The sequence below is a fragment of the Grampus griseus genome (assembly GCF_964374135.1).
Source record: "Grampus griseus genome assembly, chromosome: 9".
Classification (NCBI taxonomy): domain Eukaryota; kingdom Metazoa; phylum Chordata; class Mammalia; order Artiodactyla; family Delphinidae; genus Grampus; species Grampus griseus.
The window spans coordinates 48,192,809-48,481,166 of NC_139003.1; the positions used below are offsets into that span (position 1 = coordinate 48,192,809).

A 288,358-nucleotide genomic window follows, 5' to 3' on the forward strand; every position below is an offset into this window, starting at 1 on the left:
TAATTTTAACTTTTGTGTCACCTTTGTATTGACATTTTCCTTTTCATTAGTTTACACAACTCCTGGTTCTTGGTATGATGAATGATTTTTTTATTTTTATTTTTTTGGCGGTACGTGGGCCTCTCATTGTTGTGACCTCTCCCGTTGCGGAGCACAGGCTCTGGACGCGCAGGCTCAGCAGCCATGGCTCACGGGCCCAGCCGCTCCGTGGCACGTGGGATCTTCCCGGACCAGGGCACGAACCCGTGTCCCCTGCATCGGCAGGCGGACTCTCAACCACTGCGCCACCAGGGAAGCCCATGATGAATGATTTTGATTGAAACCTGGATGTTTTAGATATTATGGCACTCTGGATCTTATTTTAATCCCCTCTTTCAGCTGGCTTTTTCTGACACTGCTCTGGCAAGAGCATGGAGGAGGGCATTGTCTTTATTTATTTATTTAGGCTGCACTGGGTCTTAGTTGCGGCATGTGGGATCTTTAGCTGCGGCATGCGGGCTTCTTAGTTGCTGCCTGCAAACTTCTTAGTTGTAGCCTGCGGACTCGTAGTTGAGGCATGCATGAGGCATCTAGTTCCCCAACCAGGGATCAAACCTGGGCCCCCTGCATTGGCAGAGTGGAGTCTTACCTACCAGACAACCAGGGAAGTCCCACGGCACTGTCTTTGTTAATGCCAGGTGGGGATAGAAGTCTAGGCTCCCTATTTTGCCTCTGTTGACACCTATGGGGTGGGGGTGGGCCTCCTCATTACTGGCGGGTGGGAGTGGCAGTTTCAACTCCTCACTGGGCTTCCACTGACGCATCCCTAGCTAAGAGGGGTAGGAGCATTCCCCACGTGGCCTCCACTGACACCATGGTGGGGAGGGTAGTGAAGGAAGTCCAGCCTCTCTGCTAGGCCACTCTGACTCCACCCTAGCCAGGGGAGGGAGGGGTACCTCATTGCTGTCAGTTGGGGGTGGAAGTCCAGGCTCCCCATGTGGTCTCCAGTGACACCTTGGGGACAGGGGTGTGGGGAGTATGTGTGGTTAGGTACTTGTTACCATCCAGAAATGGGAAAAGTCCTGGCTCTTTACGTGGCCTTCTCTGATACCACACCAGTGGGACTGAGGTGTAGGGGGACTGAGGCGTTAGGATGTTGAGGTGTCTCATGGCCTTTAGCGTGTGGAAGCGGGCTCCTCACTTGGCCTTTGCCGGCATGGGTGGGAGTGGGGCCATAGGTTTTTATTATGCAGTGTTTGTCTACAGTAGTGTGATTATTTTCTGAAGGTTATCTGTCTTGCTAGGCTGCCCCTTTTTGGTCCGTTGGCTAAAGAGAGTAGCCTTTTCCTGGGGCATTTTGGTTTGTGCCTCTTAGCAATTTTGGGTTTACGGTTTTTGGGTTCTCCAGTACCTAGTATGTGATCTAAAAGGCTAAATGAAAACCCAAGAACTTACCTCTGTGTTCCTCTTTGGACCCTGTGGTCTCTAGCTGATATGCCTTCTTTTCTCCACCTTTCAGAATCTTCTTATTGTTACAGAGCAAGGGCTTGTGTGCCCACAGTGCGGAAAGCCAAACTCTGACTTGGGTGGGTGTTTGCAGCAAAAGTGAGGGTTTATCTGCAGGGTGCCAAGCAAGTAGAATGGGCAGCTCATGCTCAGAAAGACTTGAGCTTCTCAATGGCTTTCAGGCAAGGGTTTTTAAAGACAGTTAGGGTAGAGGGCTGTAGAACGCATGATCAGCTTCTTCTGATCAGTTGGTGGTGAAATAACAAGATGATGTTTTGGGAATCTCAGCTTTCTGATCCCAACCAGTCTGGGGTCCACCTGCTTGCCGTCAGGGTGTAGTCACCATCCTCCACCTGGGTGAAGGTCTCAGCGTCTGTAGAGCAACTTAAAGGTATGCATCAGATTGTTATCTATATCCCTTTAGGAGGGAGTCCCGTGATTCTACGGTCCTAATCATTAACTGCTTGAGCCTGCTCTTTGGAACACAGGAAAGGCCTAGGAGACTAAAGCCTTTTTTCCTACAAACAAGAAATGGAAGACATAGAGGGGCTTTTGTACCTGGGAAGGCCCCTCAGGGTCCTGATCAGTTTCAAACCCCCCTTTTTCTTTTTATTTAAATTTATTTTTATTTATTTATTTGTATCTTTATCTTATAAATTTATTTATATTTATTTATTTCTGGCTGCTTTGCATCTTTGCTGCAGCACACGGGCTTTCTCTAGTTGTGGCGAGCAGGGGCTATGCTTCGATGTGGTGCACGGGCTTCTCATTGCGGTGGCTTCTCTTGTTGCCGAGCTCGGGCTCTAGGTGCGTGGGCTTCAGTAGTTGTGGCTCGCGGGCTCAGTAGTTGTGGCGCACGGGCTTAGTGGCTCCATGGCATGTGGGATCCTCCCACACCAGGGATCAAACCCCTGTCCCCTGCATTGGCAGGCGGATTCCTAACCACTGTGCCACCAGGGAAGTCCCCCCCCCTTTTTCTTTGATACTCCTCAATCTTGAGGGGTACAGGGGTGGGACAAGAAAGGGAATAAAGGTTTGCATAGAGAGATTAATCATAGACTTACTAAGGGAATTTGGTTTTAGAGGGACTCAGTTTCATTATGTTTATTTCAGATATAATGTCCAGAGTTTTGTTGTACTTAGTGGGAGGAACAGAGAAAAATATATCCACTACTTCTTCCCAGAAGCAGAAGTAAAGAGCCTATAATGCATTGAAACACAATTTCAAGCAAAACTACTTGGCAGTGACTTAGGGAGAAGTTACAGGGCCTTTCCAACAAAGACATCAGGAAGGCAATCAACTAAAGCCAGCCGTAAGGAGTAACTGCCTTTTCAGATCCAATAAGATCTGTAAGCATCTTCAAATAGTAACAGTTACTTAAAAAAATCATAATACTTATGAGAAAACTTTTATGAAAATCTTAGAGCCTTAATTTATGAATCAATATAGGGCTACCATGAGGAGATATTTAAAACACATGATGTAGGAATATGGAGAAATTGTATCCCCTGGTCCTAGTTGAGCCAAAATCATCAAACTTTCAATGCTGCTCACTCCCTTTTCAAAGCCAGCACATCTGTTTTGTTTTGTTTTGTTTTTTAAGAAAAGCAAATTGAAAAGGCCTCATGTGCAGCTTTATCTCTGCTTCCTCTACTTTCTGAGTTCCTTCTTCTCTCCCCTTCCAGTCCTAGGAGAATGCTGTTCATAAGAGGCAGACTTTTGTAAAGAAATACTCATTTTCGAGAATATATAAACAACCTATAAACAACCTAGAGAAACAAAAACAGTAGCTCACAATAAAAATGACAAAAACCACTTGATCGGATATAAAATCTCAAGAGGATAGGGATATAAACCTTAGGAGCTGGGAGATCAATTGATATGTCGGCCTGTGTTGTAAATAGCTCTGCTATGTAGGTTCACATAGTTGAAAGGCAGACAGCATTTCAGCAGTTAATTATAGAAACCTGTAGGGCTATATTTATTGGTTGCAGGAGGTCTATTCCAGCTAAAACTCAATAAACCAGGAAGAGAGGATCAGGTAGGAAATGCTCCAGAAAGCAATAAATAGATTTGGGCAGGGACCCAAATCTAGGAGACTGTCCCCAGTACCTGAAATACTTTTTTCTTCCTTGTCTTCCTCCTTTCCTCCGGTTTTGGTTTGTGTGGAGTAGAGGGTTAGGGTGGAGAGAAAGGCAAAGAAGGAAATTGTTTCTCTATCAGTTACAAATGCGGATCTTGCACTCTGAACCAGTTTTTGGAAACATTGCTAGCATGTCAAGAACACTGAGAGAGCCTCCTTGGAAATTGTCCAATTCCTTAAGGTACTTTCAACACCTGTGAGTGACTGGGCAGAGGTTAAAAAACGTTAAAGTCAACTCTGTTGATTCTGCTACTCAGATTAAAAGGTTAAGAACAACCTAGGCACGTGAATAAATAAAATGAATTCAGGGGAGTGGTTCCTATTGCCCTAGCCACTCCTCACTCTTTCCTCCTGTACTACCTTTCCGTAAAAACTGCAAGTCTTTCTTTGGTGTGCCTATGGCTCCCAACCCTTTCATGGGCTCAGAGAGGATGAGAACCCCACTAACTATCACCCAAAGGTTCAAAGATTCAAATATGTACACCAAGCACAGATACAAGAAATGAATGTCTCCTTCTCTCTGACACACATACATATACATTACCTTCTGCATTTTCATTTACCTTTAGTTTTTACTTATGAAATGGATGCAGGATTTTCAAACATTAGAGGAATATATACTGGAATAGAGAGTGCAAGTTTCTAGCAATTCTATCCTTCAAAGAAAACAATATTAAGTTGTTTTCCTACAATTTTTCAAGTTCATGGAGAAACTTTTGGGTAAAATAAAATCAAATAATTTTAAACACATTGCATTCATGGTAGATTTCTGTGAATGTTTCTCAACGAACAGACACTAAAAATACAAATGCTAACATCAAGAGACCCACGTTTTACTGAGGTTAAAAGTAGATCCCTGTACTTGTAAAGACTGGGAATTTCTGCCCTTGCTTAACTATTGCAGCAGCTGCCGCGAGTCAAAGTTATGCCCTTGACTGCAAGGAAGCAACACATGCAGTTACAACACTCCAAGGGGGCGGTTCTGAGGGTCAGATGCTCCAAGGAGGCGGCCGTGAGTGACAGCCGCCGCCTCCCACAAACCCTTTGCGTTTTGGTAAACAAGGAGACTCCAGCCCTCAGTCTGTAAATGAGGGAGGAACTTGGGGGCGGGGCCAGGGCTCCGGATGTGCTACTCCGAGAAGGCCTCCTATTCGTGGTTCTCAAAGGGCGGAGGATGTGGGAATTCTGATTGGTCTGATTCCCTGTCCGTAAGGGGATTGACGTCCTATGTCCCGCCGGGCCGCGCCTCTCGGGGCCGCGCTCCTCCCCTTGCGGGTAGGTGCCCGCCCCGAGCGGCAGAGCGCGTGCGCATGCGGCCCCACGCCGCAGCCGATCCCGCCCGTCGCACCACGCACCCTAGCAGTCAGTGGGTGAGCTGGGAGCCGCGGAGGTCACCGTGGGGAGGCGGGGCGGGGGCAGCATGGCAGCCTCCTTACGGCTCCGTGGAGCCGCCTCCGGCCTCCGGTACTGGAGCCGCCGGCAGCAACCGGCAGTGGCCAGCCTTGCAGCGGGTAAGGACCTCGCGCCTTCTTCCCCAGTCCCTCCTCCGGCCGCCCGCTTCGCGCTCCCTGATGGCTGAAGAGGTCTTTTCACCGGAGGCGCTGCGGTTGGATCGGGGCTTAAAACCCAACATTTTGACTGGTTCCAAGGCCTGGCCTCTTCTGCGGCCCGCGCCACTAGTGCTTCCCCCCATTCTCCCCACCCAGATCTAGATGAATGGGGTTCGGCGTCCTTTTGGGACTTAGGAAGGAATGGGAAGAGCTTGGGGTAGAGAGAGGAGTATTTGGGTCCGAGTCCTGCTTCTTTGGAGTTAGGGCTTTGAGGACAATTGGAGGGCCCAGCCCCAGGGGCTACCCCTTACCCACCCCAGCGACCCCTGGCCTTGCAGCGCTGGCTGGCCTTGCAGCGCCCCGGGTGGGCGCGCTCTTCGGCCGCAGCCCTGATTTTTGTTTTAATCACCTTAATTGTTTCTGATGTTTTTACACAAGTGAAGTCTTACGAATCAGGTGATCAGTCTTTCCAGCAAAGTTTTAAGTCACCCTTGACCGGCCAGGCGGGCTTCCACCGCTTCTCTGTAACTGAGCTACCTGAAGATGACACTTCTGTTAAATTATTAACCAGAATACTTTCAACGTTCTCAAAATTGTGGCCTGAACCTATCCTGCTTCCGTCCCCTCCCACCCCTCATATCATTATAAGTTATGGAAGCTAACCATCGATTTAGGAAGAGGCAGTTTTTAGACCCACAGAGAACTAATCTTTCATTTTTCAGATGGAAGAACCTAAAGCCCCTTGGATAAGTGAATTAGGATATTACAGCAGGATCTAGAAAGTAGTCCTTGATTCTTTATGATTCCTGCACTTTTCTTCTACAGCAGGATTCCTCTTTAATTGGAAAATAGGTTGATTTGTGGGGAAATTGCCATTGTCTTCCTGTAAAATTTTTAGTTTTGAAAATGCACTATTTAGCACGCTCATACTTGGGAGATTGAAAAAGCCTTGGTATTAATTTTTTCTGATCTTTACTTTAAAAAAAAAGGCTGGGAATTGAGTTCTTAACAGCTTCCCTTCCTCCCCCTCAGTAAAAATCTAAGCAGAAGAGTGAATTTCCTCTCTGGCTTTAAAAGGAAAAGCTCCATATGATGGGAGAGAACAGATGTCTGATACAGAATCACAGTAATGAGATACAAACTCACAGAAATTGCCAAACTTGAGTGTAACCACTGTTTGAGCTACATGTATTGAACTACAAAAAATGCCTCCTACATTGGAGATACTTAAAAAAAATCACTCTTCTGCAGTAGTAAACGTAGCACCAGTTTTCACATGAATGCACAATTCTTTCAGTTTTGATTAGTCAAGGAAGACATACGTGCTGTTTAGTGGTTTTACAAGGTGTTCTAACGGTATTTTAATGAACCCTTGAAGTACCTTTTAGAGTTACAGGAAAGTTCTTAAAATTTATGGAAGAAGAGTCTGAGGCCTGTGACTGTAATAAGTGCTTCTGTAGACTGGAAAGGCCTACCTTGAAATGCTGGTAGACTACTTTGGCATATGATCTTGTTCTTTGACCCAAATACATTGTAAGAATATAGATTTATGACAAATTAAAAAAATTTTTTTGTGTGTGTGATGATTGTTTAAAATGCTTCAGTAATTGTTTTTACTCTGTGGAATTGTTTTAAACATTTTTGTTAATTTTAATTTACTACAAAAGTGTTAACTTTTTTGATGTTGGAGTCTTAAAAGAAAAATTATGTGCCAGTTTGGAGTCTAGGGACATTAAGAGAAAGAACTGTGTTCAAATAGTAACATTATTTAGTGTTCTGAATTCTGTGGGATGTTTGTCTCCATGGTATGTTTAAGATGTTTATATCATATGGAGGGTAATATTATAAAGATCTATACAGTTATTTACAGTTTGAAAAAAATGACATCTAAAAGTTGCTGGTAATAGCATGTCTTACTTTTAAAATATTTAAAGCATTGAAAAGGAAATAGAAAAATGAGAACTATTAAACTAGACATACATTACTATTTTTTTCATACATTACTATTTCATCACCATTTAATAAAAGTAAGTTTTATGTTTTATCTTAAAAGGTAATTAAATTTAGTTTCAGACTTCTTTGTACAGACAAAAAAATGACAAATGTTGACCCTCTACAGTCATTTGATTCACTAACAAGTACAAGGAAAAATAATTTGTAACAGATCATCTTAAAGCGACCACCTGACCAAAAGTGGAGTGGGAAAATTAGCCAGCATTATAGACAGAAATGAGAATACAGTTCTTTTTCATTATTGGCTCTTTGTGTGTGTACGAACTCTGCCTTCAAAACAGCATAACTCGTTGTATAAATCAAATATATGCCATTTTTTCCCTCTTTACATTAGCTTCTAGGGTTGCACATGAAACTCTGAAAAGCTGCACATGGTTCTGGGGACCAAAAGTTGACCTTAAACTTGTGAAATTGCATAAGGAGAATACAGTTGACCTTTGAACAAAATGGGTTTGAACTGCATGGGTCAGCTTATGCATGGATTTTTTTCAATAAATTTGTACTACAGTTGGTTTAACCTGCAGATTTGGAGCAGGTTGTGCGGGGCCAACTGTAAATTATACTTGGATTTTGTGAGGAGCTTCAGTGCCCCAACCCCACTCATGGTTCAAGGGTCAACTGTATTTCTAAAATAACTTGACCCAAATAATAAAGGCCTTTATAGAGTAAGTCACTACCCTTAGTTTAGTAACTCTTAGCATTAAAGCAAAAAGAATGCTTATGACGTAATATGTGATAAAGTAGGACACAAAGGTGTGTATGCAGTATAGAGTCTCATAATGAAAAAATGCATTCAGAAGACTGGAAGGGCTATACAAAATGCTAACTGATTATTTTTGTGTAGTGAGATTAACTTTTTCCCTTATGACTTTATACTTTTTCGTATTTTTCAGTTTTCTACAATGAATTACTTTGATGAGAGAAAAAAAACTTTTAGAAGTGTAAAATAATTAACCTATTACCAATTTTTGCATTTTGAAACCTGGAGTCTCCTGGTTTTTGGTGGCACTCCATGTTACCAAGATATGGATAACTTTGTCCATGTCCCATTGGAGAAAAGGTCATAATCTGTAAATTTACATCTGTATATTTAGAAACTAACTTTGCCAAATTTTCTGGCTAGTTTCTTCTTCCTCCTGGCTGCCGCTTAAGTAGTGTTACGGAGAGTCACAAGAGTTTGCTGATTAGATACAATCTTTTCTTTAATCTCTAGTTCATTTCCTATTACATACTCTGATTTTTCACAGATTTTTCTCAAAAGATTTTTTAAAAAGATTTTTCTAAATCTTTTACTTAGGGCTGCCAATCTGTGAACAGTCATTTGCAGAGAGATGCAGGTACCATAATTGGTTTAGGTAATTTGGAACTTCACCATAGGTCTGGGAGGAAAGGATATTGGAGAGTCAACCTGCAGCGTTTGCTTAATGGTTGCTGCAATACAAATTACCTTTGATGGATCCACTTTATCACTGTCTTTACTCTTGCTTCAGCACTGACTTTTATCCTCATTTGATGAAAGCTCTCTCTAGTTAGTAATTCATTCATATAACACTATTAAACACTCACTGTGTGCCAGTTTATTTATTTCATTTATTATAAAAGTAGTCATAAAAGTTATATGCACATGGTAAAAACTCAAAAGATTATAAAATGAAAAGTAAGAGTCTTTTCTCTAACTCTGACCCATCAGTCCAACTTTCTAGCTGTAACTGCTGTTTCTTAAGCATCTTACTGAAACTTGAAAACGTTTAATGCATATGTATTCTTTTTTCTCATATACTGTATGTTATTATATATAATGCTCTGCGTCTTGCTTTTTTTCACTTAATAACATGTCCTGGAGATTTTTTTCCTTATACTTTTAGATAGATATATCACATTCTTTTGAACATTACATACTATTTCATTGTATTGATTTTCTATGAAATATCAAGTACCTTGTTAATGTATATTTAGTTATTATAAATTAAGTGCCCTGTTAATAATGTGTATTTAGTTATTTATAATGTTTCTGTTGTTACAAACATTCCTATAGTAAACTATATTTTTGTGTTGTTCAGAGTTTATATGGAGTAGAGGTCAGCAAACTGTGGCCCAATAGCTGGGTCCCTGTTTTTGTAAATAAACTTATATTGGAAAACAAGCACAGCCACTTGTTTTTATATTGTGTATGGCTGTTTTAAAACTATAGCGGATGAGTTGAATAGTTGTGACAGAGGCCTCGTGGCCCCAAACTGAAATTGTTTACCCCCTCACCCTTTAAGAAAAAGTGTGCTGACCCCTTACGTGTAGTATAAATTCCTGCAAATGGAATTACTGGGTCAAAGAGTATGTACATTTTAAATTTAAATTTTATAATAAAATTCAAATGTAGATCCTTTTTTCAAATTGCTCTCTAAAAGGATGACATAAAATACAATTCTACAGTGTATGAGAGTATATGTTTTATCAGTCCTTTCTAACCAGGTGTGAGTTTATCAAAGAAACACATTTGTCCAGCTGATAGGTGAAAATGGTATTACACTGCTTTGTTTTGCATTACTCTAGTTATGACAGAAGTTGAGCATTTTTTCAAAGTTTTTTTAAAATATTTTATGTTAACTGTCATTTTGTGATTTTGGCATACTTTAAAACAATGGATTATTTACATTTTTCTTCCAGATTTTAAAGTTATTTGCATATATAGTAAAGTAGCCCTATTTCTATCGTGTGTTGCAAGTGTTCTTCCTAGTTATTTGTGTTTTGTCATGTTTGTGATTTTTTTTTGAGATGTGCTAAGTTTTTCCCCCTTCTTTTATTATGAACAATTTCAAAGTATTGAAAGAATAATGCCATGAACATCTGTGTACTCTTTGCTCAGTGTCAACGGTTGTTAACCAGCCTTTTGCCATATTTGCTTTATTTCTTTCCAAGTATATTCATATCCCACCTGTATCATTTGAAATTAAAATGCAGACACTATGACACTTTAAACCCTAAATGATTCAGTGTGAATCTCCTAAGAAGGACTGTCTCCTACATAACCAAATTACCATTACCTAAGACAATTAGCACTTCCCTGGTATCATCCTAATATACAGCTCATATTTAAAATTTCATAATTTTCCTTAGAATGTCATAAGACTTTCACCCCCAACACCCAAATCCAGATCCATTCAAACTTCACACGTTGCATTCGGTTGATATATCACTTCAGTATCTTTAGATTGAGAAATGTCTTCTCTTGTTTGTTTTTTCTGTAAACATGTTGACTCTTTAAAAACAGCTTTATTGCAATATAGTTGACTTACAATAAACTGCACCAGTTTAACATTTACAGTTTGCACCTGTTTAACATTTACAGTTTGATGAGTTTTGACGTGTATATACCTGTGAAACCAACAAACCATCATCACAATCAAGACAGTGAATGTATGCATTCACCCCTCCCCCATCAGTTTCCTCATGCCTCTCTACATAGTCAAACATCTATAATTGTACAGTTTCACTGGCTAGATAGATTCCTATCTTGACAGTTGTTTTTTGTTTCAGTTCTTTAAAGATGATGCTCTCCTGTTTTCTCACTGGCTTTGTTTCTGACAGGAAATCTGCCTTCATTCTTATCTTTGTTCCTTTGTACATAATGTCTTTTTTCTGCCAGTTGCTTTTGAGCATTTTGATTATGATGTGTCTTGGTATAGTTTTCTTCATGTTTCTTGTGTTGGGGTTCACTGAGCTTGGATGCATGGGGTTTATGGTTTTCATCAAATTTGGAAATTTTTCCCATTAGTTCTTCACATATTATTCTTGTCCCCACTTTGCTCTCCTCTCATTTAAGGACTCCAATTTCGCTATGTGTTTGGCTGGTTGAAGCTGTCTCACTGCTCACTAATGTTCTTTTTATTTTTTAAATTCTTTTTTCTGTGTTTTGTTTTGGATAGTTTCTGTTGCTTTGTTTTTAAGGTCACTGTCCTTTTCTTCTGTAATTATATTATAATCCAACCTATTACTCTGTCCTTTTACTACTGTATTTGAAATATTTTTCATATCTGTCTTTTCTATAGCCACCAGTCTTTATTAACTCTGCCCTTACTGTGGACTGAATGTTTGTAGCCCTCCAAAATTCATGTGTTGAAATCCTAATCCCCACTGTGGTAGTATTAGGAGGTGGTGCCTTTGGGAAGTAATTGGGTTATGAGGGTGGAGCCCTCATGAATGGGATTAGTGTCCTAAAAACAGGAAGGAGAGCTTGTCTTCTCTCTCTGCTCTCCAGAGATACAAGAAAATGGTCATCTGCAAGCCAGGAAGTGAGCCCTCACCAGATACTGGATCTGTTGCCTACTTGATCTTGGTCTTCCCAGCCTCCGGAACTGTAAGAAATAAATGCTTGTTGTTTAAGTCATCATAACAACTATACTATGGTATATTTGTTACAGCAGCTGGAATGGACTAAGACAGACCTAGACAGTCACTTTTATGTTGGTCTTTTTGCCTCCAGGCTCTTCCTTTAGTTCATCCATTGTACACTGCTGCCTCATTTCTGTCCTAAAGCATGGGTTTGGTCAGGTCATTTCTCTTGCCCAAACCTTTCAGTAACTACCTGTCTTAGTCTGTTTGGGCTGCTGTAACAAAATACCATAGACTGGGTGGCTTATAAACAGCAGAGAACTATTTCTCACAGTTCTGGAGGCTGGGAATTCCAAAATAAAGGTGCTGGCATATTTAGTGTCAGGTGAGGGCCCACTTCTTGGTTCAAAGACAGCCATTTTTTCACTGTGTCCTCACATGGTGGAAGGGGATGAGGGAGCTCTCTGCGGCCTCTTTTGTAAAGGCGTTAGTCCCGTTCGTGAGGGTTCTCCCCTCATGATCTAATCACTGCCCAAAGGCCCCACCTCCAAATACCCTCACACTGGGAATTATTTTTTCAACATAGAAATTTTGGGAGGACCAAACAAACATTCAGTCTGGGGTACCACCACTTGCTTACAAAATACACTCAAATTGTTTAGAGCATACTTCCCAGCCTTCCACATTATGGTTGCATTTTTTCTTTCAATCTTAATCTTGCTGTTTTGTTTCTTTGTGCGTCCTGTAGGAAGAGTGGAGGGCACTTAAAAATGAAGAACCTAGAGTCAGATTGGCTGAATATGAATCTTGGCATTACAACCTTATAAAGTCTTGGGCATTTTATTTAAACTAACCAAGTGTCAGGGACCTGAGCTGGAAGACAGGCTTAATGATGGGATGGGATGACAGTGCTATTTATAAAGTACTGAGTATAGTGTCTGGCATGTAGTAAAATTGCCACAAATATTAACTTTTACTATTATTCATTTTTTTCTTGGCTTTCCTATTTCCTTGCATATACTCATGTGCATACTCATTCCTTTACTATGTGGAGCTCCCTTTGTTCCTACTCTGATTCCATTTGAAAGCCTATACCCATCCTAGAATACTCAGGTCAAATGCTAGCTTTTTCAAGTTCCCAAACCAGATGAGTTCTTTAGTATCAGCATTATTTTTCATACTTTATCCTTCACTTTCATGTTTTAGTGTCTGTGTACATAGTCGTTCTCTTGTGTTTTAAGCTGGTTGAAAGCAAGGACTGTATGTCATTTGTGTCTTTGATGGCATCTGCCATGGTACATATGATGGTTGCTTCATATTTGTTGAATGTGTGAATGAATTATGGTTCTACCTTGCCATAGTTAAGTGTTTGACTTAGAGTGAGTTGCCTATTAAAATGAACTGCAGTTAAATAATAATATTCCTAGTTTCTAATGTTCTTAGTTAAATTATACCTTTTCAAGCTTAACACAGTAGTCAGGCATGCTAGTTGTTAGTATTAGAGTTCTCTTACAAAGTATACTTCTCATTCTGCTTAATATCAAAATAAAAATTCAGTGAGGTGTCATTTCTCTGTCATTAAACCCCTTGTGAACCAGAAAGTTAGGCACAGGACTCCTATCATACCCAGCATGTTAAACTCAGCACTGGTAAGGTGATGATGCACAGGAATGACACCCTCTTTAACAGAAATGTTAGAGACAGTCATGGAGTTCATAGGAATGAAATGTGCTTCTGACCCAAGAAGGCCTCTATTTCTTAAGCATTAGGGCTTCAAATCACTTGCTTTTAGGAAATCTCATTACATTGAGATTAAGTTGAAGGAGGAGCAGGGATCCATTAGTTGGGAGGATCTGAAAAAGGGTGACTGTGATTAGTTGGTGCACGACACAGTTTTAAAACTGGAGTCCTTGAAAGAAAAAGGAAAAATAAAGCCGGGAAATGATACGGAAATGGGCAAGTGGAGTTATTTCTCTTTGTTCTCTCACTAGACTGTGAACTTTTGGAGGGCAAGGACCACATCTTGCTTGTGTCATAGTACTTCATGCAGTAAATACTTGAGAGGAGTTCTAAATCTAGAAATAGAGAAATCGTGTCTAATATTATTTTCATGGTGATGCGAAGCCTGTCTGCTCTCTTGCAAAAAGCATTACCTTGAATTGTATGCCCCAGTGTGATTTCAAAAAGCCTTTTGTAAAAAGGAAGAAAATCAAATCAAACAAAATCTGCATACAGCTTTTTTTGTGTGTGTGTGTGTGCATTTATTTATTTTTGGCTGTGTTGGGTCTTTGTTGCCGTGTGCGGGCTTTCTCTAGTTGCGGCAAGCAGGGGCTACTCTTCGTTGCAGTGCGCAGGCTTCTCATTGTGGTAGCTTCTCTTATTGCGGAGCACAGGCTCTAGGCATGTGGGCTTCAGTAGTTGTGGCTTGCGGGCTCTAGATCACAGGCTTAGTAGTTGTGGCTCATGGGCTTAGTTGCTCTGCGGCAGGCATGTGGGATCTTCCCGGACCGGGGCTTGAACCCATGTCCCCTGCATTGGCAGGCGGATTCTTAACCACTGTGCCACCAGGGAAGCCCTGCATATAGCATTTTAAGAACAATTTTCTTTTTCTGTAAATGGAGATGCCCCTTCTCTGAAAGTGCGCGGAGTTGTTATCTCAGGATCCCGAGACTGTTACCCTGGCCATGGAAGGCCCATGGAAGTGTCCCCCTGCTCTCTCCTAGGATCCCATTTATAAACTGGTGACTTCTGGTTGAAATACATTCTTCTGGGTTTAACATTTTTATTAAGATTGTTTTTTATACCATTGGAGGGGATGGTTTCTATAAATGTGGAAGTGGGAAGGTAAAACGTTTTCCCATTCTTGGACCTTGTCCAAGATACAGGTTTTATTGAATACTTTCAGTTTTTAATACACATTATTAGAGAAGGTAATATAGATAAGAGAATCTAGGATACTTCACTTAACAGGTAAAGTATATAATAGGTATTTAATAAATGATAACATTAAGTTTATTGTTAAAAATAGTAAGGGGATGTTATAGAGATAGAAAGCAGAGGAGAGAATGCTTAAAATTTTATGATTGCTTCCTGGAGAACTATATACTCAGAAGTTAGTCTGCCTATACATTGTTGATATCTTTAAATGATCATTAGTTTAAAACTAATCTTTAAAAAGTTTTTTTTGATAGAAAATATCAAAATCACAATGACTTCTTAATATTGAGTGAATATTTACAATAAAGCATGTTACTGCTCCTGTTAAAACTAATGTATTGAAATCAGTGTGTTCTAGGTCAATGGCTTCTAAGACTCCAGTTGGATTCATTGGAGTAGGCAACATGGGGAATCCAATGGCAAAAAATCTCATGAAACATGGCTATCCACTCATTATTTATGATGTGTTCCCTGATGCATGCAAAGAGTTTCTAGATGCAGGTGAACAGGTAAGACCTTTTCTTAAGATTTTTTTTAAAACTTTATTTATTTATTATTATTATTATTTTTTTGGCTGTGTTGGGTCTTTGTTTCTGTGCGAGGGCTTTCTCTAGTTGCGGCGAGCGGGGGCCACCCTTCATCGCGGTGCGCGGGCCTCTCACTATCGCGGCCTCTCTTGTTGCGGAGCACAGGCTCCAGACGCGCAGGCTCAGTCGTTGTGGTTCACGGGCCCAGTTGCTCCGCGGCATGTGGGATCTTCCCAGACCAGGGCTTGAACTTGTGTCCCCTGCATTGGCAGGCAGACTCTCAACCACTGCGCCACCAGGGAAGCCCCCGATTCTTTTAGATTTTGATGTTTAAAAATGTTTTCTAGATTTTGATGTTCCACATTCAAATAAGTGACATCTTCTTAGAAGTATACACAATGGATTTGTAAAGTTAACTTGTTAGTTTTATTTCTTTATATGTAATATTATATATGTGTATATTATATGATATGTAAAATATGTGTACAAACACACACACACACACACACACACACACATGAGACCGTTTACTAGTAACTGAATTTAGAGTTTTTTTTCAAGATATGAAGGAAATTCTTCTTGTACAAGTTGTAGAGTGGTAATTGAGGGCTGAATGTAATCCCAGAACTGGGTGAATACTAAAAAATTCCTGAGAAGTATAGAAAAAGGTTAGAGAACAAATAAATTGTCAACTTCTAGGTAATAGGCTTGAAATAAATACTGAGAAAATGCAATGCATACATAAAGAACAGGTTTAAGCAACTTAGAGGCTACTTGCAGATCTGGATGTCCTCCATCTCCTCCTCCATCATGGTTTGTATGCCATCTGGGGGTGGCAGCAGTGTTGTTTGAGGATGTGTGAGTATCATCTTGGAACTTTTCAGGGTAAGGTTGTGGCTGCTTATGCCCATATAATCTCTGAATATTGACACTGTACCACCAGTGCAGTAGCTTAAGTAGCTTAGGGACTTAGACTTGTTGGAGAGGTTTGATCAATTCTTTGTTCTGGGAAAGATGGCTTTACCATCTTCAAGGATGGTAAGGAGTTCCAAGCTGATACTCAGTCTGGGATGGATTGTTTTTCTGAGGAGATGGATATTACTTTTTGGGATAACACATCTATTTGATGTTGGCATTTTTCAGTGGTTTATATATTTATTTGTAAGAGTAACAACGGTACTTGGTCTCTAAACAGAGGAAATATCTTCAATTAAATACAGAATTTAATCAAAGTAATAACAGCATATTCTTCTGGCATTTTGGAGAATAATGTTCCCGAAGTTTTCATGTGTGTGTGTGTTTATGAAAGATCACATGAATTTCTCTTCCTCTTTCTACCCCTTCTAGTAATACAGAGGTGGAAATTGAATGGAAACTGATTTACCTTGGACTGGCAAAGCAGAAGCTTAGGGCCTTTCAAATTGTGACCAATGCCATTACTCTTCCCTCTATTCCTGTAGCACTTAACAACTTGCCTATGGAGAACTGAAATGGTCATCATCCCTTTGTGAATCTCTTTTCTGCTGCTTGCCAGATTTCTGGAGCTTTCTGATGCTCTGCCTGAATTGCCTCATATTCTGAAGTTATCCTTTTACCTCCATTTCCTAACAAAATTCTTATTTTTTTAGTGTTGCTAATTTTAGGTAGGTGTGAAGGAAGGCCACCTTAAGAATAAGACTTACACTTGAGTGAAGGAGACATTTACATTTTAAAAGAGAGAGAAAAGAAACTAATATTTAATGAGTACCTCCTACGTGTCAGGTCTTTTACTAAATATTTTGTACATATTATCTAATTTTATCTTTGTAACAGAAGTATTTTCAGGAAACTGATGCTTGGAGAAGTTAAATAACATCCCCAAGGTTGCACAGTGAGTGAATGGCAAGAGCCAGGATCTGAACAAAGGTCTGTCTTTGACGTTGGAGCTTTAGCTCTTTTAATTACATGATGTGTAGTCACTAATTAATGAAATTTATGTATGAGACATTTTTAAGTGTATGTGTGACATCTGATGATTCTGAAATGTAGCTACCTGTTACCTATTTATAAACTAGTCTACTAGAAAACGAAGTGCCTAGATTTCTTTTGGATCAGTTAATGTCAGGCCAGTAATGATTATATACCACACCCTTGTTTAATATGTTGTTTTGCACCAATGAAATTTGTTGGAATTAAATAATAGTTATCTATTATGATGGATTGTATAGTGAGTGGGTATACAGTGGGTTGAATAGTGGCCCCCCAAAAGATGTCCTACAAAATTCTTAGAAGAAAACATAGGGGTAAATCTTCATGACCTTGAATTTGGCAAAGGATTCTTAAATATGACACCCAAGATCATGAGCAACAAAATTAAAAATAAAACTTCATCAAAATTGAAAACTTTTGTGCTGCAAAGAACAAGGGCAAGAAAGTGAAAAGGTAACCCAAAGAATGGGATAAAATATTTGCAAATCATATATCTGATAAGGACTTGTATCTAGCATGTATAAAGAAGTCATACAATTCAAACAGAAAGACAAGTGACTCAATTAAATGGACAAAGGATCTGAATAAACACATGAAAAGATGCCAATATCATTAGTCATCAGATAAATGCAATCAAAACCACAATGAGATTTCCACACCCACTGGGTTGGCTAGAATTACAAAGGCAGATAACAAGAAGTATGGAGAAATTGAACTATCACACACTGCTGATGAGATTGTAATTCTACTCCTAGGTATATATGAAAGAGAAATGAAAACACATACCCACACAGAAACTTGTATATAAATGGCAACATTATTCATTATAGCCAAAAGATAGAAACAACCTAAATGTCCCATCAGTGGTAAGCAAAATGTGGTATATCTATACAATGATATATTACTCAGCCATAAAAACGGATGAAGCACTGACACATGAAAGTCCGGAACAGAGAAATCTGTAGAGACAGAAAGTAGATTAGTGGCTGTTTAGTGCTGGCTGGGAGAGGAGGGGAAAGAGGGAGGCAGGCATAGGGGAGAGATAGCTAATGGATATGGGATTTTTTTTCTTGAACTGATGAAAAGTTCTAAAATTGTGTTGGTTGCACATATCTGTGAATACACTAAAAACCATCAAATTATATACTTTAGGTGGGCAAATTATATGTTATGTGAATTATATCTCAATAAAGTGATTTTTAAAAAAGATAAATGTCCAAGTTCTAACCCCCAGTACTTGTGAAAGTGACCTTATTTGGAAACAGGGTCTTGGCAGATGGAATTAGGTTTAAGATCTTGAGATGAGGTCATCCTGGATTTCGGGTGGGCCCTAAAGGCAATGATGAGTGTCCTTACAGAGAGCCACAAGGGGAAGGCCGTGGGAAGTCATAGGCAGTCTTCAGAGTTATACTGTGGCAAGCCAAGGAACACCAGGGTCAGCCAGAAGCTAGTAGAGGCAAAGGAGGATCTTCCTTTGGAGGCAGCATGGTGCTGCCTACACCTTGCTTTCATACTTGTGGCCTCCAGAGCTGTGAGAATACATTTCTGTGTTTTAAGCCACCATGCTTGGGGTAACATTGCGGCAGCCACTGGAAACCAGTACAGCTAGAATCTACAAAATGGGTTTAGAACCTGCCCTTTCCACTTAGTATCTGCAATCTCAGGCAAGTTATTTAGTGTCTCTATATCTGTTTCCTCATGTGTAAAATAATAAGGATAATAATAATAACCTTTCTCAGGGAGTTGTTACGAGGATTAAATGAATTCATATATGTAAAGAGCTTAAAATGATGTTTGGCACAGTAAGGAGTGTGTGTGTTAGCTCTAAGTAAGTTCCCATAAGTCTTGGTTTCACCTCTGCTCTACAGAGCTGTTATTTCCTTTTCTAATGCTTTCTATTCACATGACAATGTCAGAGTCTCACTTCTTTGTGAAGAAAAGTTACTTTTTATTGCTTTGATCACTATGGGTTAAGGCTACCTTAGAATCTCTTAGCAAAACGGGATAGGACGTTCATTAATTTACTAATTTGACTGATGTTTCTTGAGTACTTTCTATGTGCTAGGTACTGGGAATATAGCCCAGAACAAAACAGTTACAGTCTTTGCCTTTGGGGACCAACAGGAGGTGTTAGATTATCACATCACACAAATATGTGATTCCAAATTGTGATGTGGAAAGAAGAAGAGTCTCTTCAGTTTTCAGTAAAATCTGCATTACGTTGGCTGAGAGGGCAGTCAGGGACATTCTCTGAAGACTAGACATTTAGGTAGATAGCACAAGAATAAGGATTTATCCAGGTGAAGAATGGGGACAAAGGAGCAACTTTCTTTAAAAGTGGAAGCCTCTCCAGGTTTCTAGAGATTTCTACGTTAGGTCGACCGATACAGGTTGAGTACCTTGCATGTGTCTAGCAGTCCACCTAGTGCTGTGGAGAATAAAACAGGTTGAGTTGGATGTGGCAATGTATTAGATGTGTCTCAGGTGGCAAGACTAAATAATAGAAGGGAGTTTTTATTAAAATTGTATTTTGACAGTAATAAAGTGCTGAAGCAGGTTTTGAGGGGAAAAATAATAAGTAACTCTTAAGAGTCGTTTCATTTCTGATAGAGAGCTACATAAATATTGTGCTTAGTCTTCGCTCACCTACAAACAGAAATGCTGTAGCCTGAAATGAAGGTCATGGAGACGAGATCTCTTGGATTCCTGGATAGAAATCAGAGGGTTCTAGGACACAGACTCAGTTATTAGATTTTCCTTCTTTTCTTCTTCCTTGAGATACATAAGTGGGTGTGGGGAAGGAAGGAGGATGGGTTCTGGGTGGCTGCCTGTCCCAGATTAGTGAAGCGTGAGACTCTCTTAGCTTCTGCCCACAGCTCCCAGCCCTGCCCCGCTCCCAGCACACGGTGGGAAAGTTGCGTGGGCGATTCACACTGGGGCGGCAGAGCCTGGAAGGCAGAACCCTCTTTTCCCACGTCCCATCTCCCTCACCACTCTGCTTCCTCTCAGAGTCTTGACTCTAAGAGGTCCTCTGAGTATTGATTACAACAGCAGTGGAGGGCAGGAGAACGTGAAATTGAGATAAATGACAGGAGAAGGGTAAAGGGTATAAAAAAGCTTTGGGCCTGAGGGGAAATATTCTGTCATAATAAAATGAAAACATTTGTTGATAAATGATTTTTATGCCAGCAGCTTAAAAACCGTTTTGGTCATTTGAGCAAGTGTAATTTCCTAAGACCCCTACTTTAAAAGGTAATGTTAATTTGGATGTGTGACTTCTGATGTGTTAAAATGTCAGTAGTACTAATTCATAGCTATATTTAGTTTTAAAATGTTTGATAAAGGAAAAAATGAGTTTCATTTTACTACTAAAAGACAAAGAGAAGACTTGGGATGAAATGGAAAAATATAGGTGAAAACTTTGAAACTTCTTGTCATTGTGCACAATAGTGCGGTGAATGGATTAAGAGTTCAAAAATTCAAAGTATATTTGAGTTGACTCTTACATTTTAAGGACAGGTGTCCCTTCCTTTCCCTGATGTTACTATCGCAAGTGAAGTCGATGAAATGGCAGCCAAAGAAAACAGAATTTTTTTCCCTCAAAGTCTGCAGAAAACATGGCTAGTTGATTTCAAATGTCAACTGTGCTTTCAGTGGGAAATTTGCAGGGAGAGAAAGTACCAAACTAGACATATCTGGATCAAAAAGCAATCAATAGTTCTAAAGCTCTTTGGACATCTCCTTGAAGAAGTGTTTTTTTGTTTTTTTAAAAGCAAAAACTGGGCATTTATTGTTTCATGTAACTGAAGAGTTGGGGAGTGGCCTGAACCCAGGCACAGCCGAATTTTGGGCACAGATGTAATTAGATCCGTTTCTGTCTGCTTCTTGGCTCTGCTTTCCACGGGCCTGGCTCCTCCCTCCCCTCAAGGTGCAAGGTCCACCTGCAGTTCTGGGTGAAGTGCTTTAGGGTGTTACCACCCTGGAGGTTTTCCTTCCAGCTGTACCTAGTAGTAAAAAATACTACGTGGGTTATGAAGGAAATAAAAACTTGGACATGTTAAAATGCTTCACGTGCCTGACTGTATTTAATGAACTTATTTATACCTTTACATGTTAACCAATTCTATTAGGGCATTTATAATTGGTTTAATATGTTACTTGTGGTCATTCCCATAAAAAATTTACAGTTTCCTCTCTCCGTATCCCTTTATTATATCTTTATTTCTGTTGGAAACTCGGGTTTAACATACAATGCATCATTTCAACTTCTAGCATCTATTCTAAGAATGTAACCCATGATAATTATCAGGCCTTTGGGTATTAGAAATCATGAATCAATAAATTGTGAATGTAGTGGTTTAAAAGCATAAACCCAGGAGGAACCTGGCTGCCTGAGCTCAGATCTCAGTTCCATCATGTGCTGGCCGTGTGACTTTTAGACAGATTATTTAACTTCTTTCTACTTAAATTTTCTCATCTTATAAAATGGCAGTAGTAATAGTACCTTCCTCTTAGCCCTAGAGAACCTGGCACATAGAAAGTGCTGTTACTACTACCACTACTGTTACTACTGTTATGGTTGTTGCTTTAGTATCTATACCATATTTCTCCCAAATCTGCATTCCCCAACACCACACATATAAATGCACCACTGTGTTGGCTGAGTCACTGAGTCCAGAGTTGTTTGGAATAGAATCGTAGACATATTTTTATTTATTTATTTATTTATTTGCGGTACGCGGCCCTCTCACTGCTGTGGCCTCTCCCGTCACGGAGCACAGGCTCCGGACGCGCAGGCTCAGCGGCCATAAGCTCACGGGCCCAGCCGCTCCGCGGCATGTGGGATCCTCCCGGTCCGGGGCACGAACCCACGTCCCCTGCATCGGCAGGCGGACTCTCAACCACTGCGCCACCAGGGAAGCCCTAGACATATTTTTAAATGAAAGAATGATGATAAAAATTAAAACCAAATTAGGAGATAAAGTGATTTGACTGCATCCCTGTTTAAGAACATATTCTGCAGAGTCCCTTGTGTCCTTTTATTTTACAGAAGATACCAATTTCTCTTTTTAAGCGGTAGCGTCCAGGGCATGTGACTTGTGCTTCGTTTTCATTTTCATTGTGTGGGAATTTCCTTGGAGATGCCTCTGAGTGGTGCCAAAAGTCTTGGGACTTATGCAGCATTTCTGTGTGAGTTTTCTGGTTGAACTAGGCTTAATTGGATTCTCTTGTTTTCTCTCTAAAAACTTGGGAACCACCTTGTTCCTGGGTTAGAAGGCTGAACATGTTTGGTTAAGTAATTCTATTGAGATCTAATCTGGCATCCACTCAGGTTTTGTTAGATGAGAACTTTAAAAGTCTCTTGCTGAGTGGGTTTCATCATTGTTGACCACATGTTTCAAGATGTAGGCAAAAACCGTTTTGGTCAGTTTTTTAAGGGTAGTGCAATTTTTTTTTTTTTTTTTTTTTTTTTTGCGGTACGTGGGCCTCTCACTGTTGTGGCCTCTCCCGTTGCGGAGCACAGGCTCCGGACGCGCAGTCTCAGCGGCTATGGCTCACGGGCCCAGCCGCTTCGCGGCATGTGGGATCTTCCCGGACCGGGGCATGAACCCGTGTCCCCTGCATCGGCAGGCGGACTCTCAACCACTGCGCCACCAGGGAAGCCCAAGGGTAGTGCAATTTTGAAGCAACAGTATGCATTTCTACTTGGAAAGATTAAAATACACTGAGTGGCAGGTTTAACCAAGGTCGTGTTCATCTTGTTTCTTTGCAAGTTTCTCTTACCCATTTGCTTTATGTGGAAGCAATGCTGAGCTTCACTTATGTGACTGTTTCGTCTAGCAGAGACAGCGCGATTTTTCTCTTTATGTAAAACAACTAGGTTAACTGTTGTCTCCTTCCATTGGATAAGTAAAAAGGAGGTGCAGTTACTTCAGATTGCTCTGGGCCCTGATGCCCCCATCATTCCTCCCGCCACCCACCCAGCAAAGCAGATTTTGTCTTTAATCTGTCCAGTTGTCTAATCTTTATATTGTACACCTGCCATTGGTGCTTACTAGCATACAGATGAATCTAGTTGCAGAGATTCTTAATGACTGTAGATATTGTGAAGGGAACCAATCTCCTGTAATCAAAATTAAAATAATGGAAAAGTAGGGTCACCTTAATTCACAATGGTGTAAGAATGAGGCAGTTGGAATTGTCAAGAGATTTTTCTGGGATGGCCATGACAATCAGAGCAGAGCCATGTTCCAGGGTCAGCCAGGTTAGTGACCGTCCACACATGTGGAGGTGTAGAAGAGTCCTGCTAATGCTTTACATTTGTACTGAGTCATTGCAGATGCTTCCCTGTACCATCAGCCCTTTTTCACAGAGTCTGTGCCTTCCTAGAATTTAAGGTTACTAAATGTGAAAAATTCCCTTGGCTAAGTTTCCTTTCTACTTTGGAGATAGAAACGCTTGAAGATAATCCAAGTCACTATTCTTATTTTGTAGATTCGTAAACTGAAGCCAGAGAGGTTAAGTGATTTTCACAAAAGCACAGATGATTTAGTGGCTGAGCTATAACTAAACCCAGTCTCTGGCTTCCCAAATTAGTGTTCCTTTCCCTGATCCATGCTGTCTTTGCTTATCCATTCAATTAGCAAATGTAACTGAAGGGACTCTAATTAGGTTGGCTCCTAAAGGCTTTTGTGGTGAGTGTCAGACTGGCAATAAGGTTTGTTTTTTTCCTGCCAGCTTTTGAGTCATGGCCAAATTTTGTTAGTCAGTTATTTCAGAGTCTTGAAGTCATCACATGGAAGGCAAGATGATTTGAATAACTGGACACACTTGTCTGTCTAATAAACATGCCTTCTGTAGTGCAAATTAGAGACTGTTATTATAATGTACCAAATTTATATAGTTGTTACATATGGAGCAGTTGTGGCCAGTACAGTGGTGACATTCCAGCTATCACTATCATTGTGTGTTTTTTTCCAGACCTGTGAGCTTTGACACTACTTTCCTGTATATTTGAGGGGTTAGCAGTACTCTGGCAACCCAGGCATCCCAAGAAGCAGATGCTAGGGATGCAGGGGGCTGATTGGCCACCCCATGCACTTGGCAGTTGCATGAATTGGCACAAGAAGCTTGGAGGTGTGAAGTATTCCTAGATCTGTGAGCTAATTGTTGGTACCCCTGAGGGCATGTCTCAAGGAGCTATCTAGATGGAATTGAATTTCCTTCAGTGGAAGAGACTCTGAATTCCTAAGAGAAAGTCTGAAGTTGACTCTTAGACCTCAGGGCTGGCTTACTACAGTCCCTGAAAGATCAAGAGAGATGGAGCTGAGATAGAAGGAAAGGCAGCTGAAAGGTATGCCACCATTTTGCATGCCTTTATTACTTCATTTAAATAGGATGAACAGATGGGGCTCTCTATGTAACCCATATTCTTGACACAGTCCAAGAGTAGAGAATTATGACTCCTATAGCTTTTCCTTTTCTTCTCATCTTACTGAGCTGTTTTTTTTCTTAAGGAAACTTGAATTGTTTGCCAGGAAATAGTTGCCTCTTTTCAAATCTCAGTATTTGTTTGAGTGTAAGAAAGGTTTTCACCTAACTTAAGTATTACTTTGTAATTTGATGGAAAAAAATTTTTTCCAGAATTATTTGTGGCCGATCCCCACTATATATCAAAATATACATATTGTTGAATGTGCCACTTTGTAGACTCTAAAATGCTGTATTGCCTTTAGATGAGAGAGACTGTCTTTTTTTTGTTGTTTTTGGCTTTAGAGTCTGAGGTGTTTAATATTATCACTTAGTACACAAAGTGCCAGGATACTTGATTATCCGAAATTTTAGAATACAACTTATGAAATTATGTTAAAACTGCCTTTATGTAGAATTTGATTTAGAAGCTGATAGTCTCTTACGGAAGAATGAAATGTAATTGCTTCTAGCTCATAATATTTAGAGTGCACACTGTGTTTGGTTTCTCATTCTTTCATCAGCTGTACATCAAAGACAGAAAGAAAGTGTTTCGTTTACTTCCACCACATGAAAAGCAGAGGCGTTCCCATTCCTAAGATGCTTATGTGCCAGTTCTCCTATGGAGAAAGTTTTGATTATCCTCCTGATAGTTCCTTGTCTTTTCTTTAAGGAGAGAAAAGGCTTTGGAAAGGAGCTTTCGTGATAATTGGGGTGATAGATTCTTTCTGTTAAAGGAGAGTTTCAGTCAAGAAGTGATCTCCTGGTCTCTTCTGGCCTCTTTGGTTGCTGACCAGCTGGCCAGGTGTATCATGGTGTATATATTCGAGAGAGCAGGGGGTGGGGGAAATGTGAATAAGGGTATGTACACCCATACTTGTAAACATATGTACAGAGGATGGGCAGAGCAGCTTTCTTGTACAGTATGTTCATGGTCATCATTAAAGCAGAAGTCAGGGTTCTGACTTCTGAGAGAGAGAGCGTACCTTGATGCCTGTTCGTATGTTGTTGTATATATGGTTTCCACAGGAGACCTGACAGCTCATGCTCTCAGACTTCATGGTGGTACTCACATTCAGTGCAGTGCATGCTTATGTCCTTGTCTTGACTTTTTATAAAACAGGCTTAATTTTTTTTTTTTTCTTGAAAATAGAGGCTGGAAGATAGTGGTAATGGGGGCCTGAGAATTTGCTTGTGGATTTTGCTGCCCATGAATTAATTGGTGTATCCTGTAGTTCAGCTACCAAGTCTGATATACGAGAATGTTTTTCTTAGAGCATCTACCAAAAAGTATGCTGTTTAAGAATCCAACTTAGAGGAATCCATGAGAAGTGTGTCCGTTCCCAGGCCTGTTGGGTTTTGCCCTTTTCCCCCTCAACTCACTTCACACTTTTTAAAGTAAACAGTGGATGTGATTCCATAGAAATTGCATCTGTATGTGTGAAGGAATGGACTCTATTTTAGGCAGTAACGGGGTTTTTGCTCGTTTTTTGTTTTTGTCATTTGAAAACAAGGATTAGTTTTTATTCACTGTCACTATTATGGGCATGCATAAAAAGTGGATCCTACTTGTACTGTAGGAGCTGCTTGCATTTAATTTAAATAATGTGCCGTTGCAATTTTTTTTTTTTAAAGGTAGTGTCTTCCCCAGCAGATGTAGCTGAAAAAGCTGACAGAATTATTACAATGTTGCCCACCAGCATCAATGCAATAGAAGCTTATTCTGGAGCAAATGGAATTCTAAAGTATGTATTTCTCAACTGTAGATATGTTCTTGTTATGATAGTTTATGAATTTCACATTTGTTAGAACTATTGTGAAATTACAATTATGTTTGTTAAACCTTCTTGTACTGTATTTTTCTGTCTTAAAAGTGAATGGTGTGGTTTCTCTCATTGTAAAGGGTTATTTTTTCACTGAAGTCAAGTATGTGACTTTTGGGAATACATTTTTTTTGCTTTCTGTTTCTTCCCTTTAATCTTGCGTTAAACTTACATTGGTAACCTGTTTAAGAGATTTTTAAAGCTTGCATTTTAAACTGTACAAATGTTACAAGCATAATTTTCTTACGGTTTACAGAAATTCAGGAAGAGATTTCTATGAAAAATGAAACGAAGCATTGGAAAGAACACCATTATTTAAAATTTATTATAAAATAAAAAGTTATTGTATGTCCTTTGGGTTAGTACATCTGTAGTAAGAACTTTGAGAGGGTGGAATTAAAGATTAGCAGTAGCTCTTTAAATAATATATAATTTAGGTCAGAGTTTCCTACCCAGTAACTAGCTTCCCTGGCTTTGAGAACCTTTTGGTTACTTGCTACCTATTGCCAAACCCTTGTGGTTATGTTAGGATGACAGCGGTTGAATTTAGTTTTCTGGTCTTACTGATTCCTGTTCCTAACTTGTTTTGTTGTTGAAGTTCAGCAGAGAGCTAGAGCAAACTGGTAGGCTTTGTAGACACATGAAGGGCTAAAAGAAAGGGTTTAATTTCTTGAAGCTGTAATACATGAAATTTGAGGTTTTGGGAAATTGAATTGCTTTGGAAAACTAGCAAATTTAGAAGCAACAGACACTTGAATATTAGGCAGAAAACTGATAAGATAAATGTTTAGATTTCAGGGAAAGTTGAAAGATTCTCATTTTGGATGGAGCCCTCAGGCCCACAGTGTGTATGTGGTCCTGAGGTGACCTAGCTGTCTCATGACCTAGTCTGTTCCAATTATGCCCCTGTTTAACCTCTGAAGAAAAAGTTACTAAAAACTTTGTGGAGACAAAATCCTACATTTATTAATATCCTTTACTCGGAATATGGTGGCCAACAACCAGGGCAATTTTGTCTAGGGAGTGCTTTGAAAGATTTTGGCTTTACATTGAAGTGTAATTTGCTTCTCATGGGTAGTTCTTTATTTTCTTTTGGGTCCGGATCATTTCCCCACACCCTGTGCGTGTATAATTTTTGAGACCATTTCCCGTTTGCTTAAAGCTTTAAGATCTTAAAAATATTAATATCACAGAAGACTGGTAAACTTAATTCTTATATTTTAGGGTATGTAAAGTGGAATTCCACATACTGAGGTGATCTATATAACAGAGTGTGCTATTTCTTTTCTATGGAACATACCCAGCCGTTGCATTTGGACCAGATCAATTCATATGTCTAAAATTGTTGTTCAAAGCATTTTGCGTGCTATTTTTTTCTGTAGAAAAAAATTTCTTTTTTATAGTTTTCAGCAATGATTTTCTATTTCCCCTTCAATATTTTTATTTATTCAGTTCTAACTTTCCAATCATGGTTATGATTAAATGTCCTCTGGGTTAGTTTATCTGTAGTAAGAATTTTGGGACGTTTGAATTCAAGGTTAGCCATAGCCCTTTAAATAAATTGTAATTTAGGTCGGTTTCCAAGCCAGTGAAGATAGGCATAGATTATAGACTGTAAGGTATATAGTCTGCACTTATAGTGCAAACAGAACTGTTTTACTTTAAGAATGCCACTTAACTATTGATGTAAAATATGATATATGAAAAGACTGCTTCCCCCTTTTACCAATGTTTGTATATAAATTTACTGTAAAGAACAAAAAGTCTCTGTGAGATTTATAGGTCCATTCCTGTGTTTTCCTTTCTGCCTGTTTGATGTCTTATTTTGTCTTTCCAAAGTTGCAGTTATTAAAGAATATGCCATCCTAAAGCAAATGGCTAAATTTTAACTGCTTATGTTTATTCTACCTAGTGGAAATGAAAATGGATATGTGAAATTTGCAATATGGCTTGTTAAAGACAAATAAATTACTTTTTAAAGAGACCCAGCTACTTTACAAACAAAAATTTAAATCCTACTAAATAGCCCTTTTAAAGTTAATAGGTGTTTTAAATTGCTTACATCTTAGCTTACCTATATTATTATGGTTAGTATTTCACCTGAAACCAGAATTTATACCATATAGATTATTAGCTTATTTTGGTTTCTTTGAAATAGTTCGAGTTTACTTTGAACTATAATTGATCTGAAAATGAATTTGAGATTTTGAACCAGTTCTAATAATGTTTTTAATATTAAACCAAAGACCTCCTTGATATCTGGTGAATTTTAGCAGATTCTGATATAGGTAGTTGCATGAAATGCTTATTCAGAGTTGTAAACTATATTTTTCAAATTATAAAACTATAGTTTATAAAAACTATATTTCTGTTCATTTACTTAGAAAAGTGAAGAAAGGCTCACTATTAATAGATTCCAGTACTATTGATCCTATGGTTTCAAAAGAATTGGCCAAAGAAGTTGAGAAAATGGGAGCAGTTTTCATGGATGCCCCTGTTTCTGGTGGTAAGTGGTAGCTAAAATATACGCACATCTATTTTGTTTGTCATAAGTAACAGTTATGATTTTGTGCTACCCAAGATATATCCAGTTATTTTTAGAGCTATTGCAGATTCTCAATTTCCTCATTAAAAATAAAAACAAAGCAAAACTGACTTATGTTATTTAATACTCTTAAAATACAATGCTTTTTCTAAATTCGGATAATAGGATATTACAGCTTTGAAGAGCTATGAATTTTTGGTCCAAATTACTGTGGGTAGGGATAGATCGATTCCTAGAAAATTTTAACTTTTCAGAACAGATTCAAGAAATAATTAGCCTGAATAATCTTGTAACTATTAAAGAAACTGAAGAAGTGGCAAAAAAGAAAAAATAATTTCGTAAGTGAAACATTAGGCCCAGGTGGTTTTACAGGTGAGTGTTACCAGACTTTCAAGGAGCAGATCGTCTCAATTTTTTTTTTTAATTATTTAATTTATTTATTTTTGGCTGCGTGGGGTCTTCGTTGCTGCGTGCGGGCTTTCTCTAGTTGTGGCAAGCGGGGGCTACTCTTTGTTGCAGTGTGTGGGCTTCTCATTGCAGTGGCTTTTCTTGTTACGGAGCACTGGCTCTAGGCACGCGGGCTTCAGTAGTTGTAGCATGCAGGGTCAGTAGTTGTAGCTCACGGGCTCTAGAGCACAGGCTCAGTAGATGTGGCGCATGGACTTAGTTGCTCCGTGGCATGTGGGATCTCCCCGGACCAGGGCTCGAACCCCATCTCAATTTTATACAAACTTTTCCAGGCAATACAAAAAGAGGAAATGCTTCCCCAACTCACTCTGTAAGATGTGTATAACTCTGATAATTAAACCAGACGGAAACATTATGAAAGAGAAAAACTGTAGGTCTACATCAGTCATGAATATAGAAGTAAAAACTTTATAAAGTATATTAGCAAACTAAATCCAACCGCATATGAAAGAGATCAAACACTACCACCTAGTTTGGTTTATCTCATGTATGTACAGATGGCTTAATATTAGAAGGTCTATAAATAAATAAATTTCACAACATTGACATACTTAGAAATCATCATCATCTCAATCAGAGGACAAGGAGACCCACTAATAAAATTCTAAAAGCTTAATAGTATATAAAATACTAATAGCAGGATCGAATATAATATATATGCACATACACACATATGTATTTGTATACATATACACATACATACATATGTAATTATAGCAATATAGCAGTATACAATGGAGTAGCAATTTTACTCCTATTATATTAAACTCGATTGTTGGCTTTGGGATTAAAAAATAATAAAATAGGGCTTCCCTGGTAGCTCAGTGGTTGAGAGTCTGCCTGCTGATGCAGGGGACATGGGTTCGTGCCCTGGTCTGGGAGGATCCCACGTGCCGTGGAGCGGCTGGGCCCATGAGCCATGACCGCTGAGCCTGCGCGTCCGGAGCCTGTGCTCCACAATGGGAGAGGCCACAGCAGTGAGAGGCCTGTGTAACCGCAAGAAAAAGAAAAAAAAAATATATATATATATATAATGATTTAAATCAGTTTATTTTTTTCATAAAGAACCTAATGGTCTTGTAAAGGTATCTTATATCCCAAACCACATTTGAGTATAGGTGGAGGTATAAATAATTTTTAGCCCCTATAATGGTTATATTGACTTGGTTAAGTAGGATTTGGGGTGTAAAGGTTTATAATGTGGTATGGATCTTTGATCATAAAATACTAATAAGCAGTTTTAAGCTTGGTGTTGGTATTTTTTTTGTAGAATGGTTTTAATAAAGTGAACAATTCTTCTTTGAGTGATTCTGTGATTTAATTAAAAAATTGATACATGGTACATATGATCTTGCTGTTGGTTGATCTTTTGCTTCAAGAGTATAGCCTGAAATTATCATTTGATAATGAAGAATACCAACTTGATTTTTTAAGTGTTATTTTAAGTTTTAAAAATAATGTAGTCTTCCTTGGGATAAAACTTTGAAATTACTCCTTGTTCTTATCAAGCTGTTTTTAAACCCACTTTTGTAATTTAAGAATGCAAAAATGTTAATTTGTAATAGTGAATACTTGAATCTGTGCTTATAGACTGGAAGCTTTGTGTAGAGGTGGTTTGTGATAATTTATCGGTTGACACGATCATTATGAGATTAGCCAGTATATAATAGAAGCTTATGTTTGTCTTCTCATAGTTATTATCTTTATATTTTTAATATGACGGATTAAAAATGTCTCCACTTTTTCAGTTAAAATAAAATAGAGGAAACTTTCTGTAAGTTAGAGTTGACTGGTTTAAAAATCATTATATTTTAACTAAATAAAATTAAGGAAAAGGGACCTGGAAAAAGCATAGATACCCAAGTTAGATACCCAAGATGGGACCACAATTTTATAGAGGTTCTATATTTGTCAGTCTTAAACATGGATTATTTGAGGTAATTTGAATAAAACCTCAAAAATTTCCCCCATGTTTGTCCATTTTCCCTCACCCCTCATTTGTTCCTTATCTTAGATTTAAAAAAAATGCATTTTTGTGTATTTATATAGAGCTATTACCTACAAATACAGTAGTATTCTAAAAATTAAAATAGGAACATATTATACTCCTTATTCTGTGGTTAGCATTTTAAGGACAAGCTTTTTTTTAACCTAGATGAATTTGAAGTTGCATAGATTTTTGAGATAGTGATTCATTTCTTTAGTCCAGCCCCTTCTTCTGCTTTCTACTAACTTTTATTCTGGGGAATGCAATGAAAAGAATCTTTACTGTATCATTTTACTAGCCCATGGAGTAATACATTGAAGGTTTTCCTCAGGTTTCATTATTGCAGCTTTTTATACATCATCCTTATTACAAATAATATAATTTTATTTAAATTCCATGTGACTTTTTAAAAAAATCAAAAGCAAGTGATGCTTAAACTGCTATCATTATCATCCTGAAACCAATGTGAGTAACTTTTCTACTTGTACAGTTAACACTTTGTAGCATAGATCATGCCTCAGCCCATTTGGTGCTTCCTTTAGAAGCTGTCAAACTGTACATGCTTTTATCAAAGCCCACATTACATTATATTTATAGGCATTGATTCACTTCCTCCTGTAGAATTTAAGCTTTTTGAGTGCAGGGAGTAACACTTTTTTTTTTTCAATTTTTGTTAAATATTGAATTTATATACAAAATATTTATAAAATTATAAAGGTACCAAGTATAAGTATACATCAGGCCCATGTGTACTCTCCTCCCAGTTTAAGAAATAGAGCCTTACTGTTACCTTGTGTGTTTCTTCTGCTCTATTAATACTTAATTTGACTTTTATCTTATATTCACCTCTATGGATATTTAAAGAGAGAAACACCAGATCTGATTTATACAGCCGATTCTAGGGCTAGAGAAGGATTTTTAGTTCTAGAAATGGAAAATTTATGTTGAAGATCAACTAGAAATCTTATAGATGATTCCTGATTATATCCGAGGGGGAACCAGTGGAATTTGGAATTCGATTTGATGGTTCTTTAGTAAATATTCTTTAAGCAAGGAAGAAAGGAAATTGGTTAGTTCCTATAATTCTCCTACCACCTTTAGTTTCATTTTCTGCTGTACTTCTGTTAATAAGTTAAAAGAAGTTTACTTGGATATTAGGGAGAGCCTGGAACTTTAAAAGTAACTCTAAAAATGAAGGTCTTCATTTTTTCTTTAATGAAATGTCTTATACTTAAATTATTGTATTTATATAATTCTTACAAGATTATATCCTGCTTTCTGATTATACATTCTAATCCTATTATGCTGAGAGCACCTTGATTGCTGATTTCATATAATAAACATTTATTGAGTACTTATATACTAGGTATGTTCTAGGTACTAGAGTTAGAGCTTTAAAGATAGTGAACATCTTTTGCCTCATGGAGCTTATGATTTGGTAGGAATAGAGAGAATAAACAAGTAAACAAGAATAATTTCAATGATAAGTACTATGAAGGAAAAAAACAGAGTAAACAGTTAAGGAGACAGAGACTATGGGGAGGGCTCTTTTACATAGAGTGGACAGGATGCCTTCTCTGGGGAAGTGACATTTAAGCAGAGATCTGAATGTGCAGTCAAGGGAAAGTGTTCTCAGTAGATGGAGGTGCTCTGTGAGGGCTCTGAGGCATGGACAAGCTTGGTATGTTTGTGGAACATTTATCTTTGTATCCCTAGGATTTAGCAGGTAGTTTCACTCGGAGTTAGTTAAACTGAATGATCTTTACACTGACTCTCCATATGTCTAATACCGTGCCTTTGTTTAACCGTTTGTGGTTCTCAAACTAAAGCTAACCAGGCTCTCTAGTAGCCCTTGACACTGGCCTCATAAGTATGATGCCCTAATCTGTTTATCTGTCTTGTGTAAATCACATCTTTATGAAAGTTGTAATCCTTTAATGTGAAATGTTGTTTAGTCACACCAATTTGGACACATGCATTTTTTTTTAGTATGGAATGGGTCTGCTATCACAATGTTAGTTCCAATTTGATTAGCTCTCTTGTATAATGAATGCTAGACATAAAGCAAATTAAAAACTATTGTTTGAGACTAATGACTACTGTTCAGTCTGCTCCAAGGGCATAACTATAGCACTTAACTGTGCTTGAATAATTGAAGAATAAGCTCACTGATTGCCTAGTATGTCTGTAGGTTTGCATAGAAACCTTGAGTTGAAGAGACTCTGAAGTGGCCCTTGTAGTTAGCCCCAGGCTTTCTGTGCTGGCAAGCCTCATAGATTTGCTAAAATATTGCTCCGGTTAGGGATTAATATCAAAATTAAATAATTGAACTTGTGTGTATGTGTTTGTATAACAGTTCCCTACCAGGAAACCAGATTTAATACTCTACTTACTTGGCTGGGTTAAGTTTTAGTAATTTGTTTGAGATATTCTTAGAATATGGAATAGTAAGCACAAAACCTATTAAGGACTTTCTCTTAGAGAGATAGACTTGCTTGCTAAATTCTTCAATGAAAGTCTCATATAGACTCCATTATTGTTTTTAAAATCAAGTGTGCAAGTCTTGGCCTTGAACTGGAACTGCTCACTGAGCTGGATACCTACTGTTTTTCCACTTGACCTGTACCTAATTTATGGTAAAGGGAGCACAAAAACAAAAATTATTTATATTTTGGCACCTAACACCATTATGGTTAAAGGTCTATTGGTATTTCCATTAAAACATTTTCTTAGAGAGGTTTATAACTTGGCAATTTTACTTGGCTTTGGGCTGAAACATTGCTATTTCTGTCCAAAAGCAGATTCTTTTATCAAATTTCATATAACTGAATTTGCCATAGTTTAGAATGTATGGAGGGGAACGGGCTATCAATAGGTCTTTGATGCTCTCACAAGCTGTTTGATTACACAGTAGTATTGTGTGCAGTATTTATTCTTAGATTTTAGTCTTACATCAGTAACATTTTTTTTTTAATGATTTGAAATAAGTTGATTTAACATGATTAAGATAATTCATTTTCATGGGTTCTTCCCTTTAAAGAATTGTACTACTATGATGCTTTTAAAATGATCGATTCTGTTATTTATTATAAAATTTAAAAGTACTTTGTGGCATTGACTTCTGTCTCAGAGACTTGGATTATTCTATCTTGAAAAATGTTAAAGTGAGCTTCTGCTTGGTCTGATTTGTGGTATTTAAAGCGTTAGTAGCTCAAGTAATTAAAATTTTCTTTAACTTGATTTAATGGACAAATCCATTTCCTCAGAAATGACATAAGATTCATCAGTACCAGTACACCCAGAAATGGGTTAATTATGATATCCACTTACATTTAACCATAATTTTACTTATCACCCTGATCCATTAAGTATCCTTTCTGTCTCTGGAGAATACATTTTGCCTGGGATTTTCTCCAGTTTGCACAAAGTGGTTCAGAAATGTTTGGTAAATAAATTCCAAGGATTTCTTTGAAATTAGTCCCAAAGAAGAGGTGCCCATAAAAACCTCTTTTTACATTCTTTGGCGTGCCTGAGACTCCCTTACAACAGTTGTCAGGGACAAGAGTCCCTGCATAAGGTGTTAATGAGTTCTTAGCATGTTTAGAGAAGACTGCTGACTCACTGCCCAAGATAACATGGTTGAGGCAGCTTTAATAATTTGTCTCCTCAGAAAATAGTAGAAGAGTGGGCTAGAGAAGGCAAAGTGATCACTTCACTCAGTGTTTGTATTATTGCTATCAGTTATTGTTAGTAATATTATTGCTAACAAGAACCTAGTTTATTTCTAAGAATTTACTCTATTGCAGTTTGCGATTCCCTCATCTCCAAATCTGCAGGCCAGATTTTAACTGCATTGCAATTTCCAGTCAAGTAACCGTTACCAGAGTTGCTCTTGCCAGGCTCTGTCCTGTGGTGGAGGGTTCTCCTCACATGGGTCTGTTGGAAAGAGCGTGGATAAGGCAGGGGTCCTGCCTCAAGTAATCCCAGGGTATTTTTAATGTCCTTTAATTGCCATTCAGGATGTAAGTCAGACCAGACACAACTGGGTCTGGTCACATAGTTCAGGACTGCCTAGCAGTATTTATATAAAGGTGAAGTAGATTTAGTAAATAAACCTTCTAAAGCTATTAATTGTATATAATTTATTTTTCATTAACATCTATTGATGCCTAAGCAGTGTGAAATTAGTTCCAGTATCCCTTATGTCTTTATTGTGTTTTGTTTGTGATCCCTGGATAGCTATTGGGGGTGAAGTGGGAGGATGCAGTGGAATTAAGAATTTGACAAGGGCCTTGTCATCGCAATCAAACCATTATCAGACTTACTTGCAGTGTTTTAGATGTCTGATTTTCTTAAAGAAAGTTTGATAATGTTAGCAGTTGAAAAGTATGTTAAGTTGAGGTTAGGTCCTTCTCTGTATATATTTGCCATACAATTCTGTTTTACTTGGGGTGTTTTAATTGTGAAAAATTTACGTATACGTGCACACTTCATAGTAGCCATCCTCCCCACGTGGCCAATGAAGGTATGATAGCCGACTCGCCATCTCCCTTCTGCCTTAAGTAATTTAACTTGACCTGAAGGTAGAGGGTTTTTGTTATTGTTTTGTATTTAGCTGAGATTACCTCCAGCGATGGAGAAATGTGGACTCTTTTAGAAGAGTATTAAGAATTTTAAGATTTGTATCTGACATCTTTTTTTATTGAGTTATTGACTATTAGTTGTGGTCATCAGAATGTTTATCCACTGCAGTCTCTAAGGTAACATTGTTCGTAAGGAGTTTTTTTAAAGTGAAATATAATATGAGGCCAGGCATACAAGTGATTTTATCATTAATTATATTTCATTTCCACTAAGTCTTACGTGTGAGGGTAATACTTGGTCTCAAGTAGCCAACATTGTTAATGTACGATGTACATATATTAAAGAGTAGAAAAATAGTCTTGGCAGACACTGAAATAGTTAATTTGCTTTTCCAGCCAAGGTAGGTTTATAAAACTTTCTGAAAATTAAGAAGTGGGAAAGAATTTTTCTTTGCATTAATGCCACATTAACCCTTTACCTTAGGCTATAAAAATTTTCTTGCAGCATTTTTTCATTAGATAAGCAGCTAGCGGAAGGATAGTTGATTTATTGTAATTGTCAAATATCTGCAAACACTCAGATAGCTGAAAGAATTATTTTGACATAAAATCCTGAGTAGAGATGAGATTTTTCTCTAAAAGTAAATGGTAATTTTGAGAAAGGAATAGGAGCAACAGTATAGTTCTGACTTTGAGATCTATAATCTTTAGTAGCAAACTTTTAAAAACAGCATTTAGAAATATTTGATGGTATCTCATGGGCTTTAATTGGGCTGTACTTTTATATTCTTATTAGTACTCGTATAAAATCAACAGCTTTTCATGATTGAGCATTTACATCTTAAATCTTACACACTGCTCTGTTAGGAAACACACCCAGCAACACTGGGTATTTTGAAGTTAATAGGAATAGTCTATATTTTATGCAGAAAAGTTGCTTTATGTAATATTCAAGGGCTAGTGGACGAGGGTGAGAGTGGCGGTAGAGGGAGGCAGGGTGGGCGCCTGTCGGGGAGTGAGAAAGCCATTACACTGTCCTCCATTTTAGCTGGTAGTTTGGATTAAAACTGCAGAATTAAATTTTTTGGAATTGTTACTACCCCAAGTGGGAATATAAACTATATTGAACAAAATTTATTTAGCCTGTTAAAAAGTCAACCTAAAACTCTAGTTAATTAGTTTACATTATGACATCACTTCTAGTTGAGACTCAAACTTCTACTGAGTAAGCGGAGCTCTATCAGGTGAGCTGACTGCTACCCATATGGGGCTTTAAGATAATGATGAGTTTAAATTTCCTCTTAGAGCTAAGTGAGAATAAAACTGGAGGCAGTAAATACTCTGGGCCAAAGCCATTAAATGAAAAAGCTGGGAATTCTCCAGCTCTTGACTTAAATTGTTTGTTTATCAGCTGGCGCCTAGTCTGGAGTCAAGAGCTGGAGATTTCTATCTGTGACAGAACTTTGAAACTCTTGCAGGACACTTTCATTTCAACTTAAGGTAACTTGAGTTTATAGCTTTGGCTTTAAAGATTACTAATGATTTACTCATTTCCTTACCATTTAACCAGAGTGGACTTTTTCCCAGGAAGGGATCTGTGTTTATTTAGGGCCTTTGTCTGCGGAGGGATTAAAAGGCAGCCCACCAGCATTGTGAACTTGATGGTAATAAAAGGTCACCAAAACACACCATAAAAACGTTCTTACCATGGAATTAATTATACAGTGTAATTTTACAAAGCAGTTTGGTTACTCTGTCCCTATACCCCCGATTCTTAAGAATTTCACCTTTTAAAAATTAAAGCTTTCGTACAATTTAGGTTTTTGAAAAAAAATGTTTTGCTTCCTTTATGATATTTAAACACTAAGGAAATTGTCGCATGCAGTTAATTGCTTAAAATTTTTAAAGTTTGAAAATAAAAATTAGCTGTTATTGTTAAACTATGGGATGAATAGCTTGTTTAGGAGGAAGGCAGAGTAGTCAAAAGGGATGGTTGGTGTTTCATAGAACAGCTCAGTTTCTAAAAACCTAAGCCTTGTTAAAAAAATTTTTTTTCTGTGCCACCAGGTGGCATTGCATCCAAACCTGCTTGTGATAAAGGGAGGATTTTAAAATACATTCTTTTTTGTTCAGGAGAGGTCATAATACTTTTTCTAGATTTTGCTTTTAAGTTAGCTTAAAAATACATCTAATATCAAGGTTGATTAAATGTCTCTCTCCAAAGAACTGAAAAAGATTTCTGAAGTCTGCAAGTGTTTGCTTTTAGGTGGTTAATACTGAAATGAAAGTAAATTAAAATGTTGAAACATTTGCAGAGGATTGCCTTTTTTTTTTTTTAAATAAAATGAACATTTAACAGTTGGTTATTTTTTTGGTTTTGTTTTACTTGTCTAAACACTCGAGAGAGGATCCTGCCTATAAAACCCTCACAAATGTTGCAGAAACCACCCCAGTGCAGCAAATCACTGCCCTACTCCCCTCGACACCCGCCCCAGCCCTTATAAAAAAAGTGTCAGCAGGTTTCACTGTATGGGAATTTTTAAAAAGAGGGAAAGAGCTCTGAAAGGTGCAAGTTGGTCCTTTTCACAAGCCTAACTATGAGATTCATTAGGCAGTTCATGTTCATGTCTTAAAAGCTGTTTTTGGGAAAGTAAATTCTTGCAGTTTCCTGTACTGGTTTTGAGGAAGTCTTTTGAATCAGCTCATTTTAAGAAAGTGATAATGTAAAAGCAGGAAAAAAAGGCTCATTATAAATTTTAATAAAAAAGATTTTTTCATTAAAATACATATTAATGTTCTATTTTATGAACTCATATATAAGTTAATAAACTCTGTACAGAAAACATTGTTTAATACAAGTATTCAGGTGCTACAGTATTTGTCAGAATAAATAAGGTTCAGTGTACATTCTATTGATTTTTATCCTTTTAAAAAATGTGTTCACTGTACAGAGAGATGTTTAATGCTTAGCTTTGATTAACTTTGATTATTTATCAAAAAGCTTTATGAAATGTTGCTCATTCTATACTCTCACCTCTTCCTCTGAGGCTTCTTAGTGTGTACAGCCTGATTAAGAAATGTATATGTTTTCAAAGTAAATGTTTGACCTCCCACCTTGTTGTTCCCGCTTTTGTACACACTCAACCCTCCCCTTCCCTATATTTTGAATAACTCGATTGTAATGTGTGTCGTACTAAAACTAAATACATTGGAACCTTTGGTGTTACAAAGAAAACTTTGTTTTAAAAATCAGGAAAATTTCACATTTGAAAGTAGTCTAGACAAAGGTGCTCGTGACATTTGACACTGAATATTTTACTTTTAAACTTGATACAACAGTCTGCTTCTTAGCTTTGTTGTATGCTGATATTTCTACTTATTTAACATCAAAAAGCTGTAGTGGTTTTTCTTTAAAGATTGTGCCTGTGTTCTGGAATTGCCTCCTGCTGTCCATGAATTGCTTCTTGCCTTTTTTTGTTAGAATTTCTCACCAGGGTTTTTGTGAGCTATGTAGCCAACATTAAGGGGGAAAAAAAAGAATTTGATACAGTAGGCTGGATTAGTAAAAATTATACTTACCATTTATAATTATAATTGAGTCAGCTTTTATGTAATAAGAATAAGCACATGCAAATCTCATGTAATAATATGCATATATATTTATAATTGCCTACAGTGACTTTTTCTACTTATTTCTAAAATATTAAATGACTTTTTTTGCTGAAATTCTAGAAATCTACTTTTTTATTAAAAATAATGGGAAAAAATCCTTGCTAGTTAGGGTGTGTGTAATTTAGTAATGAAGCATTAAGATTTTGGCTTCTCTCATTTCAGTTGGAATACTGTTGATGTAAGTGAGTGTTGCCATGGGAACCTCCACATAGATATAAAAGGCAAGACTGTCTAAGTAGAGGAGGAGGGGCAATGTACTCAGATACCACTGGCCTAAATGATCTATTTTCTGTATGTGCTGGGGGTTTAGGGGGAGCTAGGATAAGAAGGGAAGAGAAAGTAGTGCAGAAAGTAAATATTAAAAGTTAAAATCATGTACTCATACTTTTGGAGTCTCATAGGTGGAAGTATTTTAAAATTTAAATGGATGAAATGTGATTCTTAATTATTTGTATCACTTGCATATGTTGGGGAGTCTTTGCCTACCTTATTTGTAAACTGTGTTGATGGAACATGTTTAACTTACTTGATTTTTAGATAAAATATTTAATTCAGTGAAATTTTTTGGTTGAAAGTTAGGATTTCAGTCTCTGAGATGGCTTTAATTATAAATTTTATTAAAGAGTTTAACATAATTTTTTTCCAGATATCTGAAAAAAATTTTTTTAAACCATAACTTTGCTGACAAGGAGACAGTTAATGTGGCTTTCAAAGAAAAGCTGGCTTTTAGACGTCATAGTATTTTTAATATTAGATTTTTTTAATTAAAGAAGTTTGTACTTTTCTATAAATATTGGTCAAGGAAACAATGACTTACTGTATTTGCATGTATAATATTGTGTGGTTTTCTAAAATAAAGAATGAAAGTCGCAAAAAGCAAGCATCAAATCCTTTTATATCGTTTAGGAGCACATGTGTAGCTGCTGAAAAAGAGGCTGCTGATATTTATGTTATAAAAACCAATGAAATTGTGCCAAACATGAGTTAGTGTGGAAAATGCAACATCATTATCGCAGTTTTATACACTATGGATTCTGGATGTCAGATACATGTGTTAAAAAAAAGAAAAGACATTAACCTGACAAAAACTGTTTAAGCTTTACCTTTTTCGTCTATCCAGAGAAAAAGTAAAGCTGCCAAGGTAATAAAACATCCAGAAGTTTTTAAATTAAAAAGAGTAATTTAAATTTAAAAAAAGGGAGGGGGGAACGGGAGGAGGAAGAGGGGGAAAAGACCGCACACTGCTCCCCAGGCCTGGCTGAATCTGATGTAAATTAACCAGCAGTGGAAGTGTATTGTTTCCAACTCCTCACAAACAATGCTGGCATCTCCTGGGGTGGGTGGGTGTTGGGGTGTTGAGAAATGAACTGGAATGCAAAGAGTTTAGTCATCAGTGGATTCTGTGGCTTAAAAAACAACGGGAATGAGAGTAAAGAAGGAGAAAGTATGTTTCATATAAAATTAATCAAGTGAAACCTTCAAGTGGTGTGAAATAATTCATAACTGAGAGAGAATGCTTAGTGGTCAGTAATCTTCAGTGTGATTTTTTTTTTAAGAGACTGCATGAGGCCCTTACAGTATAAAATATTCAGCAACCAAGATATACCATGCTCACTTTTAGGTGTACTTTTGACATAGAATGTCAGCCTAGTTGTAGACTTGATTTCTTAACAAAAAGACAAAGAAAAATTTTATTTCTTGAAAAAATAGACGAGAGGGATAAAAAGTCAAGTTTATAAAAAAAATGAGAATGAAAGTAAGGGCAACAGCATCTGTGTTGTTTTTCTGTTTCAGTTTTTGTCTGCTGCTTCCCCTCCCCCCCTTCCTTAGAAAAAACCTGACAATCTTAATGGAGTGGAAAGCATAAAAGTGCACATAGCCTTATCGATAAGTAGATTCAGAATATCTTTAATCACCTTAAAATTCATAATACAGAAATTTTTAGAAGAAGGCAACTAATATTTATTAAGTACCTTTGGTGTGGCAGGCTGTCATGCTAGGTGATTTGTGTATTTTAAACCATTTAATCCTTATAGCAACTTCATGAAATGCAGATTGTCCTCATTTTTTTAGTGTGCAAGTTGAGGCTCATTTAGGAAGGGACGATATGACAACATGGAATTATTATAAGAATTAGCCTGATAACATAGCAAAAAAGAAAACATTTTAGGTAGAGGATTTTAAGATATTATGAAAGGAGCAGTACCTTCAAGTTTGGAATTTCTTTGGTTGCTAGAATAACGAAGAAGGCTTTGTTTTTTTTTTTTTGTAATTTAAAAACAAAATCAACAGAAATACTTCTTCATGCTCCATTGCTATCACCATTCAGTGACAACCCCGCCCCCCCTCACCTCCCCAGATATAGGAGGAATCATTAACCAACTGAAAGTCAACTTAGGTAATTTAAACCAATTTTGATTTTGGTCTTGTATGCTTGAATCTAGTCAACTACAAGAATAAAAGGGACAAGAAAATGCAAAACCAGAAGTTTTAAACCCTCTAAAATAACCTCCTTGGAATATTAAAAGGAGCCAGAGGGTATCTTTTTAGCTATGGAGTTGAAGTATTGAGTACACAGGACAGTTTCACATGTGTTTACTCTTTTAACTTGTGTTTTAAATTTTTTATTTTCAAAAATAAATTATTTAAATGCACTTTTACAACTTTTTAAATACCCAAAATTGGCCTTTACAAAAATAATGGGTTTCAGTGTTCATGTATACTTTTTTTAGTATGCTTATATTATTCAACATTAAGACTTAACGACTAAGTGTATCAAAGTTTATTGCTCGATAATAATAAAGTACAGTATTTAGTCTGATTTGACATTATGACTATCATTATGTGTTTTACTGAAAGAATTATAATGTATCGGGAGTTAATGGTTTTTATCTTGTCATATTTTTAACCCCTCTCAATATGCACAGTTCTTCAGTCATATTATTAAAAGAAATCTGTCCCAACAGCTTTTATAGAAGGCCTTTAGGAGTAGTGTTGGGTGTGTGTTTGTCTGTGTCTTTTGATAAGTTTTATTCTAAAGTTAAGTCTATACCTAATTCAGATTAGTTTAAAAAAAAAAAAGAACAAACCCGTACTCCTCATAGCTTAAGTATAAAACATAGGTTTCATTGAAAGCCATAAGAAAATACGATGTTTATGACATTTTGCTTTGCCAGTTTCTCTCTGAATTTTGTAAAGATCAAGTGTGCTGAAGTGCAAAATGCTAGTATATATTTGGAAAACAAACTGAACCTCGCCTAACCTCTTACTTTGCATATGCTAAGAGTGAGAATTTCAAGTGTGATATGTCTGGTTTCATCCTCACAGATTTCTAGCTTCAAGCATGATTGGCAGTAGTTTGGAAAGAAGAGTGATGAGTAGGCCCTTCTTCCCCTTATATTGGTGTGTTAAACAGGGAAAAAACAAACGACCATTCTTGTTACTATAGCTCAGAACGCTAAAGAAGAGCCTTGTACCAGTTCCCAGGTTATTTTGGAAGCCATATGCGAAGCTTCTTCCTTTTCAGATTGTTCTTATTCTAAGGATTACCCAGTTGTCTCCAGAAATGCATACTAGGTGGATTGCTGTGAAAAGCAAGGATAGAAAAGGCAGAGTAGAGAATACTGGCAAGAAATTTCTGGAAAAAATTTTTTCTTAAGGATATTTTGACTCTGCTCTTTACTGGGCTGAAATTCCAAGGGAATAATGATTATTGCTGGTCAGAAAATTGTCCAACTGGATAGTGATGAAAACTGGAAGTTAGTCAAATGTAACTTTTGTGTGGTTTTTCTCTCTTTTCCTGTTGTTGGTTGTACTGGAAGGGACCTTTAGTGGATCATCTGATTATGGTAAGGTCAAGATTAGCTTTGCCTGACTTCAGTGATGTTATCTTTTCTAACCAAAGCAGCCTGTGATAATGAGATTCTTCATGGAAAAAAAATGAAGAATTCTTGTTTTTTATCTATGCATCAGTTTTAAGTGGTGATGTGTTTTTTGAAGATAGAGGTTGTGACTTTAAAAGAGTGAACTGTGATATTTCAGGAAGTATGCTAATGTGAACATATGACAGTGTTTTCATGAAGGGGAGGTGATACGGAAAAACTGTAGTAATGAGGTAAAGAATAATATGGAACCTAAAGGAACAATACCTATTCTGTTTTGTTGTTGAAGGGAGAGAACTAGGGAATTTGTATATATTATCAATTATATGTAGATGTAAAGTTAACAATAGGAGAAAAACAGCATTGTAATGGTGACTTTGATGTCTACCCCTTATTAAGTATATTTGCAGTACAGTTGAACACCAGAATAAACTTCAAATAAATTCCAAAATAAGGAGTTGTTGACTTTTATTTTAATTTGTAGTATGTGTCATGTGGATATGAGAGTCACAACTGGGGAATGAGTTTTGGGAAAAGTTACTGTGAAAATGAGCTGTTTGTGGTTTCATGCCCTAACCATTTACTATTTCCCACTTACTTTCCGTTGAGAATGATAGATGTGCATCTGTGTGGATGTGCATCTTCATCTGGTTCTTCTCCCCTATCTGGCCAAATAAAGACAATTAAAATATTATTTCCGAATGTCCAAGAAATAAGAGGTTATTTTTCTCTGTTATGTCCTCCACATCTTTTAGTAACTTAAACTCTGAATTTTTTTCCCTTGGCAACAAAAATGAAGGTGATATACCTTCCTTTTACTTATGTCTGAATTTTAAATGTACTTGAATTTTTTTGTATGATGATACTACAATGTGCACAATTACAAAGAAAGGAACAAGCATCTATGCATGATTTTTTTTTTTTATGTATGATTTTTTCATGCAAACCTTTTTTGAGGAAAAACTTTTCAAAAACCTTCCCAAAAACAAAAAAAACCCCTGATCTTTTGAGTCATTGCTATTTAATTTTATTTGCATTATTATCCTTTCTCCTGCTTAATTTTAATCATAATTTAAAAAACTAATTAAAAATGTAAATGTAAAGGATTCAAAATAAAGTTTAGGATGAAAAATTTATCTAATTGCATCTGTTTTCTTCTACTGAAATTTCTTAAACTTCCTTCCTTTTAACCGTGCTTTAAATTAAACCCAAGGAAGGCATTTCATTAACTTTTTTCCTCTGGACCCCAAACGTTGACTTATTGGTGTATATATACTCATATCTGAACACACATCTTTGATACAGTGTTTGGATTCTGAAGGGCTCCTTAATGATTCCTTCTCAGTAATGATCTAAAATGGATGGGATCAATCTCAGATTCTCTTAAGGTGTTCTGCATCTAACCTTTGTTTGACAGGGGTGATTATGTTGTATGTCCAGTTTGAGTTGTACCCACTTTGTCTTGGCTATGCTTCTAAGTGGGCACAGTTTTTGCTTTTCTTTTCAATGTTCACTCTACGTAATTATTGAAATGAAATGGTGACAAAGCTTGTGTGGGAAAGAAGTCCTTGTTTCCTGTCTTTGTTGGTGCTTGCGGGTTCCTAATCTCCTAAGAGCCTTGGGATGTAGATTTGTACATCACAACTAGGGTGGGTAGTTTTTATGGCGAGGAAGAGGGAAAAAGATAGTATTGAAGCAATTCCTGTCTAGGTCTGCAAAGTGCAGATTGCATTTCTCTTTCAGTGGTGTTAGGTTTATGGCCCTTTTTTTGGAAAGTGCTATTAAGTGTTGGGAGACCTTTATCTTTCTCTGTTTTGTTGTAGCAGATGGAGTTGTCCTCTGGTGGTTTTGCTAGGTATGATAAATGTTGTACTAAAACTGCTTGGTGGAAGTTTGATCTGGAAAGATTACTATTTCTTTCAGTTTCCTGAAGAAAATGGAATCAAGAGTATTCAAACCCTTGAGCAAACAAGCCCATCAGCAGATCAACAGTAATAATGTGTACTTCTCATGGATGCTTGTGGCTTTTCCCCCTCCTTTAAAAAAGAAGGTTTAGGAATAAAAGCTAGACATGATGATCAGTTTTGTCTGAAGTAAAATAAGTGGTAAAAATAGTCAAACCTTTTTTTCTCAGAGCCTACAGGGAGAGATGGCTGTAATGAAGGATTGTTCCTGTTTTATAAAAGAAGAATGAATGCAAAGCAGTTACACAGTTCTCTTGTGTTCATAGAAAGATTATTCATGGGACAGTGTTGAAGTCTTTATAGCATAGCTATCCTTAGTTTTATGGCTAAAAAGACTTCCTGGTGCTTGTTTCTAATATTGTAAGAGGCATTTATTTCCCTCTTTGGCCACAACTTCTTTAGTTTAATTCTGATTAATTAGACTAGTAGTATTTTTAGATAATTGTGTAGTTCTAGCTTTTATGCAAATCTGTGGTTTATCTACAGTGGAGTTGAAAGATATTGTCCACCACCTAGCTACTGTATTGACGTAAATTTTGATTGATTGAATCCTCCTTACGAATAAACTTGTAGCTAAAAACACATAGGAGGTTCTAACCAAATTACCTGGCATTTGAAGACAGTTTCACTGCCAAGGGCACGAGTTAGATCCCTGGTCAGGAACTAAGATCCCGCAAGCTGTGTGGCCCGGCCAAAAAAAAATGAAGACAGTTTATTTCTTTCTTGGGTGATTCGTACTCTAGATTGGCTGTGACACATCTGGGAGTAAAGTTGGAGCCTGAACTGAGTCTGTGGGGGCAATTTGCCAATTTTTATTATCTTCACATTTCAGTTATTTGCATTAATACTTCCTTCCTTACATTAATATAGGAAGTTAAAAATAGATTGTAGTTTTTGATCTGAAACTCCCTCTTCCAGCTCCTTTATCTTTTATGTTCTACCTCTTAACGTATTCATAGCTTCAATAGTCCGGAGCAACATATCAAAGCATAATAGTAAGGGTGTCCACAGTCTTAAGCCCCTCTTTTTGCTGGTATTGGGGGAAAGAATAAGAATACTAGGTGGTCTCAGTGGTGTCTGGAGTGCACACAGGTCTTTGACTGTGGTTACTGCATCTGAGGTATAGGATGCAAAAGAGTCTGGTTTGGGGGATCCTGGCAGTACTTCCCACCGTGATGTACCTGTTGGAAGATTATTGACTCGCAGCATCATATTTTTCCTTTTACTGAGGTTGCTAGGAGACTCAGAGCTAAGGTACCCAGCAGTAATCATTATTTTCCCCAATGTTCCCTTCTTCCATATGGTTTCCATTCTTACTTGTAGCTTTAGCTTAACACATATTTATTTGGTCCGTACTGTCTGCTGCTAGACACTGGGAATACAATGGTGAACATGAGAGACCTGCTTTCCGTACCTTTAGTGCTTGTGATCTATGTGTTTGTGTCATTTTATCAACTATCTCAAAATCTTTTTTGGAAGTAAGGATATGAGTCATAAATATGGACTCAGGGCCGTAAGTTTTTCTTATCACTTCTCTCACTCTCTTTTTAAAATCTTCCTCTGTGTACTTTTATTCCTGCCTTTTCTAGTTTTTACTTATTTTGTTCTTAAGTTATTTATTTATTTTTTTAAAGGTAAAATAAAAATGTTTATTTTTCTTATTCTTTTTTTTTACTGAGTTATATAGTTGATGTACAGTATTATATAGGTTACAGGTATACAGTGCAGTGACTCACAATTTTTGAAGGTTATACTCCATTTACAGTTACTATGAAATATTGGCTGTATTTCCTGTGTTGTACAATTTATCCTTATAGTTTATTTTATACATAATAGTTTGTACCTCCTAATCCCCTACCCCTCAGTTTTTTAAAACAAAGTGAAGGTCTCTCCCGTTTCTTCTCAAAGCTTCTGTATATTGTAATTGAAGACTGCATCTTAATATTTTAAGAATATTTTAGTGCATGTATATGCGTATGCACACTTGTTAAAAAAACAAAAATGGGATTCTTTTTTTGCAACTTATTTTTAATTTAATGTAATTTAGTATCTTTTAATATGTAATAGATTTATTTTACACTTTAATTACTACAAAGTATTCTATTATGTGGACAGACTTCTGCTATTACAAAAAAGCTACTCTGAATATTCTTGAACATAGGTCTTTTCCAGTATATGCAAATTTATCAGAGAAATTCTAAGAAATGGAATAGCTAGGTCAAAGAGTATGTGTCTTTTCAGTTTTGCTAGACATTGCCAGTTTTTCCACCAAAGTTTGTACTTCCACCAACAATGTAGGAAAGTATTTATTCACACTCTTGTCAACACTATCTTTACATTTCTTTTTTAATCTGTTTAAAAATGTCAGTGTGGCCTTGATTTTCTTACTTTCTTCTTTTTTTTAAATTATGAGTTCGTTTGAGCATTTTAAGAATGTTTATTGACCATTTATTTGTTTTTCTTTTTTCCAGTAATTGCTTCTTCCTGTCCTTTAGGCATGTTTTTATTGGATTCATTCCTTCAGCAGCTATTTGTTGAGTACTTAGAGGGTGTGGGGCACTGTGCTAGGCATTGATCTTTTCTAATTGATATGTATGAATGTCAGATGCTCGTTCATTTATTCAGCAAATATTTATTGACCATCTACCATATATTAAGTACTAGTCCAGGCCTGGGAATACATAAATGAGAAAACACACACATGTGTGTGGACACACACATGCTCTTAGGCTATATTTTTAATGAGTGTGAATATGTGTAGGGAGATACATATTCTGCAAATATCTTCTGCCAGTCTGTCCTTTCTTTATTCATTTTGTTTATAGTACTTTTTGAAATATGGAAGTTTTGAATTTACATGTAGTTGAATTTGTCAGTCTTACCTTTTATGCCTTCTGAGTTTTATGTCCTAGTTCTTTTTCTTTTTCTTTTGTCTTTTCTCTTGGCTGCACTGCACGGCTTGTGGAATCTTAGTTCCCCGACCAGGGATTCAACCCAGGCCCTTGGCAGTGAAAGCGTGGAGTCCTAACCACTTGACCGCCAGGGAATTCCCTATGTCCTATTTAAAAAAGACTTACCCTCTCCAAGATGATGAAAAAAATTTTTTTAATTTCACATTTTTCTTTTAGTTATTTTATGATTTCATTTTTAAAAAAATTAAATCTTTGATTCATTTAGAATTTATTATGGTGGAGGGAATGAGGGTAGAGATCCAAATTACTTTTTTTAATTCACTTAATGAAAAATCCATCTTTCCCTATTAATTTCAAATACTCTTAATTTCATGCACTAAATTCCCATATGTATTTGAGTCTATTCTGAGCTCTCTGTACTCTTCTATTGATACCTTATTGTTGATTCTTTCCTAGGTAGGACATTTTAACTTTGTTTTGTTTTATTTTCCTGTCTAGGAGGTTAGTCTTCTTTCATTAGTCTTTTTTTCCCCTCTCAGAATTTTCCAGACTACTTTTGCCTGTTTATGGTTCCAAATAGACATGAGAGGCATTTTATCATGTTCCTCCCAAAACATTCTGTTAATATTTTGATTGGGATTGTGCTGAGTTTATGGATGAATTTATGAAAAATTAATATAGTTACGAAACTATTGAAGAGTAAGATTTACACATTATTGATTTCTTCTTTTATGTCTCTTATTAGGATTTTAAAGTTTTCTATTTGTGCACCAAATGTTTCTCATGCAGTTTATTCCAAAGTCGTTTTTTACTTTTCTCCCTGTGTTGTGTCTTCGTCGCTGTGCACCGGCTTTCTCTAGTTGTGGTGAGCGGGGGCTACTCTTCATTGCAGTGCGTGTGCTTCTCGTTGCGGTGGCTTCTCTTGTTGCGGAGCACAGGCTCTAGAGAGCAGGCTCTGTAGTTGTGGCGCACGGGCTTAATTGCTCCACGGCATGTGGGATCTTCCCGGACGGGGGATCAAACCCGTGTCCCCTGCATCGGCAGGTGGATTCTTAACCACTGCACCACCAGGGAAGTCCCTCCAAAGTCTTTTTATCTTTGTTATTGTTGTTGGCAAACATGGAGCCTTTCTTTTTGTATAATTCTAACTTGTTCATAAATATGAGAAGTATTGATTTCTATATATTAATTTGAATTTCACTTCCCTTTTGAATTCTTCTACTGTTTCTAGTGGTTTTTCAGTTGGTTCTTTTGGGTTTTCCAATTCTAAAATAATAATTTTGCTGCTTTTCCAAATTTCGGATCTCTTCTTTCTTTCTTAACTAATTACGGTGGTTAATACTTCCAGAACAGTTTTGAATAACAGTAGTGGTAACAGGTGCCCTTGTCATGTTTCTGACGTTAATGAGAATGCTTTTATGGATTTGATCGTAAATACAGTGGTAGCTTTTGGTTTGAGGGAGATTGAAAAACTTATGTTAGGGAAGTATTCCATCATTCTTATTTTAATGTGTGCTTTCGTTATTCATTTCCTCAACAGATATTTATTATGTTTCTAGTGTGGGTCAGACACTACGTTGGTACTGGAAAGTAAGCAGTCAGAATAGGCACAGTCCCTGCCCTCACGAAATTTATAATCTAGTTGAGGGGAGTCAGATGTTAGTCATATGATCACAAAAAGCTGTACAGTATTTTTACTCCTGTGGTGCAGTGGGGATACATTGGGCTATAGGAGTATATAAATAGGGAGATTTTCTTGTTGGAGAAAGTAGTCACTGATTTGTGATCTTTGATAAGGGAATGAATTAAGTAGGCACAGGGGAAGAACATTCCAAGCAGAGGGTGGCACATTTGCAGGGAAGCATGGTGTTGGACACTGCTGAAGAGAGAGGAGTTAGGTTGGACTTATCAAGACCTTTTCAGTCATGCTACTCATTTTGTTCTCTATGCTCAGGAGAATGCGAAGCCATTGAAAGTTTTAAGCAGGGAGGCAGCGCGATCGGATTTGGATTTCTAAAGGATCACAATAGCTACAGTGTGGAAAATATTTTAGAGGCAGGGTGAGGGTAAAAGCTGGGAGACTAATTGGGAGGCTATTGCAATAGGCCAGGCACAGGGGGATTGCAGTTTGAACTAGAGTTGTGGTTGTGGAGTTAGAGAAAATGGTAACCTAATTGATTGTTCATTTGGTTGTGTTCCTAAAAGTATCTTAGATTTAGGCATTACAAGAAGTCAGTGTATAAAATTCACCAAGAATAACTCAGGATGGGGGAAGCGAGGCGGAGGTGCAGCTTTTGAATAAAAAATATCCATGTTCATCCCAGTGGTTTGTTTTGTTTCTATCCTTGTCTTCTATTGCTTCTCATCTTTACTCTTTCGTTTCCTGACTTGAAAATCCAGTCTCTTTTCATCAGATTTCTCTCCTTTATTCTTCAGCATTCTTCATCCGGCAAACATTTATTGAGCACCTCATGTGCTGTGTTCTCTGCTGGGTGCTGGGAGAAGAGATGAGTGGGCCCTCAAAGTCATCATAATGTATTAGATGAGGCAGACGCATATTCATAAAACAACACATTGTACTAAATGTAACATAAAACATGCAAAATGAAGTTATTGATCCTTTTTGGCGGGGAGGAGCTCATGGTTGGCTTTTTGGAATAGGTGAGGTCTAAATTACATTTTAAAAGATAAATAGAAATTTGCCAGGGGAGAACAGGCAAAGGGAATATATAGCATGTGCAAGGATACAGAAACTTGAAATAGCACAGTGTTTTTACTGAAATAGGGCAGTTTGATATTTCTGGATTTGGGCGTTTCTGGTTGTAAATGGAGGGGGAATTGGCAAGAGATGAAATGGGCCAGATTGGCAAGACATTCACCGCGAAGGTTCTTCCAGAATCACTGCATTCAGAAAAGCATTTGTGTTGACTGGGGAGTAGAAGAGGCTAGCTGAGAAATTAACATAACAAAATATTTTGTTTTTAGAAGCTCATGATTTCTTTCTTTTTTTTTTTTTTTTTTTTGCGGTACGCGGTCCTCTCACTGCTGTGGCCTCTCCCGTTTCGGAGCACAGGCTCCGGACGCGCAGGCTCAGCGGCCATGGCTCACGGGCCCAGCCGCTCCGCAGCATGTGGGATCCTCCCGGACCGGGGCACGAACCCGTGTCCCCTGCATTGGCAGGCGGACCCCCAACCACTGCGCCACCAGGGAAGCCCCATGATTTCATTTTAAAAAATGTCTTTTTACCTAGTTAACAAGTAAGTTGTTAAACTGAGTTTCAAGAAGGCACATTTCGTTGTATTTTGTAGAAAATATCATCTTTGTAAATGCCTTATGCTGTGTTAACTATAAATGCTTGCAGGTAATAAAACTAAATAATGAGAATGCCTGTGTCGTTGACTGGACGCAGTTAGAACTTGCAGTGGGCTCAGGGATATCTGAGTGAGCTGAGAGGGCTCAGGGCCTGGAGAGACTTGAGGTTTGTGGAGAGTCTTTTAAATGATAATTTTGACTCTACTCAGTTAATCGAATTGGATAATGCCTCTATTCAGAAAAAATGAAAGCTAAGCTTATAAAAAAAATTTAACCTTAGATGAGACCATTTGATACCAAAATATGATGGTGTTATCATTTAAGTCACTTATGAAAAGGAAAACTAAGGCAGTTCTCTTGCAGTATTAGCACTTTTCCTGAGCTGTTTTCTCCTGTTAACCATTTCTCTATTCCTTGAAAGAGCTCTTCAAGCACTGATACTAGCAGAGTGCTTCACTGAAAGGCTGGAAATATAATTTCACTTAACTGTTTCTCGTAGTATCTTCTAAATGTGATAAGAAAATACTTTTCTAATTCCAGGTGCTAGTATTATGCCCAGACTTTGAAGAAAGTGATATTGCTAGTTTACAGAATTAAGTGAGATCCTTATCTAGGACTCTGAAGGAATTAACAGATACTTTCAGAATGCTCTACAACTGAGGTATAGATAGAGGTAAAGCTCTAAAGGGATCAGATTGGTGGTAGTTAAGTAATAGCAGATGTTCCTTTTAAAATCTTCAAACCAGAGGTCTTTTAAGAATGGTGCTTGTTTTTTGCTGACTTGATTCTGTGGGAAACCTTTATGCTTATGAAAGAATCAAGAAGAAACTATTCAGATGATTGAAGACCAGTATTTTTGCTTTGTAAAGTAGACAGATTTGCATAGAAAGGAAATTCTGATTTACTATAGTGGAGCAGCAGAGTATTTAATAACAGTATGAAAGCGAGTTGGGTATAGTGGAAAGAACACTTATATTAGGAGGAATCTGAAGACAGGTTTAAGTTCCATTGTTTCCACCACCTGTAGTGTAGCTTTGGGAAAATAACTTGACTTCTCTGAGCCTCGGCTTTTCTGGGTATATGTAAAAGTGGTGAGAGTATTAATACTGAGTCTATATATGTTATTTATTTTGAGGCTTAAGTGAAATATTGTATGAGATGAAAACTCTTATTGGTCCATAAAAATAAAACCAATGAATTTCCAGAGTGAGCACATTCCTTTCTGTAATGCCATTTTTAAGGTCTGTGGTTCTTGTGAAAATAAAATAATGAGATTTTTGTCTTTCCCTTTTTTTTCCTCACCAAAACTCCAACTTCAGGGTCACGTTTACCAGAATGTTCTAATGTAATCAGAGTGGAAGGAAGGATACACGTTACTATTTATTTGGGTATGTTGTATCCCAAATCAGATATCTGACTCCGATTCCCAAAACAGGACTTCTAGAGCTTTGAGAAGAGGGAGCATGGTGCGATGGAAATTTCACGGGATTTGGATTCAGGATTCAAGTTCAGGTTGCTTACTAGATGTCTGGACTTCAAGTTCACACATTTCCAGAAGTGAACCATAAAATCTCTGCCATAGAGAAAACTGCTCAGAGAACATAACTGTTTTCAATTTAATTTATGTGCTGAGGGGTATTTCCCCAGATCACGTTTTTAGGATTGTCTTACACCAGGTGGTTGATTTCTATTTTTCTCTTAGTTTCTACAATAAATTGGAGGTAGTGAAGTTTAGGGTCAGTTTCTCTGCTGCGTACTAGCCATATGACCTTGAGCAAGTTATTTAATATCTCTGTGCCTCGGTTTCTTCGTGTATAAAATGGATGTTATAAATAATACCTACCACATAGGGTTGCTTCTAGAGAAAGGTGCCTGGTCCATAGTTGCGCTCAATAGTGTTAGTTACTCCTATTATCATTAAAATCACATTGGAATTATAGATCTTTCACAGATGTTTCTTACATGGAGTTACATCCCGTTAAACCATTGTAAGTTGAAAGTATAATTTGAAATGCATTTAATACAACTAACCTACCCAACATCATGACTTAGCCTTGCCTACCTTAAATGTCTCCAGAACACTTACATTAGCCTACAGTTGGCAGAATCATCTATTTTATAATAAGGTGTTGGATATCTCATGTGATTTATTGAATACTATACCGAAAGTGAAAAACAGTTGTGGTTTGGGTACAGAAGGGTTGTTAGTGTACCTTCGTGATCAAGTGGCTCACTGGGAGCTGTGGCTTGCTGCCCTGCCCAGCACCACAAGAGAGTGTTATACTGCATATCGCTAGCCAGGGAGAAGATAGAAATTCAAAATTTGAAGTACGGTTTCTACTGATTACATATTGCTTTCACACCATGGTAAAGTTGAAAAATATTAAGTCGAACCATACTAAGCTGGGAACTTTCTGTATTAAGGAGAAAAAGGTGAAGTTCTCATTTAGTTAATAAGAATTTGAGCAGAGTAGTTTAAGGGTGAATCCAAGTTACTGATTTTCTACTTTGTATACAAAGATTTGGGGGAAATGGTTTTATAGAGGAGGAAAAAAATGTCTTTTTTTCTCCTTTTACCCTCCTAGGTTTTCTGGCTGGGGCCCTGTAAATGAGACTGACAGAAGACAGATTAACAAGAGAAAAACATAAGCATTTCTTTATTTATTTGTTTAAAAAAATATTTATTTATTTATTTTGGCTGTGTCGGGTCTTAGTTGTGGCACATGGGATCTGTCGTTGAGGTGCGTGGGCTCTTCGTTGCAGTGCGCGGGCTTCTCTCTAGTTGTGGCACACGGACTTAGTTGCCCCGTGGCATGTGGGATCTTGGTTCCCCAGCCAGGGATCGAACCCATGTCCCCTGCATTGGAAGACGGATTCTTAACCACAGGACCACCAGGGAAGTCCCAAACATTTCTTTAATATCAGTTTTGTGAAATAGAGAACCTTCATGAGGAAATGAAGACCTGAAGAAGTGTTTAAACCTGATTGTTTTTATACTAAGTTTGATGAAGAGTGGAAAATCGTAGAGAAACATGATAGGACAAAAAGGTGTGAGTTAAGGATAGTAAACTGGGGTAAATGTAGCAAAGCCTGTTCATTCCGTTTCCTCTGTGTCTCTTTGTCTTTGGAGATAAAGATGCTCTTTTCTTCTGGATATAGGGAGGGCACCTCTCACGTGAGGGTCTTATAATCTGTTTTAGGGAAAAGGGAAGGTCAGAGAGTCCTTCCTATACCTGCTGTTCTCGTATTCCTCCAGTTTAAAATACTCAGTGTATCAGGGTGCCATATTTTGGGATAGTGTGTTCTGAATCCCATCACCACCATAAAAATGAAAACAACTAAAATAAATCTTAGGTTTCTCCTAATCAAAGTATATACATTTTAATGATTTCTAAATGTAACAGAAATATACTTACCCTTTTTTATTAATTTGAATTTATAAGTAGAAATATAGCATGTTGATAAAAACGTTTCATTAGATAAAAATGCACATTTTCAGTATTACCTTTATTTCCTAATATTGCCATTAGAGTGTTTATTTTTAACGTCATGACTATAGGATAGCTATTTGTTCTTACGAATACAAATGGTTTCTAATTTGCATACATAATATATTTATACTTTTATATACTTCAGTGAAATCATTTGTTTCCCATTGCAATTTTAACTTTTGTAAATTTCTTTTGAAATTTGTCTCTCAGAAGTTAAAAGATACTTGATTTTTAAAATCATGACAAATGAAGCATTTGAGAAGCGATTTTTAAGCAATACATTTTTAGGGGTTTAAGGCCAAGCATATAGGCACTGTGCTTTCCCCATTTGATCAAGAACAGGTAAAGCAGTAAAAATAATTAGAGAATATAATATGCTTTTATTTTTTAATTAAAATTTTTTTTTAATTTTTTGGCCACGCCACATGGCTTGCGGAATTAGTTTCCCGAGCAGGGATTGAACCCGGACCCTTGGCAGTGAAAACGAGGAGTCCTAACCACTGGACCACCAGGGAATTCCCTATTATATGCTTTTAGAGTGTTTATTCTTCAGCTATAATTAAGGAAATGTTAGTAATTCCTAGAAGCAAAACTAGAGAATTATGAATTAAATCATCTTATCAGATAACAAGATAGTTTTGAGATATATTTTAAAGTACTATATATTTTATTATATATATTGAAAATAGTGTATATACCGATGTAAAAATACTGTAAAACTGATATTAAAAATACTATATCTGTATCAATAGTTACCAAAATATTGCCTTGCATTTATCTTGGACTGTCTTTCCTTATTTCCTTACTTAGCTAGAAAATGAAGCAAAAACCCCACCCAAAATCAAAAAAAAAAAACAACCCAGTAGTAACCCTCCCTCCCTTGTCTTTAGGCTTTAAACCTGAAATACATTTTAAATGTGGCTTGTGCCTGGCCAGCTGTGTCTTCATTCTTTCAGTTTTGCAGTCAACAGTAAATTGTTATTTTCAGAGTAAAAACCCTAAACTTTCTTGTACCAGAAACATTCCTTGGGGACTGAGGTCCAAATATCATTCTGTCACTCTGCAATATCTGTTTTAGCTAAGTTTCTGTTGGTATTTGTACCATTGAATGATTCATAAACAAACATTTACTTAGACCCTCTGCCTCCCAAACTGCTGTACTCAGAGCATAGAAACCACTAGTTTGGAAGTACAACTACTTGATAAACTCATCTTTTTCTCTTACCTTCTCACTTGTTTAAAATGTCTAATTTTATAATGACATTACTTGGGTGAGACTCTCTGAACTATAGCTTTAGCCTGGTGGAATATTTTCTCAGGTGCTTTTTGAAAGGGTTAGAAATAGTTAAATGCCCTTGAATACTCACATCCCAAATAATCTTCAAATTATTGCTTGGTTAAAAAGAGGTGTTAAAAGAGAAAGAAACCCAATTGAAAGGGGAGGTGAAGAGGGTGCAGGCAAAGGAGGGAGGGTGTGCATGTCTCCGGGGTGCCTGGCTGGGGAGGGAGGAATGTAGACAAGGCAGTGAGCCATCAACATGAACTGTACCTGATGAAATTTCTTGTCACTTCTTTCCTTTTTATTTGAAAGTGGATATTAGTAAAAGTACTACTACAGCATTTTTCTCCTAATAATTCTTTTTTTTTTTTGGCCCAGTATAACTTGTTAAACTAGATTTTTCTTTCGGTCATTAAGATTTAAATTTCACATTTCTAGTAGTAAAATCATCCTTGTCAAGTGTAAGGAGGCTATAGCTTTAACACCACTTCATGTCTGATTAGAAGGTTTCCTTTTATAATTAATTTTCCTCTGAGCTTTTTGTGGAGAACCGTAGCCCACTGCAGAGAGGTTAGAATACCGTGGACTTTGGCTGTTCAGCTTTAATGATACAAGGGAATAGCAAAGCAAGAATAAATGAGGTACTTTCTGGTGAGCAAAAAATGTGAACTGACTGTCAGTGTGAGCTTGGTTCTATGAGCAGTTAGCCAGCAGTAATAGGGCACACTTGAGTAATTGAATTTGCATAATAAGCCTTGCTGAGGAGATCTGACAGGCATAGAGATTTGTCTAGCTAGCGAGCTCCAGATGGACGTGACCACGCAGCAGCTGGGCGGCACGTTGCTCAGCATGGACAGCACCGCCCAGACTGGCAGCTGGACCCTGGCGACTGCAGGGCTGTGGCAGGCCAGCTGGTGGCTTCTGACAGCCAGTGGCCCTGTTAGAGAGCCTTTTCATAATGGCCTGTCAGGGTACGGGACCTGCAGGGACTGGCAGGAGAATGTCACAAGTCACCAGTGAGGGTTGTTAAGCTGAAGAAATCTGTCCCAGGGAAGTAGAGGTGGTCACCGTTGCAGCCGCAAAGCTAACGCCTCCCAGGGCAATTCCCCTCCTTTTCAAAGAGGACAGGCTTTTTTTAAAAACACATTTGCTCTAGACTGCAGTCATTCTGGATTATGTTGTATTCTTAAAACCTTGAAACCAAGGTGGCCACCTTCCTGGGAGCACGTGTTGACTGTCAGTCGAGATGGAAGAGAATATTATTTTTTATGTTTTCCCTCTGTCTTTTCATACTTGCAACAAGGGCATATTTGTTTGGGGGGAAATTGGTGATACTTTAATGATTTATCTTGGATTTATTGCTCATAGGAAAAAACCATATGTTTCAAGAATAAGCTGCAGAGAAAGTGAGTGAACTGGTATGAAGTTAGTTTGTTTAGGCCACCTCCCGCCCGCCCCCCCGCCCCGGTCCTATGTCCAGGTGGACTGCATTTATGTGGAAGAATTATATAACCACCCATCTTCTCAGATTAGACCAAACATGGAGGAAGGCCAGCTCTGTGCTTGCTATTAATGAAGTTTACATCTGTGTTCTTGAGAATTTTGCCATCTTATAACACTTCTGCTCTAAAAAATCATGTAACTAGACAATACAACTTTTTTTTAAGGGCAGGAAAACTCTACTTAGAAGCATTTTTCAGTAAAATGAGAAATTTGCTGTTACTAGCCCCAAGTTCATTTACTTTCAGTACAACCGAATTCTAGTGAAACAACACAGTTCATACTGGAGCAACTTGGACTTTATGGCAGTAAAAACAGTCCAGAAGGTTACCATTTTAACCTTCAAATTAGCAAAGATAGAAAAGTCTGTTCTTAGCTAAGACGGGAAATATGTAGCCTCACTGACTGCCATTGGGGATGTAAATTATTTCAACCAATTCGGAGAACAGTTTGGCTGGATGCATCAAAAGCTTAATAAAAGTATGTAAAGTAATTTATCTAGTTATTCTGCTTTTAAGAATGTATCCCCCTGAATTCAGAATGTATGTAAAGATTTAGCTGTGAGAATGCACGTTTAGTGCTGTTCAGAACACTGGTTCCCGTTGTGCCATCCGTGGACCCCAAGTGGGACCATGAGGTCAAAATTATTTTCGTAGTAATACTAATATTACAGTGCAAAAGGAATGGTGGGTAGAAGTACTGGCCCTCAGCATGAATCGAGACACTGGCATCATGTTCTTCGCTGCCACCTGCATGCAATTTCACATAAGAATGGCCTTGATGAAGCAATACAAATTATTAATTTTGTTAAATCTTGATCTTTGAATACATGTGTTTTTTCAAATATTCCATGTGATAAAATGGAAAGCATACATAAAACACTTCTGCTATAACAGGTACTGTGATTGTCTTAAGGAAAAGTACTTTTGTGATTGAGTTGCCAGCTGAACTATCTGTTTTTCTGTCGAATATCATTTTTACTTAAAAGAATGACTGATAAGACATTTTACAGAAAAAGAACAAAGTGAGCCTGTTACTTCAAGTATTTGTTGCCAATGATTTTTCAAAGTTTTGGTTTACTATCAAAGAAAAATGTCCACAGTTATCTGAAAAGGTTCTTAAAATACTCCTCTCTTTTTTTTTTTTTTTTTTTTTACTCCTCTCTTTTTTAACTTCATACCCATATGAAGCCCACTTTTCTTTATATTCATCAACCAAAACAACATATATCTGCTTCTGCATTTAGTCTGGTATGAAAATCCAGCTGCTTTCTAATAAGGCAGATTTAAAGAAATTTGCAAAATTGTAAAACGGTACTACTCTTCTCACCGTTTGCTTTAGAAAGTCTTGTTATTTTTCATAAAAATAGTTAACATGTAATGGCTTTATTGTTGTTTTTAAGTGAATTAAGGAATAAATATTTTAAAATTTTCTCAATTTTAATTTCTAGTGTAGTAAATACTGATAGATATAATCCACGTAAGCAAAAGCTTTGGGGTCCTCAATAATATTTAAGGCCAGAAAGTTTAAGAATCACTGGTTTAAAATAATGATTACTTGGAAATAACCCAGATGTCCAGTAGGGGAGAATTGATGAGATTACATAATATGAATCAAAATGTTAAATGTTTGACATGGAAAAATGTTACAGTATTTTGTTAGGTAAGAAAAGCAGGCTATAAAACAATGTATACAATATTCCATTTAAAAATCATTATAAATATATAATATGTTTATTTCGAATGTATTCTGTAACACTCATGTATTAAGCAGTTGAAAGAGGTAGAAAAAGTCTAAAAAAGTTGTAAGAATGTTAGGCTGCATCATGAGATACTGTTTCCTCCTGGCTTTTGATGAAAACATCTTGTTCTTTACTGACCAAGTTACCTAACCTGAAATTTTTTCCCCTTATTATTATTTGTTTTTTACATCTTTATTGGAGTATAATTGCTTTGCAGTGGTGTGTTAGTTTCTGCTTTATAACAAAGTGAATCAGTTACACATACACATATGTTCCCATATCTCTTCCCTCTTGCGTCTCCCTCCCTCCCACCCTCCCTATCCCACCCCTCTAGGTGGACACAAAGCACTGAGCTAATCTCCCTGTGCCATGCGGCTGCTTCCCACTAGCTATCTATTTTACGTTTGGTAGCGTATATATGTCCATGCCTCTCTCTCGCTTTGTCACAGCTTACCCTTCCCCCTCCCCATATACTCAAGTCCATTCTCTAGTAGGTCTGTGTCTTTATTCCTGCATTACCCCAGGTTCTTCATGACATTTTTTTCCTTAAATTCCATATATATGTGTTAGCATACGGTATTTGTTTTTCTCTTTCTGACTTCACTGTGTATGACAGACTCCAGGTCCATCCACCTCATTACAAATAGCTCAATTTCGTTTCTTTTTATGGCTGAGTAATATTCCATTGTATATATGTGCCACATCTTTTTTTCCCTTTATTTTAAAAATCAGGACAATAATAGCTACCTCTCAAGTTTGTTGAAAGAATTAAGTGAGGTAATAATGCCTGGTATATGATAGTTGTCCTATGTATTTACTTCCCTCTAACATTTCTCTCAGGTCTAAAATTCTGTATGCCAGCGGTGTATCGGTGACATTCAGTGGCTAGTAAATCTTCCTTTGAAGTCAAAATAAGGGTCCTTTGAAAACAAGAAGAGCATATCAGGTGACTGTCATTTTTGTGGAAAAAAAATACCTGTGGACCAATAGCTATAATACAAAAAGTAAATAGCATCATACACATGCCTTTTGGTAAAGATAGGTAAGGGAAACTAGTATTTAATGAGCTGCAGTTACGTAAGTCCTCAGCCAGGTACTGAATAGCCGGATGCTTTACAGACATTATCACATTTAATCCTCACGACAACTCTGAAGTAAGGACTGTTGTTACCCCCATTTTACTGATGTAGAAATGGTCGAACAAAGAAGTTACAGAACATGTCTTCAGTCGTTTGTGGAGGTGGAGTAAATTCAGACGTACAAGGTTTGTGCTTTGAACACTATAATATGCTGCCTCTGATAAAAGAGAAATGAAAACCACCGGATGAACACAGCAACAGCTAGCCTAGCTCCTCACTCTGGGAGATTCTGAGGTGGGGAAAACCTGGATTAAGGTTCATAAACTTCAAGATCTCTGGGTCTTAAAGACTTATTCCCCAGTGTTCAATTAAATTAAAATAACATATATAAAACAGTGCCTGGTACATCATAATCATTCAGTAAATGGAAGTGAATTATTATTGATATAACTCCATGGCCAAGCCAGAATTTGGGTTCCTGGTCGTAAAATAGGAAAAGAAAAAAATACCACTTTAAGTTCATAATCCCTTACTTGAAACTCTTGGAACCATGAGTTTTGTTTTAAAATTTTTAGGAAGATAATACTATATACTTAACCATATATTACGTAACATCCCTAGCAGGGCAGGGCCACCCTCTGTAATCAAACACATTATTTCTGCAGTGAAATATATGAATATTCACACTAAGCATAATATGTGCCATTAATATGGAGAGATAAATAAAGACTATAAATATATAAATAACCTCACGTCAGTTCAGGTAAAGTTTTGCTGTCAAATGAGTGAAGAAAAAACCTTTTGCTTTTAGAGGTTTTGTAGAACAGAGTTGTAGGGATGGGATTGTGGACTCAAAGCATACAATATAATGTTTCAAGGAGAATAAAGAAGCATAGATTTCCTTACCAACTGAGGAACAGTCAAGTGGTTGTTCTGTTCAAAAGAGACCCTACATCTTAAGTCAAAAGCAGTAAGTCTTTTTTGCTCCTAATCTCAGATACTAGTTGTATCCAAAGAGAAGAAAACAAACACCACTTCTTTTATCTTCTCTCATATAAATATGCTTCAAGTACAGTATTTCATCTAGAGGATCTGCCTTTATCAAAAAACCACAAGAAACCAAACCCATTTGGATTGGTCTCTTCTTTCCAGATTCTTCTTATAATAGAATCTTGCTCGCGCGCGCTCTCTCTCTCTCTCTGTCTCTCTCTCTGTCTCTCTCTCTCTCTCCCTCTCTCTCCCCCTCTCTCCCTCTCTCCCTCCGTCTCTCTCTCTCTTTCTCTCCCCCTCTCCCTCCCCCTCCCCCCTCTCTCCCTCCCCCTCTCCCCCCCATGGTTCCTTGTCTGCACATTCCTTTTGACAGCAGTATAGTATTTCTCTGTATGGATGTACTATAATATATCTTTTTTCTTATTGACTGGCATTTGTTTCCACACTTCTGCTATTCCAAACAGTGCTACAGAGAGTAACAAAGACTTTGTAAGAACAGCATTATTCAAATGTGAAAAGATACCTGCAGAGTGAATTCCTAGCAGAATTGTTCAGCCAAAGGTCAAGTCAAAATTGTCATCTTGAGGAACTTTGACAAATGTCCCTCTGTTGGGGCTCTGCCTGTACTGCCCTTCCCCCCAACCTCCCGCAGGGCATGTGAAGGCTGTTCTCCAGAGCGCTCACCAATCAGTGAGGTACCAGATTGTTTTATGTTTGCCAAACTGCTAAGTAGAAAATGGTGTCTTGGTGAAGGCTTAATTTGTATTTCTTTTTCTTTCAAAAGAGCTCAAGCATTGTTTCATACGTTTAAGAGCTCTTTGTCTTCTTTTTTGTGAACTGTCCTTGTCTTTGCCCATTTCATTTTTGGTACCTGACTCACATATAAGGAAAAATAGCCTTTCAAGATGTAAATTGTAAGTATTTTCTTTGGTTTATCATTTTAACTTTGCTATGCAGATTTTTTAGTGTAGTAAAATAAATTTTTGTGGCTTCTGGGTTTTGTGTCATAGTTGGAAAGACCTTTTCCACACTGAGATGATTAAAAGGAAGTCTCCCTTAAAAAAATATCTCCCTCTCTTTTTTGGTGAGAATGGAACAATGATATTCTGTGTCTCGGTCTTTAAGTACTGAAAGACCTGCAAATACTAAATTCTCCTGACCTGTAAAAAAGACTAAGATTATAGGCTATGTTTGGTTATTCCTAAACAGTAGTATTCAAGAAATTTACCTCTTGTAAAAGAAAAAGAATTGAGTAATTTTAAAAGAAGGGAGTTTCAGATGTTGAGAAGACAAGCAATATAGTTACTGGCTGTGCCTGGTGGAACCAAGAACTGAAGCAGAATAGTAAAACAGCCTATTCTTTTTTTTTTTTTTTTTTTTTTTTTGCCGTACGCGGGCCTCTCACTGTTGTGGCCTCTCCCGTTGCGGAGCACAGGCTCCGGACGTGCAGGCTCAGCGGCCATGGCTCACGGGCCCAGGCGCTTCGCGGCATGTGGGATCTTCCCGGACCAGGGCACGAACCCGTGTCCCCTGCATCGGCAGGTGGACTCTCAACCACTGCGCCACCAGGGAAGCCCCAAACAGCCTATTCTTTATCCCTGTCTTCCTCAAGTCTCACTCCTTTTCCTACTCAGTTTATGTGCCATGATACATGATTTTACACGATCAGCGCCCTTGCTCCTCTTTCCCTCTGTTGAATTTACCCCATCCCTGGCCAAATCCAACTGTTCTGCCATTCACTTGCCCTTGAGGAGCTGAATATGGTTGGAATAAATGGATACCCATGTTGGCCTGGTTTCACTTTTAAATTATTGAGTAATTATCGCTAATCTCAAGTGGGCCCTTAAGGCTGCTTGGCAGGTCTTCATTTCCTTAGTTCATCCACCCTTTCCATTACCTAAACAATTCTTTCATACCTTCTTGTCTCTCTTCAGACTTCTGGGACCCTTCCCCAACGTCAGCTAGTGAGCTTCCTTCTTAACTTTCACTGAGAAAATAGACAATCCTGAAAGAACTTCCACGTGATCCCAGCACCACATCTACTAACCTACATGCATATTATGCATATATTCTGCCTTCCCTCCTGTCGCAGTGGATGAACCTTGAGGGCTCTATCTAAAGTTTACCTCTGTACTTCTGCTCTGATTTCTACCCCTCTTGCTTTCTCCCCAATTAAATCAGAATCTCTAGCAGTTGTTCTTTGCAGTTGCAGTTAAGAACTACTCTATTAGAATATAAGCTCCTTGAGAGCAGAGATTTGTTCTGTTCTGTTCAGTGCTTATACCAGTACATAACACATAATAGTTATGCACCCAGACTTGTGTTGAATGGATAAATGAATCTTTCTAGAAAGAAGAAAGATATAAATTATAAGCTCTGAAAAGGACAAAACATACATACCTAATAAATGATCTTTCCCTATGTTTTATAATTAGAAGTTCAGATCTGTTCACCAAAAAATAATTGTTTTAAAGAGTTTTCTACTGAGATCCTACGAATATGCTTATCTGAAATTTTTTCCTAGAATTTTTTTGCAGATAATTCTAGTTATTTGGATATTTTTCGGTTACTGAGAGCTGAGGTTTTTCTGATATCTAAGTGCTCAAGCCTTTTCAAATGGATTTCATTGGTGGCAGTTCCACAAATGAGTGGATCTGTAGAAATCTGCTGCTCAGAAGGCCTGGGTTCAAATGCCTGCTCCATCCTTTTTCTCTCCTGTTGAGGAGGCAGATTCTATTGTGGCCGTAATCTAATTGATTGAATTTCTTTGATTAACATCAGAAGAAGAGTGTTTATTTTCCTGACACCTCTGTTTCATGAAACTCATAGGAAAAACAGCCACACATATTTCAATTTGTTCTATATCTCTTTTCCCTAAATACTAATTTATAGAAATGTGGCTATTCGGACTTCTGTGTATTTTGAAAATGTACATGTGCAATATACATGCGTGTGGTTTAGTACAGAAGCAAGCATTATGGATTTTCATGGGCTGTAACTCAACAGCATGGCACTATGTTACAGAAGTAGTCCCTGAGCCCTGTTTACTTACTGATGTCAGTCAGATAATATTAGGATAAAGATACTAGCTTGTTTTTTGGCAGTTGAATGTTTATTTGTAAAACAAACATAAAATGGCACTCAGGTAATTTCTATATGTATGCCGTGGTAGATAGCCTAGAACAAATGCCATTAGTGTGGTTAGTCATTTACTTGGGAAGCTATTGCCAGGGTAGACTCAGAGCTACTAGGGACAGAAAGCACATATGTAAACCTGATTGTAAAAATGGAGATACAGAGTAACTCAGCAATATAATAATGTAAATTAATGAAGAATTACTCCATTTATAGAAATTTGACTCAGATGTTTTAGGAAAGTATCTTTTGTAAATCAGGATGCAAGTATTTACCTCCATTGGTCTTTCCATCAGAATTTTTCCTCCTTCACCTCCTGACTTTTTTTTTTTTTTTTGCGGTATGCGGGCCTCTCCCGTTGCGGAGCACAGGCTCCGGACGCGCAGGCTCAGCGACCATGGCTCACGGGCCCAGCTGCTCCGCGGCATGTGGGATCTTCCCGGACCGGGGCACGAACCTGTGTCCCCTGCATCAGCAGGCGGACTCTCAACCACTGTGCCACCAGGGAAGCCCCCCATACTTTGTTCTTTTTGGCTGAAGCATTCACTCCCATCTAAAAACCATTAGCATAAATCTCCTGAGAACGAGGACATTCTCCTGTATAAATCCAAGACTGCTATCACATCTGAGAAATTTAACAATGATTCAGTGTCATCTAATATATAGCCCATATTCAGATTTTCTCAATTACTCCCCCAAATAACTGGGCTTTTCCTTTTCTGTGATCCACTTTCTAATAAACGTTCATGTATTACATTTGATTGTCATGTTTCGTCAGCCTTCTTTAATCTAGAACAGTTCTCATATTCTTCCTTTAAAAAAAACTTTCATGATGACATTTTTGGAGTCCAGATAAGTCATCTTATGGAAATTTTTCTCATTCTGGATTTGTCTGATTATTTCCTTATTATTGGTCTCAGGTTAAACCTTTTTAGTTAACCATACAGGGCTTGATTTGAAAAAAAAAAAAAGTTGACATTCAATTGTAGAGAATCTTGACTTGTTCTGCCTATTCTCAGGTGCTTTCCTTAGCGTCTCAGTCAGGTACAAGGAAGCAACAGTTGAATTTGTTTTTTTGTAGATACTGAACACCTGGCATATTGTGAAGAAGAAAGTTTTTTTTATTAAGCAAAAATCAGCTGTCCAATTTGTGATCTAATGAGCCTTTCTGAAACCTGATGGTAGGGTGTGTGCTTTTCTGTTACCTCATAGAAATCTTAGAACAGCAGCATTAAATAAATTCTTCTGAAATGCAACCCTTTCAGGTTTACATCCCATCAAAAATGCCCATTGTGTAAAACAGAAACAGGCTGAAATGCAAGCGGATATACTACAATAATACCAAGAAAATGAGTATTTCATACCAGCACTCTTATACCTTATGCTCATGGGAGCAAATGGCATTCCAAAATCTGTATTTTTAGATTATTCTGGGCTTGTCTCTGGTTAATTTTGAAACTTGTGTATAAGAAGTAAGAGTTTAACAGTGAACTTTAAAACCAAAATGACTTCTTACTCTAACCCTGGTTTAGGATGTTCTCTGTTTAAGAAAATAAAGCAAATATTTTAAATAACATATTGAACTTATAAAAACAGGTATCTCCAAAAAAATAGTTCCCTTAGTTGTAACAAATGTTTATATTTAAGTATTGTCTTCAGCTCTACCTTTTCAGAACTCTTACTAACTTTCACTTAGCAAAATTTGCATACCACATTCTCTAAAAATACTTTTTTCGTCTAAAGATTTGTTTTCTGTATTTTCATACTGGGGAACAGTAGATGTTAATAACAGTGGGGAGTAAGTTTTTTTCCTTTTTTTTTATTGAGGTCAGCAGTGTTTAGATTAATCAGGTTGACATTTCTTGCTGGTGGGTCATGAACTGTTGATAATAGCATTAAATGGTGATTCGGTTGTTGCAGAAGGTACAACTCATTATCCAGCTACTATATTAAATCATCATGGAAAACAACTGGTATCCCACACCAGTGTGTTCCGTAGAAATAGTAGATGAGGAAGTATGTCTTTCTTTTGTTTATTGATACATCTTAAATTTATTGGAGGCTTAATCATGTTCTCTAAAGAAGCTGCAGCATTGCCACTACTTTAGAGAACCGGGATCAATACTTTGACTGATCTGAAGGGACAAAGGGATGTAGAATTCTTTTAATAACATACCCAAAGTCTTCTCTTCATATTGTGAACCTGTCAAGAATGAGTATACCTGTGTAGCAACTAATAAAAGCAAGTATGTTTACAGTCTTGTAAGTTGGGTTTAATTTTAAATTTTAGGCATATGGATATTTTTAAAAGATGTATTCATTTTAAGGGAGAGATGATACTTGGAAAGTTCACTTATGTACTGTGGAAGTAGATTTCTTGAGAAGTGTCATTGTTAGAAAAACCTATTTTTAAAGAAAATTTTAAGAAATGGGCTGGATTTTTAAAGAACAGCTGTTAAGCAACTACCTTTTAAGATAAACTTCAGTAGTTCAGTATGCAGTGAATCTGAAGTTACTAGTCTCTTTGAGTTTTAAATTAAAATGTGTTTTCAGCATGTCCCGTGTGTGTATAGGCAATGAAGAGTAGTAGCATTACTATTGTATTAATGTTAATTTAGTTTCTGATTGGACAGTATAGAATGAATGAAGTCAGTTGCCAAGTAGTAATAAAATACCCCACACACCCAGCTCAGGGTCATATATAGATGGGTGCTCAGTAACGATTTGTTAATGAATATGTGACACTTGGGCAGAAGCAGAAAAACTTACTTAGCACTTTGTATTTGTCACACAGAATGTTTTTTAAGGAGGGACGGTAAAAGAAATATTTCCCTTTATAGGGAAAAGGAATATTAACATCTTTAAAGTAACAGCCTTATTTAGAATAAACACGTTCTTGGAATCTATGCTGACTCAAAGAGAAACATAGCGTTAGAAAATTACAGGCCACTAGAGGTCACTGTTTAGTAATCAACGTTTAATGAACCAGAACAGTCAGGAAAGCCAATAAATTACAGTGTGGGTTTTTCTAATTATGAATTCATATTTAATCATTCAATGACAAGTTAACTGTGGCAGTGATTCTATGTATTTTGCATATGTGCTTATGCTAATATACTATTTCTGAGATGCTGGTCCTCCATCATTAGAGGAGTATTGCCAAAGCCTTTGTTATCTAGTCTTAATTACTAATTATGAGATGTAATTAACTTTGTTATCACCTTCACCCCTTTCATGGACCAAAGGTTCTTTTGAACTAAAGTTCCACTGTAAATGAAAGATCCATTTATGTGATCATATATGTAATGGTTCTGATCCATTCCACCCTCTTTCCCCTGTCTCAAATCTTCATGCTTCTTTCTTGGTTTCTCTTGATCCCATCTCTGCTCTCTGTTTTGTCTCACCTGGTTTCTTTCTTCCCTCCTTTGGGCTCCTTTTCTACTTTAATGTGACTCAGCTGGTTTATTTACTCAGTGACTGTTTCTCCTCAAGCTTTCCAGCCTTGATTCAGTGAGTAGTAGAATGTGACTCTTACTGCATATATTAAAGGCATCCCAGGGTGGGCGACTTGGACTGAGCCAGCCAGCAAAGGGAAGACTGTATGCGTGTGAGCAAGTGTGCTGTGTTGCTGCTGCTACCGCCACTGCCGCTCCAAGCAGATGTCTCTCCTCAGCTTGTCCAGCTCAGAATCCATTAAGGAAAATGCAGGTTTCCCTGCTCATGTGATAAAAATTTGTTTTCTTCCTTAAAGACGAGGCTGGTTGCCCAAGAGGAGGCCTCCTAATCACAGGGAAGAAAAGGGAACACGTGCACACGTGTTTCATTTTCTCGAAAACAATTCTGTGCATTCTGCTTAGAAAGCAGGTACCTCAGCACTTTGCTGCTCAGACTTCCTCTGCTTCTTGTTGCCTTTACTATCCCTGCTCCTAGGCAACTGCTGAGTGCTTATACAGTCAGCCCTCAGTATCCACAGGGGATTGGTCCCAGGACCCCCTGAGGTTACTAAAATCCACCTGTGCCCAAGTCTCTTATATAAAAGGCATAGAACAGTCGGTCCTCGGTACCCGAGTTTCCGCATTCACAGGTAGGAGGTGCCACCTGTATCCACTCAGTGTTGTCAGGGTTGCTTCTGTCTGCACCTGATACATTGTTCACCCAGGCCAGCCCAGTCTTCTCAGCCTGCCATTCAAGGTCCTCCACAGTCTGGAGCCAACTAACTCTTCTACTCTTGTTTCTTACTACTTCTCTTCACATGCCTTAACTTCTAGCCAAACTGGACCCTTGACTATTTCTTAAATATATACTTCATTTACTCAAGTCTCCGGTTCTTGTTCATACTTTTCTTTTACTGGGATTTTAATCTCTTCCTCATTTCCTGTCTGTCAAATTCTAAGCCCAACATAGATGCCACCTCCTGTGATACTCTCCTTAGGTAGAGGTCACCCTTCCTGTGAACCACCGTAACATACAGGGCACTTACTATCCCACCTTGCATTGTAATGGCTTGTGTACCTGTGTTTTCTCCTCAGCTACATTGCAGATCCATTGAGTCCAAGGATTCTTGGCAAGTAAATTGGCAAATAAAAGTACTAAAATACAAACAGTTCTTATTAAGTACAAATAGTTCTTTATTAAGTCACCTAGGGGAGAGGAAAATGTATTTAATTCTTTGAAATGATGTTTCTCATATTTGCATAGCTCTATTTATACAGAGATTGAGAGTTTAGTTAAAAATAACCTTTTGCAGGCTTCCCTGGTGGCGCAGTGGTTGAGAGTCCGCCTGCCAGTGCAGGGGACGCGGGTTTGTGCCCAGGTCCGGGAGGATCCCACATGCCGCGGAGCGTCTGGGCCCGTGAGCCATGGCTGCTGAGCCTGCGTGTCCGGAGCCTGTGCTCCGCAACGGGAGAGGCCACAGCAGTGAGAGGCCCGCGTAATGCAAAAAAAATAATAATAACCTTTTGCTTATAACAGCTACAAATTTCTTGTATTTTTATCAAAATTTTAAAAAGTTGGAGTATATGTGCATTTTGAACTTGAACTGTATTCTCCAGCTCTTTTCAATTATTATTTCCAGTGACTGAATACATACGTAAATTCCATATTATTAGAGGAATAAAGTATGTACTTTATTATGATAGACACTAACTTGCAGAGTGTTTATAAAAAGGTAAAATGTTACCTGTTTGAATTTGGAATATACTTTTCCTTGGAAACATTTTCTAATATATTTAGGTCCCTATTTTCTACCTCAAATGTAGTCAACACAATATTCCTAAGTTACGATTAGTATCATGTTTCTGTGGGAAGTGATTTCAGAGATCCAGCTTGGAATGCCAGCCAGACTGCCAGCCCTTCCTGTCCTTTGAGAAAATCTACCTACTGCTGCTTCTTCCTCTTTCTAAGCTGTGGGCTCTAACTTTTCCTATGAGCATTTATTTACTCTTCCAAAATTTAAGTAGCTCATCTCTGAAGTGTTTTCCTAATTCTGTATTTCCATCACAGGTTTTTTACTTTCTAGACCTGCATTTTAATCTATTGGACTCCTTAAATTAAACTCATTTTCTCAGTCAAGCTCATCTTTTCTATAAAACAAGTTCTTCCTCTTGATTCTCTATTTATAGTGTGCTACAGTTTCAAATTTTTTAACTTTTAGGTTTAAACTCTGAGAACAGCACTGTCCAATAGAAATATAATGCAAGCCATATAGGTAATTAAAATTTTTCTAGTACTCACATTAAAGACATGGGAACATAATTTAATAATATTTCATTTAACCCAGTGTACCTAAAATATTATCATTTTAACATGTAATCAATATAAAAATTATGGAAGTATTTTACATCCTTTTTTTCCACACTAAGTCTTTAAAATCTGGTGTTCATTTTACACCTAAAGCACATTAAGAAAACAATCCCATTTAAAATGGTTTTGAAAAGAATAAAATACCTATGAATAAATTTAATCAAGGAGGTGAAAGACCTGTACACTGAAAACTATAACACATTAATGAAAGAAATTGAAGAAGATAACAAATAAATGGAACAATATTCCATGTTCATGGATTGTAAGAATTAATATTGTTAAAATATCCATATTACCCAAAGCAATCTATAGATTAAGTTCAATTCCAGTCAAAATTCCAACAGCATTTCCCATAGAAGTAGAACAAATAATCTTAAAACTTGTATGGAACCACAGAAGACCACAAATAGCAACAGCAATCTTGAGAAGAACAAAGCTGGAGGCATCACACTCCCTGATTTCAAACTATTAGAAAGCCATAGTAATCGAAACATTATGGTGTTGGCATAAAAACAGACATAAATCATTTACTCCTGTATATCATACAGAAGTTCTATTTTTTTTTCTTTTTTTTTTCTTTTTTATGGTACACGGGCCTCTCACTGTTGTGGCCTCTCCCGTTGCGGAGCACAGGCTGTGGACGCGCAGGCTCAGTGGCCATGGCTCACGGGCCCAGCCACTCCGCGGCATGTGGGATCTTCCCGGACCGGGGCACGAACCCGTGTCCCCTGCATTGGCAGGCGGACTCTCAACCACTGCGCCACCAGGGAAACCCTAGTCCTTTTTAATAGTCTATATTTCTCTGCCAAGAATCTCTACCTTTCTGTTCTGTTGGGTCCATCCCAGAGCCATGCAGCATGGATCTCACCCTAAGTAGCATACCAAAAGCTTTAAGAACTTAACTATGGGGTAGACCATCTCCTAAGTATCAGACTGGCCCCTGCTAATGCATATGTAGTATAATTCAAATAGCACCACTGAGACTTTGAAAGCTGAACTGACATCGAAACCACAACCCACAAAAGGTTTGCAGTGTGCAGCTTGACCCTAACCTGGCCAATTGTCTGTTAAAGCAAACAGATAAAAACCAAAACACAGTATTCTCCATAGAATTTGAGCAAGACCCAAAGTCCCATAGCATATAATATTCCAAATGTCTGTGATATGATGAAAAATTACTTGACATGGAAAGAACCAGGAAAATCTGATAAATTCTCAAGTGAAAAGACAATCAAGATGCCAACTCAGATTACCCAGATGTTTCATATCAAGCAGTGACTTTAAAATAGCTATCATAACCATGTTCCAAGAAGTAAAGAAATAGAAGCTCTAAAAAAGAACCAAATTGAAATTTTATAACTGAAAAAAACAGTACCTGGAAATTTGAAAAAAATCACTAAGTGTTCAAAAGCAGAGTGGATATGACAAAGGTAAGAGTCAGTGAATTCAAAGATAGAAATGACACAAATACAAATTATTTGTTCTGAACAACAGAGAGAAAAAAGACTTTAAAACAATGAACAGAGCCTCAGGATCCTGTGAAATCACATCAAAAGGTCTAATGTTTGTGCCACTGGTGTTCCCAAAGGAGATGAGAGAGTGTGGTGCAGAAAAAAATATTTGAAGAAAAAAATGACTGAGAAAATGACTGAAAGGGCCCCCAGTTTGACAAAAGACAAACTTATAAATCCAGTCAGCTCAGTGAGCCTGAAACAGAATAAACTCAGAGATTCATGCCCAGATATATCATAAACAAACTGCCGAAAATCAGAGAAAAAGAAAATTACCTTGAAAGCAGCCAGAGAAAAGTGATGCGTTACAGAGGAACAATGATTTGAATGACGTCAGAGAAACCATGAAGCCCAGAAGGCAGTAGAACAACATTTTTAGAGTGCTGAAACCAGAATTCTGTGTATGGCAAAATATCCTTCATGAATGAAGGTGGAATAGAGACATTCTCAGCTAAAGGAAAACTAAAAGAATTTATCTCCAGCAGACCTACTTTAAAAACATTATGTACTGCACGTAATAAAGTAACGTCCAAAATTTGTGAAGCAAAAAAGAATAGAACCACAGGGAGAAATTGGTAAAGGTCCACCATAATAGTGGATTTCAGTATACCTCTCTTAAGCAATTGATCAATTAAAAAAAAAAAGATGCAATAGATTTGAGTAACACAATTAACAAGCTTGATCTGGAGGACGTGTATAGAACCTCATACCCAGAAATTGAAGAAGAAATGTATTTCTCAAGACATATGGAAAAAGTACTAAAAAGTGACCACAAAGTTGGCTATAAAGCAAGTCTCTAACTCCAAAGAATCTATATCTTATAGACTGCATTGTCTAACAGCAATGCAATTTAATTACAATTAAAACCTTCTATACATTTGAAATTTAAAATCACATTTCTAAAGAGTTCATATTCTTTACTCAAAGAAGTCATATGAGAGAAAAAGAATAGTACTCAACAATAATGGAAAAAATATATATTCAACTGCGATGCAGCTAAAGTAAGACTTCTGGGAGAATGCAAATGCAAATTTTGAATAGATTTTGAAAGTATATTATAAGGAAGCAAGCTGAGTATAGGAAAGAGCTCCTAAATTCCTTTTTAATTTTCAAAACACATTTTGAAAAATAAAGTTAAGTCAACAACAATAATAGGAAACCCAGTTTAAAATTGGCCAGAGGACTTGAGTGGACTTCTCCAAAGAAGGTATACAAATGGCCAATAAGCACATGAAAAGATGCTCAACATCACTAATCATTAGGGAAATGCAAATTAAAGTCACAATGAGATACCACTTCACACACATTGTAATGGCTACTGTGGAAAAAACAAAACAAAATGACAAGTGTTAATGGGAGATTGGGATTGACATATACACACTACTATATATAAAATAGATAACTAATAAGAACCTACTGTATAGCACAGGGAACCCTACTTAATACTCTGTAATAACCTGTATGCGAAAAGAATGTAAAAGAGTGTATATGTATATATATATATAACTGATTCACTTTGCTGTACAGCAGAAAGTAAAAACAGTGTAAATCAACTATACTCTATTTAAAAAAAAAAAAAGAAACAAAAGAGAAAACTGAGTCTTAGGATTAGTGAACTAACTTACTGATGGACATTTCTTCCAATACTGCAGCTTATGGAAGGAGAGTGGACTGTTTTCTCCATTAAATTGAAACTATATATTCTCTAATTTATGGTTATCTTTAATATAAATTTTATTTTCAGAATACATTTTTGGTGTTAATTTAGTATAGTCCCTGAAGAGGGCAAGGAAAGAAATGCAGTTTACACCTTTGATCATGTGACTCTTGGTTTCACCCTCTAGTCAGGCTTTCAAGACATACAAACACATACACACATGTATTTGACTTGAGAAGATAAACATGAGTTTTGCAAGGATGTATTTATATTTTGGTGAATACTGCTTACATCTAGTCTCTAGATGTGGGCATAGTGGATACTTCCTGGTATATAATATTTATTGAATTGCCTTTCAGTTGATGATCCAGTGTTTTGTTTGTTTGTTTTTGGAAGCTCGATGAGGACACATGCAATTGATTATTTTATGACATATGGCTCCTTTATCATTTTTCTTTGGTAAAAAATATTTTCCTGAACAGTGTACTTAATTCTTGTTGTATATATTTATATATGTGTGTTTGTGTGTATGTATTTTTAAATTTAGTGGGTAAAATTTTTTTCTTTATTTTTTTAATCCTACGATTAACAATTGTTAAAAACAAGACAACAGGCCCAAAATGGAGTCACTTATGCGAAGCCCCACATCTCCAAACTGAGACTTACCTTAATTACAGTTTCAGCTCTCCCAGAAATGTAAACTTAAACCAGTCCATCAGGAATTGCCTGATCAGCACTAGTTAGGTAATCTGCCCAGTACACCCCTGATAGCACCTAAAGGAAAATGACCTTCCAAAAACCAGTGTGCTGTTTTGTCTAGTATAAGTTCCTTGTTCCCACTCCCTTCCTCCTGTAAAATCTTTCATTTTGTATAGCTCCTTAGAACTCCTTTCTGTCTTTTAGATTGGTTGCTGTCTGATTGATGAAGCATTGGATAAATCCAATAAGTTCTTTAAAATTTATTCAGTTAAATTCTGTTTGTTTGTTGGTTTTTTAACACCAAACCCTCTTTTTTTTTTTAAACATCTTTATTGGAGTATAATTGCTTTACAATGGTGTGTTAGTTTCTGCTTTATAACAAAGTGAATCAGCTATACATATACATATATCCCCATATCTCCTCCCTTTTGCGTCTCCTTCCCACCCTCCCTATCTCACCCCTCTAGGTGGACACAAAGCACAGAGCTGATCTCCCTGTGCTACGTGGCTGCTTCCCACTAGCTATCTGTTTTACACTTGGTAGTATATATAAGTCCATGCCACTCTCTCACTTTATCCCAGTTTACCCTTCCCCCTCCCTGTGTCCCCAAGTACATTCTCTACATCTTCTCTTTATTCCTGTCCTGCCCCTGCGTTCTTCATAAACATTTTTTTTTTTTAGATTCCATATATATGTGTTAGCATACGGTATTTGTTTTTCTCTTTCTGACTTACCTCACTCTGTATGTGAAGGTCCATCCACCTCACTACAAATAACTCAGTTTTGTTTCTTTTTATGGCTGAGTAATATTCCATTGTATATATGTGCCACATCTTCTTTATCCATTCATCTGTCGATGGACACTTAGGTTGCTTCCATGTCCTGGCTACTGTAAATAGAGCCGTAGTGAACATTGTGGTACATGATTTTTTTGAATTATCGTTTTCTCAGGGTATATGCCCAGTAGTGGGATTGCTGGGTCATATGGTAGTTCTATTTTTAGTTTTTTAAGGAACCTCCGTACTGTTCTCCATAGTGGCTGTATCAATTTACATTCCCACCAAGAGTGCTAGAGCAAACCCTCTTTTTTTATTCTTTTTAGGTAATGTAATGACTTTCTTTCTGATATTACAGTGACCAGAACCCAATAGTATTTTATACATTGTATCATACAGATTTCCATGGCTTTCCTCACCTTCTGTTTTCATTGACAAATCAAGAAAAAAAATTTTTAATAAAATGCTATTCATTATTTCTCTTAGTCATTATTTTCTACATTATAAGACCTCTTCTACCTCTCTGCTGAAAAATTGTCAGTTTGTTAAACGGCCATTATGTAAAGAGCTCATGGTCTAGGGCAAGCAAACAGGTAAACAAGTATAACAGTGATGTGATTGAGAACAGAGGGATGAATAAAGCACTTGAGGAGGATGCATAGACAGGCTTACTGAGTACTTTAGGGGATGGTGGTTGGATATAGCCCTTGAGCTGAACTTTGAGGAGTAAGTAGAGTTTTGCTGGCTAAGCAGAACCTGAGATGGGTGCTGGAGTAGGGAGTGCATGTGGATACAACATACCAGGAAGAGGAGACAGCATGAGTGTGGCAGGCAAGAAAGATGTTCATCTTTTCTAGTGGGGAAAAGAAAGAGTCATCTGGTTTGGCTAGAGTGTCAGGCGTTGGGTGTCAGAGGCTGAGAAATTAATCTAGAAAGGTGAGCGAGACCAGACCTTGAAGGACCTAGCATGCCATGCTAAGAAAACTCCAATTTTGAGGTAAATTAGAGAGATTGAAAGATTTCAAGGAGACAAATAAGATGAATGGCTCTCATGGAATTGGTGAGAATTGGATTCAAGGGAGTGTTTGCAGACTGAGGAAGACCACCTAAGTTTTGTGATATTCTAGGTGAGAGATGAACAGAGTCATAGCGTAGTAGATGATAATGGAAAGAAAAGAGCAATTAGAGAAAAATAAAATGTATTTTGTTAAGATGGTAGAATAACTTCATGTTTTTTTTTTTTTTGTGGGTTTTTTTTTTTTTTTGCGGTACACGGGCCTCTCACTGTTGTGGCCTCTCCCGTTGCGGAGCACAGGCTCCGGACGTGCAGGCTCAGCGGCCGTGGCTCACGGGCCCAGCCGCTCCGTGGCATGTGGGATCCTCCCGGACCGGGGCATGAACCCGTGTCCCCTGCATTGGCAGGCGGACTCTCAACCACTGCGCCACCAGGGAAGCCCTAACTTCATGTTTTGATGTACTAGTTCCAAGTGCATGAAAATAATAGAATATTGTAATCAAATATATGAGAAAGTCAGTAAGACATAGTTGTGCTTTAAGATAAGATACGTGTCTCCATGGACCAAAAATAGAGTGGAAATAGAGTGCATTGAGTGGCACTACAGCCATCAGCCAGCTAAGCTCTGAGTCCAGAAGCAAGTTCTGAACCTAGGACATGGGAAGACACAATTACAATGGTAAGACCAGGCACTGAACCAAGCTGCCTGCTGACTCCATGCCTGGTTCTGGAATGTCCCTAATATCCCACAGAGCAGGAGCTCCAACCCCCACCGGTGTAAGAACTGGTCTTAAACTGGGGGCCTGGGAGGCCAAAAGAGTCAACTATAAAATATACAGGGAGAAGTGAGCACAGATGGCCAGAGGGAGAGGTGGGAGGGTGGGGAGTAGGGATTAAACAAAAAGCTCTCATTCTTGTGAGCCTGCAAACTGGAATTCTACACATGTAAAGAAAGAAAATAATCATAATAATAACCTTACCTAAGAAATTATTTTTAAATATTCTTCAGTAAGAATTAAAAATGAATCTAAGGAGAAAGGCATAAAATATAAGAAACAACCTTCAGCCATAAAAAGGGACGAAACTGCAATTTGCAGAGACATGTATTGGACCTAGAGACTGTCATACAGAATGAAGTACGTCAGAAAGAGAAAAACAAATATCGTATAATGTCACTTATATGTGGAATCTAGAAAAATGATACAGATGAACTTATTTACAAAGGAGAAACAGAGACACAGACATAGAGAATGGACGTATGGATACCAGAGATGGAAGGGTCGGGGGTGGGATGAATTGGGAGATTGGGATTGACATGTATACACCACTATCTATAAAATAGATAACTAACAAGAACCTACGGTATAGTACAGGGAACCCTACTCAGTGCTCTGTGGTGACCTAAATGGGAAGGAAATCCAAAAAAGAGGGGATATAAGGATTTATGTATATGTATAGCTGATTCACTTTGCTGTGCAGCAGAAACTAACACAACATTGTAAAGCAACTATAGTCCAATAAAAATTAATTTAAAAAAAAGAAACAACCATGAACACGAAATGATTTTAAAAATCAAATCACAAACTTTAAGGACTGACTTTAAAAAACCTGTTTTTGTGTGTTAAAAAAAGATAAAACTAAAACTGGACAACACTAAGATTTGAGGTGTGAGTGTGGTGGGGGAGTAGAGAGGTGTCCTCTGGCTTAAAGCATGCTAAGGTTCACAATTGAGAAGAGAATAGAAACACTGAAAACCTTCAGATATTATTAGAAAATTTTATAGTTAATTTTGTATCTGTAAAATTTTTGAGGACTATCATCAGAAGAATAGAAAAGTGCTTCATAGCTTCCAGAGCCCACAGGGGGGAAGAAAAGGATCTTAGAAAACTTTTTTCAATCCAACAGAAGGGGAGAGAAGAGGGAAAAAAAATTAAGGAAAAATGAAAGTGAATACAAAAAATTTGTTAGGAATAAATCTAATTACAATAAATATAAGCAAATTAAATTCATTTCTCATGAGATTGTAATTTAAAAAGTCAGCTGTCTACCCCCTATAAGAGACATACCCAAACATCTTTTTTTTTTCTTTTAACATCTTTATTGGAGTATAATTGCTTTACAATGGTGTGTTAGTTTCTGCTTTATAACAAAGTGAATCAGTTATACATATACATATGTCCCCATATCTCTTCCCTCTTGCGTCTCCCTCCCTCCCACCCTCCCTATCCCACCCCTCTAGGTGGTCACAAAGCAGCGAGCTAATCTCCCTGTGCTATGTGGCTGCTTCCCACTAGCTATCTATTTTACGTTTGGTAGTGTATATATGTCCATGCCTTTCTCTCACTTTGTCCCAGCTCACCCTTCCCCCTCCCCGTCTCCTCAAGTCCATTCTCTAGTAGGTCTGTGTCTTTATTCCCATCTTGCCCCTAGGTTCTTCATGACAAGTTGTTGTTGTTTTTTTTTTAGATTCCATATATATATGTTAGCATACGGTATTTGTTTTTCTCTTTCTGACTTACTTCACTCTGTATGACAGACTCTAGGTCCATCCACCTCACTACAAGTAACTCAATTTTGTTTCCTTTTATGGCTGAGTAATATTTCATTGTATGTACGTGCCACATCTTCTTTATCCATTCATCTGTTGATGGACACTTAGGTTGCTTCCATGTCCTGGCTGTTGTAAATAGAGCTGCAATGAATATTTTGCAAATGAAACAACTGACAAAGGATTAATCTCCAAAATTTACAAGCAGCTCATGCAGCTCAATATCAAAAGAACAAACAACCCAATCCAAAAATGGGCAGAAGACCTTAATAGACATTTCTCCAAAGAAGATATACAGATTGCCAACAAACACATGAAAGGATGCTCAACATCACTAATCATTAGAGAAATGCAAATCAAAACTACAGTGACATATCACCTCACACCAGTCAGAATGGCCATCATCAAAAAATCTACAAACAGTAAATGCTGGAGAGGGTGTGGAGAAAAGGAAACCCTCTTGCACTGTCGGTGGGAATGTAAATTGATACAGCCACTATGGAGAACAGTATGGAGGTTCCTTAAAAAACTAAAAATAGAATTACCATATGACCCAGCAGTCCCACTACTGGGCATATACCCTGAGAAAACCATAATTCAAAAAGAGTCATGTACCAAACATCTTTTAAAAAAAGAAAACAGGTAATTCCCTGGCATCCAGTGGTTAGGAATCCATGCCCTCACTGCCAAGGGCCCAGGTTCAGTCCCTGGTCTGGGAACTAAGATCCTGTAAGCCGAGCTGCGTGGCCAAAAAAAAAAAAAGGAAAGAAAGTAAGAAAAAAAAAACTATACAAAAAGATTAAACATTAAGGGGAGAGAAAGCACACTGAGAAAATATTAACCAAAATAGAAATTTCAGATCAGAATCGACAGAAATTAGTAGCTGGATATAGACAGTTAAAAAGAAGTCAGATGACTGAAGTAGCATTTCCTGAGAAAACTAATTCTGAGGAGGTCTCTTTTTTTGTATTCAAATAAATTTGAGAAATGATGCATTCTTTGTCCCCCTTTTGGAACTATTCAAAGTGCATATCTGCATATTAAAGTAAGCCCTTAAATTCTTAGGTATCTGTTTAACTTTGTTTAACCCAGTATGTATTTTACCACAGAGCCTTTAATCAGTTTGACAGACTGCGGGCAGGAGGGTAGGAAATTACTGGGGTAGCTCTCAAATTGAAAGAAGAGCTTCAAGAGCCAGGGTTTTAGTGACTAGAATTGAGCACCTCATGCGGCTAAAATACTCTTTTTTGTCTTTATTATCTGCTAGTTTCTGCTGTGCTTTTGCTTGTCAACCTCATTATCTTTTACTGCAGACACTGTTCACCTGGGCCTTCAGTAACCTTAGCTTAGCAACCCAGGACAGAACTCTTGGTTTTGTTGTATTTCCTTGGCCCCATGGACTAGGTACTGTTTTCCTGAGGATGGAGCACCCTTATTGTCTATGAGCCCAACCCTTTGGCCAGAGAGGCAGGATTTGTTAACAGAAGGAGAATGGGAAACCTTACTGGCCAGAAACAAACAACATAGCTACCACATCACTGTAAACATCCAAAAACATCCTGTAGAAGTAGTGTTCTGAGGAACTGGCCTTGAGGAATGTTGCCGTGGGGTTTCTAGTGTATGCGGATAGTAGTAATGTCTTAACTGAGAAAGGACGTGCAGAAGGAAGAACCAGGTTGGGGTCTGTGTGAGAGGAGGGCTGAGCTCGTTAGATTGGACTTTTTTGGATTGGAAGCTTTTGGGGCCAAGGGACTATAACCCTGCCTTGAAGTTGCCTAGCCTAGTGCTGTGGATTGTAGTAGGAGTTCAGTAGTGCTGAATGGATATGTGGATTACCTGTGATTAACTTGTCATTTTCACAGATTGGTACAGTTGGAGATGAGATTCATTTTATAGGAGAGGGCTCTAAGGCTCAAAGCAATTGATTTACCCAGAATAACCCTGTCCTGTCAGAACTGGAGCTGGAACATAGGTCTGGCGTGCCTTCTCAAGGTGTTACGCTCTGAAGGTCGTGCCCTGCTGAGGAGACCTGAATTGGGGGTGAAATTCAGTGTACTCTCCACGTGCCAAACTTGGTGTTCTCACCTCCTTCTGTCTGTTTAAGGTGAAGCCTTTTTCTGATTTGGCCACCCAAAGGGGCTGCCTTTTTCTGGGTCATCTGCCCTGAAGGGTACCTTTTCACAGTTCACACAAAGGCACCATCATGTCTCATGCCTTTGGGTTAGAAGAAGACTAAATAACTAACCCATTGGCCTAAATCTGGCTTCATAATTAGGCAAATCAGACAACCGTCACTCTGCTTCCAAGTAGTATTATCTTTGGGATGATTGCCTTCTCTTGAATCTTGAAGCCATTTCACTTTGTTTTATATTTTCTCATGTTCCACATGCCTGCCCTTCACCCCAACTAAGTCAAGCCACTAGGTGTTATTTTTATGTATGATGGCATGTGTATATATGCCATGTATAACATATTGGGATTTTTTTCCCTGCTCCCATGTTTGTGGTTTAAATTTAAGTACCAATCTGCATGGACTTAAAATCATTTGCTTCTTTCTTTAGCCTATGCTTTTAGTTTAACCAGTTCTTGATCCTAGACCTTGTGTTTTGATCAGTGTCCTTTTTCACCTTAACTCCTAGCTGACCTCTCATCAGAATTTGTGCATTTTTCTTTGGGGGGCAACTTGGCCTAGTGGAATGAGCGTAATATTGAAAATTAGAGGATCCTAGTTTTGAGCCATTTGGCTCAACTGTGTACACTTATTTATTTCCCGTTAACTGTTGTGTATTTTTTAAATGGAGGTTATAAGACTCTAGTCTTCAATTTTCTCTACATAACTGCATTAATGATTTGTAAAATTCATTATATTGAAGTTAATAGCATCTCATTGAAATACTCTGATCTTTTGGAGTATGTGAGAATCAGAATGCCACCAATTAAAAAATTTTCTTTGGTATTCTAATTAATTTACTTATTTAATTTAAACGTACAGTGGTTGCAAATACTAAACCATCATCGATCTCCAGAACTCTTTTCATCTTGCAAATCTGTCACTCTGTACCCATTAAACAGTAGCTCCCTATTTCCCTCTTCCCCTCTCCCCTGGAAAGCCCATCTACTTTCTGTCTGTATGAATTTGACTACTCTGGGTACCTCATACAGCATTTGTCTTTTGGGGACTGGCCTATTTCACTTAGCACAATGTCCTCAAGTTTCATCCATGTTGTAGGATGTGTTAGAATTTCTTTCCTTTTTTTTTTTTTTTAATTAATTTATTTTTGCTGTGTTGGGTCTTCGTTTCTGTGCCAGGGCTTTCTCTAGTTGCGGCGAGTGGGGGCCACTCTTCATCGCGGTGTGCGGGCCTCTCACTATCGCGGCCTCTCTTGTAGCGGAGCACAGGCTCCAGACGCGCAGGCTCAGTAGTTGTGGCTCACGGGCCTAGTTGCTCCGCGGCATGTGGGATCCTCCCAGACCAGGGCTCGAACCCGTGTCCCCTGCATTAGCAGGCAGACTCAACCACTGCGCCACCAGGGAAGCCCCTTTCTTTCCTTTTTAAGGCTGAATAATACTCCATTGTACTTCTGCACCGTTTTACATTCCCACCAACAACGCATAGGGTTTCTAATTTCTCACATTCTCGCCATTGCTTGTTATATTTCTGTTTTGTTTTAGAGTTGCTATCCTAACGGACGTGAGGTTTTCTTTGGTATTCTTACAGAATAGATCCTGGTTCAGGTACGCTGAGCCAGACTTGGAACTGACAAGTTGACTTTGTATTCAGCATCCTGAACGAAATGAAGCTGCTGGCTGTGAGTGTAGTCAGGAGGTAGTTTGTATTAAGAGGTGAAGAGGGAGAAGGCTGTCGTGTCATCTGTGATAGGATGATGTATAATGGCTTATTCTTTACTTTCAGGGGAAAAAAAGGTAGGGCAAGAAACATTCCTTTCTGCCATGATTCATTCTCATGAAACCAGTGCAGAGTTCTCATACCACTTACATCGTCAACATTCAGTAGTGGCCTTTACCACATATTTGGTCTCACAGCATTCAGTAAAAGTTTTGTTCTGTAGGTTTTAGTGCTTGAAGTTGACCACAAATATAATAATTTTTTATTACTTCCTATAGGATTGTTTCTCTACTCAGTAAGGAAATAGTAAGTGGGATCTAAACTCTGTATAAACAGTAATGTGTCCTTGATCCTCATGCAGATCTGATCATTACCCTTTCTTAATATGATATCATTGCAACATAGAAGTGGTGGCAAAAGGGTACTGAATAACTAAGGGGCTGGAAAGAATGGCAGAGTGGACTACGGCTAGCTTACATTTGGAAGTGCCACCTCTTCAACTATGCCTGCCCCACAATTCCAGAGTCCAGGTTCTCAAGGGACTCCCCAGTGGGTTCTGGAGGCGATAATTCCCAGTTAGCTGAGTGTAGCTTGTTAGCACAGCCTTCATAATCTTTAGTTTCTTGCTATCCTGAGTTTACTCTGATTTGCTGCCGTGTTATCACCTGGCCTTTTGCTTATTCCTCCTCATTGTCTACCCTTCCTTCTTTGTCAGCCATCACTTCTTTTACCTTCCCCCAAAGTTATAGCAGAACTCATGTGAACGATCAGTTCTCTATAAAATAGAGGGCGGGGGGGCTTCCCTGGTGGTGCAGTGGTTGAGGGTCCGCCTGCCGATGCAGGGGACGCGGGTTCGTGCCCCGGTCCGGGAGGATCCCACATGCCGCGGAGCGGCTGGGCCCGTGAGCCATGGCCGCTGGGCCTGCGCGTCCGGAGCCTGTGCTCCGCAATGGGAGAGGCCACAGCAGTGAGAGGCCCTCGTACCGCAAAAAAAAAAAAAAAAAAAAAAAAAAAAATAGAGGGCGGATGATCATTATGCTTGTGTTTCTTCTCAAGCAAGCTGGAGATGGAGGGGAACCCCAGAGGTTTGTGGAATATGGCAGTGATGGGATTACTCAATTTGGATTATTAGCCTTTGCTATACTTTGTGATTGTTAATGCTGAATGCAAGGAATGTATAGAAAATGTACAGGGAAGTGTCTGACTCCTATCACAGAAAAATGTTGCAAATTATGCAACTCGTAAAGAAAGTAAAATAAAAGGACGTAAAGGCTGCAAGCTGTTTAATACCAGATTTCTTATTTGACTTTTAAAAATGATTTTTTTAAAACTGAAAGATACATTATCTGCAAGATGGAGTTTTAAAAATTACATTCTCCCAAGACATCATTAACTTTCTCCGTGGGCTCCAGATATGTAGCCTTTAGGAGGCTAGAGTTTCATAGCAAATCCAATGTTATGTACTATCTTGATCTGGGGTGGATGTCAGAGAATTGGTTTTTAAAGTGATTTTCAAAATAAAAGCAAACCACTTCATTCTCCAATTTACCGCACCCTTTAAAAACCCCACTCTGATGGCTTCTTTTCTGCGTTGGTCCTTCTCAAACCAGCCCAGCTCCATGCGGAACATTCTGTTGCTCTTTAAGCATAAGCAGGTCTATTGTGATATTTATCTGAATTCAAACAAGGCTAATTAAAAGAGCTGCTGACAGTTGTTGTGATCTGACTTTGACTGCAGCTTGATGGTCATTATGGGTAAATAATGAACCAGGTCTGCAAATGTAGCAGCTGCCAACTTGGGATAGAAGAATGGCTATTGCTTCCAATTTAAGGATCTATCGACCACTTCCCTTCTCCCTGCAGATCTTCTGCAGAAAACTAATGTTTTCTGCTGCTGTGTATTGTGGTTTCAGCTGTTTCAGATAGAGCCTATAATTTCCTTCTTTAATATTTAACTTAGGACATTATTAGCTTTCAGAGTTAACAACTTTTCTATTTTGAAGAAGTTCAGCTTTGTCCTTGTGTGTGCTATAACTAGCTGACCAGCTGTAGTTTATTTGTATGCATTTAATTTGTATTATGTGGGAAACAGCTAGCCTGAAAGAGCAAGGTGCAGCTTTATGAAGATGTTTCAAAATCCTATGTAGATGGGTGTTTTGTTTGTTTTGTTTTGTTTTTAAAGAGATAGATGCATGTCCGTTGCTTCTGTTTTCTTATAGATGGACACCTTTTGCCAAACCTCAGATTTGGGTTTTGTTCACTGCATCAATGACTTATGAAATATTTTGATACAAAGCTTTATTTATCAGTTCAGAGGAACTGCAGTGACTTTCATTAAAATGCAGTACTGAATATATTGTCACTGCGTCATGAACTTTTCCTTATGCTATTAGCAAGTAGGAACAGGTGCATTAAAGGTAAGAGAAAAACACATTGCATTCATAGATTAATATACTCCCTTGCAGATTTCCCACACTTATAAAATAGAGCGTCTGGATTTAAAAGTCACATTCTAGAATTTAACACCAGCTAGTACTTAACAACACATCCCTAGCATTTGTTCACCTGCCATGGAAAAGGCTATCTGCCTTTGTAAAGGCTGAGGATACAGTGGTGCTTTGTGCATAATGTAGCAGAGCTTCGAGATCTTGCTGGGAGGAAATGATCCCAAACATGCCCTCAAAAGAAAAGTCTTATTTTGAAAAATAATGATGAAAAATTGATTATTTCTCCATGTATTTGTGTCTATGTTTATTTCAGGAAAAAACGAACTAAACTTTGTTTAGTGCAGTGAACGTTTTTGCTTTTCCATTTCCAGCCTGGATAATGCCAGAAATAGTGTTAACAAGGGGTTATGTTATGCTGGCTTATGTTAAACCAGATCACCCCCTAACATGTGCAGAGCCATTCATCTGTGTCACCAAAACCCAAGAGAACATCTGACATGGACTCTGAAACAGAAACAGTGATCACTTACAAATCAAACATGGCACGCTCTAAACTGATTGTGCACGGCAATCTTTTCTAGAAAGGACAACTAATTGAACATGATAAAGTGTAAAGTTAATTAATACCCTTAAATTTGTTGATTACTTTCACGAGATTATATTGTTCGTTGAGTAGCAGCTTTCTGTCCCAGCTGTCGCCTTTTTCAGCGAATGTCGCTGGTAAACAATAGAGACACCATAACAAGTCGTAAATGGTCCCTGTGACAGCAGCCCCTTGTGAGGCTGCATCTGTAGAAAATGATTAGAACAATTGCATTTTAAAGATGGCTCACATTGCAGCCCAAGTCCCATTGGCCCTCTTCTTGATCTCTTTTGATGGCAGACTGGTTAAAACATTTAAGTTCTTTTGAGTAAATTAAGTGATTTACTATGTTTTGCTATATATCAATGAGAGTGCTTTGGTGGCAGGATTTTTACAGTATTAAAGACAAATCTAACTCGATTGTACTTTTTAGATTTCCATCTCTTCCTTCTCTGGATTTGAAGACTTCTTTCAAGAGTCATAGGATCGAAAATGATCTCCTTATTTGTGACTTATAAATGGTTATTCTAAGTTACCTGCACTTGCATAATAGTTTTTCTGTCAAATCCCTTGGTTCAGCTTCTCAGTAAGGCTAAATTCTATATTTCAGTTCTTTGCTACTGCTTGGCTAAGTTCTTCGACGTGTTCAAGCTGAGTAGATCTACTTTTTGTTATATTTAAGTTTTTTATAACACCAGGGTAATAACTGTGTAAAATATCTTTCCAATGTATTCTTTCATTTGAGCTTCAAATTAAGTATGGCAGGTGTTTTTATATCACCATTTGTAGATGGAGCAACCAAGACTGAGAGGTGTTGTAACTGGTCCAGGTGGTGTGACCTTCACTCCAGGTCACAACTCAGATCACAAGTTCATTTTTTAAGTCTTCATTCTAATGTCTCCATACGTGTGCACTTAACGCTCACGCATGCTTATTCAGCAATAAGTGAAAATGCTGTTATCACATGTGGAGAATCATGCTGCTCCAAAGTTGAGCTTTTTTGATAAGCTAGAAAACATTGTCTTACTATTCTTGGTCATTTTATTGATCATTGATTTCTTCTCTGCCTACCTCCTAAAAAGACAATGAATGTTTATCAGACACATGCTGGATGCTAAGATTCAAACAGCTCATGCCTATAAGGATCTTATCAAGACACCAGAAGAATCATTGATTAGTATCAGTGCTTTACTAGAGATATCACTAGGAATGTTATAAGAATAGAAGAAGGGGGTCATGGTCATGCACTGCTTCTCAGAGTTGACCTGAGTTGAGTCTTGAAAGATAAGCAGGAGTTAGGCAAAGAAGAAAGGGAAGGGAATTTCTTACGAGGGAACAGCCCAGGAAAGGCATGGATGCATGCAAAGTCATTGCACATGACAGCCACTGTAAATGGGTTTCAGTATGCATTGCATAGTGGGTTTTGTTGCAGGGGGTAGATGAGGAAACCAGAGAAGTGGTTGGAGTTCATTGAGAAGAATATTAAAAATGAAATTATCAGAAACCATTTAAGGAGAAAGAAGAGAAAGTTATTGCTTCCTGCAACTCAAGAAAAGGGGGGAAGATACAGTGAATTATGTAGGTCTCTTTTTTGCCGAAACATAAACATTTAAGTACTTCAGAAAAAATAACTTAATGGAAAAAATAGAAACTGTGAGACTATATAGAAATGGTGAGGAATAATGAATAATGTCTTCAGCTGCTGGTCACGTTCATGTTAATGCATAACTTAAGACTTAAGCCTGTTTTGGTTCTTCTGTCAAATAAAAATGCCAAAGATTAGGATAAACGTAAATATTAGAATGAGGTTATTAATATTGACTTATATTATAGGTACAAGGCTAAGATTAGCCAGAAAATGATGTAAAGTGGGAACTGAGTTTTAGCTCAGTTTAACTTGAAAAAATTATCACTGCTTTCGATGTAAAAATATGAAGAACATTGTCCATTACTTCATTTACTGTCACCTGCATAAAGTTCCAAATAATATTTTAAGCATGTAATTTAGTTCAAGGATAAGTTATGTTTTCCTTGAGACTGCTTTATTTCTCTCCCAAATAGGGTTTGCCAAAAAACTGAGATCTGTATTTGAAATTCATTGTGAAATCTTATGGTTTCATTTTGGTATTTGTTCTTAATTCTGATTTTCAGTTTTCTGATTGTTTTGTTCTAGTAAGCAAACTCAAATCTGTTGTAAAGAGAGGTAGGGTATTATGTACATTTAGATAACAGGCAGAACTCAGTGTCTGTATAAACAGACAAAATTATTTGCTCACTTCATGTTATTTGAAACTGCTCTGAACGCAATTTACAAGTGGATTCATAATACCTGTATTCTTATCAAAGTCTTCACAAACCTACCGACAGTTAACAGTAAGACCATTACTCTCCGAGAACAATTTCTTATTTGCTTCTTCACCCTTTCTCTTTCTGAGAATCATTATTCTTTTGATGATAGAGGTTGAAAAACAGAAGGAAAGGGGGAATCGGGATATGGCGGAGATTGTCCTCATCCACCTGGCACTTGGTATACGACGCTACCTTTTGGCATTTACTTCTGAGTATATGTTTCTTTTTCCTAATTATGTGTTAGACTTTTTGAGGGCAAAGACTGTGTTTTATACCTATCATGACCTTACATTTTGGACTTTCTGGAATAGTTGTGTTTCAGATAGATAGTCTCCTAATACCAGAAAATGGGTCCTAATTTTTGATTTAGAAAATATGCTTATTCCCTGAATAATTGTACCTAGCACAGAGATCTAGCAAGTTGTTAAAGGCACTGAAGAGATACTTGCTGCTGATATTTTCTTCTTTGAACCTCCTTACAACTATGTGTATACCTCTCCTGTAGCATGCATTAACAGTCTTTTATTTTATTTTATTTATTTATTTTCTTGCGGTACGCGGGCCTCTCACTGTTGTGGCCTCTCCCGTTGCGGAGCAACAGGCTCCGGATGCGCAGGCTCAGCGGCCATGGCTCACGGGCCCAGCTGCTCCGCGGCATGTAGGATCTTCCCGGACCGGGGCACGGACCGGGGCACGAACCCGTGTCCCCTGCATCGGCAGGCGGACTCCCAACCACTGCACCACCAGGGAAGCCCAACAGTCTTTTATTATTCATCATATTTGTGTGTTTTCCTTATCTCTTTTCCCATCTCCATACACACCCACCCACGCACTGCCATCACCACAAACACTAGTTGTCAGACTCCTTGAGGGCAAGGACTGTTTCTTTGTCATTCTCAGGGTTGAGAACCACTGAGGAATGGATTTCGAATGGTCACATTTTTTATGTCAACTATTAGTAGGAGTGGCAGGAAAGAAAGAAGGAAGGTAGTTTAGATAATGGAGGCTCCCTGTGATACCTTTTCTATAAAGGGGAGGAGAGACTTAGAGACTTAGATTAGATTTAAAGTGCTTGATTGAAATCAAACTGCTACCAAGAGAAGTGATAGATGTCTATCACTTTAAAAGCAGGGTAGTCCGCCACCCATTTTGAATGGTTTGGGCATTTGCCTTTTCATTTGTCTGTACAAATGAGTTCAGTTTTTCTGATTCTAGGGTCATGAGAGAGAAACACGGGAGGCATCATCACAGGAAAGCGTTAGATAAAGCATTAAAGGCAACCACAAGTCTTTAGGCTTGTCAGATTTAATTACCGTCGTTACATGAGAAAATTCATTTTCTATTTCTTTTCTCTAATCTGGAACTTTTTATATATTATTTGCATAAAATGAAACGTACTGCAGTTTTGTGTATTAATATGATGTGGGAAAGTGTATGTATGTGAACTTGAGAATCCCAAATTACAGAATTTCAAAAGCTTAAACGTAACTCAGTGATAATCTTGTCTAATCATCTCACCTTATAGGTGAAAAAACTTGCTAGAACGACAAATGCTTTGTTCGTGTCTCTAGGAGAGCAGCTCTCGCACATACTGCAGTCACTCATTTCCTTGCTCTTCCCTTCACCGTTGCTTCCTCTTCTCTCTTGGAATACATACTGTATTTACTGAGCATCTCCTATGTACCAGACACTGGGAATATGGGGTAAATAAGCCAGAGTCGCTGCTCTCATGGAGCTAATTTTCATGTAGGGAATACAGATCAGAAACAAATAGAGGTGTTAATATAAACAGGTGGTAATCAATGCTGTGAATAAAATTAAATCAGGAAAAAGGGATGGAGAGTGGCAGGATGCCATTTTAGATTGTTAGGTTGAGGGGTCAGGGACGGCCTCTCTAAAGAGGTGAATTTTGAGAAGAAACCTGAATGAAATAAAGGAAACAAGTCATAAATATCTAGGAAAAGAACATTCCAGGCAGAAGGAATAGCAAGTGCAAGCCTTTGAGATGGGGACTTACTTGACCTGTTTCAGGAATAGCAAGGAGGCCAGGGTGGCTGGAAAGCAGAGAGCAATGAAGAGAATGGTATGAAATGAGATAGGAGAGGTAGCCAAGGGCCACATCACGTACCACTTTGTAGGACTTTGGATTTTATATGAGAGTGATGGGACACTTTGGAGTCTGGAGAGTAGGGAAGGAACATGAACTAGAATTATACAGTTGACCCTTGAACAACAGGAGATGTACTTACATGCAGATTTTTTTCAATAGTAAATATTACTGTACTACACGATCCATGGTTGGTTGAATCTGCAGCTGCAGAGGGCTGACCATAAATAGACTCAGATTTTCACCTGTGCAGGGGGTCAGTGCCCCTCACCCCTGCATTGTTCAAGGGTCAGCTGTATTTTAAAAGGATTCCTCTGGCTGCTGTATGGAGAATAGACTTTGGAGGCAAGAGCTAAAGGGAGATCAGGTAGGAGGCTATTGCAGTAATTCAGGTGAGAGATGGTGATGGCTCATCCCAGGTGGTAGTGATGGCTAAGGAGAGAAGGGGCTGGATCACGGATGTGTAACTTAAGGATCAGGGACATATGTTATTCATCTATAACCCTAGGGCTTACCATGGGCTTGATTCTTAGTAGATTAACTTTGCTGAATGAATAAAACCAAACAAATGCAGCATTCTTGTCATTTTCCCATGCTATGATGCTTTTGAAAGGTTTTACAAGAGGTCTTCACTGTAATCTTAATATCACTGGCTATGGACCACTTTAGTATTTCTCTTTTTTTAAGATTATTTATTTTTGGCTGCATTGGGTCTTCACTGCTGCGCTCAGGCTTTCTCTCGTTGTGTTGAGCAGGGGCTACTCTTTGTTGCGGTGCACGGGCTTCTCATTACAGTGGCTTCTCTTGTTTCAGAGCATGGACTCTAGGCACGCGAGCTTAAGTAGTTATGGCATGCAAGCTCAGTAGATGTGGCTTGCGGGTTCTAGAGCGCAGGCTCAGTAGTTGTGGTGCATGGGCTTAGTTGCTCCGCGGCATGTGGGATCCTCCCGGACCAGGGCTAGGACCCACGTCCCCTTCATTGGCAGGCGGATTCTTAACCACTGCGCCACCAGGGAAGTCCTGTATTTCTTAATCTGGACCAGCCTGCTTCCATTATTTATAGGATTGGCTCAAGCCAGCCAGTGTTTAGCCAGAGAGGCTAAAATTATCCTGGAAAAGACAGTGGCTTAGGTAACCAAATAGGAAAGGACTCAACGCATTATATAGGTGAGGATAAAACTCCCACTTTGCAGATTCAGGTTATAAAGTAGTAAGGCCTTACATTTAAATAGCATTTTATATTTTACAGCATCATATATTCACAGCCACTCTATGAAGAAGTTATTAATGCTTTTCCTATTTTATACACTGAAACTCAGAGAAGTTTTGTAATTTGTTTATAATAACAAATAACATAGCCAGCACATCCCAAAACCAGATATTTCATCTCCAGATCCTTTACTGTTTGTTCCATGCTCATAAATTAATTTACTGAACAACTATTTATTGAATGTATCACACACTGTGACAGATAAGGGAATGCTGACATAAACATGGCCCAATGCTCACCTTGTGAGTGCTTTATGGTGTCACAGAGGAATTGGGTAAGAGAGTCAAAGATTTTAATTTAATAAGGTGTATAAATGCTGTAATAAAATTAAGCACAGGACATATTTTGGTTTTGTATGTACAATTACTAAAATATAAGGTAAAATAAATACTTCTCCCAATATTCTTTCAGCTGCCTAATTATATATTCTATATTTTCCTATTTTGGGGAGTGGACCTGAATTAAAATGGCATGGCAGTGTAATTTATGGTTTCTTATTCATAGACATCAAAATATTTCTATACAATGTCTTCTGAAGTCCATGAGATGTCTTAACACAGCTTTAGCGTTCTGGCTTTCTATATGTTATTTCAAAGCTCAAAATGGTTGCATTTATTTGGGGATAACTTAGTTCTTAATTTTGCCTTTGCAATGGGACTAGCCTTGATAGTGTCATATGGTTGAATATGCATGGAAAGTTAGAATTTGGTCCCAGGGAATGCCAAAACTTCAGAATTACCCAGGTTAGTCAGACGCTTACATTTGAATGTAGATTATGATAAAGCTGGAAATAATTATACCACCATAATGAGCGGAGGAAGGAGTGGAAATACCACAGACTTCTGAATTAAAAGATGAATTATTCTTTTGTGGTCTTCTCTTAAGTAACTTATTTCTTCTTTTTGAAGTGCATGTTTGAACACGTGAGAAAGTACACCTGTCAAAAGATTAACCAGCTGAGAACCATTGTCGGCATTAATTTTCCTTTAATAAATGACTCTCTGAAGCTATTTAGCAGCCTGTAATCTAGATACAAAGCTATTGACCTATGATGGATGGTGCTGGATTTGTTTGTAAGCTTTGACTTATATCATCTACATAATTTCTCCAGGTCGGAGCAACAGGATTTAGAGTGAGGTTGGTTATGTGGTTCAAATTAAAATGGCCATAGAAATTGAGCAAAAATAATTGTAAAACATTAATGATCCCACCATCTTGGTGAAGTAAATTAGAAACTGATGAAATGACAGTCACTTAAACTTCAACATTATCAGAATGTTCAAATGACACAGATGAGTTAATTAAAAGCATTTCTTATAATTGGGTTTTTGTACATAACCAGTTCCACAGTGTCTGAAAATATTGTGAAATAATGTAATTTAACCATATATAAGCATCTCAGGCTTTCAAAACATGTGGGCACTTCCTCTACCAACACTGTTTGGCTGACATAATGCTGACTTCTTTTGCTTTCAATAATTAGTTAAAAATAGCATGAACTGTAAAATAGAAAGGCTACTTGGTTTGGCAGTAGCAAAATATTCACAATTTGAATGAAATAAGGATCTCCTCATTTGGCTTTTTATGTATTAAAAACTGTGTATTCATTGAATAAATTAAATTCAAAAGTAGGCCATTACTTGCAGCTGTGTATATTCGAATGGCCAGGTTTGATACATAGTACAATTATGGTTTCTTTTTTTAAAATAAATTTATTTATTTATTTTTGGCTGTGTTGGGTCTTAGTTTCTGCATGAGGGCTTTCCCTAGGTGCGGCGAGCGGGGGCCACTCTTCATCGCAGTGCGCGGGCCTCTCACTATCGCGGCCTCTGTTGTTGCGGAGCACAGGCTCCAGACGCGCAGGCTCAGTAGTTGTGGCTCACAGGCCCAGTTGCTCCACGGCATGTGGGATCTTCCCAGACCAGGGCTCGAACCCGTGTCCCCTGCATTGGCAGGCAGATTCTCAACCACTGCGCCACCAGGGAAGCCCCAGTTATGGTTTCTTTATTCCTAGCTGTACTATAAATAAGTTGTAAAGGCAAAAATTGTACTAATATAGCTCTTCCACACACTTTCCTGGTTGTGAACAACAAAACCTAACTTGAAAATTATAAATGAAGATTTCTCTAATGCTAAAAGTAGTAATAATGCTCTTGGTTTTATTTTATAGTTAATAAAAATTTAGATGAGTGAAGTTCCCCCCCACTTCCTTTTTAAGACAAGTCTAGGCCATATTTTCTGTGCTGAAGTAGAAGTTGCTTCTCCAATCATTTCCATTAGTGAACATACATCAAACCTTTGCTAAGGAGTGACCAAACCAATGTTAAAGTTTATTTCTTCTTCCTGACATATCACTAAGAATGAATTGCCCAAAAGGTGTACAGGCATACCTCATTTTATTGCTCTTCACAAATATTGGGTTTTTCTATTATATTGTATATAGAATGGATAAACAACAAGGAAGGTCCTACTGTATAGCACAGGGAACTATATTCAATATCCTGTGATAAACCATAATGGAAAATAATTTTAAAAAGAATGTATATATGTATAACTGAATCACTTTGCTATACAGTGGAAATTAATATGACATTGTAAATCAACTATACTTCAATAATTTATTTTAAAAAGACAAATATTGTGGTAACCTTGGTGTCAGATGATGCTTAGCATTTTTAGCAGTAAAGAATTTTTAAATTAAGATGTGTACATTGTTTTTATAGACATAATGCTATTGCCCATGTAATAGACTACAGTATTCATGTGACTCTCACCTTATTGTAATATTCACCTTATGGGGGTGGTCTGGAACTGACCCCACAAAATCTTCAAGCTATGTGTGCCTGTATAGCAGGAGGGAAAAGAAAAATCAAATAATATTAGAAAGTGCACATCAGAGTAATCAGTCTAGCTAAGCAACTGTTTTCTTTACCTTAAAGAACCTTTTTTTTTTTTTTTTTTTTTTGCGGTACGCGGACCTCTCACTCTTGTGGCCTCTCCCGTTGCGGAGCACAGGCTCTGGACGCACAGGCTCAGCAGCTATGGCTCACGGGCCCAGCCGCTCCGCGGCATGTGGGATCTTCCCAGACCGGGGCATGAACCCATGTCCCCTGCATCGGCAGGCGGACTCTCAACCACTGCGCCAACAGGGAAGCCCTACCTTAAAGAATCTTTACCTACAAAGAATCTTTCCATCTGAAACGCCTACTTGTTTACGGGAGAAAGAGACAAGTCCCTCTCTTTGTAGATCTCATCTGTACATAGTGTGCAGAGAACGAGCGAGTGAGCCAGAGACCCCAGATCCAGACTCGGGCAGCTGACCCCTCTGGCTGCTCCCGTGCTGGTCAGGGCACAGGTCATCTTTTTAATATACTTTCTATTACTGAATAGGTTTCTCAGGAGAATAAGAGATGCATGGGAATAATAAAATTCACATTTTAAATCCCCATGGTACTCCATGATCGTGCCAGAATATTTGAGATGAATGCAGAGTTTGACTGAATCTGAATGTCCCCTTTGGCTTATAAGTAACCTGCATGATACTTGACAATTAAAATATTCCAAGAGAGGCTTATGCCTGACATAAATATAACTTGGAGGCAAGGTGTTTTCATTTGGTTTGAGGATTTTCTCTAATTTTATAATATACTTAAACACTTGAAGAAATGTAACCCTCTTCTTCTATCCCTTTACCCCCCAAACTATTCAGGTGTGGGAGCTGCTCGGTCTGGGAACCTCACGTTTATGGTGGGAGGAGTCGAAGAAGAATTTGCTGCTGCCCAAGAGCTTCTGGGGTGCATGGGCTCCAATGTGGTGCATTGTGGAGCCGTTGGGACTGGGCAGGTAACGTTTGTACAGCAGTGACACTGACTTGATGATATAGAATCAGCTAATGTTCATTTTTCTTTCCTGACCACAATTTGATTCCTCCTTACTCTGTTCAATCTGTGGATTCTTCGTTTGCTCAGATTTTCTAAAATTAATTTGGAATGAGTTAGTTTTCCATCATTCCTGTTGGAAGTAAGCAGAGATAAACCAGTAATTTAAAAAGACATCAAAAGTTCCATCATTTCAAACTTTGACATACTTATCCCAGTGACCACAGAAATTATCCTTAAAATGGCTTCTATATGAAGTGCTTGTGTTATCTGATTTGCTGTTATCTTCCCTCTAATTTTGTAACTGCTCACCACAGCTCTATTTGTAGTACTGTCGGGTAGAAGTAACCTATGCCCTTTAATCTTTTTCTTAAAAAACCAGATCATTTTCATTAAGAAATGTGTTATATCGATTCTCTGATCAGGTAGAGGTGAATGACTACAATGAACTCTGAAATTAAACTGGTTGTCCCCCTCCCACCCAACACACACACACACACACACTATCACTCACTCCTCTTCCTGCTTTGTCCTGGTCACTGGTACCAGCTTTATCTTATTCAGGACTTTGGTGTGATCTTAGATATATCTGTTGTCTCCATTCCCTGGTCCAGTCAGTCTCCAGGTTCTATTGATTTTTGCTTCAGTGGCTCTCATTGTTGGCTATCTTGTTCATTCCACGCATTACCTGGTTCAATCTTTCATTATCTCACACCTTGTTTACTGTTCACTGGGCCTAGTAGATCTCTGGATACCAGGTTTACCACTTTGCCAACATTGTAACCAAAACCAACTCCATCAAGATGCTTGTATCATCATAGGTTTCCCAGATCTGACGCTTTGCACAGATCCCTATTTCGTACCACGTCAAATGTGGACACTAGCTTCCGTAGCTCTTGACATAGTCTTAACTATCAAACTTCTCCTCATTCCTTAAAACCACTGCACATGAGTCCATTTTCTTACTGTTCTCAGGAGTATCTCATGCCCTTGCGTATTTATTTTTTTCCCTGCTCTCCTTCTTTCCCTCTCTTGCCTATTTAAATCCTGCCTGGCCTTCTGAGAGATGGTTTCAGGTTCTGCTTCCTCTCCGCACCTGCCCTCAGTGATCTGGTTTCTCTGAACGCCTGTCTCTGTCTTACAGTTTCTACCATACAGTTTACCACTTAGTTGTGTTTGCTTGTTCATTGCCTTTTCATTTGGTGTGTTACTCCTGTTTCCCTAGTTAGAATGTCAGCCTCATTCCTGAAGGAGCAGTTGTGCCACATCAATCAGTATTCCCTGGTGTGCTTGCGCCCATAGGAGTAGCTCAGTCGCCACACCGCAGAACTCTTCCCTAGGGGAAGAGGACCCCCTCCCAGTCTGCTCTGGGATCTTGTGTTAGGCTCAGAGGGAGGCTTGCAGCACCAAGTGCCTTTCCTCCTTTGAAAGAATCAAAAGTTGGATGCTCTTACTTTTAGAAACGTGGAATAGGGTGAAGAAATCTTCCTGTGAGTTATAGCTTGAAAATAAAGATATTTAATATGTACTCAATTTATTTTCAGGCTGCGAAGATCTGCAACAACTTGCTGTTAGCTATTAGTATGATTGGAACCGCTGAAGCTATGAATCTGGGAATCAGGTTTGTTGAATAGTACATTTTCATATACTAACAGTTTTTATGAGCTTTCCGTTTTGATTTTCTGATGTTGAAAACAAATGTTCATGAGAGATAAATCAGTTGATCTAGGAACATTGTGAAAGTATTTCATTATTGAACTTTAATAGACTTTGCTTATTGGACGACCAATAGGACCCTGGAGAGCATGAATGCTCTCTGCCATAAGCCATAAAATGTATTGTGCTTTATATTTGAAGTTACATTATCCTTTTTATATGGGAGCTCCATTTCTTCTATTATGTCGAAAGGCAAGAGACACTTTTACTATAAAATTTAAACAATCTCTGGCAGTGTAGGACACATTTGTATAAAATACAGTTTTAATGTATAGTGAATTCAGGTGTTATGCTACCATGTGACTGGTTTTATGTATCTATTTTAAATATAGTCCCCAAAATCTACACTAAAAGGGTTCTTGGTTGTTTATTCTCAGGATAAACTGGATGGCATTCATAAAGCCGAAACTCGTATGCATAACTCTTTTCATTTTAACTTCCCTAGGGTTCTGTTACATTACATTAAGGATATATCTTTTCATTGAAATAAAATGGCATTCATACTTTGCTGAAAGTGATTCAGGAATTCAGTTTTTCCTACGATGGTGATCATCCTTTAGAATGCTTAAGGTTAATGTCTTAATTTTAGCCTTTAATCTTTTGGGTTAGGAATGCTACATATGATTAATCACCTAATTAATTTTTGGGGTGTTTTGCATTTCATGAATATAATAAATATACATTTCTTACTTTAGAAAATGCTTAATGAGAAAGATGCTTTTACTGAGGTGTTTTCTTCACACGTCCCCAAACTGCTTGCCAAATATATCACAAATCAGAGTAGTGTTTCATACCATAGCTTTTGATGAAAGCAATAAAAAGAGCCAAAGTGCTTGAGATATTTTTTAAAACACAGTAATGGATTCACATTTCCTCTTAATTACCATATCAAGATGCTGTTGTTTTATTGAATTGCCCTTGTCTCAGATGTTAAACTGTCTTGACCTATTAAGTTGTCATGTTGTAATTGAGACAAAAGAGGAATTTGCTTTGCATCAGCGCTAATTGGTTTATCAATATCCTGTACCATTTACATTTTAAAATTGAATGTCTGTAAGATGGTAAGGCATATTTGTACAAAGCCTTAATAAAACTGGTGGTATATAAGAAGCTGTTCAGGGTGTTATGTCTGTATTGTAGCCAGTTTAGGCTATGGGTCACTTATCATAATTGAAAAACCGGTTACTAGTAACTTGTTTTTATGTTCATCCTCTAGATTAATTTTATGGAGGAGGAAAATGTAAATTTCTGGAACCAAAATTGCATACAAAATTAATTGGTGTTGACAGTAGGATTAGAGCATTAGTATGCATTTGCATCTTTAGAATTTTTTTTCATTTTTCTGGATATAAATGAGTATATAATAAAAAAAGTAAAAGCCTAGGTTATACTATACTGAAGTTTTCCTCTCTTTTTGCCAGTTTATTTTATATTCTGCTGCTTACTTTAAACGTCACTGGATCAGAATGTTCCTTAGGCATCCTCTAGCATTCCTCAAATAATTTTCCTAGCAAAAGTCTTATTAGATGATCATTCTAAAATGAAGTTTTTGTACAGTAAGTGCTTATGGAAGTCTAACTCCAAAAGCCAGCTAATGAAGAGTAGTATGAAAATCAGTTGAATCAAATGAATAAAATGTATACAATGAAATGTATACATTGGCTACTAGAGTAAGTTTATTATCAAAGAGAAAAGAAAGTGATAAAATTCCAAACAGCAATATTAAGAGCAGAAGCAATAAATAGATTTTCCCTTATTGTTGGCCTTGATCCACTATGACAAAAACAATATTTAGAAATATGAAACTTTCAATGTTTAATTTTTCCAAAACTCTATTACTGTTACTGATGTATATGTGTGTAAATGAAATATTTACACACACACACACACACACACACACACACACACACATGTCTGAACACAAAGCAGGAACTCATTGTTTTTACTTAACTGTTACAATAATTTGTAAGTTTATGGTGCTCTACATTGTACTAATGAATTGCTTATTTTCATGACATTAGGATTTTATCGGTTTATCTTACAGAGATTCTCAGTGGTTTGAAAGTCCTAAAAATGATTGCTTCTGCTATTGTCTTTTCTCCATGGTTTACAGACATGGTTTAAAATGACAGGAATGTTCTCTAATAGAGTATAGAGAGCGGCCACGATTTATTGAGCATTGCAAGGTGAAAGAGAAAATTGGCATCAGCAAGCATAAATTCCCAAGTAGTAAATTCCCACCAAGTAGTATAGCATCGAAGTGGTTCAGCCACATTTATATTCTGTTCACTCTGAAGTAAAAATTTTTTTAGAGAATTAATGTCAACATTTACAAATTGAGTTACCTATTCCCATGAAGTGATCGTTTCTGATTAATTTCATTCTCATAAGTCAGTGTATTTTCTTGAACACTGACGTTTCCCTTTTATAAATAGAAGAATAAAACCTTATAGTTTTAAACTGTTGACCCTATGATCTTTTACAATGAGTGTTTATGGATGTTAGATTTTTAAATGCTATAAAAAAGTAACGCATAAAAAATATTGGTATACAACATATTTAGAAATTCTTTTTTACTAGAACTTTCTGCCTTCTAATTGGGATCTATTTAGGACTCAGAACATAGTTTTATGGTACTGAAAGGGCCTTACTTGCGTTAGAGAGGTTTTATTCCCGTGCACCACGTAAGAATAACATTGGTAATATGAGTTTTGTTTTTTTGTTTTCATTTTTGTTCTGCCAGAAATTATGTTTTTTGTTGGTTTGCTTTTTTTTCAATATGGGCGGTATAACAAGTTGTTTGCATTGCCAACAGGGTCCAGGCCCCTCTAGCAACAGCCATATTGTCTCCTTCCACCAAAAGAAGCTTAAAACAGTCAAACTTTTGGAAGGCCGTTCAAGATGAGAACTTTCCCACAAGCATAATTTTAGCTTCCTGGTTACTTCCCTAAGAAGGTGTTGCCTTTTCATTTAGGTGATGACTGAAACCTCTTAGTTGTATACCCTGATAGATATAACATATGGCAAAAGGTTTATAATAAAGGTTTGGCCCAATTTCTTATTAAACTGATAGGATGCCATCATGTTGGCTGATTAAGTGACTACCCATATGACCCAGTGAGACTCAGGGCAGTGAGTGTGGGTGTCTGTTGATGACCATATCCCAGCTCTGCCACAGACTTAAGCTTTTCTCATCTGTAAAATGACAAAAATAATAGTATCCACAGTAGCAGTAGTATCTGTTGTGAACAGTAAATTAAATCATCCATGTAAACCTTTTAAAACAGTGCCTGATACATAGTAGGTGCTCAATACATGGTAGTTATTGACGTGATGGTGGTTGGTATTTGAATTGAATTGTACGTTAATGTTTTTTTCTTTATAACACTTCTCACTGGCTAGCATTATATATTTATTTGTCTGTTTATTGTCTGTCTTCCCAACTAGAATGCAGGCTCTATGAGCTTTGTCTGCTCACCACTGTATCTTTTTTTTTTTTAAATAAATTTATTTATTTATTTTTGGCTGCATTGGGTCTTCGTTGCTGCACGCGGGCTTTCTCTAGTTGCAGAGAATGGGGGCTACTCTTCGTTGAGGTGTTCAGGCTTCTCACTGTGGTGGCTTCTCATGTTGCGGAGCACAGGCTCTAGGTGTGTGGGCTTTAGTAGTTGTGGCACGCGGGCTCAGTAGTTGTGGCTCGTGGGCTCTAGAGCGCAGGCTCAGTAGTTGTGGTGCATGGGCTTAGTTGCTCCGTGGCATGTGGGATCTTCCCGGACCAGGTCTCGAACCCATGTCTCCTGCATTGGCAGGCGGATTCTTAACCACTGCGCCACCAGGGAAATCCCTCACCACTTTATCTTAAGAACATCCCTGGCATGTAATAGGCACTCAATGAAGATTTGTCAGACGAATGAGGTGGGGATCGGGGGGCTCTTCCCCTGCCTCAGGTAAACGTTACTGGGCAGGTGTCTTAACTGGCCCACTCCTGGAGGGCAGGCACAGCCTCTTCTTAGATGGCAGGTCTGCGTAAACATTGGTGAATAACAGAATGATTGATTTAAGTTGACATAGTCTTAGATGTTTCATTTCCAGATCGGTTCCTGTGATACAAACATCTCAGTTTAGGGACATTGTTTGCTTTGTTCTTACATAAAACCAGACAGTATAGATACTTACAGAGACTATAAGGTGAACAAACTTTTTTGGCCCTTAAAAGCCTTGGTTACAGTGAAGGCAAACACTTGGCTTCTCTTTAATTTTTCTTATAGTTTATGCATCATTTTTACTTCTCCCAAAAGTTCATTTAAAATTCTTGTGTTTTAAAGGTGAGTAGATTTGACACAGTGACGTTTATTTGAGTTGCGTTATATATGCGGTCAGAGCAATGAATTCATTCTGTTTATATCAGAGAACATTCCAGCAATTGTAAAGCCACATGCATGCATGCGCACACTCTCGAACCACATCCAGTGGCAAGTTATTATGGGGACTGACAGACTGTCATCCTTTTGATGGCTTGAGCTGTATATCTCCTGAACAGCAATGGGGCTCTTATGCAGAAAGTATCATATGTTCCCAGCCAATTTACAGGGAAACAGCAATAACATTTTATCATGGTTGAGAGCCCAGTAGCTGCTTCCTATTAAACTTGCCCTTTCAGATACCTGTCTTGGATTAATTTGTTGATTTCAAATGAAACTCAGTCTTCTCCAGTGAAGCATGACGTTCTAGGATAGACTCACTGAATGACAATTACTGTGTATTCTAGCTGGTTTCAGACCATTACAAGCCTTGGGCACAGTGGAAGACAGAGGACTTCAGTAACTGATTTTAATATCATGTCTAATTTTAACTGTCAGTTATATATATGCCAGTGAAAGAATCCTCAGAAAGATGAAATGCAAAACACTTCTAACTTGACTTTTTAATGATACACTTTGCTGTTGGGGGGTTGGGGAGGACTGGAGAGGGAGTAGCCATCTCCTAAGGAGAATCAGCATGGTGGGGAAGCATCAGATTTGAAAAGTGAGCCCATAACAACTGCCACCTCATTTTTGTGTGTGCCCCTCAGGATGCTTCTAAATAGTAATATGTTCACCAAAAAGGGTTCCATAAATCAGCGCCAGTATTTTTCCCTGAACATTCAAGAAAAATGAAATGTAGCGTTTTACAAAGGATAATAAGCTTTGCTCCCATTTTGGTGAGTATTATAGACAGAGTATGAATTTCTTTAGCAATAAAGAGTGTTGTGAGGCACTGTTGAGTCTAACCTGGTAGGTTATAAGGAGGGGGAGTATCTCTGCTGCTTTGAATGTAATGAGCCATTTTAAAAGAAAATCTAAATTAGGAAGCCTGAATTATATTCCAAATGGAAGGTAAAGACAGTGTTTTGGGGTCTTTAAAAATATCCTCTGCTCATAGAGCACATTAGACATATACATTCTTGCATATTTGTGCTTAGACAATATATTTGCAGTTATAGCAAATTAACTAGTTGTTCATTTGTGATTTTACTTTTCACAATTTTTGCCTAAGTGCATTGACTTTATCTTTTCCTAAGTCATCTGTTACCATAGCATCCTGATAGCCTAATTATATTTGAAAGGGGAAAGGAAGCATCAGTAGCAAATTATACATGTAACAAACTTGGATCTTTATAAAAGAATGAATGAAACCATCAGGTTTCTTTCCAGCAGTGTACAGTTGAACAGAATGTATGACAGCTGATTTAGATGGAATCTTTATCTGTTATAATCTTTAGTAAAAACCGCTCATTATAACACAGGCTACCATGTGAGTTCATCTTCATGGCATGCCATATAGTATTGCTTGAACCACAGCTGCTCCTTGAAAGCCTGATTACATAACAGTTGTGTTATGTGGTGAGTCCGTACACATCCTGGCTATTAGCCCTAGACCCTGCTCGAGCATTGGAAAAAGGTTTTACTGGTCATTCTATTCTGATCTGGAAATAGACAGACAATTTTGAACACACAAGTACTAAACAGCACCCCAAAATGCACAGTTCGTTTAATATTTACATGTGTCTCTGTGTAATCTTTTTTTTTTTTTAATTCTGAAAGGGATTGGTTTTAAGAAAAAGCAGAAGGTTTTATTTGAAACTTGATTCAAAGATACGTAGCAAAACTGTGCTTCCCAGGCTTCACTAAGATACTTGGAATAAAGTAATAGAGCATTTTAATTCTACTTTTTTTCTGGGTCCACATTGAACAGCCGTTTATGCCATCAGCTCAGTGATAGAACAAATGATGTTTCCGCTTGGGCAAGCTTTGTTTTATCAGGATCAGTAACCTTATCAGCAGTTGACCCAGAACTATAATGCATGTCTCTGAATAGATAGCATATGTCACAACTCTGTGCAGACTTGCTTCATAAGCAAGAATGTCTAATGAAGATTTAATAAATAAGGAAAAGTTTCCAGCAAGAAATGTCTTCTTTTATAACGATAACTTCCCTGAAGCTCATTTTACTGCTTGTGGCTCATCTCTTGCATTTATTCTCTCATAAGAGCTAAAGGAATAAACATACATATAAATGCATCCACATGGACTCCCATGATACATAATTTAACTGTCAATATTTCTTTCTGAAATACATCACTTGTGAGTAAAGACTGTAGAATTTAGATGATCATCTTGGCTTAAGGTTCTTACGTGACACATAAATGCAATAATGTCCAAAAGACTAGAAAACCCATGTGTGTGGTAAACCAACAATACTTTTATGCAGTCGTATGTTATTTCTTAAAAGCAGGGTAGTGCAGAAGGTTTTCTCTCAGTGCAAAATGTCCTGGCTCAGACATGTTTAATCACTAGCTTTTAATACCCTATAATTTAAGATTGGATTCTTCATTCTAGTCAGTCTGCTTAGATATTTGAAGACATATCATAAATGGAGAGAGAAGATGGAGCATCCTCACACGTAAATAATCACACGTGACTTGTATATTTTGGCATTTAACACTTCTTTTCTTTGACCTTCTTTGACAGGTTAGGGCTTGACCCAAAACTCTTGGCTAAAATCCTAAATATGAGCTCAGGACGATGTTGGTCAAGTGACACCTATAATCCTGTACCTGGGGTGATGGATGGAGTTCCCTCGGCTAATAACTATCAGGGTGGATTCGGAACAACACTCATGGCTAAGGTATGGTAAATGCAGAGACTACCCAAGAGAGCGGGGAAATGTTTAGTGGTTTCGTTCTCCTTTCCTCCTTTCTCAGTCGCCCCACCTCAGCCTACCCCCACTTCTCCCCTCTCGTAACAAATCATACGTCTATCCTAGAAGGCAAGATCACTAAACTAGTGACCCAGTCACTGGAAATTATTTAAAACTTAGCGTGGATAAAAACCTTTTATCTTGTTCATTTTTAATCCTGGCCTTTCAGATGAGAAGAATAGGCTGGGATTCTTCTTTTGTGCTGGGGTTTGTTTGTAATGTGAGCCGGTAAAATGTTGTTCTTCATCCTAAATTTACATTATTTACCAAGTCCTTAGAACGGAAGCAGTAATAAGCATCTTCCGACGGTTAATAGTATAATGACATTGGATATACATATCACAGAAGAAGAGAGGACCTTTCGCATGCTGCTAGATATCTAAATGCATCTTCCTACTTTAAGAATGTATACGTTTATGTATAAAGTCATTTGAAAAGCAAATTGTTGGCCTCCTCTCATTTGTGATCTCAACGTTAGAAAATACTTTTTAGACAAACGACTTGCAGATTTTGTGAGAGCTTATTCCCTACCCCACTCCCCACACCCCTGCCATTTACTTTTTGACAGAAGTAAGAATATGTACAGTTGTATACCGTATTCAGCTTACTCTCCTTCATTTCCCAGGATGTTTCATCCATTCTACTTCTCGGCTGTGCCCTGAATTCACCCACTTGCCCTCTCTACCACTACCAGTACCCTGGCTGAACCTTGTTTAGCTTCTACAACATCTGCCCTTAACTGGTCTCCTGGCCTTTCATTCTCATCTTCTTCTCCAGTTCATTTTCTACGGTAAAGAGTGGACTTCCTAAAATGTAAAACCCTGGTTATGTCATCTCTCCTGTTAAGTCTCTTTCATGGTTTCCAGTTACTTGTAGATTAAAGTCCATCTCTGCACATTGTCTTAAAGGCCTTTGCTCTCCTCACCAGCTCATTTCTGCCTTCCCACCTGCCTCCTCTGCTTCAGCCACACCGAACTCGTTTGGCCTCTTGTCCCCTCTCCCTGGCAGCCCTCGACGCCTGCTCTTCCCTCAGCCTGCCTCTTCCTTCCTTGCCCCTCCAGCTAGACCCCTGGCGCATTGTTGGCTCACTTTAAATATTTATTGGATGAAGCAATGTTTGAAACTACGTTTCTTATTTTGTAGTTTTATTTCTCCTCGTGTTTCATTTAAGAAAATATTTATTTTTATGCCGATCTGTACCTTGTATTTAGGTTTGCGTATCCTCCACACAGGCTTTTGTAAGTTGTGCTGTGTTGCTCTTGTTGCAAACAGAAAGTAGCTCCTTAAGTGGATTGTTTTCACAAAGCTGCAGGGTCGTTTATTAGGGCACACAGAAGAGTGAAAGAATCGCATTTATGCCCAGTTTGCTTTACGTACATGTATGAAGTGGGTTGTGACCTGTTAGCTTATTTGGTTCCTAAAATACTGCTAATGGCTCCAACAGAGGAAGCAGCTGACAAGTAACCTGTAAGCAGTGCTGGCTTTATTTGGGGACTCTCCTCTACGTCACACCTTTACTTCCATCATTTTCTCCAGTGTCCCTGCCCAGGAAGAATCTGCTCCTGTTGAGGTCCTTTAAAATTATTTTCTTGATAATAAAAGATAGCATAAGACAGTACAGTAGTAAAACATATGGACATTCCTGTTCTCTTTTGCTCTTTGTAAGTTGTCATTTCGCTTATAAAGAGCAAGATTTCTGAATTTTGCTTAAAATGAAAGCATTTAGAAAGGAACTTAAAAAATGCTTTCATCACCTCAGATAGCTGTTAGCAAAACATACCGTAACTAATTAGACTTGTGTACAGAAATTGATAGAGATTAAAGAAGTCCCCATCAGTGCTACATTGATTAAAGCAATCATACCTGCTTGGGCAGATCAGGCCTTTACTTACTAGGAGATATTTTGCTCAACTACCATTAGATCTCATTGTGTTGGGGGAGATAATGTTAATGTGTCCTTGAAGTAGAGGCTTGTACATTTATTTCTAGGTCTTTTTTTTTTTTTTTTTTGCGGTACGCAGGCCTCTCACTGTTGTGGCCTCTCCCATCGCGGAGCAGAGGCTCCGGATGCGCAGGCTTAGCAGCCATGGCTCATGGGCCCAGCCGCTCCACGGCATGTGGGATCCTCCCGGACCGGGGCACGAACCCGTGTCCCCTGCATCGGCAGGCAGACTCTCAACCACTGCGCCACCAGGGAAGCCCTATTTCTATGTCTTAACATCATAAAATTCTAATATATAGTGTGTATATAATCAGAACATAATCAATACAAAAACTAGATCTTTCTTCTAAACCCCACAACCTAGAAGTCTGTTTCTGATGGCCACTAAGGAACAAATTATGGAAAATTATGACCACTCTTATTACTCACCCAGTGTACCTGTGTCCTTGTAATACATAACGATTTGGTCCTCTATTAATTTGTTGAAACCTTTTGCAATTGTTTTGTATTTTTTTCCTGTACCACCCACTGAGCTCAGAATTCATAAATATTTTTATTTGATTAGTGAAGTGGGGTGTTTGTTTATTTTAAATTATATGTTACAAGCTTCAAAGGATACCTTCTTTTCTAACATTTCAGGATTGACAAGCCACTTAGGATTTTATAGACTAAATCACCTTTCTCTTTTTAGAATGTCCACCCTTTAAGGTAGCAGCCACCAAAGCTATTTTAGCTTCCCCTTTTTGGTTTTATTAGCTCTTATTTGGGATATTTACTTGCCCCTTTGAAAACCTCTAATAGCCTTTTCTTCTCAATAGCATTGTCTTCTCCTCGATATGTTGTGTTTACTCTAGGTTCTTATGTTCTAGTTATACTACTAGGTTAAAAATGATAGGCAGTCTTTCTATGTAGATTTTCTGTCGTTTTTACATAAATGCATCTTGCAGATGTGCAGCAAAATGACGTTGACAAAAGAGGCTTATCTGCTTGTCTGGGTATAAGCAATAATGTAGCTGTCCACATTTGTGAAGTGTGTGGGTAGTAATTAAACTTGCTTTTTAGTGAAAGCCGTAGAAGACTTTAAGGTTACGTAGATTTTCCAAATCTGTGGGTTTACATGTGAAAATTCTACAAGTAAGCACAAAATACTGTTAACACCTATAGCATCATAGATATCCAAGAGGCTAGAGATTTAATCCATTCTTTAAACTTTGCTTGTTTTTCCCTTGAATCATTTCCTCCTTTGAGTGGATGGTATCAGTAACTACTCCGTTATCAAGGGTGTTCCTCAAAGAATACAAATAGGCCTCATCTTGCTTCTTGTCTTCCTCTTTCATTGCTTGTTGGCTTTTCCATTGGTGGAGGAAATGAAGATGGTAATGGTAAGAAGGAAGTCTTGGTTTTGCCACTTGTTTGCAGCACTTATTTAATCACAAATGAAATGTGGGGAATATTGTTTCAGTTAACCATGCCTCCATTGTCTTCCATCTACCCCCAGATATTTCAAGGTTGGACAAGATTCCATTCTTACAGTAGAGGATACCATTAACTACAGTTTAACTATAAAAGATTCATTATGTTAACTTTTGTCTGTTTTTAAACAATAGACAATAATAAGTTTTCCAAAACTCTCTGAATGAAACATTAGCGCTCAGAGATGTTAAAGTGTTGTTGTGAAGCTGATTGTCTGTTGCACTTGAAAGAAAATCCAGCTTCGTCTCCAGACATCATAAAGCTTCCATGTTGCACCTCTGCCATCCCCAGTGTCAATTCCCTCCCCAGCCCCTTGCTTATTCTAGTTCAGCCTCATTGGCCTTCTTACTGTTTCTTGAGCATACAAGCCATGCCCCCCCCAGGGGGCCTTTCCCTTGCTCTTCCACCCACCTGAAACTCTCTTCCCCCAGCTCTCCAAAGAACTCACTGCCCCCTCACATTCAGATCTTAGGTCAAGTGTCTTTGCCTCGGGAGGTCTTCCCTAAACATCTCATCAATCAGAACTCTCTTCCTTCCACCCCACCCCTTGCTATATATGAATTTCTGACCCCTTACCCTGCTTTATTTCTCTCCAGAGCACTTGTCATTGTCTGGAAGTTTAGTATTTGTTTTACTGTCTATCTTCCACGCTGGATAGTACGTTCCTGAGAACAGTGACTTGGTTTTATTATCATGACTGCATATCACCAGGACTTAGAACAGTGCCCAGCACACAGCAGTTGTTAAATATGTGTTGACTTAAGACATTGAATGGATATTTTCATCATTGATAATTTCATCATGCTTAATTTCATAATGGGGTTTGTCTTAGGCTTACAGGCTTCTGTAGATTTGAAAAAGCATTTCTCTGTGTGATCTCACCTGGATAGGAACACCTGGCCGAAGTCAAAACAAAACAGATAGGTTTTGTGGAGGGTGGAGGAGTGGAGAGGCCACTCAGAAATCAAGGTTTTCTCTCTGGAGCAGTTTTGCAGCTAAGAAAGGGCGTATAAAAAATATATATATAACTTAACATCGTGCTTGTAAGTATCTTATTTTTTCAGGCTTCATTTTTTCTTCTTTGAAACCCAAGCATTAGGAGCCACAGTTCTGAAGTGAGCCTTAACTACCAACCTCAATGTATTCCCTCCGCCCTTGTTTGACTTAGGATCTGGGATTAGCACAAGACTCTGCTACCAGCACGAAGAGCCCAATCCTTCTGGGCAGTCAGGCCCATCAGATCTACAGGATGATGTGTGCGAAGGGCTACTCCAAAAAAGACTTCTCATCCGTGTTCCAGTTTCTACGAGAGGAGGAGACGTTCTGAGTTTGCCCTTTGGCTGTGGACACTGTTGGGAGCCAAACTCTATCTTGGAGCCTCTTATAGCTCACTCCACAAGTAAATGGACTTAATCAAAGGTCATCTGTCTGCTTTTGTTTGTCTAGTTCACAATAAACCCTGGGATTTTTCACCCATTTTTAACTGCTTATTCTTTTTACCTATTTAGCAAACACATACTATCTGAATTTTTGTTTTTTTTCTGCGAGCCGCTGATGGGCTCTGCTAGCTCGCTGACTGACCTTTTTCAGAAGTTTGATTCCTGAGCATCATTAGCTAAAACATTGCCTACTTCAATCAGGATACTGTTTACTCCACTTTACAAATAAAACCAATTTTTTTTTTCCACAGGATAAAACCTCTCCTGGAGGAAAGAAAAGAAATGGGTGTGAGGAAAGGAGTTAGAGAAAGGGGAAGTATAGTGAATTACTCGCTGTGTCCCTCAGAAAGTTTGCCCTGTTAACCCAGTGGTGATATTCTTGCATTCTGAGGTTACTGGTTTATTTTCCAGGACTTGATAAAGCAAGAGAACTCCTTGCCGCATGCTGTGTAATTTGGACTCTGTTACATTACCGTGGTGTGCCGCTCTTGTAACAACTCCCAATACTCAGCAAACTTATTTTTTATATTTTTGCTTCCTTGTACATTCTTACTACATATTTTTTGACTTCAAAAGAATGGCATCTTTAGAACTGTTTCAGAGCCTACGATGATATGTGCTGTAGATAATTATTATATTATCCTAAATATAACCATATTATTTTGAATTCAAATAAATTTCTATGCTGATAATACTTTCTTGGAGTTTTTGTGTCTTCCTAACCATTTGGTGAACAGTCAAATGATCTGACAAACTGGTGTTGCAGACTAACGGGGAAAGGATGAGAAGGAAGGGAAGGGAGCGGGGAGGTCGAGAGGAACCGAGTGTGAACTGACCGGTGGCCAGCCTACTGCTCTGCCTGCATCCTTAACGAGAATTTGTTTCAGTGTTTTCTGGGTTGTGGGTGCTGTAGGAATTTGGCCTGCAATAAATGAAATATGTCCCAGTAGGGAGCATAGTCGCCGCTTTCCCCACCACAGCCCCTAGAAATACTTAAGGCGATAGGCCTAGATACCAGATTTAGCAGAAGGACTGCTATGTCCATCATTTTCCTGGTGATCAAAAATTCCAGGCATTAGTGTAAGTGCTGGGGCTGCAGTGATAAGCAAAACAGATAAAATCCTGCCCTTGTAGACCATAAATTCTGGTGTCTCGCATGTGTGTGTGTGAGGAGGTGTGACAGACAAGAAATAAATGTTTAATGTGTATGTCAGGTAATAATCGGGACTAAAAGGAGAAATAAAGCAGGGTAAGGGGGATGGATGGGGAGTCCTGGGGTATTTTATTAGGGTGGTAAGGGAAGTTATCTTTGTAAGGTGGCATTTGAGCAGAGATAGGAAGGAAGTGAGGGAACAAGCCATGTAGATATCTGGGGAAAGAACACTGTAGGCATAGGGAACAGAAAGTACAAAGGCACTGAGGTAGGATAACACCAGATATGAGGACCAACGAGGCTGTTAGTGAAGTGCCATAAAATGAGGGAGGCCAGATCGTGTAGGACCTTGGAGGCCATGTTAGGATGTTGGCTTTTATTCTGAGTGAAACAGGCAGTGTGTCAGTTACCAAAAGCAAAAGCTAACTGATACACTGCCACACCCCAAGTTTGGTGGTTTAAAATAACAAACGTTTATTATTTTTCAAGATTCTCAAGGTGGGCCGTGTTATTCATCTGACTAGGCTAACTCATTTGGAGCTGAAGGGTCTAGTTTGGCCTCACTCAGCAGGGACAGCTGGAATGCTTGGGGCTTCTGTCCACATGGTCACCCATCCTTCAGGAAGCTAACCCAAGTTTGCTGACCTGGTGGCAGAAGGTTCCCAGCAGCAACATAGGACAAGACCAAATGAACACGTGCTTTTTAAGCCTCTGCTTGCTTTATGGCTCTATTGTCCCATTGGTCAAAGTAAGTCACCTAGCCAAGTCCAGAGTTAGCATGGGACAGGGACTACGTAAGAGTGTGGACACAGAGGGGGCAGTAGGAGGGTGATTTTGCAAACACCGTAATATCACAGTCAGCCCATGGAAGATTTTGTTCAGAGGATTGATGTGCCCTGAGCTACTTTTTAGGGGGATCACTCTGGCTGTGGTGTGGAGAATAGACCCTGGGGCAAGGGTGGAAGGCAGGAGGCCAGGTAGGAGGCAGTTATAATAATCTAGGTGAGACGTGATGGTGGCTGGGACAGAATGATAAAGATGGGAGGCGAGAAGTCGTCAGATTCTGAACATAAAAGATAGAGCCACTAACTGATGGATGAGGAGAGAGAGAAAAGGAGGAGTCAAGGACGACTCCAAGGTTGGTGGAGAAGGTGGAAGAAAGGAGACCATCTTCTGTGAGAGCAAGATTGTAGGAGAAGAATTGAGGGAGGATCGGGGGAGGTATAGGAGAAAAAAATCGGGTTTATTTGAGGTGCCTAATAGACGTCCTAATAGATTAGGCACCTAATAGAGGTGCCTAATAAACAGGTCCAAGGACCAAGCCCTGTGTTACTCTAGCTTTTAATGGTTGGGAACATGAGGCAGAACCAGCAGATGAGACTCAGTGACCAGTAAGGTAGGTAAAAAACAGTTCTAGGAACAGTGTCCTAGAAGCCAAATGAAGACAGGCTTTAAGGAGGGAATGCAAGTTTGTATCAAAAGCTACTGATAAGTTGAGTAATATAAGGGCTGAGAATCAGTCGTTTGGATTTGGTGAAATAGAAGTCGTTGACTCTGACAGGTGCTTTGGTGGAGTGTTAGAAACGAGATTGGGAATGGGAGGAGAGAAACTGGAAGAAGTGAAGAGAGACAAATTTCAAGTTTTGCTGTAAAAAGAAAACAGACAAATGGGATAGATACTGGTAGGGAACATGGGGTCAAGGGAAGTTTAATTATATTTTTAGGATGGGAGATGTTATGGGGTTATGCTGATGGAGGTGGAATGATCACATAGAGGGAAAAAGCAATGATGCACAAAAGAGGATACTTGCTAAGTGGGATCTTTGAGTAGAGAGAGGAAGGGTAGAAGCATGGATGGAGCTTTAAAAACTAAAACCCGGCACAGACATCATGTGTCAAGCTGCCAGCATCTTATATGAATGATAGAGTGGTATTGTAATTAATTATACAGTTTTTCAACAGAGAATAATAAATCTTAGTGCTGGAAAGTACTTTACTGACCTCTAAGCCTTACCCCTGTAGGTCACCCTCCTGACCATTAGTTTTCTCATGTATAAAGTTATCATAAACAGTGTAGCGTAATATTAAGTGCTCTTTTGGAAACTTGAAACAAAACATGAGTCAAAGACAATCACAGGTGTTGGCAAGCATGTGGAGAAAGTGGAACCCTCATACATTGCTGCCAGGAATGTAAAACGGTGCATCCACTTCGGAAAATACTTTGGCAGTTCGTCGAAAGGTTAAACATGGAGTTACCATACGATCCAGCAGTTCTGCTCCTAGAAAGTGCTCAAGAAAAATGAAAATATACATCTGCACAAAAACTTGTACATGAATGTTCATAGCAACATTATTCAAAATAGCCACAAAGTGGAAACCAATCCAAACATCCCTCAACTGATGAGTGCATAAACAAACCGTGGTATATCCATACAATGGAAGGTTGGCCATAAAAAGGAATGAAGGGACTTCCCTGGTGGCGCAGTGGTTAAGAATCCGCCTGCCAGTGCTGGGGACACAGGTTCGAGCCCTGGTCTGGGGAGATCCCACATGCCGCGGAGCAGCTAAGCCCATGCACCACAACTACTGAGCCTGCGCTTTAGAGCCTGCGAGCCACAACTACTGAGCCTGCATGCCACAACTACTGAAGCCCGCGCCTACAGCCCATGCTCCTCAACAGGAGAAGCCACAGCAATGAGAAGCCCGTGCACTGCAACGAAGAGTAGCCCCCGCTCACCACAACTAGAAGAAGCCCGCATGCAGCAACAAAGGCCCAACACAGCCAAAAATAAAAAATAAATTTATTGAAGTACTGATACACGCTACAACATGGATCAACTGTGAAAACAGATGCCAAGTGAAAGAAGCCAGTCACAAAAGGCCACATACTGTGATTCTATACGAACTGTCGGGGAAAAGGTGAATCTGCAGGGACAAAGTAGATTAGTGGTTTCCAGGGACTAGGGGAGAGGGGGAAATGGGAAGTGACTGCTACTAGGTATGGGGTTTCTGGGGTGGTGAAAATGTTCTGGAATTAGTAGTGATGGTTGCACAACTTAGCAAATGCATTGAAAACCACGGAATTGTACACTTTAAATGGTGAGTTTTATGGTGTGTGAAATAACTTTGAAAAAGAAAAACTAAGGAAAAGTCATGAGTTAAGATCCTTCTCTATTGATAAGTGGTTCTCAACCAGGTTTTGCCCTGGGTGACATACAGCAATGTCTGGAGACATTGGGGGAGGGGATTCTACTGGCATCTAGTGGGTAGAAGCCAGGGATGCAGCTAAACATCCTACAGTGCACACGGCAGGCCCCCTCAATCAGAATAATGTCAATAACAGGGAGTGTGAGAAACCTTGCTCAGGTGTATATTCCACAAGTATCTTAAACTCAGTGTGTCAGAACCCAAGCTCTGCATCCTCCCCAGCAGACCTGCTTTTCCTGCTGGTCCCTGTCCCATCCAAGTTCCCAGGAGCCATCCCTGACTCCGCTCTCTCCTCCACCCACTCTCCAAAGCGAATTCTAAATCTCTGGTGCCTACTTCACACCGTCATGGATTCCTGTCTAGAATACTTCTGTCTCTGTGTTGTTGCTTCTCTTTTTTTCCTAAGAGCTTCGCTGAGGTATAATTTTACATACAGTAAAATTTGCTCCTTTTAAATGTATGATTTAGTGACTTTCAGTCATCACCACAATCCAGTTTTCCATCACTGCCACCCCCTCCCTGAAAAGTCTCATTTAGTCACTCGCATTCTCTCCCTCCCCCAACCCCGAAGCTACAGGCAACCACTGATCTTTCTGCCTCTGTAGATTCGCAGCTGCTTCTTGGGCACCAGTCTGGTTCTTCCGCAATTCATTTTTCACCCTGCTGCAAGAGAAGTGGAAGGCTGAAATTCACCTGCATCAAACTTTAGTCTCGGGTGCAGTGTGAACCCCTCAATTTCACGCTCTGGCTCCTGTTTTACTTCACCAACGCTGTTGCCCTTTGCTTCCTCTATGGTACCCTGTGGGCAACAGGTTGTGAATCACAGCACTTGCCATTTCCCAAGCATGCCATGCTTCTCACACCTCAGGACCTTTGCACGTGCTGCTTCCTTCACCTGAAACGCCCTTCTCCTCCACTCCTGGCCGACTGGCTCAGGCACCATATCATCTGAAAGGCCTTCTTTGGCCACCTCAGGCTGAGTCACTTCCCCTATGTTTCCATAGCTCTTTGTTGATACAGCCTGCATCATAGGACTTCTCACATTATGTTTGCATTATGTTCATCTGTCTTCTACAACAGACTGTGAGCTCTTTGAGGGCACAGAATGTGTCTTATTCAGCTTTGAGTCCCCCTGTTGAGGACAGCACCTGGCATTGAATAAGAGCTCAATAAATGACCAAGTGAGTGGAAGCGGCGGCATTGCGTTTGTGTTAGGTCAACTACAAACTGCATGAACTTTTCCCTGAAAGATGCTTCCTTAGCAGATCAAGTTTATTTTCCTTTGGGTTATAAATGATGCAGTTTGCTGGACACAGAAGTCTTGCAGAGTGGGGATCTTTTACAAAGGTTTCTTAGTCAAAAGGTTAGCGTATGCTGTTTGAAGAAACTTATGGGGTCAAAATACGCATTTTTGATAGCAAGCTTTAGTCTCATGTTTTTTTTTTTTTTTGGTATGCGGGCCTCTCACTGTTGTGGCCTCTCCCGTTGCGGAGCAAGGCTCTGGACGCGCAGGCTCAGCGGCCATGGCTCACAGGCCCAGCCGCTCCGCGTCACGTGGGATCTTCCCGGACCAGGGCACGAACCCGTGTCCCCTGCATCGGCAGGTGGACTCTCAACCACTGCGCCACCAGAGAAGCCCTAGTCTCATGTTTTTATGTACTTTAAACGTCAACTTGCGTGCAGATAAAGCACACATATTCCCCTTTAAGGAGCACAGCAGTTCCGAATGGGATCTTTTATACCGTGCTGCCTAGGCCTTGAGGCATAAGGTAAATTTCATAATAACACAAGTTTGATTTATTCAAGGGGTTCTGTGAATACTTAGGTGTTTGAGAGACTCTTTTGCCATCCTAGTGATCTGACACCATGTTGATGGAGCATATGTTCAGGCACAGCTGGGTCCATATGTAAGGGAACCCCAAATGGTTTGGGTCTACTCTTTGGCCATTCTTCTCATTGCAGGGATTTTGATCTTGACTTGTTTTCTAAGCACTCAGAAATGTGTGCGGTCTGTCTGCTTCCTGTGGCGGGTGGGGGTGGGGTGAGAGAGAAAGGCAAACGCGGGCAGAGAATGGGGGGCGGTGTTATCCAGGTGCATAAATCCTACCCAGGCTACTGTCAGAAGCCTGCTGCTGCTCAGGAAAAGCGCACAGGTTACCACCAGCCTCAGCTGCAGTAACTGCCCCCTTGAGCATTCTCAGATGGCCAGCCAATGGGGAGTCATCTGCCTGAGTAGGGTTTTTAGCCATCTTTCAGTTCAATTGAAGAGGGAGCTTAAGGACATCATAGGGATTTGTAACGTTCCATGCAAGGTGTCAGGCCCATAAACCAGCACGTCCATCGCGCCGATGTGCACGGGGAATCGTCTCTCGTCGGTGGCAGAGAGATTGAAGATGACCTTTTACTATTTAATTGTATTCATCATTTAATAATTCAAGAATACCTAAAAGGGATGAAGACTTCTTCATTCAGACTAGAATTTGACTCTCTCAGAATGTTAATAGGAAAATACAGTAAAGCTAAGGCGCCCTGCAAGCAGCCTGTAGGGAGTGACTTCCAGTGCCCTGGTTCCCCGAGTTGCCCCTGGCTGGGAGACAGGAGACCTGCCTTCTAGCCCTGGGTCAGCACTCATCTGTCCAATATCATGGGTCAGTTTCCTTCTGTTGAAAATGAGGGCATTGCACTGATCTCTGAGGTTTGTTTTAGCTTAAAATTCTTATTCCTCTTAGTTAAGGGTTTAAGAAAATGTGAGGCATGTGCTTCTGACAGTTTTTGGACTCTGTCTGGTTAGGGATTATTTATTGTTCATATAGCCATTTCATGTATTAGGGTTTTTTTTTATATATATATATAGCTGGGAATAGATTCAGAGATCAATACATTTTTATTAATGATAGTCCGTCATGCCTGGTAAAGAGATGGCAGGAGAGCTCATCTAGAATGAGCCACTTGAATAAACCTGACACACACGCTTAGCTCCGAGCTGCATTTTGGCAGGCCTCTCTGTAAAATAATGACATTGGCAGAGGGAGAGACTATGGAAACCTTCCTCACAGCCAGACTCATAAAATCAAAGGGCAGGTTTGGGGTGTGTTTCTCAGCCTTGGCTGTATATGCAAATCCCGTGACTTTTTGAGTGTAGCATTTTATCTTCAAAAGGACAAAATTTGGCATTTGCTATAGTCATTAAAAATGATAAATGCCTAAAATGCTTGAGAGTTGGGATTATTGTAGGTTAGAACAAATATTGTTTCAGGACCAAACGCTATCCTACAGTAGAAAACTTCTCACTGACATTGTCAAATCAGAAAATAAAAAATCCTTCATAATTTTCCCTTTAAATCATAGGAAATTGGGCATAATTGTCACCAGTTCTCCTTATAAAAATGTACGGTCTGGCCCTTTTGGAGGTGGATTACTCCTCCTGACTCTAAGAAGAGATAGCTTTGTGCCCTGAAAGGGTAAACTCACCTCCAGATGGAGCTTCTCAGCCCCTCTGAGCAGAGCTCAGATGATATCAATTTCGCTATTTTGCATTTGTTTTATGCCTGTTGAACTTAATTTTCATTCCATTTATGGATAGAACTTGAAATAGTCTATGGTAATTTTAGACAATTTGAAGCCTTTCTCCAGAAATTTCACATTAGAGTTCCAATCTCAGAGACCCTAAGGGCAAATGTAGCTTTAATCCCTCTCTCCTCTTAATGACCTTAACCCTGACCCCAAGCCTGCTCTCTATAAGTGCCAAACATGATTCATTCTCCTTGCTTGATTTAGTTTTGTCCCTTTAATGAGCCAAGATGACCAGGGGAGACCTGATAGCTTATTTGTGCTAATATAAGTATGCTCTACTAGTTAACTCCTAACTCATTTATTTGGCTTTTACTTTTGCCTAGAATTGACCCTTTGTCTCAGAGATGAAAAGTCCATATTTTAGACAAAGGAGATGCAAACAGTTAACATTAACAAGCCAGTCAGGAGACAGACACTACCCAGGAATGAAAGATAAAGCAAACTGCTGGAGAAGGAGGGAGTCTTTGTATTCCGTGCCTCTGCACACAAATATGTGTACCATGTTATAGATAACAGTACAAACGTTCATTAAGAACATATTTTATTGTGCAGTTACGCCCTAATGTGCAGTTTCGCAGAACCACTTTCCTCTTCTGAGTTGTAGGAGTCATGTCTCCAGGTTAAATAATTTTGTGCTTGCGACTTTGCGGTCTGAATGTCTTATTTCTCCAGTCTCTGTAACGTAATTTCTGATCCTGTTTGTGTGTGCAGGAATGCTTTTTTTTTTTAATTTTTATTTTATTTTTTTTTTGCGGTACGCGGGCCTCTCACTGTTGTGGCCTCTCCCGTTGCGGAGCACAGGCTCCAGACGCGCAGGCTCAGCGGCCATGGCTCACGGGCCCAGCTGCTCCGCGGCATGTGGGATCCTCCCGGACCGGGGCACGAAGCCGTGTCCCCTGCATCGGCAGGCAGACTCTCAACCACTGCGCCACCAGGGAAGCCCGGGAATGCTTTTTTGACATGGTTTTAATACATATTATCTGATTTTTTTTCCAATTTTGCAGCGGCATACCTGGGCCATCAAGGACTCTTGGAAAGTGATAAGCAGGAAGAGACTTTTAAAGAGATTTACGATAGGTTTAGTTCCCCTGTTGTCCGCCTCTCCACTTTCAGCCCAACTCATTTTGGGTTGGTAGGGGTCTGACCATGGGGTTCTGACAAGTGTATTTTTATCCTTGTGAATTTATGCTTGCTTCAGTGTCCAAAACAAAACACTATTAAAAATTGATATGACTTTGAACAGTGGCTTGATCCCTGATTATGGCCTTTCCCGGCCATCCCATTTAATTTCTGGCTGGTCCAACTAGCGGCATTAAAAGCTGCCTCTTCCGACGTTGCATGTTCCCTGAGTTGCGCTGTGCTCACAGCAGTTTAGTCTGGCCCCTTTTGTAGGTCAGTGACACCCTCGACACCCAGTGACACCTTGTATACCTGTGTCACCACAAATCTTAAAAGATGCAATTTTCTTGGCAGCTTCATCCTCCTAAGATGAATTGGAGGGTGGGAGTGAAGGACAGGGTTCTAATCTCCATGTTAAGACCAGGGAGGGCAGATGCCTCTGTCCTCCCTCACTCGGGCCCTGGGGAGACTGCTGGCTTGAAAGACTCTCTGAAAGAAGGATTCCATTAGTGATGTCAGTCACATGCTGGCATTTTTGGTTTTTAAAAACAATCTGCGTGTTATCTTTTGAAAATACCTGGTTGTGCTTCTCCTGGAACAGTACTGATAGCATCCCTCATCTATGGTACAGCTTGGCCTACTTGCTCTCTTCGGAAGAAATAAAACTTCAAAGAAAATTCTCCTCGAGGCAGTCAAAGGGTTACCTAATCTCCAGCTCTTTAGAGTTGGGGAATCTTTTCTTATGTTAGCCCTGTTATGCCAGATGGTGTCCTCTTTTTTTGTTTTTTTAAATTTTATTGACTGACTGATTGATTGATTTTTGGCTGTGTTGGGTCTTCATTGCTGTGCGCGGGCTTTCTCTAGTTGCAACGAACAGGGGCTACTCTTCGTTGCAGTGTGTGTGCTTCTCATTGCGGTGGCTTGTTGCGGAGCACGGGCTCTAGGCGCACAGGCTTCAGTAGTTGCAGAACGCGGGCTCAGTAGTTGTGGCGCATGGGCTTAGTTGCTCCGCGGCATGTGGGATCTTCCCAGACCAGGGATCGAACCCGTGTCCCCTTCATTGGCAGGCGGATTCTTAACCACTGTGCCACCAGGGAAGTCCCCAGATGGTTTCCTCTTAAAAAAAGAAATCATAAATGAATTCTGCATGGTCAGATATTGTCATCTTTGCAGAGAATTGTCTTTGCGTAATGTCCTATCTGCTGGACCATTCTATGTATTATATGCTACATAATCTCCACCAATGTATACTGTGGTCCATAAAACTGCTCTACTGTTTTCAGAAACTAGTAATTCACAAAGTAAACCTGAGACAGTGCTGTTAATAAACACAGATTACAAACAAGAAGGTAGTAAGTGGAAATAATGCACTCATTTGAGAGTAATAAAGCCTTTGATCTTACTTTGAAGGAAAGAGTCTATGTTTAAACTCCCCATTCAGGGACAGCCAGATGCCCATAAAGAGCAGTGCTTTGCTTTGATAGAAAATCACTGAGGCCTGTCTAGCAGGTCTGGTTTGTAAACAGATTAGTTAAGGGCTCATCAGGACTGATTTGCATAGGATTCAGCAAGCCCCAGTCACTTTTTCAACCTTAATGAGCGATGCCGTTTCAGGTTAGAAATTACACCATTTTTTTTTTTTCTAGCTAGAAATCTTAGGTAATTATTTTGTGGGAAAGGGAAAGAATATTCATATAAAGTGAACCCTTGCTGTCTGCAGCTAATGGGAAAATGATGACCTGTTTTGCTTGCTCCAAATTGTGAAGGATATAATGAAGGATGTAGGTTATGAGTTTAAAATTGGGTTACAAAAAGGCTTTTCTCCCTTTCTATGTTATTTGAGAGATAAAGGAGGATTAATCTGAATTATCACAGAAAAGGTAACATGGAGCTGCAGACTCAGACCACAAATATTTATTTACCTTCAAAAGTTTCTGGAGGACCTCTTTGGAGTCAGGCTGTGTTCTATGGGCCGGGCTTCCCTCCCTCAGTGCTCAAGGCAGACAGAAGCCCTGCCCTCACGGAGCCTACCTTCTAGAGCCTACCATTATGGTGAAATGGGAACAGTAGAGGAAAGGAAACACATGTTCTAAAATCTCTGCTAGTTAGCAGCCCTTTGCTTGAGAGATGGCAAGACCAGTATTCCCAGAGAGAAAAGATCCTCTGATCAGTCAAACTGTACTTTTATTTTTGATTTTCAGAATAACTAGTAATTGCCTTGCTATCAGAAATCAAGAATATCTTCTCTCCTTAAATTTTGGAGTGAAGAAAATGTCAAAAGAAAACCTTTGCTTACTCTGATCCTTGAATAGATAACAAATGGGCAGCTCAGTAGAGACAACTGAGAACTTTGAAAATAAACAGTTTCTCAAGAAAATGAAATGATTTCGGAAGTTTTCAACTCTGACCTTCCAAAACGGCAGTGAATTGACGGTGGGCAGTGGTCTATTTCTTTGGTTTGCAGCAGCGTCGTTCTGCTTATGAGAGATGCTTTTAAGCATTGTAAACATTGGTGACACTAACTTGCTCATTTGGGAACTTGGGTTTAAATAATAACCTTCAGCCTCTGTGTCTGGCCTTGTCAAGGCCAAGGACCTCAACCTTACCCTGCTTCCTAGAAGCCAGATCAAATCAGCACACTCGTATAAATGTCACCTTGGAGACATTCCACTCTGAAAAAAAAAAAGTTCCAGCTCTGGGAAGTGTTAGAAAAAAGGCCGGGGACAATTTCATACTGACTTGGCCAGGACTCCAGGTCCTGTCCAGGTAATTCAGATGGATAGGGGGTGTAAAGGGAGGCCGTGCCCTGTGTTTCTCCAGATGGGTTTGATTAGGCTGAGGAGGAAGAGGATGTCTTGTTGAGTTGCCTGCTTGTGAAGATTGCTAGGGAGAGGGTTCCAGTGAAATCCATTTGCGACCAAGCAAGACACCTGTACTCCTTAGGAAAGCTGGGTCACGTACATTCTGTATCTCTCAAAGGAACATACATGTGGCCTTGGAGGGCCTTACGGGTCCCTTTTCTGACACTCACGTCCCCCGCACCTGCACACATACACACACACAGTATTTCCTCATAGGGAGATCCCCCTCCAACTTGCCCTTTTCTACATCTCTCTCAGCTTCCACGGGGGAATACACCTGACGGCGTCTTTCAGGCAGGTGCACTTGCCTGGGGGGAGCCCTCTATGTGGTTACTGACAAGAAGGCTCCAACCTGCCATTCAGGAGTCTTTGACACGTAGCAACACCTGCATCCTAGACGCGCAACAGTGGGAATCCTGGCTCCTCTCCCTATTTCTATAGACATCTCTCTCCAGCTCACTTCTTCCCAGCTCAGGCCAGCCTGAGGCAGGTCAGCAAGACCAGTGCCTGAGCAGATGTCCGGATGGAGCTCCATGCAGACAAGGTCCGTTGTGGTTACATGTGTCCCAGCCACCCAGTGCAGTGCCTGACACATAGTATAGACTCACTAGATACTGCATTTGTTGGGAGAATGAATGAATAAATGAATGAATGAATGAGATACCAGTTTTTTGTTATAAGCATCCCCAGTTTTTATTAGTAATACTCTGACACTCCCCCTCCTTTGGAACGCCAGGAACAGAGCCAAGCTCCTGTGGGCTCTGCTGCCATGGGCTCTGAGCACGAGGGATTGGAGGGGTTGGAGGGAAGCAGACTGGCTGTGGTGGGGCAGGTCTGCCAGGTCTCAGGAAGCCTGAGGGGGCGCCATCTGGGTGCTGCCCCAAGCTTTGGAAGCTCTCCTGAGTTAGCAACAACGCTTAGCCCCTGTTATTAAGGGCCCCAAGGCCAATTCCAAGGCATCAGGATTACACATGTAAAACCACTAGCCCAGCCTCTGACCTACAGCAGATACTCAATAAACGTCCCTGTCCCAGTACGGCTGTATCTGGATGCTGGCAGGTAAAAGCTTCGACTGGACTCACAGGCCCATTTCGTTGAAGTGCTGCTTGGCTAATCACCAAGCTTAGGGAACATGGAAACCCATCGCAGCAGAAAGCCAGAAGCTTTGCTTATTCTCGTTTTCCTGGGCTTATATACATGAGCGACATAGGTTTAAAAACCCACCTTTATTTTACAAACTTATAATCAAACTTTGGAAAATAATGATGAAAGCCACCCTTCATTCCCTCACTCACCTCCTGCATCTTTTAACATGGCAACGTTGAAGCAGGATGGTTGGGCCATAAAGAGGTCAGGCCTGAGTGTGAATCCCTGCTTTACTATCTCCTAGTATGTGACCTTGGACAGGTGACAGCCTCCCTCAGTCTCAGTTTTCTCATCTTAAAATAGGGATGATAACATTACCTACCTTATGGGGGAGCTGAAAGGCTTTAAAAAGACAATATATGTGCAGCACGTGGCACAGTGCCTGCCACAGAGTAAACGCTTTGACCCAGTCATTTCATTCCTAGTAATGCATCTTAAAGAAATAATGAAACATTTGTAATTGAGCACACAGAGATATATTTACAAGTGTACTCCTTCATCTTAGCTTGTTTTTTTTTTTTTTGCGGTACGTGGGCCTCTCACTGTTGTGGCCTCTCCCGTTGCGGAGCACAGGCTCCGGACGCACAGGTTCAGCGGCCATGGCTCACGGGCCCAGCTGCTCCGCGGCATGTGGGATCTTCCCGGACCGGGGCACGAACCCGTGTCCCCTGCATCAGGAGGCGGACTCTCAACCACTGCGCCACCAGGGAAGCCCCTTAGCTTGTTTTTATAGTGTTGACAAGTGGTTCGGTGCCTTTTCTGTGCTTTAGCCTCCTTCTCGGGCTCTTTCCAGCCAAGCTTTGTCAGGCCCAGAGTCAGCTGGTGAAGAGGTTTGGCTTTGGAGGTGGGAGGAAGGTATGAAGAGCTACCACAGGACTATAGGAACCCCTGAATGCTCCCTACATCTGTTAAATTGTCAATGGAGGCACAGCATGGCCAGTGAAAATTATCCATCCATCCTTGCTTCTAGCTACCTATAGCCCTCCTAGTTATTGGAGAGGGAGTGCAAATGATTGTACATAGGCAGACAAACATGATCCTAGAATAAATAATAGAGCCATAGAAAATAAAATAGAGCTACTGTGCGCAGCCAGGAGAAGACGGGGTCAGGAATAGGGGAGGAGAAGTAAAGAGAGAGCTGCCTTTATTTGGCAGCTAGAGAGACGGGGGAAAGAATAGTGACTTTGGAGTATGGCAGACTTATATTTGAAAACCAGCATGGCATTAGCACACTAACATTTCTAAAGTTTAGTTTTCTTATTTTTGAAATGGAAAAGCAGTTCATAGAGCTTTCGGGAGAAATAAATGAGATGAAAGAGTATATATAAAGCATCTGACCCATGGAAGATACTCGATAAAACTCAGTTCCACTTTCAAATATTTGGTCCTGTTGTCCCCTTAAGAAAACTGTGTGCTGTACAATGTGCGTTGATTTCACATTCAGAGGACATGATCAATGCAGCATCTTTAAAATGATCTTATGTCCCACATGTGAATGGTCTGGTTTATATAGTTTGCATACTTTTCATTATCTTAGTGAGATTTTAAAGCATTTACCCTTGTACTAACCTTGTTGATTAAAGACCCTGTTGTTGACTGATTCAAGCAGAAGTTGGTTCAATAGTGAAGAAGTAGATTAGTAAGGCCAAGAGAAACATTTTAAAAATGTGATCTCATGAAAGGTGGTGCTTAGGCCTGCAATATGCACTTGTGTTTATCATCGTGGTGAGTTGTGTTCACATCTATTGCATGAGTGACAGAGGGTTTTGAAGTTTACTCAAAATCCAACTGCAAAGGCTGCTCAGATTAGGGATTGGGGGTGGCATAAACCTGCTTTTACCCAAATGTCCCATGCAGATAAGCAGCAGGGTCGAGGGAGTATAAAAAACGGTCCTCTCAGCTTCAGTCTTCTGTTTTACTTCCTCTGTCCAGAGTATTTGCTAAAGTAATTTACAGTTTGGAAAGCTGTGCTCGCCCTACCTGAAGCACTAAAAATTCATGGTGAGGCCCCAGCTTATCACAGGCAGTAAAGGCTCACAACTGTAATGGACTAAAAGAGCCATTGCCCAAGATACCACCGAGGCAAAGTCCTTTTTTCCCCCTTAAGATAAGTATGTAGTCTACTGGATATTTTTAGAGCTCACATTTTTATATTATGCTTTTGGATTTCATTAAACCAGCTCCAAGGTTGACTTTCATGTTTGCAGTAATGTACCCCTTGTCTTCCCTTTATTTCCCATCTCACTATTACCTCTACCCTAGCGGGGCTTTTTGGTGTTGGAAGAGGGTGTGCAGTTTGATCCATCTTGCAGTTAGAACAGGAAAATACATGTGAGGAAGATGATGTTTGCATTCAGTCAAGAATTAGCCTTCTAATTTCAATGACAAAATATGAATCCCAAACTTCAGCAGCAGTGGAAAGCAGTATTGTTGGAAATGACGCAGCAGGAAACTTACTTGCTGAGTTTAGAATGATTACCAACTTCCATCATACTCCCTTCTAGTGAAATGTAACAGTTTCTTGTAAGAGTCATAGACATTATTCAAAACCAATCCGTTTAGCAAATGATGGAATTTATTGATGCCAGAGAGCAGATTTATTTAAAAACCCAAGAGTTCTGCTCTAAAAAAAAATTAAAGAAAAAAAGATTGCCTCAAATATTACAGTATCCTGAAACTTCAGTGGCCTGTAGTCGTGTCACTTTTGACCATCTACATCCACTCTCTTTCTAAATGCCATAGAAAGGAAAAGGGCTAGAAAGTATCACTGATTTTGCTTCTTTACTGCCTATCTTTTGGATAGCTTGGAAACCTAGTCTTTGTTGGCTTTGTTTGGTTTAGGTTTTTCTTTCTTTCCAAATAAGTAACAACAGTTACCTATCCCCTGGCTCTTGTGGACCTAGGACCAGCAGGAATGGCATCACCTGGGAGCAGAACCCCAGCCGCACCCAGCCCAGACCTGCTGAATCAGAATCTGCAAAATAACAGGATCTTTTCACATTCAGGTCTGAGAAGAGCTGGTGACTGAGTAGGGCTCAGCCCATGCTGTGTTAGGGGATACTGTGTTAGGTTATAATTAGTAAGTTTTTAGTTTGAAGGGGTATTCTTTGGGAGCAGAAAACACAGACTGAGAGCACTTCCAAAAGCAGAAGGTTTACTGATGGGATATACATGGACCCGAGCTGGAATCTGAAATCAAGACCCAAGGCAGCTCTAGGGAGTGGGCTGCCCTCTGCTTCTGCTGCCTCGTAACTTTGTCTTCCACTTGGCCCATCATGGTCCCTCTCCGAATACTTTGTTCCATCATCACGTCCTTTCAACTTCAGCTCATATTGGTGCCTGATTTCCTCCATATTTGCCAGATCAAATTCTCAAGAGCTGGAATCTGATTGGCCCAGTTCAGTGTTCTGCTCCCAGCCCCCCGTAGTCACTGGCCAGCCTATGGACTGGACTCTTCGATCAGCTCAATGGGAGGCAAATGGTCTGCATAAAGGCTGCTCCTTGCCCGGCAGGCAGGGAGACAGTCCTGAGAGGTGGGCTCCTGACCACCCATCAATCTAATCACAGCTTTTAAGAAACACAGCATGAAATTCTGAATGCATCTTGGAAAAAAGCACTTACCTGCTTCACAAGGCAAATGTCAGTGTGCGCCAAGACAATAGAAAACTTTCCTAAATCATCTATTGCCAGACCTGTTCTAGGGTAGGAAGGAGGGAAAGATGTGTATGGGGAACTGAGCATTCATTTTAAGATCTTCTGTGGGCCTGTTCATTTTAGAGACATATCATGACAAGATAGAAAACTATGTACATGGGAGCCTGGTGAGAGACAGTCGCACTGGTTGAGATTTGCTGGGTGATTATTCAGAAGACAGGCCACCCTCTTATATCTCTTCCGAGAGCCTAATAGCATAGCTGACTTTATGAAGCCTGGAAGAAATTGCTGGAGAAAATTTTAATGTTTAAAAATTATTACTGAAAGGGCTTCCCTGGTGGCGCAGTGGTTGGGAGTCCGCCTGCCGATGCAGGGGACGCGGGTTCGTGCCCCAGTCCGGGAAGATCCCACATGCCGCGGAGCGGCTGGGTCCGTGAGCCATGGCCGCTGAGCCTGCGCATCCGGAGCCTGTGCTCCGCAACGGGAGAGGCCACAACAGTGAGAGGCCCGCGTACCGCAAAAAAAAAAAAAAAAATTACTGAAGGATTTGAAATCTTTAAGAATTCCAGGAACTTGAGTATTTCTAGAAAAATTGTAAATCCCAGAGCAGATATGTCAGCCATCTGGGGACCAAAAACTAACCCCTTTGACGCCGTAACAAGGTAACCTGACTTCGCGGAAGCCCCGTAGTCTCATTTTAAAGGCACCGCCTGGAGTTGGTTACCGGCTCCAAGAACGGGGATGATTTGGTTTGTGGGGCATCTCTCTGCTGGTCAGGCCCCTCCTCCCTCCTGGCTCAGCCTGGACCAGGATGGCAGCAGAACTGATCCTGCTTCCTGTGCGCTCTCCCCTCCGCCTATCCCACCCACGGTCGCCCCTGCGGCCTTCCTGGAGCACAGCCACAACTCAGACCTGACCTGCTCAGCCTTCAGAGGTTGCCAGGCAGCAGCAGGTGTTTCCACTGCCCCAGGCCAGCCGCGATCCCACCTCTGCTCACCTGACCACAGCCCCTGTCATTCTGAAGGGCTTCCAGCCCCGACGTCGCATGTCCCTGCCTAGAATCTCCTCTGATCTTCATCTGCCCAAATGCTGCTCCCTTTCAAAGTGGGTCTCCGATGCTGCCCCTTCAAGATCCCCCTCCTGGTTCTCTTCCTCTCAGCAGCTGTGACTCTCACATGTCACTTCCCTTTTGGGTTTTGTGGGTTGTTCAACTTTAACTCAAAAAATGACATTCCTTTCCTGTTGGGTCAGAAGTCCCTTGAGAGTGGGGACCTTAAGCCTCACATGGAGCGTGCATGGTAGGAAACCAGAGGGGTAGAGTAAGGCCTGTAGCATCTGGACTCCGACTTCTGCCAGAATTCACACTCCTGGTGGACTTACTCGCTGTAGTTTGCGTGGCTTTGGACAAGTCACTGGCCTCTCCCAGACCCGTCAAGGAAGACAAGAATTGTACCCACCTCACAGGCTTGGTGGAGGATCACTTCTGAAGCACCTCTCAGATTCCCAAGCGCCTCTCACACCATCAGCTGCTGCTCTGGTGGTTACAGGAGACGCTCGGCAAATGCCAGGCCCCAGGCAGCTGCGGCACCAGGATGCCGGAGGCTCGGGTTCTAGCCAACTGCATTCACCTGCTCCTCCGTGAAGGCTTTTATAAGCGTCAAGGCTTTTATAAGCGCTGCTAACAGGCAGAATTGCTGGGTTTGAGTTTCACCTCCTCCCCAACGCCTCAGCTTCTGGAGGAGGTGCTAATGAGCAGTGAAATGAGCACCAGGTGGGCTGTAAGGGAGGCGGAGGCGGAGGCAGAAGCAGGCAAGGAGCTCGGACAACCCTCTGCTAGATGATCAGCTCTGGAATCTGCCAGACCTAACATCCCGGAGCCCCGCGCTCCGTCCTACTTGGCACCGAGAAGAGAATAACTGTGCAGGGTCAGAGCAGCAGTTCTGGTTCTGGAAGAGTTCTGGAAAGAAGCCCAGGTCACGCCTCTCCCTGTCTGGCCCTGTGAGTAAGCTCCCAACCCCCAGCCTCCACCGCAGGCATCCCGGTGTTTTAATAGCTGCTCTTTCTCTCGAGCAGGTACCATTTTTATTGGTCACCTTCTTGACAGAAATATTCAGCCACAGAATGTTCCTGGCAAGTGGCAGACTAAGAGTGCCATCGGCGGTGCAGGGACTCCAGCCTTCTGTTCCAGGGCCATGGCCAGAGCAGGCAGGCCCAGGACTGGCAGCTTCCCAGGCACCCAAGAAGCCAGTGACCTCGCTCTGTGTGGGGGGAAAAGCGGCGGAACAGGCGGGCTTCAGTGAGCCTTCCTCTCCCCTCAACCCACAGGCGAGCGCGGGGCCTTGAAGGGACAGGCCTCCCCCCAGAGGCAGAGAGGTCAGTGGCTCTCAACACTGCTGCACATGAGAACCACCCGGGGAGGTGTTTTTTAAAAATACAGATGCCCAGACTCCATCCCCAGGGTTTCTTTTTTATTATTATTATTGTTTTTAATAATTCCAGCAACTGAGAAGCAAGGATTCCCTTTTAAGCTGAAGTCCTATATAATTTTCAGTGCCCTAAATTTTCTTCTTTTAAGAGGTGAATTTTATTTATTTATTTACGTCTGTGTTGCGTCTTCGTTTCTGTGCGAGGGCTTTCTCTAGTTGCGGCGAGCAGGGGCCACTCTTCATCGCGGTGCTCGGGCCTCTCACTATCGCGGCCTCTCTTGTTGCGGAGCACAGGCTCCAGACGTGCAGGCTTAGTAGTTGTGGCTCACGGGCCTAGTTGCTCCGCGGCATGTGGGATCTTCCCAGACCAGGGCTCGAATCCGTGTCCCCTGCATTGGCAGGCAGATTCTCAACCACTGCGCCACCAGGGAAGCCCCCCAGGGTTTCTTATTGAATTGGTTTGGGTTGGGGCCTGGGCAGCCATATTTTTTAAAACTCCCAGGTGATCCTGGTTCGGCCTGATTAGAGACCCACGAACAGAAAGGAACAGCGAGGACACCCCATGATATGAAAGAGAGCACAGGCCTCGGGGTCCAGTAGACGTGGGGATACCCCTGGACCACTGATTAGCTGGCAGTCCCTCAGGCAGAGGCACAACCTCCTGGGTCCTTGATTTCTTTAATCGGCAAAGGGGAGGTGCTGATGCTGCCATCGTGAAAGCTGTTGTGTAGTTAATTGAGGGAAGGCGTGTACAGCACTCAGCCCTTAGCAAAGTCTTCCTTTCTCTGTATTTGTAGGCCTACACTTTACAAATAACAGAGAATTCACTTAAGTAATAAAAATTGAACACACTCTACAGTACTTGGTCTATAGTTCTTTACCCTGCTGAGGTTCCACTGACATTAAGTCAGAGATTCTCAGTGGGGGAGGGAAGGAAACATGTTCCCTCATGAAGGCACATCAGAAAGCGGGTAGAGAAGGAGGCACAGTATACTTTGGAAAAATCATGAAATAGGCTTGACGCCAAGAGAGACTTAGATGGGCTCTATCTCCCATGTTACCTAAGTGGCAGTCTTTTACAGTGGGCAGAGAGCATGCCTGACCTCTTCTGTGGAGGGAGAGGCTGTATCTTCCTAGGCTGTGGGCTATACAAAATACTTAAAAAGGTAGTGTGGGACAATGTCATTCATGGCTCTGCTTTGCTAGATGTGCAGAAATACAAGCGACCCACGGAGAATGGTCTCCTAACAAGTCTATGCTCTTAATACCCTACACCAGGGTCAGTAAACTATGACCCAACGGCATGCAGCTTGTTTTCTACTGCCTGTGTTTTTCTACTGCCAATCTACTAAGAATGATTTTTACATCTTAAACACTTACATAGACACACACACACACACACAAAATATGCAACAGAAACTTTATGTGGCCTGCAAAGCCCGACTATCTGGCCCTTTACAGAAAAGTTTGCCAACCCCTGCCCTATGCAATACTGCTTCTGTAGCCCTGGCTGGACTAATGCCAAGAAGTGGATGAACCTGACTTATTCTAACATTTTCTGTAACCATTCAGTTTTCTAGGGCTAGTGTGTTGCAGGTTGAATTCCCTAGGAAGCAGACTCTGAGAGTGAGTTTAATGAATAGAATGTTTATTAAGGAATGCCTTTGGTATCATCACCTGTGGAAAATGGGGGAGAGGGGAGTTGGAGTAGATAGAGAAGCCAAGCTGTGATGCAAGCCCAGCAGTAGACTCAGCCAGTTCCACAGGAGCTCTGGACGTAGAATATCCCCTCAGAGTGTTCCCAAGTTGTACTGAGATGTCTGGGCCTTTATGCTCCTGTAACGATCAGTCGCTGGATATCGGCCACTTGGGAAGGGGCCACACCTTGGGCCAGGTGGCTCTCCGGAGCTGAGGCCGTCCCTGAAGGAACTGACAACTGAAGGCTGCTTGTCCAACACTCCCAGCAGCCGAGTTAGCAGATCTTTTGTTTAAGGTGGATCTGGGAGGTGCATTACTATGTCCAAGACATTGTACAAACATTCTAGGGCCATGACTGTGGAATCATTAGAGGTGGGAGTGATTTTTCTAATCTCTTTATCCCCTGAAGTACTTAGCATAGAGTCCTGCAAGAAGTTAAGTATCTGATGAGTATATATTCATTGAGAGGATGGATGGATGCTTGGGTGAGATGAATAAATTATGTAAGTTTAAGCATAAGGACCTTGTTTTCTAGTTCTTTGGTCTTCCTTTCATGGTTCTTTTCTGCTCCCTCTACCCATTTTAAGTTTAAAAATCACCTAGTAATAAAATGCAAAGAACAGAGATGTTCAAAAATATGTGTGGAATGAATAAAAAATGAATCAATTACTGAAAAGAATTTTAAATCTAAAATAACTTAAAGTTCTGAGTATTCCTGTGTATTTTGTTATAATTTTATTTTTCCTGAAACTCTTCCAAAGCCTCTGTTTTTTTTTGGCAGTATGCGGGCCTCTCACTGTTGTGGCCTCTCCCGTTGCGGAGCACAGGCTCCAGACACGCAGGCTCAGTGGCCATGGCTCACGGGCCCAGCTGCTCTGTGGCATGTGGGATCTTCCCGGACCGGGGCACGAACCCGTGTCCCCTGCATCAGCGGGCGGCCTCTCAACCACTGTGCTACCAGGGAAGCCCCAAAGCCTCTATTTTTAAAAAATTTAAATCTTTATTAAGAAGTAATTCTTGCTTGTAAAAAAAAAGAAAAAAGGAAAAAAGTATATAAAGTAAAAAACTAAGTCCTCCCTTCCTAATTATATTAACAGCATGTTTTGTGTTCTTTTAGATTTTTAAAATGTATATACTATCATTTACTTATATGTAGATGTGTCTATTTGTCTAAAATGGTATTATCAAATATTTTCCCCCCAAAAGCATATGATAGACATCTTGAGGTCACTATATCAATACTAAAGACTGTTGATTCTTTCAAAGATGCAATGTCCTGGTCATATTCTCAGCCCCAAGAATTCAACAAAGGTGATTTAAATTGAATTCAATTTCTAAAGTTTGCTTCCCCAGAGCCTTTATTACTTTAGATCCCATGGGTTTGGAAGCCGGGTTAGGATGGGGAAAGAGCTACACTAAGAACTTGCCTGAGGGAGAGGGGCTAGCAGTGTTGTTAAAATCTTTCATGAGCTATGAGGGGAGCTGGTGCTCACATGAGCAGGTGCAGTCTGGCAGATCTTCCTCTCATAGAAAGATGGAAGGAATGTGATAGAACTAGGATAGCTCCCTCCCTGCCAGGCTTAGAAACCCCCAGTTGTCTAGGGAGTTCCCTGGTAGCCTAATGGTTAAGATTCTGAGATTTCACTGCCATTGCCCAGGTTAAATTCCTGGTCAGGGAACTGAGATACTGTGAGCCATGTGGCATGGCAAAAAAAAAAGGAACAAAAAGAAACCTCCCAGTTCTCTAAAGGCATGAGTTCTATGGTACTCATCCTTAATCGGTGTCCAAAGGTCACTAACTGACATAGGCTTTATGGGGCACAGAAAACCCATTGTTTCTGATGCTTCCTTAAGAAGCCAGAAACCATGAAGCACCATGCCCTGAGGTCCTCAACACCACTACATTCACCTCCTCCCGAGACCCACTTCTGTTCATCAGGAGCCTTGGAGAGGGAAGCGCTATTATAGAATACCACCTCATCCTCTCTCCTTCCAAAGGCTGTTTCTTAAAATTAGCTTAAATAGGAAATTAATAACACTGATATACTTGACCTTTGAAAAAGAAACATTAGATTCTCTTTCTGGTAGCTGCAAAACTCAGCACTAGCCACAGAAGTGTGTGAGTCACTCAGAAAAGGGGCCAGTAGCTGCAGATCTCACCAATTCAAGTGAGAGGGGCAAAAGGCAAATTAAAATGTTATCTTGTGGATGCATCAGCTTGGTTTCCCAGGTATTTGGTGTGTGGAATTGCAGACTGTAATTTTCCTTCTTCTCCACAGCCCCATGCAATAGAGTTGAGGCAGTAGAACTGACTCACTACAGGCTTCCACCTCTCGGCCAGAATTAGACCTCAGGGAGGAAAAGGCAGTGTGGTATGTACTCAGACATCAGGATTTAGTCTCACTTGGGCCTTGGTTTGCTAGGAAATAGGCAACATCATGGATCAGTCTCTGACCAGTAAAGTGGGGGAAAGTAGACAAACCACAAAGAAAGGATCCTTGAATGGCTATCTACCCCAACTTTACCCCAGGCAGAAGTGATTTTCTACAGTTTTTGTTGGCAATTCTTTTGATATTCAAAGGAACAAAGAACAACTAACTCAATAATAATGACAAGAAACACAGTGGCCAATTACCCACTACTTTCAGTAGTGGCAGATAAGGACACTTGGATCAACTTATTTGTTGAGAACAATTAGAAAAGCTGGGCCAATTCATTTTTTTAAAAAATCCACTTGAAGGCATTAGAGAGTGAATAAGGCAGAAAAGAATTACCAGGTTAAGATTTGGGAGAAGATAGACACCCAGAGCAATGGAAACCCAGTGGCATGTAGGGTCACATCTGCCGATTACAGAAGAGGTGGTGGGGAGGTTGAGAAGCTAAGCAGGGCTCTGGTAGCCTTGCAGGACATGGGGAGACAGAAATTGGAGTCTAAGTCTTCCCAAGGTGAGGGAGCCTAGTAAGCATCCCATAATTTGGGTGATACCCCTAAATATCTATATTTTGGAAGTAAAGGTGACCAGAAGTAAACTAACTCTCAAAGAGTCTGAACCCCGGTTTCAAATCCTCTCATATCTGAATTTGGATTGCTATGTCCCTAGTTATCATCCAGAAGCAAACATAAATCCTTTCTGAAGGAAAGATAACATCACCCTAGACTTCAAATTCTTTCTACTGTTTTTCCTATCCAATTTCAGACTCTCAGTCAAAAATAACCAGACACACAAGGAAAGAAAACACACATATAAAAATCCAGAGAAACAACAGACCCACGGAAACAATGGTATTATCCAGACAATGGAGGTAATAATGAAGATTTTAAAATAATCCTGCTTGATATGTTCAAAGATATAAAAGATAAATTGAGATTTTGGGCAGAGAAAAATGAAATGGAAACTGTAGAACTGAACTGAAGAACTCATTGGATGGGTTTAATAGAAAATTAGACATAGCTGTATAGAAAATTAATGAACTGAAAGGTCACTAAAAAATATTTGGAATGATATTTTGAAGGAAGAGGAAAAAACAGAAGAAGGAATAAGAGATATGAAGAATCTGTGAGAAGGTCTAACATAATGTGTAAGTGGAATCCCAAAAGTGGAGGAGAGAAATTGAGCAGAAGCAATTGCAGTGATAGTTGCTGGGATTTGAAAAAATTGATGAAAGACATCAAGCCACAGATTCAAGAATCACTACAAACTCCAAGCAGGACTAATACAAGAAAAACCAGACCTAGGCAAATCAGAGTAAAATTGTTCAAAACATCTTCAAAGAATTGACAGAAAATCACTGCCAGTTTAGAATCCTATACTCAGTGAAAATGTCCTTCAAGAATGAAGGTGATTTTTCAGTCAAAAATGGATGAGTTTGTCACATGTACTAAAGGAAATACTAAAGAGTGTTCTTTACTCATAAGGAAAATGATCACATATGGAAATAAGAGGTGTAGAAAGGAATAAAGAGTAATGGGAAGTGTAAGTATGTAGGGAACATAAGTAAATATTGATTATGAAGATGCTTTGTGGAATCTATAATATATAGAGAATTAAAATACATGTCAACAATATCACATGAGATCAGAAGTGGAAGAGAGGTAAAGTAGTGACCTAAGGTTCTTGTATCATCAGAAGAGAGTAAAAATACAAAATAACATTAGACTTTTTAAAATCAAAGATGTATATTATAGTCTCAATGACTCTAATAATAGTAAAAGAGTGTATAACATGATACATGCAATCACCCCCATGCATACATGCACGCACACATAGAAAAAAGATAGGGCGGTCCATCAGAATGTTAATTGTGGTTATATGTGGATAGAAACAACCTGGTTAATTTTTTCCTTGCTTGTCTATATTTAATTTTTTCTTCATCTAACATGTGAAGAAGGGAGAATAAAGGGAGCCTTGTAATTTTATGACTTGTCTATTTCCCTTTTTAGCTCTTCTGAGCTAAAGCTAGATGATTAAAAGTAAAATTTGCCATTAATTTAAAGCCTGTTTTTCCACTTAAAAATATAACCTGAATAACTTTCCCTGTCATTAAGTATTATTATATAATATTTTTAATGGCTGTAGAATAGTCCATTGTATAGCTGCTCTATAATTTATTTAACCATTTTCCTATTGTTGGACACTTGGATTATTTCCAAATTTTAGAAGTAATAAATATTTCTAATGAGCATTCCTTCATACATGTTTTTTCCTGAGGATATATTCCTAGAGGTATAATTGGGGTCAAAGGGCCGATGAAATATTAAGTTTTTTGATTCATATTACTAAGCTGCCTTTCATTAAGGCTGTATCTAGTTGCTTTTTAATTGACCAGTGTAAGAGTACTGAGAATATATAAATAATAGTTTTTAACAGTGTCTGTGAAAGCTTGAAGCTTGCTGTCCATGCTAGAGAATTATGCCCAACAGTGCAGGATTGTGTGGAATTCACGGAAAGGGAGTAGTCTGATGAGTTTGTGTTAGTCTGGGGAAGCTTCATGGAGGAGGTGAGGCTTGAAAGCAGGTAATTGACTGGTCCAGAGGTCAAGGAAAAAGCTGATGTGAAGCAGAGGCCCGCCTGTCTCCAGTGGGGAGATGTCTCAGAGTGGCTGCAGGGGAGAAGACACTTGGTGCTGCCGAGTGGAGCGGGAGCAGGCTGGCCTTCATGGCTGGGGATGGGGCAGCCAGCCTGTGCTGGACTGGAGAAAATGGGTGCCAGGGTCAGGGCTCTGGAGTAAGGCAGAGTCTTGATGCAAGGGACGTATCCATGTCCTCATTTGACTCCCACACTTGATGATTCCTCAGAAATGGAAAGAAATTGGGGCTTTTCTCCCTTTCGTTATATTAGGGGGGAAAAAAACCCACCAACACTGCCAATTTGCTAGATATTCTTGGAAGGATAATAAAATAAAACTTTCTTCTTTCAGCAGAATGGAATTAGACTCACCTTGTTACAGATTGTGCTGCTACCAATTAAAAACAGAAAAGAAACTCTGCTGAAACATTCTCCATTTTTCAGCTGCTTTTATTTAATCTATGTAGTTTAAATTCCCCAAGGATCTTAAACTAAATCGGCCACCAAATATTGAAAAATAAAAACAAACTGTTAATTAGAGGGATTGCAAAGAATGCTTTTCCTTTGGTTTAGGGAAGTGGGGGAGTGGAGAGGATGTGGGATGGGAACCCCTTTAAAGGTAGGGCAGAAAGGTTTAGGGCACCTTTCTTTCTCTCCAGGGATTTCAAAGTAAAGATTTGTAAAGACTCCAGGAATAGCTGAGACAGCGCTGGCTCTTGTTAAATCAGGTAGGGACCTCATTAGAGGTTGATGAAAACAGGCGGTCTCCCCGCTGGGAGAAGGTGCAAGGAAGCCTGAATGGAGACCCACGCAGGACCGCCCCTGAGGAGACGCCCCACGCGCACCCGCAGCTGGGCGTCCTGAGCCCCAGGGAATGCCCAATGACGGCTGCCAGGGCAGACCCCACTCCCAGGAGCCTGCCTAGTCAAACTCTGCCATTGCCTACACACAGTCCCCACCTGCCTGGAAGCAGCCGCTTCTCACTGGGGCAGACACCTGGGAACGCATCTGGCCTGGCAGAGGAAAAGGTGCCACCCCTGGGACAGCGGCGGGCAGCGGTGCCCTCTCCCTGCATGCACCTGGGTACCGCGAGGCCGCCGGGTTTTGATCTCCACCCTGCGTGGCCTGGACTTCAGGGCCATGTCATTGAATTCAAAAGCAGGACTTTGGGAGTCAAGAAATGGAATCTCGGATTTTTAACTTTTGAGTTTTTGTTGTTTGTTAAACTACTAAAGAGCATGAGGTGTATTGAGTGATAGTCACACTGCCCAGGTGACTATAGGTGACTTGCTTTTCTTCTTTGAACCTGTCTCCTCTCTGTAAAATGGGGCTAAAAATAAAACACAGCTCAGAAAATGTTGTGAAGGTTAGGTGAGATGATGCTGTTAACCATCTAGTAGGGGCCTGGCCCAGAGGAAGTGAGGGCAAATTAGGACTTATTCACACTCCAGATTCCAGGGGAAAGGCTACCTAGGTTGGGACCTCCACTGCAGTCAGGGGTCAAGTGAAAATTACAGGCTTCTCATTAAAAGAAAAGTATATTTCTTTAAAAAAAAATTATGTAGGACAGATGAATTCCTTCTGGGCAAATATGCCCAGTATGAAGTGGGATTCAGAGGTAAGAGAAGCGTGCAGTCATCTGTAGGACTCCCGGGCCAGGTGAGGATCCAATAGAGGAAGCCAGACCCCAGAGAAATCAGAGGAGCTGGATTTTATCAGCTACTTAGTGCCCTGCTGCTCTGGTTCAGGCCTTTGTTTCCTTGATTTTCTCTGCATCAAACGTGTGTACTATTGTGGTAATTCTGGCCTATGTGGGAAGCCTGTGAACAATTATGTAGGCACCGAGATGGGATATATTTATTTGTCCACACGATTTCAGTCAAGGGAACTTTCCACTCCACCAAGCTCTGCACGCCAGAATTTAGAAGTCTGTGCTTTAATTTTGCCTGATTCAGGGTCTAATCACTGTCTACTAGGTGACCAGCCTCTAGCCCTGTGCAACGGAGGTGCTGGCTCAGTCCATCAGAGTGGGCGGAAGGGGAAGGGGGTCCAGGGCTGTGACTTCTTCAGGGGGGTCACCGAGAGCCCTGGTCATTTGCAGATGGGCCATTGCTAAGGATGCAGTGTGGTCTTGGAGGCCATTGAGCCTCACGGGAAGGCTGCCACTTCTGATCAGCTCCTGGGGTCCAGGCTAAGGTTAAATTGCGCCGGCAGCAACCCGGTGGTGGAGCTCACAGAGCCCCGTGTGGTGTAGGGTAGGCATCGCTTCTGCATGGGCAGCCTTCCCCTTCGGAAGCAGGGAGGGTTTTGGGTGCAGGGCGGTAAATCATGCTTTTGAAGGTCACTCAGAAACCTCTCCTGCTCTCCAGGCAAGGCCTTCACTTTCCCAGCGTTTGCCAGGCTTCCTCACTCTCTCTGCATCCTTAAGATAGTCCTATTTTGCTAAAAATATGTTAGCAACTGACATCTTGGAAAAGAATGAATGGAAGTCAGAGTTTGATGCTTTGCCTCTTAAAATTCACATCCAGTTTGCCAGACGGCAGGAGTGAGAATGATATTTGATGTGGACAGTTGGCCAAGCCACCCAGAGAGAGACCCCTGCTCATCGTCAGAGCCCTCACCGTGGAGCCACGTCTCCTAGCTGAGGAAACCGAGGTAATGTTCCCCTTCATGTGGATCGTCCCTCCCTGTTTCCTCCACATCCCTAGAAATCCTAGCTGTACATCATTAGAAATGTGATACCTAAGTGTTACATTTTCAATAATGTGCTCACATTATTCCTTCAGCCCCCAAACGTGTCATTGCTGTATACTGTATAGAGCAGTATCCTTTGCTGTGTATTTACTGTGTTGGGATTTTTAATCAATTTTACCAAGTAATACATGCACCTAGTTATAAACTGAACATGTCCGAAACAATGTATGACAAAGAATAGGCTCCCTTCCTCTGCCCCTCTCCCCCCCAGGCCTTTGTTTTCCCTGCACAAGGAGCAACCCCAGTTACTAGTTTTCCTGTGTCCTCCCAGAGCTAGTCTACATATATACCAGCCTGTGTGTGTGTGTGTGTGCGTGCGCCCACATGCGTATATATACACCGTATCCTTTTTGAACTTCAAGAGGTGGTATGCTGTAAGCATTGTTTTTGCATATTATTTTTTTCACTCAGTAGAATATCTTGGAGTTTGTTTCATATCAGAATGATCTGCCTCATTCTGTGTGCCGTAATTTAACCAGTCCCTACTGCTGAAAAACTGTGTTGTTCTCACAGTTTTTCAGCAGTAAAAGATTTTTTTAAATGTTTTTAAAGATGTTTTTTAAAAGATTAAACTGTGTTATAATCTTTTGAAATATAAACTATAGAGAATATTCTTGTGCATAGTTCTTTGGGTACAATAGACGTATCTGTGATTATATCTGTGAGTTAAAATCCTACTCTTAGATTGCTGAGTCAAAAGGCATATGTATTTTAAATTGTGACTGTAATGTTCTACATGTTTGCCCGCCTGACAGTGTATCGGGGGTAAGGGTTAAAGTATGACTAAGAGACATGTTATTAAAATAGCACTGAAAAGGGTGTTAAAGCAACTTCACACTGCACTGAAGAAGTATGGAGCTCTCTGCATGTAAACGACCCTCAGAAAGCTTCTGTTGCAAGAGAACAATAACAGCGTTTATCAGATCCTTAAACTACATGTCAAGCATTGTGCTTGATACACACGATTTCATTTTACCCTTAGACTACCCCATGCAGAGTGATCTTCATCCCTCCTTTCAGGATGAGGGGACTAAAGCACAGAGAAGTTAAGTAACTCACCTACCACACTAATCTGTGGCAGAGCAAGGATTTGAACCCAGGCTGTGTGACTCCAGAGCTTGGCTCTCAACCCCCTCGCTGCCCTGCCTTATATAATAAATAACGTGGGACACAGAGACACTCACTCTGTCTGTGTGTACTAACACTGCAGGAGCATTCCAACAAATCCCGTCTGTGAACAGAGTTCAGCCTCAGTAACACAAAATAAGGACAATGCTTATCCCAGCTGTGCTCATCCCGGTGGCCAAACCTTGAATGTAATAGTTAGGTTAGGCGTACAGATTGGACCTCCCAGGTCCAGGTGTCCACACAGTGTGGGTTACAGACTCTGAGTGTGTTCTTTCATTCAGGGTCTGTGCTCTGGATCCACCTCCACCGCTGTCCACACCGCTCTGTACCTGGAAAAGCGGGCCTCCAGGGGCTGCCTGGCCCAGACTTCCTGCCCTCTGGCTTCTGGTTTGCTTTGGCCAAAGGGAGGTACTGGCAGGAGATCAAAGGGCAGGAGTTGAGAAAGGTCAGGGTATTTATCCCCCTGGCTCCTTCCTTCCAGGCTGCAGTCTAAGGCGTCTTAAATCTTGACATCTGCTTCTTGCCTCCAGTCACTAAATCTCAGATATTGCTTCTGCAGTTCTCTTTAAGAGGTCTTTTCAAACTGAGACTTTGATTTCTTTGGAAGACTCTGTTTTCCTCTAACATGCTTTGCAAAATTCTGGCTCTGCCAGCAGAAGTCCTCTGTCTCTCTAAACTGCGTGTGCGTGTCTCCATCCTCTCAAGAAGAACCAGACACTATGACAATAGAAGTGTTGTTTGCTCTGCACACTATGACAATAGAAGTGTTGTTTGTGGAAACTCCTTTTGCTGGAATCACTTCTTTCTTGTAACGGGTAGCTCGCCCTCACCTTCACTTTGTCCAGGCACAACTATCCTGTGCAAAGCCATTACCTGGCCCCTCATGAAGGCTTCTCTGGGTGTTACTCTCTAATCACTTCACAGCAGATTGCATTTTCAAAGATGGATGCAGTAATATCTCCTATCCCCCATGCTCTTCTGCAATGTGACCTTGACAGTCTTCCCATCAAGAGGTGGGATTTTTGTCCCTCTCTCCCCCTGCTTGGATATGAGTAAGCTTGTTGTTGTTTCCATCAATGGAGTGTGGCAGAAAGGATTCGTTGTGACTTCTGAAACAGGGTCAAAAGGCCAGTTGGCTTTGATCTGGTCTTCTTGAAATGCTCGCTCTTCAAAGGTCCCCTCTTGGGACCCTTCCTCTCAGAACTTAGCTAGCAGACTGTGAGAAGCCCAAGGGCAGTAGTCCAGCCCACAGTCCCAGTTGAGCCAGCCTTCCACCTATCCCAGCTCAGGTAGCAGACAAGGGAGTGAAGAGCCCATGTGGGAGATAGATCCTCCAATTCCAGCAATTCCAGCCCCTCGTAGTCCAAATCTTCCCAGATGAGGCCCCAGACATGGTAGAGCAGAGAAGAAGCATCCCCACTGTGGCCTTTCCAATACTTGATCCCTGGGATCCATGAGCATACTACATGGTGGTTGTTTTGCACCACTAAGTTCAGGGAGGTTTGTTATGCAGTCATGGTAAGTGGACCATGTTGTGTGCCGCTGTGTGGTTACCTGGTGATGGGAGCAGCTGATTTGTTCAGAAATGCACAGCCCCCAGTAACCAAACTTTAAACAACAGCCCCTCTCCACTTCTATTTTAGAAGGAGGGGAGATAACGGAAGTTTGGCTTTTTCTCCAAACATCGATTCAGTGATTTGAGAACGAGTATGGGTATTTAAAATCAAGGGATGCTATAAACATTCGATATACTGCTCAAATTCCAGTGCTACTTTTGTAATGTGGAGTTGCAGGTTTTCCTCCTTGGCTGCAATTGTCTCTAATCTTGCAGCCATCTGTACCTGCTACGATGAAAGGAGAACACCCCATGCCTTCTCTCCCCGGTCCCTGCTCAGATTACATGCTTATATTAGGTTGAACCATATGAAGTTGCCATTTTGTAGGTCATAAATGGTTAAATCTCAGCAATTTCATGTGGTTCAACCTAATGCTATCCTCCATCTCCTCAAACACATCTATCACTGAATTGTATTCTGAGGTTTCAACCTAAATGGGACTTGCTCTCTGCTTTCCTTTCCTGCCCCACTCCACCTAAACTGGATTATTCTGTATCACAGCATCTTGTCCTTTCCTCCAGAACATTCATCACAATTCGTAATTACATATGTGTTTATTATTTAATGTCTAATAGCCCAACTAGACTTATGTAAACGCCACGAGCGCTGCACATGGTTGTTTCCCAGCCCCTGGCATGGGGCCTGGCACATCATAGCCACTCAATAAATGTCAGCTCAATTAATGTATATACAATGTGGCTCTCTTCATACGCAGGCAATGTTTTTATTCTGTTGCCAGAGTATCCTGAAAACACTATGGTCCCTGTCATTGCATTTGGATCTGAATGTAAGCTCCTAGAGCAATGAATGGTTTCTGATCCTGACTGTCCATTAGAAACACCCGGAAAGATTTTAGAAAATGCTGAGGGGCCTGTCCTCAAATCAAAGTCTCCAAGGAACGGGGGCGAGCCCAGGCATGGCTGAGGAACAGTTTTGGAAGACAGAGACCCCATCTACAGAGATCTCTATGCCCGGTGCTGTGAAATCATGACGCTTTCTTGCTGTTGCCCCAGTGGTCAAGCTTCAAACCCCAATCAGGTAATTTTGTTCTCAGTCCCAGTTGCCTTCTTTGGGCACATTAGATGTTGCCACCAACCAGTAAGCTTTTGAGAACCAATCAAACTTATTTTGCAAGCATGTTTTTCAGTGGTTGTACCAAGGGGTGGCTTTAGCTTTTCCATAGCCTCAAACAGAGCCCCAAATCCACCCCAAATAAACATGAAGTCTAAATTAAGAGTGTGCTTCTAAGCAGACTCTCTAACCTCTCCTTCCAACAGTACTCCCATGCTTAGACCCTTCCCGTAGAGAAATTCTCAAGCCATTGCATAATTTCCTTTCCTATCTTTTCAACCCTTAGGATTTTCCATAAGTCACCATTTAAGGGGAATCTACCCCCCGCCCCCATCTAACCTTCTTTCTGTCCTTCCACATCCATTTGAATACTGAATACCCACTGTGTAGCCTTTCTACATGCCCAGGACCAGGTCTTACCCATTAGAGGGCATACCAACCTGAATAGGGCTTAGTTCTGCCCCCAATAAGCTCACATAATGAGAAATTGAAACAAGGTGATATGTGCTGTTTTAACAACTTGTAAAAGGTGTCATTGGGACACACTAAGGAAAATGATTAGTTATTGGTAGGAGGAATAAAGGAAGGCTTCACAGAGGTGGTATTAACTGGACATTGATAAGCAGGAGTCCACTGGGCTGGAGGCAAAATGGGCAAGTGACAGGTGTCTGGGCAAATGCGAAACCTAAAGAATCAGAATAAACCCAACAGTCCTGGATGTAAGCAAAATAAATCAAGCAGTAGATAGGTACACATCAACCCTCTATCCTGAATGTGGCCTCAGACCACAGAGGGCCCTCTCCTCGTTTCCTAAGAGCAAGACATGTGCATTTGTTACTCACAGTCACACAAAACAAATCCCATTTTCATAAGCTTTATTGATTCACCGTGCTGTTTACAGCTACTGATTTTATACACTCTTCTCATCAAACTGCAAGTTGATTATTTCACTTCATACATATTGTAGTAATTAGACTGCTTACTTTAACGGCATGATAGGTTTTGTACCCTTTGCCAGTGACACTGCTGACAAAGCAGTTTATCTCACTTTACTGCATTGTTTTATTAATTCTTCCACAGCCAACTGAGCTCTTTCTCTTGGGAATTGCCTGGGAGGCAGAAAGTCTTATTTCTGTCCCACTTTGGTATTCCTAGGGCTGAGCAGAATTTTGAATTGGTCTCACTTTCCAGTAAGTTCACCCTGCCTGGTTCTGAGTCAGGGTTTGTTTTGGTTATCTACTGCTGGAAAGCAAACCACACCAGCACTTGGTGGCTTAAAATAACAACAGCCATTTACTGTCTTTCACATTTCTGAGCGTTAACCAGGCTCAGCTGGATGTTTCTTCTGCTCTGTGTGGTGCTGGGTGGGGACTTCACCAGGGTGGAACTTCTCAGTTGCCTCACCAGTGTGCTTGGCAGTTGGCACTGGCTGGTGGCTGGACGCTCATCTGGGACTGTTGACCAGAGCACCTTAGTTCTTCTCCATTCAGTTTTTCCACATGGCTTGAGTGTCTCATGGCATAGTCTGGATTCCAAAAGGGAGCATTTCTCGCACACAAGAGAAACTGCAGGCCTCTCCAGGCTCAGCCTTGGAAGTTACACAGTGTCACTTCTGCTGCTTTCTATTGGATGAGGAAAGTCAGAGGGCCAGCGCAGACTCAGGGTAAAAGGATATAGATCCACCTCTTAATGAGAGGAGTGGCAAAGAACTTGCAGCCATGTTTAATGCACTATAGGTATTTTCTCTAGAGATCAATTTGCTTGCTGAGGACACAGTATACCGCAAAATGTATCTCTGACGTTGCCCAATTGTTTCACAAATGTACAAGTCTACTGCATTTCTTAAAAAATCAACTCAAAGGCCAGCACCATCCCCTCCTTTTTCATACACATCTTACTGTGATGGAGAATAATCGGGCTCAGGAACTATGCTTCTGTTTACTCTTCTGGCTCACTGATATTGATGACCACTGTTAAATAAAAGCATGCTTGCATTTCACTTTTTCATTTATATTTCGTCATTTTGCATTTTTGGTTGAATAATACTTCTATATCCTATTTTTTAAATTAATTTATTTATTGTTGGCTGCATTGGGTCTTCATTGCTGCACTCCTGCTTTCTCTAGTTGCGGCGAGCGGGGGCTACTCTTCATTACGGTGCGGAGTCTTCTCATTGCGGTGGCTTCTCTTGTTGCGGAGCACGTGCTCTAGGCGCACGGACTTCAGTAGCTGTGGCTCGAGGGCTCTAGAGCGCAGGCTCAGTAGTTGTGGCGCCGGGCTTCGTTGCTCCGTGGCAGGCATGTGGGATCTTCCCGGCCCAGGGCTCAAACCCGTGTCCCCTGCACTGACAGGCGGATTCTCAACCACTGTGCCACCAGGGAAGCCCTAGAGCTCTTTTTTGATTCCAGTTCAGAAAGGATATAGAAGTGGGCTTACCTGGTGGCACAGTGGAGCTGGGAAAGGGGGACTGGGGCAGACTGGGAACAGCATTGAATGCCACATTTTGGTCACGTTTACTTAAGTGGTGGTGAGGGAGCAAAAGGTTTTTAATAAGCAACCGATGCCGTCTTGAATGGTAATGTCTTTGGCAATGTTGTGTAGGAATTGGAAGAACGTGTTTCAGGAAGCAACCTATAGAAGAAACACACAAAGATAAGAATGGGCAGCACATTCAAATATTCACAAATGGGCCAGTATTGCTAGGGAAGTGGAGGTGGCCTGGGAAAGCCAGTGGCAGCTCACGAGGCCGTGGCAGATGTGTGCCTAGGCACCCTCCCTTTGGTCCCCAATCTCCTGTCTGGGCGCCTAGGGCCCCCAGTGCGTGTCTCTGTACCCCATGGTTTCTCCTGCCCATGGTGTCATAACATGATCGGACTTCCTTCCCAGGCTACCAGTCCTTCTTGGCTCTTCATATGCTCCGTGCACGTGGGGCTCCTTGTCAGAGCCCTTGTCAGATACATTTCCTCTGCCATGCTGCCCCATGGCACATCTACCTCCTGATAAGCCCCTGACCCCTTGTCTTGTGGGAGTAGAGGGCTCACAGAGCCCCTGGCTACTTTAACTTTCAACTTCTGAGGAAAAAACCCAAAACAACCCAGAGTTAAGATCTCAAAGCCCTTTATAGTCTGTTAAATTGTGTGCAAACAGTATTATTGCCATCATTATGAGTTCCAGAATTCTGCAAATCCTTGGTGGTCAGGAGCCTGTGTGTTTTTCATTTCCTCTAAGGCACTTGGCATAGTCCGTTGGTGGTATATATGTCCTCAGTAAGTAATGATGGTAATGAATAGTGATAATGTATAGTTTATTTAATCTCTGTGCTTACCCTTTCCAAGCATCGGGGTAATTTTTCTTCCAAACATTGGGGTCTGTGGACAATTTTAAGAGGTGCACTGAGGTTCAAGAGTTCTTTATTGATCCTTTTCTTTCCATTTTGGAATTTTAATAAAACAGCCACTGGCCATTAAAGCCCGCATATCATGAGAGTGTAGGAACGAAATTAAAGATGAGAAATTATTGGGACAAGGAGATACCACTTCATACCCATTAGGATGGCTATAATTAAAAAGACAGGTAAAAACAAGTGTTGATGAGGATGTGGAAAAATTAGAAACTTCATACATTGCTGATGGAAATGTAAAACGGTGCTTTTGAAAATTTGTCAGTTCCTCAGAATGTTTAACATAGAGTTATCATTTAACCCAGAAATTCCTAGAGATGTATCCAAGAGAATTGAAAACATATTCACACTAAAATTGATACATAAATGTTCTCTAAAGTATGAGTGATAGTAGCCAAAAAGCGTAAACAATCCAAATGTCCAGCTGATGAATGGGTAAGTAAACGTGGTACATACATACAATGGATTATTATTCTGCCATAAAAAGGAATGAACTTCTGATACATGCTACAACATGGATGAACCTTGAAATAATTATGCTACATTAAAGAAGCCAGTCACAGAAGACCACATATTGTATGATTTTGTTTATATGAGATGTTCAGAAAAGGCAACTCCATAGAGACAGAAGGTAGAAGAGTGGTTGCGTACGACTGTATGTCAGGCAGGGAGGGAGACGGGACAGTGACCGCTAAGGAGTATGGGTTGTATTGGGAGGTGATGAAAATGTTCTAAAATTGATTGATGGTTACATAACTCCCTAAATATATTAAAAACCATTGAATTTTACATTTTAAGTGGATGAATTGCATGAAGTGTAAATTATATCTCAGTAAAGCTCTTTCTAAAAAATAATTAGTGTGAAGAGAGATTTATAAGCATTTCAACCCTTGTTAGTGTTCACCTATCTTCTAGTTCTGACCATCCCTCCATGATGACCTCCTCAACTCTGAGAGTGAAGTTGTGACTCCTGCTACAACTCTTTCCCTGTCCCTGCAAGGGACAGTAACTGTGGTTCGTATCCGACTCTTAGACTTCCTTCCTTCCTGAGTACTCCGTGGGCCATCCCCTACTTCTGCAGCATTAGCCCTGGTCCCTCAGGCTCTATAAATCACACTCGCCATTCTTCCTGCTAACTTTAAAGTGATCTGAGATACTTTGTATAAAGGATGAGGCAGCACATAAAAATAACTAGTATTGTACTGATTTTTCTCATCTGGTGGTTTGGGGGAAACATATTTGTAAAATTCTAGCAAATGTGAGAAGCCACAGAAAATTGCCTCTCATTCAGGTGGAGAAGCTAGATTTTTAATTTTGTTTTATTGATCAGTGAGGTAGGTACAATGATATTTTACTTCATAGTTTTCCTGCAGGAGCGACATTCACCCATCCTGCTGCAACTGCCAGGCCAACTTAGCTAGCGGGCCATTCTATGTGTGCCAGAGGCAGCTGTGGAAAAGGCAGGGATTCCTGGGCTGGCAGCTCCATCTCCCCAAAGTGCAAATGCAACCTGAAGTATATGACTTACTAAGGGAGCACTTTGTTACAGACAAGTTGGAAGAGTCTGTTTGACAGCTGAAGTCAGACCATTTTGATTTTTACATAAAGATAGTTAAACATCGCTTTGACAGGTTTATTCTAATTTGGTAAAGGCAATAATTTTATGGGATGGTAACTGTTTCCTTGCAGTCCTGATTCCTGCTGTTACTCTTGCATTTTCTTCTGATTGGCAGATTGATGGGCTCCCAAGAGTTTGCTCAAAAACCATTTGCAGAAGAAGAAAGACCAATCAGAGGAGCTTGCCTTCTCTCCTGAAAGATGAGTTCTAATAGTGTGGGTGAAGGGGCTATTTTTACACACATTTTACAAATGATTTCTGGCATACTCATGGACTTTTTGCCTAAATTTAATTTGTATGAAAGTAATAAATGTGCTTAGTTTAAAAGTCCAATACTACTACAAGACTTTGAAAGAAAAACAGCAACCCTGTCCCCAACCGATCCCCTCCCCCAATTTCTTCTTCCATGAGAGTCCAGGAAATTCCTTTCATCTCTTCAGCTGTACCTCCTGTTATTTACCTTCATATTTCTAAATGACAATATACTGCTATTTGTTTTTCAGTTACAGCTACTACCCATTAACCTCCTGTCGTGGAAATGAGAATTCAGCTCTCATGCTCCTCTACCTTGTCATCCTTGAAATTCCTTTTTCTTCTCTCCTCTGTTAGATCTTCTAATTTTTGTTTATTTGTTGTGACTGATGTTGTTAATTTCATGTCTTGCTCTTTCTTAACTACCTTGTTTTGGTGGAGCATATCCTCCAGGAACTTTTTGAAAAGTGACACATGGGAAATTCCCTGGCAGTCCAGTGGTTAGGACTCGGTGCTTTCACTGCCGTGGCCCCGGGTGGCCCAGGTTCAATCTCTAGGCGGGGAGCTAAGAACCTGCAAGCCTCGAGGCACGGCCAAAAAAAAAAACAAAGTGACACATGGAAGATACATTTTGAGATCTTGTCCTTTTTTGCCATCACAGTTGATTGAAAGCTTAGCTGGGTATGAGATTCTAGCTTGGAAATTATTTTCTCTTAGGACCTCAAAGGCATTATTCCATTGTCTTCTAACTTCTGGTACTGCTACTGAAGAGTCTGATACCATCCTGGTTCTGCATGTGATCTGTTATCTGTCCTCTCTGTCTCTGTCTCTCAGAGCTTTTATCTTTATCCCCAGAAATCTACAATATCTTTGATATCTATCAATATCATTGTTGTGGGTTATTTTCATTCATTGTGTTGGGCCTTTGTGGAGCTCATTCAATCTGAAAAATATCCTTCGGGAAAGTTTTCTTATGTAATTTCTTTGATAGCTCCCTGGTCTGTTTTATTTGTTCTATCATCTTTCAGAAGTTAGACTTCCTGAACTGATTCTCCAGCTTTCTCTTCTCCATACTTTTCCCTATTTATACTATTTTCTGGAAGAGTTAGTCAGTTATCTTCCAATTCTGTTACATTAAAAATTTCTGTTATCATGTATTTAATTTCCAAGAGCTTTCTATTGTACACTGGATATTCCTCTTTTCTAGCATCTTGCTATTTCCCTTCCTCTCTGAAGATAACAGTCATTATTCCCTGAAGTTTTGCCCTGATCCCTGCGTTGCCTCTGTGTCCTTTACCATACTTGCATCGTGGGACAGATAACTCAGTGTGCAGCTCCAACGTGGCTTAAGCCAAATTAACATGAAGAAATCACTATTGAAATTTTCTTCTTTTTGTTTCTGGAGATACTGCACCATACTGAGTCTCTTCCTAATATATTTGACCCCTCCTCTCTCCCTTCAATGCATCCTCTTCTCTCCTTCTTTAATCGAGGGGCCATCATTTGATGGATCTGCTACTCTTCTGTTTCTAATTTTAAAAAGAAAAAACCCCCAACTCGGAGCTTTCCTTATTCTCATAGGTTCAACTAGTAGCTCTGTGTGAATCTATAGTGCTTCAATCTCTATGTCCAAACTGTTTCGTACACGAGACCTGGTTCTATATGCCTACTGCCTATCAGACATTTCCCTTTGAAGATTCTGACCAGTTCAAATGCAACATGTTTGCACCAAACTAACATCAAACCAATTTTCCACAAAGTGAATATCTGCTCCCAGTAGCATCTCCTTCACTCAGCCTCTCAGACTTGAAACTCGAGAACCAGTCAGTCTTGCCTTTAATCCCAATAGCTGGCAACACTCAGCTGATGCTTACTCAGAATTTGAGAGTGTTCTACGTACTAGAGGCTGTGGTGAGGTTAATGCTATGACAGGTTTAGGTCATGGTCTCTGCTCAAGGTGTTACAGTCTGTGATCTGGAAGTGCATGAGACTCAAGTTAGGGGTGTGTCTACGCATCTTCTAGATCACTACTGTTGCAGGCTGGGCTCTCCAGGAAGCAGACTCTGAGGTGGAGATTAGTGCACAGAAAGTTTGGGGGCGGTGCTCTTGAGGTCAACACCCGAGTAGAGGAAGAGAAAGAAGCAGGAGTGGGCAAAGGCAAAAGTTGAGCTGTGCTGTCTTTGTGGCGGCCTCAGCAGACAGACGCTAAGGGGAGTTCAGAAGCTGAGACAGCAACTCTTCATAGAAGGAACCAGAGCTTTATATTTCCATGGACCAGTCATTGGATGCAGGCGACCTTAGGAAAGGGGCTGACCTTGGACAAAGCAGCTCCCTTTAGGAGAGGCAATCCCCGAGGGCTTTCTGTCAGCAGTGGGAAGAGTCACACCTTCATCCCCGAAGGGACATGTCGCTTGTGGTGCTGCTTCCCGGCATCCACGAGACCCGTGGACTTAAGCATAGTCTTGGTCACCTCAGAGGTAGATAACAAATAGTCAGGGGTTGGTTGATTGAGTAAAGAATTCAGAAAGAATGAGGTAATCTTTCATTCATTCATTGTATTTCATGCCAACTGAACCCACTCAGGCTGCATTAGGTATTAAAGATAAAATGATAAAATTCACAGGCTCAGCCTTAAATAAGCTTGCAGTCTGGTAGGGACTACCAAAAAGTAAGCAAATACTATAATACCATGAGAATTATAAAACAGAGGATTATGGACTAAAAATGCATTTTCAAAGAAGATTTAGGACATGAAAAATACCAAATGAAAAAAGAGAATACAAACTGTTTAAACAGATTTGTTTAAGCATATTTTCCAGCATATGTTTTTGTTAAACCAGTGCTAAAAAATCCCTTGCAATCTGATTTGTAAACTTTCTGAACTATTTTTAAAAATTACCATTCACCTAGAAACACTACATGCACTGAACTGTTACAGGCAATATTGTCCTTGTCTTTTTTGCAGCTTTATTTTTTTTCCTTCTCTAAATATGTAAAAATGTATAAATATATGTATAGAAAAAAATTCTGGAAAGAAATTCATCGAACTATTAACAGTACTTATAACCCCAAGTTGTTGACTTTTGTCTTAATTTTTTTTCTCCTTTAAGCTTTTTTTTTTTTTTGGTCTTGACCAAATTTTCCACTATAAGTCTGAGTGCCTTTTATAATGAAAGACTTTAAAATACAGTGTGAAAGTGTGACAAAGTCATGTGAACACAGAAGAAGAAAACTCAGAGCCGTTAAGTGAGGGAGAGCTTCTCAGAAGAGGCATCACCTACGCCACGCCAAGCATGGAAGGTGAGTCGGAACGGCCAGGAGAAGGGAGGGGGCTCACGGTGCCTGTGCTCGAAGGACCTTTCAAGCAGAAAGGATGAAATGTGCCCCTGCCCCTGGATGTGAAGAAGCATGTAGGGAGAACTGCAAGTTCAGAAGGTCTGAGAACTAGGGAGCTTTTGAGTGGTGAGAGATGAGGCTGGAAGGGCAAGAAGCAGGCAGATCGTGAAGGGCTAGAGGAACAGGAATGTGGACTTCATCTGGGAGCCCCAGGCAGATGCTCCCACGACACTTAATACAGCTGAAAAGGACCCATGGCCGAACAAGGTATTGATTTCTTTTTTTTCATTTTAACATCTTTATTGGAGAATAATTGCTTTACAATGGTATGTTAGTTTCAGCTTCACAACAAAATGAATCAGTTATATATATACATATGTTCCCATATCTCTTCCCGCTTGCGTCTCCCTCCCTCCCACTCTCCCTATCCCACCCCTCTAGGTGGTCACAAAGCACCGAGCCGATATCCCTGTGCCATGCGGCTGCTTCCCACTAGCTATCTACCTTACGTTTGGTAGTGTATATATGTCCATGCCTCTCTCTCGCTTTGTCACCGTTTACCCTTCCCCCTCCCCATAGCCTCAAGTCCATTCTCTAGTAGTAAGTCTGTGTCTTTATTCCTGTTTCACCCCTAGGTTTTTCATGACATTTTTTTTCCTTAAATTCCATATATATGTGTTAGCATACAGTATTTGTCTCTCTCTTTCTGACTTACTTCACTCTGTATGACAGACTCTAGGTCTATCCACCACATTACAAATAGCTCAATTTCGTTTCTTTTTATGGCTGAGTAATATTCCATTGTATATATGTGCCACATCTTCTTTATCCATTCATCCGATGATGGACACTTAGGTTGTTTCCATCTCTGGGCTATTGTAAATAGAGCTGCAATGAACATTTTGGTACATGACTCTTTTTGAAGTATGGTTTTCTCAGGGTATATGCCCAGTAGTGGGATTGCTGGGTCATATGGTAGTTCTATTTGTAGTTTTTTAAGGAACCTCCATACTGTTCTCCACAGTGGCTGTATCAATTTACATTCCCACCAACAGTGCAAGAGGGTTCCCTTTTCTCCACACCCTCTCCAGCATTTATTGTTTCTAGATTTTGTGATGATGGGCATTCTGACTGGTGTGAGATGATATCTCATTGTAGTTTTGATTTGCATTTCTCTAATGATTAGTGATGTTGAGCATTCTTTCATGTGCTTCTTGGCCATCTGTATGTCTTCTTTGGAGAAATGTCTATTTAGGTCTTCTGCCCATTTTTGGATTGGGTTGTTTGTTTTTTTGTTATTAAGCTGCATGAGCTGCTTATAAATTTTGGAGATTAATCCTTTGTCAGTTGCTTCATTTGCAAATATTTTCTCCCATTCTGAGGGTTGTCTTTTGGTCTTCTTTATGGTTTCCTTTGCTGTGCAAAAACTTTTAAGTTTCATTAGGTCCCATTTGTTTACTTTTGTTTTTATTTCCATTTCTCTAGGAGGTGGGTCAAAAAGGACCTTGCTGTGATTTATGTCATAGAGTGTCCTGCCTATGTTTTCCTCTAAGAGTTTGATAGTTTCTGGCCTTACATTTAGGTCTTTAATCCATTTTGAGCTTATTTTTGTGTATGGTGTTAGGGAGTGATCTAATCTCATACTTTTACATGTAGCTGTCCAGTTTTCCCAGCACCACTTATTGAAGAGGCTGTCCTTTCTCCACTGTACATTCCTGCCTCCTTTGTCAAAGATAAGGTGACCATATGTGCATGGGTTTATCTCTGGGCTTTCTATTCTGTTCCATTGATCTATATTTCTGTTTTTGTGCCAGTACCATACTGTCTTGATTACTGTAGCTTTGTAGTATAGTCTGAAGTCAGGAAGCCTGATTCCTCCAGCTCCGTTTTTCGTTCTCAAGATTGCTTTGGCTATTCAGGGTCTTTTGTGTTTCCATACAAATTGTGAAATTTTTTGATCTAGTTCTGTGAAAAATGCCAGTGGTAATTTGATAGGGATTGCATTGAATCTGTAGATTGCTTTGGGTAGTACAGTCATTTTCACAATGTTGATTCTTCCAATCCAAGAATATGGTATATCTCTCCATCTATTTGTATCATCTTTAATTTCTTTCATCAGTGTCTTATAATTTTCTGCATACAGGTGTTTTGTCTCCTTAGGTAGGTTTATTCCTAGATATTTTATTCTTTTTGTTGCAATGGTAAATGGGAGTGTTTTCTTGATTTCACTTTCAGATTTTTCATCCTTAGTGTATAGGAATGCCAGAGATTTCTGTGCATTAATTTTGTATCCTGCAACTTTACCAAATTCATTGATTAGCTCTAGTAGTTTTCTGGTAGCATCTTTAGGATTCTCTATGTATAGTATCATGTCATCTGCAAACAGTGACAGCTTTACTTCTTCTTTTCCGATTTGGATTCCTTTTATTTCCTTTTCTTCTCTGACTGCTGCGGCTAAAACTTCCAAAACTATGTTGAATAAGAGTGGTGAGAGTGGGCAACCTTGTCTTGTTCCTGATCTTAGTGGAAATGCTTTCAGTTTTTCACCATTGAGGACGATGTTGGCTGTGGGTTTGTCATATATGGCCTTTATTATGTTGAGGAAAGTTCTCTCTATGCCTACTTTCTGGAGGGTTTTTATCATAAATGGGTGTTGAATTTTGTCAAAAGCTTTCTCTGCATCTATTGAGATGATCATATGGTTTTTCTCCTTCAGTTTGTTAACATGGTGTATCACGTTGATTGATTTGCGTATATTGAAGAATCCTTGCATTCCTGGAATAAACCCCACTTGATCATGGTGTATGATCCGTTTAATGTGCTGTTGGATTCTGTTTGCTAGTATTTTGTTGAGGATTTTTGCATCTATGTTCATCAGTGATATTGGCCTGTAGTTTTCTTTCTTTGTGACATCCTTGTCTGGTTTTGGTATCAGGGTGATGGTGGCCTCGTAGAATGAGTTGGGGAGTGTTCCTCCCTCAGCTATATTTTGGAAGAGTTTGAGAAGGATAGGTGATAACTCTTCTCTAAATGTTTGATAGAATTCTCCTGTGAAGCCATCTGGTCCTGGGCTTTTGCTTGTTGGAAGAGTTTTAATCACAGTTTCAATTTCAGTGCTTGTGATTGGTCTGTTCATATTTTCTATTTCTTCCTGATTCAGTCTTGGCAGGTTGTGCCTTTCTAAGAATTTGTCCATTTCTTCCAGGTTGTCCATTTTATTGGCATAGAGTTGCTTGTAGTAATCTCTCATGATCTTTTGTATTTCTGCAGTGTCAGTTGTTACTTCTCCTTTTTCATTTCTAAATCTATTGATTTGAGTCTTCTCCCTTTTTTTCTTGATGAGTCTGGCTAATGGTTTATCAATTTTGTTTATCCTTTCAAAGAACCAGCTTTCAGTTTTATTGATCTTTGCTATCGTTTCCTTCATTTCTTTTTCATTTATTTCTGATCTGATTTTTATGATTTCTTTCCTTCTGCTAACTTTGGGGTTTTTTTGTTCTTCTTTCTCTAATTGCTTTAGGTGCAAGGTTAGGTTGTTTATTCGAGATGTTTCCTGTTTCTTAAGGTAGGATTGTATTGCTATAAACTTCCCTCTGAGAACTGCTTTTGCTGCATCCCATAGATTTTGGGCCGTTGTGTCTCCATTGTCATTTGTTTCTAGGTATTTTTTGATTTCCTCTTTGATTTCTTCAGTGATCACTTCGTTATTAAGTAGTGTATTGTTTAGCCTCCATGTGTTTGTATTTTTTACAGATCTTTTCCTGTAATTGATATCTAGTCTCATAGCGTTGAGGTCGGAAAAGATACTTGATACGATTTCAATTTTCTTAAATTTACCAAGGCTTGATTTGTGACCCAAAATATGATCTATCCTGGAGAATGTTCCATGAGCACTTGAGAAAAATGTGTATTCTGTTGTTTTTGGATGGAATGTCCTATAAATAGGAATTAAGTCCATCTCGTTTAATGTATCATTTAAAGCTTGTGTTTCCTTATTTATTTTCATTTTGGATGATCTGTCCATTGGTGAAAGTGGGGTGTTAAAGTCCCCTACTATGAATGTGTTACTGTCGATTTCCCCTTTTATGGCTGTCAGTATTTGCCTTATGTATTGAGGTGCTCCTATGTTGGGTGCATAAATATTTACAATTGTTATATCTTCTTCTTGGATCGATCCCTTGATCATTATGTAGTGTCCTTCTTTGTCTCTTCTAATAGTCTTTTTTTAAAGTCTATTTTGTCTGATATGAGAATTGCTACTCCAGCTTTCTTTTGGTTTCCATTTGCATGAAATACCTTTTTCCATCCCCTTACTTTCAGTCTGTATGTGTCTCTAGGTCTGAAGTGGGTCTCTTGTAGACAGCAAATATATGCATCTTGTTTTTGTATCCATTCAGCCAATCTGTGTCTTTTGGTGGGAGCATTTAGTCCATTTACATTTAAGGTAATTATCGATATGTATGTTCCCATTCCCATTTTCTTAATTGTTTTGGGTTCGTTATTGTAGGTCTTTTCCTTCTTTTGTGTTTCTTGCCTAGAGAAGTTCCTTTAGCAGTTGTTGTAGAGCTGGTTTGGTGGTGCTGAACTCTCTCAGCTTTTGCTTGTCTGTAAAGGTTTTAATTTCTCCATCAAATCTGAATGAGATCCTTGCTGGGTAGAGTAATCTTGGTTGCAGGTTTTTCTCCTTCAACACTTTCAATATGTCCTGCCACTCCCTTCTGGCTTGCAGAGTTTCTGCTGAAAGATCAGCTGTTAACCTTATGGGGATTCCCTTGTGTGTTATTTGTTGTTTTTCCCTTGCAGCTTTTAATATGTTTTCTTTGTATTTAATTTTTGACAGTTTGATTAATATATGTGTCTTGGCGTATTTCTCCTTGGATTTATCCTGTATGGGACTCTCTGTGCTTCCTGGACTTGATTATTTCCTTTCCCATATTAGGGAAGTTTTCAACTATAATCTCTTCAAATATTTTCTCAGTCCCTTTCTTTTTCTCTTCTTCTTCTGGAACCCCTATAATTCGAATGTTGGTGCGTTTAATGTTGTCCTAGAGGTCTCTGAGACTGTCCTCAGTTCTTTTCATTCTTTTTTCTTTATTCTGCTCTGCAGTAGTTATTTCCACTATTTTATCTTCCAGGTCACTTATCCGTTCTTCTGCCTCAGTTATTCTGCTATTGATCCCATCTAGAGTATTTTTCATTTCATTATTGTGTTGTTCATCATTGTTTGTTTCATCTTTAGTTCTTCTAGGTCCTTGTTAACTGATTCTTGCATTTTGTCTATTCTATTTCCAAGATTTTGAATCATCTTTACTATCATTATTCTGAATTCTTTTTCAGGTAGACTGCCTATTTCCTCTTCATTTGTTAGGTCTGGTGGGTTTTTATCTTGCTCCTTCATCTGCTGTGTGTTTTTCTGTCTTTTCATTTTGCTTATCTTACTGTGTTTGGGGTCTCCTTTTTGCAGGCTGAAGGTTCGTAGTTCCTGTTGTTTTTTGTGTCTGTCCCCAGTGGCTAAGGTTGGTTCAGTGGGTTGTGTAGGCTTCCTGATGGAGGGTACTAGTGCCTGTGTTCTGGTGGATGAGGCTGGATCTTGTCTTTCTGGTGGGCAGGTCCACGTCTGGTGGTGTGTTTTGGGGTGTCTGTAGACTTATTATGATTTTGGGCAGCCTCTCTGCTAATGGGTGGTGTTGTGTTCCTGTCTTGCTAGTTGTTTGGCATAGGGTGTCCAGCACTGTAGCTTGCTGGTCGTTGAGTGAAGCTGGGTGCTGGCGTTGAGATGGAGATCTCTGGGAGATTTTCACCGTTTGATATTATGTGCAGCTGGGAGGCCTCTTGCGGACCAGTGTCCTGAAGTTGGCTCTCCCACCTCAGAGGCACAGCACTAACTCCTGGCTGCAGCACCAAGAGCCTTTCATCCACACCGCTCCTTAATTTGGGATGATTCGTTGTCTGTCTATTCATGTATTCCACAGATGCAGGGTACATCAAGTTGATTGTGGAGCTTTAATCTGCAGCTTCTGAGGCTGCTGGGAGAGATTTCCCTTTCTCTTCTTTGTTCTCACAGCTCCCAGGGGCTCAGCTTTGGATTTGGACCCGCCTGTGCGTGTAGGTTGCCGGAGGGCGTCTGTTCTTTGCTCAGACAGGACGGGGTTAAAGGAGCCGCTGATTCGGAGGCTCTGGCTCACTGAGGCCGGGGGCGGGGTGGGGGGGGGGCGGGTAGGGAGGGTCACGGGGTGCGGGGTGGGCCTGCGGCGGCAGAGGCCGGCGTGACGTTGCACCAGCCTGAGGCGCGCCGTGCGTTCTCCCGGGGGAGTTGTCCCTGGATCCCGGGACCCTGGCAGTGGCGGGCTGCACAGGCTCCCCGGAGGGGGGTGTGGATAGTGACCTGTGTTCGCACACAGGCTTCTTGGTGGCGGCAGCAGCGGCCTTAGCGTCTCATGTCTGTCTCTGGGCTCCACACTTTTAGCCGCGGCTCGCGCCCGTCTCTGGAGCTCTCTTAAGCAGCGTTCTTAATCCCCTCTCCTCGTGCACCAGGAAACAAAGAGGGAAGAAAAAGTCTCTTGCCTCTTCGGCAGGTCCAGACTTTTCCCCGGACTCCCTCCCGGCTAGCCGCGGTGCACTAACGCCCTGCAGGCTGTGTTCACGCCGCCAACCTCAGTCCTCTCCCAGCGCTCCGACAGAAGCCGGAGCCTCAGCTCCCAGCCCCGCCCGCCCCGTCGGGCGAGCAGTCAAGCCTCTCGGCTGGTGAGTGCCGGTCGGCCCCGATCCTTTGCACTGGAATCTCTCCGCTTTGCCCTACGCACCCCTGTTGCTGTGCTCTCCTCCGCGGCTCCAAAGCTCCCCCACTCCGCCACCCGCAGTCACCGCCCGCGAAGGGGCTTCCTAGTGTGTGGACACTTTCCCTCCTTAACAGCTCCCTCCCGCTGGTGCAGGACCCATCCCTATCCTTTTGTCTCTGTTTAGTTTTTTCTTTTGCCCTAACCAGGTACGTGGGGGGTTCCTTGCCTTTTGGGAGGTCTGAGGTCTTCTGCCAGCGTTCAGTAGGTGCTCCGTAGGAGTTGTTCCACGCGTAGATGTATTTCTGGTGTATCTGTGGGGAGGAAGGTGATCTCCGAGTCTTACTCTTCCGCCATCTTCCCGGAAGTCTCCCAAGGTGTTGATTAATGGTTGCTGTTTTGTAAAACTCATTTAGAAACAAAAAGTGATTTAGAATGAAAAGCTTCATGCGTGGCATAGAGTTTCCCAGCCACAGCAATGTGACCTGACTCAGGCAGGGAAATCAGTCTGCTGAACGTGGAGAGAAGACGATTTAGACACGAACACCTGCATGCGTGCACGCCCACACCCCCTTAAGACTCTAGCATCTGTATTTTGAAAAGGAGAAGAAGAGAGCCAGCCCAGGCTCACTTTGCAGACTTCACAGGTGAGCACCAAGCTTCTCAGGTAGCCCTTACCCATGACTCTGCACTCTCCACAGGTCACTAACAGTGTTAACTGTTTGCAGCCTGGGAACCCATTACAAACACATGTTCGGGCCTTCCTTGTCTAAAGCTGCAGGGATGTGTTTTGCTGAGCATTTATCTTCCCTTTGCAGAGCTTAGCACCGCTACGTGGTGTACACCAGCTGGGCTGGGCTGCCTGGGGAAGCCTGGAGATCTGCCTTTTTCTAGGGCACCTTGGATAGCACCCACGCTGTGTCCCTGCCTCCATCCTCGGTGTGTGTGTGTGTGTGTGTCGAGAACCAGCGGGCACCGCGGGCACCGCTTTTGCTCCTGCACTGGCCACTCCTCCTCCAGCCCCACCAGTGCTGCCTGGTGGACTGTTACCCTCTCTCACTCAGACAGTTGCAATACTTCTCACTGCAGCCCTGCTCCCTCCACCTGTTCTCCACTCGACCACCTGGACAATCTCTGAAGCAGAGAAATGAGAGAGTCGCCTGCTCAAATGACTCTGATTACCTCTGGGAGAGTCCAAACTCCCCCGCCCTGTTTTCCAGGCCCGTCACCTACTCACGGCCCTCCACAGTCTGGCCTCAGGCTTCCTCTGTGGACCCACGTGGGAGCACTTGCCATCGGAGACACAGACATCGCAGGCTCACCCTCACAGCCCTGCTTATTCTGTAATATTTTCACCTTCTTTGCCAGGGTGTGGTGGGAAGTATGAACTTTGGAATCAGCCCAGCCTGGGTTTTATTGCAGTAATAGCATTACTGAGTATGTGATCTAGGATAAGGTATTTAATCTCCCTTACAAATGAGGAACTGTAGTGGGAGGGGGCTTATCCTGTTGCCTTAGCTTCCCAATGAATCTCCGGGGTGGCCATGAGGTAACAAGGAACCCCATGTGAAAGAGTAGAACAAGACATATTCCTTGGGATTTACAAAGAGGGGCCTACGGGATCCAGCAATCACGGCCCCAAAAGACTGTGTGAGAGAAGGCTAGAGAGGAAGTGAATTTCATGAGGTTTACATATTAAATTTGCCCAGTAACCTCATCTCACTGGAGGTGAGAGGGCAGAATCTCTCTCAAGATAGAGGGTGAAGCTTTCCGCCAAAAAACCCTCCTCAGAAAAATTCCCCTTTCCCCTCTCTCGGTGCCTAGTTGAGACTTCAGCCTCAACATCCCTTTACAGAAACAAAGATGTTAGTTAAAAAATCATGACACCACAGCACATGAGCTGTCCAAGGGAAAAATGTAGCAAGAGGCAACCAATTACTACCAGAGCAACTGGGTGGTGGCCAATGTGGTTGCAGCAGCCAAAGTGTCTTGTTTCTCAAAAGCTCTGCTGAGAATTTATTGCCCATCTTCTTCTAGTCAAGGAAGGTTCGTTGTAAGGTTGCCAGCTTGCTCAAATAAAGAGAGAAGGCTATTGAACAATTACAGGGGCAGCTCATGCAGTCAGGCACAGCTGGTCTTCATGGGGACTGCAGATGGGCACTGGGAAGCCAGGAGGGATCCAGGCAGATTTAAACCTGACCTGAGTCTGAAGTTTTGTATTAGTCTGGTCTGGACTTTGTCATACCTGAAATTGGGACTGGTTTCATAACTGCAAGTGAGAAGGAAAGGTAGGAATCTGGTATTGTCGAATTTCTGACAGACTGTGTTTGAAGGAGAGAAAGGTGTTTCTAGACTGAAGCCTAGTTCATTGGGCCCCTTCAGTAAATAAGTATATCCAGTATGTAAAAACATCTAGAATAGTGTTTGGCATATAGTAAGTGCTCAATAATTACTAGCTATACTAACAATGGTTATTATTATTATAGTATGATCACCCAGTGCCTGGCACAGAGTATTATGATGAGTTATTCAAGTGCATATCTCTCCCTCCACTAGACCAACACTCCCTTTGTTCCATAAGTAGTAGGTCTGGTAAGAGCAACCTGCATGAACATGATTCTCTGTACCCAACAAGGATGAGCCACGATACTCACAGAAAATAGTGGGACCTGGAGAGCTTGATGCACAACAGCAGAGCATGTGTTCATTGGCTCTGACCGACTACTGCACCGACATGCTGGAGTTCTGGATTCTCTTCAGATACGACTTCTGACAAGAAACAGGGGCAAAAAGATGTAAGCGAGCGAGATAGAAGGGAAGAGAAAGGACATCTCTAGGTGACCTACTGCATGCCAGGGACTGCGCTGGGCCCTTTACATTTGGTATCTCATTTAACAAGATTAAATAATGAACAAGTGCAAATGGTGGCTTTTATCACCCTCACAGAACATGGATACATTTTAAAAATGTGAAATGCTGGTCCAGAGAGCTCTGAGCCTTTTTTCTTCCATTATAATTCTTGTGTAAACATGAAACTACACAAGTTTAAAGATGGAGCCTCCCGGGCTTCCCTGGTGGCGCAGTGGTTGAGAGTCCGCCTGCCGATGCAGGGGACACGAGTTCGTGCCCCGGTCCGGGAGGATCCCACATGCCGCGGAGCGGCTGGGCCCGTGAGCCATGGCCGCTGAGCCTGCGCGTCCGGAGCCTGTGCTCCACAACGGGAAAGGCCACAACAGTGAGAGGCCCATGTACCGCAAAAAAAAAAAAGATGGAGCCTCCCTGGACACAAGCATAAGAGTTCCTAATATAATCAAAATCCTCTTATTTATTTTCTTGCCTAAGTGGCTTCTCCCAGGAGGACAGCAGTTGCATTTCTTTCGTTCTGTGTGGCAGTAGTTGCAAATTAATGTTCTCTGCCATCAAAACAGCTCTACACACTTCTGCCAAAGGTAGTTATCTCATCTGATAACAGGTACAGCCTTGAGACGGTGGAGTTTTAAACCCCAGATCTTAGAAAGTCTGGGCAATTAGCCACTCACTTGCAGAAAAGAGCAAGGAAGGCCAAGACAGCAGTAAAACAAAAACTTGTATGACAGCTGTTGTTCCAAATAATATCTGCAATTATGCTTCTAGATTGTTCTCTCCATCTATAGGCTAGAGTAAGTGAATTGAGGTGGTAAATAGGAGGAAAAAGAAGGCAAAGAATGGAGAGGTGATGAATATTAGCAGGTTCTCAGCTTAGCATTCCAGGTGGTGGGTATTAGCTGGAGAATGCCTTCACTTTCAAACAGGGATCGGAAGGCATACGCCTAAGAAAAAGCTACAGAAATGTCACTTGAGAGAGAATTTTAGAATCAAGATATATATGAAGCACATTAAATGAAGGATATACTACAAGATTAGAATTACATCTATACACAAACCCGTAGAATTAAGTTATACCAGTATAAAAATTTGTTGAATTAAATACATAGGTTTTTGATGTTTATCTGATGTTTATCAGCCAGAGTGTATTTTTCAGTTTAGAAGTTGCTTGTGGGAAAAACTACTGGCTCTAGAATAAGCATTTCTTGGCATGGATCTTAGCATGGTTGTATCTGGAAAGAATTTACTTCCAGAGACCTGGCTGGAGATAGGAGGTGAATTCAGTCATAAATACATCTACATGGTTTGGTTCAGTAAAAACTCCATGTACCCTGTTAAAAGAATATTACTTTATCTTTCACTACTTACGTTGAACAATTCTAAAACCTAACTGTCTTGCTCATTTGGTTTCAGGTTTATATGGAAAAGTGGGCATAAGACGTCCACTTAGTTCAAAGCTTGTGGCATGTGGGGTTAGAGGCCTCCAGTTAGTGTCCCAGATTTGCCCCGACTGGCTCTGTGAGCAACATTGCCTCAGCAGACTCGTTGGCTGCCTACCGGCTATTCACTCTCTTCTTGCCCCTCACTTCACAAACACCATTTTGCCCACAGCAGCAATATGTCCAACTCAGAATACTCACCGCCCAGGACTCCTTGCAGCTAAGGCTGAGGCTTCATTTTCTAACCTATTGAATATATTCTCTTATTACAACTGAGTGATCTCCTCTATTGCATGCATGGTTCTAGATTTTATTCTCAGAATATTACATTAAAAAGGAAATAGTGTGGGACTTCCCTGGTGGCGCAGTGGTTAAGAATCTGCCTGCCAGTGCAGGGGACACGGGTTCAATCTCTGGTCCGGGAAGATCCCACGTGCCACAGAGCAACAAAGCCCGTGCTCCACAACTACCGAAGCCAGCTCGCTTAGAGCCCGCGAGCCACAACAAGAGAAGCCACCGCAATGAGAAGCCCTCACACCGTGACGAAGAGTAGCCCCTGCTCGCCGCAACTAGAGAAAGCCCGTGTGCAGTAATGCACACGCATTGGGTTGCACACACAAGACCCAATGCAGACAAAAATAAATAAATAAAATAAATAAATTTATTTTAAAAAAAAAAAGGAAATAGTAGTTTAACCATGACTCCAGTAAAAGGAACCAGGCTAAACGACCTCTTGCCCATCTTCTTGTCTACTTATCTGAAAAGGAGTCATTCTAGAACTAAGCTCCATTTGATGTGTGGCATCAGGGAGCCCTGACACTTAAGGGTAAGATTTCTATCAGAAGAATGAATCAGGGTTTAAACTGGGAAATATTCAATTCAGAAACAATTTTTAAAGTTTTACAAGGTTTCACGTAGTGTTCACTGTTGACTATCTTTTAAAAAACTGAAGATCCCAGGATTGAAGAATCATAGGTACTTTTTAGTTTTCTTTATACTTCTCTATGTTTTCCAAATATTCTACAATAAAGATTTACCACTCTATAACCAGAAAAGAAAGATATTTTGGAGTACAATGAAAGGGTTTAGAGAAAAAAAGAAAGGCCTGATAAATATAATTTCCTTAGAGAATAGCATTACATAAAATAATATTAATAAAAATAAATGTCAGCATTGACATTTTCATCAAATATGCTTTTGAATGTCAGCTGAAGTTTGCTTCTATCATGTGTGCATTCCAAGTAACTGAAATATTTAACGTCTGAGGATTTAATAAGATACTCTGTAAAATTCCCACTGATCTAATAATTTTTCTCCTTATGGACAGACAAGAGAAGCCCATTATCTTCAATGCAGGATTCTGCTTACATAAATAGCCTAAATCATGGGGCTGGAAACAAGAACTGAGCAAGTCCAAATAACTCCCGGCTAACACTAGTATGACATTTGGTTAGGGAAGATGTCCCAAGAGGAATGTAAACTATTTGTAAACATCCTGTTACTAAAACTCGGACATAAAAAGAATGACAAATGGACTGGATTCAGCAACTTGATTCTAAGCACGCATGCGTTTGGCTCCCGTGAATACATTTTTGGCACATACTATTTTTCATGTTCTCTTATGTGGATATCGTCCCTACCGTCTGAGGAAAGATCAATCAACATTTACTACTTGCCCAAGAACAGGTTGAGAGCAATCAGCACCCTCACTGCTGGCCCTGAGGTCGAGCAGAGTGAGTCACAGAATTCTCATTCCTTGCTGAGTCTCCCATCCAATTTCCCTCCAAGGCTCACCCCTGGGGACTGATTACAACCATCTGCTTAAGAGCTATAACTCTGACCAAAAACATTAAAAGCTACAAATTGTTAAACAGAAGGAATACAAGAACAACAAGGCAAAATGACTAGATCTCAAACCATGCTTGGAATTCATTATCCCCAAACAGCTTCCAGTGCATCCAGCTGAGATCTCAGAAGGTACCAGTCAAGTGGCGAGGGAGTGACAGGCTGAGGCTTCCACTGGAGTTGGACCAGTCCACGTATGGGTCCAGGAGCTCGGACACAGTGTTCGAATGTCACTGCTACATTTTCTCTGCTTACAGTCCAGCTCCATTTGGGAGAATTTGTGGAAGGGCTTTTTTTGGTCTGGGTAGTTTCTTTATTGGCAGATTTACTCTTTCAAGATATTTTTAAGGCAAAGGAAGTGTAATAGGAAACCTGCAGCATATTAAGAGTTAGATATTCCCTTGGAAAAAGTGGAATGATTAAGAGAACACTTTGAAGCAGGCAATGTGTGATCAATATGTGGAGAGAGAGGATCAAGACAAGGAAATCTTTACTAGAAAGAGACAAGAGAAGAGGATTTCAGTGTTAACGCCGTTTAAAAGCCAGGCGTTCCTCTGATAATGAAATGTAGCTACAAACCACAAGGGATAACTGCCTATTGCTTTATTAAGAAGTAAAAAGATGAGAATGTCTAGACAAGAAAAATATCAGAGATCATGTCTTAAATGTTCTTGTACTGGAAAACAGAAAACCTTATACAGTTCCTTCTCACTTTCCTGCTTTCTTACAACCAAAACCCAAGAGGTGAGGAACTGTGGAGGGAATTTTTCTGGGACCCAAGGCCATTCCCACATAAAAGACCGGCAGGTGCTTCAACATGCCTGAAGCCTTCCTTCTCATCAAAGGAGATAAGACAGTAGGTGCTTTGAGGGTAGGGTCAGTATCCAAATTTTTTTTACATCCCCTTCTCCCCAAATACTGTATTAACCACTGAGAAGCCTCTCAATAAACGCTAGATGCATTGAGTGAACTGAATTGTAATAACTTGGGTTTTTGTTGACCTTGTTCTTTAAGTCATATTTTCTGTCAGTTGTTTAGATTTGGATCTCAGTATGAATCGTACACAAGGCTTAGGAAAGATGAAAGAAGGATGGAGAACAAGGACTGATGAGTTCGGGATAACGTGAGTGAAATATGGTCTCGACTGCACCCATCTGTTAAATGAGGAAGATGGACGAGGATGACCTCTAAGTTCTTTCCAGCTTTAACACATTATGAGCTTTGCTACATCTCCCATCTCATTGATATTTTTGCTTTTAGCACCTCACAATTCGACCCCTCTCTGAAATACTGCATTTTCTATTCATTCCATCACTATTAATCTAAAATATTGGAATGTCCAACAAAGACGGGCTTTAAAATAAAGTATTTACTAAATAAAATAGGAGACATCCCTATAACAGAATCCTATTGACAGTACGGCTGGTAACATATTGACATTGTCGCTAGACGGCCATTACTAAAGTGGAAAGTTGTTCATAAGTTAAAAAAAGTTAAAAACCATGATATCATAGTAAAGGAAACCCTGGAATATCTGCAAAGAGATTCACCAACATACGATTATCTCCCAATGGTGGGATTATGAGTGACTTTTATTTTTCTTTTTGGATTAATGCATTTTCTAATATTTTTACAATGAACATAGATTACTTATGCTATAAAACAGGAAAGAAATAAAAGACTGCATCTCAAATCATCCTAAAAAGACTGCTTGGGCTATTCTTAAACTTTCTATGGAAAGTGATTCCTTGCCCTCCATTTATCCATTCAAGGCTTCTTACTGACTTCACAGCGAGGCTGCAGATTTCCACTTGACCCAGAACTGGTCCTCCGGTTTGCATCAGCTCCACGTTCGCTAAGTCTCTCCCCAAACACCGCCTCTTCCCATTTCTTCTGGACTGGATCCAGTCAGCTTCTTCTAGGTTCCATCTTGTGTCACAGAGAATGAAAACAGGCTAAAAGCTCTATTCCCAGACTTCTCGGAGGCTGTGGTTCAATTTAGGTTCTGCAGTGAGATGCTCTCGCATGAAGATTAGAAGGCAGGAGGAGACGGATGCTATCTTCCTGCAGTGTTGCTGCTTAACACAGACACTGACACTGGCTGCAGCAGCCCAGCTCTACCAGCTCACGTGTGGTGGGTGGCCCTGGAGTGGCCAGATTGGTGGCAGTACAGTCTTGGCAGTTTCCTGATCTCTGCATCACAACTACTGTAGTGTGACCTTGAAGCCAAAAGAACCCCTGACTTATTCCTCCAGTCCTTCCAATGATACTGTAGGCACCTAATTCCCTGTGTTGCATCTCTTTCTGCTTGACATGCCTGGAGTGGTTTATTTTCCTGCATTGAAACCTGAGAGACACATCATCCAGGCAGAGTCTATTGGCCATGTAAAGCCTGGTTCACATCCCATCTTCTCCATGAAGACGTCACTGAAGAGTGTGTAGATCTACCTAATACTAGACTAGAGCTGAGGAAACAGACTGCTGAAGGTTCCCTTGCAGGGCTTCAATTTGTTTTCTGTTTGGGGTTTCATTATAAGATTTCCTTGAACAAAGTGTTCCTTATCAAAAAGAGCTCTGGAACCCACTGGACAACCTTAAGACCAGAATCTTCTTGCAAAGAATATGCTATTTCTTGTAAAATATCTGTGATCTTGCAACCAAAAGGAATAGAGCCAAGAATGGGGTTCATTCTAGGCTTTCCTTGAAATATGGGACTTGCACGTTTCAATGCGGCTCCTTTTAGACATAAACCCCCACCCTTCCCACTTCAGTTAAGCCCTGCCCCATCTTCAGTGAGACAGGAAACAGCTGCTCATCATCCTGTCTTTAGCATCCTCTCGAGTCTGTGCAATCTCTCCTCCCCACCATTTTCAAATTTTTGTGCCTATCTAAAGTGAAATTTGAAGATTTCTGCAAAAGGATTGATGATTTAGATCATTTTGTGCATTGGGGCTGCAAGAAAATCGGCGTCTAGCAAGATCCTTACTGTGCTCTGTCCCATCACGGTAAGGATCAAAAATGAGAGCTTGAAATAGAAATGCCTCTTTTTCACCCATAAAGTTGAGTAGTTCATCTGACATACATGCAAAACTAATAACTGTAGATTTAGTACATTACTCTGTAAGTCTGAACTTGAAGACCCACAAAATAATTTTGTTCGGACTACAGATCCTATAGAAGTGGGGATCACCACTCGGTCCCCAAAGATGTTATAAAGAAAGAACAGTATGATAATAATGATTCATATTAACACACCTTTTATCAAAAGCATTCTAATAACTTTTTAGACTCCATGTAGGGATGACATTGGGTATTTCTGCTCATCATCATCTTTGGGGTGAAGTACAGCAACTGTTTAATGATGCAAGGCCTGGTGATCATAGTGTTGGGAAGCACTGGAGAATCTAGTCACCAAAAGAAATGCTGAGAAGCATAAAAGTAACTCTGGGCAGTATTACATATTTTCTAGGGCCTGCAAGTACCATGGCCTCTTTAAATACATCAGGTCAATCTCATGTATGAGAGAGGCTTCCTCTGCCCCTGTCCCTCCTAACTTGCTGGGGCTTCTGTCTGGTTTCAACTCAGAGGAAGACGGTTTCCTTCCAAAGAGGCATCTCATGTGAGTTTGCATTTTCTTTATTTTTAATTATTTAATTGAAGTATAGTTGATCTACAATATTGTGTTAGTTTCAGGTGTACAGCATAGCAATTCATTTATATATATATATATGTTCTTTTTTTTTTTTTTTTTTTGGCTGCTCCACGTGGCTTATGAAATCTTAGTTCCCTGACCAGGAATTGAACTCTGGGCCAAGGCAGTGAAAGCGCCAAGTCCTAACCACTGGACCACCAAGGAACTCCCCTACGTGTGTGTGTGTGTGTGTGTGTGTGTGTGTGTGTGTGTGTGTGTGTGTGTGTGTGTGTGTGTGTGTGTGTGTGTGTGTGTGTGTGTGTGTGTGTGTGTGTGTGTGTGTGTGTGTGTGTGTGTGTATTCTTTTTCAGATTCTTTTCCCGTATAGGTTATTACAAAATATTGAGTATAGTTTCCTGTGCTATACAGTAGGTTCTTTGCATTTGCATTTAGACTTGGGATTTAGGAGGCAGACACACACCAAATAACTAAGTCAATGCGTGCCAAGAGAATTAGAAGAATGTAGCATTATTATTATTTTAATTACGTATAATTGCCTTATTAACCCTCATTTGCATAATAATTGGTAAAGCACTTAGCTAATACATGGCTATATTTGCAATTTTATTCACCCAGAATATTTCTATTCAGCATTTGTATAGCACCTATTGGTTTATGATGCTAATATAGTAGATTCATGTTTCTGTGAAGGCTTAAGTGAAAGAAGTTGAAAGCCAAGTCCATTATATTACCTTCTTATATAGAACCCTTCATCATGAAGGATTCCAAATTGCTTTACAAAGTACAGTGAAACCTTTTACAATGAATTCCTAAGGGGGCAGCTCCAGTGGTGTTAGCTGCGGCATTTCATTGCAGGAGCACTGTATTCAGCATTATGAGATTGATGGGGAAGGGGCAGATTTTACAATCTTATAGCCCTTGGGAACTCAGACCGTGTTATTTGCCAAGGTGTCTACAGTCCGGAGCAACGGAAAAATTAAACTCTGCTATTGACCTATTATTAGATGAAATTTTAGTCTTATAATATAAAGAAAGTATGCACAAAAGGAAAATATTTAGTGCAAAGGGAAAAAAACACCTTAATACAATAAGTGAGAAATGCATCATATGTAGAGAACGTGCTAGTAAATACCAAGTATTTGGTAACTACCATATTTTCTCAAGAACACAATTTTCCTTCTTTTTAATTGTTTGTTCAAGCATAACGTTCAGAGAAGTGCACAAACCACAAAGTGACAACTCAATGGATTTTTCACAAAGTGAGCTCCCCCATGTAACCAGTGATCTGTTGAAGAAACAGAACGTTACTAGGACCCCAGAGAGCTCCATATGCAACATCTCAGTTATTACCCAATATTCTAAAGGGAACTACTTTCCTGACTTATAACACAGTAGGGTAGTTTTGCCAGTTTTTGAACTTTACGCAGATAGAATTACACAGTATATACTCTTTTATAATGCCTTCTTTTGCTCATTTTTATGTCTGTGAATTTATCACATTAACTGTATATAGCAATAGTTCATTCACTTTGATTGCTGTCTAGTAGTCCATTGTGTAAATGTACTGTAAGGGAGGAAAAATATTTTTACTGTAAAGGAGGAAAAATATCTTTTTCCTCTACCCTTGTAAGTTCTTTTCTTTTTTTAAAAAACATCTTTATTGGAGTATAATTGCTTTACTCCATGGTGTGTTACTTTCTGCTTTATAACAAAGTGAATCAGCTATACATATACATGTATCCCCATATCTCCTCCCTTATAAGTTCTTAACTGGGACCCTACAACAAAAGACAGGTTAACAAGAGAAAAGCATACAGATTTATTTAATGTAAGTTTTATGTGACACAGGAGCCTTCATAAGGAAATGGAGACTTGAGGAAATGGTTAAATCTGGGTGTTTTTATGCTAGGTTTGATGAAGGGTGGAAAGTTGTGAAAAGATATGATAGGACAAAGGGTATGAGGTAAGTGCAGTAAACTGGGGGAAACTTAGCAAGGCCCATTCATTCAGATTCCTCTCTGTGTCCCTTCATCTTTAGAGACAAGGATGCTCTTTTCCTCTGAATATTGGGAGGCCATCTCTCACTTGACAACATGTGAGAGGTAAGAGGGTTTTTATGACCTACTTCAGGAGGAGATCAGAAAGTCCTTCCTGCACATGTAATTTCTCAAATTCCTTCAGTTTGACATATTCAATATGCCAAGGTACCATATTTTGAGGTAGTGTGTCCTGAACCCCATCAGTACTATAATTTATTTGACAAAGGATACATACGCAGAATATATAAAGAACTCAAATCATTAAGAAAAAGGCAGGCATCCCAATAGAAATGAGGATAAAAATTTGAGCAGAAATTCACTTCACTTTGACAGAAGTGAAAAGGTGATCAATCTCATTGATTATCAGGGGAATGCAAATTAAAACCAGAAGATACCACTATACTTCTAGCAGAAGGGCTAAATGGAAAAAGGCTAGCAATACTGAATGTTGGGAAGGTGTGATGATTCTGGTTGGCAGGTAAAATGGTACAACTACTTTGGAAAACTGTTTGACAGTTTCCTGAAAAGTTAAACATACATCTACCTCACTCCTAATCCTTCTCTAGAAATTTACCTATTTACTGAAGATAAATGAAAAAATATATTCATATAAATACATGTTAAAAATGTTCATACAACTTTATCCATAGTAGCTTCAATCTGGAAATAATCCAAATGATCATCAATAGTATATTGGATAAATAAGTTTTACTTCTTTTCAATAACTCAGAAACAGCTTTTTTAGCAAGCAGAAGGAAAGCAATAAAAAGGATCAGAGAAGAAAGTTATGAAATAGAGAACATAAACCAGTAGATAAAAGCAGTGAAGCCAGGAGTTGATCTTTCAAAAAGATCAACAAAAATTGACAAACTTTTAGCTAAACTAAACAAGAAAAGAGAGAAAACTCAAATTGCTAAAATCAGAAATGAAAGAGGGATATTATTACTGACCTTACAGAAATAAAAAGCATTATGAAGGAATACTATGAACAACTGTATGCCAACAATTTAGATAACTTAGATGAAACGGAAAAATCACTGGAAAGAAATGAACTACCAAATTTACTCAAGACGAAAACAGAAAACCTGACTAAACCTAAAATAAGTAAAGAGATTGAGTTGAGAATCAAAAACCTCTTACAAAGAAAAGCCCAGGCCCAGATTTCTTCACTGATGAATTCTATCGAACATTTAAAGAGTAATCAATACCAATTCTTCACCAACTTTTCCAAAAAATAGAAGGGAAGACTTTTCAACTCATTCTGTGAGGCACTTTAACTTTGATATCAAAATCAGACAAAAGACATCACAAGGAAAGAAAACTATAGAGCAATATCTCTCCTGAATATTGACCCCAAAGTTCTCCAAATACTAGCAATATATAAAAAGATGATACACTATGCTCAAGTGGGATTTATCCCAGGAATTCAAGGTTGGTTTAACATCTGAAAATCAATTAGTGTAGTACACCACACCAATAGAATATGGACAAAAACTACATAATCATCTCAATAGATACAGAAGAAGCATTTGACAAAATTCAACACCACTTTTTGATAAAAACATTCAACAAACAAGGAACAGAAGGGAACTTCTTCAATCTGTTAAAAGACATCTATGGAAAAGCCAAAGCCAATATCATACTTAATGGTGTAAAGCTGAATGTTTTCCCCCTAAGGTCAAGAACAAAACAAGGACGTCCACCCTTACCTTTTATATTCAACATTGTACTGGAAGGTCCAGCCAGGGCAATTAAGCCAGAAAATGAAATAAAAGTTGTATGGATTAAAGATGAAGAGATAAAATTATCTCTATTTGCATGACCTTGTATATAGAGAATCCTTTAAAATCCACTAAAAAACTATTAGAACTAATAAATGAGTTCAGCAAGGTTGCAGAATACAAGATCAACACACAAAACTCAATTGTATTGCTGTATGGTAGCAATGAACCAACCAAAATTATATTAAGAAAATAACTACATTTGCAATAGCACCAAGAAAGAATAAAATACTTAGGAATAAATTTAACAAAAAGTTATTGTTTAGTAGATTTAACAAAATTATGCATGCAAAACTCTTTTTCTGAAACCTATAAAATGTTGCTGAAAGAAATTAAAGAAGACCTAAATAAATGGAAAAGCATCACATGTTAGTGGATCAGAAGATGTAATATTGTTAAGGTGTCAGTATTCCACAAATTGATCTATATTAGTACAATCCTTTTCAAAATCCCATTCTTTGTGGAAGTTGACAAACTGATCCTAAAATTCATATGAGAATACAAGGGATCCAGAACAGCCAAAGCAATCTGGAAAATGAAGAACGAAGTTGGAGAACCCACATGTCCCCGTTTCAAAATGTACTACAAAGCTGTTGTGTCCAAGACACTATGGTATTGGCATTAATGGTAGACATATAGATCAGTGAGTAACACTGATAAACCAGAAACAAATCTTTGTGGGAACAAAATACCATAAATAAACATGTATGTCAATTGATTTTTGACAAGGGTGCCAAAACAACTCAATGGGGAAAAGAATAGTGTCTTCACCAAATGGTACTTGGACAATTAGATATCCGCATGCAAAAAAATGAAGTTAGACCTCTTACCTCACATCATGTGCAAAGTACTCAAAGTGGATCAAACCTAAATGTAATAGCTAAAACTATAAAACTGTTAGAAGAAAATATGGGGGTAAATCTTTGTGACCCTTTATTAGGCAATGGGTTTTTATATATTGCACTAAAGTACAAGCAGCAAAAGAAAATAGGTAAATTGGGCATCATCAAAATTTAAAACTTTTGTGCTTCAAAAGACATCAGTAAGTGAAAAGACAACTCACTGAATAGGAGAAGAAATTTGGCACGTCATATATCTGATAAGGGACTTGTATCTAAAATACATAAAGGGACTTCCCTGGTGGTTCAGTGGTTGAGAATCCGCCTTCCAATACAGGGGACACGGGTTTGATCCCTGGTCGGGGAACTAAGGTGCCACACGCCATGGGGCAACTAAGCCCGCGTGCCACAACTAAAGAGCCTGCATGCAGCAACTACAGAACACATGCACTCAGGAGCCTGCTCATCACAACTAGAGAGAAGCCCACGTGACACAACAAAGAGCCCGAGTGCTGCAACTAAGACCCAACACAGCCAAAAAATAAATACATTTTAAAAATAAAATAAAACACATAAAGGTCTACTACAACTCCATTAAAAAAGACAACCCAATTGAAAAAAAGGCAAAGGATTCGAATAGACATTTCTCCTAAGATGTACAAATGGTCAACAAGCACATGAAAAAAATGCTCAACATCATTAACCATTTGTGAAATGCAAAACAAAACCACAATGAGATGTCACCTTACATCCAGTAGAACGACTAGAATAAAAAAGACAGATGATAATTCATGTTAGCAAGGAAATGGAGAAGTTAGAACCTTTATACACTGCTGGTGTGAATGTAAAATGATGCACCCATTTTGGAAAACAGTTTGGTGTTTCATCAAGTGGTTAAAGAGAGTTACCATATGATCTAAGCAATTCTACTCCTAGACAGAAATGAAAACGTGTCCATTCACAGATTGTATATGAATGTTCATAGTAGCATTATTCATAATAGCCAAAAAGTAGAAGCAACTCAAATGTCCCTCAACTGATGAATGGATAAATAAAATGTGATATATCCATACAATGTAATATTGTTCAGCGATAAATGGAAAAGAAGTATTGATACATACTATAGTATGTATGAACCTTAAAAACATGGAAGAAGCCCGTCACGTAGACCACGTGTTATATGATTCCATTTATATGAAAGGTCCAGTCTAGGCAAGTCTATATAGACAGAAAATAAGGGGTATAGGATGTGGGATGGGTTGAGAAAATGACAGGTAAGAGGTATGGAGTTCCTTTCTGAGGTAATAAAAATGTTCTAAAGTTTACTGTGGTATGGATGCACAACTTTGTGAATATACTAAAGCAACTGAATTGTACATTTTAAACAGGTGAGTTGTAGGGTATGTGAATTATATCTCAATAAACCTGTTTAAAAATAGCTTTGCTTCCAAATTACAAAATCAATACACATTCTTTGTGGAAAACTTATAAAAGATTGAAAATACAAAAGGATAAAATAAAAACCAAACACAATTCCACAGATAACAAGAGTTAACAGTTGGATGAATATCAAGGACACTCTTTTGCTTTTTTGAAGAAAGGAGTAAATTCCCTAAAAGCACAAGTTATCAAGAGCTTTATTGGCTTTACCAGTTCCCCAGACCATGCCTTGGCATATGACATTGTTTTCACAAAGCCCTCATACTGTAGAAATGTGTTTATTCTCCGAGATGGCTAAAAAGTCAAGCTATTTTCACTTTAGCAAGTGAAAGTGAGATCTCCTGGAGGGTCTTGGTGGAATGGGACAGCCAAGGATAAGTTTGTATGGAAGGTAGAGGAGCCTGGGCATCTAGGAGGCATTCGGGAACAATGAGCCTTTGGGAGAGAAGGAAGCAAAAATAGAAGACAGAAGTAGAAGGCTGGGGCAGGTACACATCTTTGAAGATATGCCTTACCTATATCTCTGATTTTGCATGGGGCTAGTCCAGGATCTGACAAAAGAGGCACGCCATTAACCATGTCTAGTGGACCTTCCTAGCATTAATGTTATTACTAACTATAACCTCTCCTCTCTTGGATGGTATGGCAGATTGCATTTCCCAGAGGTGGCCACATTGACACATTTATCCCATCCCATATGATCTTTTTGCAATGTGCCTGACACTTCTCCACCCAGAGGTGGAGGTCTTTAGACCTCCCCTAGGTCTGTATTCCCTCCCCTAGAATATTGGTATGACTGCCCACCAATGGAGCATGGTCGAAGTGATGATATATGACTTGCAAGGCTAGGTCATAAAAAGGATATAACTTCCACCTGGCTCATTCTCTCAGGACACTTGCCCTTGGACCCGACCTTCCATGTTTTCAAGAAGCCAAAGCCACAGGAAAAAGCCATGTGTGGGTATTCTGACCCTCAGTCCCAGCTAGACCTTCAGCCAACAGTCAGCCTCAACCTCCAGTCATATGAGAGAAGAGCCTATAGATGTTTCCAGCTCTCAGACTTTCAGAATTCCAGCTGCCACCAACACTAAGGAACAGAAAAAGACATCCCTGCTATGGTTGTCTTGATTCCCTCAAAAGGACCCATGAAGATAAAAAAAAGTGAGGCAAGTATTGAGGGAGTTATTTTCTTTCTCCTTGCTGAATTTGGTGTCATTTATACTCTACTTCTCAATACCCAATAACCTTAATATAGTTTTGGAACTTTTAACCACCTGAAGAATCCCACCAACTTAAAAAACCTGAATCTAATAGATCTACCATCTCATATCAAGACATCTCAAGTTGTATCTTAGAAAATCTAAATTACTATAGATCATGGTAATATAGGTTTTTGAATTTCACAGGATTTCCTAATGAATCTTTGCATTTGCTAGTTAACTACTCAAGACACATTTCTTCCTTCTGGAATATTTTGCCTGCTGTCATGTTAGGCTACCCATGTTAGGCAGCCTGTGTTAAGTGAGTAAGGGTCTTGGTTATGAAATGATAAGGTGCATTCTTTGATTTGAGATCCAGTTGAGAACCATGACTTTTATACTCAGTCAGTAGCTTGTAACTACTTTTTGGAAAAAAAGTAATGTTATTTGTTAAATCAGCATTCAGATCCTTCACAGACCATCTTTGATCATTTTTGCATCAGATATGTAAGAAGCATATCTTCCTTTGTGAGAAGAGAAACATTACTTTTAACTTTTTCCCCTTTTTATTGTTTAAATTTTTAATTATTAGCATACAATGACTTTATAACAATAATAAAAGCAAAACAAAGCCAAAAAAGTTAATTTTTAAAAAGGACCCTGCTTCTGCAAGATGCTCATTCACCTTCACCTGGATCTAATTTCTTAATTTCCCTGTCTTTACATCTGTATGTAGGTATAAAAAAGAAAAGTTCACAATCCTTGGCATTTGCCATGGAAAAGGAAGAAAGTTCTCTTCCAAAATCCCCACCCACATTCCCCAGGCAATAACTACTCGGAGAAACCCTATTAGCTTGCAAAGACTACCATACTTTTATCTAAGGCCTTAAAATTTCTCATATAGTTCAAGGTAGAGACTTGAATTCACTCTTGGGAGTTTGAGCTTACTGAGGACAAAACACTTTAATAGACATTTAGTTATTTAAAGATAAAATCCAGGGACTTCCCTGGTGGTCCAGTGGCTAAGACTCAGGTGCCCAACACGGGGCCCAGGTTCGATCCCTGGTCAAGGAACTAGATCCCGCATGCTGCAGTGAAGATCCCAGCATGTGGCAATGAAGATCCTGTGTGCTGCAACTAAGACCTGATGCAGCCAAATAAATATTTTTAAAAAGATAAAATCCAAATCAAATTCTGAATTAGAAGTTTCATGATAAATAGTTTTGGACAGTAATATGAGGAATCTGTATATTATGGGCTGATATTTTTTTCCAATTTGTTAAAAAGAGAAAGGAAACTAGTCCTGAGAACTCCATTTGGGAGAAGTAACAGGGCCTGCAATGTGGGCGTTGGGTGGGGGGAGGGGAAGGCATGAGGAAAGGGATCCAGTGGGCGGCCCCCCACAAGACCAGGGACAATGGACCCTTAGAGTGGTTCTATCTGAGATCCAGTTTTAAGCTTCTCTTCCATGATTTACAATCTTAGATTTCTTGAATACCAAGAAAAAGTCTGACTGAAAGATATTAATTTAGAGAGGATTGTTTGATGGCCATGTAGTACACCAGGTGTTCTAGATTATGTAGGTTTTCTCTTCTTCAAGCCAACTTCAAAAATATCTTCTTGTACCATATTGTTTTGGCAGACTCTAGGATTATTTCCACTGAGTTTGTTTTGGTATAATACCCTCTGCTTACATTGACAGACATTCAAAAAACAGCCATATGAGAGTCGTTATTCCTTTTACCCTCAGGATACTCTTAAGTGCAGTGTTTCTGACAGGATTCAATGTCCTCTACATAAGGATGAGTGTGTAAAGTTTCTTTCAGACAAAATCCCAGAAAGATCTTTTATTGCCCAGAGAAATTGATACTTTCCCTTATGGATAATGTGTATCACATATATATTATGTTTTCCCTCTTGCTTTGACTGACAGGAAGCTCAGGGCCAGATTTGCCACTCAATTTTAATAATTACTGGATCAAAAAGCAGCATATCTATGTTACACTTCACCCTTGGTCTTATTCTTCTATTCTAGATGTTTTTGTGACGCTGGTTTTAAAAATCTACTTAAGTTTTTTGATTTTATACTGCTTATCCTCATAAGCTTCCTCAGATCTTTGGTAAACTCGTCCAAGTATGTGTAAATAAACAAATAAAATAATGGAACGACTTAAGGTAATCAGTATTATCTGGAGCTACATGGGACTTAAGAGATGATCTAATCCAATTCCCTTATTTTATAAATGAGTAAAAGAAGACTCAGCATGGCTAAGGAGAGTGAAAGACCATCCTAATTTTCCTGAGACTGAGAAGTCTCCAGGGACTCCGGACTTTCAGGGCTAGAATCAGGTTATTCGGGTGCCCTGCTGGGTTAAGTGGCTTTCCTAAAGGCACACAGCAGGGAATAGCAGAAATGGCACCATGGACCAAGCCTCTGGCCGGTAATGTAGCTCTTTTCCCTTATTAAATGTCATCTTAGAATGTGGTTTTATGAAAGCCAGAGTTGAAAACAGGCATCTAGAACAATTTGGTATCCATTTCTTAGTTATTATGTTTAAATTGTTTTTCTTTCGCTTTTACGTATTAAACCTAAACCTTTTCATTTTTCATAGGGAGTTATACTTGACGCTTCTCTCTTGTGTACAGTTGTACCCATAGCTAGAACGTTCTAAGCATTCCCTGAAGATAAAGGCCTCATCCTCATATCTTCCTTTGCAGGGGAAGCTGAGGATGAGCTTCTTGGGGGTTGAAAAAAGAAATTTCCCTTTGTTTCTCTTCTCCAAACGCCCACCTGTGTTTTCCAGGGCAGAAGCTGAAAGCCCAAGAACTTACATTCACAATGGAGCTATACAAAATCATGTGATCTCCTATGTCTTTTTTCCAATAGAATCTTGCCCATTTTGAGGAAAGAAAACTAAAAATATCTCCTTTCCCCACTCTTTTTACTTCCTCAGCCAGATCTAAGGAACTGAAAATTACTTCTAGTGGTTCTCTGAGCAAAGCAGCAGCTTTTATAACTTACTGTGGAAGCAGATTCTAGAACATTTTTACAGTCTCAACTTATACCTGAAACTATTCTTTTATTGGTCCAATATCCAATCATTTAAACCAGCGTTAAGCAAAACTTAGCATATTTAAAAATGGAAATCTAAATAGTTTTCCTGCCAGTTTGGGGGAAAAAAGTGCAAGATTTCTAGGGGAGCCAAGATTGTTCTAATTCCCCCTTGGTACAGGGTTCCTCTGGGTGTCAGAGCTGATGACGGTGGTTACACAGGAACCTCTCAGCGATGGCACTTCTGGCCTTCATCAGGAGACCGGGCAGTGTCCCACTCCTAACGTGGCTGCCTCGGCTGTCTCTCAGATGGGGATTTAATAGAACATACATATAGACAATACCGTGTAATCCTCAAAAGACTCTTGTTTTAAACTTTAATTTTGCTTTATCTTATGAGAACCTATGTAGAAAGAGAAAATACGTCAGTACTCAGCCCCACTGCCCAGTAGCCAAAGTATTCACCCTGCCAGCAATTTCTTCCTCTCTCCCTCCCTTCCTTTTTTGAGAAAGGGTGTTATAAATGTGGGGACAAACTATGTTTAGATTTTATTAGTTCTCAATCTTTGATTCTATTACTGCTTCCCCATTTTGGAATATATTTCTTGATGGCTGGAAATGAACACTCCTGATGGTATCTTTCAATTTCAAAAACAACTGTGAATCTGTGGTGCTATACTCGTTATGCTTGTTGTAGATTATCTCTAGTAAGGAGAACAGTCACGGCAGGCATCTTGGTGTGGCTTTGTGACTGTCCTCACCACTTCAGCTCCACTTGCCACACACATTTATTTAATATCTGCACTGTACCAAGTACCGTGCTTGGCACCATGAAGGTTCCGCCTGCAAGGAACTTACAATATGGGGGAGAGAAACAAACTCCAGCAAGCTGGAGTGGAATAAGTTCTAAACAGAACTGTAAACAGCATGGTTTTTACCTAATGGTGGAAGGGGCGGAGGTGGTGGGTGTGTGTGTGTGTGTGTTCTGCAATTAGAGGAAGCTTCCCTATGGGAAAGTACAGTTAAACTGTTAGTCATGTTCCCAGCAGTCTTGGGCTAGCATTCTCTCTGGGTGAGAATACATGGCTACCAACATGCTATGGCCTAAGGGGCTCCAAAAGCTCCATTACCCAGAAATGTCTTCTCCCAGGGGCCTGTTACGACACCTGGAATCCCATTATTGGGCTTAGTCTTTTAACTCAAGATGCTGAAACTCCAGAGAACACAAGTTAAAAATCTAATTATGGTCCCTCTGGGAGAAACAACACATTTCACTGTTGGGCACACATGGTATCACTTAGTTTATCAGGTCAGCTAGTTATCACCTTGGAAAGTGAAACAGAGGGTAGGTACATTTTACTAGATTCCCCCAAGAAAACATTTGGGTCTTGTAGCAGTGCCATACACATGGTAGGGTCAAGGGAGGAGGTCTGTAATATAGAAGAGGGAGACTGGAAAACACACTTCACTCATGAAACACAAATGTTTTACTTTCTTCACTGAGTGGATTGGATTATGGGGGCCGGGGATGACACTGTCAGGATGCTTTATGGGTGTGACTCCTCAAACAGTAGACACTTCAGGTCATCAGGGGACCCAAGACTGGCAAAGAATGCAGGGCCCACACTCTTCGCCAAGTCTCATAACCAAAGCCTCTGTTGATTGGCTACCTAGCATCCATGCCTCCGTGCCCCCCCGAGGTACCCAATTTTTAAAATCTGTTGGCCATTTCTTGCCCATGAAGCCCTTGTGCTTCAGGAGAACCTCCTCCTTTGCCCATCTTGAGAGATGGGGCCTGATGAGTTTAAACAAATTTCACCTAGCCCGTTCCTCTGATCAGCCACCAACTCGTGAGTGGGCATGTGACCTGAGCTGATCCAATGGGGTGAGTTTCCAGAGCTTTGCTTAGAAATCTGTCCCTTCCTGTACGAGAATGAAGAGGCAAGCAGCCCAGATTATGACTGGAAGCCATTATTTGACCAGTAGGTGAAGCATCCTTCGACTTTGGCCAAAGCTGTAGCTGGCAGTGCAGAGAAGTGGAAAGAAACTGGATTCTTGAGGACAAGGTAGAGCCTCTGGATAAGGAATCCTGAAGCTTGCTCCTACAGTTGTCTTGTCAGGGACATGGCCTATCAAATACCCTAACAAGTATGGTCTAAGGACCAGCAGAATCAGCATTACCTGGGAACTTGCTAGAAATACAGAATCCCAGGCCCCATCCTAGACTTGTTGAGTCAGAATCTGCATTTTAATAAGATCCCCAGGTAATTAATGTGTACTTTAAAGTTTAAGAAGCACTGCCCAATATAGTATAATCCCACTGACTTGGGTTTTCTGCTACTGTTAACTGAAGGCTCCCTCACCTGGTGACCCTTTCTGTTTCCCCACAACGGACTCCCCCAATCCCCCACCCCACACTCCTTTCTTCTTACCATTGTCCATTTAGACAACCATCTGGAGATGTCTCGTTTTCCCTGCTGACCTCTTAATCTATTTCTAAAACATCCAACAGATATGTTAGCTGGACCAATTCCAAATGGTTTTTAGAGCAGCGAGAGGGAGTTTTGTACTGACTAGCAAAAGACAACTTTACTATTTGTTTATTGCAAGGGTCAGAAGGTTAGCTCTTAGCACACCAACCCAAATCTTTGCAAGTGATTTCTTGCTCTGGCCACCAGAGGTGTAGAGTTTCTGAAATACTTGGGAGACGAAGATTCATTGGTTAGTTCCATTGTTGTGTCTGAGCTTCAGAGGAAAAAACTTTTTAGGCAGAAGGGTATAAAAGGATCCGACTCTACTCATTTATTTGCAGGGGGGCACTGGTGGGTGGTGGATGGGAATCCCATCCGAAAGCTTACTGATCAGGGCAGCACCTGACAGATGGTCCATGCTTAATAAATGTCATATCACTGGTGCCTGCTTTAATATAGCCATGGCAGTGATGCCCATTTCAAGAGGGAATGGCCTAGACCATTTGCCCATCAGCTAGTGCTCTTTCTGAGATACAGGCAATAAATACGGTACAACCCACTGGGTGTCAAGTTGAAGGAGTAAGTTGTGATTTTTTGCATTGGATTCCACACAGCACTTAAGGATTTTCTAAAGAGGCACTTGGCCTGGAACGCAGAGACTTGCTTCTCTCTCTGGCCCTATGTGGCCTGGGGCAGGCAGTCAAGTCTACCTCCTAGGCCCGCAATCTCTTCCACTGTCAAAGAGAGGACAAGATGGCATGGCTGCTCAAGTCCCTTCCAGCATTCTAGGAACCCTGACTCTGCTCTGGGTCTTTTTTTTTTTTTTTGGCTGCATCGGGTCTTAGTTGTGGCCTGTGGGCTCCAGAGTGTGTGGGCTCTCTAGTTGTGGCGCACGGGCTTAGTTGCCCCATGGCATGTGGGACCTTAGTTCCCTGACCAGGGATCGAACCCGCGTCCCCTGCATTGGAAGGTGGATTCTTAACCACTGGACCACCAGGGAAGCCCCTGCTCTGGTCTGTTTCTATAGCATTTTTCTCAGTAGTCCTCCTTAGAAGTGATTCCATTTTAGAAAACTCCCTTAAGGGAAAAGCAGAGCACAGAAAAGTGAAGGGACTTACCCTGTGACCTGACCATGAGAAATAAGCAGAAGATTCTAGAAAAGTTCTGCTTTCCCTGAAACCAACTTAAGATCTTGTCATGTGATTACATTTGTCTCGGGTGATTCACTGGGACTAGGAACAAGTCCATAGAAGAGTTCAGCCGATGGCAATAAGTTTATCCTTGTTCATGAGATCTAATTTTTAAGTAAAAATTCTAGATTAGAATCTGGTTTCCTTGGTCTAAAAGGATGTTGTTGACTTTAGAGATAGTTTGTATGATTCACCTAAAGGTCTGAATGAGGACAGACACCTGCCTCCCTGGGTCTTAAGCAGCTCCCTCGACTGAATGGTGTTTTTTCAATCCTGCATTTGCGTAAATAGAACCAGTTAGCAGACCAGCCACTGCGTTTGCTCTGGGGGGCTATTCATCCAGGTCATAATGGAAGGAAGAGCACCTGGTAACATCGCCAAAGCAGACTTCATTTCCCTTTGTCATTGCAACTGTAAAATAACTTTCAAAAACCCAAACTGCTATTGAGAACCAGATAAGGCAGTTCTCACGTCTCCACCTCAGTGAGTGACAGTCTCATTTCTGCTTAATTGAGCAGCAATTACTTTTTGTAGCGGAGGTGGTAGTGTTGGCCTGTTTGTCACGTGAGTGAACTGGTTGTGATGGTGGGGGTAGCGGTGGCCTCGCTTGCCTGCTGGTGCTCGGCTGGTAATTCCGCTGTTGGCCCGCACTCACCGGCTCAGCAAAGAGTGCTCCCAGGGAGCACTGCTGTAACTTGTAATTGCCAAAGGAAAGCAGAAAATAATCACTGAGAGTAACTGCATTACCCAGTGTCTGCCCTAGCAGCAGTCAATCACAAACAGCAAGAATTCCATAAATGGTCCCTCTTTGGCTGACACGAATAGATTGAATTTCTTTTCTTTGCTGAAAAATCTCGGCATTGAATTTAATCAATATTAGCATATGACATGGCTACATTAGACAATTGTTGGCCTTCACACAGACTCTAAAATGCTGTCAATTACCCTGCCACATTCTCTTTCTCATTAAAAAAAGGGGGGGGCTATTACTACAGAAATAAGTGATTGTAGGCTAAGGGACAGCAGCTGTTTAATTTTTGTCTTAATTTTAGAATTCTGTCAGACTGTCATTTAAAAAATCAAACTCCAGGTTAACCATATGTAGGGAACTGTTTGTTAGAACAAAACAGACATGTATATGTTTCTTAAATAAAAAAACAATGGCTGTTACTAAATGTTTGTTATGAATCCCTTTGAGTCCCAGCTACACAGGTCTCAGCTGTGTTTCTGGGCAAGCTCCTTGGCCTCTCCGTATCTCAGTTTCTCCATCTGTAAAGTGGCAACAATAGCTTCTACCTCATAGGGTAGGTGTGAGAATGAGATCAGATACACACATACGGGATGTGCACGGTACAGTGCCTAGTATTACATAGTAAGTGCTCTATTATTTGTTTGCTATTATTATTATTGCACATTTTCCACTCATTAAAGACTCTTAATTGCAATAGTTAAGGGGAAAAAAGGTCATGTGATACCCGGAAGGGTAAATATATTTTTCAGTCTTCCTAATTTGGTTTAGCACACGATGGAACCTAGGCTGCAGCGCAGCTCGGCTGGAGGAACAAGGAGGAAGCGGAGGACTGGGGTAACTAAGAGTGTAGGGACTGGCCACTTTCACCAGCAGAGGCCTTAGCAAGGGCAGGTACATGTCATCCTCTAAGCCTGGAAGGAAGGAGCAAAGGACCAGAGAAAGGGAAAATTGTGGGCGTAAGTGGAAGTCTGTTGAAGGAGCTCATGTAGGGTAGTCTTTGGCTGGGCGTGGTTCTCAACCCTGGTTACACGTCGGAGTATCCCAGGCTGCTCTTCAACCCATTACATCAAAATCTCTGGGGGTGGGATCCAGGCTTGGTATTTCTCACGCTTGGGTGATTCCAATGTGCAGCTGGGGTTGAGAACCTCTGCGCTGAAGAATAGGGGCGAGGAAGAGGTGGAGGGTTGAGTGCATCCTGAGTGGAGAGAATTTCCAACTGCTCCTGTGGGGAATTCTCCAGAGTCAAAAAAAAGAGATGAATAAATAAGTGCTGAGCCTGCATAGCACAGGGAGATTAGCTTGGTGCTTTGTGTCCACCTAGAAGAGTGGGATAGGGAGGGTGGGAGGGAGATGCAAGAGGGAGGAGATATGGGGATATATGTATAGCTGATTCACTTCGTTATACAGGAGAAACTAACACACCATTGTAAAGCAATTATACTCCAATAAAGATGTTAAAAAAAAAAAGTGCTGAGTTGTAGTGATGGACCATCTGAGATTAAATAGCATGGCTTTGAAGAAGAACTCATTGTAATTGTTTCTTGGCAGCCTCAGTTGAGGTTCCCTTGGTGTATGGAATGTAAAAATAGTCAGCATACAAGAAAAAAGGAATTTCTTGGAAAGATAAGGGAGTATCTCAGCAGAAGCCAAGAGAAGTGAGGGAGCCAGGGCAATGCTAGGGGCCTCAGCATCAAGAGGTCAGGGATCCTCTCTCTAAAGTTCAACCATCAAAGGCTCAAATCAAGACCTCTGTTCCAATTTCAACTTCCTGGGAGAGAGAATGGTGGGCCCAGCACGGGCCAGTGGCCTGTTCATAGACCAATCAGCTGCAGCCAGGGGACAAGGGCTCACAACGGCTGGCAGCCCACCCCCTGTGTACTGGAGACAGTTCCCAAGAATGGAGATCACAGTGAGCCTCAGAGACACGGCCAGAGGGGTCTGTGACCCCATCTTCTCTAATGACACTTGACATCTTAGCAGTGGGAGTGGAGAAGACCGACTCCAGGGGTCTCCAGGGCTGTACAGCATGAAGGCGGGCATGGTAGACCAACTGCTATCGGTCAGGAGACGAGGGAAGCCATGCAGCTGGAGATGAACCGTGAGGATTAAGGATCAGTGATTGTAATGAGGGCAAACACATACTTCGTGCTTATGAGCCAGCTACTGTTCTATGTGCTTTACATGTGTTACTAAATTCACTTAATCTTTCCGATAACCTTATGAAATAGTACCACTGTTACCCTCATTTTGCAGATGAGCAGACTGAGGCACACTGTAATTAGATAACTCACCAAAGGTCACACAAACTCAGAAAGTCAGGCTCCAGAGTCTATGTTCCTGTAGGTTCCAAAACACCACACTCGTCTAAAAAGATAGGAAGTCCTGGTGATGCTTAATGAGGGTGGGGTACAGGGAAAGTAGAGGGTAATAATGATGTGATGGGGAACTGAATCTGAATTTAAAGTCTTGGAGGGAGAAAAGTTCCAAGGGATGAAGAACCCATGTTGTTGGGTGGCTGACATGAGTGTGAGGAAAGTGGACATGAAAAGTTGTACTTAAAGTGACTCCGTCAAATGACCCTTATTATAACCAACCTGTAATTATCACATCATTATCTGGATGGCGCTCCTGACACACCAAGGGTGAACTCCACCCAGCTGGTGCTCTAGAAATGTTCTTTCAGTGGATCTAAATTGAGAGTTTATTTCCCTCCACCTCCATTCGCTGGAGTGGAGTACTTAGCCTGATAGCAGAGAAATTTACTAACTAAGAAATTCTCCCCCTCCATACTCCATGTTCTATTAGCGCTGTCTAGCTGTTCCTGCAATGATTTCGCTGCCACTGAGACTGTGATTTAATTATGCAAAGTGTGACAGATCATTTGAAAGTTGTTAGTTGCTGAGGAAGCACATTCGAGATGTGAGGGGAAAAAAAGCCTTTACATTTTGCTAAGTTTCATATCCTCTATGAATACTTTTTAGTGGGAAAGAACTTACATTCTAAACGATTACCCTGCAGATTTATGAAATATCTCAACTAGGCGTGACAATGAAAATGTGCTTAACTGTCTCCAGCAGTGGAAAAGAAATGATACATTCGGAGATCCTGACTCTATTACCGGCACAATGTATAGAAATGCTTTACCTCCCATCACACCCAGACTGCATCCACCATCATGTGTCTTCCACACCCCAGCAGAACGTGAGGTTGACACTTGTGCTGGGGAGCCTGCACGCTGGGACTCAAACACTGCTGGGGACAACGAGACGGGGGTTAAGGCTACACTTGGTAAGGGAATCAGGCTATGACTCAGTTTGTTGACACCGCCATCTAAACAGTTGCCGTGACACAGTCAGATGTACCAGAACACTTTGTTCCTCAAAGTGCTGTGGACCAACAGTGTCACCTAGGAGTGTGTTAGAAATGCAGAATCTCAGGTCCTTCTCCAGACTGACTGAAGCAAAATCTTCATTTTAACAAGATCCACGGGGATTCGTACGCACACTGCAGTCTGAGAAGCACGGGCATAATACGCTGGTCAGTCAAGGGTTCTTTAAGGGCAGATTCGGTGCCATTTGTTCACGTTATGTCTCATGCCCAGTACGGTTAGTGGGAGCTCAGTTATTTGTTGTACTGAATTGGAGAATGTAGAGAGGCTGTAGTATAAAAGAAAAGCAAGGAATTCTCCTTTGTTCACTTCCTCAACTGATATTTATTGAGTACCTACCACATGCCAAATATTGTTCTAGGCGCTTGGGGTGAAGTGATGAGCGAGACCCACCAGTGCCTGCCCTCATAGAGTTACCTTCCCAGGTACATGATAAATGAGCAGTAAGAATTTCTCCTCAAACCAAAGTGAATAGGATCTTTTGGTTATTGGATACTGGAAGCTTAACAGCTCTTTGCTAAAAATAAAGCTAGCCACATTATTTTTCATCTAGTCTTCCTCACTGTTTTCTCTCTCTCTCCACCATTGGAAAAAGGCATGATTTTTAGTCGTTATCCTTACTGGCAGCAATGCCACTTTTCAGTTGTATTAAACATCTAAATCAGGAGTTTATAATGGCTTTTTGATACTTTCCATGTTTCTCAGCTTTCTATTTAAGCTTCACGGCTTACCCTGTTCTGTGTCCTGCAGAATATCAGCCTGTGACCACTATCAATTGTACCATCTCAGGATATTGTTTCTGTAACAGCTGGATATCTGACAATCACAAGAAAGGAGAATTTTAAAATGTCCCTTTCCTGTTTTCACATTATCTTGCAAATCTTGGGACTCTGAAACATGACACCTGAATTGAACCAACACATTTTTATGTAGAGAGCATGTCATTTTTTTCTTGGTGAGAAGGCATGGAATCCATCTTTTCACAAAGGTGGTAGAGATAACGTCTAGCTTTGGGGGAGTTATGTAATATATTTAAATGAATTCCTTTTTTGCTTAAACTGGCTAGTTAGAGGGGTTTCTGTTGTCTGCCACTGAGAACACTGACACAGCTGTCTATTCAGATGGTTTTGATTATTCTATGTAATTCTCAAACTTTTTAGTTTCAGGATCCCTTCACTTGCTTAAAAATTATTGAGGATTCCAAAGAATTTTTGTTTATGTAGGTTGTATGTATCAATATTTGCCATATTATATCTTTAAAAAAATTTAAATATATCTATAAATTCATTTAAAAATAACAGTAAACCCATTTCACGTCACCATAAATAACATATTTTTATGAAAAATTACTACACTTGCCAAAACAAAAAATTAGTGAGAAGAAAAACATATTCCTTTTATTTAAGCAAGTCTCTTTGATGTCTGGGTAAACTCAAATCAGCTCAATTTTTGTATCTTCTTCTAATCTGTTGCAATATGTTGTTTTGGTTGAAGTATATAAAAATGTTTTACTCAGATATTAATAGGTTTTCAAGTAATTCCAGACGTTCTTCTTATACTACACCAAAACTCGACAAGTTGTACTTTCTTAAATGTTACTTGCAATCAATGAACTTTTAATATGCTATTATATTAAAATTCATTGATATCTCTTTCAATTTGATTAGATCTTTTACCCATGCATGATTTTGAAACACCACACATCGGTCATTTGGAAAATATACATTCAGCATTTCATTATATAATATTAAAGAAATCATATCAGTTATTATTATCTCTAATCTCACCAGAAAACTCCTGAAGTACTGGGAAGCTATCAAGCTCCCAGGAGCAAATAGAAGTTTTCTAAAATTTTAATTTTCACTTGAAAGACCAAATTTTATGATTGGTAACGAAAACTGTCACTTGTTTTTCTTGAAGTGACAGTCTCACTTTGTTCAATTTCAAGAGGAAGTCTGAAAAATTCCCAAGTCTGGCTAATTATAGCTTATTTGTTGGTTGTCCTTTCAAGTCAAAAATGATATTTCATGAAAAAAGCAGCTAGTTCAACTTCCAACTTAATTGCACACATGCCTTTCCTCAAGACAACTGTCATACTTTGTTACACAGAATTGCTTTATGTGAACTTTCCATTTCATCTCACAGAATATTAAAAGGATGTATACTCAAGAGTTGAGATTTAATAAAACTAATACTTTTTACTGCATTACCAAGGAAATTCTTAAGCAAAACTGGCTTTTTTTCCCCCTGAAAGTGTGTGGTGGTTTTTAAAAATAGGACTATATCATTTTGTGCTGCTACCTGGATACCTATTACTGCTTTTATACTATGAGTGCAAATGTCAACACAGTGCAAAAGGCAAATAAGGGCTTAAAGTTATTATGAATATAATTTTGACCTTGCAGACCCCCGAAAGAGTCTTGGGGACCCCCCAGGAGTTGCAGACCACACTTTGGAGACTGCTGATTTATGCAAAATGCTTAGCATAAAGTTGTGAGGTCAGAAGGGCTTAATAAATAATAATTATTAGCTTATAAATGGAGGATGAACACAAGAAAATCAAGAACAACTAAGGAGAATATTCCTCCTCTCCACCCCTACATCTAAATGGTTAATGTTATAGACTGAATTGTGTCTCCCCTGTCATGTCAGTGATCACCCCCATATGGTGACAAAGTGGGTATAGAAGTCCCAGGCATCAGAAGCAGACCCTACAATGTCTAGCAGAAAAAAGAAAAAGGATGGTTTTATCCAGTCATCATCTCTTTTCCGCGCAGGAGAAACATTTTCCACATTCCCTGCACCCATACTCTAACTTCTCAGGTCTCATGGGCCACAGCTGGGACCATGACACAGCTGGGGCCATGCAGGCACGTGACCATGTCTACACCAATCATTGGCAAGAGGACTGAAGCCACCAAACATGACTCCCCTGAGGGCGCCAGGGCAGGTCCAGCTCCCTCTGATCCAAGGGAAAACTAAAGGGCTGTTTTGTACCATCCTCTGTATCCCGGTGAATATTTGTGATTATGCTATAAGTTTATAGTAAGTCTGCACATCAGACCCTTTCACTGTAGTGTTACTCAAGGCACATTGCCAACAGTGATTCCAAATGACCTTGCCATTTCTATAGCTGCTGGAGGAAGGAGGCAGTCACCTGGTGAGAGCCCACTACTCTGTCCCTGAAGCATCTTCCAACTTGCACCCTTAGGCAAGAAAGGACAAACATTATGACCCAAACTGTAGCAGCTGCCCTCCCTGTCCCATCCACGTCCCTCTAACCCCGCCATCTCAGTATGCTCCCAAGAAGGCCGACTTCCTGCTGCCAGTCCCTGCATCTCCACGCCCAAGGGCTCTTTCTGGAACTGCGCAAAGCTCTCTGCCAGGAATTAACCACCCCTCAGCAGCCTTCAACCAATGACTGACCGGTGTTGGTGTCTAAATAACCTGGTTCACCAGCCGTCTAGTGGGCTAGTTCTGAGATGTGTGTCCTATACCATTCCCCAGGTTTAGCTCCAGTCACCCACTGTAACATTTCCTTCTCCCTTGCCAGTGTTTCCTACCGCTCCCAAATAAATTACTTGTGTTTGGATCCCTGTCTCTGGGTCTGCTTCTGGGGAGACTCAAACTAGGACACAAAACATGCTATATTATATAAATCAATCTGGACTTAGAGTCTAGGGGATGCCTAGGGTAAGTTTCAACTCCATCCTAAACCATGAAAAATAAGAGGAATTTGAACCAAACTGGGCATATGGCCTGACCACCATAGGTGCTGGCGTCAGAATCAGTTTTGAGTCTGTTTGTCTAATTTTATAAGCTCTCTTAAGAGAGCTGTCTTGCCAAAGTGTCTCCATTAAGCACGCTCCCCAGGAAGTCAGGAATCTATATTATATTTTGGGGTGAAGGTGGGGGGATACCCAAAGACAAAACGACTTCCTACTTACACGGGCAAATAAATATAGTGCAAGCTGTATGTATGAAAACTGAAAAACAGAGGAGTAAGATGGAAGTGGGTCCACAGCTCTGTCCTTAGGAATATGGACCCTAGCTAGTGTCTGACCTATAAAAGGATTTCCGAGAGTGTTCACCTAGCTTTTGACTAATTAAGTGCAAGAAAAAATCTAAAGGCAATAATAGAGTGTTGTAAATGCAAAAGGAAGAAAATCTTTAAAATCTCTGTATATGATTTTTGTCCAATTTTCCATTTCTACCCATTGTTTTCTGTTTCTCACTAAGCTAAGCATACTCATTGTTAGGCATTTTTTACAGCAGTTCCTTGTTCTCTAAAGTGTGTTGCCATATTTTTTATGTTTTTCCTCACAACAGTGGTAGGCTAGGTCAATATCATTTTCCCTGTTTGAGGAAGAGAAAAGCAAGGCAAGCAAGAGGGGAAATGTCATCAGTTCAGGTCAACAAGAAACTACCAAGAAACTTCTATTGACCCACCAGCCTGGGGGTAAAGCACCTCTGGGCACCATCTATGTAAACAAGTTCACACAAGGCCAGTTACTCCCTTCAGGCAATTAAAAACTACTAAATTGGAAAACAGAAAGCCTTTTAAAAAACTATATCCCTACATTAATGACGTGGATATTACTTAAAGTTCTCCAAGACTGTCAGCCTTCAAGAACTGACCTCTCCTCTCTGCATTTGACAATACTTCGGCATCATATCACAAGTGTTTTTCTGTTCAGTGCTGTCTGCCTAGTCCCTTGCATGATCTCTGGCACATAACAGTAGTTCAATATGAACTATTAAATAAATGAATAAAGATTTTGTAACAAACATGGTGTGTGTGTGTGTGTGTGTGTGTGTGTGTGCGCGCGCGCGCACGCACACACACTTCATAAAAGGGAGGGGGAGAGTCCAACCCCAAGCCTATGCTTAACTACCAGCAAAGGCAGGCAAAGTCTCAGGGGCACTTGAGGCTTTCCTTGAAGAAAGACTAGACTGCCATAGTCACAAAGTGTCTTTCTGGGTACCGCAAAGCCATGTCACTTCCTGCACAGTCCTTACAAAATTAGTTCTCTTTGAAATTCTGATTGTTTCTCCCTGTCATAGCTCTTGAAAATATGACAACGGGAGGCTCACGAATAAGCCGGTCCACTCTGTTGACCACACAACAGAAAGCTCTATTACATCGGGTGCTAAGGAGGATAAAAGCAAGCAGAAGGCTGCACTGCAGAAGCCAACCATCTTGGGCACATTAGCACATACATACATATTTGCAGAGCTCATTCACATTAAACCGATTAGAACTCCTTTATTTCCTAAAAGGTTCCCATTTAGCCACTAATCATTTGTCCATTCACAAGTGTTTACTGAACAGCTATCAGGTGCCAGGTGCTAAACCAGGCGCTGGTTGAATAGAGCACATCTACTCCCACATCACCAATGTTTCAGGGATCCTTCAAAGTTTCTGGTCCACTGATCATGGCTTATCTTTCCAGGGCTATTATATATTTGTCACTGTTACTATATAGTAACTATTATTACTATAGTTGGTAATGAAGAAGTATAGACAGATGCTCTGTCCACACTTGATCTAATTGCACTACGTTATTGGTGGACATTCCCTATTGCCTAGTGGAGGAAAGGCAGCAGCAAAAGTCATGTCCCCATTTGGTCCTCAATTTCCTTATCTGCAACGCGGACAGTACCCTGGGCAACCAGCAAAGCCGGCACTCTCGGCGGCAGCGTGCTAAGCTCAGCCTCACGCAAGTTTCTTAGCTGGTCCTTCCACCCCTCCATCACCGCACTGTCCTCAGGGGCCTCCCCCTAATCCACGCAGCACGCGCATATTGAGTAAAATAAAGAAATCACTGTGCTTGGTGCTTCTCCCCACTGAATGCTTCATTATAACCCATCAGAAAAGAAGTTAAACTAAACAAATGCTCACTTTCCTTTTCTTCCCCCACCCATCAGTCTCTGTCTGCTTGATGGAGAAAATATGGCTGTTAATAGCCTACAATGGAACAAACATTTGCATAACTGTTACCTCAGAGCCCATAACGCTGAGCTAATTGGCTGATGGTGATTAAAATGATTAAGTGATTGTAATTTATATGATTAACCAATTAAACCGGTCTCCAGTGATTGGCTCTGGGTAGGCCTCGAGATATGCGCTTGTCTCCCAGCACGAAGGCCCGAGCTAAACAGTGTTCAATGTTCTTTCAGATGCTGAGTTGTTCCTCTGACCAGCGGGCCGGTAGTTGAATGTTATCACATTAAATGGGTCGTTCCCAAAACCTCAATGCCTGGCATAAAAGAAGCGGAGACAGGGTAATGACGCTTTAATGTGGAGGCACAAGGTGGGTGTGCTGTTCCCCAGTACTACGACCGTTATTTGCAAGTAGCCCATGTGCCCCTAAAATGATAGAAAGACACAGTTAAGACCTAGAACTCCAGAGCCATGTTGGCTGGTTCCAGCCCTAGCTCGGCCGCTCACCAGCTGTGCTATGTGATCAAGGTATTTAACCTTTTTAAGCTCGTGGATTCTTCTCCTGTAAATAATATTCTTACCTACCTCTTAAGGTTATTATGAAGATCCAATTAGATTTCGCATATTACACTCCCAATAAATTTTAGTTGCCATTGTTACTGCTATTTTCGTTATGACTTTATTACTTCACCAAAATGTAAGCTCCAAAGACATCCTCACTTTTCTCTTCCTGGTGTTCAGCCTGGTGCCTGCCACATAACAAGTACTAAAAATACGTGTCGATGATCAAAATTATAACAGCTCTAAACTCGCGCCAAGCATTTTTCTAAATGTTTCACATTCATTAATAAAGGTGATCCTTGCAACTACTGGGGGAGGTAGGTACTATTATCATCCTCTACATTTCAGAGGTGAGGAAACTCAGATAGGGAGGTATGTTAACTTGCTCAAGTTCCCACCGCTAGCGAGAGGTGGATCTGAGAGTGAGGCCTACATTGGGGCACCTCTGTAACTGAGGAGGAGGATGTTTAGACATTTCCCTCAACCAAGGTGAAATGTCGTTGCCAAGTGAGACTAAGAAAACAACATGTTTCCTTCCATTTACTGTTTGTTCCGTCCAAAAAACAAACTGGTTAATTTGCCTGGTGACATATTTCAGGGACTTGGCAAATTTGGCAAATGCGATAAGCAAGAAAGAACTTGAATTCTCAGAACCAGGTAGGCACAAATTGAACGTATTCTTTGTTAATCTGTTAGGTAACTGTTCACTGTGATTCAACACGGCCACCCCATCCCCTTTTCCTGTCTGCCTTCTTTTTACCAGCAAACCGCTACATTCTCTCTGTGCCCCAGGCTAGGCACCAAGACTTCCCAAGCTTTTAGCCACCGGGAGGTCTGAGAGACTGAGCTGGTAGCTAGACGGCTGACTGTTGGTTTTCAGGCTACAATTTGTTAGAAAGTGGAAAGAGAGGCAGGTAACTGGCATCACTATTCTGGGAGCAGTGGCCAGCATTCCAGAGGCAGCTACTTGTGGGTGTCTTTCTCCCAGGACTCTTCTGGTTGTTAAATGTCAGAATAACAAAGACAGCAAGTGTTTTACTTCCACTTAAAGAATAACATTCAGTGGTGCCATGGCTTCTACCAGGGACGAGGGTTATTGTACTGCGGCTTCTGCTATTACTATAATAAATGTGGGTACGAGGCGAGCTGGAATTTCCCTACTGAACCCAATGCGCTATTGGTTCCTCAGCCATCTGACTCAGTTCACCTTCTTTTTCTGACTCTTCATCTCCTCTTCCTTTTATTCCCTTTCCTCCTAGCCCAGAAATTGATCTTTTCTCCTCTCTCTCTCTCCCTCCTTCCTCACCCCATTTCTTGAATATGAATGCTGGATATTTTCATGGGACAAACTATGGTTTATCCTGATGTACAGAGCCATTCAGTAGGGACTGGTGCATGCATGTTTTCTTTAATAGCTCCCATGGTATGGAAGTTGGAATTTTTATTTGTTAAACTAATACCGAAATTGACTCCACTTTCTTGGTGTTACATTGGTGGGACTTTACCTAGATTCTTATTTTTTTAAAAACATTAATGTATTTTTCATATTAGAAATTTTACAGAATATAGAAAAGGCAAGGAAGAAAATAAAAATCACTTTGTCATATCTTCTAACATTTTTCTTTCCTTTAAATCCTCCTCTACTACAAAAAAGTGGGAAAATATATTTAAATCTGAAAGACTGTGCTCCATGTGTATGCGTGTACATAAAAGGAGGGATGGGTTTTGGAGAAAGCCCTTCATGATTCACTGGGCTTGAAGAAATATATCAAGATATTTGACAAATTCAAAGTATGGCTGGGTCGCCACAGCACTAAGCTCTGGATCCCTGATCATCAGGGTTCAGGGAAACCAGTCTCTGGTTATTGCATGGGAGAGAGAAAAATCCAAGCTCTGGCCTCTGCAGGTCAAAGCTATTCAGTTCATCTCTAAATCTTTACAAATCCAAGAATTTCCCTGAAGTTATCATTCACTCTGAACTTGTCCATTGCTTTTCGTAAAGGAGAGGAAAGAACCTCACTTTGGTTAAACATCGGCTCCTATGAAACCAAGCATTGGAAGAGGGCAGAGTCCATAATTGATTTTCTGACAGGTTATAAAATATTAAAAGATGGGAAAGTTTTAGAACTAATTTTTAGGTATCCGTCTGAAGCCATGTCCAGCTGGCCTGCAGGATCAATGAAATAACATTACATAGAAATGCTGAACTCATACTCTCCTGGCTAATCTATATTTCAAAGATGAGATTGAGCTCTTAAATGACCTGCACATAGAGTGAGCTGATCCCCAGTTCAAACCTCCCACTTGGAACCTGGTTGCAAAAATTAACCATTTCAAGGAAATGAAAGTCAACACATCCCTGAAGTCTTGGCAGATGGGGAGGTGGGAGAGAATTAGGACAAACCAGGTAAACAGCGCCAGTAAAGCCCACAGGGTCTTTTGTCGGTTTAATGTCACTTCTTGGTATGATCTTTGACTTTTTATTTTACACATTCTGGTTTGGGGGAGTATGCATGGGAGACAGCCTTGATGTTTCCTCCAGGGTAGCATTATGGAAACGTGTCTACCTTTATGTGTAAATGAGGCCTATCCTAGGAAGGATGGAGGTGTTGTTCAGTTCCTTTAGTTCCATCACCGACAGGAAGTCCCACCGGAGGAGCACAGGAATTCAGGAAGTTTAGGGGTTTCAGGAACAAGATGTGAATCAGGGGTGTGGCCTCAGGGCTTCCAGTCCAGTCTTCACTATCATTTGTCATGTGACCTTGAAGCAAAGGGAAAAATTCTGGCCTGAGGTAAATTTGGTTAGGAACTCCATTTAACTGTTTCTAAAAACTGTCTCTTTGTCTTACCTCTGAGGCTAGGTCTCCCTAAGATGCATTCCACCCTGTAAATGTCCTAACCCTCTCAGAAGGTTCTCCTGAAGCTTAGACCAGAAGATTCAAAATTGCAGCCTTCCCCAAGGCTTCAGGCAGATCTCACTGACCTCTCTGTGACCCTGGGGACTCCTCACACTTGGGCATAGTATTTAAGTGCTCTTTCCTCCTTTCTCCCCCAGCCCCTATCGCTATTTCTCCCACTTCTTACAGCCCCCCTGCTCTACTCACCCCTGCCATGACCATGAGCTCTTTGAAAGCAGGCATTGGGCCTAGCTTATGTCTATTTCCAGAACCTAATATAGCACCTGGCACCATGACCATACGACATGTATTTAGTTATTTAATTTTCTAGCTCCCTATTTAGAGTATAAGATCAGCAAAGGCAGAGTTTTTGCTAGATTTGTTTACATCTCAATCCCCAGGATCTAGAAGAGCACCTGGCATATAGCAGGTGCTCAATAAACATTTATTGGATGGCTAGATAAGTGAATGGATAAATAGATAAGTGGATGGATAAATGGACGGACAGATGGATGAGCTGAGATCTAATGCAGTAGTAGAAGTGTAATCAAGGTGCTATGGGAATGTAGTTCCAGAACCATTTGTTTTGTTTGTTTTGTTTTGTTTTGTTTGCAGTACGTGGGCCTCTCACTGTTGTGGCCTCTCCCGTTGCGGAGCACAGGCTCCAGACGCGCAGGCTCAGCGGCCATGGCTCACGGGCCCAGCCGCCCCGTGGCATGTGGGATCTTCCCGGACCGGGGCACGAACCCGTGTCCCCTGCATCGGCAGGCGGACTCTCAACCACTGTGCCACCAAGGAAGCCCGAGCCATTTGTTTTGAAAGGGTTGAGTCGAATATTGGGAAAGACTTGGCTGAAGAGATGCAATTGGAGCTGGGCCTTAAAGGATAAGGGAGTCTTTGCTATTTAAAAGTGAGGAACGGGAACTGAGGTAGAGGGGAGAGTGTGGTCAGGGCAACAAAGCAAAGTCCGGAGATATCTTTGATTGTTGCAACTGGTCGGGGTACTAGTGGCACCTACTGAGCAGAGCCCGGGGATGCTGCGAAACATTCTACAATGCATGGGACAGTCCCCACAACAAAGGTTTACCCAGTCTAAAATGTTGGTAGTGCCAAGGGTAATACAATCAATAGAAAAATTAATAGACTAGAGGTAGCAGGTCCAGGAAATGGGTGTTTTTGCTCTGCTGCAAGCAAGACCTTAATCCAAGAGTGACTCCTTTGAGTCGCTTAGGCGCCAAGAGGACTTCAGAGTTTGGATGACAGACAGCCTGAGGCACTGGCCTAAGTGCATTTGGCCTTGATCACCTAACTTGTTGCAATTAGATGAGTGCCAACAGAGGGCACTGTTAAATTAGACAGATAAACTGGCCAATGTTGTGCTTGTCACAGGGTGGCATTCCATAAAGGCCAGTTGTGTCCCTTCTTTAAGAACTTGTGCTGATAGCTCTTCTTGATTCCAATCCTAGTTTTTCCAAGAAGCACTTCCTCAGGTGTCTACTCAAGTGTCCCCTTCTCGGTGTGGTCTTTTCTGGCTGTGTATCTAAGATGGAAGCCCTCCCCTCACACTTCCTATCCTCTTCTACATCGTTCCCACATCTGACACACTCACATTTTGCTTATGTGTTTATCATGCATCTCTCTGTACTAGAATATAAGCTGTATAAGGGCGAAGATCTTTGTCATGTTACTGCTGTGCCCTCAGCACCCAAGACACAGCCTGGCATATAGCTGATGCTCAATAAATAGTTGTTGAATGAACAAATGAAACAAATCCCAGTTCCCAGTAGTCAGAGAAAGCTGCTATTATATGCTACGTCAGAGTTCGCATTTTTCTATGATCAGTATACAATGAATGTTCTGTGAGTGAGCAAAAGGAAAAAAATTCCATGAACGGCTGAGGCCAAATTTTCTCTTGAAAAGAGGTAAGGTATAGCAGCCCCTACGGCCCTACATTCTTCTGAATGTGCAGGAAAGACGCTCAAGGCTGATTTCGCTCACCCTCCCTGCTCTCTCAGCTGATCCCTGTGCAGGGAGGCGTGCCGTCAGGCCCTATCAGCGCTGCTGGCCTCATAATCAGATTTTAATGACCGTCTGCTTCCCTTCCTACATGTTTATAGTCCTCAGCACTCTGATTAGGTTTTTGGTCCCACAAGATAGTTAAAAGCCCACAATTTGCACTGGGTGTTTTTTTTTTTCTAAGTTAAGTGAGCGGGTAAATGTCCCTTTGATCTTCTCGCTGTGGATGAGAGCTGTTTGTGTTTTTAAGGCCCTCACCAATTATGTGAAATGGACGCAGGACTGAGTTTGAGGCTGGCCTTCTGGGTGGTTCAGAAGTCCCTCCAAGGTTTTTGTTCTTTCTCCTCCTGTCTCCCTCTCATCTCAGGTACTGGAGGAACAGAGGAAAAGAAAACAGCAAAAAGCTCTGGGAAGAAAAAGGAACGGATGGTACGGGCTAGGCGAGAGTCAGCCTTCAGAGCTGGCGTTCCAGGAGGTCAGAAGTGTTTCTCTCCGTAGGGCTGCCCTCACCTTTGATTGTGTGAGTTGCTAGTGGTGGGGAAAGTACAGAGCTGAACTTGTCATCCCCACAGAGTTTGGTAAGTAGCTCCATGGGAAGGCCACTAAGGAGGAGACTGTCCCAATCATCTGCTGGGCTCTATGTGCAGCTGAAAGGAGTGACCAGCAGAACTCTTGTTATTGTACTGATTCCAGCAATTATGTGTACAAGAGGGATGAGGAACTGTGGAGACTATGGAAATCACATAATGTCTCTGGGGCTCCCCAGTTGTGTCAGGATTGAAATATGAATGCCATGCTGGCTGGTGACTTCCTTGTGGCGTGTATACATTATCCCCCCCGTGCCACAAGTCGCATGCAGTAGCACTTCATTATTTTAATTAAGGTTATTGCAAGAGTAATCATCATCGCCGTCAGTATCAATCATCAGTAATTTTTCCGATTATGGCCATACGTGGTGACAGTCCATGTTGACAGTAAATGATAACACCTCTGGCTTGAACTGACACTTCATTGGACTTTGCGAGGTAGCACTGAACACTCCTGGGCTTGCTACGTAAAGAACTATTTATCTATGACAAAAGCTGGGTCTATCCGATATTTGTTTTTGCTTCCCAAATGGGTAAGTTCATAATATTTGCAAAATTCATCCTTTAGGAGATGACAGCCACGGAGTCCAAAACACATTTAGAAAGAAGGTATATGCTCTGAGCTCAGGGCTGCAGCATCACAGCCATTCCCCAGCCTGTCCTAAATGTGTATTCGTTGAGTTATAGCTCTTTCTTCCGCATGGACATGGGAAATGAAGTTGTTTCGATTGCAGAATGCCTCTTGGCAGCTTCCTGTTTCTAAGTGGAAGCAGGGGGACAGGAATCTGAGGGCAAAGAGCTCCACTTCCCTTTATAACTGGCTCTTTCTGGCATCCCACATGATTGAAATTCTTCAACATTTAAATAAGCTTTCTCCGAAACAACAATAACCTAGTTGCTTATTATTTTTGTTACTGCATTTCCATGGTTTAAAGTACTCCCTGGTCTCAACCGTTTGTGCTACAAATAATTTTAATTGAGCCGAGAAACCCTTGACATTTTAGAAATTACCTTCTATTTATAAGACTTTAAGAAGGAACCTTCCTGGCAGTCCTGACCTCTGTGTGAGTTGGCCTTTTTCCCCCACTACTTCGAGTTTAGTTTTTTTTATTTTCATTGAACCAAATTACTTTCATTCCTAATTTAATTTTTTGCAGTAGCAAATAGAAAGCCAATTTGCTATGTTCATAAAATCCCACACAAGCTATGAAATACCCAGACTCTTTCGACTCACACTCATCAGGAAGCTGCTCATCTCAAGTCCATTCCATTAAGGTTGATGAAATGGGTTCTGGGAAGATTACTAATGATGAGGGCTTTAAAACGGAGGCTCTATCAGGTTCTAAAGTATCCTCGGGGGTTCACAGAAGTCTTCTGAATAGTGAAAATTTTAATTTGCGTTATTTATTTTCCCCAAATATCACAAATCGTTCTGGTGTAGGCCTTGTTAAGACAAATTTCACTTTGATACAAACAACAAAATACTGTGCTTTGTACAGTGCTTTCGCATTCATTGTCCTCTTTGCTCTTCAAAGGAACCCATTCTTTCATTCAGTAAATATTTATAGACCACTTTCTATGTTCCAGGCACTATTCTAGGCACTCCGGATATAGTACTGAGCAAAACATCTCGTGGAACTTACATTTTAGGGGGAGACATTTTAAAATAAAATAGAAGTAAACAAAGTATGTTTGTTTGGTGTTAAATGCTGAATGGTGCTAACTATATTGTAATAGAAAACAAAAACTAAGCAGGGAAGGGGAACAGGGAGTGCCAGGGTGGGAAGACCTCACTGGTAAGATGACATCTGAGCAGAGACCTGAAGGAGGCAAGGGCAAGAGCAACCTTCCAGGTAGAGAGAACAGCAAGTACAAAGGCCCTGAGGCAGGAACAGAAAGGAAACCATTGGGTGTAGAGTGAAGTGAGCAAGGTGCTGATGGTAAGAAATAAGATCAGAGTGGAAGCAAGAGTCCCATCCTATAGGACCTTGAAGGCCAGTGGAAAGACTTGGCTTTTACCCTAAGATGAGCACACTTGAGGGCTTTGAGCAGAAGAATGACCCAGTCTGACTTATGTTTGAAGGACCAGTCTTATGGCAATATAACAATAGGTTGGGAAGAGGGCAAAGGCAGAAGAAAGGAGATGGGTTAGGAGACCATTGCATTTATCAAGAAAAGATGACAGTGACTCAAACCAGGGTGGTAGCAAGGGAGGTACTGAGAAATAATCAGTTTCTGGATATTGAAATGAATTAAGGAAAATGTTATTTAGTCCAATTTTAAAGTGAGAAGACAGTCTCAGGGTACCCGACTTTCTCAAGAATATACAGCAAGGGTGTGACAAAGTTGGGCTTGAAACCAGACCTGTGGGTGAGTCCCCCAGTCCACCCTGTGCCACTGCCACTGAATACAGTCCAAATATCCATCTTGGGCCTCAGAGCCGTGGTCATGTTCTCATTAGCATAATAAATAAGGAATCGGGAAGAGCAAGAGCTCTCCAGTCCCCTGGATACCTGTATGACTAATGCTACCTGACAAGTAGCAGGTTGGAGCCTAATGAATGGCTGGGAGAACGAGGACAGGAACATTTGCTTCTGGGAGAGGAGAGGTGCTCGTTAGCGGTCCAGTTGCTCAGATGGTTCAGGCTCTTGTTTCAAGCAGACCCCTGTACCACCGGCTACCTTTCTGCAAACAAACAATGCTACTATTGCTTTGGGGCCCCATGGCTTTAAAAAAAAAAAAAACCTAGGTGAGAGTCATATAACATAAAATGAACCATTTCAATTTTTAAGTGAACCATTCAGTGGCATTTAGTATGTTCAAATATTGTGCAAACACCATCTCCATCTAGTTCCCAAACATTTTCATCGCCCTGAAAGGAAACCCCATTTAGCAGTTCCTCCTCATTCTTCTCTTGCCCTAGGCCCTGGCAACCACCAGTCTACTTTCTGTCTCTATGAATTTACCCATTCTAGATATTTCCTACAAATGGAATCATACAATATGTGGCCTTTTTGTGTCTGATGTCTTTCATTTAGTGTAATGTTTTTGAGGTGCATACATGTTATAGCATGTATCAGTATTTCATTCCTTTTTCTTGGCTGACTAATACTCTGCTGTTTGTCTATACCATCATATGTTTATCCATTCATTCATTGATGGACGTTTGAATCCCCCTCTTGGTTATCGTGAATAGCACTGCTATAAACATGTGTATACATGTGTTGGTTTGAGTACCTGTTTTCAGTTCTTTGGGAGGTCATATGGTAATTCTATGTTTAACTTTTTGAGGAGAAAAACAAACTGCTTTCCACAGCAGCTGAATCATTTTCATTCCCATCATCAGTGTACAAGGATTCCAATTTCTCCACATCCTAACCAACACTTGCTATTTTCCTTTCTTTTAAAAAAAAAAAGAAGTTATAGCTATTCTAGTGGGCATGAAATGGCATCTCACTGTGTGTGTGTGTGTGTGTGTGTGTGTGTGTGTGTGTGTTTTGTGGTATGAGGGCTTCTCACTGTTGTGGCCTCTCCCGTTGCGGAGCACAGGCTCCGGACACACAGGCTCTGGATGCACAGGCTCAACGGCCATGGCTCACAGGCCCAGCTGCTCCGCGGCATGTGGGATCCTCCCGGACCAGGGCACGAACCCGTGTCCCCTGCATCAGCAGGCGAACTCTCAACCACTGCACCACCAGGGAAGCCCCCTCACTGTGGTTTTGATTTGCACTTCCATATGACTAATGATGTTGAACATCTTTTCATGTGCTTGAAACAAATGTACAAATGCCTGTTTAAAGTTTTTGCCCACTTTTTAATTGGGTTATTTTTTTCGTTGGGTTGTAAGAATTCTTTATATATTTGGATACTAGACTCTTATCGGATAAATGATTTATAAATATTTTCTCCCTTTCTGTAGGTTGTCTTTTCACTTTCTTGATAATGTCCTCTGATGCACGACAGTTTTTAACTTTGATGAATGCCAATTTATCTATTTGTTGTTGTCATTCATGCGCATTTTACCTGGTTTATTTAAATCAATGTTAATGGCAACAATAACAACAACTTTAATAATAACACTGAACACTAACACAGAAGGAGGAAGTCATAGGAGAGCATCTATGAGTTTTTCCTATTTTAGATCAGGATCTGGGGCAAACATGGAATTTCCCAAGCTCAAAAAGTGTGAAGCTGTAGACCTCAAAGTACTCCTCTCTATAACCTCTGTTATGATGTATTTCAGGCTGCCGTCACAAAAGACCTACAAAAATAATAGCTTAAACCAGAAAGAAATTCATTTTTCTGTCTCGTGTCAAAAGTAGGATGTCTCAACAGGGTCAGGATCCCAGGCCGCTTCTAATCTCCTGTTTGCCATCCTTAACACATGGCTTCCATCATGTGGTCTGAGATGGTTGTCCCAAGCTACCATCACATCAGCATTCCAACCAGCAGGGAGGGGAAAAGGAAAGAGGTTGTGTTCCTTCCCTTTAAGGATAAGTCCCAGAATTTGCACACATCACTTCTGCTCACTCCCGTTGGCCAGAACTTAGTCACATGAACCCCCCAAGGGAGACTGGGAAATGTGATCTTTAATTCAACAGCCATGTGCCTAGATAAAAGCTCTGTAATTACAGAAGAAAATACATATGGGGGGGGGACAAAAATAGACTCCTAGATGTAGAACCCCAACTTTATTAACACACTCAGAGTAGCAGTCTGAGCTGTGTTGCTAAAATTAGGAGGAACAGAAAGGAAACTTCCATTTTCACCCTATAGTTACTTTCCCACCCATTAAATGGGTCTCTCTTAAGGTCTCTTCAAATGACTTGGGAAGGAGGACTAAAGCTTGGTACTAAGATAAATCGTCAGGGAAAGGACTCCAGTAGGTACAGGGAAAAAGAAGAAGAAAGGAATTCATTGGTGAACTGTCTAAAAGAGCACACAGTTGATGAAATAGTGGAGAGGAGCCGTGTGTTTGTATCAGTGTCCCTTTACTGTGGAAGACTTTGTGGGCAGAGATTTCTATCTGGAAGACAAACCACCACCAACAACAAAACCCAAACAGATGTTGCTTTAGTGCTTTACAGCTGTTAAGTGCTTTCACAAATTTTTTTCACTGGGTCGTTACAACAACCTTATATAACAGAAGTGTGCTCTTCCATCTCACCTCCATGGTCAAAGGGAATCTCTGAGGTTAGGAAGCTTCTAGCTATTCGGGGGCAAAGGCAGGATTCAAATTCAGCTCCCCCTGACCCCATCTTGTATTTATTCACTGCAGGGCTTTCCCAAGGTGCTTTGCTCCAACCATGAGCGCAAATGGAGCTCATGAGCCAAACCACCTGAGGCCTGAAGCCTGACATACCCTCCAGGAGGGCCTAGAGGGCCTACCCATAGGACTTCCATCTTTCTAGACCTGCCGGTAAACTCAGTAAAGTCTCGGAAGGCTCCTGGACTGTCAGTCTCACTCGTCTGCCTCTCTGGCCCACTGAAGGCTGGTATGGACAGTGAGACAGCAGGCTAGAGAAAGAAAGATGCTGGGCTGGGGTGAGTGGTGTTGGCAAACATGCTGTGAGGAACGCCGGTGCCATCTTGAGCAAAAGGGGAGTTCATGGCCCTGGATTCATGTGGAACATGCTAGCCAGGGCCCCTGTCAGGGCTTGGAGTCAGAGGTGGCCACATGTACGTCCTGACTATTTCCCCACAAGCAAGTCCATATGCCTCATCTCAGCAGACACCTCAGAGACACACTGGACACTTTGTATTGGCTTCCTGAAAAAAAATACAATGATATAAAACACCTTGTCTAATTTTTTTCCTCAAGTTGTTGAGAATTTTGATGACAACAGGAGAGTATGACCCGACGTTGCTTATCTGGGGGCCAACATTGCTTCAAGGAAAAGGCAAGAGACTTAAAGGTAGAAGTCCTGCTGCTAACGGACCATGTGATTTCGGCAAGTCATTTAAGCTCCCTGAGCCTCAGTTTTCCCATCTGAGTAATGGAAGCTAATAGTCACCAAAAGAGCAATAGCACACATCTCTTGGGAAGTTCAAAGAGCAAATAAGAAAATAGGTGGGGAATTGCTTTGTAAACTGTTAAGTGATACACAACTATTAATTATTATTACAGTACAAACCTGGCCTTTAAATGTCAGGCCAACACAAAGTCAGAAAGGAATGTAAGTGAAAGAGAAGTTCAAGGACAACCATAAAGTCATCGACTGGGCTTCAGTCCTAGTTTGCTGACATGTCTTTCTTCTCAAGGGGTCCGATGTCAATCCTGGGTGAGAATCATTAGGATGATAGACAGTGACTGATAACCTCACCTCCTTATTTTTCTAAAAGTTTTTCAAAGTATTTTCACAAAAATATCATTCCTGTAAGCATCAGGAAATTTTTTTTTTTTACAGTAATAGAGGCTTATTTGTTCATTCTCAGGCAAATAGACTTGGGGATCCTGGTAATTTCAAGATATGAAAAAATTTAAAGGGACAAAACATAGAGCATGGGAAAACCAGCTATTGTACAAATCACAACAATTTTAAAAATGATTTTTCCCACGTAGGGATTTCTGTTACATGGTCCTCTTTCACATTATTTTTAGTATATGTTTTTAAACTCTTTTTCTCAGCAATTTTGGATCAGATCAAGGTCTAGGCTTATACTTATTTTAAGCAGTTCTGAAAATGAGGCATCCAATAAGATATTTGAAGACACGGGAATATAAACCAAACTCTTAACAGCGGTTACCTCTGAGGGGGGGTTGGAGCAGACCTTAGGAGGTAGAGGGCTCTATTGCTTCTTGACTTTATTACAGTGAGCACATACTTTAGTCAAATTACAAATAACATACATTTATAAAAATAATAAAAATAGAAATGAATTGTGTCAGAAAATAAATGTCTAGACGAGTCCTCATGTTATCTGGCAAAAAATAGCATCAACTTAGAATCCCATTTTAACTCCCTAACCCTTCTCCATGCCTTCATTCTCCTCCCCTACAACACAGTGACTTGACAAATCATTGAAAATTATTGGAAAATTTGAGGAGGAAGGCGAATCCAGTTTTGGTGTAGGTAACTATATTGACAAATCTGAAACCGAAGTCCACTAGACTACGAACTCCTGAAGTGCAGGGGCTTTTATGTTCATTCTTTAAATCATTCATTCATGCCATCCTGTAAATGTTTATTGAGTGATAGGTACTATTCTATGAACACAAATAAAGCAGCGAACAAAACAGATACAAATCTCTGCCTACGTTGAACTTATTTTCTAGTATTGATGCATATAGTCTTAACAAAAATTTGTTGAATAAGTGAATTTGTTAATAAAAAATTACTGAACACTTACTGTGACCCAGGAATTATTTTGAGCTTTGAAGCTACAGCAGTGAAACTGACAAAGCTTATATTCTATGTGAGGGGAAGACAGACATAAAACAAGTCAATACATCAATGTCAGATGGTAAGTTGTATACAGCTTGACCAATGGTGCTGGTATTACTTCCTGTGTATACAACTGTAGCTTCAGAAATGGGGAAATTTGCAGACCTTGCTTGTTGCCTACTGGTTTAGGTCTTCGAACTTAACATGACAAATGGAACTAAAATTCCATTGACATCATGTGTGGCACTGAGTTAAACCTCTCATTCTTTTGCCCAGTCCTCCCACAAAGGTGGCTTCGTTAGGAGACTGTGGGGCAATATCTTAGTTTTCCATTGCTGTCATAATAAATTATCACAAAAGTAGGGACTTCGACAATACAAATTTATTAGCTTACAGTTCTGGAGATCAGGAGTAAGAAATGGGTCTCACTGGGCTAAAACCAAGGTGTTTGTAGGATCATTTTCCTTCTGGAGGCTCTAGGGTAGAATCTATTCCCTTGCCTTTTCCAGATTCAGGAGGCTTCTCACATTCCCTGATTCATGACCCTTTCCTCCATCTTCAAAGCCAGCAACATTGGGCTGAGTCCTTCTCACACTGCCAACTCTCTGCTTCTCCTTTTCCTGCCTCCCTCTTCCACTTTTAAGGTTGCTGGTAATTCCACCGGGCCTGCCTAGATAACCCAGGATAATCTCCCCATCCTAAGGTCCGCTGATTAGCAACCATAATTCCATCTGCAGCCTTAGTTCCCTTTGCCACACAGCCTAACATATTCCCAGGTTCTGGGGATTAGGACATCTTTGGGGGCCATCATTCTACCTACCACAAGCAGGCTAGAAAGGAAGGAGCTACTTTTCTTCCTCAGCTCTTACCCTCAATTTCTAGCAGTGTTGAACATCTAGGAAATGCTGACCGGTTTATATATAATGCTGGAAAAAAGAACAGAAAACGCCACACTCTCCAGAACTTGGGAAACGTGGAGGCTGTATTTCTTTTCGGAGCCACATCACCTTTCCTGGCTGGCTGTCATAGGGGACAGCAAGATCAGTAACTCCCACAAGCAAACTAAAAACTTCCTGCAGAAAGGTCTTTAATCATCTGCTCTGTGTTTTCTCAGAACTGCTTAAGTATAGGGAAGATTCCTTTAGCAACAATCTCATATCCCTTATCTTAATATTCTTCCCTTTTGCATAGTACTTTACAGTTTATAGAGCACTTTCACGTACTCTCACTTGACCCTCATGAAAACTGTGTCAGGGGGAAGAGCAGGGAATATAGCTCTTCCCATTTTAGCAGTTAGGAAACTGAAGTTCAGGTTGGAAGCATGACTTATCGAAGATTGTGAAGCCAGGACTTGGACCAGGTCTTCTGACACCAAAGCCTACACACCCTCCCCATCATAACATGTTATCCACAGGAGTCATTTCTCATTTCAGGACTGGAGTCCCAGGACCAAGTTCCATCTTATCTACACAATCATCATTGCCATCGCCACCATCACCCTCATCATCCTTGTCATCGTCACCACCCTCCTCATACCATCATTTTCATCATCATTGCTATGAATTTCGTCAAAGTTATTCATCAGAAGAAATCTCCTTCACTTGTCAGTAGACACCTTTAGCTCTGTCCACGAGGGGGAAACCATGACTGAGCTTAGAGCCTCACTTTTTGATTTCTGAACATGTTAGGAAATCAGTCATTCTGATCTCTGTCCCTGTGAATAATCCCTCTATCCATCTTCCCTAGTGACACCCGGATTCAGTCCCTATATGGCTGAAAAAAATTAAAGTGATCCCCAATCAAGGTCACCAATACTACCAGCATCAGTATGCATCTCTACATGCCTATTCCAATTATCTATGGTTGCAAAACAAGCCACACCAAAACCATTTTATTTGCTCATGATTCTGCAATCTGAACAGTGTTCAGCTGGGTGGTTCTTCCTTCAGTCCTGTTGGTGGTCACTCATGTGAGAATGAAAAAGACAAACAATATCTCATTATTATTATGAAAATAGTTCTGACCTTACATCTAGAAGGGTCTCAAGGATCACCTCCCAAAGGGTCCCTGGAACTTACTTTGAGAACCACTAGCTGACCTAATTTTGGTTCTTCATTTTCAGACTGGACCATGGCTTGTCTGGGACGAGGGATACCAGTTAGCTCTGGGGAAAATCTCTGAAGTCCTGAGGGCGCTAGGGAACTTTCCTAATTGTCAGTGGGCAAGAGCAGTCAGTGCCTAGCCTGACTGACATCACTAAATTCAGTTTCCAATCTCCAGAGTGACTTAGCCTCCTTCACAGTGCTCTTACATGCAGACTCCAGCTAAGAGATAGCATCCAAGGGAGAATTCCTTTTATTTTCTTACAAGATCTATGGAATTTGTTTGGAGTCAATTTTTTTTCTCATCAGAATTTAACTTTTCTGCTATCCGGCCTGAGCCTTGGTCCATGGCAGATCTTCCATGACATTTGCCATATTTTCAAAATGTCTCTCGGCAACATCACCCTTACATTTATTAAAGGGAGGAAGGGTTGAGCATGCAGCTCTTATTAAAACCAATGGCAGTCACACTGCTTTGAAAATTTAGTGGTTAGCTAATATAAAAGTCATAAAATGTTTGGGGTTCTGAGGACTTCCATAAGCTTACAATTTTAGGTGCCCTGAGATGCAATTTCTGAGCAATTTCTTTGATCTCTGGCCCTGGTAAATCATTTATTAGGGCAGCCTTTTTAAACAGAATCCTCTCAACCTCTCCCACAAGATATATAAAATTACATACTCTGCAAACAGTCATCAACCTCCTGCACTTACTGTATTCACTGATTACAAACTGATGGAGATGTGAGGAGTTTTTTCAGCCAATTCTTTTTTTCTCAGAAATTTGCAGAAGAGATAGTGATGATGAGCTACATGATGCCAGCGTAGCTGCCTGAAATTTCCAGAATGGGACACACAATACCATGAATGCCATACTTCAGTGGTATTTGTTTTTTAAAGACTATGATATTTACAACTAATAGAGTTCTAAGCCTTTCTGGGTCAATCTCCAAGTGAGCCTGCTCATACCAGACTTTGTATTTTCCTCCCCCTCTTTCCCTAATCTGCTTAATCATTCTATCTGCCCTGATTTTTAGAGACTCCAAGTAGAGAGGGGACTAGTCATCAGATCTCCATAACCACCCCACCCCCACTCCCCTCTCCTCTCTCTCCCCCTGCCCTTGTGTGTGTGTGCACACCCACCCACCCCCAACACACACAGGTGCACTTGCCTCCCTGGCTTCTCTGAGGACTTCAGTTTGGAAACAACAAGTTTTCCTGTCTCTAACACCCTTATATTCCAGGTAGAATATCTCTCATTTTGTAGATTAAGAAAAACACTGCTTAAGTCTTCCTGGAAAGAATTACTCTCATGGCCTATTTAAGTAACAGTTTATGGCTCAAAAATTAGGGAGAAAAACCTATCCCCCAATTTATAAATCTTAAAGAAGGAAAGACATTTCTAAGCAAGACAAGAAACCATAAAAAAAAAGATTTTGGGACTTCCCTAGTGGCGCAGTGGTTGAGAATTCGCCTGCCAATGCAGAGGACACGAGTTCAAGCTCTGGTCCGGGAAGATCCCACATGCCTCGCAGCAACTAAGCCCATGTGCCACAACTACTGAGCCCGAGTGCCACAACTACTGAAGCCCATGTGCCCAGCCGGTGCTCTGCAATGGGAGAAGCCACCAAAATGAGAAGCCTGTGCACCACAACCAAGAGTAGCCCCCGCTTACCACAACTAGAGAAAGCCCGTGCGCGGCAATGAAGACCCAACACAGCAAAAAATAAATAAATTTATTAAAAAAAAAAAAAAAGAAAAAGATTGATAGATCTGATTCTATAAAAATTTAGAATTTCTGCTCAAAAAACCATATAAACCAAATCAGGGGACAAATGACTAATTCAGAAAAATATCTGCAGTATAGATGACAAAGGACTAATATGTCTAAAATTCAAAAATTCTTATTAATCAGTAGGGTAGGAAAATCGGTAAGAAGATAATCAAGCAGTTAATGGATAAAATAAATACAAACGGCAAATAAACACATAAAAGATTCACAAATAAAAACAACAATGAGCTACTGTTATGAACTGGATGTTTGTGTCCCTCCCAAATTCATATATTGAAACCCTAACTCCTTGTGTCATGGTATTTGGATATAGGGCCTTTGGGAGATAATTAGTTTAAGATGAGATCATAAGAGTTGGGTATTCATGATGAGATGATTGCCCTTATAAGAAGAGAAAAAAAATCTTGTTCTCTCTCTCTCTCTCTCTCTCTCTGTCTGTCTCTCTCTCTGTCTCTCTGTCTCTCTCTCTCTCTCTCTCTCCCCCTCTCTCTCTCTGCCATGTGAGGACAAAGGAGAAGGCAGCTGCCTGCAAATCAGGCAGAGAACCCTAACCAGAATCCAAGCATGCTGGCACCCTGATACAGGGCTTCCAGTCTCCAGAACTGTGAGAAATAAATTTCTGTTGTTTAAGCCACTCACTCTGTGATACTTTGTTATGGCAGCCCAGGAGACTAAGAGAGATACCATTTTCATCTGCGAGATTGTAAGCTATTTTAAATGTTTGCTGATACCCAATGTTGACAAATGTGAAGTGAAATAAGCATTTCCCTACTCTCTTATTCCAACCATTTTGGTAAGCCACATGGCAATACGGTTGACCCTCGAACTATACATGGTGGGTGGGTAGGGGTGCTGACCCCTGCACAGTCAAAAATCTGAGTATGACTTTATACTTGGCCCTCCATAGCCACAGTTCTGCATCTGTGCATCAAGTAGTACTGTAGTACATATATACTGAAAAAAATCTGTGTATAAGTGGACTTGTGCAGTTCAAACCCATGTTGTTAAAGGGTCAACTGTATATATCAACTTCTGGAATCCATTTATCTTTTGACTTATCAGTTCCCACCTCCCAGAATTTATACTACAGATCTATTTGTACACATACACAACAATGTATGTACAAGTATTATTATCGATGTGCTGTGTGACACCAAAAACTGAAAGAAGCATACATGTGCCTCAGTAAGGAACAAGTTAGCTTGCCCTTAGATGGGCTACTGTACAGTCTTTTTTTTTTTTTTTTTTTTGCAGTACGCGGGCCTCTCACTGTTGTGGCCTCTCCCGTTGCGGAGCACAGGCTCCTGACGCGCAGGCTCAGCGGCCATGGCTCACGGGCCCAGCCGCTCCGCGGCATGTGGGATCTTCCCGGACCGGGGCACGAACCCGTGTCCCCTGCATCGGCAGGCGGACTCTCAACCACTGTGCCACCAGGGAAGCCCTGTACAGTCTTTTTAAAAAATTTTTATTTTTTGGCTGCGTGGCATGTGGGATCTTATTTCCAGGACCAGGGATCAAACCCACAGCCCTTGCGATGGAAGCACAGAGTCTTAACCACTGGACCACCAGGGAAGTCCCGCTGCAGCCTTTTAAAACGAATGTAGTAACTATAGAATTGAGAAAGTGAATACACAGATGTTCACTGTCTGATTCTTTAAACTCTTCTGTTTATTAGAAAATTTTTGTGATAGAAAGTTGGGCAGTAGGGAGAAAATACTGTAGACTTATAGATGATATTATGAAAACCAAGATAGATTAAGTGAAAAAAAATAAGTTGCAGAAAAATGTATGTAGTATTATTCAGAGTTTTTCAATTTTTGAACCATCATTTGTGGATCTACCTAAATTTAATCCCCTAATTTCTTCTTTTATTACACAAAATTCCATAATGAACATCTTTGTTCATAGTCTGTTTACACATTTTACATGCTATTATTTCAGAGTAACACTCATAGGTGTTTAGAACTGGGCCTTAATGACCATTATTAAGGCTATAGATTGATAGTTTTAAAAATGCCTCTGGAAATGTTCTTCCAATTTTTTCTTTACCAGAAATCCCACAATTTAATAAACATCTATTCCGTGTCCATATTATTAAAAATACTAGGGAAAACACCTCATCAAAATGCCTGAGGAGTTCCAAACACTTCTCTTAAGCCACTAATACAATAACAAATACTTACTGAGTGCTACTTAATACATGTCAGGCCCTATGCTGGGTGTTTTATGAGCAATGTCCATTGTCAAATTCTGATTTGCTGCTGGAAGTTGAAACTGAGTTATTTCTTGGGGGAACTGATTCTTAAAAGAGGAGCTAATCTCTCTGGCCTTCCCAACTCTCCACTCCCACCTTAATTTTAAAAAGAAAAGAAAACGATGAGTTCATTCCTTCGCATACACCCAGCCCTCCCCTTTGAAAGGGGGACTTCTTTCCCTGTGGTTAGCATTTCAGTACCAAGATAAACGCCCTCTGAGGCTTTCTGCTGGAGATGCAGCCAGGCTCTTCCACCTAATTGGTAGAAAGTCAGTGAGGGCTCTGCGGAATTCCTGAGCCTAACTCAGAATGGATTAGTAAAATGAGAATGAGCGAAGTCACAGAATGTCATTGATGGGCAGAAAAAAGTATGTGGATCCTTTCAGGATAATGCAAATGGAACACCTTATAAAGTAAAATCCAGCTGTTCTTTTTCCTGAGTTTGATGAAAGACCATTTTCTATTATGTCACTTAAAGATTGCTATTATGTAAGAGCTTGCATGCGACATGCATTTAGAATTTAGTTCCAGGATAATTTTTATCTTTTTAGGGGATTGGCAGACTTTCTTTTGGAATGAAAGAACTAAGGAAGCTCAGAGACAAAACTGATGTTTAATCTCAACATCTATCCCTGTTCATGATTTATACGTTTCTTTCTTCTTCCTTTTCTTCCTCCTGATTTTCTGATTTTAATTTCTATTTTACTACTGATATTGTATAGATGCCTTTAAGATATTTTGCTTCAAATCATTTTTAGAAGGGAGCCCAAGATATAAATAAGGTAGTCTGGCTAATATGCTGCCTTTGGTGTCTGTGCACTTACAGCATATGCTGAATAACATGCGTGCTTCCCCTTCACCCGTTCATTCAACAGAGATTTACAAACACAGGGGAGCAGTGTAGGGCAGTGGAAAAGGACATAGAATCAAACAGTTTCCACCCTTATAACCTGTGACCTCCAGCAGGTCATCTAATTTCTTTTTGTTTTGGTTTCCTCATCTGGAAAAAGGAACTGATAATAGTGACATTCTTAATTCTTAACCTTAATAATGAAGATAAAGATAATACAGGAAAAGTACTTAAAACAATGTCAATACATAATGTCTCAATAATATTAGCTTTCATGATGATCACTATTTGTTTTATTATTCATGGACTAAACTGTGTCCCTCCCCAAAATTCATACGTTGAAGTCCTAACCCCCAGTACCTCAGAACGTGACTATATTTGGAGAAAGGGCCTTTGAAGAGGTACTTAAGTTAAAATGATGTCATTAGGGGGGCCTCTAATCCAATATGATTGGTGTCCTTATAAATAAGAGGAGATTTGGATACAGACATATATAGAGGGAAGACCATGTGAAAACACAGGGAGAAGGTGGTCATCTACAAGCCAAGGAAAGAGACCTCAGAAGAAACCAACCCTGTCAACACCCTGATCTACAGCCTCCAGAATCTTGAGAAAATAACTTTCTATTGTTTAAGTCACTGGATTTGTTGCACTTTTTAATGGCAGCCCTAGGACACTAGTGCAGATACCTACTATGTGCCTGGTTGTTTCCCAGGCACTGGACATACAGTGGGGAAGATGACAGGCAAGGGCTCTGCTTTTATGGAGGTTACATTCTACTGGAGATAACTAATGAACATGTAAGCAAATCTAGGAACAGCATAATTTTGAGAAATGATAGATGCTATGAAGAAAACAGTAACGATGACATGAAGGTTGTGACATGGGTGGTGGTGCATCTATTCAGACTAGATGGTTGGACATCAGGGAGGACCTGCTCATGGACTGACAAGAGGAAGCCAGTGTAGGAACGCCAGCTCCAGAGCATCCCAGGCAGAAGGAACGTGTTTGATCTGTTGGAAGATCAAAGAGGTGGACACTGTGGCCAGAGGACAACGAGGGAGGGGAGATGGGCAGGAGAGGAGGTCAGAGAGGAACAGGGCCAGGTCACACAGCACCTGCAGGCCAAGGAAAGACGTTTGGATTCATATTTTAAGAGCTTACTCTGCTGGGAGGAGAATGAATGAGGCGGCTGGAGTGGAAGCTGGGAAAGCAGTCAGAAAGATGGCACACTTGGACTCAGGGAGAGTGGTGAAGACAGAAGGAAGAAGATGGATGGATGGATTCCAGATGTATTTTGAAGGAAAAGTTTATAGAAATTGTTTGTGGATTAGATACAAGGTGGAGGGCAGGTGAATATCAGAGAGATTAAAAAGGTGCTTGGTTTTTAATTGAACAACTGCATGGGAGGTGGTACCATTCGCCGATCTGGGGAAGACAACAGAGAGTAGGGGAGTGGGGAGCAGTTTGGGGGTGGAATGTAGAGCTATACCGTGGCCAGAGTGTGACCAAGATGCCTATCATATATCCAAGTGGAAATGTCAAGGAGTCTGTTAATACTGGAGTTAGAGCTCCAGGAGATTGAGAGCTAGACACACACATTTGTGTGTCAGCCATGGGAATGGATAGGATCACCTAGGAAGATGCCAGAGCAGAAAACCTGGGACTAGGACAGAGCCCCTATGTGCTCCAAATTAAGAGCATAAGAGGAGGATGTTGAGAAAGAGCCATCAGTAAGGTAGGAAAAGCAGCAGAGGAGTGCATGTCGCAGGAGTGGAAAGGAAGTGACAGGCAATGACTACACACACTGACACCTCATTCACATGGACACATGATGGTAAGTACATCGGAGAATGCATGTGTGTTCCCAGAGGACTCACGCACACGTGCGCACACATCCTGAGGGCTGTGTGTCGGTGTATATAGTTATAGAATCCAATGCTTCTAGGGCTTGAAGCTCTTTTTAAAATTACATTTTACACATCAGTAAACTTGTAATGCAGGACCTGCTTTCTTAGGGTTATTTATATCCCCGGGTTGCAGAAGGATTTGTCAGGAAATAACATGAATGTTATTTATCTGACTGTTCAGCTTTATTGACTGCCACATTTCACATCCTTCAGTTCTTTTTGGCAGAGGAGTAAATAACACTGCTATTAACCTCTAACACCAGTATAAAAATAGGCAGTTATTAAGGGGTAAATATTACTTTGACGATTATTGCCCCCGTCTGCTTTCTCTGGGAGATGTAATAAATAAGGTCTCTCGTGGGGTCCACAAAGTTCCCAGTTTGGTTGAGGGAGCTGGCAGCTCTCCTGGCCACAGGCTGTGATTTGGAGCCATGTGGAGCCGATAGAAAACACTCCACGAGCTATTGCTTGTTCCTGGAGGAAATCAAGGCAGCGTTAATGTCAGAGCTGAAAGTATCAGGTTAAGGTTTTTACCGGGAGTGAATTAGAGAGGGCTGAGACCCTGCCTAAGAGCCCAGAGAGCTGGGTTCAGCAGCAGGTGCGTCTGTAGAAGCCTGGGGTTGGTTATGTCACCCAGCTGATGAACCCAAGCTATGGCTGTGGAAGCTTAGGGCCCAGAGTTTTCCTTGGTCAGTATTCATGAACAGGTTAACTGGCAAGTTAACTATAGGAAGTACTCCGTTTTGGAGGTAAAGAGATGCAGAGTTATGGTAAAAGGTAGAGAGAGAGTCTCAGACTAGAAGCCAAGAGCTTGAGCCTGTAGTCTCAACGCCAGTCTCCAGTTGTGTTATGATTCTGGGCAAGTTCTTTACCTTTTCATCCATAATAAACAAGGGGACTGAAATACATGGTTTCCCGAGACCCCTCCAGTCCAGAAATGCTTCGTCGATCACCCATTTAGGGCTGGCTGGATGAGTCTACCAGGTCTGGGGAAAGTCATAGTGAGTGGTGAGCCAACAGCTGCCCACACGGTGAACAAGATTGAGCGCCACAGCCAGAGCCAGCAACCGCCTTGTCATCCTACACAAGGTGCCAGCCAGAGCGGGACCCGCGCGCTCAAGCAACCGCTTGCTGTAGCCCGAACGGAGAGCCACTTGGTTTTGCAGCTCTGCCAGGGGTGCTGTAACACTGGCAATCATTGTACACTATTATTTGCTCTCCAGGACTAAATTTTTTGTCTTCAAATATGATTTTTGATCTTGTTTTAACCTCTCATTACAAATGTGAAAACGTGGGGGGTTTTTTTCCCTCCTTGAAAAGCAGTTAAATCCAGACTGCATAACTGAAAATTGGTTGGCATGTTTCATGCAGAATGAGAAGCACGCATGCTTCATACTGTGCAGGAGGTTAACTTCTGAAAAGCTGCCTTGATTCTAGAAACCCACTATTTAACGGGAGATTTTGTAAAATGAAGGGTCCAATATTAATTTAGTTTGTGTGTTTGGAAAGCCTGGGTTTTCACACATCAGCGGTGGTAGAGGTGGTGATTTGCAGTAAGGCACAGTTCTGCTTTCCTACATATTAACTATGCTAACATAATTGAACGTAGTGTCACTCAAGCTACTCGCCTCGGTAAGACAAAACTTTAGGGGATCTTGGCACCTCCATTCCACTTAGAAAGCAAATGATGCTTATTCAAGAGAGTTTTATTTATAAAACAATAGAAATATGCACAAAAGAGTGAGGCATATAATGTCATAGACACACTGACATTGGCAGAAATGTCAGCAGAACGGCTTGGAAATCTGGGCCTCGTTGAATTTTCCCAGGATTTACTATTTTATACTACAATGTTAATAGACACTGGGCCAGTATTTCCTGAAGGTTGTAAATTGTTGCTAGGGGGCATTTAAAATCATTATGAGGATCACTTCGACTGGTTAGTTACCCCTAAGATAACCAAAAGAAATGTTCATTTTGGGAAAAGAAAAGATAATTGTGTGTTTAAGAGTAGCATAGGGTGTAAACACATATATCATACACATATAAGATGGGAATGGAGCACATGGAGAGAAAAAATAGAACTTGGACAAATGATGAGAAGCAATCACAGAAAGGTTGCTTGATCACAGAGGGAGGGAGAGGTGCTTCCCTAAGCACAGAACTCTTCACTGATGAGCAACCCTGCCCACCCACTACCCAGTCATGTAAGGCCACACTAGGATGATACAGCCAGTCTGTGGAAAGTTGTAAGTCCTGACGCTGACACACTGCCAGGGAGTCCAGTCCTTCTGACCCAGCATAGCCTATTGGTCAGTGATCACAGGAAGTGTTCCTGTTGTTATGGAGATTGTGGCTATAGTGCTCCTTGGCATGAACTCCTCCCAAGAACTCCTTTCTTCCTGTCTCCACACTCCTTATTGGACCTGTTCTGTTCTTTCTAAAAGCAAAACAAAACTTGGTTTGTCCACGGTTCCTACTCAAAAATGAGCAAGGATTCAGACAGGACAGTGGCAGCAGGCCATGGGGACCCTCCTGAGAGAGAAGTCATTTTAAGGGAAGGAGAACCCTGACCCCTGGAGCTGTCCAGAGTAGTTTGGGACAAGTGATTCTGAAGACAAGGTAGTGTCTTTTACCCAGAATTGTCTGCTGGCTGGAGCCCCCATTGAAATCACTGTGGGTCCTTTGATTGGGGGCTGGGGATGGGGTCTCAGTAAAAACAAGCAGAGCTAATCAAGAGAAGGAGAGAAATATTTGTGAGCCCATATGAGACCTTCCTAAGACCCCCCCCCCCGCAAGAACTACCAAGGGACTGTTGGACACATTTATGGGGTCTCTTTCCGGAGGCAGCAGGGGTGCTGTACACCTGGAAGAACTGGTTTAAACAAGAGCTAGTGGAATTCAGGTTACTGTTGTTATGGAATCCATTTGTACTCCAGGATGAGGAGCCCTGGAGAAACCAAGTCCCTGTTGTCAAATCAGATGCTTCCCCAGATGCACTGGTGCACAAGATTTAGATATAATGTCATTGTCACAGCGTGGTCCTTGGGCTGGCAGCATCACCCACCTGGGAGCTTGTCGGAAGTGCAGAATCTCAGGCCTCACTCTAGACCTACTGAATCAGAATCTGCATTTCACAAGGTCCTATGCGCATTACAATTTGAGAAGCACTTCCCCAAGGCAGTGGCCACACACCAGAATTATCTAGGGAGCTTAAAAAACTATTGATGCTTGGGTCTTATTCCCAAGAGATTCTAATAGTGTGTCCTGGGATCTGAGATTTTTACAAAGCTCCCCATATGATTTTAATATGCAGCCAGGAAAAAGAACTAAAGGAAGAATCCATGCCAGCGGCCATTTGCCAAGTAACCTACAGTGGGAGCCTCTTGGCCATCCTACCTATTTTCAGTTGGTTGGGTACATTCAAATTAACATGTTTGCATTTATAAAATGTTAGTTGTGATTTGTGATCACAATTACGGGTATATTTTGACTTTCACAACAGAAATATTATGAAAAGTCACGCGCAATGACATGTTTGTAGCTTGAACCATATTTCACACAGATATATTAACATTACAAATCCTTTACCTAAGTCTACACCCTCTGTTAGTCAATATTATAGTAACGTAAGACACACTTGTTATTTAAAGAATCTTTTTTGTAAAGCAGGTCACCTGTTTATAATGTAACAGTCCTACGTATTTTTTCTAAGATTAAATTTTCATACATCAGGCTTCTTTGATATGAAGGGTTAACAGACACCTCATGTGTATGTTATGTGTACAGTCTCATATTTCATGACCTTCTCTCATGGCTAAGAATGTAGTTCCCATATTTGAACCTCAAACTCAACCAGAAAGAAATCTTCCTTTCTCTCTGCATCCCTGCCAATGTCACTCTGTTAGAGTAACTTCTTTATCCACTCTATTTATTTCCCTCCTACCAGACTTTATGTTCCTTGAAGAATGAAAGGATCTGTGATCATCTCAATGGTGTTTCCATACGAGGTGCTCAATAAATGTCTGCTGAGCCCATGATGGGTGAACAGAGTGCAAATGAACAGAATCTGAGGGGGCTGTGTGATGTCCTCAGCATCTCCACTGGCTGGTCAGGGAGGCAGCGTTGCCCTAGTCTAGCACGATGATGGGTTGGATAAACCCATCTCCCCAGGCTTCCTGCTGCTTCCCACCTTCTCTCCCTGACAAATTTCTGTCACTTGCCTGTGGGTACCAGCTCCACCCTCTGCAGTGCTTGCTGGGTCTCACTCAGCAAAAGAACAGACTCTCCCCCTCTCCCCAAACATTCCATCTTTTCTCATACACCTCCAAAGAAGGCACACATGTAGGGGAGGCCCAGGTGAACCAAAATAAACAAGCTAGACAGGATTTGTATCTGCAAAATCTATGTGGCCAGGACATCAGCTGACTTGACCAGGTAGTATCGGGCCATTTTAGGACAATCATTGTCAAAATTACTAATTTCATCCAAATTTGACCCTGAAGTGAAGTTAATGCTTTGAATGTCATAAACAGTACTTACTGATGGAAGGAGAAAAAGACAGAAGGAAGAGAGAGGGGGAATGAGGGAAAGAGGGAGGGAGGGAGGGAGGGACGAAGGGAGGAGGGAGGAAAGGAGGAGGGAGGGAGGAATTTGCTCTTATACTCAGAAAGCATTTTGCCTGGTGAAACTAAGTGCTGAATTACAAGGAAAACATTAGAAAATACTCTGATGCTGAAAACTATACAGAGAATGTTGAGTAAAATAACTTATTTTTCTAAATAGTTGATAGAAAATAAAATATCGCCAAATAGTGTTGCTTCCCACAGTAAATATGTTTTTTATTGGGCTGTGCAGAGGAGGTTAGGAGGGGTGGGTCACCCTAAACTTCTGGCTGGACTGATGGAATTTTAAAACCGAAGAAAATACAACTCTCCAGTCAGGCAAAAGGAAACTTTTGTATTGGTGTTTTTCTTTAATGCCTCGTTCTATCACTGGTCTTTTTCTTGTCAATAATTCTGGCAATGTAGTTAATGACTAGATTTTTCCGTTCAAAATTGCACATGTTTCCCTGCCTCAAGGGTAGCTTTGTTCTGTGGACAATGACATGACCTACACGCTAAACAAGGGAAAGCTCCCAGTTCTTTGCTACTTTAGTGCCTGTATGTTCCACCCACAAGGTGGATCAGAGGGTCAGACTAGGAATGCAGAGCCAAGCTTAAAACAATCACTGACTGGGCATTGAGAAATGAAATGCCCCCCCCCCAAAATTGAGAGAGTCTCCTAATAGCCGTGTTCCTGTTAGGTGAGGAACCTAGTCAAGGCATCTGTGCTTCTCAATGGGGGCCAGTGTGCCACACCCTACCCCAACTCCCACACCTCCCATGTGTGACGGAGTGGCAGGACCACAGGAAGCCCTGGGATAAACCCAGTGAATCTTGGAGTACTAATTTACCTAAGATATGAAAGAGGACTGGAGTAAATGTCCTCCATCCACACTCATGCCCTTCCAATCCACTTGGTACAACATCAGTCTCGTCAAAGTGCAAATCTGACCCCTCATGCTTCCATTTAAGCCCCCTCTTGCCCTTTGGGTACCAGCCTACATGATCCACTCCTTCCTCTGGTTCCCACCTCATCCTTGGGCCCTCTCCTTGCTTGTGCTCCTGCCTCACAGTCCTTCTCTCAGTTTCTCAAACACCTCGCTGTCTCCCCTGCCTGGGGCCTTTGCTTCTCAGGTTCCTTCTGTGGACAACGTTCTACACTTCCCCTGGCTGACTCCGACTTATTCTTCAGCTCTTTAAATGTCATTTTCTCAAGGAAACTTTTCCTCACCTGCTCATTAGGTCAGATGCCCCAGTTATATGCACATAGAGCATCCTGTACTTCTTTCTCCTAGCACTTATGTTACTTGGAATTCATGGGTTCACTGATTCATTTCGATTGTATGTTTAATGCATATTTTGTTCACTAGATTGTAAGCTTCATAAGGGCAGAGCTCATTCTATCTTGTTCAACATTATAAACCTAGCACAGTGCTTGCTACAGAGTAGGCGCTCAGTAAATATTTGTTGTTGATGTTTAATAAATAAGCAAATAAAGTGCCATTTTAACCCTGATGCTAGTCTCCCACAGAACTCTAACCCACCCAGGGCAGTTGATCCCACCTCTCAGGACATATATATGAGGCTCTGACCATGTGTCCAGAAGGAAAAGGCAACTATGATGGTAAGAGAAAATCAGGGCCGTCAGGATTAAAAGGAGCCTTTGTACACAGCACAAGGGACACAAATAGCTTTAGAATCATGGAAAAACAATGACTTTCTTTTTTAAATTATTATTACACATTTATTTTATTTATTTATTTACTTTTGGCTGCGTTGGGTCTCGCAGGCTCTAGAGCACAGGCTCAGTAGTTGTGGCGCACGGGCTTAGGTGCTCCACGGCATGTGGGATCTTCCCAGACCAGGGCTTGAACCTGTGTCCCCTGCCTTGGCAGGCGGATTCTTAACCACTGTGCCACTAGGGAAGCCCCAACAATGGCCTTCTAAAAAGAAATAAGAAGAAGCGAAGAAGGAGAAGAGAAGTGCCATGTGGAGAACTGGTGAGGAACATGGGATCCCTGTGGTGCTGATGCAGCTGAGCTTCCGGGTAGACGGTGGTAGGGGCTGCAGGATGAGGGAAGGGAGAAGGGGACTCTGAGGGTGATAGAGGGACAGCTGGGAGCCTCTGACATTGGCACAACAAATCCATCCAGCTGAGTTAGCTCCAGTGAAGCCCAGAACCATATTTATGCTATAGAGAAAAGGAGGACTTTTCTAATGCCAGGAATAAAGAGCTCCTAGCAGGAGATGAGACAAGGAAGAAAGAAACTGAATTGTAGAGATACCTGACTTTTAAAATGGAATATCATAGATGAAACTGATTTACTTGACTAAAAGGGCAGCAGTGGCATAAATGTTAAAAGTCCATTTGTTTTCCCATATCACAAAACGCAAATCACTAAATTTGCAATATGAATGCTTTATTGTACTTTAAAAATTCTGAATTCTTTAGGCTGTTCTTTTTCTGTTCCAAAAAAGCTACTTTAAAAGCTCACATTAGAATATTTTATAACTCTTTTATCCTTCCTGAACATCTGTGAACTGGAAAGACTACAGTATATTACAGAAACAATCCATTTAAAGAAAAACAATTAAAATGAAAACTACTTCCATTTCTGTGGCATAAAACTCTAATTCTCTCTCCTTTGAAATTTTATCACCACTCTGACATGATATAGTCACAGCTCCACTTACACACAACGTTAATTTCACTCATACTCTACTTAATCTTCAAAACATTGCAGAATAACATTTTTCTTTAGTAATTTATCATTTACTATGATAAGGCAATGTGTTTAGAGGATGTTAGAGGATGTTTCAAGTTTGCATTTATCTCAGTGCTGAAATGTGCTCTGAATGCTATTAAAATATATCATTTATATACTTTCACATTTAACTATATTAACTCTACCTTAACTAGACATTTATTAAGAGCAACATATTTATTTCCCATTCAGGACTTTTTAAATCTGCGAAGTCAGCTCTATGGAAATGAGCAATTTTTGCCAGCCTTATACTGTGTAATAGGTTAAACTGAGCAGAAACCCCGGGGCTCCATTGTGGTGGGGTACACAAGTGCATAGCTTTTCTGGGCTTCCTTAAATCATTTTCCAGTGCAGAGCCTCTCTTCATTTCACCTGCTGCCAGTGATATGTTCTTAACTCTAAATAAACTCATGACAACTCTCACCACTCATTCATTCATCCACTCATCACTTAACAAATATCTTCTATGTTTTCTATGTAGGGGTATTCCAAGATGAACATGTCTTACTTCAAGATCTTTCCCTTGAGATTAATAAGAAATCATTCATTCCTCTTGTTAATTTAATTTTTATTTACAGCAAAATATAATGTTCCCATGTCACTCAGAAAGTCAAGGTTTATAGGGCTTGTAAAGGAAAATTACAGTTCCTGTTCTACTTCTCCCTACCCTTAATCTTGCTTTCCAGAGGTCATTTTCAATTTTTAGCCACTTCTTGTTTTTATCTCCATATTTCTAAATAATATGTTTCTATTGTTTTTTTAATATATTTCAGTTTTAGATAATATCTACTGACTCCCAACTATGGAAGATACTGGGTTTTTTCTTTTTATACTATCACTTCCCCACACACATCAAAGACTTACCCTCCCCTCCAACCTCTCAGTTGTAGTATTGTGATGATTAAGTAAATATTATTCACAGTGGAGCCATAATAGTAGACTATAACTCCATTTCTTTTTTTTGTATAGCTTTTTGTTTTCCCCAGAGTTAATCACTGCTTTTCTCATTTGTTTCGTTTTCTATGTCCCTATAACATAATGGAACCTTACTTAAATCCTCCAATAGAACTGTAAAATCTCTCCATATGTTCAAATATACCAGGTTGTCTATCAGTTTCTTCTGTTGTTGTTGTTTTCTTTTAAGACATCAACCTTGAAGTCTCTTGTCTTTCTGCTACAGCCTGGACTGGTTGCTCCCTAGGCCTGATGACCATCTGTCAGGCTGGGACGTCCCTTCACTCTCATTCTGGAAATTCCTTTACCTCTCTCCTGTGTTAGATTCCTATTTCCTCAGTCCTAGGTTTTTCTTTCTCAATTTCTCCCATGTTTTGGTGGAGTATACCCTCTAGTAGCTTCTTGAGAAAGGTGCTTGGGGGATATAAGATGCCTCCAAATCCTGAACCTGTCTAAGGATCCATGGTACAAAAGACTTCTTTCTTATTTGTTTCTCCCCTGCAGGCTTTTTTATGTTTCAGCTTTTCCCAGCCTGGCAAACTAGTTAAGACTATCAGCCATGAAAATTTTGTTGAAATTTCTTTTCTGCTACTGTCTCCTCTCATTCTCTTAGTCCTTGTGAGTTTATGCCTTTTATATTCTTTTACAGCAGTTTCTGGAGGGAACAGAGATAAACATATATGTTTCATTTACCGTATTTAGCCTGAAGTATAATAATTTCCTTTTATAATACTAGGGATTTAGTTCTGCAAATATGACTATTCGTTTATTCTTTCACTTGCTTAAATAGAGAGAGGGCACTTACTCTATGCCAGGCCTTATTCTAGGCCTTGGGGATACAGCACTAAACAAAGCTGACAAAATTCCCTACCTTCATGGAACCTACATAGAATGTGGAGGGATGGCTGGCCAATAAGCAAAATAATTAATAAAATATATATCATAATATGATGATGTTTTACAGAAAAAAAAATAAAGCTGGGTGGGAGAAGGGCATTCACGTTTAAATAGGATGGCCACAGAAGGCCTCGTTGAAAAGGTGATATTTGACCAAAGGAATGAGAGAGCAAGATATGTGACTCTGGGGAAAAAGCATTCCAGAGGAAGAACATGTGTGATGGCCTTGAGGTGGCCTGGAATGTTCAGGGAAGAGCAAGGATGTCAGTGTGACTGAGTAGAGAAAAGGAGGAGAAGCGGAGAACAGAGAGGTTGCTGGGGGTCAGGCTCATATCATCTCTGGCTTTAGAAACTGTCACTGTAAATGATAACCAAGCCCAAGCAGGCTCTGCTCTCCGAACGACAGGCCAGTAAATCGGGAGACGAGTTGCTGGGGCAAGAAATAACAACTTTAATCTCAAAGCTAGCAGACCGAGAAGATGGCAGACTAGTCTTTCAAAGAACCATCTTCCCTCAGTCCGAATTTGTGCTCCTTTTATACAGAGGAAGGGGTGGGGGAGGGACCCACTGCAATGCCAACCAATGGCTGAGCAGGACCGCTAACGGTTGCTGACTAACAGCCGCATGCCTGCCCAGCTCCTATAACATAAGGATTTATATTCCTGCAGCTACAGCTTTATTTATAGAACTAACTCCTGACTGGCCATTTCGCTCATCTTCTTAAAGCCCTTTCAGAAAATATGTTTCTAGGGTGGGAGTTCATTTTCCCTTTAAAGAACATCAATATTTCCAGCTCAGAGCACTCTGTTCAAGACTTGTGGTTGCCAAGGGGGAAGAGGGATGGGAGAAGAACGGATTGGGAGTTTGGGATTAGCAGATGTAAACTATTATACATAGGATGGATAAACAACAAGGTCCTACACACACAAGTACAGGGAACTATATTCAATATCCTGTGATAAACCATAATAGAAAAGAATATGAAAAAGAATGTATAAATATGTATAACTGAATCACTTTGCTGTACAGCAGAAATTAACACCACATTGTAAATCAACTAGACTTCAATGAAATCAATTTTTTTAAAAAAGAACACTCTTCAAATATGTGCATGATTACCCCCCCTCACCATTCGGCTTCCTCTCAATGCCACCTACTCAGACATTAGTACCCTAAAGGCTCCCCAAGTATTCTCTACCATCTCCCCCTCCACCATTTTTCATAGAATTTACCACATTTTGAAATTATTATGTTCATTTATTTGTTAGCTTGTTTTTTTATTTGGTCTCCACTATTAGAATAAAAACTCCATAGAAGAGACAACATTTAATTTGTTTGCTGTATGCTGCACAACCGTACCCGTCCAGTGCCCAGCTATTGAATGGACAGATGGACAGATGGGTGGAGATGACTTTGGACAAAACTGGGAATGTCCAATAATTACCTTAAATTGGGTCTTTTAGAATATCTTTCACCTTTTATCCTATTCTTTAGTTTCATTTAGCTTGTGCTTCTAATTACAAAGAGGCTAATGAAAAAAAAAACTGTAAATGTCTTGAATTAGCACTTCTATCATATTCCCAAGTTGCATTTTCCTCTTCAGTGTGTTTTATAATCCTTATTTCATCTGTGGTTTATAACAGTATAAACCATAGGCTGTGAGCCTAGCTCACACACAACTTAATTGAATGTAATATTTTCAAAAGAAAGACTCAACTCCGTTATGACTCGAAACCTCGCTTCTCTAATAAGCAAAGTCCCAGTTTTCTTAGCATAATAATGTCTACTGCGTTATTGCTCTGTTCATTTTTGAAAGCTGAGATTTGTGGGGAGAAAGATGGGGGTGGACAGGGTAGGGGAAGACCTCTAAATGTTCATATCACTCATAAAGAGCTAGAGCCAGATGAGGAAGGAAGAAAAAAGAGCAGCAAGCGTTATAGGAATTTGGGCCAGAGATTGATTGAAGCCACTAAGCCCCCGACTAGAACAATGACATGCTAATGGCCACGTAAGAATCTGATGGATGATGCGAGGGGTCAAATAAAAGTGAATTAACACAGGCAGCAAACAATATGGAGGAAACAGCAGCAGGAGAAGGACAGAAAGTCTACATGGAAAACTTTGAAGCAGCAAAAAGAAAAAAGGAAAAGACAACTGAGACTCTTGGGACTCTTCCACAATGAGCTAAAATTGGCTTCTTGGATGAAACCATCATTATTAGTTCAGTCTAAATCTTTTTAGAGAGGAAATTTAAGATGTTGTAAAATCATTTTAAATGTTTCTGTTTCTTATTACATCCCTCTGTCCTTTAGGGTTTATTTTTTGTTTGTTTTGTTTTAAGGAAATTAGGGTAAAGTTTCATATAAATATGAATTGGAGATGTAAAATGAATCCTGGCCCGGGCCTCCTTTTTTAATACATTAAGAAATTGAGGTCCAGGTTAACTTGGCCAAGGTTAACACCACACGGTCTTCTGTTATTTGCAGCTCTACGCTAGACAGGCTGAGTGTGATTCACCTGTGTGTCCCTCCATCCGGCACTCACAGGGTCTACCACACTATATAAGTGCTCCATGACCTGAGCAGAGTGAGTGAGAAATGGCAACTACTTCTATTTGGTGTTATGCCTCATGGGTCTGTCTTCTGAAAGCCTGCCCTATTCTCTCTAACTAGTACACAAAGTAACAATGGCTATGGACAGGGGAATGAATGTCTGCAGTGTGGCAATGGGCAATTTAAGGAAATGTATCATATCGGTCAGAAACAGAGAGCTCTCTAGAGTACCGAGGCTCCACGGATCCACGACATCCCTTTCACAGTCACAGAGGTAGCCTGCAGAACACCACAGTGCCCCGGGTGAGAGCTGCTCACCCACAGAACTGACCAGTGACTCATGTAGATCGAGGTTTATGACCTTACTTCCTGATGACCTCACTTTTCCTTCTGTTTAGTGGAAATCCCTTTTCCCAAGTCCTAAGGAGTTATCATATATATGCTTAATATAATTTTGAGAGCTGGCAGAGACACTGACATAAGCTTCTAATTGAGCACAAATGATAATACAGCATTACTTAGTCCTCCATTTTCCATTTGGTCCACACCTCCATGCCCATCTTTGATAACCAATAAAGCTGTCGAGTGAAGTTCATACCAAGTAGCAGATTCCTTCATGTAATCCCTACTGAAGTATCACATCAACCTTCTAAAATCATGTCATTCCACTCCGTCCACATCAAGAGAAAGCAAGGCTTGGCAAATTTAAGTGCCTTTCTCAGGGCCATGCAAAAGCCCGGGTTCAAACCAAGGACTGTTTGACTACAGTACCCTTTCTATATTCCATTCATTTCCACTAGGGAGATTTCAGTCAGATTGAAAAAATAATCAAGGCCAAGCAGGTGGCTATGGGGTCAGGAGAAAGATTTATCAACCCATTGCAAAGGCTGATCTTCAGAACTGGCAAGCTCTGTACTGAGCTTTTCTTGGATATCACTATGTAATCTATACAGTGGTATTTCAATGGACAGAGCTCATACCTGTAATAATTTTCTTTGAACTCATATGTTCTAAGAAATGCCAATAAACTCAGTTGAAGTAATTTCTCACCCATAGCACAAGTATTTATGCAGAAGGACCCTAGATCTCCTGAACAAGAGAAGAACACCCCGTAAAGTCTGCACGGAGCAGCCATTACATGCAAAATGGATATTTGAAAAAGACCACATTTGACCCTTCCATTGATTGAACTTTCCTTCAAAGTGCCCTTCAGGGAGTACTGAACTGGTTACCAGGAAACAGAGATTCTTTTCTGGAATGAATTCTTGCCATTCTAAGTGTCTTTGAGTGTGTCACTTAGTAGAATCTTGATTCCCAACTTACAGTGGGGGTAGTCTCCCTGTTGGGCTTCCTCAGTCAAGACATGTCTGGAGATTCAGAATATATTTGTAAATAGTTATGAAGTTACTGTGGATGTATGCAATGATGATCTTTTTAAATTGTACATTATAATGGAGCTATTTTCAAGTATGTCATTTAGAAGGCACTGAGTGATAGTAATTGAAATAATGAAAAAGCATTTTCCACATTGGTTCGGCATTAAGTGTGAACCTTCCCTTGGTGTTAAGATGTAAACTTTGTGTGATGCATTTTGAGGGAGCTGGAGTTTTGGAACAAGCTTGGGTGAGCACATCTAAGTTCTAACCCAGCTCCTGTCACACACTAGCTCTATGATGTAGGGCGAGTGTCTCCACCACCTGGGGCTTGGTTTCTTCACTTGTAAAGTGAGAAACTTGGGTGAGGTGATCCCAAAGGTCTCATAATGCTGGCTCTTATTCTGCAATTGTGTCACCTTTCTGGATCACGCAAAAGCATAAAAAGCCATTGGCCTCAAGTGTTTTATAGTCCACTGAGGGACTTGAAGAACAAACATTAATAAATAGTGTAATTATACATTGTGATGAGTGCCAAGAAGAACTAAACTAATGGTAGTGTTGTAGTACAATGGGGGAGGGGAGCTAATACGCAAGGGCAGGAAGGTATGGAGGGCAAGAGAAAGTCTTGCTAATTTCCTCATTTTTACAGCAGGCTGTTAAAATATATTGTTTGAAGCTGACAAATCAAGAAAGTTTTCAATATATTATTAAAAGTTACTGGGGTATCATTAGAATAACAGAAATCAGAATGTCAGTCTTCAAAATTACTAGAAGGCAAGTACATTCACTCAGCATAGAGCATAAAGCAAGAAAGCCTAGGCCATACAGGAAAAGATAAAAAAGAAAGAGCAAAATAATGAATCATAAAATAAGATGATAGGCTCTTTGGTGGGGCTAATGGTGGACTCTGGGAGAGCTCACGCCGAGAAGCACTTCCCAGAACTTCTGCTGCCAGTGACCTGTCCCCACGGTGAGCCACAGCCAACCCCCACCTCTGCAGGAGACCCTCCAACACTAGCAGCCGTGTGGCTGACAGGGTCTTCATGCTCCAGCTGGGTGTCAGGCCTGTGCCTCTGAGGTGGGAGAGCCGAGTTCAGGACATTGGTCCACCAGAGACCTCCTGGCCCCACGTAATATCAAATGGCAAAAGCTCTCCCAGAGATCTCCATCTCAACGCTAAGACCCAGCTCCACTCAATGACCAGCAAGCTACAGTGCTGGACATCCTACACCAAACAATTAGCAAGACAGGAACACAACTATACCCATTAGCAGAGAGGCTGCCTAAAATCATAATAAGGTCACAGACACCCCAAAACACACCACCGGACACGGTCCTGCCCCCAGAAAGACAAGATCCAACCTCATCCACCAGAACACAGGCACCAGTCCCCTCCACCAGAAAGCCTACACAGCCCACTGAACCAACCTTAGCCACTGGGGGCAGACACCAAAAACAACAGGAACTATGAACCTGCAGGCTGCAAAAAGGAGATCCCAAACACAGTAAATTAAGCAAAATGAGAAGACAGAAAAACACAGAGCAGATGAAGGAGCAAGGAAAAAACCCACCAGACCAAACAAATGAAGAGGAAATAGGCAGTCTACCGGAAAAAGAATTCAGAGTAATGATGGAAAGATGATCCAAAATCTTGGAAATAGAATAGAGAAATACAAGAAACGTCTAACAGGGACCTAGAAGAACTAAAGAGCAAATAAACAATGATGAACAACAAAATAAATGAAATTAAAAATTCTCTAGAAGGAATCAATAGCAGAATAACTGAGGCAGAAGAACGGGTAAGTGACCTGGAAGATAAAATAGTGGAAATAATTACCACAGAGCAGAATAAAGAAAAAAGAATGAAAAGAATTGAGGACAGTCTTAGAGACTGTCCTGGGACAGTCCAGAGACCTCTAGGACAACATTAAACACACCAACATTCGAATTATAGGGGTCCCAGAAGAAGAAGAGAAACAAAAATGGACTGAGAAAATATTTGAAGAGATTATAGTTGAAAACTTCCCTAATATGGGAAAGGAAATAGTCAATCAAGTCCAGGAAGCACAGAGATTCCCAACCAGGATAAATCCAAGGAGAAACATGCCAAGACACATACCAATCAAATTATCAAAAATTAAATACAAAGAAAAAATATTAAAAGCAGCAAGGGAAAAGCAACAATTAACATACAAGGAAATCCCTATAAGGCTAACAGCTTATCTTTCAGCAGAAACTCTGCAAGCCAGAAGGGAGTGGCAGGACATATTTAAAGTGATGAAAGGGAAAAACCTACAACCAAGATTACTCTACCCAGCAAGGATCTCATTCAGATTCGATGAGAAATTAAAACCTTTACAGACAAGCAAAAGCTAAGAAAATTCAGCACCACCAAACCAGCTTTACAACAAATGCAAAAGGAACTTCTCTAGGCAGGAAACACACAAGAAGGAAAAGACCTACAATAACAAACCCCAAACAATTAAGAAAATGGTAATAGGAACATATATATCGATAACTACCTTAAATGTAAATGGATTAAATGCTCCAACCAAAAGACACAGACTGGCTGAATGGATACAGAAACAAGTCCTGTACATATGCTGCCTACAAGAGACCCACTTCAGACCCAGGGACACATACAGACAGAAAGCGAGGGGATGGAAAAAGATATTCCATGAAAATGGAAATCAAAAGAAAGCTAGAGTAGCAATTCTCATATCAGACAAAATAGACTTTAAAATAGACTATTACAAGAGACAAAGAAGGAGACTACATAATGATCAAGGGATCAATCCAAGAAGAAGATACAACAATTGTAAATATTTATGTACCCAACATAGGAGCACCTCAATACAAAGGCAAATGCTAACAGCCATAAGGGGAAATCGACAGTAACACAATCATAGTGGGGGATTTTAACACCCCACTTTCACCAATGGACAGATCATCCAAAATGAAAATAAATAAGGAAACACAAGCTTTAAATAATACATTAAACAAGATGGACTTAATTGATATTTATAGGACATTCCATCCAAAAACAACAGTATACACTTTCTTCTCAAGTGCTCATGGAATATCCTCCAGGATAGATCATATCTTGGGTCACAAATCAAGCCTCGGTAAATTAAAAAAAATTGAAATCGTATCAAGTATCTTTTCCAACCACAGTGCTATGAGACTAGATATCAATTACAGGAAAAAATCTGTAAAAACTACAAACACATGGAGGCTAAACAATACACTACTAAATAACCAAGAGATCACTGGAGAAATCAAAGAGGAAATCAAAACATACCTAGAAACAAATGACAATGAAAACACGATGGCCAAAACCCTGTGGGAAGCAGCAAAAGCAGTTCAAGAGGGAAGTTTATAGCTATACAAGCCTACCTTAGGAAACAAGAAAAATCTCAAATAAACAACCTAAGCTTACACCTAAAGCAATTAGAGAAAGAAGAACAAAAACACCCCAAAGTTAGCAGAGGGAAAGAAATCATAAAGATCAGATCAGAATAAATGAAAAAGAAATGAAGGGAAACATAGCAAAGATCAATATAACTAAAAGCTGGTTCTTTGAGAAGATAAACAAAATTGATAAACCATTAGCCAGACTCATCAAGAAAAAAAGGGAGAAGACTCAAATCAGTAGATTTAGAAATGAAAAAGGAGAAGTAACAACTGACACTGCAGAAATACAAAGGATCATAAGAGATTAATACAAGCAACTATACGCTAATAAAATGGACAATCTGGAAGAAATGGACAAATTCTTAGAAAAGCACAACCTTCCGAGACTGAACCAGGAAGAAACAGAAAATATGAACAGACCAATCACAAGTAATCAAATTGAAACTGTGATTAAAAATCTTCCAAAAAACAAAAGCTCAGGACCAAATGGCTTCACAGGCGAATTCTATCAAACATTTAGAGAAGAGCTAAACACCTATCCTTCTCAAATTCTTCCAAAATATAGCAGAGGGATGAACACTCCCAAACTCATTCTACGAGGCCACCATCACCCTGTTACCAAAACCAGACAAAGATGTCACAAAGAAAGAAAACTACAGGCCAATATCACTGATGAACATAGATGCAAAAATCCTCAACAAAAATACTAGCAAACAGAATCCAACAGCACATTAAAAGGGTCATACACCATGATCAAGTGCGGTTTATCCCAGGGATGCAAGGATTCTTCAATATACACAAATCAATCAATGTGATAAACCATAGTAACAAATTGAAGGGGAAAAACCATATGATCATCTCAATAGATGCAGAAAAATCTTTCGACAAAGTTCAACATCCATTTATGATAAAAACCCTCCAGAAAGTAGGCATAGAGGGAACTTACCACAACATAATAAAGGCCATATATGACAAACCCACAGCCAACGTCGTTCTCAATGGTGAAAAACTGAAACCATTTCCTCTAACATCAGAAAGAAGACAAGGTTGTCCACTCTCACCACTCTTATTCAACATAGTTTTGGAAGTTTTAGCCACAGCAGTCAGAGAAGAAAAAGAAATAAAAGGAATCCAAATAGGAAAACAAGAAGTAAAGCTGTCACTGTCACAGATGACATGATACTATACATAGAGAATCCTAAAGATGCTACCAGAAAACTACTAGAGCTAATCAATGAATTTGGTAAAGTAGCAGGATACAAAATTAATGCACAGAAATCTCTTGAATTCCTATATACTAATGATGAAAAATCTGAAAGAGAAATTAAGGAAACATTCTCATTTACCATTGCAACAAAAAGAATAAAATACCTAGGAATAAACCTACCTAAGGAGACCGAAGACCTGTATGCAGAAAACTATAAGACACTGATGAAAGAAATTAAAAATTACAAACAGATGGAGAGATATACCATGTTCTTGGATTGGAAGAATCAACATTGTGAAAATGACTATACTACCCAAAGCAATCTACAGATTCAATGCAGTCCTTATCAAACTACCACTGGCATTTTTCACAGAACTAGAACAAAAAATTTCACAATTTGTATGGAAACACAAAAGACCCCGAATAGCCAAAGCAGTCTTGAGAAAGAAAAATGGAGCTGGAGGAATCAGGCTCCCAGACTTCAGACTATACTATAAAGCTACCGTAATCAATACAGTATGGTACTGGCACACAAACAGAAATATAGATCAATGGAGCAGGATAGAAAGCCCAGAGATAAACCCATGCAAATATGGTCACCTTATTTTTGATAAAGGAGGCAAGAATATACAATGGAGAAAAGACAGCCTCTTCAATAAGTGGTGCTGGGAAAACTGGACAGCTACATGTAAAAGAATGAAATTAGAACACTCCCTAACACCATATACAAAAATAAACTCGAAATGGATTAAAGACCTAAATGTAAGGCCAAACAGTATAAAACTTTTAGAGGGAAACATAGGCAGAACACTCTATGACATAAATCACAGCAAGATCCTTTCTGACCCACCTCCTAGAGAAATGGAAATAAAAACAAAAATAAACAAATGGGACCTAATGAAACTTCAAAGCTTTTGCACAGCAAAGGAAACCATAAACAAGACAAAAAGACAACCCTCAGAATGGGAGAAAATATTTGCAAATGAAGCAACTGACAAAGGATTAATCTCCAAAATTTACAAGCAGCTCATGCAGCTCAGTATCAAAAAAACAAACAACCCAATCCAAAAATGCGCAGAAGACCTAAATAGATATTTCCCCAAAGAAGATATACAGATTGCCAACAAACACATGAAAAGATGCTCAACATCACTAATCATTAGAGAAATGCAAATCAAAACTACAATGAGGTATCACCTCACACCAGTCAGTATGGCCATCATCAAAAAATCTTTGTACAAGAAAAGCTGGAGAGGGTGTGGAGAAAAGGGAACCCTCTTTCACTGTTGGTGGGAATGTAAATTGATGCAGCCACTATGGAGAACAGTATGGAGGTTCCTTAAAAAACTAAAAATAGAACTACCATATGACCCACCAATCCCACTACTGGGCATATACCCTAAGAAAACCATAATTCAAAAAGAGTTATGTACCACAATGTTCACTGCAGCTCTATTTACAGTAGCCAGGACATGGAAGCAACCTAAGTGTCCATCAACAGATGAATGGATAAAGAAGATGTGGCACATATATATAATGGAATATTACTCAGCCATAAAAAGAAATGAAACAGTTATTTGTAGTGAGGTGGATAGACCTAGAGTCTGTCATACAGAGGGAAGTAAGTCAGAAAGAGAAAAACAAATACCATATGCTAACACATATATATGGAATCTAAAAAAAAGAAAAGGTTCTGAAAAACCTAGGGGCAGGACATGAATAAAGATGTAGACGTAGAGAATGGACTTGAGGACAAGGGGAGAGGGAAGTGTAAGCTGGGAAGAAGTGAGAGAGTGGTACGGACTTATATACACTACCAAATGTAAAATAGATAGCTAGTGGGAAGCAGCTGCATGGCACAGGGAGATCAGCTCGGTGTTTTGTGACCACCTGGATGGGGGGATAGGGAGGGAGGAAGGGAGATAAAAGAGAGAGGAGATATCAGGATAATGTATATGTATAGCTGATTCACTTTGTTATAAAGCAAAAACTAACACACCATTGTAAAGCAATTATACTCCAATAAAGATGTTAAAAAAAAATAAGATGATAAAACTAAGATCAAAAAGAGTTTATCAGTAAATGTAAATGAGAAAACTCTTCTATTTAAAAGAAAAAGACTCTCAAATTAGATAAAAATTATAATTCAGCTATACAACACATTCAAGGAATACATCTGTAATAAAATTATTTGGAAAGGTTGAAAGTAAAAGGATAAGCAAAGATGTGGAAATTAATTGCAAGCAAAAAACAGGAAGAACCATGATAATATCAACCAAAGTTAAATTCAGGACAATGCTATAAAAAACAAAGATAGACACTTTTTAATGATAAATGTAAAATATAGTGAATTTTCATGCAGCAAATAGCATTGCTTCAAAATGCATAAAAGAAAAACTTCAGTGTATAAAAAGAGAAATATACAAAAAGGTAATTGCAGTGGGAAATTTAAATCACTTTTCTCAGTCTATGCCAGATCAAGTAGACTGAAAAGTAAGTAAGGTTATTGAAAATCTGAATCCCACAGTGTGTGTGTGCACGTGTGTGTGTAAGCACACAAACTTGCATGTGTATATCTATATCTGCATCTATATACAACTAAACCTTGATACAGAGAATATGCCTATTATTCAATTGATAAAATAGCCACGTTCCTAAAAGTTAAGCCACAGAGAGAAATCTCAATATACTTCAAAAAATAGAAATATTACATGTCACAGTCTCTAATCTCAGTGCAATTAAACTGCAAATTAATTTTTTAATCAAAAACACAAAAAAATCTTAACCACCTGAAAATTGAGACCCCCCCCTTTCTTAACTCTTGGTCCAAAGAGGAAATAAAAAATATAGTATCTAGAAAATACTGATATTGCAAGAACTATGTACCTGAACCTTTGAGATACCTCCTCTCATAACATAGTTCTACTTATTAGCATTGCTAAACAAGAAAGAATGAAAATAAATAATACAAGCAGTCAGGCAGGCAGGCAAGTTAAAAATAATAATAAAATATATCTAAATTAAAGGCAGAAGGAACTAATTTTAAAAATAGTGGAGCTGGGGCTTCCCTGGTGGTGCAGTGGTTAAGAATCTGCCTGCCAATGCAAAGGACACGGGTTCAAGCTCTGGCCCAGGAAGACCCCACATGCTGCGGAGCAACTAAGCTCGTGTGCTACAACTGCTGAGCCTGCACGCTAGAGCCCATGAGCCACAAATACTGAGCCCACATGCCACAACTACTGAAGTCTGCGCACCTAGAACCCGTGCTCCACAACAAGAGAAGCCACAGCAATGAGAGGCCCGTGCACTGCAGCAAAGAGTAGCCCCCGCTCGCCACAACTAGAGAAAGCCCGCACACAGCAACAACAACCAACACAGCCAAAAAATAAAATAAAATAAATTAATTAATTTAAAAAAATAGTGGAGCTAATAAATAGATTCAAGAGGTGGTTCTTGGAAGAAGTAAAAGTAAAGCAAAGAAAACAATAAAATAGAAAAACTAATCATGAGCCAAGTTAGTCAAGTAAAAAAGTGGAACAAAATTATATAAAATTAGAAGTAACCACAGATAAAGAGGGAAAAGTTATAAGAGAACCAACAAATAAATTCAAGAGCTAATTCCCTGAAAACAAACAAAACAAAAGAATAAATCTCTTGTTTAATATAATTAAGGGAAAAGTGAACAATACAAAATGAAAATAGTAAGTGGGGAACTAATAGATATACACAAATTTTTTTAAATTCTGAGACACTCCTTTGCTCAGACCTACTGAAACAGAGCTGAAAATCTGGATGAAATGGATGGTTTTCAGAAAAATATAAATGACTAAAACCAACCATAGGAGTTGTAGAAAATCTAAGTGACTAATTACCATAGAAAAATAGAAAACAAAATTATCAAAATTTCATTCCCTTCCCCAGCAACAGAATCAGACACTTTCATAGGTGTAAAGAATGTTTTCTGCTAAACCTTTACAGAAAAGATAATTCCAGGACTACTTAAATTGTTTCAGTCCACAGCAAAAGAAGAAAAACCTCCAAATTAATTTTTGAAGCTAGCGAGATATCAATTCCAAAACCTGACAAAGATAATATGCACATACAAAAAGGAAAACTACAGTCCAAACTAATCTATTAATACCGAGGGGAAAAAAAAAACTAAATAAAATTTTAGCAGGCAGAAGCCTGCAGTACATTGAGAGAATGCTACCTCCTGACCAGAAATTCAAAGATGGCTGCTGAGCACAGCTGTCCAGAACATAGATTCAGGAGTCAAATGCCTATATTCAGTTGCCAGCTCTGTTACTCATCAGGTATAGGACTTTGGACACATAATTATTTAACTCCTCTATGCCATAGTTTTCTCATTAATTATAGTGTATTGAGAGGATTCAGTGAATTAATACATGTAAAGTGCTTAGAACAGCCCCTGGCACATACTAAATACTGAATAAATACTAGCAATTTATTATTTAATAGTGGAGAAAGCTATTACTATCATTCACCATATTAAAAGATCAAAAGAGAAATGTTGTAATCACTTCCACAGATGCTGAATCATGGAATTACCTGACATTCATTTTTTATTTTTATACAATTTTAACAAAATATTATTGATGGATGCTTCCCTAATATCTTAACTCAATAAAATAACAAGATCATTAACCAAAGCATGAATCATACTGATTGCCTGGGGAAACCCTAGAAGCCTTCCTGTTCAAATCAGAAGACCAGGGTATCCACTAACCTCACTGAAATTTGACAATGTTCTAGACGTACAAATCATTCCAATAGAACAGGAGAAAGAAATTAAAAAGTGAAAACATAGGGAAAGAGTAAGTAAAATTATTATTTGCAGAGTATAAAAAGATACTCCATTGAAAATGATAATAGACTAAAAGAAATCAGAAAATTGATGGATATGAAAATAAGATACAAAAATATACATGAATTAGAAAATGGAAAATAATATCCATTTACAATAAAGAACCAAAAAATATGTAGAAATGAACTCAACAAAAATGTTCAAGTTATAGATGAATAAAACCTTAACTAAGGGATATGAAAGAAAACTTGAATAAATGGAAATGTAAATGCTTTTACTGAGTGGGAAGACTTAATATCTCCCTAAATTAACCTAATTTAATGCAGTCTCAATAGAAATACCAACAAGATAATATTCAATTTCATACAGACTTAATTTTCAAGTTTCTATGAAAAAGTGAATAAGTAAGTATAGCTAGAACATTCTGAAAAAGAAGAGTAATGGAGGATACCAGTCCTACTAGATATTAAAATGCATTACAAAGTTGCACTATATCTTATAATGAGATTCTGGCAAATGGAAATACAAATCAATGGAATGAATATAGATTGCACAGATAAGATTCTCAAGTTCAAGTGGGAATTTAGGTTATCATCACAGTGACATTGCATACCAATAAATTAAAAATAGATTATTCAGTAAGTCATGTTGGAAAAAGTGGGGAGCCATCAGGAAGCAAAACAAAGCCGGATCCAGACCTCTCTCCTTATACTAAAATAAATATTAGACCACAAAATTACTAGAAGAAAACAAGGAAGAACTTTAAAAAAAAAAAGATCTTGGAGTGGGGAAGCCCTTTCTTTTTTAAGCATCACATAAAACCCAGAAGTCACTAATAAAAAACATGATTACATTTAACTACATGAAAATAAGAAATTGCTCCATGGCATAAAACACCTTAAACTAAATCAAAACTTAAGCAAAAGAGAAATGACAAATTGGGAAAAAATACTTAAAATTTGTATGACAAAGGCTAATTCCTGATATATAAAGATAGCCTACAAAACTATAAGAAAAAAAAAAAAAAAAGAAAAAAAAAAAACTATAAGAAAAATGTCAACAACCAATAAAAAAATAAGTAAAAGAATATAAACAAAACTTCAAAGAAAAAGAAATGCAAATGGTTCTTACACATATGAAAAGGTGTTCAGTGATACTCATAATGACAGAGATGTGAATTATAGGTCTGAAATAGCATTATTTTTGCCTATCAGGTAAAAAAATTTTAAGTTTTTTAACACATTGTTTAGTATATAGCAAAACAATGAAACTTTTGAACATTGTTGAAGTGAGTAAAAATTGGTGTAACCTCTACCAAATCTGCCAAAATTAAAAATACACAAAACTTTTAGCCCAGCAACTCTGCTTTAGGAAATCTTACATTTTCCAGTATAACCAAAGATGCATCTACAACATTGTCTAGAAGTTCAAAACTGCAAACAGCCAAAAGATCATAAACAGAGAACTAATTAAATAATTTACAGTATATTCTTACAAAGAAGTATATGTGCTAATGTGAAGTGACTCCAAGATGTATCATTAAGCTAAAAAAAAATGTGAGTGTTTGTGTGTACACAAATACATGTTTGGAAACTTCTGGTAGGTATACATTAAAGTGGTGTTGGAGGTTAATTCTAGGCAATCAGCCCAGGGACCAGAGATGGGAGGGAAACTCACTTTTCATTGTATACCATCTTGTGCTATATAAATGTTTTTTACCGTTGTGCAAGTGTTATTTGAGTAAAAATAAATATTGATTTTTTCAGTATTGAAACAAAATGGTTTTATTAGTGATTTTAAGTATAGAAGTACTATTCTACCATGGACAGTGGCTAGCCATTCTCAATTTCCATAGAAGAGATCTCCAACAAGAAGAAAGATCAAATTTAAAGTGAATACATATTTTGGATTGGAGAAAAAGAAGAATTTCCTGATGGAACTGGTGCAGAGTTGTAAAACTCTCTGAAGGGCTTTTGAAAGAGGGTTTGAGTCTGGAGTGGGTGGTGAGTGATCGGGGGAGGGAAGGACACTGGTGGCCTGGGGAGGCTTCTTTCCTCCCCAGGATGCTGTGACCCTCTTCCCAGGAGCAACACCTCTCTGCTGGCTGACAGTTTAATGAGCATGTTACCCAAGACATTCACACCGGTAGGAAATCCTGTTAGATTTACAAGTGCCCATTAGTTAAAAGTTCTCCAGAGCCACTGTGTAGGGTTTCTGCTCTGAACTTCCTTGTGCTTTCCAGTGTTGAATATCAGTGCAGAGAGGGCAGCACCTCTAGGAACTTGATTCTTCTCTTGTACATTATAAACAGCCATGGGGGCAACATCTTGAGCTCCTCATAGCTGACAAACTACAAACCTACCACTCTCCCACAAGGAGCTCCAGACTATCGAGCAAAAATGGGGTTCCTTCCATGAATGAATGACCTAGGACACTTCAATGAATGGGGGAGCATACTGAGAATAAATGAACAAAGCCAGAGTAGGGAGGAAGACAACTGAGTTTGCATAGCTGCTGTTTTTGCTTTGCTACAAATCACAGTCCACTGTTCATCCCCTAGGTCAGTGGTTTGCTAACTGTGGTCCCTGGACCAGGAGCATCGGCATCACCTGGAAACCTGGGCAAGGCGCAAATTGGACTTCCTGGATCAGAAACTCCTGGGGTGGGGCCCGGCCATCTGTGGTTTCTGGAAGAAGACCACCCATCAACAGGAATGAGTGCTGGCTTACTCTGCATTCTTTCCTCTGAGAGAACCCAAAGTGACACAACCTGACGTCTCTGGACAAGTTTTAGAATTTTAGCCTCAAGGTGCATCTTCAGCTCTGGGTGTTAATGAGTACATCAGCACCTGCCTCCTCTAAAATGAGCATCATTTTTGGTTACAGTGGTTATCCCACAGAAGGCACAGCCATTCAGCTCCTATGCTGCGGTGTGGACATACTCCAGAATGCCAAGGGAAGCCAGGCTGGCCCTAGGTTCTTTTGCAAGCTGTGACAGCCAGATATTGGAAGTCCACCTCACACCGCAAATATATGCCAGTGACTGTAGGGCACTAACTCTCATCAGTAAAGACTGGGACCTTTATAGGTCAAAATCTCCTATTAGGGTGGATTCTCCCCAAACAACGTCATCTACAGCCTGGCAGCATTAACTTTTTAACTGTACTTTATATTAACTTAATATTTTCAGGCTCCAGTGTGTTTTCATCCCTTTTTTCCTTTTTATTTTGGGCCTCAGACAATCCAGAGAAGCACACGTAGCAGACAATGTCAGATGCTGCCCTGGCCTCCTTTACCCCCTCCCCTTTCTAATGGGAGTTCAGATTGTGCTGCAGCACACTTCCCTCACCTGACAGCACCGGTGCCCTCAGGGAAGCTTACCTGCCCTGGCTCCAGAGGTGAGCCCTGTTGGTCTAAGGGTGATCCCACTCCCCTGTGACTCAATTCAGGTTACTAGGATTCAAGAACAGGTTTTCCAGGCTGCTGGGCAATTTCTTGCTCACCTTACTCTTTCAGGACAGCTTCCAGAGGCAACCCTGTCTCTCTCTACTGGGTGCTTCCATGCCCCCTTGTCAGGCTGGGGATTGCTGCCACCTCTTCTGGATTATCTGAAGGGTGTGGTTGACATGGGAAGGAGGGCAGGAGATGCTGGGAAAGGAAGATGGGACCACTGGGTTAACCCGTCCCTAGCATCCTGTCTAGGAGTCAGTAAGCATTGAATGTTGAAGACAATTTGACTTGGATTTTCTGTTATTCACTGCTGAAAACACCCTACTGATAGAGTGAGGATTATTATCACTTTATATATATATATATATATATATATATATATATATATATATATATATATGGAGAGACCAAGGCAGAGAGTGGTTTTGGAGACTCTGTAGTAAAGGACAGAAGTTGGAGTGGAAGCTGGTGGTTAACCCCCAGCCTGGGTTCTGACACCTGCTGGAGAGCAAGTCACTAAGGGTGTTTCCTGGGCCCTGCGGGTGGGGCGCAGGGGGATGAAGGGCAGCACTCCAGGGTCCTGGAGCTGCCACAGGCAAGCTCTGCTTACACCACAATTTTGTCTCAGGATGCCCAGATGCAGGACTGGAGGTAGGAATACAAGAAAGAAGAAATGATGGAGAAGGTAGATGATAGGTATTATAGAAACATAAATAAGACAATTAAAGAATAATGTGTTTTTAGCACTAGGACGAAAATCCACCCTCTATGAAAAAGTTAATGTCTCTTTCGTGCTTTTTTAAACGCATTTCTATTAGTTCACCATTGATGCATACAGAGAGAACTGGCCTGTGCTCTACCTGGGAGGCCTGAAGGCCACTCTGTACAGCTTTCTCATCCAATGACTCAACACTGCAGCCAGAGTCCTGTGGGCATTAACACCACCACTCTGCAGAGCAGACCCACATTTTTGCATTAGCAGTGGGCTGCCTAAGGTTCCCTGGGGTAATTCACCCAGTTGGGGACTGGGAATACCACCCACAAGATCCTTACCTTGAGTAACACCCAGCAAAGCCCCACTCAGAGATGGCCTCTCTCTGGCCCCTGAAATGGGAAAAGCAGGGTTGTTTTGTGTCTGCAAATCCCTCCTCCCCCATCTCATCTAGTCAAGTTGCAAATCAGCATTGCTCAGGGGATAGCAAATCAAGTTTCAAGGTTTTAGGTAACAGAGAAAGGAAGAAGATATATGGGAAATCATTTATCAAGACCATATTTGAAAGGAAAAAAACTTCAGGTCAAAGAAGAAACACAGTCTCTTAGCTATATTCTTCACTGGTGTTGGCTAAATCTCAGGGTGCTATGAGATTTAAGTGGGTTTTGCAATTTGGGGTCAGATGTGTTATAAATGTTCTAGATCACAGAGTTTAATGCATTTTTTCTTCTTCTGTAAAGCATAAATGGTTTTTTTCCAATATGAAGACATTAACAACTTTGGGGCTGCTAGGTGGCTCCCTAATCCTCATCTTGACTTTTCAGTTGATCACCTTTTAAATTAGCCAGTTTAATGAGTTATTCAGTGTTTGGAGGAGTTAGTAGTATATGGGAAGAAATGCAAGAATAAGGAATCACACTTTGAGGTTAGAGGTTGGGGGTGGGCATAAAGGGAGGTGAGGGTCATCAGCAGGGAGCAACCTGAGGCTCAGAGAAGGTAAGCAAATTGCCCAGATCAAACAGCTTGTTCCTGACTCCTTTGCGACTCAATGTAGAAATGGCCAAGGGAGTATCATAAACCAAAGCGACATATGAGAAGGACCCTCTCTTCATCTCCCACTACTTTGGCCACTGACAAACCTTGACCTGGCCATGAGCTTGCTGAGCTGATGGGACCGTGCAATCCTGACCCGGGTGTCACGTGCCAAACAGGGGCAGCTGGACACTGTGTCTCATATCCCAGTCTCCATACCTCAAGACAGAGGCCCTACATGTGCAGCTGACCACGTCCGGCCAGCCCACTGACCAGGTCATACATTAGCAGCCCTCCAACCACACTCAGAGACTTTGCTTTCTAATATAACTCAGAGAAGTTTATGGTGTTTTGGCTTGGAAGGACCTACCCCATTTCTCCCCACTCCTCACACCTCATACCCCACAGCCTAGACACAGATTCCCTGCTTGGTGGTAAAACTTTTCCACTTAGCACTCAGTCTTCGACTTCACGGACTTTATTTTCTTTACCTCCACCAACTCAACAGCGCCTTTAACCCACTGCTGCCCCCATGATCTAGAGGAAGGTGGCAGAAGGACAACAGTTATCTGTGGCCTTAATTGAATGGAAGTACCTCCTGCCTTCACCAATCCCCCTCCCCCTTTCCAAATCAAGTCTCTTTCAACCCAAGCAAGCGGACTCTTCCCACAGAATCCCAAGGGCCTTGTGCAGAGGTGTGAAATGTGCTCAGCAGGGCTATTTTATGCTGATTCAGGGCCATTTTCCCATCAGAGAGATAAAAGAAAAAGCACACTCACATTAAGACACATTTCCATTAAAAACAGCGACAGATTTACTGATCTCTGTAATAGTAAATGGAGCTGCTACATTACATATTACCGCAGGAGATTTCATCCTGGCACTTGAAAATTTGCTTTCAATTTTGGAATCAGAAAATACTTCTGGTAGTTGTATGTTCAAACCTTCATCTGAGCTGAAAGAATGATTGTGATATACAGCGAAGACCACTACAACTTCAGCCATGGTTATTTATCTTCTTCATTTGAGTTTCTCTTAATCAAGTATCTGTTATTTTATCACTTTCTTTGGTACTAGTTGAGGAAATCACACATCTCATGCTTAGCTGTTCATATATGCTGTTTACGTGTGACTTCCACCATTTCCAGTGTTGAATGAATAATCGCATATTGCACAAAGATCTGCAAGTGGACTTTTTCCTTATTTAACAAATGTCCACTCTTCAGAAAATTAAAAAAAAAAAAAAAGCAACAGGGCCATCACCCCTGGGTGGATATCTCAGAACAGGGAGGAAGGTTGACTCCCTGCCCTTGATTCTGTGCTGTCTAGACACTTACAGACCGATACAGGGGGCTTTCACATGTCTTCCTCTGCCCTACTGAGGGCAGGCTTGCTGGGATGGAGAGAAGTCAAACAGCCTCATAGTCTTTCTTCAGGTTACCTGTCTTTCCTTAAACTATATCTATCATTCCTGGATTTAGTTCTCTCACATCTCTGGCCAAAGAGAAGCCCGCATTGGCTCATATAAGGAGTCAAAGCTGTAAAACTGAGACGCAAGTAAAAATGCCTATAAGACCATTAACCTCTTTGTACTCGCAGCCCAGAGTTTTTGGATCTGAAGAACTAATTTAAAATCCGTTTGTCCTTCATGTTTGGACTATGAGTCTCCAGGGGCTTAATCAGAATGAAAAAGAAACAAATACCCCACCAACCACAGGGCCTCTAGTACCCAGCTCTTGCCTGTTGACCAGCAGATTTAGATTTCCACGTATTCCCTGAAATCACCTCAGAGGCAGAAAAGAAAACGATATCACAGGGGCTTCCCTGGTGGCGCAGTGGTTGAGAATCTGCCTGCCAATGCAGGGGACACAGGTTCGAGCCCTGGTCTGGGAGGATCCCACGTGCCGCGAAGCAACTGGGCCTGTGAGCCACAACTACTAAGCCTGCGCATCTGGAGCGTGTGCTCTGCAACAAGAGAGCCCGCGATAGTGAGAAGCCCACGCACTGCAACAAAGAGTAGCCCCCGCTCGCCGCAACTCAAGAAAGCCCTCGCACAGGAACGAAGACCCAACACAGCCAAAAATAAATTAATTAATAAATTAAAAAAAAAAACTTGGTGAGAGAAAGAATTAATTTAAAAAAAAAAGAAAACGGTATCACAAAATTTGGCCGTAGCTACTTAATGGAAGGAAGGTGGTAGCAGGCCGATGAACTGTGTACAGTTCTAAGAAAGACCAAATGGAGACAATACTCTTTAGCGGCCCGAGTCAGGGTCTCAGAGCAACTGGGTGGGTGTGGGCGTTGTGAGGATGCTACCTGCCATGTAAAGTGAAAAGTGATAGGCAAGACATCCCGCTGCAGGCAACAGGGAGGGTGGTGAGAGAGAAAGTTCAGGGCTTCACGGCAGAGGGTCTGCTTGCCCAAACCAAGGGCGTTTGGGGATGCAAGGCTACCTTTTTATGGGCTGCATGAAACAAAAGACATCAAAACCATTGCTTTATTCCTCGTCTAGCCCAGAGCCACAGTCACATTCTCATAATAAGGACTCCAAGGGGGAGATGTTTCCAAACGCTTGTGGAATGTGTGGCCCCAGCCTTCTCAATTTAAGGGAGGCCTCAAGCTACTGAACACACTGCTGTTAATCTGCATGATTACTGAAGAACAGTAAAACAATCAGCCCTCCAACCCCGACCCCAGGCTAGCCTAGCAGGCGGGCAGGAAGCCGTCACCAGCTGGATCACTGGGAAACTGTAGGAGAAAAAGGCTTGGCTGGGAGCCGCCTGGAAAGAGCAGTCCAGCAGCACGCCATTTTTTTCTCTCTTCGATGACGTTCTTCTGGGCCCAGGCTCTGGAAATACCAATGAAGAAAGGGGAGCAACTCGAAAGCACTCTGTGGAATCCTTGGGAGCTGCTAATAATGGGGAGGGGTGTTCCGAACCAGTTCATTTTTAATAGGACTTTGTGATTTTTCATGATCCACATAATTAAAGGAGAGAAGTCAGGAAACAAAAACCCACTCTAATTATGTTCACCAACATAGGAAAGTCAGGTTGCCTTTTTATAGAAATGAAAAAGTAAACAAAAAAAGTGTCTCCAACTAACAGGGACTCACTCATTCATTTACTAAATGTTTATTGAGCATCTGTAAATGAGTCCCTTTAGTAGGTAGGACTAAGATCCAGTGAAGGGCAAGACAAGGTCATTCCTCAAAAGGACCTGCAGTGTGGGTGAGGATGGAGGCCATGCTGTTAGGCAGAATGGGCAAGTACGAGATGGCGGGAGAGGCATGATGGGACACATAATCCAAATTTGGGGGCATCAGGGAAGGCTCCCTAGAGAGAAGGAGATGTCTAAGTGGACACAGACAATGCCGGTAGCTAGGGACGGTTCAGAACAAATTAGCAAAAAGTTTCATTCCAGGGAAAAAACAGGTGTCCTGTTGGATGGGTCAGTCCCTGTGTCTGTTCCCCAATCTCATGCCCAGAACTGCTCTGGATTTGTAGAAATAATGATGAAAGCACTTTTTCTTAGTCTTGCAGTCTGATGGGCTTAATCCCATTCCTTTCAGCGTCCTTGAATTCCATGTTTTTGAAAGAGGTTCACTTGAAAATTTGACTTTAGTTTGATGTTATTTTCTTTTGATTAGTCCATGTAAATTAACCTGAAAATTATTCAAAATAATGGAAAAATCTTTTGTACTCATTATATTGGGAAATTTTAGAGCAGGTTCAAGAAAAACGTCTGGCAGAGTCTTTTTTTGAATTAATTAATTTAGGCTGCGTTGGGTCTTCGTTGCTGCACACAGGCTTTCTCTAGTTGCGGTAAGCGGGGGCTACTCTTCGTTGCAGTGCGCGGGCTTCCCACTGGGTGGCTTCTCTTGTTGCGAAGCACGGGCTCTAGACACGCGGGCTTCTGTAGTTGTGGCACACGGGCTCAGTAGTTGTGGTTCTAGAGCACAGGCTCAGTAGTTGTGGTGCTCAGTAGTTGCTCCGTGGTTTGTGGGATCTTCCCGGACCAGGGCTCGAACCCCTGTCCCTTGCACTGGCAGGCAGATTCTTAACCATTGCGCCACCAGGGAAGTCCTGGTAGAGTCTTTATCTAATGTAGCCTGGAGGGAATAGGAGCAGAGTATAGAAGGGAAATGCCTGCTAGTTTTAAAGAGGTAGGACCTGGAAAAACTTCCTGAGGGAGTTCTACTCCCAAATTAGGTATAACAGTTTTACCACAGTGTAAGTAATAACCCAGGAATCAAACAATGTACAAAAAGGCTCCTGCCTGTGTTTATTGCTGAAGTCTGGCTAATGGGAAAAAAAGAGATGAACTGGATGGTAAGACCTGGGGAAAACTACAAAAGCAGCTGGATTTATTTGGAGAGACAGAATAAAGGAATTGTACAAAAAGGAAGTAGGTTATCAGGGATCTCTTTATTTAAAGTCAACATGGTATTGGAGTTAGGCCCATCAATTCTGCAGTCATACCATCTGGGCTTAAAATCTCTGTTTAACCACTTATTGGTTTTTTGTTTTTTTGTTTTTTTTTTTTGGTTGCGCTGGGTCTTGGTTGCAGCAGGCGGGCTTTTTACTTGCAGCTCACCACCAGCTCCTTAGCTGTGGGGCATGTGAATTCCTAGCTGTAGGCATGCGTGTGGGATCTAGTTTCCTGATCAGGGATCGAACCCAGGCCCCCTGCATTGGGAGCACAGAGTCTTATCCACTGTGCCACCAGGGAAGTCCCCTAGTCGTTTTATTATTTTATCTTGGGACAGTTACTTAATACCTTGTGCCTCAATTTTCCTTACCCAAAAAATGGGGCTAAATGAGTAATTACTTCATGAAGTTGAGGTGAGGAAAAGATTTTATTGAAGTCTAGTTGATTTACAATGTTGTGTTAATTTCTGCTGTACAGCAAAATGATTCAGTTATAGATATACATTTTTCATATTCTTTTCCATTATGGTTTACCACAGAATACTGAATATGGTTCCCTGTGCTATACAGTAGGACCTTGTTGCTTATCCATCCTATATATACTAGTTTGCATCTGCTAATCCCAAACTCCCCCACTTTTTATGAACCAGGAATGAACATCATTAAAGTCTATAAGAATGAGATTGACTCTGATCTGCTGAGGATGAGTAATGTGAAATGACAAGGAGTTCTTGTATTGGGGCAAGAAGAGGACAGTGTTTAGAGTCAAAATACTTGGATACAAGTCTCAGCTTCACCATGTTAAAAACAAGGAAATAGGCCCTAAATGGAGTAACTTATGCTAAGCCTCGCATCACCAAACCAAGACCTCATTATAGTTTCAGCTCTCCCAGAAGTGGAATCTTAACCAGTCAATCAGGAATCACCTGAGCAGCATTTGTTAGGTAATCTGCTTGATAGACCCCTGCCATCCCCCACAAGGAAAGTTATTGCATTAACCTATCCATTGTTTTGCCCAGTACAACTTCCTTGTTCCTGCTCCCTTCTGCCTATAAAACCCTTCCTTGCCTTGTATAGCTCTTCGAAGCTCCTTTCTATCTGCTAGACTGGATGCTGCCCTGTTTATGAATTGCTGAATAAAGCCAGTAAGATCTTTAAAATTACTCAATTGAATTTTGTTTTTAACCACCACAAATCAAATCCATACTGTTTTTTACAATGGCTGTACCAATTTACATTCTCACCAGCAGTGTATACATCAGGGAACCATTTTCTTCACATATACCATATACCTCTGTGTGCAGCTGAGATGCCCTAGCTTCTAGGCTAGGTACTGATGTATGCTCTAACACTGCATGCGGACATGAGAACTTTGTTGTCACTTTGAAAGACTTGCTATGAAAAAGTTCAAACGAGATTGAAACTCAGTTGCATTAATAACAGAATTTTCAACATTATATTTGTCAGTGAAAGAAAAGGAAGACCTATTAAATTTTTAATAGATTTGCAACTGTAGAAATTTCTGAATGGTTGTAAAAGTGGTTTAAAATTTTTTTATCACCTATTTTGAGAATCAAGTTTTTCTCTGGTGGCTATAGGGAGTCTTTAAAAGTCTTGATTAGGAGTTGAATGTAGCCATTTCAAACATGAAACCCGATATGGAAAAAAATATGTCTAGAGAAGCAAGCTCAAGTTTCTCATTTTAAAACTTGAAAAGGTTTTATTTGGAAGTGTTATACAAATTCAATGTTTAATATCTTCCTTAGTATTTTTAATTATTTTTCTTATCATAATTATATAACATAAGTAGTGATTATATTCACCAAGCCCCATAGAGGCTCCCCAATTCCCTCCAATTTCCTCCGATGTGGCATTCAGGTATTATAATTTTCTATGTGTGGAAATCACTGGAAAGTACTACCTTAGCCAAGATGGCAGAACCTACTGATGCCTAGACAGTAAGAATTCACCAATTTCCTCCCTGTTAACTGACCTTACATCTGATTCAGATATTGAGAGGGTCTGTGCTTAAGAGCCAGCCCCAAGTCAACTGTGTAATTTCATTCTCCTTGCCAATGACAGAGTTCAGAATAGGCAAGTGATATGATTGTAGCCAATGAACCACATGAAGGAAAATTGCACAGTGGGGTAGACAGAGGGGCTTCTGGAAATTTTCTTCCTCTTAAGTAGCAACATAAGAAAGGGACATTCTTTCTCCGAGCTTTTGTACTTTGTTGAATGAGTCTGTGATGCCTGGAGCTGCTGCAGCCATCCTGCAACTATGAGGACTTAATCACAAAGACAACCCAAACATGTTGGAGATGGCAGAGCAGAAAGATGGAAAGGACATTGGATCCTGGTGACCACTGAGTCAGTCAATTAACCAGCCTTGGAACTCTCTTTCCTCTGGACATGTTGTTATGTGAAATAATAAGTTTCCTTCTTATTTAAGTCATTTTTGTCTAAGTTTTCTGTTAGTTGCACCTAACTGTACATTCATCCATGATACACAGGGGGTTCAATACCATCCAGATGACAGTCTCAATTTACACTTCACTAGTAGAATATGAGAATGCCTATTTCTCCTTACTAGCATTAGAGTGGCTGTAATTCTTTGCCAATTCGATAGGCAGCATTTAGTTGATAGGGCTAACCCGTGTACCTGGGAGAAAGAGCTGTTTTAAGGACTTCTCCTGACTGCATCTCTGGGCCTCTGTCTTAATCACAGTGAGTCTGTCTGTTGATTCCAAAGGGCCCAGCAGGACTTCTGTTTTCTAATGCTTAATTCCAGTCATAAAGTATGCTTAAAAGTAATATATTTGTATTTAAAGGGAACACATTATTTAATTTAAACTTGTCATTGATTGCCTCCAATCTTCTTCCAATTAGTTGTTTTAACCATATTTGTGGTTACAACCAGATGTTGTAAAACGAAAATCAGTTGAAAGTAATAAACTAATGTATACCCTCCAACATGCACAACAATTTGTTGAGGTTAAAGAGGGTGTGAGTGTGTGGTGTGTGAGAGAGACCGAGACAGACAAAGGGTGAGGTGGGGAGAGAACCGGAGAAAGAGAGAGGTGCCGTCCACAGTCCTCTGTGTTTTTAGAAATAAAAATACATTCTTACAGAAAACTACCTGATGTATGAGATTATTAGAGGAAGATGCAAGAATTTGGGGTACGTTGTTGGGAATAATATAGGGCACAAATCAAACTTCCCAGTAGAAAAACTGACGAAGTCATAAACTTAAGATTCACAAAAAGTAAGACAAATACTCAATAAAGATAAAAACATGTGCAACCTTACTACTGATCAAAGCAAACAAATTATTATAAGTCTGACAATCAGTTTTTTGCCTATAAAATGGTAAAAGGTTTGCAGCTATGCATATACTTGATGCTGGTAAAGGTTTCAGGAGGTAGAACCTCCCATCCTCACCCAGTGGGAGAGAAACTAGCATAATCTTTTTGGAAGTACATATCAAGAGGCTCAAATTTGTCCCTGCTCCTTACCCTTCTATAAAAGAGAACACTTCTCTATATCAGATGTATACCAGAGAGGTGACCAGGTATACGTGCACATGGTCATTCATAGCAGCATAATGTATAATAGTGAAAAGTTGGAAACAACTTAAGTTCAAAAGATAGGGAAACAAATAAATTGTGGAACACCTGCCCAATACTGGATGAAGCTGTCATGAAAGTGTTTTGAACACCACTTAATAACATGAGGTGATAGTCACAATGTTATGAGGTGATACTCACTGTGAGTCAGGAGGTGAAAAGCAGGATATAAAACTGTATATAGGGACTTCCCTGGTGGCGCACTGGTTAAGAATCAGCCTGTCAATGCAGGGGACACGGGTTCGAGCCCTGGTCCGGGAAGATCCCACATGCCGCGGAGCAACAAAGCCCGTGTGCCACAACTACTGAGCCTGCGAGCCACAACTACTGAGCCCTGTGCCACAACTACTGAAGCCCGCGCGCCTAGAGCCCGTGCTCCACAACAAGAGAAGCCACTGCAATGAGAAGCCCGCGCACTGCAATGAAAAGTAGCCCCTGGTCACTGCAACTAGAGAAAGCCTGCACGCAGCAATGAAGACCCAACACAGCCAAAAATAAATAAATAAATAAATTAAAATTATATACACTAGAATTCAATTTTTATACATATATATACAATATATATGTAAAAATATATTAAATACTCACAGTTGTTATCTCTGAATGATCAATCCATGAGTAAATATCATTAAATTTTTTTTTCTAAATTTTCTACAATTAAAAAGCAATATTATTAGAGAAAAAAAACACTTCAATTTTTTCTGGTGGTAACTAGGCTCAGAAAAGACAACACAGCTTGAGCCTGTTAACCTTAAGACATCTTTGGAGGATTCCCAGTCCTCAACCATCCCTTCTCTCTGGGAACTGGGAATAATTATCATAGCAACTGCTAATATTTATTGAGCAATTACTATGAGCCAGGCATTATGCTAAGCACTTTACTTTCAATATTGCATTAAATCCTGACAGGAGACCAATAAGGTAGCTACTAGAATTCTTCCCAGTTTACAGAAAATGGGACTAAGACATTGAGTCTTAAGCAATTCACCTAAAGCCATTCAAGGATTAAAGCAGAATCCGACCAGGAGTGACCCTAGCAAACCAAGACTGACTCCAGAAGAAAAACAATTTTATTGATGCAATCTCCACTTCTCTTAAATCTCTCTCTAAGCTCTGCCCCTCCAATTACAACAATTCTTAATAGCCAAGCAGTTTAGTTTTCCATGTTCTGAGCTCTTTGGAAGAAATGATTATTTAGATCTAAGAAGTATATACAGTAAATAGTGATAGAAAACTTGTTCTGTCACTTTGAAGAATACAGTCACCAGGGCTGGCTATATGGCCTAAGACCTGTGCGGGCGTATAGGGGCCACACTTAAAAGGGCTCCATGCTTGATTTGATGCTCTGCTGTCACTGTCTTACAATTCTTAGTAATTTCCAATGAGAAACCCACATTTTCATCTTGCACGGGGCCCTGCAAATTATGTCACCAGTCCTGCTAGTCACATGTGAGTAACTAAGCCTCAAACCTCATTTAAAAAGACAGCACTTGGGGTTTAACGCATATATGTGGAACCTAGAAAAATGGTACAGATGAACCGGTTTGCAGGGCAGAAATAGAGACACAGATGTAGAGTACAAACGTATGGACACCAAGCAGGGAAAGCGGCAAGTGTGGGGGGGAGCTGGTGTGATGAATTGGGAGATTGGAATTGACATATATATACTAATATGTATAAAATGGATAACTAATAAGAACCTGCTGTATAAAAAAATAAATAAAATTCATTTAAAAAAAAGCACTTGGGGTTTAAAGTTCTGTTCTTTGCTTTTATTACCTACTTGGGCCCGATGCCTATTGAAAAAGTACTTTCCCTTGCTTCAGTGACTCCTCCAGTGGAAAACATGCGATGTTATCAATGTCTACCTGACCTTCTCGTCCTCAGCAACTCCAGTGAGTGCTGCTTGAAACACTGCTCTCTGAGTGTGTATCCCCTGTAAAGCAGGGTCTGCTTCATGGGGACCCAGTGTGTGTGACCTGCCTCGTTTTACAGCTAACCAGTAATGCCAACTTTCAGGGTGAGAGGCAGGTGCCCACTGTAAGGAAGGCTTAGCATATTCAGAACACGAGGGAATCTTCCAGACCAAAAAATAAAAGCTCCTAGTATGTACTGTTAAATAAGGTCGTTCCCAGGGAAGACAGATAGGATTATGTTTACTATATGGCCCTACTGTCTTGAACAGGGTAGTAGCTGGGACAGTAGTTTGGTATTAGAAAAATACATTGCTGGGGTGGATTGGAGATTGGTTCAAGATGGCGGAGTAGAAGGAGGTGTGCTCACTCCCTCTTGCGAGAGCACCGTAATCACAACTAACTGCTGAACAATCATCGACAGGAAGACACTGGAACTCACCAAAAAAGATACCCCACATCCAAAGACAAAGGAGAAACCACAATGAGATGGTATGAGGGGCGCAATCACAATAAAATCGAATCCCATAACCACTGGGTAGGTGACTCACAATCTGGAGAACAATTATACCACAGAAGTCCACCTACTGGAGTGAGGGTTCTGAGCCCCACATCAGGCTTCCCAACCTGGGGGTCCAGCAACAGGAGGAGGAATTCCCAGAGAATCAGACTTTGAAGCATAGCAGGATTTGACTGCAGGACTTTGACAGGACTGGGGGAAAAAGAGACTCCACTCTTGGAAGGCACACGCAAAGTTGTGTGTGCATCAGGACCCAGGGGGGAAGGAGAGTGACCCCATAGGAAACTGAACCAGACCTACTTGCTAGTGTTGGAGGGTCTCCTGCAGAGGCAGGGGGTGGCTGTGGCTCACCATGGGGAAAGGGACACTGCCAGTGGAGGTTCTGGGAGGTGCTACTTGACGTGAGCCCTCCCGGAGTCCACCATTAGCCCCACCAAAGAGCCTGTATGCTCCAGTGCTGCGTCGCCTCAGGCCAAACAGAGGGAACTCAGCCCCACCCATCAGCAGACAAGCAGAGTAAAATTTTACTGAGCTCTGCCCATCAGAGCAACACCCAGCTATACCCACCACCAGTCCCTCCCATCAGGAAGGTTGCACAAACCTATTAGATAGCCTCATCCACCAGAGGACAGACAGCAGAAGCAAAAAGAACTACAACCCTGCAGCCTGTGGAACAAAACCCACATTCACAGAACGACAGACAAGATGAAAAGGCAGAGGACTATGTACCAGATCAAGGAACAAGATAAAACCCCAGAAAAACAACTAAATGAAGTGGAGATAGGCAACCTTCCAGAAAAAGAATTCAGAATAATGGTAGTGAAGATGATCCAGGACCTCAGAAAAAGAATGGAAGCAAAGATCAAGAAGATGCAAGAAATGTTTAACAAAGACCTAGAAGAATTAAAGAACAAACAAACAGAGATGAACAATACAATAACTGAAATGAAAAATACACTAGAAGGAACCAATAGCAGAATAACTGGGGCAGAAGAACACATAAGTGACCTGGAAGACAGAATGGTGGAATTCACTGCTGCGGAACAGAATAAAGAAAAAAGAATGAAAAGAAATGGAGACAGCCTAAGAGACCTCTGGGACAACATTAAGCATAACAACATTCGCATTATAGGGGTCCCAGAAGGAGAAGAGAGAGAGAAAGGACCTGAGAAAATATCTGAAGAGATTATAGTCAAAAACTTCCCTAACATGAGAAAGGAAATAGCCACCCAAGTCCAGGAAGCACAGAGTCCCAGGCAGGATAAACCCAAGGAGAAACACGCCAAGACACACGGTAATCAAACTGACAAAAATTACAGACAAAGAAAATTTATTAAAAGCAACAAGGGGGCTTCCCTGGTGGCGCAGTGGTTGAGAGTCCGCCTGCCGATGCAGGAGACACGGGTTCATGCCCCGGTCCGGGAAGATTCCACATGCCGCAGAGTGGCTGGGCCCGTGAGCCATGGCTGCTGAGCCTGCGCGTCCGGAGCCTGTGCTCCGCAACGGGAGAGGCCACAACAGTGAGAGGCCCGCGTACCGCAAAAAAAAAAAACAAACAAAAAAAGCAACAAGGGAAAAATGACAAATAACAAAAAAGGGAATTCCCATAAGGTTAACAGCTGATTTCTCAGCAGAAACTCTACAAGCCAGAAGGGAGTGGCAGGACATATTTAAAGTGATGAAACTGAAGAACCTACAACCAAGATTACCCAGCAAGGATCTCATTCAGATTTGACGGAGAAATCAAAAGCTTTACAGACAAGCAAAAGCTAAGAGAATTCGGCACCACCAAACCAGCTCTACAACAAATGCTAAAGGAACTTCTCTAAGTGGGAAACACAAGAGAAGAAAAGGACCTACAAAAACAAACCCAAAACAATTAAGAAAATAGTCATAGGAACATACATATCGATAATTACCTTAAACTTGAATGGATTAAATGCTCCAACCAAAAGACACAGGCTTGCTGAATGGACACAAAAACAAGACCCATATATATGCTGTCTACAAGAGACCCACTTCACACCTAGGGACACTACAGACTGAAAGTGAGGGGATGGAAAAAGATATTCCATGCAAATGGAAATCAAAGCTGGAGCAGCAATACTCATATCAGATAAAATAGACTTTAAAATAAAGAATGTTACAAGGGACAAGGAAGGACACTACATAATGAGCAAGGGATCAATCCAAGAAGAAGATATAACAATTATAAATATATATGCACCCAACATAGGAGCACCTCAATACATAAGGCAACTGCTAACAGCTGTAAAAGAGGAAATCGACAGTAACACAGTAATAGTGGGGGACTTTAACACCTCACTTATACCAATGGACAGATCATCCAAAATGAAAATAAATAAGGAAACAGAAGCTATAAATGACACAATAAACCAGATAGATTTACTTGATATTTATAGGACATTCCATCCAAAAACAGCAGATTATACTTTCTTCTCAAGTGTGCATGGAACATTCTCCAGGATAGATCACATCTTGGGTCACAAATCAAGCCTCAGTAAATTTAAGAAAATTGAAATCATATCAAGCATCTTTTCTGACCACAATGCTATGAGATTAGAAATGAATTACAGGGGAAAAAATGTAAAAAACACAAACACTTGGAGGCTAAACACTACATTACTAAATAACCAAGAGATCACTGAAGAAATCAAAGAGGAAATAAAAAAATACCTAGAGACAAATGACAAAACACGACAATCCAAAACCTGTGGGATGCAGCAAAAGCAGTTCTAAGAGGGAAGTTTATAGCTATACAAGCCTACCTCAAGAAACAAGAAAAATCTCAAATAAACAATCTAACCTTACACCTAAACGAACTAGAGAAAGAAGAACAAACAAAACCCAAAGTTAGCAGAAGGAAAGAAATCATAAAGATCAGAGCAGAAATAAATGAAATAGAAACAAAGAAAACAATAGCAAAGATCAATAAAACTAAAAGCTGGTTCTTTGAGAAGATAAACAAAATTGATAAAGCATTAGCCAGACTCATCAAGAAAAAGAGGGAGAGGACCCAAATCAATAAAATTAGAAATGAAAAAGGAGAACTTACAACAGACGCTGCAGAAATACAAAGCATCCTAAGAGACTACTACAAGCAACTCTACGCCAATAAAATCGACAACCTGGAAGAAATGGACAAATTCTTAGAAAGGTATAACCTTCCAAGACTGAACCAGGAAGAAACAGAAAATATGAACACTAATCACAAGTAATGAATTTTAAAACCGTGATTAAAAATCTTCCAAGAGGGCTTTCCTGGTGGCGCAGTGGTTGAGAGTCCACCTGCCGATGCAGGGGACATGGGTTTGTGCCCTGGTCCGGGAAGATCCCACATGCCACGGAGTGGCTGGGCCCGTGAGCCATGGCCGCTGGGCCTGCGCGTCTGCAACCTGTGCTCTGCAAGAGTAGAGGCCACAACAGTGAGAGGCCCACGTACGGCAAAAAAAAAAAAAAAAAAAATCTTCCAAGAAACAAAAGTCCAGGACCAGATGGCTTCACAGGTGAATTCTATCAAACTTTTAGAGAACAGTTAACACCCATCATTCTCAAACTCTTCCAAAAAATTGCAGAGGAAGGAGCACTCCCAAACTCATTCTGTAAGGCCACCATCACCCTGATACCAAAACCAGACAAAGATATTACAAAAAAAGAAAATTACAGACCAATATCACTGATGAATATAGATGCAAAAATCCTCAACAAAATACTAGCAAACAGAATCCAACAACACATTAAAAGCATCATACACCATGATCAAGTGGGATTTATCCCAGGGATGCAAGGATTCTTCAATATATGCAAATCAATCAATGTGATACACCATATTAACAAACTGAAGAATAAAAACCATATGATCATCTCCATAGATGCAGATAAAGCTTTTGACAAAATTCAATGCTCATTTATGATAAAAACTCTCCAGAAGGTGGGCATAGAGGGAACCTACCTCAACATAATAAAGGTCATATACGACAAACCCACAGCAAACATCATTCTCAATGGTGAAAAACTGAAAGCATTTCCTCTAAGGTCAGGAACAAGACAAGGATTTCGACTTTTGCCGCTATTATTCAACATAGTTTTGGAAGTCCTAGCCATAGCAATCAGAGAAGAAAAAGAAATAAAAGGAATACAAATTGGAAAAGCAGAAGTAAAACTCCTCACTGTTTGTAGATGACATGATACTAAACATAGATAATCCTAAAGATGCCACCAGAAAACTACTAGAGCTAATCAATGAATTTGGTAAAGTTGCAGGATACAAAATTAATGCACAGAAATCTCTTGCATGCCTATACACTAACAATGGAAGATCAGAAACAGAAATTAAGGAAACAATCCCATTCACCACTGCAATAAAAAGAATAAAATACCTAGGAATAATCCTACCTAAGGAGGTAAAAGACTTGTACTCAGAAAACTATAAGACACTGATGAAAGAAATCAAAGATGATACAAGCAGATGGACAGATATACCATGTTCTTGGATTGGAAGAATCAATATTGTGAAAATGACTATACTACCCAAAGCAATCTACAGGTTCAGTGCAATCTCTATCAAATTACCAATGGCATTTTTTACAGAGCTAGAACAAAAAATCTTAAAATTTGTATGGAGACACAAAAGACCCCAAATAGCCAAAGCAGTCTTTTTTATATATATATAAATTTATTTATTTTTGGCTGTGTTGGGTCTTCATTGCTGTGTGTGGGCTTTCTCTAGTTGTGGCGAGCGGGGGCTACTCTTTGTTGCAGTGCGTGGGCTTCTCACTGCAGTGGCTTCTTTTGTTGCAGAGCACAGGCACTACTAGGTGCATGGGCTTCAGTAGTTGTGGCTCACAGGCTCTAGAGCACAGGCTCAGTAGTTGTGACGCACAGGCTTAGTAGCTCTGTGGCATGTGGGATCTTCCCAGACCAGGGCTCAAACACATGTCCCCTGCATTGGCAGGCAGATTCTTAACCACTGTGCCACCAGGGAAGCCCAACCAAAGCAATCTTGAGGGAAAAAAACAGAGCTGGAGGAATCAGACTCCCTGACTTCAGACTATACTACAAAGCTACAGTAATAAAAACATTATGGTACTGGCACAAAAATAGAAATATAGATCAATGGAACAGGATAGAAAGCCCAGAGCTAACCCACACACCTATGATCAACTAATCTATGACAAAGGAGGCAAGGATATACAATGGAGAAAAGACAGTCTCTTCAATAAGTGGTGCTGGGAAAACATGTAAAAGAATGAAATTAGAACACTCCCTAACACCATACCCAATAATAAACTCAAAATGGATTAAAGACCTAAATGTAAGACCGGACACTATAAAACTCTTAGAGGAAAACATAGGAAGAACACTCTTTGACATAAATCACAGCAAGATCTTTTTTGACCCACCTCCTACAATAATGGAAATAAAAACAAAAATAAACAAATGGGACCTAATGAAACTTAAAAGCTTTTGCACAGCAAAGGAAACTATAAACAAGATGAAACGACAACCCTCAGAATGGGAGAAAATATTTGCAAACGAATCAATGTACAAAGGATTAATCTCCAAAATATATAAACAGCTCATGCAGCTCAATATTAAAAAGACAACACTATCAATAAATGGGCAGAAGACCTAAATAGACATTTCTCCAAAGACATACAGGTAGCCAAGAGGCACATGAAAAGCTGCTCAACGTCACTAATTATTAGAGAAATGCAAATCAAAACTACAATGAGGTATCACCTTATACCAGTTAGAATGGGCATCATCAGAAAATCTACACACAACAAATGCTGGAGAGGGTGTGCAGAAAAGGGAACCCTCTTGCACTGTTGGTGGGAATGTAAATTGATGCAGCCACTATGGAGAACAGTATGGAGGTTCCTTAAAAAACTAAAAATAGAATTACCATATGACCCAGCAATCCCACTACTGGGCATATACCCAGAGAAAACCATACTTCAAAAAGAGTCATGTACCAAAATGTTCATTGCAGCTCTATTTACAATAGCCCGGAGATGGAAACAACCTAAGTGCCCATCATCGGATGAATGGATAAAGAAGATGTGGCACATATATACAATGGAATATTACTCAGCCATAAAAAGAAACGAAATTGAGCTATTTGTAATGAGGTGGATAGACCTAGAGTCTGTCATACAGAGTGAAGTAAGTCAGAAAGAGAAAGACAAATACCGTATGCTAACACATATATATGGAATTTAAGAAAAAAAAAGTCATGAAGAACCTAGGGGTAAGACAGGAATAAAGAGACAGACCTACTGGAGAACGGACTTGAGGATATGGGGAGGGGGAAGGGTGAGCTGTGACAGGGCGAGAGAGAGGCATGAACATATATACACTAACAAACGTAAGGTAGATAGCTAGTGGGAAGCAGCCGCATGGCACAGGGATATCGGCTCGGTGCTTTGTGACCGCCTGGAGGGGTGGGATAGGGAGGGTGGGAGGGAGGGAGACACAAGAGGGAAGAGATATGGGAACATATGTATATGTATAACTGATTCACTTTGTTATAAAGCAGAAACTAACACACCATTGTAAAGCAATTATACCCCAATAAAGATGTTAAAAAAAAAAAAGACACATGCGCCCCAATGTTCATTGCAGCACCATTTACAATAGCCACGTCACGGATGCCACTTGAATGCCCATCAACAGATGAATGCATAAAGAAGATGTGGTACATATATACAATGGAATATTACTCAGCTATAAAAAGGAATGAATTCGGTCATTTGTAGAGACGTGGATGGACCTAGAGACTGTCATACAGAGTGAAGTAAGTCAGAAAGAGAAAAACAAATTTCATATATTAACACTTATATGTGGAATCTAGAAAAATGGTACAAGTGAACCAGTTTACAAGGCAGAAATGGAGACACAGATGTACAGAACAAACGTATGGACACCAATGGTGGGATGAATTGGGAGATCGGGATTGACATATATACACTAATATGTATAAAATAGATAACTAATAAGAACCTGCTATATAAAGAAATAAATTAAATTTTAAAAAGTAAATTAAATGGGTGGATTTTATTATATGTAAATTACACATCAATAAAGCTGATTAAAATTAAAAAAAGAAAAATACATTGCTGATAAACTAACTTTTAGCACATTTGGGAATATTCTGGACTGCCAGACATCACTACAGAAAAGCAATGAACTCTCATCTGCCTTTCCTCAAAATTACATAGGATTCCATACGACTAACTTCCCTGCACGTTTTCCCTTTTAAAATGGGTCCAGCATAGAATTAAGTTTGGGCCCTGGGGAAGTGGATGCTCCGCCACAGCAGTGGGCTCCTAAGAGTGGTGCACAATCATTGTGCCTGTGAGCAGTCCACGGTCTTGACATGGGCAAGCAGAAGCCACGGGGGACAACAGAGATGTTGCTAGGGAAATAAAATAAGGAAAGACATAAGAGACAGTGAAACAACAGAATTTAATTTTTGGTCAGTCCCTCTGACCAAATAAAATAATCTCTTTTTGCTGCCTCAGTCCATGACAAACACACAGATTTTCTCATATCCACTGGCTACCAGAATCACTTTAACTGCAGAGAATTCTGTTGATTATCTACTCAGCAACCTTTCCCACTTCTTCCTTCTTGTAAGAACCCTGATTTGTCTGGGTATGCTCCCTTCTCCTGAATATTCCATGTGGCTCGGGATTGCTTTGATTAGACTAACTCAATCATACTAATCCCATGACCCTAGCTCCATCATTCTGGAGAAAGAAAGGGGTTTTTGGAAGTTGCTAGGAAAGTTCTACCTTGCTTTTAAGAAATAGCAATGGGGAAATCAGACTCTCCTGCCTGCTAGGAGTGAACTAGGGAGCACGCTGCCCCCATTGCTACTGACCACCATCGTGCAGCCGCGAGAAAAGCCAGCCAGAAGTCAAAGTCAGCACCCAGAAGAGCATGGAGGAGGAAGGACTGCAGAGAAATAGAGTCAAAACTTGGATGGAACCAAGCCTGAAGCCCACCGCCTCTGACCTTCCCATTATACAAGCCAATGTAACTCTGTATTGTTTAAGCTTTAGTTGGCCTTTCTATTCCTTTTAGCTCAAAGCACAAAATGACCTTTCAAACTAGAGCCAATCTGGGATTTGGAAGAATTGGGTGCTAGGCTCCAGCCTAATTATTTACTGTACAAATTATTGTGTGCAATTCCCAACTTCCCCAAACCTCAGTTTTCTCATCTGAGGAAAAATTGGACGTCATAATACCTGTCCTGTTTAATCTGGGGAAATATTACTAGGGTTGAAGAGCTCAAAGATACAAAAAAGCCCTTTGAAACTTGTCATTGTTGTATACATATGAGATGCTGTTACTCTTCGTAGGTAAGTTTATAATGTGTCCAAGAAATCCACTTGTATTTTTGGATACACATGGGTAAATACAATGCCTTAGTTTGAGTTTCCCTATTTCTTTCTCCTTTCCCTTCCCCAGTTGTACTTAGCATCTCATAGATGTGTAGGAGGCAGTGACAGAGCTTTCCAACGTCATTTTTTCTCCCCATTCAGAATTTCCCCAAAATACCAAACAAAAGAATACAGTAAATTCTTTAAAGCATCTCATTGAAACCTCTCCTGTTCTGTGCATGGAACAGAGATCTGAGATGGAGTACTGAAGAAAATTTTCTGGGCCAGAAAGAAATTTGTCTAATCCCAGAACAGACAGAGTGTGTGGTACATTTATCCTCCTAAAAGGTAAATGAAATTGTCAAAGGCATGTAATGGATTGGCAGAATTTTAAATGGAAATTGTGTGTGTTTTCAGAAATGTACTAACTTGTGATCATTCACTGCAGAGGGAAATTAAACTGAAGTGAGGAAAAGAAAAATCTAGCCTGTGAAAAATACACAAATGCAAAGCAAGGCACCATCAAGAATCTGGGAGACCAACTGGTCAATTAAGTACCATGTAAGATTTCCAATTTTCTTGTAGTAAATTATTTATTTAGCTCTTACATACCATCAATATATTTTACAAGTTTAATACCCAAATTATAGCTGGTCCACCCATTTATGGCTCCATAAATGAGTCCTGACTTAACCAATGTGAATTCTTATTCCTGGCAGTATCAGATTTAGATTGGATTTGGATCTATTGCTTTTATCCTTATCAGGTATTTCGAGGCTGATATTTTATTGCTATATTTAAAATGGAAAGTGCTTTAAAACAGACTCGGGAGGGAGCACAACTGATTCCTGCCCCGATATGTCATTTCCTGACTTACCATCCTACTATAATCTAGGTTAAAGGGGTGGAAGTCCACAGAGGATCCTTCTCCACTGAAGATTTCCCCCACACACAGAGAATTTTCCTGGAGGAAAGTGAGTGATTATAAAAAGAATGACTTTAATCTTAAGTAAGAGTAGCTGGAGATTTCAGTAGTAAAACTGACAGGCAATTTCTATGCCTATATACTTTGTAAGTCAAATGAATAATAAAGAATATAAATGAAATACATCTAGCCATTTCTTAAGTGTTAAAGTGTATATGGTGCTCAATTGCCAAGGCTTGTTTTTCAAGGGCTAAATTTTGTAAAATATGTAGACCCAACCAATAAATTAACAGCAGAAGAGAAGACTAACAAATCAAACCTAGGGAACAGCTTCCACTCACAGTTATAAAAAGTATTACAGCTCTGAGATGAGTAAGTCCCACAGTTACACACATGAAAATACATTCAAGAGATGATTCATGGACTTCCCTGGTGGCGCAGTGGTTGAGAGTCCGCCTGCCGATGCACGGGACACGGGTTCGTGCCCCGGTCTGGGAAAATCCCACATGCCGCGGAGCGGCTAGGCCCGTGAGCCATGGCTGCTGAGCCTGCGTGTCCGGAGCCTGTGCTCCGAAACGGGAGAGGCCACAGCAGTGAGAGGACCGCGTACCGCAGGAAAAAAAAAAAAAGAGATGATTCATGATGCCCCAAATTATACTAATATCTGATAGTGGTTTTAGGCCTTTGAAAAAAAGTCACCCAAATGATTTTTTTTTACCCTTTTTATATTACTTAAAAACTTTTTACATTGCTATTGTTCTTTTAAAATTTTTTATAGAAAGTTTTTAATGACCCATAATATAAACTTGAACATGAGGTGCACTGGAAGCAGCCCAGCTCTGGGGAAAGAACAGAGGGACTTGAGCTCTTAGCCCTTGCATCAGCCCAAGGAGACACCAAGTACAAACTACTCCTCAGGGCTTATGCTTTCACTTGAAAAATGGGCCCATCTCATAGAAATAGAGCAGGGCAAAGTGATCTGGAGGAGAAACATGAAATTATTAAGAAAAAAGAAGGAATCGTCAAAGTACTCAGAGTCATTTTGAAAAACTATGTAGCCGCACCAGCCCCAGCACTGCACCTGCACACCTTCCTTTAGGCCAGCTACACAAATGAAAGTGTGGCATTCCTTGTTCAAAAATCAGGAGGAGCTACAGGTGCTAAACTGCAAAGTTTTCTCCTGTCTTTCTCAGTCTTTCAACGTGTCATGGTATGTTCTTATTTGCCACATGCAGTATTAAATAAAGAAATATTAAAAATCTAAATTTTAGCATGAATTTTACTGTTTATCTTTATAATGTGCAATGCCAGTTTTACATGAAAATATAAGAGCATTGAACGTATATGTGGAATCACCAAAATTACACAATTCATGTTTTGTACTTCATCCATGCATATGTATTTTGTTCTTATCAAAAACAGTGAAAATGTTGCACAAAATGAGTTCAGCTGGCTTTCTTTCCCTTTTGCATAAGTACGTGTTCTATCAGCACTTTACTTTTGGCTCTGGCTGACTGAGGAGGGTCAGACAGAAAGGAAAAGCAATTATGGTTTGCCCTATATTTCCCTTTCCTTTTACATCATCACTTTCAGGATAAATGGTAACTCTGACAAGAAAGTAACAAAGGTAAGAAAGGATAGCATTCCTTGCTCATCTGTGTTTCCTAGAACTCCACTTCTTTTTGCATTCGATGCAAATTCTGGAAAGCAAGTTTTCAAAGCCTGGCCTCTTGGGGCTTTCAGCTCCCCCGACTCAGTGACAGGCATAACAGGCTTACCTATGTACTCACTTTGAGTCTTGCTGAACTCCCACACATGGTGGGTCCACTAGAATTTTGTGCTTTTGAGGCATCACAAGCCCTATATACAAATGGGGTGTAAGGAACAGCGGACTCGAATATTACGGGAATGCTCACACGCATACTCCATGCCCCATCAGATTAATATACAAAACACAAGTTCAAAAATAAAATTATTAAGAATTTCAAGATACTGACAGCAGAGCCTTAAACCAAGTGTGGGCCTCTGAGCACCAGGCCTTGCGCCATTGCACAAGTCACATACCCATGATGCCAGCTCAGTCTTCCACCAAAGCCGCACCTGGGAGGGATTCCCAGTGAGAGAGATAGTCACAAACCTCCCATAAGCCCCTGTCTATTCAGAGACTTATTGCCTGCCCAGCCCTAGCCATGCTTAGGGAAATCCCTGCAGGCAGCCTTCTCTCTTCTCCTCTTTCTCATCCTCCTGCCCCATGCATACCCATCCCAACCTGTCCCACTTATTTCCAAATTTTGAGGAAATGCAAAATAGCTCTTCTTTCAATTCAAAAGTAGGAAAACAAACTACATTCCCATTTGCTTATACCTTTCCCTTTTCTCTTAAAACAGTGCTTATGCCCCATGCAGTAGAGCAAATTTCAGTGAATGTTCACTGTTGACAAATTTTAAAAGCTAGATGGCAAAGAATAAGCATTTTCATTTATTGTATTACCTGGGCAGAACTTTAGGGGGGAAGGCAAGTTGCTTTTAACAAATCATGGGCTGCTAGAAAAACTACAATTGTGCAGCCTGTGGAACAAAAACCACATTCACAGAAAGATAGACAAGATGAAAAGGCAGAGGGCTATGTACCAGATCAAGGAACAAGATAAAACCCCAGAAAAACAACTAAATGAAGTGGAGATAGGCAACCTTCCAGAAAAAGAATTCAGAATAATGATAGTGAAGATAATCCAGGACCTCAGAAAAAGAATGGAGGCAAAGATCGAGAAGATGCAAGAAATGTTTAACAAAGACCTAGAAGAATTAAAGAACAAACAAACAGAGATGAACAATACAATAACTGAAATGAAAAATACACTAGAAGGAACCAATAGCAGAATAACTGGGGCAGAAGAACACATAAGTGACCTGGAAGACAGAATGGTGGAATTCACTGCTGCGGAACAGAATAAAGAAAAAAGAATGAAAAGAAATGGAGACAGCCTAAGAGACCTCTGGGACAACATTAAACACAACAACATTCGCATTATAGGGGTCCCAGAAGGAGAAGAGAGAGAGAAGGGACCCGAGAAAATATCTGAAGAGATTATAGTCGAAAACTTCCCTAACATGGGAAAGGAAATAGCCACACAAGTCCAGGAAGCACAGAGTCCCATACAGGATAAATCCAAGGAGAAACACGCTGAGACACACAGTAATCAAATTGGCAAATATTAAAGACAAGAAAAATTATTGAAAGCAGCAAGGGAAAAACAACAAATAACATACAAGGGAATCCCCATAAGGTTAACAGCTGATTTCTCAGCAGAAACTCTACAAGCCAGAAGGGAGTGGCAGGACATATTTAAAGTGATGAAAGGGAAGAACCTACAACCAAGATTACTCTACCCAGCAAGGATATCATTCAGATTCAATGGAGAAATCAAAAGCTTTACAGACAAGCAAAAGCTAAGAGAATTCGGCACCACCAAACCAGCTTTACAACAAATGCTAAAGGAACTTCTCTAAGTGGGAGACACAAGAGAAGAAAAGGACCTACAAAAACAAAACCAGAACAATTAAGAAAATGGTAATAGGAACATAGGTATTGATAATTACCTTAAATGTGAATGGATTAAATGCTCCAACCAAAAGACACAGGCTCGCTGAATGGATACAAAAACAAGACCCGTATATATGCTGTCTACAAGAGACCCACTTCACACCTAGGGACACTACAGACTGAAAGTGAGGGAATGGAAAAAGATATTCCATGCAAATGGAAATCAAAAGAAAGCTAGAGTAGTAGTACTCATATCAGATAAAATAGACTTTAAAATAAAGAATGTTACAAGAGACAAGTAAGGACACTCAAGGGATCAATCCAAGATGAAGTTATAACAATTATAAATATATATGCTGTCAACATAGGAGCACCTCAACACATAAGGCAATTGCTAACACCTATAAAAGAGGAAATCGACAGTAACAATAATAGTGGGGGACTTTAACACCTCACTTACACCAATGGACAGATCATACAAAATGAAAATAAATGAGAAAAAAAAATCATGGGCTGGAAATCACAAAATGTTTATGTACAATGCTACTTTATGTGAGTAATGAAAGAGCTCACCTAGAAAAAATTACAGGTTTTGGATGAAACTCATGTATTTCCATATCCCGTGCAACTTGGTACTTAATTCTAGAGAGGAAAAAATGACTAGGTCATGGAATAATAAGGAAACGGGAGTGAGTTTATTAAGATTTCTTAAATATTCCTGGAACATAGGCAGGTATTTGGAAACATTTTTTACTCACTGAAGAATGATGCTTGAGGGATAAAAAGACCTTTTTGCATTTTTTGTTATTTTCTTCATTTCCCTTTCTCTTCCCAGCCTAGCATTCCTAGAGTTCCCAGGTTTATAAAATACTTAATGAAAAAACAAGATCACAGAGCTGCTTTTTTTGGTTCATGCATTTTTTTTTCTCATTTTGTACCTATATAGAAATATTTTCAGTTCAACTGTAGGAACTGGTAACTGTCTGAGTTAGAAGGGAAAAAGGTAGAAGATCTCTTCTTTTTCTTTGTGAAGCTTCAGAATGGTACCCTAACAGAGCCTGCTAACCAAGCCACTTCCCTCTGAGATTTGAGATCAAAAGAGTGAACGTTTGGGGCTTCCCTGGTGGCGCAATGGTGGAGAGCCTGCCAATACAGGGGACATGGGTTCGTGCCCTGGTCCGGGAAGATCCCACATGCCACGGAGTGGCTGGGCCCGTGAGCCATGGCCGCTGAGCCTGCGTGTCCGGAGCGTGTGCTCCGCAACGGGAGAGGCCACAACAGTGAGAAGCCCGCGTACCGCAAAAAAAAAAAAAAAAGAGTGAACGTCCAAGTTCCCACAGATTGAAGCACCAACCTCTCAGAGACTGAATAAAAGACTACACATCCTTTTCCGAGAGTCCAGTTTTCTTCAGCACTTAACAGATTCGGTATGTTGGATGGAGCAAAAGGGTGTCCTACAGAGGTCAGGAAACTCACAGGCCATCCTTTACCACATCGATAACTTGGTGGCAGCTGGGAGCACATTCCTCACTTTGTTCATAATCCCCATTAACGAGCCCTTGAATATTACCAAACTCCAACTAAAATCATTTTATTCGGCCCTATTTATGCCTTTCCTGGAACCCTAAATGGACATCACTCTTCCCTCCTGGCTGGTCAGCAGCCTGTTGTGCTCTGAAGGTGGCTGTAATTCAGAGGGGAGGAAGCCGGAGGCCCTGACAGATAAACATTTAATAATCACAGAAACGCTCTCTCTTCAGGTCCATACTCTTTTCCTTCATATCTTTTGGAGCTGAATACTTTGGAATAAAAGTAGCTCCTCAAAACCTAAAATACATTCAGACTAGGCAAATCCACAGAGACAGAAAGGAGATTAGGGGTTGCCAGGGGATGGGGGAAGAGGAAATGAGGAGCTATTACTTAATGGGTATGGGGTGTTCTTTGGGGATGATGAAAAAGTTTTGAAAACTAGAGAGAAAGTGGTGATTGTACAACACTGTGAATTCAGTGCACTGCCACTGAATCGTACACCTTGGAATGGTTAGATGTATGTTATGTGAATTGCGCCTCAATTTCTTAAAAATGTAAAACACTGTTGTCACAGGTTTCATTCACTTTTCATTCTATAGCCAATTTTCTTATGAGACAGAGTTTCAGGGATATGCTTCAAGAGAAAATTCACATCACCAAATGGGTCTAAAGAAGAGAGTTTAACAATTAGCCAATGAGTCTGTTCAATAGGTATTATATGAGACAGAAGAGTGTTTTTTCTCAACTAGCTAAAAAGACTTCCTCTCATTTTCCCTAGGTAGACAGTGAATATCTCTCTCTAGATGAGGTTTCCTCACAAAGCAAGAACCACATAAATTAGGATGGAGGTGCCAGAAGTAGGAGCACTGTTGTATGCCAGGAGCTTCCTTGCTCAAAGTTCATGTGTAAATGGCTTTGGTTGTTGAGGGAACACCTCTGTTGGCCAGAATGACAGGGCCCAGTATGATGCCCAGTTGTCCATCCTCCAATGACTGACCCGCTTACTTGTCCAACTTCAAAGGATCAGGCAACAGACATGAGTGATACCCTTCATCCCTTCAGTGTGAGTTGGGCCCACCAGACCCACAGTGCTCGACTTGTAATGCAGGTGCTGCATGAAGCAGTAATTAAAGAAATGTAGAAGTCACACGTGCCAGACTAGTATATAATCCAGCCCTGAAAGGGGCTTAAATATACCTATTTATGAATGTTCCATCCTGTCAAATGCATGCAAAGCAGAACTGCTAAGGTATGAGCTAATTGACTTGATCAATGTTTCTAGTTTTCTCCAAAACTTTACTTTTAAAAAAATAGCCAAAGCTTGTCTATGTCTTAAAAGTGTATATTCAGTTAGAATCTTTCATCACACCAATTGTGACAGATGTATAACCCCAACTGGCTTGGTGCCCTAATTGCATGAGCTTCTGAGGCTCCATAAACCCCTATTTACTAACTCATGACAGCCCAGCTGCTAAGTCCATTCTAAGGTTTAGATTTGCCTGGTATATAGTTAGAGCTGAACTGTTGGTTTGTTTTCCAGTAAAAACATATTGCATACAATAAAATTTAGAAAACTTGTCAGCACTTTTTGTAATATTATAGATGCATAGAACCAAAGAGACTGTAGAGAGTTTATATTCTAAATGTCCTCATTTTAGAAATGAAGCACAGAGAGATTAAGTGACTTCTCCAGATCCTAGTGGGTTAGTGATGGTGTCAGACTAGAAGCCAGGCCTCTGATCCCACTTCATTGGTTGTGATCCACCACTCTGCCCTTCTTCACTTAAGAAGCTCTGAAGACAAGGGATAATGCAATTCCAGAAATATACCATGATATCATATTTTAAATTGTTTTTCCACACAGAGTATACTAATAATAAAAAAAAAAAAACCACAACAGTACCTCAGAAATCTGCATCACGTCTCACACATGCCTCTCCCTGGCATTAGGCAAACCCAGCAGGCCGGGGCCTTGTTGAAACCTTAAAACAAACCAGGCCAATTCTGAGGTCTAGACAGGCCCCAGACAGGGTTTCCCGAAGCTTTGAAATGCGATTTTAGAACTGGGTAATTTAGAGGCAATTTAACCCAGAAACCAAACTGACATTCAGACATTTATTTTTAAAACATTTTTAAAGCATCTACTCACCCCTTTAAAACACAATTTAGTGCTCTACTTGGAGCATACCAACTAGAATTGCAATGATTAAGGTTCGGATTCACTAACTCTTAGTAAGTTCTAAACACAGAAAGCGCCGCCTCCTTCCTAGTGCACTTACCCAGGATCCAGGAGAAACTTGCTTTGTCAAAAAAGATTCTAAAAATCATGTTCAAGTTTTACATTGCTTCTGCAGCAGTAGAGGGTTATACTTTTAGGTTATATTTACTCAAGAGTCCCAGAAACAGTTTCGACTATAACTTTTGTTCAAGGCAGCCGAATTCTTCACCTATGCAGAAGTATCATGGCTGCAGAACTTGGTCTTGCAACTAGTGGGTACTTAAAATTTTTTTTTAAGTGAAAAGTGAGTGCTCTCCAGATTTCTCTGTTCTAGGGGGCATAGACTGAGCCGTAGTCTTCTTTTCTATAAAGCAACCAGGAGCCACAATTAAGAAGATGCCAGAAATCCTATCACACTCTAAATGCTGCATATTAAGTGGAATTCTCAGTATGTGGAGAAGCAATAGTTTTTATTTCAGATTCCTTTTCCTTTCAGGATCCTGCTCAACATCGAGATAATTTTACTTTTCAATAAATGACAGTGTTGGATGGGAAAGGTTGGCCAAAGGTATCTGAGAGAATCAGAACATGCTGTGTCACAAATGAGAGTAAATAGGTGGTTCTTAAAGTTTAGGTCTTGAGAAAGGACAGTTACTCTCTCAACAATGTGTGATTCTTATTAATTACCTTAAAATATAACTGTAGGAAATAGGATCAGAATGTGATGGCTCTGCAATCTCTGGGTTCCTTCTTTTAATTCTTATTAGTCATTTTAAATTCAGCTTTTTAAGTCTTAGTCCAATTGCCCTTTGGGAACAATAAAGTGGCAATTAGGTATGACAAAGGCATGGAATAGACACTATTACTTATTGCCATAGTAAAAGAAAAAAGATGGGTCTATGAACCTATCAAGAAAACCTGCAAAATGGAATGGGCTGCTGGACCTTGTAAAAAATGTATCCAAATATTTGCAGAATGTATTTTTGGCTACCTCCCTACAGAGATATTAAACAATTTTCTTTTATTGGAGAATTTACTACCATTACATTTTATATTAATCTGGCAACTTTGATCAGGCAATCATCATTTATTTGCCTAAATTACCAGTCCCTTAATACTTCATCGGCAAAGAGGAATATTTCATAGAACATGAGGCAAAGCCTCTAATTACTATTAGATCAAAATTTAAAGTAACTTCAACAGGTATTGTAATTTTGACCAATTGCGTTACTAATTTGGAGAATCAATTATCTCCCAGACCTCTTCAATTTGCTGCCTCGTTTAATTGGCAGTGGCTGTCCAATTACACATCTGGCATAGTCATAATATTTGCATCTGCATATAGTCAACCAATCAGCCAACTGAGCCTGGTTATCAGGTAACAGTTGTGTAGATTTGAAGACTATGATATATTTGTGTATCAAATTATTCACAAGCTTGTCTCCTTCCTCCACCATTCAACTTAAAATTTTAAAAATTTAAAGCAACTTATTCACGTAATTTTTCGTGTCCCTCCTTTGTCTACCCCAATTTCAAAAGACAATCTCAAAAAGAAAACCAAGACACAAAGGGAACAACCTTCTTGTGGCAAAAACCAGAAAATTAAATATCATCCAATGCTTTAAGGTGAAACTAGTACAATCCAGTACTACCAATCACAACGTAAATTTGAAACCTTTGAAAAGCAACAGGGCCACAGGAGTCATAAAATGTCCACGCTCTTTGATCCTGTAAGACCATGTCTAGAGTTTTACCCTGGGGAAATAATGCCATAGAAATCTACATTCCAAAGATGTTCTTTCCAATGCTGACTTTAACAGTAACAAACAACAACAACCATAAAAACATAAAAAAAAACTGAAACAAAAAAAGTCTGCATATACGGAAATATTTAAATAACTCATGTCAAAAAATAAAACATGTAGCCATTCAACATGGAAACTACTGACTGTGCAGAAATATGGAGAATGGCTATGGTATTAAGTGAACTAAGTAAACTATAAAATGAGATGCTTGCAACAATGTACAGATGAGTGCCCATATTCCTCCTATAAATCAAAAGAAGAGTAAGTGCTATAATCCCTAACAGCAACACCAAAATGCTTTGCAACCTAAAGAGGAGGAGCTATCACACCCATTTGGGAGACTGTGGAGATGGCATGTGAAACTTGCATTCAAGGGTTGCAGAAAATGGAGAAGGGGTTACTGTGGAGGGGAAAGTTCAACGCCAGGGAAAAGGTGTGCCACATCTGGGCACCATCAGGGATTCCATTTGGCTGCCTTGGGGGCATGTAAATAGGAAAGGTGACACATTTTCCTGGAAGGAGAGGCCAGCATCTTACTGTGGAGGGCTGAAGGTTAAGGTTTCTTTCTGAAACCAGTGAGGGAAGCTGAGCGTTTTAGAAAAGAGGGAGGCTGCATGCTATTGGCAGACTGAGAATTGGGGGAACTGGGTTTGAATCTTGCCTCTGTCATGTGGTTACTTTGTGGCCTTGGGCAAGTTCCTTAAGGACTATAAGGAACTGATTTCCTCATCTCTGCAATGGTAGTCATACCTACTTATTAGGGTGATTGTGGGAATTAAAGACAGTATCTATAAAGTACCTGGTACCTAACAGGTACTGCATAGATCGTACTTGTTGCTGTTATCAATAAGAGTAATCTGATATGAGGAAGCAGCATGGATGAGAGTAAGGAGAAGATGCAGTGAGAACCACTTTTGGTACTTACTCTGCTGGACCACCACAAGATGAAATGGTGTCTGAAGAAAGGTGATGTCTGCAGTAAACAGAAAGATGGAGCAGAGTCAAGAAACACCACGGAGGAAGAATCCATAGGGCTGGGTCAGGATGAATCCAGGTTTGGTGGGTATGAAGTTCATATAATCAAGAAGCTTATATGATTCCTTTATAAAGAAAAACAATAAAGTATTAAGTATAAAAGTGAATATCTATTTAGAATGAGAAAAGAAATCATGAATTACAAAATCGAGAAAAAAAACAACATATTTTTAAAAATGAACTGCCTGACAAACCTCTATAATTCTTATTTTTGTACATTTTTGGCTATACACTCCTTGATTGCTTCTTCATATAGCCAATATTTTATAATACCATTTTCTGTGGAGAGAATAGGAAGATAACTTAGTCTCTCCTCTAGCATCGGTGACCAAAATTCGTTTTCTATTATTGATAGTTGAGAAAAGTTTCTTTGGACTCACAACTCATTATTGGTGATGTCATGTAAATTTTTAGGATTCTTTAAAGTTGAAAAACATTTCTATTAAATTTATTTTGTGTGTAAGTTGTTAGAGACAGACTTAATATTTATAGACCTGCTACCAATTTGTACCATACAAACAGAGGCTGAAAAACCCTATTTTTCACTATTCCCATTGCAAAAGAAAAAAATGTATGGTGGATTCTTAACTGTATACACTGCATTTTAGAGTACATTCTTGATAGGAAAGAACTATTCTGTTGACCAGGCGTTGATGAGGAGCGAATCGTCTGCTTACAACTTTACATGCCTGGGAACTGAAAGAACTTTCCATAGCCCAACTTCTGGTTCCACACACTCATGTCTTGTTTCTTCTCCCCACCCGCACTGCATGATGCACTGCTGGCCCTGCTTCTTTACATTATGAGACCAAAGATTCAGCACAGTGGACAGTAGGAATATACTGGAAGGTGTTCCCTACATTGGAACAACTAGTACTAACTAAATATAAACAGAAGTACCTCCAGAACACATAAATATGTCCCATTAAACCCAAATAAATGTATCCCCAAACTCAATTCGACGTCCCTTTTGCCCAGTCTCCAAGCTGGCACCTGACAAGAGGGCAAGTGTGGCCGAGGAGAGGTCACGGTGGAAAGAGATAGCAGCCGAAATGTTTTATTTCCCCCAATTTTACAAAAACATATGGCCTTTACAAAAACACAGTGCTGTGCCGTTGCCAGAGCCCTGGAAAAGACCTGTGCACAAGAGCAGCCCTGAACGTAAGCTTCATCTGCTTCATGGTAAATGTCTCTTCCAGCAATGATTGAATATTGTAAGTGGACATAGAAGCAGGAAGTAAGGTTATGAGCACCAATGAGGGGAAAAATTATGGTGCCATTAAGGCGTGAAAGAAAATCGAGACGAAAGTGATGGGGTTAGTTTTGTTGTGCTGTAGAATGGTTAGGGGAAAATATAATAGCAAGTTTTATTTTAACTATGGTGAGTTTAAGATGCTGTGGGACCTCCAAGTAGACATGTCAAGGTGGTAAAATTACTTAAAGAGGGTCTAAAATCAGAGATTCTCTGAGTAACTGAAAATATTCCTGACTTCTCAACCTGCACCTACAATATTTGTTTCCATTTTTGACTCTTCCATTAATTCCTGACTTGGACATTCTACCTTTTACTGAAAGCAAATGTTCTTGTACTGATAGTTTCGGAACAACAACAACAAAAACCCATAGTCTGAGATAACAGTTGTGGTAAGGAACTTGAAATAAAGCTTCAGTAAAATTGCAAAGTCCTACTTTCTATCCTCTGTCTTAAATAATTCACAGAGACTTCAGTGTTTTTAAAAGAGTCCTATGACACAGAACCAGCAGGAATCTCAATTTACTGTTCTCTTTCTGCCAATTCCCCTAGCTTGGAATAAAAATAAAAGAGATGATAGATAGTTCACTTATTACCTTGGTCTTCATTTAGACCATTTTGTCTACAGTGCACACAGAGTAATCAGAGGATGAATCAACAGTGAGAGCCATTGTGGCTACTGTACACGACTGTAAATTCACGCTCATTGAGGCTGATGTTGCTTGACAGTCTATTTTTCATGTGTATTACTTCTTCTATCTGAGTCCTTGTCTATTGATAGTTAATGCATCTTCTGTTATTGTTCCTTGTAGCAATTGTGGTTATCCGGTAACAACAGAATGATATAAGAAATTAAATATTAATAGGCAATTTATAAAAGAGCTGAAATTTTACATTCCAATAGATAAAACTGAAAAATGGAACATGTAAAAGGCAATAAGAATCAGAAGGCTGTTTCTCACTAAATGGGTAAATCAGAAGCTCTCTGAATCCTTTTAGTGTTGTCTAAGGATTAACAGAAGTTAAAACCTTAATGTCTCCAATGGTAACTGGAGAGTACCAGCTGGCATGAAAAGAAAAATGTAAGACAATCTTTGTTTTGCCCTTTGGGAAGAAAAACTCAAGTAACTGGACTGATTTCAACTGACAAGACAACAAAACGAGTAAATTGGGGAGAAAAAATGATCTGAACCAACTCTAAACAAATCATTCTTATACGACCTGATAATACTCATTTTTAAAAACCTTTTCTCTTCCTTTTCATTGTTCATTTCTGGTGGAGGCACGTGTCTCATCGTTCTTGGATTTATCTGGATCGTAGATCTGTAGTTTTACAATGTAGAGAGAAATCTATTGTCAGAAAATTCTGGCTTAACTAGATTTAAGATCCTAATCTTGTCCACAAAGCCTGTTCTCATGGACTTGGCTTTCCTTCAGGCAAAACTGATGATTAGTCCTCCTCTGTGCCAGCCACTGGCCATGCAAGGTGATGAGGGCCTGAGGTGGCAGTCGTAGGACGGAAGAGATGGATGGTAAGCGGTCCAGTTACTATTGCTAAGTTATAGTTTACCCCAAAACTTTGTGGCTAAAAACAACAACAATTTTTTTTACAGTTTATTTTTTTAATATTTCTCTTTTTGAAAATTTTTATTGGAGTATAATTGATTTACAATGTTGTGTTAATTTCAGGTGTATAGCTAAGTGAATCAGCTATACATATACATATACCCACTCTTTTTTAGATTCTTTTCCCATATAGGTCACCACAGAGCACTGAGCAGAGTTCCCTGTGCTGCATGGTAGGTCCTTACTAGTTACCTATTTTATATACAGTAGTGTGTATAATCTCCCAATCTCCCAATTTATCTCTCCCCTCCCCCGGCCTACCCCCAGTAAACATGTTTTGTTTTCTACATCTGTAACTCTATTTCTGTTTTGTAGATAAGTTCACTTGAACTCTTTTCAGATTCCTAAAAACAACAACAATTATTTTATCAACTCTCATAGTTTCTGTGGGTCAGAATTTGGGAAGGGCTTGCCAGGCAGTTTATCTAGTCAGAGGCTTATCATAGTTGTAGTCAGATGGTGGTTGGAACCTCAGAAGTGGAAGGGCAGAGTAGGTGAGAGCTAGCCAAGCATCCCTGTCTCTTCCTGTCTCAGGGCCTCTCTATGCAATTCCTTCACATGTGCTAGTTTGGGCTTCCCCACAGCATGAAGGCCTTTTGCTGATGAGTTCCAAGGAGGAAACCACCAAAGCTGAGCCACCTTTTATGGATTAGCCTTGGGTCACATGGTGTCACTTTCACACTCTACTGGTCAGAACAGTCACAGAAGTCTAGTTTCAAGTGGAAGAGACATAGACTCACCTGTCAATAGGAGAAACATCAAAGAACTTGGGGATCTATTTTCAAACCACCAAGTAAGGAATTTGAATTGACAGAGCTTAGTGACTGATTGGATGTAGGGAGTGAGGAATATGGAGTGGAAGATGACTCCAAAATCAGTCACCTGGTATCTTAGTCTGTTTGGACTTCTATAAAAAAAATACCATAGACTGGATGACTGAAACAACAAACATTTATTTCTCACAGTTCTGGAGGCTGGGAAGTCTGAGATAAAGGTTCTGGAAGATTCAGTGTCTGGTGACAGCCTGCTTCTCGTTGTGTCCACACATGGCAAAAGGGGAAAGAGAGCTCTCTGGGGTCTCTCTCTCTCTTTTTTTTTTTCAGATTTATTTATTTTTGGCTGTGTTGGGTCTTTGTTGCTGCACGTGGGCTTTCTCTAGTTGCGGCAAGCTACTCTTCATTGCAGTGCATGGGCTTCTCATTGCAGTGGCTTTTCTTGTTGCGGAGCACGGACTCTAGGAGTGCAGGCTTCAGTAGTTGTGGCACGTGGGCTCAGTAGTTGTGGTTTGCGGGCTCTAGAGCGCAGGTTCAGTAGTTGTGGTGCATGGGCTTAGTTGCTCTGTGGCATGTGGGATCTTCCCAGACCAGGGCTCAAACCCATGTCCCCTGAGTGAGCAGGCGGATTCTTAACCACTGTGCCACCAGGGAAGTCCCCATGCAGTCTCTTTTAAAAGGGCACTAATTCCATTCATGAGGGCTCCATCCTCATGACTTAATCACTTCCTGAAGGCCCCGACTCCTAACACCATCACATTGGGGGTTAGGATTTCAACATATAAATTGGGGGGAGGCGGTACAAAAACATTCAATTTGTAACCTCTGGGTCAGTGAGAATGTTACCAATCAAGTTATGAAATTCAGGAGGAAGAACATGTTTGATGGAAAAAAGGTAGATTTAAGGTGGACATGCTAAAGCAAAGATGACCAGCAAGACAGAAAGTTATATCAAGACCCCAGGAGAAAGTTGGAGCTAGAGGCAGAAATCCGGGAGTGACTGGTACATAAGGAGGCCATAGGTTTGAACAGAAGTTCCAGGGAGAGTGCACAGACAGAGGGAATTAAATGTTGAGGCCATTTGAGTGTCCCCAGCCACCAACTAGACTAGACCTACCCTTAGCAGAAGTAAACATGGCTGACTCCACATGCGTCCCTTGTTAGGTGAGTGAATATTGAGTAGGGCTGGCCACTGGGGGGCCAGGGTGGGGCGGGGAGCATCATCATTGGTGGTGGAGGATTGCACTAGGGCTGTCTGATCCCAAGACCCATGCTCTTCCCCCTACTAGACCACCTCCCTACTTTCTGTGTATTCCCTTTTCACTGGAACATTCAATAGTCTTCACCCACTTGCTGCTTGTCAACTGCTCTCCTCTGCAGCCCTTGGTTCCTTTCTCTTTTGGTAAGGTCTAGACTAAGGCTGATTCTCAGCTCTGCCCATTTGACAGATGAACACAGACAACTCGTACTTTCCTAAGTCTTTCCCAGTGGCTTGTACTATCCTTTTGAACTCAAATATCCACCTCTTCTCCCTCCAGAAAAAGAAAGAGAAGCTCTTCTAGGTTTCTCTTGACTTTCATTGTTCTTTTTTCAAATAATTAGGGCTAAATCAATTAAATGAAGATTGAATTTGATTTTTCCAGATCTTCATCAAACCACTTGATATTTTCTACCTATTGCTGAACCCTGTACAAAAGCCAGGTCCTCTGGCTCCTGGATCTTAGTGGAGCTCTAAAGATTAACTGGAAAACATAGGTTTCTTAAGCACAGATGTGGGCTTATTTGATTATCTTAATCACCTTGTGAAAGAGATAAGCAAAACAGGTATTATTCTTATTCCTACGGAGGCTGGGATAGTTCAAGTGACTTGCCCCCCAGAACACTGCTGCTAAAGGAGGGTAGCCCAAATGCAAACCAGGTCTCCTGCTACGACACCATGATGCACTGCTTCTACTGGGCCTGCTCTATATGACTTCCATTATAGTGAAACATTTGGAATAACTGATAGGTGACAGAATTGTTCGTAATGGAAATAGACATTCTAAAGAATCAATACTAAATCAAGAGGATATCAGGTGGATGGTATTTTGATCATGGTCTCATTGAAGGTGTTCATTTGTAGGGTTCTTTTTGTTTTTTTTGTTACATTTACACCTTAGTTACTATAATTTTCCTAGGATGACAGGGTCCTGGGGCATTTCTCTGGAATAACACCTTATTAATCACTAATAGAGTCCTGGCTTACATTTTAATCATGTGTCCAGAGATTAAGAGAAAAACTGAGAATTTAACCTTCCAAATTCTTGTGGCCAAATTTATATCCTGTTATTCAAGTACCTCCTTTCTGCGGAGGAACTATAAGGCAGAATGAGGACTCTCCTGGCTGCAGAATGAGGTAGAGGGACTTATGTCACTTTTGTCCGAGGCCTTTCCTGGCCCTACCTTATTTAAACACACACGCTCACTCAGAACCTTCTTTGATCTACACTACTGCAGCTCAACTATTTTGAAAAGCTGATGTTGTGGAATCCTTAAGTCATCTGTGACCTAGGTCACTAAAGACAGGAGCAATTTAGTAAAAGTATTAATTGAAACTCTCCTGACAAGCCCTACTCCTCCAGATAAACTTACACATCAAACCCACACGGGCTGCTGGGCTATTCTGAGCAGCCTGAGATTTTCAATATCTCATAAACAGTCCCCTCAATCACTACAATCTAATAAGGCTATAATCATCATTGACACTATAATGATTAAAATGAATAAAACCCATTAAGAAAAGTCATGTTGAGTTATTAAAAGTTTCGCTCTACGTGATATGTAATCTTTTATCCATTTTTTATGATGAAATCTGTAACCATCTATCCACAAAAGACCATTAATTTACTGCTCTGTGGATGTTACCATGCTCTTTAGTTTAACAGCTTATCATTGATTTCTTGAGGGAGATATTATATTTGGAGAAATACACATGGAACAAAAGCCCGAATGTTGCTGTAAATTTCCCATGACAGGCTGATCAAAGTATTTTGGCCTGGTCTGCAGCCTGGGGCTGGTGAACAAGTTTTCTAGAGTGGAGAGAGCGCTGGGCTACCAGGCGGCAGATCCATGCTTTCGGGCACTGCAAATGCTTCTAAGGAGAGGTCATGTGCACAGCAGGGGGAGAAACAATAAAATGTCCATTAACTGGAGCCTAGTTAACTGGCTTATTGGCATCTATTAGAAACAAATTGCAAACAAAACTGATCCTATTATAAACTTCTCCTCATCCCCTCCATCCAGGGCAGTCCTGCTTGGCTTCGAAGAGCCTCAACAAATACAATGCTGGCAGATGACTCCTTTATTTGTAAGGAGAAGATTGGTTTGTAGCCAGCAACGGCCTACAACCCTGACCAGCAGACAACTACAAAGCTGTAGTGGCCCCGCACAGCAGACAGAGCACTAGAGAGGCAGCTAATGTACTCATGCCCACATTCTTTCACCAGGGACTTTTTTTCCCTAAGCAAACAGCAATAAAAAAATCTGAATGGAAGAATGTGTACAGAATGCTGAACTAAGTGGTGGAGGAGCCCGATTCTTAATGTGTACTTTTTCTCATAATAAACTCTGCTCCAATATCTTTACTGCCCATCTCCTATTTAATCTTATTAACAGTAAAACCTTAAAAGATCCTGTGAAGCCAAGGAGAGAGTGTTGTCTTTGAAGGCCTTCTTCATCTTTCCTGAAATGATTAATAAATGCATTTGCCAGCCTCTGTCTGAACAGACCTGCCAGACTTCCCCAGCAGGCAACGACAAGTTCCCACAGAACAAGACGAAAATGGTTGCCTTATATTTTATCAGATTTCCATATTTTCTAGATTTGTTTCCCTCATTGAGGTCTTGCTGGGTTTTTTTCCCCCCACTTTATCTAAATAACATTAGGTTATAAATGTCATTCCATAATATACCATCTTTTTTACAAAGGGAAGCCTGTCTTTACCAAAATAATCAAATATTCTTTATGATCCTCCCTTTTAAAAGAAAACAGCAAATTTCATTTATCAGGTTGAAGTATAGTTCAAAGCGTGGTGAACAGACATCGATTTTTATCAATCTTTGGAGAGTTCATTTAAATCTACACCATTCCATCATGTAAGACAAAATGGTCACTAAATGAAATTAAAAGGCAAATTCACCAAGAATAAAAAGGAAGTCGTTCTTTATGTAACACATTATTAACCTGTGGAAATAACTGCTTCAGGGTATGATTGAGGTGAACAGCTTAGTAAAAAATTTTAAATGATGTAAAACTTCTAGACATCAGAATGGTATTAGTGACTGGTAACTCTACCAATCCTCACATTTCTGTACATACACTCACACCACAGTTGAAGACAGGAAGACTTTTCTCATGCCCTCAATATACTAACAATAAGTTGGTGAGATATAAATATAGCACTCTCTGGTGCACAATTAACTTTTTCTGCTGTTCTCATACCTTCCTCTCACCTTAACTGTATTCATGTCAACTGCGGTTCAAAGTGAAAATGGGATCAGGTGAACTATTTGTCCATTTCTATGTGGCACTCTTTATTCCCCCTCCCTTTTTTGGGGGGGGGAATCAAGATGTAATGCAGTATAAATGGTTATTTGACTATGTCTAAAGGACCTTAAGAGAAATACAAAATCACTTAAACATTCCAATAAAAATGGACTGATACTTAGAAAAAATTGTGTGTGTATAACATAAAATAAAATACATAAGCCAGAGTAGAGGGTAAGGAAATAAGGAAGAAATCACTTCAGTACATCAAAGACTTCTTTTGGTATATCTTCAGAGAAAGCGAAATTGACTGTTAAAATACCTATAAAATTTTGGGCTTCCCTGGGGGTGCAGTGGTTAAGAATCCACCTGCCAATGCAGGGGACGTGGGTTCGAGCCCTGGTCCAGGAAGATCCCACATGCCACGGAGCAACTAGGCCCATGAGCCACAACTACTGAGCCTGCACTCTAGAGCCTGTGAGCCACAACTACCGAGCCCACGTGCCACAACTACTGAAGCCTGCGCGCTTAGAACCCGTGCTCCGCAAGAAGAGAAGCCACTGCAATGAGAAGCCCGCGCACTGCAACAAAGAGCAGAAGCCAGTATGCAGCAATGAAGACCCAATGCAGCCAAAAATAAATAAATTTATCTTAAAAAAAGATTCATTAAAAAACTATAAAATTTTAAAAGACAATCATGAATTTTAATTTATCATCATAGTATTAGAAATATAGTTCTTTCTAACCATGGCGGCACTGAGAATTTTGTGAGATGAAAGTTTTCCTGGTGTTAATTTGAGCCTTTAATTAATTATAATCTTTTAGAAAGGGGTTGTTTAACTACGAAAAAAAAGGGTTACACAGAAATGATGGAAAAACAAGACTTGGTGCAGATTTTAGTGAAGCTGCATACCGGTAAGCTGTGGTTCTAGAATGATGAGTCAGCACTTCTGTGATTACAGGTGGGGAGAGCAATAAAATCTTGCTAAGTTTAGTTATTGAAATTGTACAGTTTCATAAATAGTATAATGTTCTCAGCGGGTAAATGTTATATTTTAATGACATCCATATTAAAACACATAACAAATTCTCGAGCTCACGGTCAACAGAGCCTCCTTCAATGTGAGCCACTGAAGTTCAGGACCAAGGCTGGAAATGGAAGATTCAGTCTCTGAAGGGATGAGAGTGAAGGGAGAGAAACTGAGATCCAGTAACTTATTAGTTAAGAAAATTATGTTTTTCTGGTAGGCCATTTGGAAAAGTGCACAGGTTTGAGCTAGTTAGAACTTAAATAGGTGACCAAGCTTTCTCACCAGGTAACAGGACCTTGTGTGAACTTGGTCATAATGAAGAGAGCAAGCCTGCTGTGATGGTGAAGACCTTTGGTTTCCAGACTTAACTGTGTTAAAACATAAGTCTACATGCTTCTTAATTAGTCTCGGGCCAGTGTACCCCTTCCTAAGCTCAGAAGTTGAAAGAACAGGTGACACATTTGTACATCTAAACCCCCTCCTGAGCATATTAATTTTTAAAAAAGTTTGAAGAGACTAACTTTGTTGAGATTGTTCATCAATCAGCTTTGTTTCACTAAAAACCTACTCATACACTCTAATTCTTCCAGGTGTTTTTCCTTGCAGCCTCCTCGAGCATGGTTATTTTTGTTTACATAAATGGCAGATTATTTCTCCTCTTTTAAAATATCTCTCACGTATGGATCTTAATTGTTTACAAAGCACTCTCCCTTGCATCCAAGTTTATTTAATCCTCACAGTGAGCTTCGAGGTATCTGTGAGGTAGATAATATTTCCACTGTACAGGTAGTGAAACTAAGACTCAGAAGAGTTGATTCATCACCTGAGGTCATACTGGTAACTGTTGAAGTCAGGAAACAAATTTAGGTCTCCTCTCTCCAAATTCACCCCTCTCCTGAATCACCTCAGTATTTTAATAATAACATGTGATTAAAAATTCAGAAATCAGAATAATGAAATGGTCAGAAATCTATTAGTTAAAAGCTTTGTATAATAAATGTAGTCTTGGAAAACCATTATGCTTCTAAATCTTACAATGGAGAAAGTTCTTATACTGACAGACCAAACTGTGTCTCTGCCTCTGTTAACATCACAAAGATGTTTGTGGTAATTCGTAGAGTCCCCAGAATCACACCTAAAATGATCCAGCTCAAAAGCACAACCAGGATTTACAGTCATGCTGAGAAAAATGCTCTACTATGTCTTCCTTGTGAGATGTGTAAGAAGATACAAAAGAATACAATGTAAACTGTGTTTCAGTGACAGTAACACAGAGGCAAAATAAAAATGGAATGGTTACACATCTAAGATTCAAGGATCCTCATATATGTCAAATTATTCCCAGTGAATAACACCTTGAATCAAAAATACTTGAGCTATTCATTTGGCTATCAACAAGTCTCAGGAAATTCAACTAGTTTGAGATAAAGGTCATTTTTCCTAGCTATCGTGTACCTTGGATCAACATTTCTCAGGACCTATTAGATGTTAATTGATGTGTACCCCACACACACAACAGGGAAGGATCTTGGTTTGGGTTCCCCCAGAAATAGAACCTGGGTCAAGGATTAAAATACAAATAGTACACTTAGGAGGTGATCCCAGGAACTGCCAATAGGGGGTGGGAAATTAATCAGGGAAGGGAAGGGAGCCAAAATGGGGTGCTTTATCAAGTCATTTACTACTCTCAGCACCTAGAAGTGCTCCAGCAGGAGCAACTCAGGAACATGTCTGTCAATCCCCATTCATCTTTGGTTGAGCGCTGCTTTGGGGGGCATTAATTCTCTTGTTCTTTCAGCTTACTTGTTAACATATTGAGTGGACTCCCATAGACTTCCTCCTAAAAAAAAATAAGCTTTCAGGCAACGAATTATAAGTCTTACTAGTATTTTCATTCCAAGCTCTGTCATAAGTCATTGGTTAGCCACTGAATTGTCTTCTCTGAGTCAGGTGCCCACTGTTGATCTGGGTGTGCTTGGAGGTTTGTGTTTCACATTGCTCACACGAAAGATGAGCTGGGCCAGTTCCTTGGTAATTTTGTTTGGGAAACATGGAGTAATGTAGGCAATTAGGAGAAAGAGTAGAAATTTAAAGAATGTAGAAAAGGCAGCCATGAAGTAGTGTAGGGGTCATGAGAGGGAGGTAGAGTAGGAGCTGCGAGGGTTCCTGGCAAGCTGAAGTTATGATTAAGCCAAAACCATGAGAAATCAAAAACTATGAATTTTTTAAAGGATAAAGTAGATGAAAAGAATAAGTGCTTTGGAGCTAGTCATAATCAGAGACAAAGATAAATAGATACCCTGATTGTTGGTCAAATCACATCACTGATGGAACATCAGAGTAAGGATCATAGACTCCTGGTCCTTGGGTCATAAGGGCTACCTTAGATCCAGAAATGCCCTAGAGTTCTGGACTTTGTAAGGTCCTGGTCCTTTTCTAGCTGTACTCATGGAATTCCATGAAGATCCATGTTAATTCTTACATAAAGTGCTTCTTTCTTGAACTTGTTTGAGTGGATTAATGTATATGGACTTGGGTTCAAATCCCAGCAGCACCACTGTTAATGTATATGGAAGAGCAAATGACTTAAATTCTGTGGGCCCCACTTTCCTCATTTGTAAAATGAAAATAGTAATCCCTAGCCTGCAATATCATTTTAATGGTTAAATAAAATACCTGAAACACAATAAATTATAAATATTTATTCTCCTTCCCCTTAGAAAAGGTAAGGAAGACAGTGGAAAGTCTGCATTGCCTATGCCTCTCTAAATCAGTTTTATTAATTAGTAATCTAATTCTGATCAGGATGGGACAGAATTCAGAAATTTTATTTATTACATGTCCTCAAGTAGTAAGCATAAGTGCATAAAGCTACCTAGACTGACAGAATCCTCAGATGTTAGAGTCTGAGGAACTCTGGATATCACCCCACAGTCCTTTTTGTTCAGGTGAAGAACCCGGGGTCAAGAGAGGTTATGTGACGTGCCCAGGTCGTACAGCCAGTTACCAGCAGAGCCAGGAAGACAATCTGGGTTTCCAGACTTCCCATCCAGAGCTTATCGGTTTTCTTAACCTTAGATCAAGTTCTCCACTTCTGTTGTTTTCCCTTCTGGTTTTCTCCATGGTAAATTTAAAATCACTTTTCCCTGTAGACTCACAGGTGTGACTCTTGAACCCGGCACACTCTGCCCATTCCTTGAAGTGCTCTTGTCCGCTCCTGTTTCCTCAGGCCCCCTTCAAGTTGGGGTTAATGGTCCCTCTGTAACTTTCGTCTATCAACACACTCTTCACGTGGTGTTGTGATCATCACAACTCCTCTTGATTCTGCACTCCCTGAAGGCAGGGCCTAAATCTGGTTCATCCAGCACAGTTTGGATTTTTTAAATGCATGTTTATGGACATTGACTGAGAAACTTGTTAGAATAGGTTAGAATAACATTAAATGTTGAGGTAAATGAGATGACCCTTGGATGTCAGTCATTTCTTTACTGAAAATATGTAAATTCAAGGTTACAACACTAACAACCTCTGGAAAACAATTGTCCAGGCTAGTCAGAGTCCCTAAAGTGTGGACAATATGAAAAGCCCCAGATCTGTCAGCTGGGTGACATGGTCAATTGTTTTCCAGTTCTCTGTGTCAGCTTCCCCATCTGTGAAGGTGTGCAAAGGGAGGGGCAGTTACCTTAGATTATTTTTAAGGTCATTTATAGTTCTAAAATAGTAAGATTCTACATTTAATTAACTATAACCCTGCTAAAGGCTATGAAACTTCATTGTTGCTCACAGATCAGATCTCAAAGAAATTACCTAGATTCACACATAATCCACTTCATAACAGACTCTACTTCTAGTGTGAGTCATAAAAACAGAAACCTTTTAAAATCTTGGGAAGAAATTCACATCATTTACCCTCTCTTTAGAGTCACTATTTAGATTTTTAAACATATAAACAGAAAAGGCTTTTATATGAATTCAATTCATTCTATTGAAGTTTACTCTGAATAGTGCAGCATTTGATTCCCCAAAGAAAGCCAATAGAGGGTTTATATCTGGTCAATATTACTGACATATCACTGCATTAGGAAAAAACTGATCTTCTAAGGTAGAAGAACGCTGATCTCATTTGTCTTTCTAACATGAAGATTTAGGAATGCTTGCAAGGATGGAAAGAGAAGGCTAACTATACTAAACTAACATTTTGGTTTCAAGAGTTTGAAACAAAATCATATGCAAAAGTACAGCAATCTGTAGCAAGATGTTCTCTGCTCCAGGGAGAAATGGAGAATTCTCTTTCCAAAATGGTTTGAAAATAATCCCACCAACAAGAGAGCTATAAACAAAAACACCTTGGAAGATGTCCTCTCACCAGAGGACTCTATAATATACATAAGTGCACATACTCAAGTAGGAGAAATGCCTTTAAATTTCCTTTCATTATTTTCAAGAATGCTCCTAAATTGGGGAGGGAGTAAGAATCAAGAGGTGGAAATTCTTTCAAGACATATAGTGAAATCCTAGACCATCAAGCAACTTGAGAAAGAGGAGTTTTTCTAGAAGCTATTGAACCAGGAGGCAGTTAATGAGCAAAGAAATGTCTTTAGAATTGAACAAAAAAAGATTCTGTAATAAGATCCCCACTTCTCTAGGGCAGAGCTGGGAAACTGATTAAACTAAAACTCGGGAAAGATCTGCTTAACATAGGTGCAGTATCAATGGTCCATCGGTAGTCATTTGAAACCAGTCACTGTCCTCTGGAATAGTATTGAAAGGTGATCTATCTCTCATGACTCAGATCTAGTGGAAGCTAAACTAGAGAAACCTGGTAAGCTTGAGACAAATAGAGGCATGGACAATTCCAGCCTATCTTAATTTTGCTAATTTAGTATTTTGAACATACTGTGAAATTTTTACTATTGTCACACATATATTCTACATCAGATTGGAAATTGAACTGGAAAAGATTCACTGTTTTCTGTGTGGTGTGGTGTGGTGTGGTGTGGTGTGGTGTGGTGTGGTGTGGTGTGGTGTGTGTGTGTGTGTGTGTGTGTGTGTGTGTGTGTGTGTGTAAGAGAGACAGAGACAGAGAAACAAAGAGACAGAGAAAGTAAACAGAGTGGAAAGATGAAAAAGTACAAACATTCACTTGAAAACTTAGACCTCAACTATTATGTACTTAAAAGAATTTAAATGAATGCATAATCTTGAGCAAAAGAAGTCAAACAAAAGAGATACACTAAAATTTCATTTACATGAAGTACTACCAGACAAACTAATCCAGGATGTTAAAGAGTTAGGATCGTGGTTACCCTTAGAAGCGGGGTAATGACTGGAAGGCAGGTAGCAAAAGGAGACTTCTAGAGTGCTGTTTATAATCTTCTTCATAATGTGCTGGTTACATGAGTGTGTTCACTTTATAAAAATGCATCAAGCTGTACACTTGTGATATGTGCACTTGTCCGTCAGCTGGGTCAGAAGCAGGTGCCGAGGTGGAGAGAGGGTGCAAAAGGTTTATTAGAGAGTAACATTGGTGAGGAAAAGGGAAGAAGTAGGACTTGCAGGAAGAGCTGTCAGACCATCAGGCAGAGCTGGCAAGGAATCTACCAGCTCATTCGGAGCTCCACAGCAAAAGTTATTCATTGGAGGGATTCCATGGTAGGTAGAAATGACTAACCCTTTGTAAAAAGCCTTACCTGGTCTTGGCTGGGGCCACCTTGAGAAGAGCAGCTCAAAAGCAGACCTGAAGGAATGAACAATGAGAAGCTGTCAGCTGACCACACTCCTTACAACTGGAAAATAAGTTCTTTCTTAAAGGCAGTTTGAGCAGTACATAGATCCATACAGTGCAGGGGGTGAACTATGGATTTATAGTAACTATATATCCACAGTAATATGGATATGTAAATATATGTAATATGTAAATATATTATATTGCAATTAAAAGCTTTTCTTTAAGAAAAAGGACTGCACCATTCTCAGTGTTCTTGACGTTTACTCACACAGAACCCCAGTGTTATACAAGTTAAATCAAAGTATTCCACTAATGAAAGATGAAAAGATTATGTTTTTTCCATTTTCACAAAACAAAAACCCAGATAATGCATGTTTTCTTATTTTTTGAGTTTTAATCTCAAGTTCTTCTTAACTCTTTAACACATATTACTACATGTCTGTACAAGAATCCAAATAAGGTGATATCTGATTTAGCACAAAATTACATATTTTGTCATATCAATACTTTATGAGATTTCATAAAGAGCACCGTGACATGCAGGTGTCCTGCCACAGGCACAAGTTTAAGGACCAGCTAAGCTACTTAAGAAACAAACAGATGCTAGAATTGTAAGGAACCCACAGGGCATCAATGCCTTAATCACTAGCCACCAGGGAACAAACGGCCCAACCTCAAAGATCACAAGAAGTTCAGGTGCTGGGTATGTCTTCCCATGTGTACCGACACTGTGCTATGGTTCCTCATCTCACAGAACTTAGAGGATAAGTTCTTTGCTTATTCCTTTAAGCTCAGTTTGGATTGCACCTGTATGCTTAGTCTCTGTTTCTGCCCACATGCTGTGATTCATCCATCTGCCCATCTGGGGTACTGCAGACACCCCAGGTCTAGATCTTAATCATGCTCTCTGGATTCCAACACCACACACACACACACACACACACACACACACACACACACACACATTTCCAACTATTCTTTCTGAACCTTTGCACTCCTAACCTCTTACCCTCACATCAAGCTCTCTGCCTGACCCAACCTGGCCTGGTTCCCAGACCAGAGGCCTCTAGGCTTGCCCTATCTTGTAGCCATCCTGCTGCCAAAATATGTTAGGTATAAGAGCATTTTTAAAAGTTCAGAAAAGAAGCCAAGTGTGTGTAGCAGGGCATATATGTCTAAATTCTCCTAATAATAGGATGAAACATCAATCATCTGAGAATTATATCATTAGAAATGTTTTAGAACACATGAAAAGGGATCAGCAGTCATTTACCTGCAAGTCCATGGTATCATAAGCTAATAAGATTTCATTACTAAAAAATCCAATAAACCTCTTCATAAATGACTCCTGGCAGGACACATTTATTTGTCTGGCTACACAGATTCCATCTCCTTTGTTTGGACAGAGTACCCCTGCTTTCTTTTTGGCGCCTTACCTTCCTGTCACAGTAAGCAGCTTTGATAGGATTGTCAACCAAGGCACACTGCACTCTCAAGCCAAGAGAAGAGCATGTGGTCCAAGCTGGACCCACCCATCAGGCCCCTGGGATTTTGGAAACTAAATGGTTGGAGGTCATCTGTTACAGCAAAGTTTCCTGACAAAATGGTCAAATAGTTCCAACTTCTTTGCCATTAGGAACTACTGTTCTCTTCGGATCTAGCTTTCCAAGGAACAGAACAATTTTCAGCAAAAACATTTTAATAACTCCCACCATAGGACAGGATACAGAGTTTATTCATTCATTCAAAAAATATTTATTACATTTACTGACTTTGCTCTGGCCGTGACACAGTAAAAAACAAACAAAAATGCAAAATATAGTTTTCAAGACATTGGGCATAAGACAATGAAGAGCAGCGATCCCTGAAAGATGGAAAACATATGAAATGAGTCCTGAAATTACCTCAGTCTTCTACGACCTGGCTCTGGCATAGGGAGGGGGAACCCAGGAAAAACCCCAAGGAAAACCCCAAGATCTCCCTCCATTGGGGAGAACTGGGAATACAGGGAGGCCAAGGCAGCTACAGTACACAGAACAGAGTACCAGAGAAGAGAAAACTGCATAGAGAGCTTCACAGATTTACAGAGGACTTGCCCTTGAGCAAGCTCTCACACTAAGTACTGATTAGTGCCCTGTAGTAAGGAAAGTGCCTACAGCTGAGAAAAGAAGCACATGAGGATTAGAGGAAATAATCTCCAGAAATAATCCAGGAGCTGAAGTAGTTCCTCTTCCCACCAGCCAGAGTGGAGAAACTCATAATTCATGGGGCATTTGGGAGAGTACTCAGAATTGTTTTGCCTCAGGAGTGGGCTTTTTTTTTTTTTTAGCCCTAGGCTAAAGCTCTGGTCTTGTCTAAAAAAGCTTAAAAACAAGACCTGAAAGGATCAAACCATTCCAAGGCACTTAATTTTCTTTGAATTCATTTTTAAGTCTAAAATTATTTCAAAATAAGTCTTTAAAAAGTGACAGCACAAAACATCACGTGCCAAGAAAAGAAGACC

General features: G+C 40.2%; 1 protein-coding gene across 1 annotated transcript; it reads left to right on the top strand.

Moving 5' to 3' along the window:
• The first annotated feature begins 4,964 nt into the window (after window positions 1-4,964).
• HIBADH (3-hydroxyisobutyrate dehydrogenase) lies at window positions 4,965-109,769 on the top strand. Its single transcript, XM_082662096.1, has 8 exons — window positions 4,965-5,140; window positions 14,804-14,964; window positions 26,056-26,165; window positions 28,628-28,749; window positions 95,104-95,237; window positions 96,817-96,893; window positions 103,999-104,155; window positions 108,811-109,769. The coding sequence occupies exons 1-8, from the start codon at window positions 5,050-5,052 to the stop codon at window positions 108,967-108,969; spliced, it is 1,011 nt and encodes a 336-aa protein (XP_082518222.1). The 5' UTR covers window positions 4,965-5,049; the 3' UTR covers window positions 108,970-109,769.
• The last annotated feature ends 178,589 nt before the right edge of the window (window positions 109,770-288,358 follow it).

Excerpts from the sequence above, each read along its gene's own strand:
- HIBADH (XM_082662096.1), top strand. The coding sequence starts at position 5,050 with ATGGCAGCCTCCTTACGGCTCCGTGGAGCCGCCTCCGGCCTCCGGTAC. Across the intron at positions 96,894-103,998 it reads GCTATGAATCTGGGAATCAG|GTTAGGGCTTGACCCAAAAC; the intron begins GTTTGTTGAATA and ends CTTCTTTGACAG. Across the intron at positions 104,156-108,810 it reads GAACAACACTCATGGCTAAG|GATCTGGGATTAGCACAAGA; the intron begins GTATGGTAAATG and ends TGTTTGACTTAG.